The sequence below is a fragment of the Oncorhynchus keta genome, chromosome 34 (assembly GCF_023373465.1).
Source record: "Oncorhynchus keta strain PuntledgeMale-10-30-2019 chromosome 34, Oket_V2, whole genome shotgun sequence".
Taxonomy (NCBI): Eukaryota; Metazoa; Chordata; class Actinopteri; order Salmoniformes; family Salmonidae; genus Oncorhynchus; species Oncorhynchus keta.
Window position 1 is genome coordinate 48,656,365 of NC_068454.1, and position 268,022 is coordinate 48,924,386.

Genomic DNA, 268,022 nt, shown 5'->3' on the forward strand with positions numbered 1-268,022 from the left:
ACCTTGAGGAAAACCGAAATGTACAGTTTATTTGTCAGAGGACAAACCATTCACAGAGACAAACTGATATCTTTCCGACAGATAAGATCTAAAACATGCCAGAACTTGTCCGTGTAGACCAAGCAAAGGAAGCAGCTCTTTCAGTCGTTTAGTTGGAATAGGGTCCAGTATGCAGCTTGAAGGTTTAGAGGCCATGATTATTTGCATCAGTGTGTCAAGCGGTATAGTACTAAAACACTTGAATATCTCCCTTGATCCTAGTTGTGCAGACTCAGGACAACTGAGCTTTGGAGGAATACGCAGATTTAAAGAGGAGTCCGTAATTTGCTTTCTAATGATCATGATCTTTTCGTCAAAGAAGTTCTTTAATTTATTACTGTTGAAGTCCTCTCTTGGGGAATGCTGCATTTTAGTTAGCTTTGTGACAGTGTCAAAAAATACATTGTTCTTGTTTTCAACAATTTAGCTGGAAAAATAGGATCATCAAGCAGCAGTGAGGCAGGTGTGTCCTGCCGACAACGCCAACTGTTGGTTCTTATTGTCAGAGTAAATAACTCACGGACACTAGAGAAGCTTAACCAAGTTTAATTCTTCCCAAAGTGTCGATACAGCTGCATTTAGATATCACATGTTTCCACCACCAGAAGAATATATTCTCCAATTAGACACTCCTCCTTCTCTCCAGTCCTTACATACCTTAAGGGAACATTTTGACATTTGCTGTATGGTTAGTGAGAAAGTCCATATTGCAAATGTACGGTCCCTTACCAGACGTCCGAAAACGTAAAATTCACGGACGGCGTCGGGCCGAGCGGCAGGGCGGAACCTATCGGGAAATAATCAAATGAACTTTGTCGGACATTCGGTTTCCGTTTTATAAAATAATCTAATTTTGGTCATTTTTCCGCTGTCCCGGAAAATCCCACAAGAGGGCATAAGCAATCATATTGCTATTGGACAAAACATCACGAATCACGACGGGGCCTTATCTCCAAAACGGAAAATATTTTGAAACCGAAACTTGGTGAGCGTAGGTTTGGCATAATGGGCAGTTGGCCCCGAACAAGATGGCGTCTAGGCCTCAACGGTTTTTGAGTTATGGCCATTTCTCTGGGATTAAAGGTCCAAAATGAAAATAGAGAAATTATTTTTCCACTTCACGTCAAAGTCAAGGAGCCTCCGGTGTCAATAAAAAAAAAGAACCAGCCATTTATCTATCGTCATTTAAGAGAAATCGTACAATGGTGATGTTCAAAGATAGGTGGGGTTTTTTTCAACAGTTACAGATCCAGTTGCAGAGTGTTCATACAAATCTTTTTAAAGTGTGCTGCGGAGCTCTGCGAGATTTCTGTGATTTTCTATGATTTTCTGAAATAACACACATTCACTAAACCCTCCGTAAATAACTCAGTTCTTAACGTAAATACTTAAAACTCAGGATTCTGTAAAGGCATACCCAAAACAGGATATGAGTTTATTTGTAGCTTCCTGTGCCAACCGGAAGTGCCTTTAATTGGGTCACACTGTCTGTTTTGAAGAGTTAAAAAAGTCACATCTTTCCAAAACTTCATATGTGTGACTAGGTAACCCTCCTGAACTGTAAATCAGTAATTTCTCCCAACAGATCTCAAAGAAAAGCTCCCTCACACATACACAGGAAGGATGGAGTGACAAAGTGCGGTGCTTAAAGACACAGAGTGCAGGCAATGGCATTACCATAATCCCTAGGCTGTGCCGAGTTCAACGAGATATCCCACTTGACCGTAGCTCGCTCGGTCTAAGCGCAGCGACCATTAGAATAGTAGGCCCAAAATGAATCCTGCCCCACAACGTCATTTGCTTTTGGGTGACAGTGAGAGAACCGTTAGGGTGAGAAGCACAATTCGACCTGAGATATGTTCCTAAGGTCATTCTGATCCATGCAGGCCTAACCTTGACCATGTGGCATTGACCCTTAACTGTTAAAAGAAGGTGTTTACATCAAACAGTTTGCATTGACTTCTCTCCCCATAGGAATACATTGCCTGCGCCCCTAAATTCAACCTGAAGCCTATGTGGGTTATGAATGTCGTATGAACCTGTCTTCGATTTTTTGTCTTCTTTGAAAAAACATCACTAAATGATCATGATGAAGTCAACACAACGAGCGATGGAAAGGAGCAACTATCACTGCCCGCCCATCCTGTGTTCCCATAGCGGGCATTAATATCAGAATGACCGGTATAAATGCATTTACAACTATATTTTTATTTTTGGGTTACCAGGTGCCTATTTTCAATCACCAGTTGCACAACAATGCGTATCCATCAGAATATTTTAAACAGTCCATAAAGCACTCAGGACGGCCCCCATAGATAGAGGGCCGTAGTAGGGTACTCCCATAGCGGGCATGGACAATAGGAGTACCGGTAAATGCATTTACAACCATATTTTCATTTTTGGGTTACCAGGTGCCTATTTTCAATCACCAGTTGCACAACAGTGCACGTGCATTTGCAATATGATTCTATAGTGAAAAAAACATCACCAAATGGACATGATGAAATCAACGCAACGAGTGATGGAAAGGAACAACTATCACTGCCCGGCCATCCCGAGTTCATCAGGCCAGTCAATTTTGCATTTCTGCAGGATTTTTGAGCATGTCAAATTTCTTATGGCATTTGGCCCCCAAAAAAGTGACTTTTGACTTTGACTTTTGACTTCCTATGAAATCATATGGCAAATTAACAAAACATATGCCTTATGATTAATAAATTGGACAAAAGTATATTCATACAGTTCTTACACACGTGTAATTGACAACAAGAAAAAAAAATCTAAAGAATTTTGAAAAACGGTCCAGAAATCACTTTTTTAAGGGGTGATAAGTTTGACAAAAAATCATTTTTTCAAAATTTTGCTTTTGGATGTTGACTTGGGTTACATTTCCAATATGAAAAACCAAGGTGGAGCGCACTCGTCACCTGTTGGATTTTTAAAGTGTTACAACTGGCAATTGCCATATGGCATTTGCAATACACTTTGCATGAATCAACGCCGTATTGGACGTGGTATTGGACATCGTGTATATGGTTTGTCCGATGCCAATGACTTCCCATTCATTTTTCTCCAATTCAAGGGGGTAATTCCCTTACATCTTTTACGGTCTGACATGAAAACAAAGTGATTGGTTTATTATACTTTGTTTCTCCCTTAAATTCTTATGGTATAGGGGACGCTTGCGTCCCACTTGGAAAAAAGCCAGGGAAAATGCAGCGCGGCAAATAAAATAAAAATATATGAAAATCAAACTCATTAAATCAGACATGTAAGATACTAAATTAAAGCTACACTCGTTGTGAATCCATCCAACATGTCAGATTTTAAAAAGGCTTTTCGGCGAAAGCATAAGAAGCTATTATCTGATGATAGCACAACAGTAAACAAAGAGGGTAGCATATTTCAATCCTGCAGGCACTACACAAAACGCAGAAATAAAATATAAAACATGCCTTACCTTTGACGAGCTTCTTTTGTTCGCACTCCATTATGTCCCATAAACATCACAATTGGTCCTTTTGTTTGATTAATTCCATCCATATATATCCAAAACGTCAATTTATTTGGCCCATTTGATCCAGAAAAAAACAGCTTCCAAAATGCGCAACGTCACTACAAAATATTTAAAATGTTGCCTATAAACTTTGCCAAAATATTTCAAACTACTTTTGTAATACAACTTTAGGTATTGTTAAGCGTTAATAATCGATTAAATTGAAGACTGGTCTATCTGTTTTCAATAGAGGACGAGAGGAAAGTAAACGCTACTTTTCAAGTCTAACGCAACTCTCAACAGTGTTGTCCATTTCCTAGACGGCCAGACTTCTTCATTGCACAAAGGAATAACCTCAACCAAATTCCAAAGACTGGTGACATCCAGCGGAAGCGGTAGGAACTGAAAACAAGTTCCTAAGAAATATTGATTGCCAATGAGAACTCAGTAAACAGACAGAGACCTAAAAAAAGAAAATTCTGAACGGTTAGTACTCGGGGTTTTGCCTGCTACATACGTTATGTTATACTCACAGACATGATTCAAACAGTTTTAGAAACTTCAGAGTGTTTTCTATCCAAATCTATTAATAATATGCATATCTTATATACCTGGCATGAGTAGCAGGAAGTTGAAATTGGGCACGCTATTTATCCAAAAGTGAAAATGCTGGCCCCTATACCTTTGTAACTACCCATCCCGGAACCGGGAGCATTGTCATCAACTGACACAAATTAGCATAACGCAACGGACATAAATATTACTAGAAAATATTCATATTCATGAAATCACAAGTGAAATATATTGACACACAGCTTAGCCTTTTGTTAATCACCCTGACATCTCAGATTTTGAAAATATGCTTTACAGCCAAAGCAAGACAAGCATTTGTGTAAGTTAATCGATAGCCTAGCATAGCATTTTGCCTAGCTTGCAGCAGGCAACCTGGTCACGAAAATCAGAAAAGCAATCAAATTAAGTCGTTTACCTTTGATGAGCTTCGGATGTTTTCACTCACAAGACTCCCAGTTAGATAGCAAATGTTCCTTTTTTCCAAAAACATTATTTTTGTTGCCGAAATAACTCTGTTAGTTCTTCACATTTGGCTGAGAATTTGACCGGAAATTGCGGTCACAACAACTCCGAAAAATATTCCAAAATATCTCCATAATATCGACAGAAACATGGCAAACGCTGTTTATAATCAATCCTCAAGTTGTTTTTCAAATATCTATTCAATATTATATCAACCAGGACAGGTGGCTTCTTAGTAGGAAAGAGAGAAACAATGGCCGCATTTGTCTTTTACACACAAAACACTCAGAGACTCCAGCTGACCACTGACACAATTTTGATGTTCAGGCTCATTTTTCAAGATAAAAGCCTGTAACTATGTGACAATTGTGAAACTATTGTGACAATAGACATACTAGGGAAGTCATAGAAAAAGGAATCTGGTTGATATCTCATTCACTGCTCAATAGGGACGCATAGGAACGCAGAGGTTTCTAAATAAGAGTCCCTCCCTGATTGAATTTTTCTCAGGCTTTAGCCTGCAATATCAGTTATGTTATACTCAGAGACAATATTTTTACAGTTTTGGAAACTTTAGAGTGTTTTCTATCCTAAACCGTCATATGCATATTCTAGCATCTTGTCCTGACAAAATAGCCTGTTTACTTTGGGAACGTTATTTTTCCAAAAATGAAAATAGTGCCCCCTAGATTCAACAAGTTAAGAAGTTAAGCAATCCTAGCATAAATAGTCATTTAATGTTCCAGTGTGCGTTAATGCGTTTCCAAGAGCACATGCCAAGGGAAGGAAAACCAAGTATCCTGGTAGGATGCAGCCTGTTCAGAATGAGCCTGATGTCATCAAATAATTTACAGGTCAATGGAGGTCAATAATAATAGATGTCGACATTTAAGTTAAATAATCGATCAAATTGAAGATGGGACTATCTGTGTTCAATACAGGAAGAAAACAAACTGATGCTACTTTTCGAGTCATGCGCCTCTCTCAAAAAGTACACTTCAAATGACACTAATTCAAGATGGCCATACTTCTTTATCACACAAAGTAATAACCTCAACCAATTTAAAAAGACTGGTGACATCCAGTGGAAGCGGTAGGAACTGCAAACAAGTCCCTTTGAAATCTGATATCCCAATGAATAGACAGTGACCTCAAAAAAAACCTGAATGGTTTTGTCCTCTGGGTTTTGCCTTCTACATAAGTTCTGTTATACTCACAGACATGATTCAAATAGTTGTATAATCTTCAGAGTGTTTTCTATCCAGATCTACTAATAATATGCATATCTTATATTCTGGGGATGAGTAGCAGGAAATTGAATTTGGGCACGCTAATTATCCAAAAGTGAAAATGCTGCCCCCTATCCCGAAGAAGTTAATGGTAGTCACATCACAACATATTGGAGCCCAGTGCGAGGAATCTAAAATAGAATGAAGCCTTCATGTTGCATTCAGCCTATATGAAATTGAAAAACCGACTAAATAAGATTGTTATTCACCATGAGAGCTGTAGACAGGAATTGTTGGTTGTGTGTGATGTCATTTGAACAATATGTAAAGGTTGCCTCCGTGATGTTTCTACGACATAGTCAGTGTAGGGTTAAGTACTGAATGCTACGAACCAGGTCACGCACAGGGGCCGGCCGGTTTAGGTATTCTGAGGAATAGAAGCCTCGGGCCAAATGTACTATTTCTGTCTCAGGAGAGAGAGAACTCGGTCATTATTCATTTCTTGAGCCGAACATATGGGCTGGCCAATTAGAGAAATTTGGGTAGATATATTAGCTTAACCAAGGCAGGTTATTATCTCTCAATCTCTCGCATTTCGGTGGCGAGAGTAGAAAAACTGTGTATTTCTCCATGTTTCCGCGTGTTCCCGTAACAATTTGCGAAAAATAACACCGGAAGGGGTTGAACTTAAGACGTTATTAGAAAAACAATTCCCTTGTTGAAGTTGGTCCTATGTTGTGCTTGAAAGTGCACAAATAGGATTAGGTTGCACAAGATGTTTAAGCTAACAAAGGGAGAGCAGCCATTTCTTTCTCCCTTTGTTCACAAGGCAACACCGTGTCCCTCAGACGTTCCGCATAGTTTGGAATTCCATTTGACATCAGCTTTGACTTCAGCTTTCTGCAATCAGAATAATTGGCTGGTCATTTATGAACATTTGAACATCTTGGTCATGTTCTGTTATAATCTCCACCTGGCACAGCCACCCCTCATAGCCTGGATCCTCTCTAGGTTTCTTCCTAGGTTTTGGCATTTCTTGGGAGTTTTTCCTAGCCAACGTGCTTCAACACCTGCATTGCTTGCTGTTTGGGGTTTTAGGCTGGGTTTCTGTACAGCACTTTGAGGAATCAGCTGATGTACGAAGGGCTATATGAATACATTTGATTCGATTTGATTTGGCAGTAATTAAAAAAAAGTTTTTTCTATGTGACATCAACCGTATACTCATGTTTATTGAAACTGGGTACACTGTATCATATCCAACCAATTTCAACCTATCGTCATCTCATCCAATTTAATTAAGATGCTAAAATTGCCAGAGCTACCTTTTCACGTGGATATTTTTAGTAATATCCTAATTGAGTGGTTTCTACAAATGAGACAATTTAATCTTTTCCACGCTTAGATACAGCTACGCCTTCAGGTTAATTCAAGTTTAATTCCTATACAGCCTAAACAGGTTTGATTTATCTCTACAATTGATCAATCAATTAAGTTGGCTTTTGCAAGCTCATTGAAGTCATCTCCCACACTACTAATCCAGTATTGATCGAATACCCGCCTTCGCGGGAATCCGATGTGGTTTCATCCCTCAGGGATAAGCAACCCCTGGTGGTAAAGAATCGGCTGGCCGAGAAGGCCAGCATCCCAGAGTCGCTCTTCACTGTTGACGTTCAGACGGGTGTTTTGTGGGTACAATTTAATGAAGCTGCCAGTTGAGGACATGTGAAGTGTCTGTTTATCAAACTAGACACTCTAATGTACTTGTCCTCTTGCTCAGTTGTGAACCGGGGCCTTCCAATCCTCTTTCTATTCTTGGCAATTTATCGCATGGAATAGCCTTCATTTCTCCGAACAAGAATAGACTGACGAGCTTCAGAAGAAAGTTATTTGTTTTTCCTGCCATTTTGAGCCTGTAATCGAACCCACAAATGCTGATGCTCCAGATACTCAACTAGTCTAAAGAAGGCAAGTTTTATTGCATCTTTCTTCAGAAAAAACGCTTTCAGCTGTGCTAACATGATTGCAAAATGTTTTTCTAATGATCAATTAGCCTTTTAAAATGATAAACTTTGATTAGCTAACACAACGCGCCATTGGAACACAGGAATGATGGTTGCTGATAATGGGCCTCTGTACGCCCATGTAGATATTCCATAAAAAAAGCTGCCGTTTCCAGCTACAATAGTCATTTATAACATTGACGATGTCTACACTGTATTTCTGAAATTTTTTCTGTTATTTTAATGGACAAAAAGTTAGCTTTATGCTTTCTAAGTGACCACAAACTTTGTAACGGTAATGTATATTTTTTATAATGTGCAAGTTATCAGAGGGGGTTGTTCCAAGTCCCCTGCTAATTAGTGAACCCTCACCCATAAAAGGATTGATCACTGACCTCAGCAGCGATACAAATCCTAACAATGCCATTAGCGGAAAAACAGCAAAAATTACAAAAAACACTCTCCAAAATCAACCACCAGGTGCAGGCATTGTAAAGGTTCTCTCCACTTTAGCCCTGATGTATCTCCATCAGAGATTGGCATTGGTTCAGTACCGCAGTGCTAAGAAGGGACAGGATATGAAGGGACAGGTGGAGAGAAGCGAGCAACTAATGACAAAAGCAGGAAATGTAAACATTCTGATAGCCGAGGAACTGCGTTTGAATACGGAACAATTAAAAGTAATTCATGAACGATGAACGTGCACAAACTCTTCAACCAAATAGTTTTCTACTGGAATAACTCGATTTAGCCAAAACTAAATATGATATAGTTCACTCCAAATTAGATAAATCTGTCGAGTTATCTACAAACAGGAAAGCGCAACTGGATAACATGCATGCAGATGTGATGAACATTACTCAAAGCAATAATGTTCTATTCCAAATGGTGCAGACCAAAGACGTTCACTTAATGAACACAATGACTAATTTAGATGACAAATCAGCAGAACTCATTGAAGTCGCTGACCAAATGAATGATGAAAGAACTCAGGTGATGAAGATGCAAATATTGATTTCAAAGCAAGCGGAGGAAATCTCATCACTGAATCTCTCGCTCCGTACTCAAGACCTCTACCTGCAAACCATGACAGATAAGTATGAGGCCAAACGGACCAAGTGTGACACTCATGTGTCTAAAATCAGTACTCTAAGCGCCCAAGTGGACTCTGCTATGCAGCAGAATACCACCCTTAGGCTAAAATCTGGAGGAATTTCAGAAATGGTCATGCGCACAGCATGACTGCCCAACCAAGCAACCGGAGCTTGGAACTCAAAGGAATGAAGACGAATGAAGGCTTCCCTCATGTGTCCCTCAGTCTATTCCTCTTGGCGATTCGGCACAGAGTAATATGGCGCATCTTCGCCAAAAAAAGTTGAAGCTTGGCTTCTCCTCTTGGCCTTTAGGCCCCAATTTCCGCACAGGATGAAGCCAATCCTCTCCGTCCGCTTGTCACCGAACACCTTGACATACTCATCAAAACATTCCGCACCTTTGACCCCGTTCCATTTCAGCCATACGACACTCACACGTTACTAGCAGTCATAAAGGACGCCTTGGATGGCTACCCGAATGCGATGGGTTCTGACAGGCTTTACCTGTTGAAGTGAACGTCGAATAGACACGTGACAAGGTTCAGAGACAGAGACGGTCACCTCTCTTCAAGTCCTTGGGGAAACTACGCAGTCATTTGTAATTTAAAAAAAAATATTTCTTACATTGTTAGCCTAGAAAATATGAAGTGTTAATACACACAGCCGGAAGAACTATTGGATATAAGTGCGACGTCAACTTACCAACATTGCGACCATGAATATGACTTTTCTGAAGCGGATCCTTTGTTCTGACCTCCACCCTGGACATTGGATCTAATCCCAGAGGCCGAGTCGCCGCAGTTGAGGCAAATGGAGTGGCCTCATGGTCAGACTTAGAAGGCAAGCACACCACTCACCGCTTCCGAGCATATTCGTCAAAAATGTCTAGTCTTTAGGCAACAAGGTGGACGAAATTAGGGCATGAGTTGCCTTCCAGAGAGACATCAGAGATTGTAACATTCTCTTTCACGGAAACATGGCTCACTCTGGATATGTTGTCAGAGTCGGTGCAGCCACCGTGTTTCTTCATGCATCGCACCAACAGAAACAAACATATCTCTGGTAAGAAGAAGGGCGGTCCCTGCTTTGATGCACCTGTACTGACCTTGCCTTCTGGAACATCTTGCATATCTTAATTTATTTCCACAATTAACTAATAATATGTTTAATAATGTAGGTGCAGTCAACGGATTGTTACCTATAACCAGGATTACCAATACATTTTTTGGCAAGCAATTATTATTTTGGCAAACAATTATTGTGATTCATCCTATATTGTTGTCCCTAATATTATTACCCCATAGCAACAAATGTGGGATACATACTGTTATGTTCCCCTAGTTTCTATGTTGTGGGTTTGTATGCGTGTGTATTTCAGGAAATGGTTTCCTGGATTCCTGAAGCAGCTGATTGGTCAGCACCATCGCTGATTGGAGCTCTGACCCATCCCTCTTGTCAGGGTATACAGCTGTCTCTTCATTACCAACTTCTTCTCCAGCTTGATATAACAGCCAGTGTTCCTTCGTTGCCTATGGGCACAAACCCACCGTCGCTGGACCAGACAGGGAACATAGCTTATTTTTATGTCCTGTGTTGGTTGTTGTGGCATTCAGTGAAAGTTTTGTTGATATTATTTTGTAGCTGCTCCTTCAGAGGTATGTGTATGACAATAGGACTTAGTGTTTATGGTTATTTAAATGTTTCACTTCAATTATTGGTACATTTTTCTGTTTCATTTGTTCTCAGGGGGAAAGGGAAACGCACCTTGGGAGTGTTTAGGCAAGAGACCTGCGGGCATACATAACCCGTAGTATTTAATCTGTCTAAGCACACTGGGTAAGACCTCGGCGGACCACCCCTTGTATTTTGGTTAGCGCGCCAGGTGGAACTTGAGGTTAGGTGGGAAGGCAGGTAAGGTAGAAGAGGGAACTCTTAATAACTTGAACTTTCTTTGCTTTGGTTCCATCCAGACCCTTTTCCCCACTTTACCGTGTTCAGGAATAACAAATTCCCTGTAAACTGTATTGTTCTCTGCCTCTGTCGTCCTTCCCCGCACCTACGATCACATACTTTTTCACTCCACGAGGAGTTGAGATGTAGCAGGGTGTTGCATTCCCTCCTCCAAGATGCGTACATCTCACACACACACACACACACACACACACACACACACACACACACACACACACACACACACACACACACACACACACTCCCCACAAACAACCACAAGCTCAGATGTTAAAAATGGTTCCATACCGAGCCCAACTCAAGAAAATACTTGATGTGCGAATGCATATACAGTTGTAGCTGTTTGAGATGGCATGCAAAATTGATTAAGAATGGAGAGATTTGATTAACCAACATCAAGTCCTACCCGATGACGCTCAGATACACTCCCTTACCCTGAAACACACACATGCTGGTCCCCCGTTGTGACCATTTTCTCAAGCATCGCTGTGCAGTCAGACCTTTGATTATTATTTGCCCCCTCTGATAGTTTTGAATTGTCTATGCTTTAAAGATTTAGGATATTTTGTATTTTTATTGTGAAGATCTCTGCTAGGTACCATTCAATCGGATTACTTTTAAAATGGATACGAACCGTAGTCCTCACATCTTTCAGAAATATTCCTTGAATTATTATTTGATGAAATGTCAAATGTTATTGACAATACATATACAATACATATACACTACATAACAAAAAATACGTGGACACCTGCTCGTAGAACATCTCATTCTCATTAATATGGAGTTGGTCCCCCCTTTGCCGCGATAACAGCCTCCACTCCTCTGGGAAGGCTTTCCACTAGAATGAATGAAAATTTTATTTCCGTGTCAAATTGCCAATTGGCAACCCATCCCTTTTGGGATGATTGACACATAAACAAACATTACAATAATTCACAAGGGTAATTAAATAATAATTCTTCTTCTGGCATTCTCTGCATTCTGCATCACATACAGAGTGAAAAAATAAAAAGTAAATCAATACATAATAGTAAATAAGGTTATCCAAACAATAATTACATCCAGAGAACAGCAAAATAATATACATAGATATATACATGAACTCAGCAAACTCAGGATGAACGCACAATCCTTCCATCAGTGCTCAGACTGTCCGCAATAGGCTGAGAGAGGCTGGACTGAGTGCTTGTAGGCCTGTTGTAAGGCAGGTCCTCACCAGACATCACCGGCAACAACGTTGCCTATGGGCACAAACCCACCGTCACTGGACCAGACAGGACTGGCAAAAAGTGCTCTTCACTGATGAGTTGCGGTTTTGTCTCACCAGGGATGATGGTCGGATTCGTGTTTATCATCAAAGGAATGAGCGTTACACCGAGGCCTGTACTCTGGAGCTGAATGGATTTGGAGGTGGAGGTGGAGGGTCCGTCATGGTCTGGGACGGTGTGTCACAATATCATCGGACTGAGCTTGTTGTCATTGCAGGCAATCTCAATGCTGTGTATTACAAGGAAGACATCCTCCTCCCTCATGTGGTACCCTTCCTGCAAGCTAATCCTGACATGACCCTCCAGCATGACAATGCCACCAGCCATACTGCTCGTTCTGTGCATGATTTCCTGCAAGACAGGAATGTCAGTGTTCTGCCATGGCCAGCGAAGAGCCCGGCTTTTAATTCCATTGAGCATGTCTGGGACCTGTTGGATCAGAGGGTGAGGGCTAGGGCCATTCCCCCCAGAAATGTCCAGGAACTTGCAGGTGCCTTGGTGAATGTATGGGCTAACATCTCACAGCAAGAACTGGCAAATATGGTGCAGTGCATGAGGAGGAGATGCCACACCAGATACTGACTGTTACTTTCGATTTTGATCCCATTTTTGTTCAGGGACACATTATTCTATTTCTGTTAGTCACATGTCTGTGGAACTTGTTCAGATTATGTCTCATTTGTTGAATATTGTTATGTTCATACAAATATTTCACATGTTAAGTTTGCTGAAAATAAACGCAGTTGACAGTGAGAGGACATTTATTTTTTTGCTGAGTATATTTAGGACACAGGTATGGGTATTCTGACACGGCAGTGTGTCAACGAGGAGGATGTTATTAGACAGTGAGCGTCTGACAGGTCTGTGACAGGCTTTTCAGGTACTGGCCTTGACCTTCCTGTGTGTGTGTGCTTGACTTCCCCACATTGACACCAGGTGGCCCTTCCCATCATGGCCGATGGAGGAACTCAGCTGTCAGGGTCTCCTCCCGTCTGTGGTCAGTGTGTGTGTGTGTGCCACTGTCCCTGCTCTCCCTCACTGACCTATTTGTATTCTGGGCAGAGAAGATGAGGCTCAAGGCCAAGTGCCTTGCTCCCCTCTCTCCTCTCCCCACATGGGAGGGCATCTGAGGGGCTGCGCTTGGCAGATAGGGCCAGACCCTGTATGGCAGGAGTTTAAACAGTGGAACTCATCCACACACAACCTCAACAGCCCACAGAGAACAAGTCTGTGTAGGTTGGTTGGGGTGGGCGATGGTGTGCATGTGTGCACACATGGAGTGAGTATGCTTGTTCCCTGTGAAGTTGTAAATGACCTATGCCTATTCATTCATTCAAACATCTGTATTTTTATTGAACAAATTACACTGAAAATGTATTTATCAGTTCTGTACAACACATGTATCATAACCCGCCGGTCTTTCTCCAGTGGCAGATAGAGAAGCTGAACAGGCAGATAACGATAAAGATGAAGAGATGAGTAAAAAATAAGGTGCAAATCACAGAGACTCTCCATGTAATCTGATTAGTCAGAGTACCTCTCCTACCTCTGTGATTGAGACTGCTGTTTGAGTGGTCAGCCTCCGTGTGTGTGTCCGTGTGTGCTCGTGCATGCGTGTGTGTGTGACAGAGCAACAAGATCTCACAGTCTCACATCAGAATTAGACGTTCATTCATGTTTCTCAAATGTGTGTTTAAGGTTAAGATAGGTTAGGTTTTTGGGTTAAGGTCAGGATTAAGGTTAGAGTAAGGTTTAGGGAAAATAGGATTTTGAATGGGACTGAAGTGTGTGTGTGTATGTGTGTGTGTGAGAGTGAGTGAGCGAAAAGAGAGTGAGTGAGCGAAGATAGAGCCAAGAACACTCCTGGACCGTATGAAGTCTACCCTGATAGCATTTACAGTATATCTGTAGGTCTCTATTCCTTTTGTTATAAACTGTCGGCCAATTTTTTTAGCCCATTTTTACAAATATATAACGAGCTTATTTATGATTTTAATTACCTTTATCATAACAATCTTGAGATAGCTCGTCCACATTACTTTAAAATAGAAAATGGTGTTGGTGCATCTATTTTTGGAATTAAATTAAATTAATGATACACTATATATGCAAAAGTATGTGGACACCCATTCAAATGAGTGGATTCGGCTATTACAGCATACAATGACATTCTAGACGATTCTGTGTTTCCAACCTTGTGGCAAAAGTATGTGGAAGACCCTTTCCTGTTTCATCATGACAATGACCCCATCCACAAAGTGAGGTCCACACAGAAATGGTTTGTTTGAAATCGGTGTAGAAGAACTTGACTCCCCTGCACAGAGCCCTGACCTCAACCCCATCGAACACCTTTGGGATGAATTGGAACGCCGACTGTGAGCTAGGCCTAATCGCCCAACATCAGTGCCCGACCTCACTAATGCTCTTGTGGCTGAATGGAAGTCCCAGCAGCGGTGCCCCAACATCTAGTGGAAAGCTTTCCCAGCAGCAAAGGTGGGACCAACTCCATATGAATACCCATGATTTTGGAATGAGATGTTCGACAAGCAGGTGTCCACATACTTTTGGTCATGTAGTGTATACTATAGATATAATAAAATGTTGTGGTTTGAACTGCAGATTGACCTTTTTTAACACTATGCACAATATGATAAACACTCCAGTGTAGTATACTGTACAGTAGATGATACAGTACAGCATGTTTCAGTGCTTAACTGAGTGATTGTGTTACTGAATGGTTATCTGAGCTAATTCTTTGAGTGTTACACACTACTGGGTTAAAGAATCTACACACAACAGAACAAGGCTGTGTGAGAGTTTGCGAGAGAGTCTGTGGTTGGGGCAGCGTGCAGTACTTAGGAGGTTCATTTAAAACCACTCAGGAATTTCTGACATACACACATTTTTTTTACCCCCTCTCCATCTCTCTCATTCCCTTCTCCTCATTCTCTCCCTCCATCCATTATTTGCAGCCACATGCACATACAAGGATGCACACAAACATGAACACATGCTCTGTCTCTCACACATGTGCAGACGCGCTCTCTCTCTCTCACACACATTATTTGTCATCGATGTAGACTTAACCCTAACCCTTTATATAATTTTTATTTAACCTCAAAATAAAAGCTTGAAATGCTTTCTTACGAGCAATTCCCAATGATAAAAAAAAAAATAAAAGATAGATATATATATGCACATATAGTAACACCAGTACCAGATCAATGTGCTGGGGCACAAGGTGTGTGTGTGTATGTGTGCGTACAGAAACCCTCAGGATTTCAGTTAGGAAAATATGGCAGTGTACAACGTGACTGGTGGGGAGTAGGCTATAGTACTAAGAGCAAAATAATCCTAAGATTTCCACACCATAATTGTAGTCTAACCCATACCAAAACAGAGATTCAGTGAAAATAAAAAAATCTCATTGATTTATCAAGACCAGTCCTCATGCTTGTCTCAGAGCAGCGAGAAACAGTGCTGAAATAGTTAACCACACAGTGGAAACAGCTATTGGTTCAAATCCTATTGCTTCTATTTTCAATATGCTTTAAATGCCACAATGTCACAAATAATTGAACACACACAATTCTTAAAACTCTGAGAAGGGTATGTCTTGACTTGCCTTCCTGGATGGAGATCAAAGCCCCCTCTTCTGGGGGAGTTGGCCAGTTTTATGACGGTCATACATACCTTGCAAGAACTTTCTCTCTCTAGCCAGGCAGTATTAAGAAAGAACCCTTGTGTTATGAGGACATTTTTCCCGCCAGAACTACAACATCCAAAAGTGGATAATGAAACAATATTCCTAACACGGAAAATGTGGGAAATGGTCGGGAGGGACTTAATGAACAATCATATCAGATAATTTATTGTTTGGTGATATCATTAAAGACCTTATAACGGAAACATTGTAACTTTAAGAGCTTTCGCAATGTTTTTGTCTGAGTTTAATCTAAACGTTGTAAAACGCATATGATTAAACATGAAACTATTTGTGAGAAAATTACATGTAATTTTAGCTTTCTAAATGAGAATTGTTTTTCATGTGAAGTTTTACCCAGTCAGTAATCATGCACACGTGAGCACGGACATTATGCCAAAAGGATGGAACGCCCATTTTTCTAGAGTGCTTATAAAAGGACTCCAAACAAAATGTACATTAGACCAGAAAGCGTGATGTGGTGGATACACGTGGAAATGGTTAGGGTCTACCAGACCAGAGAACGTGAAGACCATCTTGACCAACAGTGTGAAGGTGAAGACTAGACATTCACAGTCTGCAGCTGTAATGTAAAGTAGTCTAGAACTTTGACCAAAGACATGAGGTTGATCCCATCAAATGACCATTAGAACGTCCAATGGAGACTTAAACAACCAGAGAATTTCTCTCGAATTACTCGCATAGACGGACCAGGCAATTTCAACAGAGAAACGACAAAGACATACAAATGAAAATATGCGTTGCATTTCTAAATCCGAATGAGCGGTTGCTAGGGTGTTAAATATCCATATTTACGATGATCAAATTATTCAACTGTATGTACGATAGTTGAATTCCTTTGTCTCTCCTTCTCTCCCCACTCCTTCTTTCCCCACACCTTGCATTGTGTAACAAACCTTATAGGGTTAGTCCACTAGGAACTTTTCATCGCATTATGATAGTAATCAATGTATAATCTATCTTGTATGTGTGTGTGTTTATGTCATTATGTGTGATTATTTAGCTAGTTAGTAAATAAATAAGTAAGCCAATGTGTGAATTGCTGCGTCATCATGTAGATTTGGGTTCGTCCAGATTCAATGATGTTCAGAATGAGAATGATATGAGATAATAATAATTAATGGATGACTAAAATGATAACAAAATATTCTGATTTTGTTGAGTTAATTCAGGAAATGGTAACTCATTAAACACACATTTTCTGTGGTGCCCCAAGATTGCTAATGAGTTAATTTTTTACGCTATTTATTTATTCACGTAATCAATTAAAGGTAGTTAACTTCTTTGGGACTGGGGGGCAGTACTGAGTAGCTTGGATAAAAAGGTGCCCAGTGTAAATTGCCTGCTACTCAGGCAGCTAGAATATGCATATAATAAGTACATTTGGATAGAAAACACTCTGAAGGTTCTAAAACTGTTTGAATGATGTCTGTGAGTATAACAGAACACATATGGCAGGCAAAAACCTAAGAAAAAAATCCAACCAGGAAGTGGGAAATCTGAGGTTTGTAGTTTTTCAAGTCATTGCCTATCGAATATACAGTGTCTATGGGGTCATATTGCACTTCCTAAGGCTTCCACTAGATGTCAACAGTTTCAAATGAGGTTTTGGACATAAAGATTAACTTTATCGAACAAAACACACATTTATTGTGTAACATGAAGTCCTGTGATGAATTTAACCTCTTGCGACGAGCAATCCCGTATCCGGGAGCGTAATTATAGCCTCAAGCTCATTACCATAACGCAACGTTAACTATTCATGAAAATCGCAAATGAAATGAAATAAATATATTGTGTGGGGAGGCCAGTGTAGTGAGGCCAGCACTGGAGTAATATGATCAAATGTTTTGGTTCTAGTCAGGATTCTAGCAGCCGTATCTAACATTAACTGAAGTTTATTTAGTGCTTTATCCTGGTAGCTGGAAAGTAGAGCATTGCAGTAGTCTAACCTAGAAAAATCAAAAGCATGGATTAATTTTTCTGCATCATTTTTGGACAGAAAGTTTCAGATTTTTGTGATGTTACGTAGATGGAAAAAAGCGTAATTATAGCCTCAAGCTCATTACCATAACGCAACGTTAACTATTCATGAAAATCGCAAATGAAATGAAATAAATAGGCTCACAAGCTTAGCCTTTTGTTAACAACACTGTCATCTCAGATTTTCAAAATATGCTTTTCAACCATAGTTACACAAGCATTTGTGTAAGAGTATTGATAGCTAGCATAGCATTAAGCCTAGCATTCAGCAGGCAACATTTTCACAAAAACAAGAAAAGCATTCAAATAAAATAATTTACCTTTGAAGAACTTCGGATGTTTTCAATGAGGAGACTCTTAGTTAGATAGCAAATGTTCAGTTTTTCCCAAAATATTATTTGTGTAGGGGAAATCGCTCCCTTTTGTTCATCACGTTTGGCTAAGAAAACCCTCAGAAAATTCTGTCATCACAACGCAGAACTTTTTTCCAAATTAACTCCATAATATCGACAGAAACATGGCAAACGTTGTTTAGAATCAATCCTCAAGGTGTTTTTCACATATCTATTCGATGATAAATCATTCGTGGCAGTTTAGTTTCTCCTCTGTACCAAATGGAAAAATGCAGAGATTGGAGATTACTGGAGATTACGCAATAATTTCGACGGAGGACACCAAGCGGACACCTGATAAATGTAGTCTCTTATGGTCAATCTTCCAATGATATGCCTACAAATACGTCACAATGCTGCAGACACCTTGGGGAAACGACAGAAAGTGTAGGCTCATTCCTTGCGCATTCACAGCCATATAAGGAGACATTGGAACACAGCGCCTTCAGAATCTGGGGCATTTCCTGTATGAAACTTCATCTTGGTTTCGCCTGTAGCATCAGTTCTGTGGCACTCACAGATAATATCTTTGCAGTTTTGGAAACGTCAGAGTGTTTTCTTTCCAAAGCTGTCAATTATATGCATAGTGGAGCATCTTTTCGTGACAAAATATCTTATTTAAAACGGGAACGTTTTTCATCCAAAAATGAAATACTGCCCCCAGAGGTTCAAGAGGTTAATCTCTATTTCTGATTGATGTGAGCCATCTCCTTGGCTGGAAAATGTCTGTATGGTTTTCTGTGGCTAGGTGCTGACCTAACATAGTCGTTGGTGTGCTTTCGCCGTAAAGCCTATTTGAAATCGGACACTGTGGCTGGATTTACAAGAAGTTTATCTTTAAAATTATGGGATTTATGGGATTTCTGTTGTTTTGAATTTGGTACCCTGCAATTTCACTGGCTGTTGGCAAGGTGGGACCTTACCATTCTACATATCCCAGAGAAGTTAATCGATTGATAAAATAATTGTCATCACATTAAAACCTCTGGGATAGGCGGGACGCTTGGGTCCCACTTGGCCAATAGCCAGGGAAAATGCAGAGCATCAAAATTCAAATAAAATACTGTAAAAATCAAACTTTCATTAAATCACACATGTAAGACACCAAAAAGGAGCCAAAAAGAGAGAGTGGCATATTTCAACCCTGCAGGCGCGACACAAAACGCAGAAATAAAATATAAATCATGCCGTACCTTTGACGAGCTTCTTTTGTTGGCACTCCAATATGTCCCATAAACATCACAAGTGGTCCTTTTGTTCGAATAATTCCGTCGATATATATATATCCAAATTGTCCATTTATTTGGCACATTTGATCCAGAAAAACACAGCTTCCAATTTGTGCAATGTGACTACAAAATATCTCAAAGGTTACCTGTAAACTTTGCCAAAACATTTCAAACTACTTTTGTAATACAACTTTAGGTATTTTTAAGCGTTAAGAAAAAAATAACCAAAAATGCACGTGGGCGACTCCCCAAACATATGGAAGAAGGTATTCTGGTCAAATGAGACTACAATTCAGCTTTTTGGCCATCAAGGAAAATGCCAATGTCTGGCGCAAACCCAACACCTCTTATCACCCCAAGAACTGCATCCCCAAAGTGAAGCATGGTAGAGGGCAACATCATGCTGTGGGGATGTTTTTCCATCGGCAAGGACTGGGAAACTAGTCAGAATTGAAGGAATGATGGATGATGCTAAATACAGGGAAATTCTTGTGGGAAACCTGTTTCATTCTTCCAGAGATTTGCAAATAGGACGGAGGTTCATCTTCCAGCAGGACAATGACCCTAAGCATACTGCTAAAGCAACACTCGAGTGGTTTAAGGGGAAACATTTAAATGTCTTGGAATGGCCTAGTCAAAGCCCAGACCTCAATCTGATTGAGAATCTGTGGTATGACTTAAAGATTGCTGTTCACCAGCATAACCCATCCAACTTGAAGGAGCTGGAGCAGTTTTGTCTTGAAGAATGGGCAAAAGTCTCAGTGGCTAGATGTGCCAAGCTTATAGAGACATACCCCAAGAGACTTGCAGATGTAATTTCTGCAAAATGTGGCTCTACACAGTATTGACTTTGGGGGTGAATAGTTATGCACGCTCAAGTGTTCTGTTTTTTTTTGTCCAATTTCTTGTTTGTTTCAAAATAAAATATATTTTGCAACTTCAAAGTGGTAGGCATGTTGTGTAAATCAAATAATACAACCTGGATTTTGGGGGGGTTGTAAAGGCAACAAAATCGGGAAAATGCCAAGGGGGTGAATACTTTTGCAAGCCTCTCTAAGGTCCCACAGTTTTCTGTGTAGCATTGAAGGTCCCCAAGAACACAGTGGCCTCCATCATTATCAAATGAAAGAAGTTTGGAACCACTAAGTCTTTTCCTAGAGCTGGCTGCATGGCCAAACTGAGAAAGCAGGGGATAGATGCCTTGGTCAGGAAGGTGACCAAGAACCCATTGACCACTCTGAAAGAGCTCCAGAGTTCCTCTGTGGAGATGGGAGAACCTTGCAGAAGGACAACCATCTCTGCAGCACTCCACCATTCAGGCCTTTATGATGGAGTGGCCAGACAGAAGCCACTCCTCAGTAAAAGCCACTCCTCAGTACAAGGCACATGGCCGGATGAAACCAACCAACTCTTTGAACTGAATGCCAAGCGTCATATCTGGAGGAAAACAGGCACCCTCCCTACGGTAAATCATGGTGGTGGCAGCATCATAGTGTGGGGATGTTTTTCAGCGGCAGGGACTGGGTGACTAGTCAGGACCGAGGGAAAGATGAACAGAGCAAATTACAGAGAGATCCTTGATGAATGGAGAAACTCACTAAATACAGGTGTGCCAAGCTTGTAGCGTCATACCCAAGAAGACCCGAGGCTGTAATTGCTGCCAAAGGTGCTTCAACAAAGTGTTGGTCTCAGTCCTTATTAAAATGTGATATTTCCATTTTTGATTTGTAATACATTTAGAAAAAATCTGAAAACCTGTTTTTTTTTTGTCTTTGTGGGGTAGTTTGTGTAGATTGAGGGAAAAACTATTGAATACATTGTATAATAATGCTGTAACGTAACAAAGTGTGGAAAAAAATCAAGGGGTATGTGTGTCTCAATACTTATGTAAATCACTGTATGTGAAGTCAAAATTGAAGATAAACATACTGATTTATTTTCCCAAGGGAGTGGGAATGTATATGTATATATATTTATATATGGGAATAAAATATTGAATTTGGGTTTTACTACTATAGCCCATAGAAATGCATTAAATAAATGGAAAAACATAAAGGAAAAATCAGTAGGAATAATGTTTTGAAGTGCCTGTCCCATATCTAGGAGATATAAGAAAGCTCAGGACACATACAGTATTTAACCCCTTTTTTTTGCAACGAAACTACGTCCATAATTCCATACATTTTTTAAAGAGGTACTGAGTTACCTTCAGACGAGTCCCGTGACAGTTCTGGGGGTTGTAGAGCAAAACGTAACACCATCATGTTTGTGAGAGTCTCATCTTTCCATAGAGTGGTCATATAAGTTAATGTGGTCAATTGGTAGTCTGCAAATTATTTGAAATTATATTCTGGCCCCCTGCTCAAGAAAAACATTGGCCCGTGGCTGAATCTAGTTCATAATCCCTGCTCTAAACGGAGAGTACACGGTGCCAGACTATCTGGCCACCACTACAAAACTGAGAAAAACACTGACTATGTACAGTGCCCAGCATGGCCATAGAAACATTCCATCATAGGCAGATCCGGCTACCCACAGAGAGCAGGTTGTGCTCACTCTGCCCTCAGAGAGGTCAAGACAAATCTGCATTTTTCATACACTGAACCATGCAGACTTATGGGCAATTTTCTTCCCCAAAATTTAAAACAAATACAAAGATGTTAAAACAGAAATGGAGACAATCCAATATCTAATCCCTTTGTGCCATTTTAGCTGCATCCAGAGGAACGACCAACCACGACAATAACATTGCTACCTGTGTCTTTCTCGCTATTTAATTAATGTCCTCATTAATTTCTTACTCTGCTATGCTGTCAATTGTTATAATTCATTGAGTATAATTATTTTGCTATTATTGTTATCTATCTACGACATCATTGGTTTGATATGTGTCTAAAGATTTGCTTTGTCAATGTATGTAGTAATGCTTTCCATGCCAATAAAGCCTTTTGAATTCAATTGAATTGAGAGAACAAGAGAGACAAATAAAGATAAAGAATTAGAGATAGAGAGAGAGAGAGATCTAGTTCACTTGCTTTGGCAATGTTAACATATGTTTCCCATGCCAATAAAGCCCTTAAATTGAAACTGAAATTGAATTGAGAGAGAGTGTTTGAGCAGCCCTGAAATTCTCCACACTCCGTTTTTTTTCTAGCGAGCGAGGCCGGGGGAAGTGGCGGGCGAGAGAGAAGCTGCTGCCATGACTACCCGCTGGCAACTTCTCTCCCCGTGTGTTCCTAGAGCACTGGCTGTTCCCTCTCTACCCAACGCCTGGGAGTGAGGAGGGGAGGTATGGAGTGAGGGAGGGGAGGTATGGAGTGAGGGAGGGGAGGGGTGGAGCTGCTGAAGGGAACAAGGAGAGGTCTCTCTTCCACAAAACTGAAGGGTTGCCGGCTGGGAAAAGACCAACAAAAGAGGAACAACAGGGGTTCCGATGTCAGATCAGCCCACGGCCCATACCGCCCAGCATCCCCGGTAGACCCTGCCAGCCGAAGGGGGGAGGTTGGGGAGTGACAAGGGATAATTGGTTCAATGCTGCTATAGGATTCAGGTAGCTGGTGGCTCCGAAGCTCTCAGAGAAATTCTTCAGTATTTGGTGCTTTTACAGTTTTAGTTGAGAGATTGTAGGTGGTTTCCACTACATGCGGCATATACATATTATCTATACACACAGGGTTGGGTAGTAATTGTTTACATGTAACCGGGATTATTTAATCTGATTACAAAAATGAAGTAATGGCCCAGAAACAGCTGAATACATATAGGATTACATCATCTAATATCAATAGAAACATTTGATAAAAATGTGTCAGCATTGCTGTCATTTTGCACACACTCAACACTTCTCACATGCTCTCAACACAATTATATTGTCCTGCTGATAGCCCATGGATGGCTTCTTTTGTATTCCAATTGTTTGAATGAATAGGTAAGGCTGCCAAACCATTTGTGACCCACACCTCAATTCTGTTTTAAGTGGCAACATTTAAAATTGTGTTTTTTTACATTGGATAACATTTCAGATATAAAATTGTATGTCATACACTGCAGTTGAGGAGCAATGGGCAAGTAAAATCTGCCTTGAAAGTTGATAAACTTGTAACCCCAATTTTGAGAAAATAGCCCTTGAATATTTTAGTACATCTACTGGAGAGCTCTTCTTTGTCTACACCTATTCAGCATCATTCACTCCCTTTTAAGCCTTAACCACAACACGACTCTTTAAGATTTCACATGTGAGGCCATGTGCTAAACAGAGTGAGTAATGTAGTGTAGTAAACAACCAAAGATTTTAATGAAAATTACAATCAAATAGCTCAACAATTAGGAAAAAAGTAGTCGGCTTGTGGGCTGCAATCAAGGTACATTTAATTAAATCCAACCTGAGAGACTACCCCCGGTCTTCTAAAGTTCTCCTCGCTGCTTCTCTCTCTGTGTCTTTTCCCCTTTCTTTCTCTTAGAAAAACATACCTCTGTGTCTGTGCTTGTCTCTCTCTTTTTCTATGTAGAGGTCTTTAGTAGCTACAGTATGCGACTGCATCGCCTTGCATTGTTGTGTGCAAATGTTTTCACCTTGGCCTGTAGGTCCAGGTTTTGTTGGACTGTTTTCTATATACTGAGTATTGACAACCCAGACAGACTTTCTTGATACATTGTGCATTATATGTCCATTGCGCTGCACACAGTTTTAACTGAGCATGCCAAGATATACCGGAGAAGGGATTGTTGATATTGCAACCACACAACTCAAACGATGGTTTACCAATATGAACAAAATCACAAACCACTTTTTTTAGTTTGAGCCCTCAAAAAGAACTGTTGTCCACTATAGAACTGTTGTTCACTACATCTTACCTACTGTTGAATCAATGTTTTGACCATGACAGTTACAATCCAGGTTAACTCCAAGCAGTTTAATCACCTCAACTTGCTCAATTTCCACATTATTCATTACAATATTTAATTGAGGTTTAGGGTTTAGTGAATGATTTGTCCCAAATACAATGCTTTTTGATTTTGAAATATTTAGGACTAACTTATTCCTTGCCTTCCATTCAGAAACTAACTGCAGTCATTTCAGTCACTGTAGTAGCTGATGTATACAGTGTTGAGTCATCCGCATTCATAGACACACTGGCCATCCTTACAGCATGTCGTTAGTAAATATTTAAAAATGTGGGGGGCCTAGACAGCTGCCCTGAGGAATTCCTGATTCTACCTGGATTATGTTGGAGAGGCTTCCATTATTTAATATATTTACATATTCTGACTTTCTCAGAAAATCACTTATACAATACATTTGATGATACAGTGGTAGCAGTACAAGGTTATACAATATACAGAAAAGAGAAATGCCAGTGGTGGAGGTGATGCTCTTTATATTCAGAACCACATTCTTTTAAAGTTTAAAAAGGACTTCATGTTAAATACTGTTGATGTAACATGGCTACAGATTCATCTGCCTCACCGAAAGACCATTCAGGTGAGAAACTGCTATAGACCACCAAATGCTAACAGTCAGTGTCTGGATAACATGTGTGAAATGCTTGATAATGTATGTCATATAAACAAAGAGCTATATTTTCTGGGTGATTTTAAATATTGACTGGCTTTCATCGAGCTGCCCACTCAAGAAAAAGCTTCAAACTGTAACCAGTGCCTGTAACCTGGTTCAGGTTAGCAGTCAACCTACCAGTGTAGTTACAAACAGCACTGGAATGAAATCATCAACATGTAGGGATCACATCTTTACTATGGATGCAGAAATGTGCTTGAAAGCAGTATTGAGATCCATCGGATGTTGTGATCACAATATAGTAGCCTAGGAAAATCACAGTTCAAAAGGCTGGGCCTCATATTGTGTAAAGAGGTCATACAAGACATTTTGTTTTGATTCCTATGTTGTTGATGTAAAGGATATTTGTTGGTCCGTGGTGTGTCGTGAGGAGCAAACAAACTTTGCAATTAACACATTTACAAAATTGCTTATCCCATTTAATAAAAAGCATGCTGTAACGGCGTTCGTCTGTTGAAGGAGAGTCGGACCAAAATGCAGCGTGGTGGTTACTCATGTTCTTTAATGAAGAATAGCGATACATGAAATAACTATAAATATACAAAACAACAAACGGAACGAGAAAACCTATCACAGCCTATCTGGTGAACACTACACTACACAGAGACAGGAACAATCACCCACGAAAACACTCACAGAATATGCCTGCCTAAATATGGTTCCCAATCAGAGACAACGAGAATAACCTGACTCTGATTGAGAACCGTCTCAGGCAGCCATAGACTACGTCGACGCCCCCACAAAACCCCAAGACAAAAAACACACCACAATAACCCATGTCACACCCTGGCCTGACCAAATAAAGAAAGAAAACACAAAATACTAAGACCAAGGCGTGACACATGCACCCATTTAAGAAAATTACTTTAAAAACTGTTAAATCACTGTGGGTTGATGAGGAATTAAAAAAATATATGGTTGAGAGGGACGAGGCAAAAGGAATGGCAAAGAAGTCTGGCTGCACAACCAATTGGCAAACATACTGCAAATTGAGAAATCATATGACTAAACTGAATAAAAGAAGAAGAACCTACATTATGAAACAAAGATAAATTATGTTAAGAATGGTGGTAAAAAGCTTTGGAGCACCTTCAATGACATTTTGGGCAAAAAGACAAATTCCGCTCCATCATTCATTGACTCAGATAGCTCATTCATCACAGACACTGATTGATGTGGCCAACAACTTTAATTATTTTTTCATTAGCAAGGTCAGCAAACTTAGGCATGACATTTTTTTTATTTAAAAAAAAAAAAGATTATTTCACCTTTATTTAACCAGGTAGGCTAGTTGAGAACACGTTCTCATTTACAACTACGACCTGGCCAAGATAAAGCATAGCAGTGTGAACAGACAACAACACAGAGTTACACATGGAGTAAACAATAAACAAGTGAATAACACAGTAGAAAAATAAAAAAAGAGTCTACATTGTGTGTAAAAGGCATGAGGAGGTAGGCGAATAATTACAATTTAGCAGATTAACCCTGGAGTGAAAGTATCAAATGGTCATGTGCAGGTAGAGATACTGGTGTGCAAAAGAGCACAAAAGACTGTTCCAGTCACAGGCAGCAGAGAACTGGAAGGAAAGGCGGCCAAATGAGGTGTTGGCTTTAGGGATGGTCAGTGAGATACACCTGCTGGAGCGTGTGCTACGGGTGGGTGTTGCCATCGTGACCAGTGAACTGAGATAAGGCGGAGCTTTACCTAGCATGGGGACAGTGGGTCTGGCGACGAATATATAGCGAGGACCAGCCAACAAGAGCATACAGGTCACAGTGGTGGGTGGTATAAGGTGCTTTAGTAACAAAACAGATGGCACTGTAATAAACTGCATCCAGTTTGCTGAGTAGAGTATTGGAAGCTATTTTGTAGATGACATCGCCAAAGTCGAGGATCGGTAGGATAGTCAGTTTTACTAGGGTAAGTTTGGCGGCGTGAGTGAAGGAGGCTTTGTTGCGGAATAGAAAGCCGACTCTCGATTTGATTTGAGATTGGAGATGTTTGATATGAGTCTGGAAGGAGAGTTTACAATCTAGCCAGACACCTAGGTAGGATGTCCACATATTCTAGGTCGGCACCATCCAGGGTGGTGATGCTAGTCGGGCGTGCGGGTGCAGGCAGCGAACGGTTGAAAAGCATGCATTTGGTTTTACTAGCATTTAAGAGCAGTTGGAGGCCACGGAAGGAGTGTTGTATGGCATTGAAGCTCGTTTGGAGGTTAGATAGCACAGTGTCCAAGGAAGGGCCAGAAGTATACAGAATGGTGTCGTCTGCGTAGAGGTGGATCAGGGAATCGCCCGCAGCAAGAGCAACATCATTGATATATACAGAGAAAAGAGTCGGCCCGAGAATTGAACCCTGCGGCACCCCCATGGTGGCTGCCAGAGGACCGGACAACATGCCCTCCGATTTGCCACACTGAACTCTGTCTGCAAAGTAGTTGATGAACCAGGCAAGGCAGTCATTAGAAAAACCGAGGCTACTGAGTCTGCCGATAAGAATATGGTGATTGACAGAGTCGAAAGCCTTGGCCAGGTCGATGAAGACGGTTGCACAGTACTGTCTTTTATCGATGGCAGTTATGATATCGTTTAGTACCTTGAGCGTGGCTGAGGTGCACCCGTGACCGGCAAGGAAACCAGATTGCACAGAGGAGAAGGTATGGTGGGATTCGAGATGGTCAGTGATCTGTTTGTTGACTAGGCTTTCGAAGACCTTAGATAGGCAGGGCAGGATGGATATAAGTCTGTAGCAGTTTGGGTCCAGGGTGTCTCCCCCTTTGAAGAGGGGGATGACTGTGGCAGCTTTCCGATCCTTGGGGATCTCAGACGATATGAAAGAGAGGTTGAACAGGCTGGTAATAGGGGTTGCGACAATGGCAGCGGATAGTTTCAGAAATAGAGGGTCCAGATTTTCAAGAACAGCTGATTTGTACGGGTCCAGGTTCAGAACATCTGCTATCTGGATTTGGGTAAAGGAGAAGCTGGGGAGGCTTGGGCGAGTAGCTGCGGGGGGGGGCGGAGCGGTTGGCCGAGGTAGGAGTAGCCAGGAGGAAGGCATGACCAGCCGTTGAGAAATGCTTGTTGAAGTTTTCGATTATCATGGATTTATCAGTGGTAACCGTGTTACCTAGCCTCAGTGCAGTGGGCAGCTGGGAGGAGGTGCTCTTGTTCTCCATGGACTTTACAGTGTCCCAGAACTTTTTTGAGTTGGCGCTACAGGATCCAAATTTCTGCTTGAAAAAGCTGGCCTTTGCTTTCCTGACTGACTGCGTGTATTGGTTCCTGTCTTCCCTGAACAGTTGCATATCGTGGGGACTATTCGACGCTATTGCAGTCCTCCACAGGATGTTTTTATGCTGGTCGAGGGCAGTCAGGTCTGGAGTGAACCAGGGGCTTTATCTGTTCTTAGTTCTGCATTTTTTGAACGGAGCATGCTTATTTAAGATGGTGAGGAAGTTACTTCTAAAGAATGACCAGGCATCCTCAACTGACGGGATGAGGTCAATATCCTTCCAGGATACCCGGGCCAGGTCAATTAGAAAGACCTGCTCACAGAAGTGTTTTAGGGAGCGTTTGACAGTGATAAGGGGTGGTCGTTTGACTGCGGACCCGTAGCGGATGCAGGCAATGAGGCAGTGATCGCTGAGATCCTGGTTGAAGACAGCGGAGGTGTATTTGGAGGGCCACTTGGTCTGGATAACGTCTATGAGGGTGCCATTGTTTACAGATTTAGGGTTTTACCTGGTGGGTTCCTTGATGATTTGTGTCAGATTGAGGGCATCTAGCTTACATTGTAGGACTGCCGGGGTGTTAAGCATATACCAGTTTAGGTCATAATGCGCAGCCAGGGGTATGGTGGGGTGCGGGTACAGTGGAGGTAAGCCCAGGCACTGGGTGATGATAAGAGAGGTTGTATCTCTGGACATGCTGGTTGTAATGGGTGAGGTCACCGCATGTGTGGGAGGTGGGACAAAGGAGGTATCAGAGGTATCAGAGGTATGAAGAGTGGAACTAGGGGGTTCATTGTAAACTAAAACAATGATAACTAACCTGAACAATAGTATACAAGGCATATTGACGTTTGAGAGAGACATACAGAGAGGCATAACGTAATCACTGGTGTTTATTGGGAGAGCTAGCTAAAACAACAGGTGAGACAACAACAGTTAATCAGCTAACACAACAACAGCAGGTAAAATGGCGATGACTAGGCAGAGAGGGTCGGATTAACTACACACAGAGCCTGAGTTCGCGGCTGGGGCCGACAGATAAAAAAACAAATAAACAGAATGGAGTACCGTGATTAATAGACATTCCAGCAGGCATCAGCTATGTGGCCAAGTGATCATAGTGTCCAGAGGGCAGCAGTAGATGGAACAGGGGACCCGTCACTATGCTAGCACTCGGGCGACACAGCGTTTAAAGTTAGTAGCGTCTGCTCCGACGGAGGTCGGATGAAGGCACGGACGGATGGAGTATTCGTCGGCAGACCAGTCGTGGTGGTGCGGCGGCGCACCGTGTCGCCAGAGAGTCCAAGCCAGATGGCGAAAGAAGTATTTTAGAATTTAGTTTGCTAGCCGGCAGATGCGCCTGGCTCACGGCTAACTGGTGCTAGTTTTGTGGCAGTGGCCAATCGGTAGCAGCGGTGAACCGGTGCCAAGGTCCAGAGTATACAGAAAGGATCCGGTGGAGTATTGGGCTCTAGCCGTGTATGAGTGGGGTTCGGGTGAACAGCTGAGTAGGCCGGGAGGTGGGCCCCAGTGATAGCTTCGATACTGGATGCCACGGTGAGTGCAAACTAGCTGTGAGCTAGCTAGCTGCAAGCTAGCCGTGAAGATCAGAAGTAGTGGTCCAGGGATTACGGCAGGAATCCGGCGTTGTTGTGGAGAGAGATGCTTGTTCTAGGTCCCAAAAAACAAAGAGATCTTCTGTTGAATCTGACAATTAATCTTAATGGTTGTACAGTCGTCTCAAATAAAACTGTGAAGGACCTCGGCGTTACTCTGGACCCTGATCTCTCTTTTGAAGAACATATCAAGACCATTTCGAGGACAGCTTTTTTCCATCTACGTAATATTGCAAAAATCAGAAACTTTCTGTCCAAAAATGATGCAGAAAAATGTATCCATGCTTTTGTCACTTCTAGGTTAGACTACTGCAATGCTCTACTTTCCGGCTACCTGGATAAAGCACTAAATAAACTTCAGTTAGTGCTAAATACGGCTGCTAGAATCCTGACTAGAACCAAAAAATTTGATCATATTACTCCAGTGCTAGCCTATCTACACTGGCTTCCTGTCAAAGCAAGGGCTGATTTCAAGGTTTTACTACTAACCTACAAAGCATTACATGGGCTTGCTCCTACCTATCTCTCTGATTTGGTCCTGCCGTACATACCTACACGTACGCTACGGTCACAAGACGCAGGCCTCCTAATTGTCCCTAGAATTTCTAAGCAAACAGCTGGAGGCAGGGCTTTCTCCTATAGAGCTCCATTCTTATGGAACGGTCTGCCTACCCATGTCAGAGACGCAAACTCGGTCTCAACCTTTAAGTCTTTACTGAAGACTCATCTCTTCAGTGGGTCATATGATTGAGTGTAGTCTGGCCCAGGAGTGGGAAGGTGAACGGAAAGGCTCTGGAGCAACGAACCGCCCTTGCTGTCTCTGCCTGGCCACTTCCCCTCTTCCCACTGGGATTCTCTGCCTCTAACCCTATTACAGGGGCTGAGTCACTGGCTTACTGGGGCTCTCTCATGCCGTCCCTGCAGGGGGTGCGTCACCTGAGTGAGTTGATTCACTGTTGTGGTCAACCCCTTGGGTTGTGCCGTGGCGGAGATCTTTGTGGGCTATACTCAGCCTTGTCTCAGGATGGTAAGTTGGTGGTTGAAGATATCCCTCTAGTGGTGTGCGGGTTGTGCTTTGGCAAAGTGGGTGGGGTTATATCCTTCCTGTTTGGTCCTGCCCGGGGGTGTCCACGAATGGGGCCACAGTGTCTCCTGAACCCTCCTGTCTCAGCCTCCAGTATTTATGCTGCAGTAGTTTGTGTCGGGGGGCTAGGGTCAGTTTGTTATATCTGGAGTACTTCTCCTGTCCTATTTGGTGTCCTGTGTGAATCTAAGTGTGCGTTCTCTAATTCTCTCCTTCTTTCTTTCTCTCTCTCGGAGGACCTGAGCCCTAGGACCATGCCCCAGGACTACCTGACATGATGGCTCCTCGCTGTCCCCAGTCCACCTGGCCATGCTGCTGCTCCAGTTTCAACTGTTCTGCCTTACTATTATTTGACCATGCTGGTCATTTATGAACATTTGAACATCTTGGCCATGTTCTGTTATAATCTCCACCCGGCACAGCCAGAGGAGGACTGGCCACCCCACATATGCTCTCTCTAATTCACTCTTTCTTTCTCTCTCTCTCTCTGAGGACCTGAGCCCAAGGACCGTGCCCCAGGACGACCTGACATGATGACTCCTTGCTGTCCCCAGTCCACCTGACTGTGCTGCTGCTCCAGTTTCAACTGTTCTGCCTTGTTATTATTCGACCATGCTCTTCATTTATGAACATTTCAACATCTTGGCCATGTTTTGTTATAATCTCCACCCGGCACAGCCAGAAGAGGACTGGCCACCCCACATAGCCTGGTTCCTCTCTAGGTTTCTTCCTAGGTTTTGGCCTTTCTAGGGAGTTTTTCCTAGCCACCGTGCTTCTACACCTGCATTGCTTGCTGTTTGGGGTTTTAGGCTGGGTTTCTGTACAGCGCTTTGAGATATCAGCTGATGTACGAAGGGCTATATAAATAAAATTTGATTGATTGATTGATTGATTGATTGATTGATTGATTGAGAGACAACCCGATACTGGTAGTCTGGCAAGTATTATCCAGGCTAAAAAGAGTGCTGGTATCTGTGCAGAAGGTAAAAGCCGCTAGCAGTGGCTAACAATGACTAATAAATAGCTTGTAGCTAATTAGCTGGTTAGCTTCTGGAGGTTCTAGAATGTGTTCTAAAGTTTTAAAAAATAAAAAAATAATAGCGATACCGTTTCACATTGGGTGAGGCAGGTTACCGGAAGGTTTAATCGAATTAAAAATCGAAAAGGAGTTTAGAAAATAAAGTTGAAATATAAATAGGAAAAATACAAAAATACACGAGACATGAACAAAACACATCTTCACTGCTACGCCATCTTGGATCAATGCCGGCAACAAACACTGACACTACAAATCCAATATATCTGACCGAATTATGAAAGACACGGAATGTTAATTTTAATTCTGTCAAGTGAGTGTGGAAGAGGTGAATAAATTGTTGTTGTCTATCAACAATGACAAGCCACCCGGGGTCTGATTACCTGGATGGAGAATTACTGAGGATAATATTGCCTCAGTAATATAAAAAACATTTGACATGTTTCTGTGGACATTACGGATACTATTTGGAATTTGTCTGCGTTGTCGTGACCTCTCTTTCCTGTGGATTTCTGAACATAACATGCCAAACAACGGAGGTATTTTGGATATAAAAATAATCTTTATGGAAAAAAAAAGAACATTTATTGTGTAACTGGGAGTCTCATGAGTGAAAACATCCGAAGATCATCAAAGGTAAACGGTTAATTTGATTGCTTTTCTAAGTGTACATAATGTTTGACCAGATAAAATGCTATTTTATATTATAATATAATAATAATAATATATGCCATTTAGCAGACGCTTTTATCCAAAGCGACTTACAGTCATGTGTGCATACATTCTACGTATGGGTGGTCCCGGGAATCGAACCCACTACCCTGGCGTTACAAGCGCCATGCTCTATCAACTGAGCTACAGAAGGACCATATTAACCTGTTGAGACTAGGGGGCAGTATTTTGATGTTTGGATGAAAAACGTACCAAATGAAACTGCCTATTTCTCAGGCCCAGAAGCTAGAATATGCATATAATTGGCAGATTAGGATAGAAAACACTCTAAAGGCACCAGGGGGCTCCCAGTCGGAGTCGCTATCACTGTGAAAGAAAACATTTAAAAAGTATTTGTATTGTATGAGCCTTTTATCATCACATAAAATAAACAGATATGTATTGTATAGAGCAGAGGGAACAGTGACTAAGGTGAAGTGCTGTTCCATTCAACTCCGGCCATTGTTGTATATATATATATATACACACACACACACCCAAACAAACCAACACACACACACACACAAACAAACCACACATTTCATTGCAAAAAAAAAGATATATATATTTTATATATTTCATAAAAAGGCATTAGCACTTACCTGTCCAGAAGTACATCCTGTCCTTGCAGAAACAGCTCCTCAGTTCGTTTGAATCATAACACTCCAAGATTCGTCAAACAAAAAATCTGTCTCACTTTCACTTTTTCACTTTCACTTAGCTTTTTCCTGATTTATTCGCCATGATATCTCCAATGAAATCGTTGAAACTACAACTTTCCGAAATACAGCTGCGCGTAAAAAGCCTTACAGCAACTCCTCTGATCGGCAAGGCGAGAATGGAGTTCCCTGCGTGTGCGATTACAAACAATGCGAACAATGTGTATGCGGATGACTCAATACTATACACGTCAGCTACTACAGCGACTGAAATGACTGCAACACTTATCAAAGAGCTGCAGTTGGTTTCAGAATGGGTGGCAAAGAATAAGTTAGTCATAAATATTTAGCATTGTATTTGGGACAAAACATTCCCTAACCCTAAACCTCAACTAAATCTTGTAATAAATAATGTGTACATTGAGCAAGTTGAGGTGACTAAACTGTTTGAAGTAACCCTGGATTGTAAACTGTCATGGTCAAAACATTGTTACAACAGTAGCTAAGAAGTGCTGCTGCTAACTTCTTAATGGCTTTAGCCAACATGGCAGGTACTATAAGCTCTAGTGTTGTCGCACCTAGAATTCTGTTCAGTCGTGTGGTCAGGTGCCACAAAGAGGGACTTAGGAAAATGTCAATTGTGTCACGACTCCTACAGAAGGTGGCTCCCCTTCCTGTTCGGGTGACGCTCGGCGGTTGTCGTCACCGGCCTACTAGCTGCCACTGATCCTTTTCCCCCTTTTCTGTTTATTAGTTGCACCTGTGTTTAGTTTAGGCTAATTGGTTGGGCTTTATTTACCAGCCAGCCCGCCTGCTGGTTGTGTGGGATTATTTCAGTGTACGTGTGTATACGGCTATAGTTCACGGTTGTCCATATGTTTGAATTTTGCTGGACTGTTTAAGTTCCCCTTGTTTTGGGCATTTGATTGGGTTGGCGTCGTTTCGCCGTTGTGGTGCATTAAAAGTAGTGCTACCCTAAACTCTCTGCTTCCTGCGCCTGACTTATTCCTCCACCACACCCCGGGCGTTACAAATTGGCTCAGAACAGGGCAGCACAGCTGGCACTTGAATGTACACAGAAAGCAAATATTAATAATATGCATGTCAATATTTCCTGGCACAAAGTGGAGGAGAGATTGACTTCATCACTACTTGTATTTGTGAGAGGTATTGACATGCTGAATGCATCGAGCTGTCGGTTTGAACTACTGGCACACAGCTCAAACACCCATGCATACCCCACAAGACATGCCACCAGAAGTCTCTTCACAGTCCTCAGGTCCAGAACAGACTATGGGAGGCGCACAGTACTACATAGAGCAATGACTACATGGAACTCTATTCTTCATCAGGTACCTGATGAAAGAAGTAGAATCAGATAAAAACAGATACAAACTGTAACTGCTTACTGACTGTACACTAATGTTACTGCATGATTGTAGCAGATTTACTAACCTGCTAGTTCTATTAGCTATGCTGACTATGACGTAACTTTGCCTAATATGGTGACAACGATGTAGGCTGTGTGTAGTGGTTTGGCTTGGAAAGGTTTTTCCGCCTGGTTACATACAGTTGATGTTTTGTGCATTGAAGTCCACAAATGAAGGGAAGAGAAGGAATACAACTTGGCTGTTATGAGAGTGAACTCTGTTTACACGTGATCCGGAGTGTATTCAATCCACCTATTCTGTTGAAAAACGTTTCTTAAACGGAAGCAAGTGGAACAAAATGGGAATAAACAACAGAAACTCTCATTTGCAACTGTTGGACTAATGATTACACCCTATATTAGCTTGATGCAGGCAAGAGTGTGCAAGGCGGTATTGAATGTAACTCAATCTGTGTGCACCTACGTTGTAAACTTTCATTCATTGGCTAGGTTGTTGCAACCTCATGATGGGTATTGGGAAAATGTGTGTATCATGTAGTAGCCTACGCCTGTTGCTGTTACATTGAACTGGGTGAATGGAATGTGAATGAAAGTCATCCAATATGCTGTAATAGAAATAAGGTCATGCTTATGAAAAAATTGTTGTCCTCCCTCATCTTTAAAAGGAACTGGCCGCCAATGCATACCACATATATTTTTCCAGCAGCATACTATGATTGGTAACGTCAAAAGCCACACTGAAGTCTAAGGAAACAGCCATTTGTGTAAGTGATGTGCTTGTTGAAAATCCTTCTCTATAAGCATGCTGAAAGTCTGTTGTCAATTTGTTTACTGTAAAATAGCATTGTATCTGGTCAATCACATTTTTTTCCAAAACTTTACTAAGGGTTGGTAACAGGCTGATTGGTCGACTATTTGAGCCAGTAAAGGGGAATTTATTATTCTTAGGTAGGGGAATGACTTTTGCTTCCCTCCAGGCCTGAGGGCACACACTTTCTAGTAGGCTTAAACTGATATACTGATGTACACACAATTTTAGAATAAATTGATCGGGAAAGTGAGACAGAGATTGTTGTAGGACGATTCATTTAGCGATTCCCAAGTGGAGGAATATTTTTTGAACGGGAGAGGACATCAGTTTGGACTGGTAAGTTCTTCTCATGCTAATGCCGTTGTTTGAAATTAATAATATAAAATATTATTTGTGATTTATTTTATTTTTGAAGCAATATATAAAAGTGTAATTTAATGAAATGTGAGATGCGTGGGTCTGCCGCCCCACCCCAACCCATATGAAATAGCCGATTTGAGGCTGTTGAGGGAAGGGCAGGCCCACAACAATGGCCAAAGTGAAATAGAGACAGCAGAAAGAGACTGCTATGGCACCTGGCATCAGCAGCACAATATTGTGTAGAGCTTTGGCAAAGTGGGTGGGGTTATATCCTTCCTGTTTGGCCCTGTCCGGGGGTCTTATCAGACGGGGCCACAGTGTCTCCTGATCCCTCCCGTCTCAGACTCCAGTATTTATAATATAATAATAATAAATAATAATATATGCCATTTAGCTGACGCTTTTATCCAAAGCGACTTACAGTCATGTGTGCATACATTCTACGTATTTATGCTGCAGTAGTTTATGTGTCGGGGTGCTAGGGTCAGTTTGTTATATCTGGAGTACTTCTTCTGTCTTATCCGGTGTCCTGTGTGAATTTAAGTATGCTCTCTCTAATTCTCTCTTTCTCTCTTGGAGGACCTGAGCCCTAGGACCATGCGTCAGGACTACCTGGCGTGATGACTCCTTGCTGTCCCCAGTCCACCTGGCCTTGCTGCTGTTCTAGTTTCAACTGTTCTGCCTGCGGCTATGGAACCCTAAACTGTTCATGTTTACTCTTGAGGTGCTGTCCTGTTGCATCCTCTACAACTACTGTGATTATTATTATTTGACTCTGCTGGTCATCTATGAACGTTTGAAAATCTCGGCCATGTTCTATTATAATCTCCACCCGGCACAGCCAGAAGAGGACTGGCCACCCCTCATAGCCTAGTTCCTCTCTAGGTTTCTTCCTAGGTTTTGGCTTTTCTAGGGAGTTGTTCCTAGCCACCGTGCTTCTACACCTGCATTGCTTGCTGTTTGGGGTTTTAGGCTGGGTTTCTGTACACCACTTTGAGATATTAGCTGATGTACGAAGGGCTATATAAATAAATTCGATTTGATAGAGGACTGAGGGTCTTCCAAATATTGAACGTGTGTAAATAGTTACCCATGTTATTTTGTAAATGTATATATATTTTTCTTCATATTTTTTCTCAATTTTTGGGGTGGGGTGTGTTAGAATACCATTTTGGCATTTTGTATATAGTTATTTGTTTCAAAATGTATACCTTCACCAATTTGGCCACTTGGGTACATTTGGGCTACTTGTGTGGGACACCTGGGTGACTTCATGATAATTGTATTGTAGCACACTCATTTTGGAAGTTATCATTCTGAAACTTTGCACAAGAACTGTTGCCCTCTTATATATTTCACTGAAATTGTCCCCATCATACTATCTGAATGTTTGTTTCATCTTGTTCATTTTAAAGATGATGATACGTGTGTTTTTTTTCCATTGTATTATCTAAACCAGATCTATTGTGTCATATTCTCCTACACTTAATTCACATGTACACAAACTTCAGAGTGTTTTCTTTCAAATTGTACCAAGAATATGCATATCCTTGTTTCTGGGCCAGAGCCACAGGGAGTTCGATTTGGGTATGTCTTCAGGCGGAAATTGAAAAGAGTAGGGGGGTTAGCTCTAAGAGGTTTTAAGGAGAAATATATATTTAAATCTGTGAATAACACGTGTATCTTTTATCAATGTTTATTATGAGTATTTGTGTAAATATATGTGGCTCTGTGCAAATTCACGGGATGTTTTGGAGGCAAAGCTAAATGTAAACTGAGGTTTTTGGATATAAATTTGAACTTGATCAAACAAAACATACATGTAGTGTGTAACATGTTGTTCCCGGAGTGTCATCTGATGAAGAATATCAAAGGTTAGTGATTCATTTTATCTCTATTTCTGCTTTTTGTGACTACTCTCTTTGGTTGGAAAATTGCTGTATGCTTTCTGTGACTAGTTGCTGACCTAACATAATGATATGTCTCAATGCAGCCTTCAAATGCTGTAAAAGGATCCATGAACCCATCCTCCTTATAATACAAGCTTAGTTTCCAGAAGTATCAAAATTGTCAATGTTGATCCCATCCTCCTTATAATACAAGCTTTGTTTCCAGAAGTATCAAAATTGCCAATAAATGTTACACCTACAGAGCTGAAATAGTCTTGCAGTCAGTTATGGAGAGCTAAAAGACTGCTGAATCATTCAATGACACGATTTATGGAGGACAGAAGGCTAGATATTATGGGGCGTTTGCTGACGTCAAGTAGTGACCCAATCATTTCTTTAAAATCCATCTTCAGCTGTTCTGAGCTGCCCTTCATAATGTAAGGGAACACCCCCTGAAATGTACAGAAATTAATGGGAACATATTGGCACCGTACGAAACATATACACGGTGTCCAATACCACTCAATTCGGCGTTGTTTCTTTTTTGTCAATTACACGTGTAAGAACTGTATGAATATACTTTTGTCAAATTTTATTATCATAATATATATATATTTTTTTTACTTGTGCATATAGCATATGTTTTGTCCATTTGCAATATGATTTCATAGGAAGTCAAAAGTCGAAAATGTGAACATTTTTCAAAAACTCATTACCCCTTAAAAAAGTGCTTTCTGGACCGTTTTACGAAATTCTTTCCATTGTTTTTGTCAATTACACATGTATAAGAACTGCATGAACCTACTTTTGTCATATTTAATTATCATGGTTTTTACTTGTCCATAGGACATATGCTTTGTCCATTTGCAATATTATTTCATAGGAAGTCAAAAGTCAAAGTCAAAAGTCACTTTTTTGGGGGGCCAAATGCCATAAGAAATGTCCAAATGCAATATGAAAGCTTTGAAAGTGCCAAATCAGGATGTTATGTCCATTTGCCATGTACAATCAATGGAAGTCGGTTTACAAACCCAAAAGTCAGTGATCCATGTCCAAAAGGCATTTATACTGCCAAAATGATATATAGCACTGTTTTAAGCCATTAATCAACCTAGATGGTCATGTATGATGAGGGAGAAGTGGGACTGTAGTTTTTAATTTTTTTCTGAAAAACGTCCAAAATTGGATGGGCACAGGTGGGGGGTGCTCCCAGGTACCCAACCCATCACGAATGGACACCTTGCTTCTGGTTCCCCTCCATCGCTCGTTGGTGTTGATTTCAGAATGCCACCTTGGTGATGGTACCTCACTGTTTAAACATATTGCAAATGGACAAAAGTCAGTCAGCAAGTCACCGTCCATTAGTCAATTAGATGTCATTCTGACACCAAACTGATACAAACTGACACCACACCCACTTTTTCCAACTCATTTAGAATTTTTCAGAGCAGGCCCAAAATTCACAGCGCCTTCTGTTCAAACCATAATAAAAACGTTCAACACGTAGTAACGTTCTAGCTGCAGGTCCAGTTCTGACATTATATGTAGGCCAAGCTGAGGTGACCCTGAATCGCAAGTTTTGGCTCGATAGGTCATTTGTTGCCCGAGCAAGACCTTAATTGGTGCTGAAAATCCACTTTTTTTCCATGCCTTGCTATGGGGTCCTTGAATGAGCGGACAGAAATGTTAGGGCCCATCTCGTGATGGGTTGATTGGGGTAGGCTCTTACAGAATCCTGTGTTTTAAGGCTTTATGTTAAGAATTGACTGATCTACACAGGGTTGAATGCAGTGATTTTCATAATTGCAGGTTATGTATATCAAAATACTTTTAGGATGATTTTAACCACTTCCGGTTGCTCCAGGAAGCTTAGAATCAACTCAGGTAGACCCCATAGTGGCCTGATGGATTTTCATCGAAGACAGGTTCATAAGACATTCATAACCCACATAGGCTTCAGGATGAATTTAGGGTTGCAGGCAATGTATTCCTATGGGGAGAGAAGTCAGTGAAAACTGTTTGATGTAGACACCCTCTTTTAACTGTTAAGGGTTAATGCCACACGGTCAAGGTTAGGCTTGCACAGATCGGGAGGACCTCAGGAACGTTCCTGAGGTCAAATTGTGCTTCTCATCCTAAAGGTTCTCCCACTGTCACCCAAAACAAATGAAAATTAGGGCCAGGCTTCATTATGGGCCTACTTTTTTCCCATGGTCACTGCGCTTAGACCGAGCGAGCTACGGTCAAGCGGGGCATCTCTTTGAACTCGGCACAGCCTAGAGATTATGGTAATGCCATTGCAGGCTCTGAGTGTCTTTAAGCACCGCACTTTGTCACTCCATCTTGCTGTGTGTGTGTGTGTGTGTGTGTGTGTGTGTGTGTGTGTGTGTGTGTGTGTGTGTGTGTGTGTGTGTGTGTGTGTGTGTGTGTGTGTGTGTGTGTGTGTGTGTGTGTGTGTGTGTGTGTGTGTGTGTGTGTGTGAGAGAGAGCTTTTCTTTGACATCTGTTGGGAGAAATGACTGATTTACAGTTCATGAGGGTTGCCCAATAACACATAAGAAGTTTTGAAAAGATCAGACCTTTTTAACCCTTCGAAACAGCACCTATGACACCGTTTTAAGGCACTTCCGGTTTTCACAGGAAGCTCAAAGTGAACACATATCCTCCTTTGGGTAGGCACTTATAGAATTTTGAGTTTTAAGTCTTTCTGATGAGAACTGACTTCTTTACACTGGGTTGAATGAGTGTGTTATATAAAAAAATCACAGAAAATCACAGATATCTAGCATAGATTGGAAACACAATTCAAAAAGATTTGTGTGTACATGCTGCAACTGGATTTTTTTAAAACACCTTTTTTTGAACATCACCAATTTGACATGGTACGATTTCTCTTAAATTATGATAGATACATGTCTGTTTTTTTATTGACACCGTAGGTTCATTTACTTTGACATGAAGTAGAAAAAATATTGCTCTATTTTAATTTTTTACCTTTAATCCCAGAAAAACGGCCATAACTGAAAAACTGTTGAGGCCTGGACGCCATCTTGTTCGGGGCCAACTGCCCATTATGCCAAACCTATGCTCACTAAGTTTGGTCTTCGAAGTCTTTTCGGTTTAGGAGATAAGGCCACGTCGTGATTGGTGATGTTTTGTACATTTGCAATATGATTCCACTCGCCCTCTTGTGGGATTTACCGGGACAGCGGAAAAATGACCAAAATGCGAAAATGTTATCAAACGGAAACCGAATGTCCGAGAGACTTCGTTTGATGACTTCCTGGAAGATCCGGCCCTGCTGCACAGCCCGCCGCTGTCCGCGAATTTTAGAAACGTTGTAGGTCGTCTAGTAAGGGACCGTACATTTGCAATGTGGACTTTCTCACTAACCATATCGCAAATGTCAAAATGTTCCCTTAAGGTATGTCATTGAATCCAACATTAACTAAAATAGACTCAATTTATTTCGTGATGCTTTAAAATGTTTGGGAGCAGCTTAGTGATGTCCTGATTCAGGTTTTAAATGTTTGAGAGCAGTTTATTGATGTCCTGGTGCTTGTTTATAATGTTTGGGAGCAGGATATTGATGTCCTGATGCAGGTTTACAATGTTTGGGAGCAGGTTATTGATGTCCTGATGCAGGTTTATATAGTTTGGGAGCAGGTTATTGATGTCCTGATGCAGGTTTAAAATGTTTGGGGGCAGCTTATTGATGTCCTGATGCAGGTTTAAAATGTTTGGGAGCAGTGTATTGATGTCCTGATGCAGGTTTAAAATGTTTGGGAGCAGATTATTGATGTCCTGATGCAGGTTTATAATGTTAGGGAGCAGCTTATTGATGTCCTGATGCAGGTTTATAATGTTAGGGAGCAGCTTATTGATGTCCTGATGCAGGTTTAAAATGTTTGGGAGCAGCTAACTGATGTCCTGTACTCGTGCTATTTGTTGAGACTTTCACAGGCCCACAAGAAGCAGGATAGTGTAAGCCTGCTGCTCCGCGCGATAGGTCCAAACATCCCACAGCAGGCAGTGCCCTCTCAGATTCAGAGAGAGTGAAAGGAGCCAATCTCGACAATGAAGCCGCTGCTGGAGTCAGCGTGGTGGGAGTTAGCACCGCTGTCGCAGACAAAGGCAGTCCCAGCGATGAAGGCGCAGGTCGATCAGGCACCAGTGCAGTGAAGCTATTCCTTATGTCAATCTGCTTCGAACCGCTCGCAGTCACTCCCGTCCACCTAGCATCATGCTGCTGCCTTCGGTTTCCACGACTTGTGACATGGGACCAGCGCTGATTGGAACAATTATTTTGTTGTTCTCAAGTCTACATCACTACAGGATGGAGAAGGAGAAGTAGATGGTGATGACTTCCTTGGCAGACAAGTTCCAGGTTGCACATGCCATTGGCATGTGGGTACAGATGACAAGGCGGGGAAACATCCATTAGGCCCGTCTTGCCACAGGAGTTGAGAACGAGAAATTTCTAATCTATGTTTTCCCCATAAGTCGGAGACCATGTCAATTGGGAGTCCATGGATCCGAAAGATGTGCTGCACCATGAACTGAGCCATCTCTTTGGCAGAGGGTAGCTTGGGGAGAGGAATGAAGTGGGAAAACCTGTCCACTACTGTCAGGATGGTGGTGTTGCCATGAGACGGGGGGAGTCTCGTGACAAAGTCCAGGGATATGTGAGACCAGGGATGGTGAGGAGCAGGCAGAGGTTGAAGGAGACCAGCCAGAGCTTGCTGGGGAGTCTTGTTCTGCTCACAGAACGTGCATGCGGTGACGAACACGGAAATGTCAGGAACCGGGTGGCAGGCAAGCTTGGAGGAGTGGGCCCACTCCAGTACCAAGGAGCGGACACTTGTAGTGCCAGAACAGGCTCAAGCCCATGATGGCAACAGCAGACCAGTCAACAAGAAGATTGTGTCGCTGGAGCCAAGAGAATCCCAATACCACAGGAATCTGAGGAAACTTATCAAGCAGGAATTGGATCGTCTCGCTGTGCTTCGCTGAAACACGTAGGTTGATGGGGGTGGTATTGTGAGTGATCCGGCCTATAGAGCACCCATTCTACGCTCTAACGTCCATGGGAATGGAAAGGGGCTGAGTGGGCATGCCCAGCTCGAATGCCAGGGTAACATTCATAAAGCTCTCATCAGCCCCAGAGTCGATGAGTACCCAGAGAGATTTTGACTGGTTCCCCCACAGCAAGATGGCATGAAAATTGGTGCGAGTAAGGGGAGAGGAAAAGTTGGCCATATGGCCCACCTGAGTACTCGCTCCTACTGGTGAGCCTGGTCTTTTAGTGGACAGGTGAACACAAAATGACCAGTAGTCCAGCAATACAGGCAACTCTTAGTGTGAAGCCTGTATAGCCGTTCGGCTGGGGACAGCCTAGCTCTGGCTAGTTGCATCGGCTCAGGAAGAGCTGAAACGGCAGACTTCGGAGACTCTCGGGGAAACTCGGGGTCTCTCGGCAACGGAGCCGTCAGTGGCTTCCAGAATGCCTTGGAGGTGAGATAAAAGCCTTGGACGGACGAGTAAAATCTAACTTCCTCTCCTTCTTTCGCTCCTGTAGTCGCCCATCGATCTGAATAGTTAGGGCGATGAGCGAGTCGAGATCCGTCGGTAATTCTCAGTCTGCAAGCTCGTCCTTTACTTTACAGGAACATGTCGAACAGCGCTTCCAGGTTCAAGGCACTCTCAGCTGCCAACGTGCAGAAATCCACTGCATAGTCTGCCACACTGCGGGAGTCTTGCCGAAGCTGGAGTAGCTTCTGTCCCGGACAATGGAGCATCAACATTTTTTTCACCTCCGCCACAAACACCTCCAGACTGAAGGATACAGCCAACGGCTGTTCCCATACTGCCGTAGCCCAGGCGGGAACCCTCCCGGACATCAGTGTGAGGAAGTATGCTATTTTAGAGTTGGTGAGGGAAAGGAGGAGGGCTGCAGCTCGATGATGAAGGAACACTGAGTGAGAAACGCCCAACTGGTGCCTGAGGCTCCATCCAAGCATTCCGGGGGAGGTTTGTGGGGTTGCCGGGAAACCAGGGTAGCTGGTGAGGCAGCTGTTCTAACAGTTGGGTTATTGAGGGGCTGGGACGTTACCGTCATGATAGGCTGCTTAACAGACAACCTGTGGAATTGCTCCACAATGTGTTCAAAGTTCGGTCATGGCGTTCGTCCAAGGTCTGGAACCCTTCCATTAGACAACGAAGCAACTTCTCGTGTCTTCCAATGGTGGCTCCTTGGGAGGAGATGGCGTTGAGGAGCTGGTCCGAGTCTGCTGGGTCAGTCATGGCCAGTTCATACCATCATGTTTCAGAAGACCCAGATACAGACAGTGTCGAAGTAACAAACATTTATTACCAGAACAGGGGGCAGGCAAAATGACAGGTCAAGGGCAGGCAGAGGTCAGTAATCCAGATCTGAGTCCAAAAGGTATAGAATGAAGGCAGTCTCGGAGTCAAGGTAGACAGAGGTCAAAAATCCAGAGTGATGTGACAAGGTAAAGAATGGCAGGCAGGCTCAGGGTCATGGCAGGCAGGCAGGCAGGCTCAGGGTCACGGCAGGCAGGCAGGCAGAATGGTCAAAAACGTGAAAACTAGAAAACAGGAACTAGATAAAAACCCTGGTTGGCTTGACAAACAAAACAAACTTGCAACAGACAAACAGAGAACACAGGTATAAGTACACTGGGGATATTGAGGAAGATACCTGGAGGGGGGTGGAGACAAGCACAAAGACAGGTGAAACAGATCGGGTGTGTGAAGTGGTGGCATTCTAGTGGTACAACGTCTTTGAGTGATGCAGTGTCTGAGTTTGAGAAGTATTTATTATTAAGTACTTTATTATTGCATATCAGTATTATCAGTTATCTCCACAGTTTGTTACTATATTCACATCATTGAGGAGAAAAAAAGTGATTTTTACTCACTATTTGGGGCTCCCAATAAGGGATGTTCTAATATTGGTGATACAGCTACGATGCAGCCACAAGACTGACATCAACAATTCCCCTTCTTCACTACTACTCCTTTATCAAGCCGATTTCATTTTTCACATTCCAAAGTGCCACTTAAAGTAACTTGTTCCATATGGCTCCTCTATTTCACGCTGGATATTACCTTGATTAACAATCTGAGTTTCATGGTTTTATTTCAATCCCCTGTAGCTTTTAATGTGTGTACTCAGGTGACTCAGGTATTTCAGAATAACAGTGTGTGCGTGTGTAGGTAAGATGATCTAGGAGTAATGGATACAGGTGGAATGGACATAATACACCAGCTAACAGTTTTACAGGTCCTAGCTGTCCATCTACTCGTCTTAAATACTCAGAGTGTAGTTCCTTTGTCTGAGAATCCACATAATTTCCAAATCATTGTATTAGCCTTTTGTTCTGTTATATTGTATGTGAGAAGTGTGTGTGTGTGTGCGTGCGTGTGTGTGTATTCAGAAAAGTACAGGGCTCTAACTCTCCTAGCTCCACAATGAAACAGGGTGCAGGCCAGGCAGCAGGCTGTTAGCCAACCTGACAGCTTAGTGGAGCCTGCCACACTAGCACAGTTAATGTAGTCAGCACAGCTATCCCCATTGAGACCGTGTATGTGCCTCAACCTAGGTTGGGCAAAACTAAACATGGTGGTGTTCGGTTTAGCAATCTCACTGGAATAAAGACCTCCTCCATTCCTGCAATTATTGAAAGAGATTGTGATACCTCACATCTCAAAATAGGGCTACTTAATGTTAGATCCCTCACTTCCAAGGCAGTTATAGTCAGTTAACGAATCACTGATCATAAACTTGATTGGCCTGACTGAAACATGCCTTAAAACTTCTTATGGCTAGGGGTGCCGCTAGCGGCAACATTCCACTGAAAAGGCAGCGTGTGGAATTCAAAAATATTTTTTAGAAATATGTAACTTTCATACATTAATCACCCTGTCATCTCCGATTTTGAAATGATCCTTTACAGACAAAGCAAGACAAGCGTTTGTGTAAGTTTAACGATAGCCTAGCATAGCATTATGTCCAGATTGCAGCAGGAAGCTTGGTCACGAAAATCAGAAAAGCAATCAAATTAACCGCTTACCTTTGATGATCTTCGGATGTTGCACTGACAAGACTCCCAGTTAGACAGCAAATGTTCCTTTAAATACCTCCTTTTGTTGGTCACGTTGTGTTGAGAAATCCAGCGGAAATAGCGGTCACGACAACGCCGAAAAATCCAAATAAAAAAAATCCAAATTATGTCCATAATATCGACAGAAACATGGCAAACATTTTTTATAATCAATCCTCAAGGTGTTTTTCAAATATATATTCGATAATATATCAACCGGGACAATTGGCTTTTCAGTAGGAGCGAGATGAGAAATTACTACCTCTGACTTTTGCGCAAGATTCACTCTGAGAGCCCTCAGCTGGCCACTGACGCAATGTAGTCGTTTACGCTCATCCTTCAAAATAAAGGCCTGAAACTATTTCTAGTGACTGTAGACACATTAGGGAAGCCACAGAAAAATGAATCTGGTTGATATCCCTTTCAATGGGCAATAGGGATGCATAGAAAGACAGGGGTATGAAAATAAGAGTCACTTCCTGATTGGATTTTTCTCAGGATTTTGCCTGCAATATAAGCTCTGTTATACTCACAGACAATATTTTTACAGTTTTGGAAACTTTAGAGTGCTTTCTATCCTAAGCTGTCAATTATATGCATATTCTAGCATGTGGTCCTGAGAAATATGCAGTTTACTTTGGGAACGTTATTTTTCAAAAATTAAAAATAGTGCCCCCTAGTTTCAAGAGGTTTTAATGAACCTCTAGTGTGACTCAACAGGGAGCGTAGTCATCGACTAACACTAATTAGCATAACGCAACAGACATAAATATTCCTAGAAAATATTCCTATTCATGAAATGTTCCTTTTTCCAAAATATTATTTTTCGATCACCACATTCTTTTGGAGAGATTGGAAACCCAAATTGGTCTACACGGATATGTTCTGGCCTGGTTTAGATCTTATCTGTCGGAAAGATATCAGTTTGTCTCTGTGAATGGTTTGTCCTCTGACAAATCAACTGTAAATTTCGGTGTTCCTCAAGGTTCTGTTTTAGGACCACTATTGTTTTCACTATACATTTTACCTCTTGGGGATGTTATTCGAAAACATAATGTTAACTTTCACTGCAGGGCTCCGGGCAGCCGAGCGGAAATGGAGGAAATGGAGGAAAACTCGCCTCCCTGCGGACCTGGCATCCTTTCACTCCCTCCTCTCTACATTTTCCTCCTCTGTCTCTGCTGCTAAAGCCATTTTCTACCACTCTAAATACCAAGCATCTGCCTCTAACCCTAGGAAGCTCTTTGCCACCTTCTCCTCCCTCCTGAATCCTCCTCCCCCTCCCCCCATCCCTCTCTGCAGATGACTTCGTCAACCATTTTGAAAAGAAGGTCGACGACATCCGATCCTCATTTGCTAAGTCAAACGGCACCGCTGGTTCTGCTCACACTGCCCTACCCTGTGCTCTGACCTCTTTCTCCCCTCTCTCTCCAGGCGAAATCTCGCGTCTTGTGACGGCCGGCCGCCCAACAACCTGCCAGCTTGACCCTATCCCCTCCTCTCTTCTCCAGACCATTTCCGGAGACCTTCTCCCTTACCTCACCTCGCTCATCAACTCATCCCTGACCGCTGGCTACGTCCCTTCCGTCTTCAAGAGAGCGAGAGTTGCACCCCTTCTGAAAAAACCTACACTCGATCCCTCCAATGTCAACAACTACAGACCAGTATCCCTTCTTTCTTTTCTCTCCAAAACTCTTGAACGCGCCGTCCTTGGCCAGCTCTCCCGCTATCTCTCTCTGAATGACCTTCTCGATCCAAATCAGTCAGGTTTCAAGACTAGTCATTCAACTGAGACTGCTCTTCTCTGTATCTCGGAGGCGCTCCGCACTGCTAAAGCTAACTCTCTCCCTCTGCTCTCATCATTCTAGACCTATCGGCTGCCTTCGATACTGTGAACCATCAGATCCTCCTCTCCACCCTCTCCGAGTTGGGCATCTCCGGCGCGGCCCACGCTTGGATTGCGTCCTACCTGACAGGTCGCTCCTACCAGGTGGCGTGGCGAGAATCTGTCTCCTCACCACGCGCTCTCACCACTGGTGTCCCCCAGGGCTCTGTTCTAGGCCCTCTCCTATTCTCGCTATACAACAATTCACTTGGCTCTGTCAAAACCTCACATGGTCTCTCCTATCATTGCTATGCAGACGACACACAATTAATCTTCTCCTTTCCCCCTTCTGATGACCAGGTGGCGAATCGCATCTCTGCATGTCTGGCAGACATATCAGTGTGGATGACGGATCACCACCTCAAGCTGAACCTCGGCAAGACAGAGCTGCTCTTCCTCCCGGGGAAGGACTGCCCGTTCCATGATCTCGCCATCACGGTTGACAACTCCATTGTGTCCTCCTCCCAGAGCGCTAAGAACCTTGGCGTGATCCTGGACAACACCCTGTCGTTCTCAACTAACATCAAGGCGGTGGCCCGTTCCTGTAGGTTCATGCTCTACAACATCCGCAGAGTACGACCCTGCCTCACACAGGAAGCGGTGCAGGTCCTAATCCAGGCACTTGTCATCTCCCGTCTGGATTACTGCAACTCGCTGTTGGCTGGGCTCCCTGCCTGTGCCATTAAACCCCTACAACTCATCCAGAATGCCGCAGCCCGTCTGGTGTTCAACCTTCCCAAGTTCTCTTACGTAATAATAATAATATAATATATGCCATTTAGCGGACGCTTTTATCCAAAGCGACTTACAGTCATGTGTGCATACATTCTATGTGTGCATACATTCTACGTATGGGTGGTCCCGGGAATCGAACCCACTACCCTGGCGTTACAAGCGCCATGCTCTACCAACTGAGCTACAGGACTACTACTTACGTCACCCCGCTCCTCCGCTCTCTCCACTGGCTTCCAGTTGAAGCTCGCATCCGCTACAAGACCATGGTGCTTGCCTACGGAGCTGTGAGGGGAACGGCACCTCAGTACCTCCAGGCTCTGATCAGGCCCTACACCCAAACAAGGGCACTGCGTTCATCCACCTCTGGCCTGCTCGCCTCCCTACCACTGAGGAAGTACAGTTCCCGCTCAGCCCAGTCAAAACTGTTCGCTGCTTTGGCCCCCAATGGTGGAACAAACTCCCTCACGACGCCACGACAGCGGAGTCAATCACCACCTTCCGGAGACACCTGAAACCCCACCTCTTCAAGGAATACCTAGGATAGGATAAGTAATCCTTCTCACCCCCCTTTAAGATTTAGATGCACTATTGTAAAGTGACTGTTCTACTGGATGTCATAAGGTGAATGCACCAATTTGTAAGTCGCTCTGGATAAGAGCGTCTGCTATAAATGACTTAAATGTAAATGTAATGTACATTTCAATGAAACATGGTGAAGCCCCAAAATTGCCCTCGCTAGAAGCATGTGTTTCAGACATAAGGAAGTGGATGGCTGTAAACTTTCTACTATTAAACTCGGACAAAACAGAGATGCTTGTTCTAGGTCCCAAGAAACAAAGAGATCTTCTGTTGAATCTGACAATTAATCTTAATGGTTGTACAGTCGTCTCAAATAAAACTGTGAAGGACCTCGGCGTTACTCTGGACCGTGATCTCTCTTTTGAAGAACATATCAAGACCATTTCGAGGACAGCTTTTTTCCATCTACGTAATATTGCAAAAATCAGAAACTTTCTGTCCAAAAATGATGCAGAAAAATTCATCCATGCTTTTGTCACTTCTAGGTTAGACTACTGCAATGCTCTACTTTCCGGCTACCCGGATAAAGCACTAAATAAACTTCAGTTAGTGCTAAATACGGCTGCTAGAATCCTGACTAGAACCAAAAATTTGATCATATTACTCCAGTGCTAGCCTCTCTACACTGGCTTCCTGTCAAAGCAAGGGCTGATTTCAAGGTTTTACTGCTAACCTACAAAGCATTACATGGGCTTGCTCCTACCTATCTCTCTGATTTGGTCCTGCCGTACATGCCTACACGTACGCTACGGTCACAAGACGCAGGCCTCCTAATTGTCCCTAGAATTTCTAAGCAAACAGCTGGAGGCAGGGCTTTCTCCTATAGAGCTCAATTTTTATGGAACGGTCTGCCTACCCATGTCAGAGACGCAAACTCGGTCTCAACCTTTAAGTCTTTACTGAAGACTCATCTCTTCAGTGGGTCATATGATTGAGTGTAGTCTGGCCCAGGAGTGGGAAGGTGAACGGAAAGGCTCTGGAGCAACGAAACGCCCTTGCTGTCTCTGCCTGGCCAGTTCCCCTCTTTCCACTGGGATTCTCTGCCTCTAACCCTATTACAGGGGCTGAGTCACTGGCTTACTGGGGCTCTCTCATGCCGTCCCTGCAGGGGGTGCGTCACCTGAGTGGGTTGATTCACTGTTGTGGTCATCCTGTCTGGGTTGGCGCCCCCCTCTTGGGTTGTGCCGTGGCGGAGGTCTTTGTGGGCTATACTCAGCCTTGTCTCAGGATGGTAAGTTGGTGGTTGAAGATATCCCTCTAGTGGTATGCGGGCTGTGCTTTGGCAAAGTGGGTGGGGTTATATCCTTCCTGTTTGGCCCTGTCCGGGGTGTCCTCGAATGGGGCCACAGTGTCTCCTGAACCCTCCTGTCTCAGCCTCCAGTATTTATGCTGCAGTAGTTTGTGTCGGGGGGCTAGGGTCAGTTTGTTATATCTGGAGTACTTCTCCTGTCCTATTCGGTGTCCTGTGTGAATCTAAGTGTGCGTTCTCTAATTCTCTCCTTCTTTCTTTCTCTCTCTCGGAGGACCTGAGCCCTAGGACCATGCCCCAGGACTACCTGACATGATGGCTCCTCGCTGTCCCCAGTCCACCTGGCCATGCTGCTGCTCCAGTTTCAACTGACCTGAGCCCTAGGACCATGCCCCAGGACTACCTGACATGATGACTCCTTGCTGTCCCCAGTCCACCTGGCCATGCTGCTGCTCCAGTTTCAACTGTTCTGCCTTACCATTATTTGACCATGCTGGTCATTTATGAACATTTGAACATCTTGGCCATGTTCTGTTATAATCTCCACCTCGCACAACCAGAAGAGGACTGGCCACCCCACATATGCTCTCTCTAATTCTCTCTTTCTTTCTCTCTCTCTCGGAGGACCTGAGCCCTAGGACCGTGCCCCAGGACTACCTGACATGATGACTCCTTGCTGTCCCCAGTCCACCTGACTGTGCTGCTGCTCCAGTTTCAACTGTTCTGCCTTGTTATTATTCGACCATGCTGGTCATTTATGAACATTTGAACATCTTGGCCATGTTCTGTTATAATCTCCACCCGGCACAGCCAGAAGAGGACTGGCCACCCCACATAGCCTGGTTCCTCTCTAGGTTTCTTCCTAGGTTTTGGCCTTTCTAGGGAGTTTTTCCTAGCCACCGTGCTTCTACACCTGCATTGCTTGCTGTTTGGGGTTTTAGGCTGGGTTTCTGTACAGCACTTTGAGATATCAGCTGATGTACGAAGGGCTATATAAATAAAATTGGATTGATTGATTGATTTTTGTAGGCGAAATAGCTCCATTTGTTCTTCACATTTGGCTGAGAAATCGCCCGGAAATTGCAGTCACGAAAACACGAAAAATATTCCAAATTAGCTCCATAATATCGACAGAAACATGGCAAACGTTGTTTATAATCAACCCTCAAGGTGTTTTTCAAATATCTATTTGATAATATATCCACCGGGACAATTGGTTTTTCAGTAGGACCGATTGGAATAATGGCTACCTCTGTATTTTACACGAGAATCACTCTGGGAGCATCCTGTTGAACACTTGCGCAATGTAGCCTACTACGTCACAATGCTGTAGACACCTTGGGGAATACTGAGAAAAAGTAATCTGCCCATTGATAGCCCATTCACTGCTCAATAGGGACGCACTGGAACGCAGCGCTTTCAAAACATGAGGCACTTCCGGATTTAATTTTTCTCTGGCTTTCGCCTGCAATATCAGTTCTGTAATACTCACAGACAATATTTTTACTTTAGAGTGTTTTCTATCCTAAACTGTCAATTATATGCATATTCTAGCATCTTGTCCTGACAAAACGTTATTTTTCCACAAGCTTCTTTTGTTGGCACTCCAATATGTCCCATAAACACCACAAATGGTCCTTTTGTTTAAATAATTCCATCGATATATATCCATTTATATGATTATATGTCCATTTTATTTGGTGCGTTTGATCCAGAAAAAGACCGGTTCCAACTTGCGCAACGTGACTACAACATATCTCAAAGTTACCTGTAAACTTTGCCAAAACATTTCAAACTACTTTTGTAATACAAATTTAGGTATTTTTAACGTAAATAATCGTTAGAATTGATGACTGGATGATCCGTGTTCAATACAGGAGGAAAACAAACTGTAGCTAGCTTTCTGGTCACGCGCCTCTATCTAACAGTACACTTCAAGTGACCCTCGTTCAAGATGGCCGTACTTCTTCATTACACAAAGGAAAAACCTCAACCAATTTCTAAAGACTGTTGACATCCAGTGGAAGCGATAGGAACTGCAAGAAGGTCCCTTAGAAATCTGGATTCCCAATGAAAACGCATTGAAAAGAGAGTGACCTAAAAAAAACATCTGAATGGTTTGTCCTCTGGGATTTGCCTGCTAAATAAGTTATGTTATACTCACAGACATGATTAAAACAGTTTTAGAAACTTCAGAGTGTTTTCTATCCAAATATACGAATAATGATGAGTAGCAGGCAGTTGAATTTGGGCATGCATTTCATCCGGATGCGAAAATACTGCCCTCTGTCACCAAGAAGTTAAGTCTTTATTGAAGACTCATCTCTCCAGTAGGTCCCATGATTGAGTGTTGTCCGGCTCAGGAGTGTGAATGTGAACGGAAAGGCAATGGAGCAACGAACCGCCCTTGCTGTCTCTGCCTGGCCAGTACCCCTCTCTCCACTGGGATGCTCTGCCTCCAACTTTATTACAGGGGCTGAGTCACTGGCTTACTGGTGCTCTTCCATGCCGTCCCACTTGAGTGGGTTGAGTCACTGACGTGATCTTCCTGTCCGGGTAGGCGTCGCCCTTCTCTTCCTAGGTTCTGGCCTTTCTAGGGAGTTTTTCCTAGCCATTGTGCATCTACACCTGCATTGCTTGCTATTTGGGGTTTTAGGCTGGGTTTCTGTACAGCACTTTATGACATCAGCTGATGTAATAAGGGTTTTATAAATACATTTGATTGATTGATTGAAGTATTCAGAAAGTATTCAGACCCCATTACTTGTTACTTTACAGCCTTATTCATCAATCTACACACAACTCCCCACAACGATGCAATTTTTTTCTCTCTAATTTCTATGAAAAAAAACTGAAATTTCAAATGTACATAAGTGCTTTGTTGAAACACCTTTGGCACCGATAACAGTGTTGAGTCTTCTTGGGTATGGTTCTACACGCTTAGTACACCTGTATTTGGGGAGTTTCTCCCATTCTTCTCTGCAGATCCTCTCAAACTGTCAGGTCTGATGGGGAGTGTCGCTGCTCAGCTATTTTCAGGTCTCTCCAGAGATGTTAGATCGGGTTCAAGTCCGGGCTCTGGCTGGGCAATTTAAGAACATTGCCTTTTGGCAAACTCCAAGCGGGCTGTCATGTGCATTTTACTGAGAAATGGCTTCGTTCTTGCCACTCTATAACAAATGTTTGATTGGTGGAGTGCTGCAAAGATGGTTGTCATTCTGGAAGGTTCTCCAATCTCCACAGAGGAAACATCAGGATCTTGGTCACCTCCCTGAACAAGGCCTTCTCCCCCGATTGCTCCATTTAAGAATGATGGAGGCCACTTGGTCCTTTGGCATGGGTCCTCAGATCCTCAAAAGGTTCATCAGCTGCACCATCGAGAGCATCCTGACTGGTTGTATCAACGCATAGTTTGGCAACTGCTCGGCCTCTGGCTGCAAGGCACTACAGAGGGTAATGCGAACAGCCCAGTACATTAATGGGGCCAAGCTTCCTGTCGTCCAGGATCTCTATACCAGGCGGTGTCAGAAGAAGGCCCTAAAAATGATCAAAGACCCCAGCCTCCCTAGTCATAGACTGTTCTCTCTGCTACCGCATGGCAAGCGGTACTGGAGCACCAAGTCTAGGTCCAAGAAGCTTCTAAACAGCTTCTACCCCCAAGCCATAAGACTCCTGAACATCTAATCAAATGGCTACCCAGACTATTTGCATACCCCCCAGCCCCCTTACTCTACTGCTACTATCTGTTCTTATCATCTATGCATAGTCACTTCAATAACTCTATCTACATGTACATATTACCTCAACTAGCCGGTGCCCTCGCACATTGACTCTTTACCGGTTCCCCCCTGTATATAGTCTTATTACTTGTTACTTTTATTTCTTATTCTTGTCTGTATTTTTTTTATTGTATTTTTTTAAACTGCATTGTTAGTTAGGGGCTCGTAAGTAAGCATTTCACTGTAAGGTCTACACCTGCTGTATTCGGCGCATGTGACTAATACAATTTGATTTGAGCTAAATTCCATAGCAAAGGGTCTGAATACTTATGTAAATAAGGCATTTCTGTTTTTTATTTGTATTAAATTTGCAAAAATATCTACAAACCTGTTTTTGCTTTGTCATTATCAGGTATTGTGTGTAGATTACTGAGTATTTGTATTTATTTAATCAATTTTATAAGAAGGCTGTAACGTAACAACATTTGGAAAAAATCAAGGGGTCTGAATACTTTCCGAAGGCACTGTATGTGTGCTGGCCTGTGTGTGTGATTTTTTGTCTATGAGTGGTCTACTCTCCACTTGCCTCTTTCAATGTGTCTGAAATGCTTTGCCTCTCCAGATGCAGTTGCTATTGGACACTGCACGCAGAGGCCCTGTTGGTCATGTTGGAGCCTTCACCCCCGCCTTCGCCCCCGCTCTTTCCCTCTCCAGCCTCCAGCTAGAGGCTGACCTTGGCAGGGCCTGATGGGGGGTGGGGGGGTGCTCCACATCAGCCCACTGAACCAACCTACTCAGCCAGTGCAGGTTTACTAATGCCTGGAAACACATACACACAGAACAGAAATACAGACACATGTGCACTCACGCAGTGACAGGCACACGCAGAGAACAGACACACAGAACAGACACACACACAGAATGCACTTCCACACACACACACAGCCCTTGGACAAGTGGAGCCCCCCCAAGCTAGCAGATGTCCTGTCTCTCTCTCTCGCTCTGTTTTGGATTCTTTCTTTTTTTCACCTCTGGATTCCTCTTCCTCTATCTCTCACTGTTTTGTTCTTATCGGTATATAGTGAGGGAGACGCGGCGTCGGACCATTACACAGAGTTCACCCGCCGCTTTCGACCACCCGCCTGAGGGTCGAGCGGCAGGTGAACGACTTTTCCATCTAAGGCAGGGGACAAGGAGCGCTCAGGATTTTGCATTGGACTTCCGGGCCCTGGCTGCCAGCGCGGGATGGAATGACAGGGCCCTGATCGATCACTACCGGTGCAGTCTGTGTGAGGACGTCTGTCGGGAGTTGGCCTGCCGAGACACCACCCTCACATTGGACCAGCTGGTGGACCTGTTTATCCGGCTGGACAACCTGCTGACTTCCCGCGATCGTTCGGATCGGGGCCTGTCAGATCCATCCCCCAGCACCTCCGCTCCGACACCCATGGTGCTGGGAGTTGCTGCAATTAGGGCGACCGGAGGAGGAGCCATTCCCTGCACCATCTGTGGCTGCTGAGGGCACATTGCTGGTCGGTGCTGGGGGGGTTCCTCAGGAAGTCGAGGTAGCAGGCAGGGCACTATCGTGTCACCCCATGTGAGTCGGCACCAGGCTCATCCAGAGCCCCGTGTTGCTCACATGTATGTGTTTGTTTCATTTCCTGAGTTTCCCCCGCATTCCCAGCATAAGGCGCTCGTAGATCCAGGCACAGCTGGGAATTCTATTGACCGTTCAATTGCCCATAGTTTAGGGATCCCCCGTGTTCCTGTGGATATGCCCTTCCCTGTGCACGCCCTAGAAAGTTGACCATTAGGGTCAGGGCTGATTAGGGAGGCCACCGCTCCACTAAACATGGTTACACAGGAGGGTCATAAGGAGAGAATCGATCTCTTCCTCATTGATTCTCCTGCGTTTCCCATGGTGATGGGCCTACCCTGGTTGGCATGTCATGACCCCACTATTTCGTGGCAACAGAGGGCTCTCAATTGGTGGTCACGAGAGTGCTCAGGGAGGTGTGTGGGTGTTTCCATCGGTGTGACTACGGTGGAAAGTCCAGACCAGGTCTCCACCGTGCGCATCCCCTCAGAATATGCCGATTTGGCTCTCGCCTCTGTAAGAAGAGGGCGACTAAATTACTCATTGATGGGGGGATTGTGCGATAAATCTCCTGGTAGACGCAGCACTTCCCAGGAGTCATGTGTATCCTCTGTCATAGGAGGAGATGGTGGCTATGGAAACATATGTCTCCGAATCCCTGGGGCAGGGATACATTCGGCCCTTCACTTCACCTGCCTCCTCGTGTGTCTTTTTTGTGAATTAGAAGGAATGGGCCACCGACGTATGCTGTTCGAGCCATCCTGGACTAGAGGCGTCGGGTGAGGGGCCTTCAGTACCTTGTGGAGTGGGAGGGGTACGGTCCGGAGGAGAGATGCTGTGTGCCGGTGGAGGATGTCTTGGACCCTTCGTTGCTGTGGGAGTTCCACCGTCCCCATCCGGATCACGCTGCGCCTCGTCCTCCGGGCTGCTGGAGCCGCTCATCAAGGGGGGTTACTGTCACAACTTCCACCGAAGTTCGGGCGGCATTTGGTGGTCGACATCACCGTCCTTCTAGCCATCGCCGATCCACTTTTCATTTTCCATTTGTTTTGTCTTTGTCTTACACACCTGGTTTCAATTCCCCAATTACTTGCAGCTGTTTAGGATAATGTTATGCAGGTGAATGAGGACCCAAAAGCGACTTGGCGAAAACAGAGTCTTTATTCCAGTAAAGGATATAAGCAATACTCCTGGACAATCAGAGCAGAAAACAAAACATAAAAACTAAAATCCACTCGTAGTGACGAGGACAGACTGGAGACTCGACCATTAACTGAAGGTTGCCTCGGGAAGGCACCGACCGTAGCGGACTCAGACACCTGCTCACACGCAGCATCTGAAGGAGACAAGACACGACAGGGCGAGACAAAGACACAGCACAGCGAACATCATACAAGGATCCGACAGGACAGAAACGGAAAACAAGGGGAGAAATAGGGACTCTAATCAGAGGACAAGATAGGGAACAGGTGTGAAAAGACTAAATGAGTGAGTAGGAGAATGGGGAACAGCTGGGAGCAGGAACGGAACGATAGAGAGAGGGAAGGAGAGAGAAAAAGGGAACGAACCTAATAAGACCAGCAGGGGGAAACGAACAGAAGGGAAAGCATAATGACAAGACAATATAAGACAAAACATGACAGTACCCCCCCACTCACCGAGCGCCTCCTGGCGCACTCGAGGAGGAATCCTGGCGGCAACGGAGGAAATCATCAATCAGCGAACGGTCCAGCACGTCCCGAGATGGAACCCAACTCCTCTCCTCAGGACCGTAACCCTCCCAATCCACTAAGTATTGGTGACCCCGTCCCCGAGAACGCATGTCCATGATCCTACGTACCTTGTAAATAGGTGCGCCCTCGACAAGGACGGGGGGGAGGGAAGACGAACGGGGGTGCGAAGAAAGGGCTTGACACAGGAGACATGGAAGACAGGATGGACGCGACGAAGATGTCGCGGAAGAAGCAGTCGCACAGCGACAGGATTGACGACCTGGGAGACACGGAACGGACCAATGAACCGCGGAGTCAACTTACGAGAAGCTGTCGTAAGGGGAAGGTTACGAGTGGAAAGCCACACTCTCTGGCCGCAACAATACCTAGGACTCTTAATCCTACGTTTATTGGCGGCTCTCACAGTCTGTGCCCTGTAACGGCAAAGTGCAGACCTCACCCTCCTCCAGGTGCGCTCACAACGTTGGACAAACGCCTGAGCGGAGGGAACGCTGGACTCGGCAAGCTGGGACGAGAACAGAGGAGGCTGGTAACCCAGACTACTCTGAAACGGAGATAACCCGGTAGCAGACGAAGGAAGCGAGTTGTGAGCGTATTCTGCCCAGGGAGCTGTTCTGCCCAAGACGCAGGGTTTCTAAAAGAAAGGCTGCGTAGTATGCGACCAATCGTCTGATTGGCCCTTTCTGCTTGACCGTTAGACTGGGGATGAAACCCGGAAGAGAGACTGACGGACGCACCAATCAAACGACAGAACTCCCTCCAAAACTGTGACGTGAATTGCGGACCTCTGTCTGAAACGGCGTCTAACGGGAGGCCATGAATTCTGAACACATTCTCGATGATGATTTGTGCCGTCTCCTTAGCGGAAGGAAGCTTAGCGAGGGGAATGAAATGTGCCGCCTTAGAGAACCTATCGACAACCGTAAGAATCACAGTCTTCCCCGCAGACAAAGGCAGACCGGTAATGAAGTCTAAGGCGATGTGAGACCATGGTCGAGAAGGAATGGGAAGCGGTCTGAGACGACCGGCAGGAGGAGAGTTACCTGACTTAGTCTGCGCGCAGTCCGAACAAGCAGCCACGAAACGGCGCGTGTCACGCTCCTGAGTAGGCCACCAAAAGCGCTGGCGAATAGAAGCAAGAGTACCTCGAACGCCGGGATGACCAGCTAACTTGGCAGAGTGAGCCCACTGAAGAACAGCCAGTCGAGTAGAAACAGGAACGAAAAGAAGGTTACTAGGACAAGCGCGCGGCGACGCAGTGTGAGTGAGTGCTTGCTTAACCTGTCTCTCAATTCCCCAGACTGTCAACCCGACAACACGCCCATAAGGAAGAATCCCCTCGGGATCAGTAGAAGCCACAGAAGAACTAAAGAGACGGGATAAGGCATCAGGCTTGGTGTTCTTATTACCCGGACGATAAGAAATCACAAACTCGAAACGAGCGAAAAACAACGCCCAACGAGCTTGACGTGCATTAAGTCGTTTGGCAGAACGGATGTACTCAAGGTTCTTATGGTCAGTCCAAACGACAAAAGGAACGGTCGCCCCCAACCCAACCCTGTCGCCATTCGCCTAGGGCTAAGCGGATGGCGAGCAGTTCGCGGTTACCCACATCATAGTTGCGTTCCGATGGCGACAGGCGATGAGAAAAATAAGCGCAAGGATGAACCTTATCGTCAGACTGGAAGCGCTGGGATAGAATGGCTCCCACGCCCACCTCTGAAGCGTCAACCTCGACAATGAATTGTTTAGTGACGTCAGGAGTAACGAGGATAGGAGCGGACGTAAAACGTTTCTTGAGGAGATCAAAAGCTCCCTGGGCGGAACCGGACCACTTAAAGCACGTCTTGACAGAAGTAAGAGCTGTGAGAGGGGCAGCAACTTGACCGAAGTTACGAATGAAACGGCGATAGAAATTAGCGAAACCTAGAAAGCGCTGCAACTCGACACGTGACCTTGGAACGGGCCAATCACTGACAGCCTGGACCTTAGCGGGATCCATCTGAATGCCTTCAGCGGAAATAACAGAACCGAGAAAAGTGACGGAGGAGACATGAAAGGCGCACTTCTCAGCCTTCACGTAGAGACAATTCTCTAAAAGGCGCTGGAGTACACGTCGAACGTGCTGAACATGAATCTCGAGTGACGGTGAAAAAATCAGGATATCGTCAAGGTAGACAAAAACAAAGATGTTCAGCATGTCTCTCAGTACATCATTAACTAATGCCTGAAAAACAGCTGGAGCATTAGCGAGACCAAACGGCAGAACCCGGTACTCAAAATGCCCTAACGGAGTGTTAAACGCCGTTTTCCACTCGTCCCCCTCTCTGATGCGCACGAGATGGTAAGCGTTACGAAGGTCCAACTTAGTAAAGAACCTGGCTCCCTGCAGAATCTCGAAGGCTGATGACATAAGGGGAAGCGGATAACGATTCTTAACCGTTATGTCATTCAGCCCTCGATAATCCACGCAGGGGCGCAGAGTACCGTCCTTCTTCTTAACACAAAAAAAACCCCCGCCCCGGCAGGAGAGGAAGAAGGCACTACGGTGCCGGCGTCAAGAGACACAGACAAATAATCCTCGAGAGCCTTACGTTCGGGAGCCGACAGAGAGTATAGTCTACCCCGAGGAGGAGTGGTCCCCGGAAGGAGATCAATACTACAATCATACGACCGGTGAGGAGGAAGGGAGTTGGCTCTGGACCGACTGAAGACCGTGCGCAGATCATGATATTCCTCCGGCACTCCTGTCAAATCACCAGGTTCCTCCTGAGAAGAGGGGACAGAAGAAACAGGAGGGATAGCAGACATTAAACACTTCACATGACAAGAAACGTTCCAGGATAGGATAGAATTACTAGACCAATTAATAGAAGGATTATGACATACTAGCCAGGGATGACCCAAAACAACAGGTGTAAAAGGTGAACGAAAAATCAAAAAGGAAATAGTCTCACTGTGGTTACCAGATACTGTGAGGGTTAAAGGTAGTGTCTCATATCTGATACTGGGGAGATGACTACCATCTAAGGCGAACATGGGCGTAGGCTTCCCTAACTGTCTGAGAGGAATGTCATGTTTCCGAGCCCATGCTTCGTCCATAAAACAACCCTCAGCCCCAGAGTCTATCAAGGCACTGCATGTAGCACCCGAACCGGTCCAGCGTAGATGGACCGACATAGTAGTACAGGATCTTGATGGAGAGACCTGAGTAGTAGCGCTCACCAGTAGCCCTCCGCTTACTGATGAGCTCTGGCTTTTACTGGACATGAATTGACAAAATGTCCAGCAAGTCCGCAATAGAGGCACAGGCGGTTGGTGATCCTCCGTTCCCTCTCCTTAGTCGAGATGCGAATACCTCCCAGCTGCATGGGCTCAGTCTCTGAGCCGGAGGAGGGAGATGGTTGCGATGCGGAGAGGGGAAACACCGTTAACGCGCGCTCTCTTCCACGAGCTCGGTGACGAAGATCTACCCGTCGTTCTATGCGGATGGCGAGTGCAATCAAAGAGTCCACACTGGAAGGAACCTCCCGGGAGAGAATCTCATCCTTAATCTCTGCGTGGAGTCCCTCCAGAAAACGAGCGAGCAGCGCCGGCTCGTTCCAGTCACTAGAGGCAGCAAGAGTGCGAAACTCTATAGAGTAATCCGTTATGGATCGATCACCTTGACATAGGGAAGCCAGGGCCCTAGAAGCCTCCCTACCAAAAACTGAACGATCAAAAACCCGTATCATCTCCTCTTTAAAGTTCAGGTAATTGTTAGAACAATCAGCCCTTGCCTCCCAGATAGCTGTGCCCCACTCTCGAGCCCGGCCAGTAAGGAGTGATATGACGTAAGCAACCCGAGCTCTCTCTCTTGAGTATGTGTTGGGTTGGAGAGAGAACACAATATCACACTGGGTGAGAAAAGAGCGGCACTCAGTGGGCTGCCCGGAGTAACAAGGTGGGTTATTAACCCTAGGTTCCGGAGACTCGGCAGACCAGGAAGTAGCAGGTGGCACGAGACGAAGACTCTGGAACTGTCCAGAGAGGTCGGAAACCTGAGCGGCCAGGGTCTCAACGGCATGACGAGCAGCAGACAATTCCTGCTCGTGTCTGCCGAGCATGGCTCCCTGGATCTCGACGGCAGTGTTACGAGAATCCGTAGTCGCTGGGTCCATTCTTGGTCGGATCCTTCTGTTATGCAGGTGAATGAGGACCCAAAAGCGACTTGGCGAAAACAGAGTCTTTATTCCAGTAAAGGATATAAGCAATACTCCTGGACAATCAGAGCAGAAAACAAAACATAAAAACTAAAATCCACTCGTAGTGACGAGGACAGACTGGAGACTCGACCATTAACTGAAGGTTGCCTCGGGAAGGCACCGACCGTAGCGGACTCAGACACCTGCTCACACGCAGCATCTGAAGGAGACAAGACACGACAGGGCGAGACAAAGACACAGCACAGCGAACATCATACAAGGATCCGACAGGACAGAAAGGGAAAACAGGGGGAGAAATAGGGACTCTAATCAGAGGACAAGATAAGGAACAGGTGTGAAAAGACTAAATGAGTGAGTAGGAGAATGGGGAACAGCTGGGAGCAGGAACGGAACGATAGAGAGAGAGGAGAGAGAGGGAAGGAGAGAGAAAAAGGGAACGAACCTAATAAGACCAGCAGGGGGAAACGAACAGAAGGGAAAGCATAATGACAAGACAATATAAGACAAAACATGACAGATAAGTCTAGCACAAATTAGATTGAGCAATGAAGCCCCACTCGTGGTTTTCTTAAATGAAACTAGTTTTTTACAGCATCGAGCAATTACCATGGAAGGATTTAGAAGGGAAGAACTGCCTCAGACTTGAATTCCAGAGCCTGGGTTCCGCACTATATTCAGCTGTTGCAAAAGCTAATTTTTCAATGGCTGTCCTCTGGTCACAAACACAAAAGGCAGCTTAAACATCTTCAATTAAACCGTTACTGCGTTAAAATACACATTTGTGAACAACCACAATCCGTAAGGCTCAAATAGACAATGAGAGAGCATCAGTGTGATTCACATCAATGCGCTATGTAGATACAGTATCAATAATAAGTGATATCCATATCACCTGTAGGCTACACCAATGCTGTCGTCCTTACCTCCAAGTGTTTATTCAAGTTGAATAATCTTTGGATGCTGACAGCTGTCGCAACATTGGAAGAAATACACTGCTCAAAAAAATAAAGGGAACACTTAAACAACACAATATAACTCAAAGTCAATCACACTTCTGTGAAATCAAACTGTCCACTTAGGAAGCAACACTGATTGACAAAAAATGTCACATGCTGTTGTGCAAATGGAATAGACAACAGGTGGAAATTATAGGCAATTCGCAAAACAACCCCAATAAAGGAGTGGTTCTGCAGGTGGTGTTTTGGCCACTTTTGAATGCTGATGGTGCTTTCACTCTAGTGGTAGCATAATATGGAGTCTACAACCCACACAAGTGGCTCAGGTAGTGCAGTTCATCCAGGAAGGGACATCAATGCGAGCTGTGGCAAGAAGGTTTGCTGTGTCTGTCAGTGTAGTGTCCAGAGCATGGAGGCACTACCAGGAGACAGGCCAGTACATCAGGAGACGTGGAGGAGGCCGTAGGAGGGCAGCAGGACCGCTACCTCCGCCTTTGTGCAAGAAGGAGCAGGAGGAGCACTGCCAGAGCCCTGCAAAATGACCTCCAGCAGGCCACAAATGTGCATGTGTCTGCTCAAACGGTCACAAACAGACTCCATAAGGGTTGTATGAGGGCCCGACGTCCACAGGTGGGGGATGTGCTTACACCCCAACACCGTGCTGGACGTTGGGCATTTGCCAGAGAACACCAAGATTGGCAAATTCGCCACTGGCTCCCTGTGCTCTTCACAGATGAAAGCAGGTTCACACTGAGCACATGTGACAGACGTGACAGAGTCTGGAGACGCCGTGGAGAACGTTCTGCTGCCTGCAACATCCTCCAGCATGACCGGTTTGGCGGTAGGTCAGTCATGGTGTGGTAGCCTGACTGCCATTAGGTACCGAGATGAGATCCTCAGACCCCTTGTGAGACCATATGCTGGGGGGTTTGGCCCTGGGTTTCTCCTAATGCAAGACAATGCTAGACCTCATGTGGCTGGAGTGTGTCAGCAGTTCCTGCAAGAGGAAGGCGTTGATGATATGGACTGGCCCGCCCGTTCCCCAGACCTGAATCCAATTGAGCACATCTGGGACATCATGTCTCACTACATCCACCAACGTCACGTTGCACCACAGACTGTCCAGGAGTTGGCGGGTGCTTTAGTGAAGTTCTGGGAGGAGATCCCTCAGGAAACCATCCACCACCTCATCAGGAGCATGCCCAGGCGTTGTAGGGAGGTCATACAGGCACGTGGAGGCCACACACAATACTGAGCCTCATTTTGACTTGTTTTAAGGACATTACCTCAAAGTTGGATCAGCCTGTAGTGTGGCTTTCCACTTTAATTTTGAGTGTGACTCCAAATCCAGACCTCCATGGGTTGATACATTTGATTTCCGTTGATCATTTTTGTGTGATTTTGTTGTCAGCACATTCAACTATGGAATGAAAAAAGTATTTAATAAGAATATTTCATTCATTCAGATCTAGGATGTGTTATTTTAGTGTACACTTTATTTTTTTGAGCAGTGTACATAGCTTGGCCTACAAAAGCCTATTCCTGCGATCAATCAAAACATTTGGTGTCATCATCTTGGTCAATGAGTTGTGGTCAGACTCACTCAGACAGAACACATTTAAACTTGTGCCGTTTTTCTGAATGCCATTGAGAAAACAGAAAGATGTCAAATTATTTTTGCACAATTTTAAAGTAATTCTAGAAGTAATCATCTAATCACAACATTTTTGCTGGTAACAACAGATCATAGTTGCAGATGTTTTTGTAATCAGTTAAATGTAATGGATTACATGAAATCCCTTACTCCCCAACCCTGATTGGTACAGTAGATTTGATGTGGTAAACAAAGAAATACTTTATTTATATTGTATGGAATGCTTGTGAAATAGACTAATCGCCCTTAGTCTGGTCATAAAGGACTACATTTTTCCGATGATAATACCAACCAGAAGGCGAACATATCTTGAAAGACTGGTTGCAAGGATCACTAAGGTAACACCGACATCATCTGTTAGGGGGCAGTAATGAGGTGACCAATAATGGTTGCAATTGAGATTGGCTGACTCTCACAAACACTATAGTTTTCTCCGTTTGTTTTGCTTTACGACCACCACATGCGTCTTTGGACTGTCTGAAGTTGGTAAAACCGATCTGCCAACTTATGTCTGTAGCGTCCAATGGCAGTCAATTAGTTGTTTAATTAAAACCTGAAAAATAAGAGACATTTAGCTTAATTGCTGAGCACTACTAGTCACTTATTCATCTTCATGTAATATCTAATCATTAGGTGTAGTCATTACTCTTGTCACATTCTCCATGTATTTGAAGTGTTGTTGTAGGATACATGTTGTAGGCTACATTTATCCAAGCAGTCCATGCAGCAGTAAATGCCTGTAATTATAACCCATTACAATTAACACGACTCACAGAAAGCATCCTGCCATGCCCTCTCCCTCAGTCTGTCACCTTCTTCTATCCATCCCTTGACATCTCTCCTTGAAACTCTATCCATCCATCTATAAATATCTTCCGTCTTTCAATCCATCCAGCGTTTCCCTCCATCCAGCCTCATCCTTTCATCCATGCCCCATCCCTCCTTTTCCACCATTATCCCCTCCTTCCAGTCGCTGTATCCATCCATTCATCCATCCATTCTCTCTATTCATGTGGAGATCATTATTCCGTGACAAAGAGAGTGTTAAGTGAAAAGACCAGATATCTACAGTAAAACAGGGGGGATATTAAATACGGAGCAGGTGGGCCAAGCTCACTACACTACTACATTACAATCATCTCTCTCTCACTACAGTGTATGATCATCTCTGTGTGTGTGTTTGCGCACTGGCGTGTGCGCGCGTGCATGTGTATTTGTGAATCAGTGTGTGTGTATGATTGTGTCTGTGTGCATGTTTGTGAATCATCAGGGTTGTCTGTGATCCTATAGTGCTAGCTAGCTCCAGGGTCTATCAGCCATGCAAATGAGCCGTGGTTCCTTTACCTTAATTAACAGTCCCAGGGGACAGTGTGGTGAATAACATGAGCTCTCCTCTCCTCTGCTCTCCACTTTCCAGTCTCCAGTGACAGGCATTGTGGAGCACAACACAACACAATGTTTCATTAAGACTGACAATTGTGGGGAGAAAACAGAGATGGGTATGTGGTGTGGTGGTGGTATTTGATTGTGGGTACCGATATGCAGGGATGTGTATCAGTGAATGGGCCAAATAACATTATGAGCATCAGAAAAATAATAAATAAAAATACAAAGAAATACAATCATGTGTTTTGGGTTACTTACTCCTGCAAATGTTCACTAAAATATAATCAGTATCCTACAACTTCATGTTATTGGTAGCTCAGGAGCATCATTTCTACTTTGATGAATGAATTATATTCCACATTTCCTGCAATATATCTCTTTTTGTATTTTGCATATTCTCTTTTCCCTTTGAATGGGGTAGGAGGTCTCCAGTGTTCTTCCCCAGCCATGAGAGGCAGAGAGAGAGAGAGAGAGAGAGAGAGAGAGAGAGACAAATAAACCAAAATAAAAGCAAAGTCTTCTCGTGTTTTGCTGATAAAAACAAAGCTTTGACTCAATTTGACATGAGGGTCTGCTATATAAATTGATGAAAGCACCAGAACAGTCTGCAGCACCTGGCCTCACCCTACTAAAATCTGAAGTCAAATGTCTACTGCTTGCTGATGATCTGGTGCTTCTGTCCCCAACCAAGGTAGGCATATAGCAGCACCTATATCTTCTGCACAGATTCTGTCAGACCTGGGCCCTGACAGTGAAACTCAGTAAGACAAAAATAATCCAAAAAAGGTCCAGCTGCAAGGACCAGAAATACAAATTCCATGTAGACTCTGTTGCTCTAGAGCACACAAACTATACCTCAGCCTATGCATCACCACCACAGGTAACTTCCACAAAGCTGTCAACAGTATGAGAGACAAAGCAATAAGAGCCTTCTATGCCATCAAAATGAACATCAAATTCGATATCCCAATTAGGATCTGGCTAAAAATACTTGAATTAGTTATAGAACCCATTGCCCTTTATGGTTGAGGTCTGTGGTCCGCTCACCATCCAAGAATTCACAAAATGGGACAAATTGAGACTCTGCATGCAGAATTTGGCAAAAACATCCTCCGTGTACAAGGTAAAACACCAAATAATGCATGCAGAGACGAATTAGGACGACACCCGCTAATGATCAAAATCCAGGAAAGAGCTACAACCACCTAAAAGGAAATGATTCCTAAACTTTTCATAACAAAGCCATCACCTCCAGAGAAATGAGCCTAGAGAAGAGTCCCCTCAGACTCCACAGAGCCCCAGGACAGCAACACAGTTAGATCAAACCGAATCATGAGAGAAAAAAACATGACACATTTGAAAGAATTAACAAAACATACTGAGCAAATTGGAATGCTATTTGACCCTTAACAGAGAGTACACAATGGCAGAATAGTTGACCACTGTGACTGACAGAAAAAAAACTTTGACTTTGAGTATGAGTATAGCCTTGCTATGAAGAGAGGCCGCTGTAGGCAGACCTGACACTCGACAGAAAACAGGCGATGTGCACACTGCCTGCAAAATAAGGTGGTAACTGAGCTGCACTTCCTAACCTCCAGCCAAATGTATGACCATATTAGGGACACATACAGTGTATTCAGAAAGTATTCAGACCCCTTGAATTTTTGTAACGTTACAACCTTAAGTCTAAAATAGATTTTTTTGACTCATCAATCCACACACAATACCCCATAATGACAAAGCAAAAACAAGTTTACAATACATTTTTGCAAATGTATTAAAAAATAAATGTTAAAATCACATTTACATAAGTATTCCGACCGTTTACTCAGTACTTTGCTGAAGCACTTTTGGCAGCGATTACAGCCTTGAGTTTTCTTTGATTTGACACTACAAGCTTGGCACACCTGTATTTGGGGAGATTCTCCCATTATTCTCTTCAGATCCTCTCAAGCTCTGTCAGGTTGGATGGGGAGCGTTGCTGCACAGCTTTTTTCAAGTGGGCTATCATGTGCCTTTTACTGAGGAGTGACTTCCGTCTAGCCACTCTAGCATAAAGGCCTGATTGGTAGAGTGCTGCAGAGACGGTTGTCATTCTGGAAGGTTCTCCCATCTCCACAGAAAAACTCTTGAGCTCTGTTAGAGTGACCATCGGGTTCTTGGTCACCTCCATGACTAAGGCCCTTCTCCCCCAATTGCTCAGTTTGGCTGGGCAGCCAACTCTAGGAAGAGTCTTGGTGGTTCCAAACTTTTTCCATTTAAGAATGATGGAGGCCACTGTGTTGTTGGGCACCTTCAATGCTGCAGACATTTTGTGGTACCCTTCCCCAGATCTGTGCCCCAACACAATCCTGTCTCGGAGCTCTATGGACAATTCCGTCGATCTAATGGCTTGGTTTTTGCTCTGACACCCACTGTCAACTGTGGGACCTTATATAGACATATATGCCTTTCCAAATCATGTCCAATCAATTGAATATACCAGAGTTGGACTCCAATCAAGTTGTATGAACATCTCAAGGATGATCAATGGAACCCGGATGCACCTGAGCTTAATTTTATACTCACAGCAAGGGGTCTGAATTATGTAAATCAGCTATTTCTGATTTTTATTTGTAATAGATTTGCAAAAATGTCTTAAAACCTGCTTTCACTTTTTCATCTTGGGGTATTGTGTGTAGCTGTGATGAGGAAAACAATTCATTTAATCCATTTTAGAATAACAAAACGTGGGAAAAGCAGAACAGATCAGAATAATTTCTGAATGCACTGTATTTCCTCAGATTACACAGACCCACAAAGAATTTGAAAACAAATCCAATTTTGAAAAACTCCCATATCTATTAGGTGACATAGCACAGTGTGCCATCACATCACCAAGATTTGTGACCTGTTGCCAAAAGAAAAGGACAACCAGTGAAGCACAAACACCATTGTAAATACAAACCATATTTATGTTTATTTATTTTCCCTTTTGTACTTCAACTATTTGCACATGTTTACAACACTGTCCATAGCCATAATATCAACCAACTCTCACAGTCTCACTGCAGAATTCATCAATTCTCGGCTCTGTCGTTCATCCTGCTGCACTTTCACATTCCATTTCTCTACACGTCAAATTTAGAAAGTCAAGAGTTACATTTAGACACTCATTCCGAATGGTTAAGGTAAGGGTTAAGTTTTGGGATAGGGTTAAAACACTAAGTTTAGACACTCATTCCAAATGGTTAAGGTAAGGGTTACGTTTTGGGATAGGGTTAAAACACGTAGTTTAGACACTCATTCCAAATGGTTAAGGTAAGGGTTACGTTTTGGGATAGGGTTGAAACACGTAGTTTAGACACTTATTCCAAATGGTTAAGGTTTGGGATAGGGTTACAACAAAAAATACAAAACCAGTGTCCACGACTGAGATTGAAAACACAACCTTCTGATCCAAAGTCATGGGATTACCCAAGCCTACTTGATGGTGAAAGCACTCCCTGTTTCCCCTAGTGGCTGGTTTTTGAAGACATTTCCCGACGTCCTCAGGACATCAATAGATGTCCAATTTCGACGTCAATCTTGAACGATCACAGGGAGTGCTTTTACCATCCTTGATTAATATAACATTTGAATTGTCTCTATTCTTTTGAAACGTTTGTGAGTGTACTGTGTACTTTTAATTTCTGATAGTTTATTTCACATTTGTTTATTGTCTATTTCACTTGCTTTGGCAATGTAAACATATGTTTCCAATGGCAATGAAGCCCTTTCATTGGAATTAAATTGAGAGAGAGAACGCTGCCTGCCTGGCTGCCTGAGTGGACCACGGAAGTGTTGGAAACCTCCCACGAGGGGCCCTGTGTAATTCGATGCATGCTGTTCAAGCTTAGAGTATATTGTCTTCCCATTGCTTATGAAGCCTCCACCCACTGGCCCACCCTACATTTAGCTGATCATGTGACATGGGCGGGCAGGCTAAGTCATTTGCAAGTACAACAGTTCTCTGTGCAGCTCCCCATTCATTTCCTGAGAACTGCGAGAGCTCAGCAGCTGAGCGACAGAAGGGGAGGGAGCTGTGCACACACACACAGAGAGAGAGAGAGAGAGAGAGAGAGAGAGAGAGAGAGAGAGAGAGAGAGAGAGAGAGAGAGAGATAGGGGAGCGAGAGATAGGACTGGAGAAGAGAACTGTTTCCTACGGCTCTGCAGCTTCTGACAAGGTCTGTGCACATTTTTACTCCTTTTCTTCTCATGCTGTGGTTCACATTTGTCATGTTTGTGGGATTGTGTCTAAGTGTGCGTGTGTGTGTGTGTGTGTGTGTGTGTGTGGTTCAGCTGTCATAGCTGAACCACATTTGACAACTCCTTGTTACCTAGGTACCTACCGCACACTGGCTGGCTGGCTGACCATGCATGCCATTGTGTTGGGTTGCTGTCAGAAGGAAACTGAATCAGTGTAACACTGCTAGGGACTGGACTTGTAACACCTATTTTCGATGTGAATGCACAAGCTGTGAGATGATTATAATGAGGAATGACTGTAGACATCAGCATAACCACAGGTTGTGATGCATTTAAATACTGCTTCAACCTCTGTCATGTGTTCTTGGCAGTGCTTTAGCTTGTTTTAACGCAATAGTGTTGTATAGATTGAAGTCATTGTTTTTTCTTCTGTGTTTGAGAAATAGTTTTTACTAAATTAGCTGGTGAAGATTTGGGTGAGAGTACAGTATAGTAGGAGACTGTCAGGAGAAATAGTGCAGGATCCAAACTCCTTAGGAATTGCCCAAAAAGTTTGCTGGTTGTCACAGCTTTTTTTGCATGTGATAGCTGCTTGTGTGTTTCTGTGAGTGAGTGTGTACGTGTGTGTGTAGGACAGCCTTGTTTGCCTCCCGTAAAGAAGCAGCAGAACCACAGAGAGAGACAGGGCTGTTCGCAATGGGTTAAACATTCAGAAGCTCGGGTAGCAGAGGAAGGACACTGAGGGGGAGGTGTGTGTGTGTGTGTTAGTATGTGTGTGTGTACGTATATGCGTTGGGCGGGTGTTGCATGGCTGGTGTCTTGGATGTCATCGGCAGTGACTCTGACTTCCAGAGGGGTAATAATCATTGGTATTGATGGGTGTCTGTCACTGGGCTCAGAGGCTCAACTCAACACAGGCAGGGCTATGGTAGGGTGGCTGAGTGGGGGATGTGTGGTGGGGTGGCTGGGGGCTGGCCCTGGCCTGTTCTTTTCAATTACAGAGGACTGGGCCAGAGCTGTCAGCAAAGGCATTTGTACACTGGGGGTTGGGGGTCAGGGAAAGGCAAGGAGGGGCCCCCCAGGGGACTGGGGAGGGAGGGAGTTGGGAGACTCTGGCCCCTGTTCCTGGGTCTGATGTGGAAACTGAGTACTGACCTGCGTGACTTTACCCCTGTGCTGGAGAGAGGCCGTCCCTGCCTTCAACACTGTGACAGCCACGGGGTGTGTGTGTGTGTGTGTGTGTGTGTGTGTGTGTGTGTGTGTGTGTGTGTGTGTGTGTGTGTGTGTGTGTGTGTGTGTGTGTGTGTGTGTGTGTGTGTGTGTGTGTGTGTGTGTGTGTGTGTGTGTGCTGCTCAAGGGTATTCATGGAGCCAGATTAGTGATCATTTCAACTTTCACTTTAAATCCATTTACCATGGGCCCCTTTCACTCAGCAATAGTACACTTTAGAGGGGGTAAATTACGTGCCTTAGCATTTACACTAAACATAATTGTCAAATGTATTAAAAGTCATATTTAATCAATACATTTTTATTGCAAATATTATAAACATTTATACACAACATAGTCTTGGGCAAACATTTAGCCTAATCCTGGAACCAAAAACTAATGCCTAATGGAGAGTTCCATTGAAATACCTTTCTCGTCCAGAAAAAGGCTGAATCTCTGTCTGGGAAACTGGCCCAAAGTTATGTACTTCACATAGGTTACTGAATGTTATGGAACAAAGACACAGTAGATCACGTTCAATGATTTGGAGAAAATATAATAGAATACAAATTGAAGATGAAATTAGGTTTATGACCATTTGACTAAGCTTGTAATCCCGCCACCGCTATCAATCTATCAATCTCCTTCAGTATATTTTGATTTCCTTTCTAGGCTGCTATTAGTAGTTCCATACCAAATAGATATATAGAGATCAGCCTAGAGATTCAATTAAAAATGACCAATCAGCAACAAACACAGTCTATCTGTCCAATCACCAGCGGACCTAGTCTATCTGTCTAATCAATTAAAAGTATCTATCAGCAATTGACACAGCCACATCTAATCAATCAGCAGTCTACTTGTCCAATCAGTAACAGACTTTTGCTGAGTTCACGTGCTATCGGAGTTATCAAAAGCTCTTACTTTCCAGTGGGACATTTCACTACAATGACCCTCCAAAGTCAGAATTACAAGTGGAAAACTCTTGAGTACATTTTGATACCCAAATTGCAGAGTTGTGATGTTTCACCTTTCACCTTTTACATTTTTGAAAATTACAACCTTATCAATATGGATAAGGTAACTAGTCTGTTCATATTGTCAACATTACGCAGGCTAGTTAACATTATAATTAACAATGTTAGCAAGCTTATCAAGCTAGCTAAAATTGTATTGGTTGAAGAATTGTTCCAACTTCAAAGGAACTTGAACACAATCATATCAGACTTACCAGTTCCAAGTTTCCTGTGTCCCACTAGCACATGAAGCCAGCAACAGTGTAACGGTCTACAGGGTTCATTCCAGTCCAATTATAATTGCTCTACAGGATCCTGCCACCTATGGCATCATCTGCCTGACACAGTGTAATAACAGTGACACAAATTGGAACCGTTGTTGTCAGATGTAATCTTATGGAATGCTACATGTACAGTATTCTAAGACAACATACACTGAACTAAAATATAAACATTACAAGTAAAATGTTGGTCACATGTTTCATGAGCTGAAATAAAAGATCATAGAAATGTTACATACGCTCACAACACTTATTTCTCTGAAATGTTGTGCACAAATTTGCTTACATCCATCCCTGTTAGCCAGCATTTCTCCTTTGCCAAGAAAATCCATCCACCTGACAGGTGTGGCATATCAAGAAAATGATGCAATGCCACAGATTTCTCAAGCTTTGAGGGAGCGTGCAATTGACATGCTGACTGCAGGAATAACCACCAGAGATGTTGCCAGACAACTGAATTTTCATTTCTCTACCATAAGCTGCCTCCAACATTGTTTTAGAGAATTTGGCATTACGTCCAACCGTCCACACAACCACAGACCATGTGTAACCACGCCAGCCCAGGACCTCTACATTCGGCTTCTTCACCTGCGGGATCATCTGAGACCAGCCAACTTAACTGCTGATAAAACTGTGGGTTGGCACCACCAAATAATGTCTGGACAAACTGTCTCAGGGAAGCGTATCTGTGTGCTCGTCATCCTCACCAGGGTCTTCACCTGACTGCAGTTTGGTATCGTAACCGACTTTAGTGTGCAAAATGCTCACCTTCGATGGCCACTAGCACGCTGGAGAACTGTGCTCTTCATGGATGAATCCTGGTTTCAACTGTACTGGGCAGATGACAGTGTGTATGGAGTCGTGTGGGCAGGGGTTTTGCTGATGTCAACTTTGTGAACAGAGTGCCCCATGGTGGTGGGGGGGGTTATGGTATGGGCAGGCATAAGCTACGGGGCAAATGGTGCATGAGGCAAATGGTGGTCACACCAGATATTGACTGTTTTTTTGTATCCATGCCCCTACTTTTTTTAAGGTAAATATTTGACCAAGTCATGTAAAATACATAAATAAGCGCCTAGTGAATGTATTTCAATATACTGATTTCCTTATATGAACTGTAACTATGTAAAATCTTTGACATTGTTGCATGTTCCGTTTATATTTTTGTTCTGTGTACATTGTCATAATAGGCTGGACAGATTAAGGTTTTCAGAACGCTGTTTTCTGATGAAAATTACTTCATTGCATCTGCCATGGAGTTCAGTTTCATAATATTAACATGTGTTCCAGCTGCTTGCCATAGTTTTGAAGTAATAGCGGAAAAACAGGCCTTATTTTAGGCAGTTTTCACCCTGTGGGCTCCTATTAGTTCTATTGAGCACCTTCTCTCCTTCCGAATGTTCTATTCCCAGCCCATTGTTCTGCATCACAATGCAAGCTTCACTGGTGTTAGCAATGAGCTGGCGTTACCGCAGGTAACTTGATATTAACAAGGTTATGGTTACTTGGTAAGACCTCCTATGTGCGTGCGGTGTAATAGTGGGTGTAATGGTAAAGACCATAGGCAGCTCGTGAGTTTCAAGTTTGGGGAAGCTTACAGTTTAACATACGATTTAAACTGATCGGCATGCCAATTATTTTTTCCACATTTTCATGGAACAGATTAATTTCAGCAAATAACATTTATGTTTCTCAAAAACACTATTTTGTTCATTCCAAATGGCTGCTGTGTATTTTGATACATGTGACCTCTGTTCATTTGTAGGCTATTAACTGAGCATATGTTGCACAGGTTCACTGATTTGCAAACCACATGGATGGGTCTACCTCATTGCTTAGCAGCTAATGGTGATTTGTAGATCTGACGCAGTTGCTGTCCCAGATTCAGCCTGGCAAGGTATGAAGTACCCACAGATGGCCACAACGAGGCTTAAAAGAGCAGGAGCTATAAACCCATACTGTTTTTGCAGAAAAACAAACCTTAAACCCTATCCCTAGGTCTATCCCTTTAAAAAGTTACTTCTAACCCATATTTTAGCCCTAACCCTGAATAGACAGTAAAAGGGGTTAACTAACCTCATCCAATAGCAGACACCTGTTAATGAATGTAATCTGGATTAATTAATGTTTGTATACTGTAGAGCACAGTATGTAGTAGATTATCTCATCTGTTGGAGGCAAGAATCCGGCTACGTTGAGCGAAGGGCAGAGGCGTAAGGGGAGAGGCAAGAGGGGAATGCTCCCCCCTCACGTAGTGTGCATTGTGGGATGGCCCTGGCCTGTGTATGTGATGGCCCCTGAGCACAGAGAGGGCGTTGTATGTGTCTAAAGTATACTTATTTACCAAAAGTCAAAGTTAAAGTATAAATCATTTCAAATTCCTTGTATTAAGCAAAGCAGACGGCACCATTTTCTTGTTTTAAAGATTTATGGATAACTAGGGACACACTCCAACACTCAGACATAATTTGTGTTTAGTGAGTCCGCTAGATCAGAGGCAGAAGGGATGACAATGTGTTGTCTTGATAAGTGTGTGAATTGGATAATTTTCCTGTCCTGCTAAGTATTCAAATGTAAAGAGTACTTTTGGGGTGTCATGTAAAAAGTATGGAGTAAAATGTCATTTTTCTTTAGGAATGTAGTGATATAATAGTAAAAGTTGTCAAACATATAAATAATCAAGTGAAGTACAGCTACCCCAAAACCTACTTACGTAGTACTTTAAAGTGTGTGTGTGGGGGGGGAAGAGGGTCTTGCTATATTTGTTGACACAGGCAGAAACATTAGCATCATCTTCAGATTCTCTTGTCGAATAAGTGTGAAATCCTCTAATTTTCTGGGCCAGTGTGTTAGTTATGGACTGGACTGAGGAAGAGTGAGAGTGCTAGCCCACTTTTTGTGGAATCAGACATAGACAAGCCTGTCTTTCTTGAGGAAAGACAGAAAATGCATTATGGAACTCTGCAACAGATAGCAGAAAAGTGACAATCAAGGAAAAACAACAGAGCATACATTGAACGACAGTGCAAACACTGTGACCTTAGTCTAGCCATGGTGCATGGAATAAAAAGACAACAACTTCTACAACAGTGAAAAACATAGCACTTTACGTTCACATCCATTCCCCCGAAATCCTCAATGTTTGGGTTTAAAAGTTAGGGGCTTCCTGGTTAATAAGGATCCTCGGCCTGGTTTGGGCCCAGTTTGTTTCCCAAACGTTTTCCGAAACTTATCCTGAAGATGATTTTGGGAGACCTGTCCTGAGGTGACTCACTAGGAATGATGACACCCACAGTTCCTATACTGTGGAAGTAATCACAGATCTGACATGACTATATCGGTAAAAATTATATGAATGGAACTCTTCATTTTTTCCCATATTTCATTATATCCAATTATGATCTTGTCTCATCGCTGCAACTCTCCAAAGAGCTCAGGAGAGGTAAAGGTTGTGTCCTCAAAAACATGACCCACCAAACCGTGCTTCTTAACACCAGCCCACCAGCTGCAACAATGTGTGAGAGGAAACCCTATTCAGCCTGCAGGTGCCCAGCCCGCCACAGGGAGTAGCTAGAGCACGATGAGCCAAGTAAAGCCCCCTCGGCCAAACCCGGAAGATGCTGCTCCAATTGTTCGCCACCCTATGGGACTCCCAGTCACGGCCAGTTGTGACACAGCCTGGGATCGAAACCCAGGCTGTAGTGACGCCACAACACTGCGATGGATTGCCTTAGACCGCTGAACCACTTGGGAGGCCATGACTCTTCTTTTTACTAATCAGACTATGTAAGACTGATGATTAAGTGAGGAAGTTAGGGAGGGAAAGAAAGGAAAGAGAGCAAGAGAAAGAAAGAAAAATAAGGAATGAGAGAGAGAAAAAGAAAGAGAGAGAAAGAAAGAGACACCATTTTGAAGATTAGTTGAACAGGTCCAAGGTGTTAACTGCCGAGTTATTTACTTTCATTCTACGAAACTGCTTGCCACTCTGTTGTATTTTTCAGAAAACCAGCTACATACATACTGCACAGCTAACTTCAGCAGCCTTGTGCACGGATGCCGTACAGATCAGTGTGAACATTGATTCCAGTTGTAGGTCAAGTGTTAGGGGGGGGAAATTATGCAAACAACATGTGGAATCCATTTGAAGAGCATTTGGCATGCCAGAGCTTGTGTACATCCCAAATGGTACCCGATTCCCTATATAGTGCACTATAAAATGTAGTGCACTATAAAGGGAATAGGGTACCATTGGGACGTAGCCCTGGTTTAGTTTTAACAAGGCCGCAGCCATGTAAATGCATGTTCACGTTATGGACCATAACTCCTTCAATTAAGTCGCTAAACCACAGAGACTGTATTAGCTGAAAATGAAATGAGAATAACAGTGGTTTAAGAGAAACTGTGCATTTGTGTGGAGGGGCGAGGGAGAGAGGGAAAAGGGGAGAGCGAGTGAGAAAGAGAGTGATATAACGAGAGAAAGTACATAAGTAACTGAAGTAAACACAGCTGCTAGTTTTCTTAAGTGGAGTATGATTGCTGGAATGAGTCAAACTTAGGGGAAGTGATTTCCCCCCCCTTTTTAAAAATAGGCATAGTAAGATTTCATATAATGAGTCAGTGATTAGGAATGTTTTCCTTGGTACAGTATTGTCTGTTTTCATGCAGTCAGTCTGTGTGTGTGTGTGTTTGTGTGTGTGTGTGTGCTAACTTGAGTAAGCGTTTGAGTGTATAAGTCTGTTTGCATGTATGTATACAGTACTAGTCAAAAGTTTGGACAAACCTACTCATTCAAGGTTTTTCTTTATTTTTACAATTTTCTACATTGTAGTGAAGACATCAAAACAATTAAATAACACATATGGAATAATGAAGTAGCCAAAAGTGTCAAACAAATCAAAATACATTTTGTATTTGAGATTCTTCAAAGTAGCCATCCTTTGTCTTGATTACAGCTTTGCACACTCTTGGCATTCTCTCAACCAGCTTCATGAGGTAGTCACCTAGAATGTATTTCAATTAACAGGTGTGCCTTAGGTTAATTTGTTAAATTTTATCCTTCTTAATGCGTTTGTGTTGTGACAAAGTAGGGGTGGTATACAGAAGATAGCCCTATTTGGTAAAAGACCAAGTGCATATGATGGCAAGAACAGCTCAAATAAGCAAAGAGAAATGACAGACCATCATTACTTTAAGACATGAAGGTCAGTCCATACGGAAAATTTCAAGAACTTTGAAAGTTTCTTCAAGTGCAGTTGCAAAAACCCTCATGCACTTTGATGAAACTGGCTCTCATGAGGACCGCCACAGTAAAGGAAGACCCAGAGTTAAGTTCATTTAGAGTTAACTGCACCTCAGATTGCAGCCCAAATAAATGCTTCACAGAGTTCACTTTCCTTGCTTTGTCTAACAACACTATCATGAATCTAGCAAAGAAGTTGTGGGTAGAGTGCAGTTTTTCTTCAGATTTATCCCAAAATGTTTGTTGTTAGCATGGTTCTCACACTAGCTTTAGCCATAAGGGAGAAATGTTGCCAAGGCAACTGTTGCATAGCAACGCTAGACTCAAAGGGGGAGAATGTCTTCATAGCTTGACAAATTCCTATGATTTGTGAATCAGTTTCGGACCAAACAGCTAGAGTTAAGATTTTGAAAGCTTCCCTGGTCTGGACTGGAACGATAAAGAGAAGATTTCTAATCGTCACTAAGTTTGTCCTCCTTCTCAGGATCATGCTCTGTGCGGGAAATAACTCCCGCACAGTCTCTAAAGAGAAGGGCAGAGGCAAACACCTCTAATTGGATTTGACTATGTAAACAATTAGAAATGTAACACATTGTTTCATATAAAAAGGAGTGATGCAGTCAGTCTCTCCTCAACTCGTATCTAATAGAGACTGGCATGCATAGTATTTATATTAGCCCTCTGATTACAATGAAGATCAGAACCGGTCATGTCTCTTGGATAATGATTTGTAACAAATACAATGCTCAATCCAAAACGGACTGCAACTCCTTGTTAAGAGTTCATTAGCTGTGGTTGCTGACACATAAGCATACATTGACGCACAGGATTTGTTTAATGCCAGTGGCAGGTCATTGGTAAAAATAGAAAAGAGTAGAGGGGCTAGAGAGCTGCCTTGTGGTACACCACAACCTATATGTTTGAAATGAGAGAGGCTTCCATTAAAAGAATACCCTCTGGGTTCGATTAGATAAATAGCTCTGAATTCATGATATGGCAGAGGTTGAAAAGCCATAAAATGTTCAACAGGTTATGATCAATAATAACAATGTCTTCTTAACACTCTATAGTCTTGGCAAGTCAGTTAGAACATCTACTTTGTGCAGAACACAAGTAGTCTTTGCAAAAAGTTGTTTATAGACCGATTATTTCACTTATAATTCACTGTATCACAATTCCAGTGGGTCAGAAGTTTACATACAATAAGTTGACTGTGCCTTTCAACAGCTTGGAAAATTCCAGAAAATTATGGCATGGCTTTAGAAGCTTTTGATAGGCTAATCGACATCATTTGATTCAATAGGGGGTGTCCCTGTGGATGTATTTCAAGGCCTACCTTCAAACTCAGTGCCTCTTTCCTTGACATCATGGGAAAATCAAAAGAAATAAGCTAAGACCACAAAATAATTGTAGACCACAACTCTGGTTCATCCTTGGGAGTGATTTCCAAATGCCTGAAGGTACCACGTTCATCTGTACAAACAATAGTACGCACGTATAAACCCCATGCAGCCATCATACTGCTCAGGAAGGAGAAGCATTCTGTCTCCTAGAGATGAATGTACTTTGGTGCGAAAAATGTTAAACAATCCCAGAACAACAGCAAAGACCTTGTGAAGATACAGGTTCAAAAGTATCTATATCCACAGAAAAAAAGAATACTATATCGACATAACCTGAAAGACCGCTCAGCAAGGAAGAAGCCACTGCTCCAAAACCGTCCAAAAAAAGCCAGACTACGGTTTGCAACTGCACATGGGGACACAGATCGTCCTTTTTGGAGAACTGTTCTCTGGTCTGATGTAACAAAAATAGAACTGTTGGGCCATAATGACCATCGTTATGTTTGGAGGAAAAAGGGGGAGGCTTGCAAGCCGAAGAACACCATCCGTGAAGCACGGAGGTGGCAGCATCATGTAGTGTGTGTGCTTTGCTGCAGGAGGGACTGGTGCCCTTCACAATCGAATCAAAGTATGTGGATATATTGAAGCAACATCTCAAGACATCAGTCAGGAAGTTAAAGCTTGGTCACAAATAGGTCTTCCAAATGGACAATTACCCCAAGTGTACTTCCAAAGTTCTGGCAAAATGGCTTAAAGACAACTAAGTCCAGGTATTGTAGTCACATCACAAAGCCCTGACCTCAATCCTTTAGAAAATATGGGCAGAACTGGAAAAGCATGTGCGAGCAAGGAGGCCTACAAACCTAACTCAGTTACACCAGCTCTGTCAGGAGGAATGTGCCAAAATTCACCCAACTTATTGCGGGAAGCTTGTGGAAGGCTACCCAAAACGTTTGACCCAAGTTAAACAAATGAAAGACAATGCTACCAAATACTGATTGAGTGTATGTAAAACTTCTGACCCACTGGGAATGTGATGGAAGAAATGAAAGCTGAAATAAATCCTTCCTTACTATTATGCTGACGTTTTAAATGCTAATGATCCTAACTGACCTAAAACAGGAACGTTTTACTCTGATTATATGTCAGGAATTGTGAAACTGAGTTTAAATGTATATGGGTAAGGTCTATGTAAACTTCTGACCTCAACAGCATGCTGAGTCTGCTAATTTGTTTACAGAGAAATAGCATTGTGTTTGGTCATTTTTTAACAGTTGCTATGAGCTGGCAGCAAGCTGATAGGTCTGCTGTTAGAACCAGTAAAGGCTGCTTTACCACGCTTGGTTAGCGTAATTACTTCTGCTACCCTCCAGGTTTGAGGACAAATACCTTCCTCTAGATTTAAATTAAACATATGACAGATATGAGTTGCCAAAGAGTCAACTACCATCCTCATTAGCATTCCATCGAAGTTGTCAATGCCAGGAGTTTTGTCATTATTGATTGATAACTTTATTTTTTCCACCTCTCCCACACTAATTTTACAAATTCAAACTTACAATGCTTTTTCATTGTTAGTTTTTTTCATGCATGAATATGATGGCTCACTGTTGGTTGTTGACATTTCCTGCCTACTTTTGCCCACTTTGCCAATGAAGTAATCATTGAAGCACTCTACATGACAAAAAGTATGTGGGCACCTGCTCGTCGAACATCTCATTCCAAAATCATGGGCATTATGTAATCAATACTCAGGGAGAAAAATGTGTAGATTCATGCGCTGAGCGCAGCAGATGTTTATTAAGCCTTCATAGAAGAAATCGTGGTCACAGGTAATGGTCAAAAAAAGGTAGGTAAGTCAAAAACAAACAATACCTCACAACCATACAAACAGAAAGAACTGTACTAAATAGGGAGCTGATGAGACCAGGTTAGAAATGAATACATGTGAAATCAATGAACAAAAATGAATGACAGGGCTACGTTCCAGAACACAAAAAACAAAAGGTTAACTAATAAAAGAAAAGCAGAAGCTTACAGTACCCCTCAAGGGAGGCTCCTGACGACCCCAACAGCACCGGAGGGTGGAGCGGGCGGGGGAGCAGAAGTGGACGCATACCTCAGGGGCGAAGGTCCGGCAGGCTGGTTTGACGAGGTCGGGGACTGACCCGACGTTCTGCGTCAAGGCTGATGTCCAGTGGGTCTGTTCGGGGGTCGACCCCAAGGTCGGGGAGTGGGACGATCCGGATGGTTATGGTGAAATGCCTGAATCATCTCTGGGTCGAGGATGTCTTGGTCGGGGACCCAGGACAGGTCTTCAGGCTCAAAACATTCCCAGTCCACTTGGTAGTGGATGCGACCTCTCAGGAGTTTGGAATCAAGGATGACCCGTATGACGTAGGCAGGTTCCACTCCGACGTCCAACAGTGGGGGAGCACTGCGGGTAGAGACTGTAGGATGAAGAGGACTGTAGGTGAGGACTGTAGGTGACACATGGAAGGACAAGGAGATTTTATACTGAGGGGTGACTGGTGGCGGTACGTGCCAGGCTTGATGCGATGGGTTATCTTGAAGGGACCAAGGAAGCAAGGACAGAACTTTTGCAGGGGAGGCAGAGCCGGATTGTCACACGCTGTCCTGGGTGAAAGAGTGGCTTAGGTTGGCGGCGTCTGTCGGCAAAGCGTTTCTGGGTATTAGAGGCTTTCTGCAGATGCCGGTGAGCGGTCTCCCATACCCGCTCACAACACCGAACTCCCAGGGAAACATGGGGGGTTGGTAACCAAGGACACACTGAATCAGAGTAAGGTGGTGGTATCAGTGCGTTCTAAGTGTATTCGGCCCAGGCCATATACCGACTCCAATTGTGTGGAGAGGCAGAACATTTTTGGCGGATGTACTTCCCTATTTCTTAGTTCAGGCGTTCCGTCTGCTCTTTGGTCTGGGGGTGTTACCCTGAGGAGAGGCTGAGGGCGACCCCCCAGTCGGTCACAGAAGGCTCGCCACACCCGGGAGACGAACTGGGGCTCGTGGTCAGAGATGATGTCCTCCGGAATCCCATACAGACGGAACATACACTCCGCCAATTCCATGGCGTTAGGTAAATGAGGAAGAGCAACCAGACGACACATTTTTGAAAAATCGTCTACTATGACAAGGATGGTGGTGTTACCAGAAGGTTCAGAAAGGTCTGTGATGACGTCAACAGCTATGTGGGACCAGGGTCTGTGAGGGATTGGCAAAGCTTGAAGCTTCCCGGAAGGGAGATGACGAGGGCTTTTGGTTTGGGTGCAGACTGGACAGTACGTAATCCCTTATGTCGGATGACAGTGAGGACCACCAGAACTTCCGGGCTAGAATTTTGGTGGTTTGTGTAATGTCCGGATGTCCTGACCACAAGGACGTGTGTCACCATTTCATCAGTTGGGGTCTAACAGCTTCTGATACGTACCTCTTCCCAGCTGGTCTCTCAGGAGGAGCTGGGTCTGAGGTTAGGGCTTCTTCTATGGCAGCGTGAAGCTCCCACTGTACCAGTCACATAATGCAAGAAGAAGGAAGAATGAGTATAGGGTCTGAGTTACTGGTCGGAAGGTCAAACTGGTGGGAGAGAGCTTCAGCTTTTATATTTTTCCTTCCAGGGATGTAAGTAACATGAAAATGTAAGCGTGTGCAGAAGAGTGCCCAGCGGGCTTGCCTGGAGTTTAACCTCTTGGCCCCTCTGATATATTCCAGATTACAATGATATGTTAGGATGAAAAAGGGATGTTGTCCCCACATCGTAATTCCTCTCAGCGGGGGGATAACTTCCTGGAGAAGAAGGCACAGGGATGTGATTTGTGAGGTATTCTCACCCACAGAGAATATGGCTCCCAATCCTACTATGGAGGCGTCCACATCCAGGGTGAAATGAAGTGTCGGATAAGGTTGGCGAAGGACATGAGCTGAGGTGAAGAGGCATTTCAAGTTGTTGATCGCAGTCAGGGCGGTATCAGTCCACTGAAGGGTCTGGGTCTTTTGGATGGTAAGGGCAGCGGCAGTAGAACTGAAGTTATAGAAGTTAGAAGTTAGAAGTTGGAGAACCCAATGATACGTTGAAATTCCCTAAGTAAAAAATATAATAATTAAATAGCAGCAGTAAAATAATGTTAGTGAGGCTATATATAAGGGGGTACCAGTACAGAGTCAATGTGTGGGTGCATCGGTTAGGCGAGGTCATTGAGGTAATATTTAAACTCAGCATGAAAATAAACATTTTCTCACTGTTAACTGCGTTAATTTTCAGCAAAATTAACATGTGTAAATATTTGTGTGAACATAACAAGATTCAACAACTGAGACATAAACTGAACAAGTTTCACAGACATGTGACTAACAAGTTAAATCATGTGTCCCTGAACAAAGGGGGGTCAAAATCAAAAGTAACAGTTAGTATTGGGGGTGTGGCCACCAGCTGCAGTAAGTACTGCAGTGCGTCTCCTCCTCATGGACTGCACCAGATTTGCCAGTTCTTGCTGTGAGATGTTACCCCACTCTTCCACCAAGGCACCTGCAAGTTCCTGGACATTTCTGGAAGGAATGGCCCTAGCACTCATCCTCCAACGTACTCAATAGGATTGAGATCCGGGCTCTTTGCTGGACATGGCAGAACACTGACATTCCTGTCATGCAGGAAATCACGCACAGAACGAGCAGTATGGCTGGTGGCATTGTCATGCTGGAGGGTCATGTCAGGATGAGCTAGCAGGAAGGGGACCACATGAGGGAGGAGGATGTCTTCCCGGTGACGCACAGCGTTGAGATTGCCTGCAATGACAAAAAGCTCAGTACGATGATACTGTGACACACCGCCCCAGACCATGACGGACCCCCCACCTCCAAATTGATCCTGCTCCAGAGTACAGGCCTCGGTGTAACGCTCATTCTCTCTGCAATAAACACAAACCCGACAAAACCGTGACTCGTCGGTGAAGAGCACTTTTTGCCAGTACTGTCTGGTTCAGCAATGGTGGGTTTGTGACCATAGGCGACGTTGTTGCCAGTGATGTCTGGTGAGGACCTACCTTACAACAGGCCTACAAGCCCTCAGTCCAGCCTCTCTCAGCCTATTGTGGACAGTCTGAGCACTGATGGAGGGATTGTGTTTTCCTCGTGTAACTCAGGCAGTTGTTGTTGCCATCCTGCAACTTTCCCGCAGGTGTGATGTTCGGATGTACCGATCCTGTGCAGGTGTTGTTACCCATGGTCTGCCACTGCGAGGATGATCAGCTCTCCGTCTTTTTTCCCTGTAGCACTGTCTTAGGTGTCTCACAGTACCGACATTGCAATTTATTGCCCTTGCCACATCTGCAGTCCTCATGCCTCCTTGCAATATGCCTAAGGCACGTTCACGCAGATGAGCGGGGACCCTGGGCATCTTTTCATTTGGTGTTTATCAGAGTCAGTAGAAAGGCCTCTTTAGTGTCCTAAGTTTTCATAACTGTGACCTTAATTGCTTACTGTCTGTAAGCTGTTAGTGTCTTAATGACCTTTCCACAGGTGCATGTTCATAATTGTTAATGGTTCATTGAACAAGCATGGGAAACAGTGTTTAAAACCTTTACAATGAAGATCTGTGAAGTTATATGGATTTTTCTATGTATCTTTGAAAGACAGGGTCCTGAAAAAGGGACGTTTCTTTTTTTGCTGAGTTTATATTTAGGTAGATTTGAAGTGACAGCAGTGTAAAAGAGAGGTCTGTCAACCCATTTGATTAGCTGTTCAGGAATCTTTTGGCTTGGGGGTAGAAGCTGTTAAGAAGCCTTTTGGACCTAGACTTGGCGCTCCTGTACCGCTTGCCGAGTGGAAGCATAGAGAACAGTTTATGTCTAGCGTATCTGGAGTCTTTGACAATGTTTAGGGCCTTCCTCTGTCATCGCCTGGTATAGACATCTTGGATGGCGGGAAGCTTTGCTCCAGTAAGGTACTGAGCCGTAGGCACTACCCTCTGTAGTGCCTTGCGGTCAGAGGCCGAGCAGTTGTCATACCAGGCAGTGATGCAACCAATGCTCTCGGTGGTGCAGCTATAGAACCTTTTGAGAACCCGATAGCATCACTACTCTGGACGGTTGTGACATAGAATATGTGGACAACTACAAATACCTAGGTGTCTGGTTTGTCTAGAATCGGCTTCCTATTTCGCACCAAAGCCTCCTTCCCTCATGCTGCCAAACATACCTCGTAAAACTGACTATCCTAACGATCCTTGACTTTGGCGATGTCATTTACAAAATAGCCTCCAACACTCTACTCAGTAAATTGGATGTAGTCTATCACAGTGCCATCCATTTTGTCACCAAAGCCCAATTTACTACCCACCACTGCGATCTGTATGCTCTCGTTGGCTGGTCCTCGCGACATATTCATCGCCAAACCCACTGGCTCCAGGTCATCTACAAGTCTCTGCTAGGTAAAACCCTGCCTTATCTCAGCTCATGGGTCACCATATTAACACCCACCTGTAGCACGCGCTCCAGCAGGTATATTTCACTTCTTTGGCCGCCTTTCATTGCAATTCTCTGCTGCCAATGACTGGAACGAATTGCAAAAATCACTCTAGCTGGAGACTTATATCTCCCTCACTAACTTTAACCTGTTACTCCTACCCCCTACTTTTCCGAACATTCTGTTAAAAATTGCGCAACATTTCAGCACACTGCTACTCATGCCAGGAATATAGTATATGCATATGATTAGTATGTGTGGATAGAAAACACTCAGACGTTTATAAAACTGGTTAAATCACGGCTGTGACTATAACAGAACGTGCGTTTAATCGAAAAGTGCAGGAAAATCTGATCACTGAAAATGGGAAAATATATCCAATTCAACCAATTGTTAAACGTGAACCAAATTAAATGGGGCCGAGGTTGCAATACCTACAGCTTCCACACGATGTCAACAGTCTTGTCATTTGCCTACTATTTGTTTCTTGGTCAAACAGAAACAAGGCAGTGCAGTTCTTCCGGTCTCCGACCGGATATTTTGGTTGAGATTTACCCGGACATTATTTCCAGACGTACAGCTATAGAATATACATCGCCTCGTGATCAATTTGATCGCTTATTAACGTTTACTAATACCTAAAGTTGCATTACAAAAGTATTTCGAAGTGTTTTGTGAAAGTTTATCGTCGACTTTTTTAATTTAAAAAAATGACGTTACGTTATAAAACGCTATTTTTTTCGTTGATCACACAGTCTTCATAGATCGATATCTAGGCTATATATGGACAGATTTAATTAAAAAAAAGACCCAATAGTGTTTATGGGACATCTAGGAGTGCCAACAAAGAAGATGGTCAAAGGTAATGAATGTTTTATATTTTATTTGTGCGTTTTGTGTAGCGCCGACTATGCTAATTATTTTGTTTACGTCCCCTGCGGGTCTTTTGGGGTGTTACATGCTATCAGATAATAGCTTCTCATGCTTTCGCCAAAAGCATTTAAAAAATCTGACTTGTTGCCTGGATTCACAACAAGTGTAGGTTTAATTCAATACCCTGCATGTGTATTTTAATGAACGTTTGAGTTTTAACGAGTGCCATTAGCATTTAGCGTAGCGCATTTGCATTTCCAGATGTCTAGATGGGACGCCTGCGTGTCAGGTAGGAGCAAGAGGTTAAGCATCAACTGTCAGAGCAGCTTACCGATCACTGCACCCATACCCAGCCCATCTGTATATAGCCCACCCAACCACCTCATCCATATATTGTTATTTATTTTTCTTGCTCTTTTGCACCCCAATATCTCCTCTACTTTACATCATCATCTGCACATCTATCACTCCAGTGTTAATGCTAAATTGTATTTTTTTTCTCCATTATGGCCTGTTTATTGCCTTACCTTCCTAATCTAACTACATTTGCACACACTGTACATATATTTTCTATTGTGTTATTGACTGTACGTTTGTTTATCCCATGTGTAACTCTGTGTTGTTGTTTTTGTCTCACTGCTTTGCTTTATCTTTGCCAGGTCGCAGTTGTAAATTAGAACTTGTTCTCGCCCTGGCCTACCTGGTTAATTAAAGGTGAAATTAAAAGTGTTGTGTCATCGGCAAACTTGATGATGGTATTGGAGTCGTGCCTGGCCATGCAGTCATACGTGAACAGAGAGTAAAGGAGGGGACTGAGCATGCACCCATGAGAGGCCCCTTGTTGATGGTCAGCGTGTCGGATGTGTTGTTTCCTATCCTCACCACCTGGGGCGGCCTGTCAGGAAGTCCAGGATCCAGTTGCAGAGGGAGATGGTTAGTCCCAGGGTTCTGAGCTTAGTGACGAGCTTGGAAGTCACTATGATGTTGAGCTAAAGTCAATGAACAGCATTCTCACGTAAGTGTTCATCTTGTCCAGGTGGGAGAGGGCAGTTTTTGGAGTGCAATAGAGATTGCATCATCTGTTTGTGTGGTATGCAAATTGGAGTGGGTCCAGGACCAGCCTTTCAAACCATTTCATGCCTACAGATGTGACTGCAACAGGGCGATAGTAATTTAGGCAGGTTACCTTGGCATTCTTGGGCACAGGGACTATAGTGGTCTGCTTGAAACATGTAGGTATTACAGACTGGGTCAGGAAGAGGTTAAAAATGTCAATGAAGACACTTTCTAGCTGTGCAGCGCATGCTCTGGGTACGTGTCCTGGTAATTCGTCTGACCCTGCAGCCTAGTGAATGTTAACTTGGTTAAAAGTCTTACTCATATAGGCTACAAAGAGCGTCATCACACAGTTGTCCGGGAACAGCTGGTGCCCTCATGCATGAGTAATTGTTTCTAGCCTCAAAGCGAGCATAGAAGCAATTTAGCTCATCTGGTAGGCTCGCGTCACTGGGAAGCTTGTGGCTGGATTTTACTTTGTGATCCATGATAGTTTGCAAGCCCCGCCACATCCGATGAGCATCAGAGCCGGCGTAGTAGGATCTGATATGTGTCCTGTATTGGCACTTTGCCTGTGATGGCTCATTGGAGGTCGTAGCGGGATTTTTATACTTGTCCCGCTCTTTATTAAAAGCGGCAGCTCCAGCCTTTAGCTCAGTGTGGATGTTTCCTGTAATCCATGGCTTCTGGATGGGTTATGTACGTACAGTCACTGTGGGGACAAAACAGTCTCACTTCATCGGACTACTTCCGTATTGAACACGTCACCAGTACTTCCTGTTTGAGTTTTTGCATGTAAGCAGGAATCATGAGGATATAGTTATGGTCAGATTTGCCAAATTGAGGGCAAGGGGGAGCTTTGTATGCGTTTCTGTGTGTGGAGTAAAGGTGATCAGAGTTCTAGCTGCACAGGTGACATGTTGGTAGAAATGAGTTGAGACTGAGTTCAGTTGCCCTGCATTAAAATCACCGGCCACTAGTAGTGCCGCCTCTAGGTGAGCATTTTCTTGTTTCATTATAGCCCAGTACCCTAAGTGTCAGGTAGCCTAGCGTTTAAAAGCTTTGGGCTGGTAACCGAAAGATCTCTCGTTCGAATCATCGAGCTAACTAGGTGAAAAGTCTGAGGATGGCTCATAATAATGGCTAGAATGGGATACCATTCCACTAATTCCGCTCCAGCCATTACCATGAGCCCATTCTCCCCCGTTAAACTGCCACCAACCTCAGTTTTCTTCACAATCTTACCTCTTAGGGATAGTGAGACGCTAGCGTCTCAAGTGGCCAATAGCCTCGGGAAATGCATAGCGCCAAATTCAAATAAAACGCGATAAAACTCAAACTTTCATTAAATCACACATGCAGGGTACTCAATTAAAGCTACACTCGTTGTGAATCCAGCCAACATGTCAGATTTAAAAAATCATTTTCTGCGAAAGCATGAGAAGCTATTATCTGATAGCATGCACCCCCCCTGAACCACCTGAACGAGTTGTAAACAAAATAATTAGCGTAGCCGGTGCTACACAAAACGCTGAAATAAAATATAAAACATGCATTACCTTTGACGAGCTTCTTTATTGGCACTCCAATACGTCCCATAAACATCACAATTGGTCCTTGTTTTTCGATTAATTCCGTCCATGTATACCCAAAATGTCCATTTATAAAGCAGGTTTGATCCGGAAAAAAACAGCTTTCCAAAACACAACGTCACTACAAAACATTTCAAAAGTTGCCTATAAACTTTGCCAAAATATTTCAAACTACTTTTGTAATACAACTTTAGGTATTTTTAAACGTTATTAATCGATCAAATTGTAGACGGGGCAATCTGTATTCGATAGAGAAAGTAAACAAAACATGCACCATTTTCCCTATTGCGTAACTATCAACAGTGTAACGTTGTTCCAGGATGTGCCTCTTCTTCGTTTCACCAATGATTAACTTCAACCTAATTCCAAAGACTGGTGACATCCTGTGGAAGTCGTAGGAACTGTAAAGTGGGCGCTATCTAATTTCCCTTGGCAAAGACAACTGAGGGAACTGTCAGAGGAAAACATTTTTTTAAATTCTGAACAGTTTTTCCTTGGGGTTTTGCCTGCTACATAAGTTATTTTATAGTCACAGACATGATTGAACCAGTTTTAGAAACTTCAGAGTGTTTTCCATCCACACCTAATAATAGTATGCATATAATATATTCCTGGCATGAGTAGCAGGAAGTTGAAATTGTGCACGCTATTTATCCAAAAGTGGAAATGCTGCCCCCTATCTCTAAGAAGTAGTATGTTCTACAGCTTATCATGAGGTATACTAATTCAGGTTAGCAGAACCTCGAGACTTCCTTAACATTAGAGATCATGCACCAGCTGTTGTTAACAAAGAAACACACCTCCTCCCTTGATCTTACCTGACGCTGCCGTTTGACCCTGTCGATACCTAGAAAAACCAGCTAGATGTATATTATCCTTGTTCGGCCACGTCTCCAAGAAACATATAATATTACAATCCTTCAGGCCCTGTTTATAGGTTAGTTTCAGATGATGCTCTCCAGTGAATGTAACGGGGAGTAAAGGCGGATTATTTGTTCTGATTATTTTATCGGCCTCTCTTGCGCAGTCTTTAACTTTTAGTAGTCTCTGTGATTAGGGCCTGGTCCGGGGTGAGCAGTATGTCCAGCGTCGCCGACTCGTTGAAGTAGAAATCTTCATCCAAATTGAGGATAGTGATCGCTGTTCTGATGTCCAGAAGCTCTTTTCAGTCATAGGAAATCTACAGAAAAAGTTGTGATCAGCACAAAAAAAAAAACACACAAAATAGCAATAGAGACAGGACACCATAGAAAAACATGGAAGGTCAGAGAAGAAAGTCTATGTAAGCACTGTGGGTTGGGTGAAGTAGAGAATGAGCAGCACTTCCTACTACTCATTTAAAAAAAATAATTGCATTATGTCTTGAACTGCCTGTGGAGAGAGAATCTTCATTTTGTTAGCAGAAAACATACAGAAAGTGGATATGGCTGCAGATGATGTCCTGGCCTGCCGTAATATAAGAGAGACAATAGCTCCAGCCATGTCATACATGTGAGCACCTTTAGATTTCATTTCTCAATTGTTGCTGTTTGTTTACTTTTTGGTGTCTTATTTTCCATGTATCCTTGTTTTTGTTGATATATATAATTCTTGCTCAAACATATTGTTAATTTATATAATACTCTCATTCATGCCACTAAAACATTTTTTGAATTGAAGAGGGAGAGAGACAGAGCAACTGAGTAATTTTTTAATAGATGTATTTTTAATACAGCTGCGGACACCACTGCGCATTTATGTAGGGGGAAGGGTGTGTGCATGTGTGCCTGTGTGTGTGTGTGTCTGCGTGCCTGTGTGTGTGTTGGGGGTTTCCACAAGGGCCATCCTATTCTGTTTTTCAACATGTCCGACCATTCAGTCATGGTTAAGGATTGAAACGGAACGACATGCTCTCTATGGAACTGAAACCAGTGAGCTGTGCACATCTCATCTACAATCATGACCACTCAAATCAGTAGTCTTTCAAAATCACTTCAATACTTCTTTGACTGCGTCTGTGAATCTTACATATGCTTTTTCCAATGGTGAACACTTAAAACGGCACTGCCATGGGCACAGTTTGTTTTGCTGTTTCGCCGCCAGATCTGAGGCACATGATGCAATCAGACATCAGGCTGCAACCTCTTTCAGGAGTGCTGTGTGTGTGTCTGTGTGTTGAGAGTATTCACTTAGTGTTTAAACAGGGGTTTCCCTTGGTGCTACTTGGTGTGAGATGTGTGTGTACAGCATATGTGCGTATGTATGTGTTAAGCGTAGTGTCCATTGTTCTACTCACCCAGGGAACTCTGATGTCTAGGGACAGCAGCACGTGTGTGCATGTGCGCATGTATGTGTATGAGTGCAGCGCAGTTCAGGGTGGGTGCAGGCAGAGGTCACAGGAGTGTGTGTATACTGTAGCAGACAGATATAGACAGGGAACTGAAGAGTGGGGCCCAGGAAGCCAGACTGACTTAACAAGAAGTGAGTAAACTTACAACACATACATCTAGATGTGACAACAAAAGCATGCATGCAACACACACACACACACACACAGGATAGAAAAACACTTGACTCCTACTTTCACTCTGACTTTGTTGGGTTGTTCTATGAAATGGGTGCCCTTTTGATATTTTAAGTAGAAGTTATGAACCAATATTTAATTTTAAAAGTGCACTTTCATATATACCACATGGAGCATCAATAAATCCGATTTTTAATATGAATAAAGGCTTGCTGAAGTGCCAAAATTCAGCATTTTGCCATGTCCCTCCATCAACCCTGTGTCACTTCTCGGAAGATTTCAACCCACTTAATTTAAAAAAAATCTAAGTTTCACCATCATTGTGAAGGCCTAGTTATTTTTGCTGCCTTTATTATTTATATTCATGTGATTACTGAGACATTTAAATCTGTCCCTCGTGTTAAGGTCAACCCTGTTATGAAAATAATTTATCTGTTTCAAATAATGTACCATTCCCCAAGTGAAATGATTCACAGCAGGTGACATTGTTTGGGTCTTTTGCACATCTTTAACTGAGGTTGTTGAGCTCGAAACGTCATCCCTGTTCGCTCAATTAATCTTAGGAAAACTTGAATTTGATTAAACTTGTGTGGAACATACTGTATGTATAATTCCTAATTTCATGAACACCATGTGGTGCAATGCTCTTCACCACATGAGGAGTAATGGCCAATCTTCACTTAAAACCTCATCCCTGTTAGCGTCAACCATTTTAGAGGCCCAATGGGCCCAAACTTTATCTGTTTGATATTATACACTATGTGTGTTTATTTTTACAAGGCACACTTAAACAAGGAGAAAATGTTGTATTTTTCTCAAACATGCTTTTAAATAACAGTTACAAATGGTTAACCCTAACCCTAACCTTAACCCTAAACATATCCTCCATGCAATTGAATGTTGAAAGTCGATTTCTCAAAAGTTTGCATGTCCAAAAGGCATCCATTTCGTGGAACGACCCTGTTACCCTCAAATCTGAAGAGGAGTTCTCTATTTCCAACCATTTGACAAGACATGAGAGGCAGAGGTGGTTAGATATCCATAGGCTGTTGTAAAGGCTGCACTGCTACTAAACACAGTCTGATCTTTGAAAGTGAAAGAGAATTGGTGTTATTCTATTCTTACCAGGCACGTAAGTGTTTTGATGCATGGACACCTTATGTTGCAGACAGTAAAGAACAGAATATGGCTGAAAATACAGGGGTTGTTTGGGGTGTTGTGAGTAGTAGCATATAATGAAAATGCAATCAACATTTAAAAACAGCTTATGGATAATGTGTTCTTACATTGTGATGACAACATTACTACACTTGTATAATAATGGCAACAGCAGACCCTTGGCTTGATTTTACAGTACGTGAGTTCTGTTTAGATGTATGTATGTGTGTGTGTTCTTGTGTATGCCTGCATGTGTGTGGTTGTGTTTCAGTCTGTGTGAACAGTCATTGGAATTGAGCTGCATCCGGCGACCTCATCAACCCCATCCTGGCAGCATTACTGACACAGGATCCCCTATGCAGAAATAGACCAGGCACTGAGGAGTGTTGAGGACATGAGTTTCTCACTGTGTGTGTGTGTGTGTGTGTGTGTGTGTGTGGTGTGTGTGTGGTGTGTGTGGTGTGTGTGGTGTGTGTGGGGTGTGTGGGGTGTGTGTGGTGTGTGTGTGTGTGTGTGTGGTGTGTGTGGTGTGTGTGGTGTGTGTGTGTGTGTGTGCGTGCGAAGCTTTAGCCCCACCCATCTCTTTAAGGGTTGATCCGAGCACTCTGTACTAACAGCAGTCAAGCACCCAAGCTAACTTGCTCGCTACTTCCAGACACAAATTAGAGAACAGCTCACTAACATTAGCTTAGCTGGTTAGGCTGTTATGTTATCCAAAGCATTGGTGACTGCAACTGTGCTGTCAAATTGTCCATTCGTAAATTCTGAGCGTTTCACTTTCAGAGCGTTCAGAGTGCACAGTGCCAGTGCCATTATTTTATATTATTTGATTTTATAGTGAAAAGATTATAACTGAACTTAGATGAATAAATTAGAAATTATATTTTTCCTATTCTGGAGCGAGTGTGCATATGAAGTACCTAGGTTAATGGGCTGTACTTTCACTTCGAGTGTCATCCTGACTTACCCAGCCTCCAATCAGCAAAGAAGCATATCATAAACACTCTTCACACCAATGTCCTCCTCTGGTATGTGAGAGAGCTTTTACCAATAATGAACAACAACTCAGGTAAAGTAGACAATTGGACCAAGGGGAGATGTAAAGGCCAATGGTAAGAGTAGTGGCGGCCGCTGATTGGCAAAAACCCGGGGCGCAAGGTGGTTGGAGTTGTCAACAAAAGCAGCATGTAGTTGGAGAGGATATATAAAGGGATGTGTACATTTGAGTGTCAGCATAAATACACCTTTAACTTTTGCATGTCAAAAACCAAATGACCACCGCTGCACATGCTGCCACTGTTTAGAACAGATTGGATTGTACCATTTAGAATAAACAGCCAGCTCACAAATCAGAGTGAGAACACTATCTAACTGGGGATACCTAGCTAATATAATGTCATAAAGCATGATGTGATAGCCAGTTAACTTTCATTCTGAAATAACTTAATAGTTCCGAGTTAGTCAGAAGGACTTGAAATTGGCATGGAAGCTAACTTGCTTGCAAGCCACCAGCTAGCTATAGCTACAGTAGCTAGCTGTTTATCAAAGGTAGATAACTGGTTAATTTGACCAAAAAAATCTACCAAATAATTTCTCAATGTTCCTCAATGCTTTTTTGTGCTACCTGATCCGCGATGAGAAGGTTGCAGCTAGTGTATCCCTCTTGTTGGATGTAGACATCTGGTTTATCAGGTCCCAGGCTCCCATAACTGTTATGATAATTTATTTACAATTTGCCTTTTGCTTTAGCACAATCTGTACCTGATAGAGCAGATCTAGTCTCACATGCAGAGAGAGGTAAGCCGTATGGTGAGAGAGACATATTGCTAGGGAGACTAGAGCAGACCTAGAAGTTCTAATTGAATGCACATTTGAGAACCCCAGGGGGGTTATTTACTTTGTGCTGTTATTTTATATCTATGTAATCACTGGGATTTCATTGAGGCAGTTCCCCTCATAGCCATTAGCTGGCAAAACAATCAAATCAATGTTCCCATGGCCTATGCGCCCGTGGAGGCAGAGCTGCTGCCAGTCAATGAGGGGCAGAGTAGTAAGTAACTGAACAGCTTGTTTTGAAAAATTTATTTTTTTGACAGGATCATTTACAAATTTACCACACTTCTATGAGAATTTAAAACATAACTCATTTAATTTTATAATATATTATATTTCTGTAAAAATATATTTTTGTAGACATCGCAAGCTTTTTTCTTTTTACCAATCTATAAAGTGGGGCGCCGCCCCTAATGCCCTAATGGGCGAGCAATGCTTGGTGAGAGGAAGAAACATTAACATACAGTATAGCTCAATACTCAGTCTCCATTTGAAACCTATGACAATCACTTTTATTGTTTTACTCAGTGTACAATTCCACAAATGATACCCAGCCAATTGTGATATCATCTATTGAAAGATGTACACTAGGAGAGAAAATATGTCATGCATTGATACCTGGTGATCCATAACAGTTGTAAGTACTATGTGTATACCATTATTGTATTATGTATCGTGGATGTTATTCAATTCATTACTATGGAAGAAGAACTATGCATTGTAAATTGGGACTGTTGTTTTCTGCTCCTGACAATTGCTTTCATAGCATCAAGAAAAATGCTGCTTGTGCTCCTGAAATGGTAAAAAAAAATGAATGCTGCTGGGCATTGAGGCAGCAGCACCCTACTTTTTTGAGTCCAGTTCAAAAATGTCCCAGAAGCATCCAAAAGACTGCCGGCCGCGCCTGCCAAGGAAAATACGCCTTGTGAAATGGAAATTCTGAGGCCATTCAAAGAGTGCCAAAAAATATAATACCCCCCCACTCCAAAAAAAACGGTGTCCTTCTGAGTACATCCAGGCCTGAGGAAAGAGTCCACACACACACACACACACACACACACAGGTTGTTGGGAGTTCAGTTTTTTTGTCAGTGTGAGAATGGAAGATTGATAGAGAGAGCTTTTTGACAGCCATTTTTCGTGATGTTGATGTACTCCTGGAGTATGATCATCGACAGGGAGCTAGTTAGATGGATACTTTAGGCTGGAATAAGAACCAGGTGGGATAGATTAAGTCATTGCATAGACACAGAACTATGACAGAGTAAGAGGAAGGCCCCAAAAATTGTCACCCAAGTCATAGACTGTTCTCTCTGCTACTGCACCCCCTGTAAATAACCTTGTTGTTGTTAATTTATTATGTTACTTTTTCTTACAATTTTTTTACTTTAGTTTATTTACTAAATATTTTCTTTACTCTATTTCTTGAACTGAATTGTTGGTTAAGGGCTTGTAAGTAAGAATTTAATGGGAAGGTCTACACCTGTTTTATTTGGCGCATGTGACAAATACGATTTGATTTGAGACAGGACTTGTCTGTATATCCATACTTGCATAGTAAATTGATTAGTTCGCTTTAATTGCAAACTAGTAGAATTCGCTGCAAACTATTGAGAAAGAGAATCATTTTTACAGACCCATGTGTGTTTGTCAACAGCTGATAATCAGGTGTGGGGCCGGCTGACCCAAATTGAATGAACGGAAATGAACAAGCGTGATTGCACATTAGAAGACAGCTTCTCAGAATGGATGAGTCTAGTATGTTGATATTTTTTGGTTAGTGCATATGTTTTTAGTAAACAGTATGTTCTAAATAATTTGTCTTACAATTAGTACAGAGTTGTAGTTTTAGAAAGTAGTAGGCAAGCCATTTTTCGGACGTGGCCATACTTCCATTTAACATGTCGTCCATTTCGTCATACGACTTTATGGGTTGTTAGTCAGTTGAAGGTCTAATGTCTTGTCTGCTGGTGGAGTGTCTGACTGTCTGTTTCCTATCTGCCAGTCCGTCCGCCTGTCCGTCACCCATCCGTCCGTATGTCTGTTACTTCGTCTGTCTGTCTGAGCTTGTGGTGGCTGACTTGTCACATTGGTCTGTTTGAGAAAAGGGAACTAAACGAAGGGGGAAGAACAAACAGAGACATAATAGGAGCAGAACACAAGAAGCCCCCTATCTCTCTCTACTCACACATCACAAGGACTGGCTGTGCTACTGTTACATTCTCACATCAGAATACTTTTTATATACAATACATACTTTCTGTTATTTTGTCATGATCACACATCAAATGTGGTTTCAACTAATTTAACACATAATCATTATATTTGATACAGAAAAATGTATAATCAAGCACATTTCGGGCCAGGTTTTGCATTTATTGGAACTATTAGCTAATGTGCTTCAATTTTCCACTTAGCACTGATTCATAATCAAGCTCATTTGTCTTTTATTTTACACAGTGGATGTAATAGCTGGGGTTTTAAGCATGACACAATAGTAGCTGAAATCTTTTGATACTGTAGATGTTAAAATACTGTTTATGTCAAGTGTGTTATTTTTAATATGGTAGCAGTCTCGTAGCAGTCTCTCTGTCTCTCTCTTTCCCTCTCTGCCCCGCCCCCCTGTGGCTGTGGTGGTAGAGGGTCTATTGGCATGCTTCTTCTCTGTGCTCTGAGCTTGGTTGGCGCATTGGCTTCAATCTACGATCCTCTCCCCTCATTCACCCTCCTCTCTTCTACTTCACCTCTCCACAGTGCTTTCCCAACCACCCCGCTAGCAAACAGCTCCTCTGTTCTTTGCCTTATTCAAACTTCTGTCACCCTCCCTCGCCCCCTTGTTCCTCTCTCTCTCACACACGGACACACACATGCGCTCATGCACAAGCACACACACAGTTTCTTTGGGCGAGCTCAACATGGGAACAAAGCATTGGTGTTGTTGTTGTTGTTTTTTTTGCTTTGGCAATATAAACACATGTTTCCCATACCAATAAAGTATGAATTGAGAGATAGAGAGAGAGAGTGTGTGTTTCGTCCTCTTCTGAAAATACTGTATAAGCAGATAACCGAAGAGAGCATAGGATAAAATATTCTATGTCCTTTCTGGTTTAACCTTTCTAGGGCATGGGTTCCGCTAGCGACAACATTCCGCTGAAAAGGCAGCGTGCGAAATTCAAAAATATGTTTTAGAAATGTGTAACTTAAACACATTAACAAGTCCAATACCGCATGAAAGAAACATTGTGTTAATCTACCCATCGTGTCCGTTTTCAATAATACTTTACAGCGAAAGCACAACATATGATTATGTTAGGTCAGAGTCAAGTCACAAAAACACACACAGCCATTTTCCAGCCAAAGATAGGAGTCACAAAAAGCAGAAATATAGATAAAATGAATCACTAACCGAAAGCTCTGAACCTTCTCACCTTCTGACCTTCGCAGCTAACGTCCCCTGAATGCTAGCTGTCTAGAGCACAACGGACTGTTGGCTTACGAGGCCCATCGAAAACATTCCGAAGCCACGAGCTAGCAGTCAGCTATCCTTTGCTAGCGGTCATCAGCTACCTTTATCCCGGACAACTCTCGCCAGTCTGTACAGCGTGACTCAAACCAGAGCTAGTCGGACTTATTCTTCTCGACATTTCCGGATTCCTATCGCAAGCGCTGAACCTATTTTTATTTATTTTTACATTTTTATTTTGATATTTTTTGATACACTGCTCAAAAAAATAAAGGGAACACTAAAATAACACATCCTAGATCTGAATTAATGAAATATTATTATTAAATACTTTTTTCTTTACATAGTTGAATGTGCTGACAACAAAATCACACAAATTATCAATGGAAATCAAATGTATCAACCCATGGAGGTCTGGATTTGGAGTCACACTCAAAATTAAAGTGGAAAACCACACTACAGGCTTATCCAATTTTGATGTAAGGGAATAACCCCCTGAATTGGACAAAAATGAATGAGAAGTCATTGGCATCGGACAAACCATATACACGATGTCCAATACCACCCAATTCGGCGTTGATTCATGCAAAGTGTATTGCAAATGCCATATGGCAATTGCCAGTTGTAACACTTTAAAAATCCAACAGGTGGCGAGTGCGCTCCACCTTGGTTTTTCATATTGGAAATGTAACCCAAGTCAACATCCAAAAGCAAAATTTTGAAAAAATGATTTTTTTTGTCAAAAACTTCACACACCCTTAAAAAGTGCTTTCTGGACCGTTTTTCGAAATTCTTTCGAATTTTGTGTCAATTACACACGTATAAGAACTGTATCAACATACTTTAGTCATATTTTATTATCATAATTTTTTTTTTTACTTCTGCATAAGGCATATGTTTTGTCCATTTACAATATGATTTGACAGGAAGTCAAAAGTCGAAAATGTGAACTTTTTAAAAACTTCTTGCGTCGAGCCATCCTGGATCCGGGATCGTGACTACAGCCTCAAGCTCATTAACATAACGCAACGTTAACTATTCATGAAAATCGTAAATGAAATTAAATCAATATGCAAGCTCTCAAGCTTAGCCTTTTGTTAACAACACTGTCATCTCAGATTTTCAAAATATGCTTCTCAACCATAGCAAAACAAGCATTTGTGTAACAGTATTGATAGCTAGCGTAGCATTTAGCATAGCATTTAGCGTTAGCATTCAGCAGGCAACATTTTCACAAAAACCAGAAAAGCATTCAAATAAAATAATTTACCTTTGAAGAACTTCGGATGTTATCAATGAGGAGACTCTCAGTTAGATAGCAAATGTTCAGTTTTTCCTGAAAGATGATTTGTTTAGGACAAATCGCTCCGTTTTCTGCATCACGTTTAGCTACGAAAAAAACCTGTATCCAGGATTGTGTAAATCTATATGCAAGCTCATTAGCATAACGCAACGTTAACTATTCATGAAAATCGCAAATGAAATGAAATAAATCTATTTCCTCTCAAGCTTAGCCTTTTGTTAACAACACTGTCATCTCAGATTTTGAAAATATGCTTTTGAACCATAGCTAAACAAGCATTTGTGTAACAGTATTGATAGCCTAGCATAGGATTATGCCTGGCATTCAGCATGCAACATTTTCACAAAAACCAGAAAAGCTTTCAAATAAAATCATTTACCTTGGAAGAACTTCAGTTGTTGTCAATGAGGAGACTCTCAGTTAGATAGCAAATGTTCAGTTTTTACAAAAATATTATTTGTGTTGACAAATCGCTCTGTTTTCTTCGTCACGATTAGGTAGGAAAAAAAAGAAAAAAATTAAGTCATCAAAACGCAAACTTTTTTCCAAATTAGCTCCATAATATCGACAGAAACATGGCAAATGATGTTTAGAATCAATCCTCAAGGTGTTTTTCACAGATGATAAATCCTTCGTGGCAGTTGACTTTCTCTTCTGAAGAAATAGAACGTACATGGATCTAGAGATTATGCAATAATTTTGACACAGGACACCAGGCGGACACCTGGTAAATGTAGTCTCTTATGGTCAATCTTCCAATGATATGCCTACAAATACGTCACAATGCTTGCAGACACCTTGGAGAAATGACAGAAAGGGCAGGCTCATTCCTGGTGCATTCACAGCCATATAAGGAGACATTGGAACACAGCGCCTTCAGAATCTGGGGCATTTCCTGTATGAAACTTCATCTTGGTTTCGCCTGTAGCATTAGTTCTGGGGCTCTCACAGATAATATCTTTGCAGTTTTGGAAACGTCCGAGTTTTTTCTTTCCAAAGCTGTCAATTACATGCATAGTCAAGCATCTTTTCATGACAAAATATCTTGTTTAAAACGGGAACGTTTTTTATCCAAAAATTAAAAGAGCGCCCCCTATCTCGAAGAAGTTAAAAAACGTATTACCCTCGTAAAAAAATGCTTTCTGGACCGTTTTGCGAAATTGTTTCGATTTTATGTCAATTAATCATGTGTAAGAACTGTATGAATATGCTTTTGTAAAATTTTATTATCATTTTTTTTACTTGTGCATAAGGAATATGATTTGTCCATTTGCAATATGATTTCATAGGAAGTCAAAAGTCAAAGTCAAAAGTCCCAAAAATCTCAAAAATCCTGCAGAAATGCAAAATTGACTGGCCTGATGAACTCGGGATGGCCGGGCAGTGATAGTTGTTCCTTTCCATCACTTGTTGTGTTGACTTCATCATGTCCATTTGGTGATGTTTTTTCACTGTTGCACGTGCATTTGCAATATGGTTCAATAGGCATTTACCGTAAGAAATTTGACATGCTCAAAAATCCTGCAGAAATTAAACATTGACTGGCCTGATGAACACAGGATGGCCGGGCATTGATAGTGGGTCTTCTCCAACGCTCGTTGTGTTGATTTCATTATGTCCATTTGTTTATGTTTTTTCACTTTTGCAAAGTCACTGTGCATTTGCAATATGGTTCAATGGGCATGTACCATCACAAATTTGTACTGCTATAAAAATCCTGCAGGAATGCGAAATTGACTGGCCCAATGAACTCGGGATGGCTGGGCAGTGATTCTGGTTCATCTCAATCGCTCATTAGGGTTGATTTCAGAATGTCACTTTGGTGATGGTACATCACTGTTTAAACATATTGCAAATGGACAAGAGTCACCAGCAAGTCACCGTCCATCAGTCGATAAGATATCATTCTGACACCAAACTGATAAAAACTGACACCAAACCCACTTTTTCCAACTCGTTTAGTAGCCAACTATCACATACTTCAGAGCTGGCCCAAAATTCACAATGCCTTTGGTTCAAACCATAAAAAAAAACATAAAACACGTAGTTACGTTCTAGCTGCGGGTCCATTTCTTATGTTATGTGTAGGCCTAGCTGAGGCAACCCCGAATCCCAAGTTTCGGCTTGATCGGTCATTTAGTGTCCGAGCAAAACCCTAATTGGTGCTGAAAATCCACTTTTTTCCATGACTTGCTACGGGGTCCTTGAATGAGCTATCGGACAGAAACGTTGGGGTCTGTCTATATGGGCCGAGACGGTCGCAATGCACCTAGTCTTGCGACTCTGGGACATTTCTAAATGTCGTCGTTTTCGTGATGCAAAAATGATTTGAAGTTATTGCAAATGTACGAGGCTGTTTCTCGGTCCGAGAACCTTCTAGAGCCACGTAACTCACCACGCACTATCGACCTGAGGTCTAGAAAAGGATTCTAAAGTTTCGGAACTCTAGGTCTGACGGTTCTTTAAAAGTTCCAACTAGGTTAACTCATGCAGGCAGTGTATGTCTCTACACACCCCAATGTGTCCATCCTTCCAAGCTGTGTGTGTGTGTGATTTAGTTTTCCATTGAAATTTTATGGGAAAATGACTAATTTACAGTTCATGGGGGTTGCCTAATCACATATATGAAGTTTTGGAAAGATCTGACTTTTTTAACCCCTCGAAACAGCCCCTGAGACACCAATTATGGCACCTCCGGTTGGCACAGGAAGCTATAAGTCAACACATATCCTCATTGGGGTATGCTTTTACAGAATCCTGAGTTTTAAGTCCTTACGTTAAGAACTGACTGATTTACACAGGGTTGAATGCACTATGTCTATCAAACTGCAGGCAGGGTATGGTTAAACACTTTTAGGGCGATTTTAACCACTTCCGGATGGTGCAGGAAGCGTAGAATCAACACAGGAAGACCTCATAGTGGCTTGATGGACTGTTACCGAAGACAGGTTCATACGACATTCATAACCCATATAGGCTTCAAGTTGAATTTAGGGGTGCAGGCAATGTATTCCTATGGGGAGAGAAGTCAATGCAAATTCTTTGAAGTAAACACCTACTTTTAACTATTAAGGGTTAATGCCACACGATCAAGGTTAGGCTTGCACGGATCGGGAGGACCTTAGGGACGTACATGAGGTTGAATTGTGCTTCTCACCCTAACGGTTCTCTCACTGTCACCCAAAAGCAAATGACGTTGTGGGGCAGGCTTCATTTTGGGCCTACTTTTCTCATGGTCGCTGCGCTCAGACCGAACGAGCTACGGTCAAGAGGGATATCTCGTTGAACTCGGCACGGCCTAGAGATTATGTTTATGCCATTGCCTGCTCTCTGAGTCTTTCAGCACCGCACTTTTTCACTCCATCCTTGCTGTGTGTGTGTGAGAGCTTTTCTTTGACATCTGCTGGGAGAAATGACTGATTTACAGTTTAGGAGGGTTACCTAGTCACACATATGAAGTTTTGGAAAGATGTGACTTTTTTAACCCTTCAAAACAGACAGTGTGACCCAATTAAGGAATTTAATTTAAGGAATACCTAGGATAGGATAAAGTAATCCTTCTCACCCCCCCCCCCCTTAAAAGATTTAGATGCACTATTGTAAAGTGGCTGTTCCACTGGATGTCATAAGGTGAATGCACCAATTTGTAAGTCGCTCTTGATAAGAGCGTCTGCTAAATGACTTAAATGTAATGTAAATGTAAATTAAAGTCACTTCCGGATGGCACAGGAAGCTACAAGTAAACACATATCTTGCTTGGGGTATTCTCTTACAGGATCCTGAGTTTAAAGTCTTTATGTTAAAAAGTGACTGATCTGCACAGGGTTGAATGCAGCAATTTTCACATTTGCTGGTTATGTACATCAAAATACCTTTTGGGTGAATTTAACCACTTCCGGTTGCTACAGGAAGCTTAGAATCGACACAGGTAGACCTCATAGTGGCCTGATGGATTGGCATTGAAGACAGGTTCATAAGGCATTATTAACCCACATAGGATCCAGGTTGAATTTAGGGGAGCAGGCAATGTATTCCCAAGGGGAGAGATGTCATTGTAATCTGTGAGATAAAAAAAAACTGTTTTACTGTTAAGGGTTAATGCCACACGGTCAAGGTTAGGCTTGCACAGATCGGGAGGACCTTAGGAACATTCCTGTGGTTGAATTGTCCTTCTAAACCCGCCACTGTCACCCAAAAGCAAATGACGTTGTGGGGCAGGCTTCATTTTGGGCCTACTTTTCTCATGGTCGCTGCGCTCAGACCGAGCGAGCTACGGTCAAGTGGGATATTTCCTTGAACTCGGCGGCCTAGAGATTATGTTTATGCCATTGCCTGCTCCCTGTGTCTTCAAGCACCGCACTTTTTCACTCCATCCTTGGTGTGTGTGTGTGTGTGTGTGTGTGTGTGTGTGTGTGTGTGTGTGTGTGTGTGTGTGTGTGTGTGTGTGTGTGTGTGTGTGTGTGTGTGTGTGTGTGTGTGTGTGTGTGTGTGTGTGTGTGTGTGTGTGTGTGTGTGTGTGTGTGTGTGTGTGTGTGAGTGAGAGCTTTTCTTTGACATCTGTTGGGAGAAATTCATGATTTATAGTTCAGGAGGGTTATCTAGTCACACATATGAAGTTAAAAAAATGTTTTAACCCTTCAAAACAGACAGTGTGACCCAATTAAAGGCACTTCCGGTTGGCACAGGAAGCTATAAGTAAACACATGTCTTGATTGACATAGCCACTTACATAATCCTGAGTTTTAAGTCTTTAAGTTAAGAATTGACTGATCTACATAGGTTTGAATACAGTGATTTTCATAATGACAGGTTATGTGTTTCAAAACACTTTTAGGGTGATTTTACCCACTTCCGGTTGCTTCAGGAAGCTTAGAATTGACACAGGTAGACCTTATAGTGATCTGATGGACTGTCATAGAAGACAGGTTCATAAGGCATTCATAACCCACATAGGCTTCAGGTTGAATTTAGAGGTGCAGGCAATGTATTCCTATGGGGAGAGAAGTCAATGCAAACTGTTTGATGTAAACACCTTATTTTAACTGGTAAGGGTTAATGCCACACGGTCAAGGTTAGGCTTGCACGGATCGGGAGGACCTCAGGTCGTTGAACTCGGCACAGTCTGGAGACTATATGGTGATGCCATTTTTTTGTGTTGATTTCAGAATGCCATTTTGGTGATGGTCCCTCTCCGTTTAAACATATTGCAAATGTACAAAAGTCAACTAGCAAGTCAGTTTCCATCAGTCAATTAGATGTCATTCTGACACCAAACTGATACCAATTGACAATAACCCCACTTTTTCCAACTCATTTAGAAGCCAACTATCACATATGTCAGAGCAGGTCCATAATTCACATCGCCTTCAGTTTAAAACATAATAAAACGTAAAACGCATAGTTACGTTCTAGCTGCGGGTCCAGGTCGGACATTATGTGAAGGCCTATGTGAGGCGACACCGAATCCTGAGTTTCGGCTCGATAGGTCCTTCGGTGCCCGAATAAAACCCTAGTTGGTGCTGAAAATCCACTTTTTTCCATGCCTTGCTATGGAGTCCTTGAATGAGCTATCGGACAGAAACGTTGGGGTCCGTCTCTATGGGCCGAGCCGGTTTCAATGCACCTAGTCTTGTGTCTCTGAGACTTTTCTAAATGTCGTCATTTTCGTAATGGTCAAAATGAATTGAAGTCATTGCAAATGTACGAGGCTGTTTCTCGGTCCGAGAACCTTCTAGAGCCACGTAACTCACCACGCACTATCGAACAGGTTTCTAAAGTTTCAGAACTCTAGGTCTGACGGTTCTTTTTTAGCTCGAACAAAGCTAACTATTGCAGCCACTGTCTGTCTCTACGCACCCCAATACACCCCTCCTTCCAAGTTGTGTGTGTGTGTGATTTAGTTTTCCTTTGAAATTTTATGGGAGAATGACTGATTTACAGTTCATGGGGGTTGCCTAATCACACATATGAAGTTTTGGAAAGATCGGACTTTTTTAACCCTACGAAACAGCCCCTGAGACACCAATTATGGCACTTCCGGTTGGCACAGGAAGCTATAAGTCAACACATATCCTCATTGGGGTATGCTTTTACAGAATCCTAGTTTTAAGGCTGTACATTAAGAATTGACTGATTTACACAGGGTTGAATGCACTACGTCTATCAAACTGCAGGCAGGGTATGGATATACACTTTTTGGGTGATTTTAACCACTTCCGGTTGGTCTAGGTAGCTTAGAATCAACACAGGTAGACCTCATACTGGCCTGATGGACTGTTACCGAAGACAGGTTGATACGGCATTCATAACCCATATAGGCTTCAGGTTGAATTTAGGGGTGCAGTTCAATGTATTCCTATGGGGAGAGAAATCAATGCAAACTGTTTGATGTAAACACCTTCTTTTAACTGTTATGGGTTAATGCCACACGGTCAAGGTTAGGCTTGCACGGATCGGGAGGACCTTAGGAACGTACCTCAGGTCGAATTGTGTTTCTCACCCTAACGGTTCTCTCACTGTCACCCAAAAGCTAATTACATTGTGGGTCAGGCTTCATTTTGGGCCTACTTTTCTAATGGTCGCTGCGCTTAGACCGAGCGAGCTACGGTCAAGCGGGATATCTCGTTGAACTCGGCACGGCCTAGGGATTATGGTAATGCCATGTCACTCCATCCTTGCTGTGTGTGTGTGTGAGAGCTTTTCTTTGACATCTGTTGGGAGAAATGACTGATTTACAGTTCAGGAGGGTTACCTAGTCACACATATGAAGTTTTGAAAATATGTGACTTTTTTAACCCTTCAAAACAGACAGTGTGACCCAATTAAAGGCACTTCCGGTTGGCACAGGAAGCTATAAATAAACTCATATCCTGATTGGGGTATGCCTTTACAGAATCCTGAGTTTTAAGTCTTTACTTTAAGAACTGAGTTATTTACGGAGGGTTTAGTGAGTGTGTGTTATTTCAGAAAATCATAGAAAATCACAGAAATCTCGCAGAGCTCCGCAGCACACTTTAAAAAGATTCGTATGAACACTCTGCAACTGGATCTGTAACTGTTGAAAAAAAACCCCACCTATCTTTGAACATCACCAATCTGTCATTGTACGATTTCTCTTAAAAGACGATAGATAAATGGCTGGTTATTTTTTTATTGACACCGGAGGCTCCTTGACTTTAACGTGAAGTGGAAAAATAATTTCTCTATTTTCATTTTGGACATTTAATCCGAGAAAAATGGCCATGCCTCAAAAACCTACGCTCACCAAGTTTCGGCTTCGAAATATTTTCCGTTTTCGAGATAAGGCCCCGTCGTGATTCGTGATGTTTTGTCCAATAGCAATATGATTGCTTATGCCCTCTTGTGGGATTTTCCGGGACAGCGGGAAAATAATAGATTTTTTATCAAATTGATTATTTAAAACGGAAACCGAATGTCCCGGTAGGTCCGGCCCTGCCGCTCGGCCCGACGCCGTCCGCGAATTTTACAAACGTTTTCGGACGTCTAGTAATGGACCGTACCTTTGCAATATGGACTTTCTCACTAACCATACAGCAAATGTCAAAATGTTCCCTTAAGGTTAGTAATGTCCTTAAAACAAGTAAAAATGAGGCTCATTAGTGTGTGTGGCCTCCACGTGCCTGTATGACCTCCCTACAAAGCCTGGGCATGCTCCTGATGAGGTGGCGGATGGTCTCCTGAGGGATCTCCTCCCAGACCTGGACAAAAGCATCCGCCAACTCCTGGACAGTCTGTTGGTGGATGGAGCGAGACATGATGTCCCAGATGTGCTCAATTGGATTCAGGTCTGGGGAACGGGCGGGCCAGTCCATAGCATCAATGCCTTCCTCTTGCAGGAACTGCTGACACACTCCAGTCACATGAGGTCAAGCATTGTCTTGCATTAGGAGGAACCCAGGGCCAACCGCACCAGCATATGGTCTCACAAGGGGTCTGAGGATCTCATCTCGGTACCTAATGGCAGTCAGGCTACCTCTGGCGAGCACATGGAGGGCTGTGCGGCCCCCCAAAGAAATGCCACCCCACACCATGACTGACCCACCGCCAAACCGGTCATGCTGGAGGATGTTGCAGGCAGCAGAACGTTCTCCACGGCGTCTCCAGACTCTGTCACGTCTGTCACATGTGCTCAGTGTGAACCTGCTTTCATCTGTGAAGAGCACAGGGCGCCAGTGGCGAATTTGCCAATCTTGGTGTTCTCTGGCAAATGCCAAACGTCCTGCACGGCGTTGGGCTGTAAGCACAACCCCCAGCTGTGGACGTCGGGCCCTCATACCACCCTCATGGAGTCTGTTTCTGACCGTTTGAGCAGACACATGCACATTTGTGGGCTGCTGGAGGTCATTTTGCAGGGCTCTGGCAGTGCTCCTCCTTGCACAAAGGCGGAGGTAGCGGTCCTGCTGCTGGGTTGTTGCCCTCCTACGGCCTCCTCCACGTCTCCTGATGTACTGGCCTGTCTCCTGGTAGTGCCTCCATGCTCTGGACACTACGCTGACAGACACAGCAAACCTTCTTGCCACAGCTCGCATTGATGTGCCATCCTGGATGAGCTGCACTACCTGACTCCGTCTCATGCTACCACTGGAGTGAAAGCACCGCCAGCATTCAAAAGTAACCAAAACATTAGCCAGGAAGCATAGGAACTGTGAAGTGATCTGTGGTCACCACCTGCAGAACCACTCCTTTATTGGGGGTGTTTTGCTAATTGCCTATAATTTCCACCTGTTGTCTATGCCATTTGCACAACAGCATGTGAAATTTATTGTCAATCAGTGTTGCTTCCTAAAGTGGACAGTTTGATTTCACAGAAATGTGATTGACTTGGAGTTACATTGTGTTGTTTAAGTGTTCCCTTTATTTGTTTGAGCAGTGTATATTCAATAATATATCAACCGAGTGTGTAGCTTTTTCCATAACAGTGGGAGGAACAATGGCGGCTTTACTCAATTGCACACAAACTCACTCTGAGAGCCCCCACCTCTCCACTTACGCAATGTGATCCTTCACACTAATTTTCAAAATAAAAGTCTGAAATTATGTCTAAAGACGGTTGACACCCTAGGGAAGCCACAGAAAAAGGAATCTGGATGATATCCCTTTAAATGGAGGCTAGACATGGTTAGGAACAGAAGGGTTTCAAAATAAGAGGCACTTCCTGATTCGATTTTCCTCAGGTTTAGCCTGCAATATAAGTTCTGTTACAAACTTCTTAAGGTTATCGGTTCCCCTACAGGAACTCCACCCCCCCGTTCAGCTGTAACGGTGGCGCAAGGAATGCAAAAATATTCTTAGAAATATTTAACCTCCACACATTAACAAGTCCAATACCTCAAATGAAAGATAAACACCTTGTCAATCTACCCAGCATGTCAGATTTTTTTGTTATGTTTTACGGCGAAAACACAGCATATATTTATGTTAGACCACCACCAAAACAAAGAAAAAACGTAGCCATTTTGTCCAACAAAATATAAATTGACAAAAGCAGGATAAAAAAATAATAATTCACTAACCTCTTGAAAATCTTCATCAGATGACAGTCATATGACATGTTACACAGTACATTTATGTTTTGTTCGATAATATGCTTTTTATATCCATAAATCTCGGTTTACATTGACGCCATGTTCAGACAATTCTCCAAAATGTCCGGAGGAATTATAGAAAGCTACGCAAGATAACAGAAATACTCATTATAAACTTTGACTAAAGATACATGTTCTACATATAATTAAAAAGATACACTGGTTCTTAATACAACCGCTGTGTCACATTTTTTTTTTACGTTACTGAAAAAGCCTAACATTGCAAAAAACTGAGACGGCGCTCAGACGTAACAATATTTCTCCGCTATGTTGGAGTCAACAGAAATATAAAATTACAACATAAATATTCCCTTACCTTTGATGATCTTCCATCAGAATGTAGTGCAAGGAGTCCTAGTTCAACAATAAATCGTTTTGTTTCATAATGTTCAATTCTAGTGTCCAAGTAGCAGCATTTGCTACCACTTTCAGCTCAAATGCCCAAAAATGACTTCTGGTCCAGGATAACTTTACATCAAAACTTCCAAATTACATATTACAGGTCGACGAAACTGGTCAAACTAAGTGCAGAATCAATCTTCAGGATGTTATAATCATACAGATCGAATAGCATTCCAACCGGACCATTCATGTTCATCTGCGGCTGATTGGAACAGCCAAAGCACTCAAACTCGCTTCTCAAGCACATGGAAATCTTTTGCGACACTTACTACTTTCCTTCCCATTAGGTCAAAGTTCACAGCAAATGCTCCATGCTTTCTACTGAATGAGGACATCTAGTGGAAGACATAGGAAGTGTTTCCAGATCCATAACTTGTTGGGAAGGGAGGGGGCGATGACGTCAAAGTTGCCCCAACTTTCAGGATTTCAAAACGAGTTTGGAAGATTGCCTGCCCTGTCAGTTCTGTTATACTCACAGACATAATTCAAATGGTTTTAGAAACTTCAGAGTGTTTTCTATCCAATAGTAATAATAATATGCATATATTAGCAATTTAGGACAGATTTTGATGCAGTTCACTATGGGCACGCAATTCATCCAAAGGGGAAATACTGCCCCTTATCTCTAACACAATATTTTGACAGTTTTGGAAACTTTAGAGTGTTTTCTATCGTAATCTGTCAATTATATGCATATTCTAGCATCTGGTCCGGAGAAATAGGCCGTTTATTTTGGGACCGTTATTTTTCAAAAAACATAAAAATAGTGTCCCCTAGCTTCAAGAGGTAGTAGCTACTAAATAAATAATTAAACCAATTTGTGTACTACTGAACCATAAGTAAGGATCTGCTTTTTTTCAGATGCAAGGAGGTTACGACTGTTGAGAATGGTGATATGATAAAAGGTTATGATGAATAAGTTGACTGTTTAAAGATGTGATAGGCAAAGACCTTTTGGGAGATGGCAACTTTAAATAACCACTTTCGTGGTGCCCCAGATACTAATGAGTGAATTGTTACATGATTAATTTAATCGTGTAACAATTTAACATAGTTAGTTAATTTTGTAAATAACAGTCACGACACATATCTGAGGACGTCTGGAGATGATGTGGGAACCGGCCATTAGGACTAACAGTGAACCTTCAAGTAGGTTTCGGTTTTGCTAGAGCTTTGTAGACAGTGAGGGTGGAAGGCCATAAGCATCTTTGTTTTAAGCCTATCCCAAACCTTAACCCTTACCTTAACCATTAACCCTCTGGAGTTGATTGCACACCGGTGTGACAAGCTAAGTTACATAACAAAACAATCCCCATCACAATCTGTCAGTTTAAACTACATATATTTTTGCATTGGATGCGTCTCAATCCACCACATCCACCACATCGCACTTCAGCATATGGGGTGAAAGGTGGCAGAATTAGAGTAGTGTTTGTCAGACCATGAGATATCCCGAAAATCGGTCTTCTCAGCTAAACGTCTGTAGCATCTGAATGGCCCACTAATATGACCACTCTATGGAAAGGGGAGACACCCTCGAACATGATGGTGTTCTCCGTTTTGCTCTACGACCCCCACAAGTGTCAGGAGACTTGTCCAAAGTCGGTACTGTCGATGTGCCAACTTCTGTTTTGTAAATGTCTGTAGCGTCCAAATGATTTGGCTCACTTCTATGACCCCTCTTTGGAAAGGGGAGATTCTCACGAACACGATAGTGTCACGGGACTTGCCTGAAGGTAACCGGTACAGGTTTTAAAAAACGAATGGAGTATGAAGGTAGTTTTGCATCTACTCCAAAAAGGGGTTAAATATGTGGAAAAAAAAAATGTATATATTTCCTGAGTTAAAAAAAAATATTTCCGAGATTTAGGACAGAAACTTCAAACCCTTGTTTCTTAAGAGTTATTTTGACTGTCGTTTTTGCGTTTCTATGGCCGTCAATATTTTGTCAATTTATTATTATTATTATTTTTTATATCTAAAAGGGTCCTAAAACTAAAATCCAATAGCTGAATGTATGACCATTTAAAACAATTCCATATGTCAGCTTAGAACCCCCCCACTTCCCTAACATGTTAGATTCTAAAGAATGACATAAAAAAAAGAGTTTCAGTTGCACCATGAATGGACGTGTGTGTGTGTGTGTGTGTGTGTGTGTGTGTGTGTGTGTGTGTGTGTGTGTGTGTGTGTGTGTGTGTGTGTGTGTGTGTGTGTGTGTGTGTGTGTGTGTGTGTGTGTGTGAATATGGGGTCACCATGGGTCCTATTGGCCCGTTAGTCATTCTGTCTGGCTGTGCCTCGTTGGGCCTTATCCCTTTATACCAGCTGATTGGCCCAGTCACCAGAGAGCTGATAGCCATCAGGGACTTGGGAGGGGAGATGGAAGAGGAAGGAGGAGGGTGGTGGATGGAAGCTCCAGTTGGACACACACACACAAAATAGTAAAACATACACATTCATGCACGAGCACACACACACACACACACACACTTTCTCTGTCTGACACACACACTCTGACATACAACCTTTGTCCCCACCCCCTTAATTTTTGGGGGGTAGACTTGGCCTTATTCTAGTGTGGTTCCTCTCTGGGCATTACGTGTGGGTCAGTGGAGGGAGAGAAGGGGGAGGGGGTTGTAAATGCCTCAATACTCCACAGTCCACAGCCCACTTCAACCCCCACCCAGTCTCCCTCACACCTGGGATGATCATTTCATGCAGAGCAAATGGAAAGATGATCTTAATCTCCTCTCCTCTCCTTTATCTCTCCCTATCTTTCAATCTCTCCAACACACAGAGTTGTATATTGCTGATGGACACCAACAGCACTGGCTTACCTAGCCTAGTAGCAAAAGCCATGGCCTGTTTTCCCCGTTTCCATCACTCAGACGGGGGCAGAATAGGAGCATCATGGCAAAAACTGTTAGACTGGCCAATAGCTTCTACCCCCAGACCATTAGGCTGCTGAATAGCCGCCACCACAGCAATCTAAGGCACTGCATCTCAGTACTAGAGGCGTCACTACTACACACCCTGGTTTGATCCCGGCGTGTGCGCACAACTGACCCAGCCACGTCCGGGTGTTTGGCCTGGGTTAGGCCATCATTGTGAATAAGAATTCTTAACTGACTTGCCTAGTTAAATAAAGGTTAAATAATAAATGTTTAATGTTGTAAATGACTATTGTAGCTGGAAACGGCTGATTTCTAATGGAATATCTACATAGGGGTATAGAGGCTCATTATCAGCAACCATCACTCCTGTGTTCCAATGGCACGTTGTGTTAGCTAATCCAAGGTGAAGGTAATTGGTTGCACCAGATCTTATTTAGGGGCTTCATAGCAAAGGGGGTGAATACACACAGTGCCTTGCAAAAGTATTCACCCCCCTTGGTGTTTTTCCTATTTTGTTGCATTACAACCTGTAATTTAAATAGATTTTTATTTGGATTCCATGTAATGGACATACACAAAATAGTCCAAATTTGTGAAGTGAAATTTAAATGTAAATAATACAAATTTGAAAAGTGGTGCGTGCATATGTATTCACCCCCTTTGCTATGAAGCCCCTAAATAAGATCTGGTACAACAAATTACCTTCATAATTAGTTACATTGCACACAGGTGGACTTTATTTAAGTGTCACATGATCTGTCATATGATCTCAGTAACCTGTTCCGAAAGGCCCCAGTGTTTGCAACACCACTAAGCAAGAGGCACTATGAAGACCAAGGAGCTCTCCAAACAGGTCAGGGACAAAGTTGTGGAGAAGTACAGATCAGGGTTGGGTTATAGAAAAATATCCGAAACTTTGAACATCCCACGGAGCACCATTAAATCCATTATTAAAAAATGGAAAGAATATAGCACCACAACAAACCTGCCAAGAGAGGGCCGCTCGCCAAAACTCAGACCAGGCAAGAAGGGCATTAATCAAAGAGGTAACAAAGAGACCATCGGAAGGTACTGGGAAACTGGTCAGAATTTAAGAAATTATGGATGGCGTAAATACAGGGTAACAGAATATTTTTTTATTTTATTTCAAATAACACAATACCATAGGTTATATGTAAAAACACAAAAAACAAATATTCAAGTGTTCAATCAAGTTGATTTGTCGGGTGCCTTTGTTACAACTATGAAACAGAAAGCATATGTGTTGGAACACGGTAACGGCTTATTTTATGACAAAATAAAGCCACCAAGATGCACGGTCATCAAGACGAGTGGTCAAATGTTGAAAATACTAGAAAACAGTTGACACAAGCCTTCATAACTTTCACTTGCTTGACACACTTTAGCATACCTTTGTTTGGTTGAAGTGCATAATAGTCTCCAGTTCTCTCTTTATTGGTAAAAACACACCAAGAAAGTTGTGAAGAGGGCACAACAACGCCTTATCCCCCTCTGGAGAATGAAAAGATTTGGCATGGGTCCCCAGATCCTCACAACGTTCTACAGCTTTACCATCGAGAGCATTCTGACTTGTTGCATCCTGACCTCACTGCCTGGTATGGCAACTGCTCGGCATTCGACCGTAAGGCACTACAGAGGGTAGTGAGTACAGCCCAGTACATCACTGGGGCCAAGCTTCCTGTCATCCAGGACCTAGAGTTGAAGTAGGAAGTTTACATACACCTTAGCCAAGTACATTTAAACTCAGTTTTTCACAATTCCTGACATTTAATCCTAGTTAACATTCCCTGTTTTAGGTCAGTTAGGATCACCACTTTATTTTAAGAATGTGAAATGTCAGAATAATAGTAGAGAGAATGATATATTTCAGCTTTTATATATTTCATCATATTCCCAGTGGGTCAGAAGTTTACATACACTCAATTATTATTTGGTAGCATTGCCTTTAAATTGTTTAACTTGGAAAGAACGTTTCAGGTAGCCTTCCACAAGCTTCCCACAATAAGTTGGATTAATTCATTAATTCATCCTGACAGAGCTGGTGTAAATGAGTCAGGTTTGTAGGCCTCCTTGCTCGCGCACACTTTTTCAGTTCTGCCCACATATTTTCAATGGGATTGAGGTCAGGGCATTGTGATCAACACTCCAATAGCTTGACTGAGTTGTCCTTAAGCCATTTTACCACAACTTTGGAAGTATGCTTGGGGTCATTGTCCATTTAGAAGACCCATTTTCAACCAAGCTTTAACTTCCTGTCTGATGTCTTGAGATGTTGCTACAATATATCCACATAATTTTCCTGCCACATGATGCCATCTATTTTGTGAAGTGCACCAGTTCCTCCTGCAGCAAAGCACCCCTACAACATGATGCTGTCACCCCCTTGCTTGGGATGGTGTTCTTCAGCTTGCAAGCCTCCCCCTTTGTCCTCCAAACATAACGATGGTCATTATGGCCAAACAGTTCTATTTATGTTTCATCAGACCAGAGGACAACCTTTGATGATCTTCATCAGATGACACTCATAGGACTTCATGTTACACAATACATGTATGTTTTGTTTGTTAAAGTGCATATTTATATCCAAAAATCTCATTTTACATTGGTGTGTTATGTTCAGTAGTTCCAAAACATGCAGTGATTTTGCAGAGAGCCACATCAATTTACAGAAATACTCATCATAAACATTGATAAAAGATATAACTGTTATACATGGAACTTTATAAGCTTCTCCTTAATGCAACCGCTGTGTCAGATTTCTAAATAACATTACGGAAAAAGCATACCATGCAATAATCTGAGTACGGCGCTCAGAGACCAAACAAGCCAAACAGATATCCGCCATGTTGTGCAGTCAACAGAAGTCAGAAATAACATTATAAATATGAACTTACCTTTGATGATCTTCATCAGAATGCACTCCCAGGATTCTCAGTTCCACAATAAATGTTTGATTTGTTTGATAAATTTCATAATTTATGTCCAAATAGCTCCTTTTGTTAAGGCATTTGGTAAACAAATCCAAACGCGTGTGCAAGTACAGCAGAAAGGTCAGAAGAAAAGTAGAAAAAGCTTTTTTACAGGTTGTAGAAACATGTCAAACTAAGGATAGAATCAATCTTTAGGATGTTTTTTTCCATAAATCTTCAATAATGTTCCAACCGGAGAATTCCTTTGTCTGTAGAAAAGCGATTGAACGTGAGCTAACTTTCACATGACCTAGCGTCACGAGCTCGTGGCAATCTGCCAGACACCTGGCTCAATCCCCTCTCATTCGGCCCCACTTCACAGTAGAAGCATCAAACAAGGTTCTAAAGACTGTTAACATCTAGTAGAAGCCATAGGAAGTGCAACATGACCAATATCCCACTGTATCTTCGATAGGTTATGAGTTGAAAACCTACAAACCTCAGATTTCCCACTTCCTGGTTGGATTTCTCAGGTTTTTGCCTGCCATATGAGTTCTGTTATACTCACAGACATCATTCAAACAGTTTTAGAAACTGCAGAGTGTTTTCGATCCATATATACTAATTACATGCATATTCTAGCTGCCTGAGTAGCAGGCAGTTTACTCTGGGCACCTTATTCATCCAATTTACTCAATACTGCCCCCCAGTCACCACGAAGTTAACAGCTCCTACCCCCAAGCCATAAGGCAGCTGGACAATTAATCGAATGGCCACCTAGAAAATGTGTTTTTACACTGCTGCAAATTGCTGTTTATTATCTATGCAGATTCACTTGACCCCTACCTTCATGTACAAAATTACCTCGACTAACCTGTACCCCCGCACATAGACCCCTCTGTATAGCCTCATTATTGTTATTTATTTATTTAATATTTAGTAAATATTTTCTTAACTCTATTTTCTTAAAACTGCATTGTTGTTTAAGGGATTGTAAGTAAGCATTTCATGGTAAGGTCTACATGGTAAGGTCTACTGTTGTATTTGGCGCATGTAACAAATACAATTTTATTTTATTGTGTCCTTGTCATCTTGTCATTCTTCAGAACCATTGTAGAGTGCAACGGCTGTGCATGTGCCTTATTTTGCGCAGAGGGTGGGATCTCCCGTCTCACTTTGTTCATAGTGCAGGCCAATTACAGTGAAGTGAAGAAATTGTCCATGGTGACATTTGTCCCCTTGCCATTGTAAGGTTCCACAAGCCTCATTACCACATTTTCTGACACTCGCTCACCTGTTGCCTGATGTGGATATTTTCCCAGATATTGTAAGCTGTACAGCAGGTACAATTATGTGCACTCAGAGTAGACTGATAAGACTGTTTGGATTTGGTGGATTGATATAGGGTACATACCATTTTGAGATTATAAATAGAACAGATCAATACAGATCAAAACCGGGCCCGCAGTGTTCTTCAATCACAATTGGTGATTACATAATTATGTGTCATTCACTTCCTGTCGCTCATCAACACACCCATTCACCTACTTTCTCCCCATCCTACTTTACTTAATTTATTTACTTATCTGTTATGTGTCAAATCATTTTCTGTATAGTTTGGTTCAGTTTCGATGCAATTATTGGTGTGATTGGGAGGAGGGTGCAACAGGGGAAAACCATTAAGAAAATCTTAAACTGGTTAGAACTCCAGTTCTGTTTGTGATATTAAGATTCTAACACTGACAGTGTTATGTAGACTTATTTAGGAAAAGTCCAGAATGGAGGGGGCATGACTAAAAATGTAGTAAAACATATTTGTTTTATTCGTGGGCAGTCAAAATGACTGCTTTAGCAGTTGTAGAGTTAAACATGGTGTATGTCTGTAAAGGGGATCAATTGAAAGGAGAGAATAAACCTCTCTCATGGTGCATTTACACTATGACATCCCCTCACACTAGGGTGTCGCCAGTGTTTTATGTTAATGTCAGCTCTGATGTTATTGTGTTTCCATCAGGATCATTAAAGTTCACAGTGGGCCATTGATACAGTATGTAAATAGGCGCTGAAAAGTACCAGTGGCCTGGGCTTGGCCCCAAGTTAGAGCAGGTCCACCGAAGCCATGGCCCAGTACAGTAGATGGAAACAGAAAAGCCTGAGCCTATATAGGCTATCAGCCTGAATACCTGGATAACCACATGCACGCATGTATGTGACACACAAACCACACGGAACCACGCTTCATACGTGATGAGTAACCTTGCATGAGACGTGTGGGTGTGTGTGTGTGTGTGTGTGTGTGTGTGGGTGGGTCTGAATCCTCCAAGTAGTCCTGGCTTTGGAGCTATTGTATTGTTGTCCAGGATGTCCTTCGGCATTAGGTCTTGGGCCTAGAAAGCGTTGCTATGGCAATCATGGGTGGAGCCTCACTCCAGCCTCTCGCAATGTGAGGAGGGGAAGAGGGGAGCAAAATAGAGCGCTGATGGCGCATTGCCACTAGGAATTTACCCTGGTGTTTTAAACACACACACACACACACACACACACACACACACACACACACACACACACACACACACACACACACACACACACACACACACACACACACACACACACACACACACACACACACACACACACACGTCTTCATACTACTGCTAATGCTGAGGAGCTTCCCACATTATTGGATGAGTGTTCTTTGTGTATCTGTTATTGTGAGAGGTTTCTGTGGGGCAGGCTGATTGATATGAATGTTTGGTGTTTGTGTTTGTACTGTATGCTTATGTGACTGTGAAGGATATAGTAAGATTCCCGATTTAGTAACACATACAAAGTACTTTCTTTTTTCAAATATGCTTTAGGGAATGAACATTATTTATAATAAGGGTTACATGGAGAAAATCGGACCTCTCTGAAATATAAATGGATGGTCCTCCCTCTAGCAAAATATACTTTACCAAAACTCTCCCTGAATGTTAAAATAAAAAATCGAACTCCCCTATACACAAAATAATAATTAAAACAAAGTGAATAGGAGAGAACATGTCTACTGTTTACTCTCACTTCTTGAACAGAACACATCCCTTTAAATATGTAGTTTTAGAAACTCTTTGTCTTGTAAACATTACATGGTAATGCCGCAATTCTGATAGAGCACAGGACTACGGGCCAGAAGGTTGTGGGTTCGCAGACCACCATGGACAAGAATAGGGGTGGAAAGATCTCCTTTATGTTAAAAGCATTGCATGAACCTACCATTGTATTTGCATGTCAGAGAAAGAATTGCCTTTTATAAAAAAGCTGATGTGAGTTAGACCTTTAAACAGGTCAACATTCACAAGGCTGCAGGGCCAGAGGACTACCAGGACGTGTACTCCGAGCATGCGCTGACCACCTGCCAATTGTCTTCACTGACATTTTCAACCTGTCCCTGACCGAGTCTGTAATATCAATGTTTCAAGCAGATCACCATAGTCCCTATGCCCAAAAACACGAAGGTAACCTGCCTAAATGATTACCAACCTGTAGCACTCACGTCGGTAGCCATGAAGTGCAAAGGCTGATCATGGCTCACATCAACACCATTATCCTAGAAACCCTAGACCCACTCCAATTTGCATACCAACCCAACAGATCCAGAGATGATGCAATCTCTATTGCACTCCAGACTGCCCTTGCCCACCTGGACAAAATTAACACCTGCGTGAGAATACTATTCATTGACTACAGCTCAGCGTTCACCACCATAGTACCCTGAAATATCATCACTAACCTAAGTACCCTGGGACTAAACACCTTCCTCTGCAACTGGATCCTGGACTTCCTGACAGGCTACCCCCAGGTGGTAAGGGTAGGTAACAACACAACTGCCACGCTGATCCTCAACACAGGGGCCCCTCACGGCTGCGTGCTCAGTTCCCTCCTGTGACTCCATGGTCACCCATGCCGGCATGGCCAAACACGACTCCAACACCATCATTAAGTATTCCCAACGACACAGTGGTAGGCCTGGTTACCGACAATGATGAGACAGCCTATAGGGAGGAGGTCAGTCACCTGACCGTGTGGTGCCAGGATACCAACCTCTCCCTCAACGTGATCAAGACAAAGGAGATGATTGTGGACTACAGGAAAAGGAGGACCGAGCAGACCCCCAATCTCATCGACAGGGCTGTAGTGAGAGCAGGTTGAGAGCTTCAAGTTCCTTGGCGTCCACATCACCAACAAACTATCATGGTCCAAACACACCAAGGTAGTCGTGAAGAGGGCACGACAAAGCCTATTTGGCATGTGTCCTCAGATCCTCAAAAAGACTCCCCTCTTTTACGCTGTTGCTACTCTCTGTTTGTCTATGCACAGTCATTTAAACTCCACCTACATGTACTGGTAACCCCGGTATGTAGCCTCGCTATTGTTATTTTACTGCTGCTCTTTTAATGATTTGTTATTTAAAAAATATATATATATTTTATACATAACACTTATTTTTCTTAAAACTGCATTGTTGGTTAAGGGCTTGTAAGTAAGCATTTCACTGTAAGCTTTACCTGTTGCATTCGACTCATGTGACAAATAAAATTTGGTTTTATTTGAAAGCTTTGTATTTTATTATGGATCCACATTAGCTGCCTCGTCAACAGCTATTCTTCCTGGGGTCCAGCAAAATGAAGGTAGTTATATACAATTAAAAACATTACATTACATTTCACAACACATTAAGTGTGTGCCCTCAGGCCACTACTCTACTACCACATACAACAAAAAGCCATGCGTACATGTGCGTATATTGCTTGTGTCTGCGCCTCTCCACAATCCCCTCTTTTCCATAAGGTGTATTTTTCTGTTGTTTTTTAAAATCTGATTTTACTGCTTGCATGAATTACCTGTAGAGTCCATGCCCAGACGAATTGAGGATGTTCTGAGTGCAAAAGGGCTGCAATTCAATATTAGGAAGGTGTTCCTAATGTTTTGTACACTCAGTATATATTGCTCTAGTCAAAAGTAGTGCACTATTTATGGGATATGGGGTTATTTGGGACACATTCATATTGTATGGTTGTGCCAATATAAATGAACAGGATCTCCATGGTTGTGCTATTGTGCATTAGTTTTATGGGAATATAGATATGGTCACCATACTGTATGTCTATTACAAATTGATTGTTTGTAAACATACCGGAACAATCATGCAGACAAATGATGTCAGTGAATACAGTAGTTACAAACAGAAAGCTGTGGCTTGTTTAGACAGAGAGAGAGTGGACGTTGTGTGTGTTCTTATATGTGACTGTTTCTTTGTATATATCTTTGTGCTTACGTTTATGTTTGTCAGTGCACATACAGGATGTACAGCACAATGCCTGGCTATTTATCTAACTGTAAGCATTTAAGCCCTAAGCATGTGTAAGTGTGCCACTTTCTTTATTTTTACACAGTTTAATGTTCTTTTAGTCAGCACCGTACTTCAGCTCATACTTTCAAACTAAGATGCTTAGTCATGGTCAAACTCAGCGTCCGTCTTACACCTCCCCCTTCCTCTATTCCTCCACAGACGGCCCGAGAACAGGATGTTAATGCTTGATGGAATGCCTGCAGTCCGAGTCAAAGCCGAGCCCCTGGAATCGGAACAAGGGGTAAGAGAGCAGTTGTTTTCCAGACAATTCCCTTTTTTCCCTTTCTCCTTTCTTTTCTTTCCTCCTCCATGCAATAGCCCTATAATTACTCTCAGGCTTGAGAGGGAGAGAGGGGGAGGGAGGGACAGGGGGAGAGTAGGAGAAAGGGGGGGGGAGTGAGATTGAGTGACCGAAAGAGGGAGGGAAGTAGAGAAAGAGAACGAGGGGAGGGAGCGAGAGGGAAGAGAGTGCAAGGACTTGGAGGAGTAGTTGGAGAGTGTGGTGGTGAGGAGGAGAGGGGCCAAAGCAGCTGGGGTAGGAATGTATAGAAGACTTACTGTGAGGTTGCTGTAGCCATCTTGGAGTCCATGTTGGCAGGGGGCGGAGGAAAGATTTCAATTGCATACTCCTCACGTCTTCTGTCCTCTCTCATCGTCTCTCAAAACCCATTGGATGAGAAAGCCAGACGTCCCTCCCCTCTGACCTTCTCCTCCAATGGGTTTTGAGAAGGAGGCAAGGGGGAGAGGAGAAAGGACGCAACGAGTATGCAATTTAAGATTCTCCCAGAGTCACTGCTTCAGGGAGAGACACGGAAAACTCCCAAAACTATGTATCGCTCTCTCTTGCTCTCTCTTGCTCACTCCAATTCAAAATCAAGAGATGGAAGAGGAAGGAGGAGGGTGGTGGATGGAAGCTCCAGTTGGACACACAGACACAAAATAGTAAAACATACACATTCATGCACGAACACACACACACACACACACACACACACACACACACACACACACACACACACACACACACACACACACACACACACACACACACACACACACACACACACACACACACACACACACACACACACACACACCACAGTCTCAGCACTGGGGTACTAAAAACCCTGCAACCCCACATAGCCCACGGGCTCCGGTTGCTGTAAAACGGCAACATTTTCTCTCAGCCTCATGGAAAAATGTGTAGAATAACATGAAATTAGCTTTGAAATTGCCAAACTCTCTCAGCCTCAATGCAAAATGTGTAGAATTGCATGAGATTAGCTATACAACTGCATATTTCTCTCTGTCCCATGTGTAGAATTGCAGGAAGTTAGCTTTAAAAAAGCAAAATTTTCTCTCAGCCTCTGGCAAAACATGTAGAATAGTATGAGATTAGCTATTAAACTTCACTCACATTCACATTCACATACACTTTGCCTTATGGCAAAACCACAAAACTGAAGTGATCCACTAAGTCTGTTTGTCCCTAATTTACTCTATGCTGGAATATGTATCTTTCTCAGCCCTATGCGTAAAACCAACCAACTGTCTTTCCTCTATACAAACACACTATAATCACTCCATCTCTCTGTCCATCTCTCACACGCCTACATAGTCTCTCTCATCCTTCTTTCTCTCCCACCCTGTCTCTCACTATACTCCTCAGACAGACCTTCATTTTCAAACTTAAATTCGATTCAAGACTGGCATGAAAAGTAAATGTAGATTTATAGTCAGAACAAATTGTAACAACTGCTTCAACAATTTTGTTATACTATATGTAACAATATGAGTCCTAGCAGAATAAGAAGTGAAAAACAAAGAAGACCCTCTCCCTCTCTCTCTGTCTCGATTATCTTAATACTCTTCCTGTTACATGATGCTCTTGCCACCTGAGCATACCTTCCATCCAAACTGTGTGAACACAGTATACAAAAAACGGACACTTTTCATGGACGTTAAGTCCGTTTCATCCTTTGCTTTTCCGATCATTTGCATAATTAGTTACCTTTCTATTTAACCTTTATTTAGTCAGGGAGTCAATGCTGAAACCAAGGTCTCTTTTCCAGATGACACCTGTATAGCACAACAATACACATTAAAATACAATAAACACATTCATATACACATTAAAATACATATTATTATGCACAACAATAAGCCAAAAGCAAAACACAATCATAAAAAAACAGACACATTCTTTAGTAAAAAGGTACCCTAACAACTATCTGAAATGCCCGAGAGGCACCAATTCCTCCAATTTTAAAGTGCATTGTAGATCATTCCACACATAAGGTGCAGAAAAATCAAAAGAAGATCTAAGATGCCCTTTGACGGGCTGCATGCTGTAGTGTAGGAAGTGAAGTGTAGGTCTTGTACCATTCCTCTTTGCAGCAGGCATAGCAGTTTGTCATTGCAATTCGTTTTGGCCGCTGGGTCAAGTCTTTGTGTACTATTACAGGAGTCCAACATTATGTTATATTATTGCTTTTGCCCAAAAAGAAGTTAAATGCTCTTTGGTCTAAAAATGAGTCAGCTAAAGTAGAGACATGAATTGGTCTTCTGCTTTGCAGAAGCTGTTGCTAGGTTACAACAGAGCTTTGTGTAGCGGTTACAGCTGTGTGTATGTGCATAAGAGTCCAGCCCATGTTTTATTTTTAGTGATGGCTGTCGTCAGTATATCCAGCTATGATTTATTTTTGTTCATGCGTTGTCAAAAACTTGTTGATTCTAATACATTTTGTGATAGGCTTGGGGGTCAATTCTGAATTAGGTTGGGAATTGGTCTTTAATTCATTAATTTGAATTGGCCACACCTCACAGGAAGCAGAATTGGAATGAAGTAGAAATTGATTAAATGAAATTAATTGACATTCAAATGGCTAATTTATTCCATACATCATCATGCACCTGTCTATTGTTATGTTTAACCTCTAAGGGATCGGTGTCCCTCCCCCGGGATGGTTGAGCTAACATGCGCTAATGTGATTAGCATGAAATTGTAAGTAACAAAAACATTTCCCCAGACATAGACATGTCTAATATGGGCAGAAATATTCAAATATTCTTAATCTAACTGCACTGTCCAGTGAAAAAAGACCATGCTATTGTTTGAGGAGAGTGCACAAAATCAAAAAACTTATCACGGCAACTGGTTTGATATATTCACCTCTGAAGATACATAATGTACTTATATTCATTAATCTTGCTCTGATTTGTCATCCTGGGTGTCCCAGAGATGAATGTAGCATAGTTTTGTTTGATAAAATACATGTTTATGTTCAAATGTAGGAACTGGGTTCTACAGTTTGAACCCCTGGTGTGTCTGGCTCCACACCCACCCCGCCCAACCATCTAGATGTGTGAATGTTAGCGTATAAGCTAATGATCCATCATGTATGACATTCCTGGCAGTGTGTAAACTTACATTTTGTATTACCATATCATTTTAGGATGTTTTCAATAGTTATGTACTTGAAAATGTATCAATTAATAATCAAACAATAATATATTGTCCCAAGATGACATAGCAGTCAGATGTCCTTTGTCCTCGTCTTGTCCTGTGTATATACAGTACTGTATATACACGTATTTACATCTTTTCCTCGCATATCTTTTTATATTTTTTTTTCTAAAAATCTCAACTTCAAAACATTCTCCTACAAACCAACCCGCCTCACCAATTTAAAAAAAAGAAAGTATTATTCACCTCGAATCTGAAATCTACAATAGAAGCTAGCCAGAAGCTTGCCAGAAGCTAGTCAGTTTACTGGCTAACTTTAGTATTCAGCTAACCACGGTTGGTGGTCATCAGCTATCCTTTAGCTCGAAAAGCTATCGGCAGTTTTGTACAATGCGACTCAGACAAGGCAATATCCCCGGATCTCTACCGCAAGCTCTGGACATTTACACCTGGATTTTGCAGCTAGCTAGCTGCTATCCGAGTGACTATTGCTTACATTTGTCCCGGAGCAAACATAAATTATTCCGGAGCTAGCCAGCAAAAGAGTTCCATCAGCCACTCCTGGGCTACAATCACCTATCCGGACCCGTTTTTACTGCCGATGCAGAGCACCACCGGGCCTTCATGACTGGACTACCGACGTTATCTGCCCGAGGGAGTTATCCAACTGGCCCCTCCGTCGCGACGTTACCTGAACGCCCATCTGCGGCCCGCTAATCATTAGCTGTCTTATTGGCTGCTATCTGAATAGGTCTATCGGACAATGCCACGCGATGACATCACCTGGTTTCAATGATGTTGATGTTTCTAGAGACAATATCTCTCTTATCATCACTCAATACCAAGGTTTACCTCCACTGTAATCACACCCTACCATACCTTTGTCTGTACATTATACATTGAAGCTATTTTGTTGCCTCCATAAACCTCTTTTTATACTCTGTTCCCGGACGTCCTAGACGACCAATTCTCATAGCTTTTAGCCGTACCCTTATCCTACTCCTCCTCTGTTCGTCTGGTGATGTAGAGGTGAGTCCTGGTCCTGCAATGCCTGGCTCCACTCCTATTCCCCAGGCGCTCTCTTTTGATGACTTCTGTAACCGTAATAGCCTTGGTTTCATGCAAGTTCACATTAGAAGCCTCCTCCCTAAGTTTGTTTTATTCACTGCTTTAGCACACTCTGTCAACCCGGATGTCCTACCCGTGTCTGAATCCTGGCTTAGGAAGACCACCAAAAACCTCCATCCCTAACTACAACATTTTCAGACAAGATAGAACGGCCAACGGGGGTGGTGTTGCAATGTACTGCAGAGATAGCCTACAGACTTCTGTTCTACTATCCAGGTCTGTACCCAAACAATTTGAACTTCTATTTTTAAAAATACAACTCTCTAAAAACAAGTCTCTCACCGTTGCCGCCTGCTATAGAACAACCTCTGCCCCCAGCTGTGCTCTGGACACCATATGTGAACTGATAGATGGGGGGCAATCTTCAGAGCTCGTGCTGCTAGGTGACCTAAACTGAAACATGCTTAACCCCCCGGCCATCCTACAATCTAAGCTTGATGCCCTCAATCTCACACAAATTATCAATGAACCTACCAGGTACCACCCCAAAGCTGTAAACACGGGCACACTCATAGATATTATCCTAACCAACTAAATACACCTCTGCTGTTTTCAACCAAGATCTCAGCAATCACTGCCTCATTGCCTGCATCCGTAATAGGTCAGCGGTCAAGCCACCTCCACTCATCACTGTCAAACACTCCCTGAAACACTTCAGCGAGCAGGCCTTTCTAATCGACCTGGCCCGGGTATCCTGGAAGGATATTGATCTCATCCCGTCAGTAGAGGATGCCTGGTTATTTTTTTTAAATGCCTTCCTCACCATCTTAAATAAGCATGCCCCATTCAAGAAATTTAGAACCAGGAACCAATATAGCCCTTGGTTCTCTCCAGACCTGACTGCCCTTAATAGTTTACCTTTGATGATCTTTGGATGTTTTCACTCATGAGACTCCCAGTAGAACACCTTTTGTTCCATAAATATATTTTTTATATCCAAATACCTCCATTAGTTTGATGCGTTATGCATCGGAATTCACCGGAAATAGCGGTCACGACAACGCAGACAAAAATTTCAAATCATATCTATAATATCGACAGAAACATGGCAAACATTTTTTAGAATCAATCCTCAAGGTGTTTTTCAAATATCTATTCGATAATATATCAACCGGAACAGTTGGCTTTTCACTAGGACCGGGAGGAAAAATGGCTACCTCTCTGTTCAGCACAAAAATCACACTGAGAGCCAACAACTGACCACTTACGCAATGTGGACGTTTACGCTCATTCTTCAAAATAAAGGCCTGAAACTACGTCCAAAGGCTGTAGACACCGTAGGGAAGCCACAGAAAAAGACATCTGGTTGATATCCCTTTCAATGGGCAATAGGGATGCATAGAAAGACAGGGGTTTCAAAATAAGAGTCACTTCCTGATTGGATTTTTCTCAGGATTTCGCCTGCAATATCAGTTCTAGAAACATTAGTGTTTTCTATCCTAAGCTGTCAATTATATGCATATTCTAACATTTGGTCCTGAGAAATAGGCAGTTTACTTTGGGAACGTTATTTTTCCAAAAATGAAAATAGGTCCCCCTAGTTTCAAGAGGTTTTAATTAACCTTCAGACATATAAGTTACCAGACCCGGACTCAGGTATGGCTAACCCTGGAGATCCCTCCAATCCTTACAGAGTTAGGTATATATGCTTTGGTTTTTTTTCTCCTCTCATGTGGAATTATCTAAAAAAAAACTACTTAAAGTTGAAGTTGGTGCCTCTTGGGCAATTCTGGTGGATGGTAGAGGGTCTTTTTTTACTGAAGAATGTGTTTGTTTGATATGATTGGGTTTTGCTTTGTGTTTTATGTTTGCTTTTCATGTGTAATTGATGAGTATACTTTGCCCTCAGAACAGCCTCATTTCATCGGTGCATGGACTCTACAAGGTGTCGAAAGCCTTCCACAGGGATGCTGCCCCATGTTGACTCTAATGCCTCCCACAGTTGTGTCAATTTCGCTGGATGTCCTTTGGGTCCAGCTGTCTGGGTGGCTGGTCTCAGACTATTCCACAGGTGAAGAAGCCAGATGTGGAGGTCCTGGGCTGGTGTGGTTACACGTGGTCTGCGGCTGTGAGGCTGGTTGGACATACTGCCATATTCTCGAAAATGACATTGGAGCTGGAGAGAAATAAACATTAAATTCTCTGGCGACCGCTCTGGTGGACATTCCTGACAACTGCACATTTTAGAGTGGCATTTTGTTGTCCCCAAGCACAAGGTGCACGTGTTTAATGACCATGCTGTTTAATCAGCTTCTTGATATATCCATCCACCTGTCAGATCATCTTGGCAAAGGAGAAATGCTCACTGGCAGGGATGTAAACAAATTTGTGCACAAAATTGGAGAGAAATAAGCTTTTTGTGCATATGGAACATTTCTGGGATTTTTATTTTAGCTCATGAGACATGGAACCAGCACTTTACATATTGTGTTCATATTTTAATTCAGTATATATTTTTAATTGCTCAAAATAAGTGACCAAGCTGTATTGCTACTTCTGGGACACACATTGGGCTAGGCTACAGGTTAAAGAAATATAAGAGGAATACAGAGAGGATGGAAGGGAGAGAGGCCAGTCTAGATTCCAGCAGAGATGCAAGAAGGGAACAGTCAAGACAGAGATGTGTGAGTTAGAAGTTAATCAATAGGCTGGGCTATTAATCCATTATTCGTATGCTGGCCTGTATATTAGGCCTAGCCTACGACAGTGAATTAGGCGACCACTAAGCAAGCCAGAGACAAACAATTTGTTTTGTCTGATGCACATCTTGTGCCAATGAATTGAAGTTGAACATTGCCAAATGGTCAGTTTAATTAAATGTGCAATAAAAAAGTATTGAGCCTAGGCCTATTTAATGAAACCTTGGCTGTTGATGTAGGCAACAGATCACAAAGCAGGGAATCCCCAATTCCCCACTGAGGTCCTTCTTGGAAATGGCAAGTTCACTTTATCATCAATAAATGGATATCAACTGCAAGTGTGCTGTCCAGCAGCTCACAGCAGGATGGGGTGTCTTTTCAATTAGGAGGGACGTCTAAAGTGGATCGCAAAAAACATTATGATCACATTTCCTCAATTTAAATTTTAGACCTACTGTACAGGGACACCTATACATTTGGCAGCCAAGCATGAGTGATCATTGTAGCATTTTATTATCTAGACATGATGTTGAAATATCTTCAAGCTTAGTTTGAAAAGAACTAATGCTGTGCATAACTTCCTCCGGAATAAGGCAATTGCTGGGACAATAATTACATAACCAACTTCTCTAGTAATATTATAGCTGTCTCTCTCCTGGTCAATTCATTTGATAGACTACATAATTTTAGCATTATGCTATAATGTAGCCTAGTCCTACTTTCTGATGGACTACGGCCAAGATTTGAAGTTGTGTCTTAGTGTTAAATAGGAGAAGTGTGTTTTGTGTGTGTTTGAGGTGCGGTGGTGATTGAAGGGCCCCTTTAGGCTTTGTGTGTGTGTGTGTGTGCGTGAGAGAGAGAGAGAGTTTGCTTATTCTCTATGTCCATTCAGAAAGTTTCTAAAGTAGCCTGTCTGGACTCTATCCCTTGACTCCTTAAGAGTCTATTGAAGCACCTGTGTGTCAATCTATATAAAGCAATAAAAAAACAATCTAAATCCATCAGTTTATAGCGGCGTCTCAATCCACCACATCTGCCTATGTCTGCCTTCTGCATCTGCGGTGGAAAGTGGCAGAGCTACAGTGCTGTTTGTTGACCATGAGACATCCCGGAAATCGCTATTCTCAGGACAATGTCTGTAGAATCCTAACAGTTTGGCCAACTAACCACTATAGAAAGGGGATACGCTCAAAAACACGATGGTGTTATACGTTTTCCTTTACGACCCCCACAAGTGTCACGGGACGTGACTGAAGCCAACCAATACAAATGTATATAAGTATCGAGGTAGTTTTGTGCCAACAAAAAAGGGGTTAAATGTGTCCAAAAAACACATTTCTTGAGCTTTCTTATATCTCCTAGATATAGGACAGACACATCAAAAACGTGTTCCTTATGAAGTATTATTTGACTGTCTTTTTTGCCTTTCATGAATGTGTTTTTCAATGCATTTCTATGGGCTAAAAAGTAAAGGCCATATATGAAACTATTAGAGATTAATAAGAGGATGGACAAATAATATAACTGAAATGTAAATGCAAAAATGTAAGCAAGACATGACGATCAGCATATGTGTAAGGAATTACGTCAGGTGGCCGTTTTGCTTTTCTTTCCTCTCCTTACTGGGATGCAACTGAAACAAACACGGCTCAATTGAATCTTGTAGGCTAATATTTTCCACATTATTTCTCTATCTCATTATAGAGTCCTCTGTACCCACTTTGAACAATATGATCTTGCATTGACATTGCCTTCTCACAAGGAAATTACCTCAACCAGGTCCTAAGTGTATTGTTTGTTTATGTTCTTAAAATTCTATATTGAACCAAATTTGCAAAAACACACCATGTTCCATAAAGTTGTCATGGAAATGTTTTTTTCCAACTACCATTCAGCAACTGAGCAGTAAATCCGGCTCTATATTGAACGTTGAGATTGCCCAAAAGACCAGTCTCTTTGGCAAATGACAGGAGTGGCAAGGAGTGGAATCCTAGCCAAAAAGGCATGTACTCAGACTATGCTACGCATAGCTGGTTTAAAAAATATATAAAAGAGCAGAACACAGTGTGTATTGACTGATGGTGTTAAATCCGATCATCTGGACAAAACAAAAGGTGTCCCACAGGGATCGATTCTTGATCTGGTTCTTTTCCCTATTTACATGAACAACATTGGTTTTCCTTTAAAAAATATTAACTTTCACCTGTATGCAGATGAGTCTGTTGTGTATGCCATTGCCCCCACAGCTGTCCAGGCTCTCAGAGCTTCAATCTGCCTTTATTGACCTGCAAAAAGCCTTAGTTGAACTACAGTTGGTACTTAATGCAGCTAAAACCAACTATATGTTATTTTACAAATCACGTAAAAATCTATCTAATCATTTATTTACATGTACTTTGGTGGTGCCCTCAATGACCGTGTCCTCGCTTACAAATATCTGGGCATCTGGATTGATGGAACGCTATGTTTTAAAAAGCATGTTCAGTTAGTTCAGAAATTTAGAATGAAAATTGGTTTCTTCTATAGAAACAGGTCCTGTCTTTCATTAAATAGCAGAAAACCAATCATTCAGTAAACATTAATTCCGATTATTGACTATGGAGATCTCGTCTATATCAGTGGTTCCCAAACTTTTATAGTCCCATAGCCCTTCAAACGTTCAACCTCCAGCTGCGTAATCCTATAGCACCAGGGTCAGCGCACTCTCAAATGTTGTTGTTTTTTGCCATCATTGTAAGCCTGCCACACACACACTATACAATACATTTATTAAACATAGGAATGAGTGTGAGTTTTTGTCACAACCCAGCTCGTGGGAAGTGACAAAGAGCTCTTATGGGACCAGGGCACAATTAATAATATCACAATCAATAATTTTGCTCTTTGTTTAACCATCGTACATATACATCCTTGTTTGTTCATCGAAGATTGTGAACAACTCACCACAGGATAATGAGAAGGGTGTGCTTGAAAGAATGCATATAACTCTGCAATGTTGGGTTGTATTGGAGAGACTCTGTCTTAAATCATTTTCCACACACGGTCTGTGCCTGTATTTAGTTTTCATGCTCGTGAGGGCCGAGAATCCACTCTCACATAGGTACGTGGTTGCAAAGGGCATCAGTGTCTTAACAGAGCCATTTGCCAAGGCAGGAAACTCTGAGCACAGCCCAATGCATAAATCTGTCATTGGCTTCTGATTAAATTACATTTTCACAGAACCGCTAGTTGCAATTTCAATGAGGCTCTCTTGTTCAGATATTGGTAAGTGGACTGGAGGCAGGGCATGAAAGGGATAATGAAACCAGTTGTTTGTGTCATCCATTTTGTGAAAGTACCTGTGTAATTGTGCATGTACTTTGACATTGTCCGTAAGCATGAGTTCATTTGCACACAAAAAAATCATACAATGATGGAAAGAGGTGTGCTGTCCTTGTTAATGCAGCCAGAGAAGGGCTCCAACTTCTTAATCATTTTGTCCCGTACGTTGAATATAGTTGCGGAGAGTCCCTGTAATCCTAGATTCAGATCGTTCAGGCGAGAAAAAACATTACCCAGATAGGCCAGTTGTGTGAGAAAATGATGGTCAGTAAAGAAAACGTTAAGCTTGTCTCTCAATTCAAAAATAAGTGTCAATACTTTGCCCCTTGATAACCAGGGCATGTTGTAAAAGCGTTATATGGCCGCTGCCCATATCATTGCATAGTGCAGAAAATACACGAGAGTTCAGGGGCCTCGCTGTAACAAAAAGTTAACCATTTTCATTGTAAACGTATTCCAAATCAAATTTTTATTTGTCACATACACATGGTTAGAAGATGTTAATGCAAGTGTAGCGAAATGCTTGCTGTCAGGCATTCCCTTGGCAGCAAGAGCCTCTCGTTGGATGATGCCTTGTACCCAAGTGGCATCGGGAGCAAATGCTTGCACACGCATTAGCACTCCACTATGTCTCCCTGTCACGGATTTTGCGCCATCAGTACAGATACCAACATAAGCAGCAGCTTCATTTGGCTCCATATGGACCGCTAGTGGAATTCCTGAGAGAGAGTAATGGTTAATGTGATTGAATGTTAATTATTTGACTAGGCTACCTGCATTTGACATTATGTCGTTATTTCGCTGAGCAGTAGATGGTTTAATTTTATTTTTGGTAGTGTAAAGAGTGTCACGCCCTGACCTTAGTTATCTTTGTCTTCTTTATTAGATTGTTTAGGTCAGGGTGTGACGAGGGTGATATGTGTTTTTGGCCTGTCTAGGGTTTTTGTATGTTTATGCGATTATCTAGTCTAGGTGTTTTTATGTCTATGGTTGCCTAGATTGGTTCTCAATCAGAGGCAGCTGTTTATCGTTGTCTCTGATTGGGGACCATATTTAGGTAGCCATATGCCTTGGATAGTTTGTGGGTTATTGTCTACGTGTAGTTGCATGTCAGAACTCGTAATATATAGCTTCACGTTCATTTTGTTTAGTGGTCTTTCTTTAATTAAAGAAGAATGTATTCATATCACACTGCTCCTTGGTCTCATCGTTACGACGAACGTGACTACTCAGGTGGGGGAAAAAAACTCACCCAAGTGTATAGCCCCTTTGGAAAATATAAATGGACTGTTTGAAAATGTGAAGAAAAAATGTTTAAATCACATTTTTTTTCGGCTTACCCCCGACGGCATTGCGCATACGTACCCCAGTTTGGGACCACCTGGTCTATATCATGGGTTTTCTACTGGGGTCCGTGGAGGTACTGCAGGGGAAATTTGGGGATACATTTTTGGTGGGATTTTTTTCATATAATTAATTTCATGAATATCACTAGCCGCAACAGAATACAATTGTGGATACAATTTCGATGTCTCTGCTTCCAGTATGAAGGAATTTAGAGGTAGTTTCACTAACCAATGCTAACTATCGTTAGCGCAATGAATCACAGGAAGAGTTAAAATGTTAGCTTTTCCAGTTCATTTCGACTCTGGGGAAGTAGATAAAGGACTTTATTGATTAAATCTAGCCCTTTAATATGGAGGAAATTACAGTCATTGGAGGGAGAGGTTTTTTCTGTACAGAAAATTCTTAGGTGGGCCATCTCAGTGGTAATTTTCGGGATGGAAAAAAGTTTCCATGTCAACTTAAACAACCAAAACCAGATAGAAAATATATTGACTACTGTATAGACACTACCGGTCAAAGGTTTTAGAACACCTACTCATTCAAGGATTTTTCTATATTTTTACTAGTTTCTACATTGTAGAATAATAGTGAAGACATCAAAACTATGAAATAACACACATGGAATCACGTAGTAACCAAAAAAGTGTTAAACAAATCAAAATATATGTTTATATTTGAGATTCTTCAAAGTAGCCACCATTTGTATTGATGAAAGCTTTGCACACTCTTGGCATTCTCTCAAACAGGTTTATGAGGTAGTCACCAGGAATGCATTGCAATTATTAACAGGTGTACCTTCTTAAAAGTTAATTTGTGGAATTTCTTTCCTTCTTAATCCATTAGAGCCAATCAGTTGTGTTGTGACAAGGTAAGGGTGGTATACAGAAGATAGCCCTATTTGGTAAAAGACCAAGTCCATATTATGGCAAGAACAGCTCAAATAAGCAAAGAGAAACAACAGTCCATCATTTAAGACATGAAGGTAGGTCAATACGGAACATTTCAAGAACTTTGAATGTTTCTTCAAGTGCAGTCACAAAAACCATTTAAGAGTTATCATGAAACTGGCACTTATGAGGACCGGCACAGGAATGGAAGACCCAGAGTTACCTCTACTTCAGAGGATAAATTCATTAGAGTTACCAGCCTCAGAAATTGCAGCCCAAATAAATGCTTCACAGTAACAGAAACATCTCAACTGTTCAGAGGAGACTGTGAATCAGGCCTTCATGGTCAAATTTCTGCAAAGAATCCACTACTAAAGGACACGAATTACAAGAAGTGACTTGCTTGGGCCAAGAAACACGAGCAATGGACATTAGACCGGTGGAAATCTGTCCTTTGGTCTGGAGTCCAAATTTGAGATTTTTGGTCCCAACCACTTTGTCCTTGTGAGACGCGGTATGGGTGAACAGATGACCTCTGCATGTATATTTCCCGCCATAAAGCATGGAGGAGGAAGTGTTATAGTGTGGGGATGCTTTGCTGGTGACACTGTCTGTGATTTATTTACAATTCAAGGCACACTAAACCAGCATGGCTACCACAGCATTCTGCAGCGATACGCCATCCCATCTGGTTTGGGCTTAGTGGGACTATCATTTGTTTTCAACAGGACAATGACCTAACACACCTCCAGGCTGTTTAAGGGCTATTTACGAAGGAGGGTGATGGAGTGCTGCATCAGATGACCTGGCCTCCACAATCCCCCGACCTCAACCAAATTGAGATGGTTTGGGATGAGTCATACCGCAGAGTGAAGGAAAAGCAGCCAACAAGTTCTCAGCAAACTGACGAGAATTGCTGGGAATGAGCTTCAAAACTGCACAATTTCCTCTCCGCTTACTAAAATAACGCCAAGATACCTTTTTCTAGCTAATAGACTATTAGTTTACACGTCCCCTTTAATGAACTGTAGGGATGTCAAAATAAGTTAACTGTTGACCAAATCTATTCATTTTAAAATGTTGATTACTTCTACTTGCCATTGTCATTCACCTGATTTTTTTGTTGTTGCTAAAATATGATGGGGGACCATGGGTCACATATGTTGGGGGTCCTTGGGTCACCAGTTAGCCTGGAAAAGAAACGTTTAAAAACCTCTGGTCTATATGAATGCAGTTGCCACTCTATTTACTCTTAGAACTATGGTCCTTCTGTAGCTCAGTTGGTAGAGCATGGCGCTTGTAACGCCAGGGTAGTGGGTTCGATCCCCGGGACCACCCATACGTAGAATGTATGCACACATGACTGTAAGTCGCTTTGGATAAAAGCGTCTGCTAAATGGCATATATTAACTACCCATCCCGGATCCGGTATATTTGTCATCAGCAACGCTGAATAGCATAGCGCAAGAGTAAAAAAACATTACTAGAAAATATTCATTTTCATGAAATCACAACTAAATAAAAATATAGCAAAACACAGTTTAGCCTTTTGTTAATCACCCTGTCGTCTCAGATTTTGAAATGATGCTTTACAGCGAAAGCAATACAAGCATTTGTGTAAGTTTATCGATAGCCTAGCATAGCATTATGTACACTTAGCATCAGGAAGCTCGGTCGCGAAAATCAGAAAAGCAATCAAATTAACCATTTACCTTTGATCTTCGGATGTTTTCACTCATGAGACTCCCAGTTAGACAGCAAATGTTCCATTTGTTCATAAAGATATTTTTTATATTCAAATACCTCCGTTAGTTATGCCCAGGAATCCACCGGAAATAGCGGTCACGACAACGCAGACAAATTATATCCATAATGTCGACAGAAACATGGCAAAAGTTTTTATATTCAACTCTCAAGGTGTTCTTAAAAATAAAGGCCTGAAACTATGTCTAAAGGCTGTAGACACCTTAGGGAAGCCATAAAAGGAATCTGGTTGATATCCCTTTCAATGGTCAATAGGGATGCATAGGAACACAGAGCTTTCAAAATAAGAGTCACTTCCTGATTGGATTTTTCTCAGGCTTTTGCCTGCAACATCAGTTATGTTATACTCACAGACAATATTTTTACAGTTTTGGAAAATGTAGTGTTTCCTATCCTCAGCTGTCAATTATATGCATATTCTAGCATCTGGTCCTGAGAAATAGGCCGTTTACTTTGGGAACGTTATTTTTCCAAAAATAAAAATAGTGCCCCCTAGCTTCAAGAGGTTAAAATTAAAGCCATTGGCTGCAGTTTATCATCATTATGCTTTATTCCGGGTGATAGGTTCAGTACACATTATTGCATTTTGTATCAGAAAGTAAGCTGTCCATCTTTGAAGTCTCGTTGATCGACACATTGCCCTCTTTTTGTAAATGAAGCCCTCTTGCATAAACTTCCATCTTACCTCATTGTTAAACTTCATATGTATAAGTTACCAGACCTGGATTCAGGGATGGCTAACCCTGGAGATCCCTTCAATCTCCACCAAGTGAATCTGCTTTTAGTTATTTTTGTCCCTCATACGGAATGATCTCCAAAACTCCTTAAATTTGGTGGAGGTGGTATCTCCAGGGCAATTCAGGTAGAGGGCCTTTTTACTGGAGAATGTTCTTCATTTGTTTGTGTTTTGCTTTTCATGTATTGTGTAATTAATGTCTATATAGATATGTATATTGATGTGTTCTGCAAAAGAAACCATGGTCTCAGGATGACCCCTTGGCTAAATAAAGGTAAATAAAAATAGCATTTAGCATAGCTAAAATATTGTCCCAAAATAACCTCCTATCCCCTATAGCTATTGTGACTTTATATAGATCTGAACAGATTTGACAAGTGAGGCGAACAATCCACCTAGCCAGAGAGTGAAGTGAAGCTTTAACCATAATTGCATACACCTGTTCAGTCCATCACAATTGATGGGACATACGTAAAGGAAAGGGCTTTAGTACAGACTTCGGGAAGATCTCAATGTAATATTCCTCACGTCCTCTCTCCTCTCTCCACACACATCCCTTCTGACCTTTTCCTCCAATGGGGTTTGAGACAAGAGAGCACTTGAGGAATATGCAATTGTTCCCAAGTGATCTGAGTGAGTTCCAGTGCATTTGGAAACTATTCAGACCCCTTCCCTTTTTCCACATTTTGTTACTTTACAGCCATATTCTAAAATTTAAAATACATTTTCCTCATTAATCTACACACAATATCCCATAATGACAAAGCGAAAACAGGTTAAAAAAACTTTTGTTCTTAAGTATTCAGATCCTTTGTTATGAGACTCAAAATTGAGTGCATCCTGGTGCATCCTGTTTCCATTGATCATCCTTGTTTTGTTTCTACAACTTTATTGGAGTCCACCTGTGGTAAATTCAATTGATTGGACTTGATTTAGAAAGGCGCACACCTGTCTATATAAGGTCCCACAGTTGACAGTGCATATCAGAGCAAAAACCAAGCCATAAGGTCGAAGAAATTGTCCATAGAACTCCGAGATTGGATTGTGTCGAGGCACAGATCTGGGGAAGGGAACAAAACATTTCTGCAGCATTGAAGGTCCCCAAGAACACAGTGGTCTCCATCATTCTTAAATGGAAGAAGTTTGGAACCACCAGTACTATTCCTAGAGCTGGCCGCCCGGCCAAACTAAGCAATCGTGGGAGATGGGTCTTGGTCAGGGAGGTGAGCAAGAACCCGATGGTCACTCAGACAAAGCTTGTGAGTTTCCCTGTGGAGATGGGAGAACCTTCCAGAAGGACAACCATCCCTGCAGCACTCCAAGGTATCAGGCCTTTATGGTACTCCTCAGTAAAAGGCACAGGAAGGCCCGCTTGGAGTTTACCAAAAGCTTTTACCTAAAGGACTCTCAGACCATGAGAAACAAGATTCTCTGGTCTGATGAAACCAAGATTGAACTCTTTGGCCTGAATGCCAAGTGTCAAGTCGGGAGGAAACCTTGCACCATCCCTACGGTGAAGCATGGTGGTGGCAGCATCATGCTGTGGGGATGTTTTTCAGCAGACTGGGAGACTAGTCCGTATTGAGGGAAAGATGGACGGAGTAAAGTACAGAGACATCCTTCATGAAAACCTGCTCCAGTTCGCACAGCCAAGACAATACAGGAGTGGTTTCTGTAAGAGCATCAATGTCATTGAGAGACTCGATCGAACAGACCTGAGAATAGCTGTGCAGCAACACTTCCCATCCAACCTGACAGAGCTTGAGAGGATCTGCAGAGAAGAATGGGAGAAACTCTCCAAACACAGGTGTGCCAAGCTTGTAGCGTCATACACAAGAAGACTCGAGGTTGTAATCGCTGCCAAATATACTTCAACAAAGTACTGAGTAAAGGGTCCGAATGCTTATATAAATGTGATATTTCAGTTTTTTTTTATACATTTGCAAGAATTTATAAAAATACTGTTTTTGCTTTGTCGTTATGGGGTATTGTGTGTAGATTGATGAAGAAAATGTGTTTTTAAGCCATCTGAGAACAAGGTTGTAATAACAAAATGTGGAAAACATCAAGGGGACTGAATACTTTCCTAATGCACTGTACATAGCTCTCTATAGTAAATGCTAATAGTTGTAAGACAATGGGTTACTGGTTGATTGGGGACTGAGCATATGGCTTTCCTATAGGCTGCATCTCAATAGTCTGAATTTGCCTCCTCTTCTCATCTCCTTCCCTCCATGTGCACTAGCATTAGAAGGTGAAAGCACTTTGTGGTAATCATCCAACTTTTTGCTTTCACCTATGCTGCTTTTCCAGATCAGTGTAGATATACGAGATAAGAATAGGAATTGAAGACACTTTAGACTATTGAGACACAGCCCTAGTGTCTGACCGTGAGAAACAATTTGAAATCCCATTCCTAATAGCCATCCACCATATTGCTTTCAGCTGTGCTGTGCTTTCAGATTATTAAAGATAAAGATTATCAACTATTGAGATGCATCCTTTGTGTCTGACCCTGACAGCGAGACAAAAAAAATGCAGGAACAGGGGAAAGGCTTTAGCTGTCAGTGACAGCAAGGTCTTTAAAGTCACAGTCTACTGTGGAGTGTCTGAGTGCACTTGTTCTGTTAGCTAATAGCTTGTGATTGAAGCTGTTATCCATACGTGTAGTGATGTCAGTATTGTCAGTCAGAGGCAGGATGTGAACAACCCACACTGGCTTTGAAATGTTCTGATATCTCGCCCTGGCTGGCTGGCAGGCAGGCAGGCAGTTAGTTTAGACTGCAGAAACGTGGTCTTGATTTGGGTGGCGTGGGGCCAAGGCTTTGCTGGAAATGGTCTGCCTCGTTAGAGAATTCACCCGCAAGGGGCTGGAAAATCAGCCCAGCCTAACCAGTATCCCCCATAAAGACAATGAGATTAGGACAGAGCAGGTGGGTCCTGGAGGAGTGTTTTTGTGTATGTGTGTATGTATGTCTGAGGTAGAATACTAGAGTGTGTGCGTGTTCAACTATTTGTGTTTTTGTGAGAGAAACTGGGGGTGGCTGAGATTTTCAAACATTTTCCATCTCAGATGGGTTGGGTTGAGATCCATACAAAAGCCTACATCAATATTTCAGTTTCTGTTTTTCACTTCTGTGAAATCTTATCCACTCTGTTATTTTGACCTTTTAAACCACAGCAATGTTTCCCCGTCTCTGAGTAATATGAAGGAACCCCTGCCATTGCCTTTTGACTGTAGCAATTATTGGTTTTCAGAACTCCAATGCAGACGTGGCTTCAAATACTACTTAAAATCTTTTAAATACTTTGAGCATTTGATTTAGTCTGCCTGGATTGACAGATTTAGTTTGCAGTTCTGCAAATATTCGATAGGTTCTATCCATTGTGCCAGGCAATCTCAATCAATCCCATCTAAAGTAATGCTTTTAAATAGTATTTGAACCCAGATCTGATTTTCAGTGCTCCAATGTTTATAAAGTGCAATGTTCTGAAAGTGGTAAAGTGCATTGCTTTGACAGTTTAATGATAATGATTGTGTAATGATTATTCAAACCAAAACATGTCCTAATCATTTGAAATAGAATATCTTTGGGTATCTCACATTCTCATTTTGACCTGCCACTCGTAGGAGATATGGTAATATTGAAAGAAACAAAACAAGCAAAGCCAATGCTTACAGGAGCCATCCAAAGCTGAATAGCTTGCATTGACAAAGAGAGGAGAGACAAGATGTCAAGGTCCGATGCCTCAGGGTACTTTGGCGAGTCTGTCATTCAGAGAACACACACCAATAGCCCAAGGGGCTATACAGTGCATTGGAGGGGGTTACTTGGATGGGATCCATCAACTGAATCTGATTATACCTGCTATAAGCTGCTGCGGTGAAAGGAGGTTGAGGTACAGTGTTTTTTGCAAGACAAGGTAGAATTTTTTAGAGCGCTTGTTCTTATAAACACTGAATGGTGTGCGCTAAAAGCTATTATGACCCCATTTAGAAAAGCTAAGTCTCTCCCGAACAACCACGATTCCCTGTTTCCCTCAAAAGCTGTGCAGGACTCGTTAGAAGGGAAGGTCGGCACTGGGCTCAAATTAGCACAAGATGGCTGTGTGGTAAAATTAATGGAACGCATTAATGGAACGCGCTTATTAATCCAAAGGGGTAGGCAAGAGAATGGTCGTGGACAGGCAAAAAGGTCAAATCCAGATCAGAGTCCAGGAGGTACAAAGTTGCAGACAGGCTCGTGGTCAAGGCAGGCAGAATGGTCAGGCAGGCAGGCAGGTAAAAGTCCAGAATCAGGCAAGGGTCAAAACCGGGAGGACTAGAAAAAGGAGAATGCAAAATGCATGAGGACGGGAACACCTCTGGTTGACTTGGAAACATACAAGACGAACTGGCACAGAGAGACAGGAAACAGTGATAAATACACTGGGGAAAACGTATACTTCCTGTCAGGTGAACTGTTGTGTCCTCACCTTTTAATCTGATAATTTCACAATTTCTTCTGTTAGAAACATTCAAATTTGGCCCTATATGGCCAATTTTCACAAGTTTAAAGGGTTAATTAGCCATATACACTACCGGTCAAATCTTTTAGAACACCTACTCATTTGAGAGTTTTTCTTTGTTTACTTAAGAATAATAACGAAGACATCAACTATGATATAACCGATATGGAATCATGTAGTAACCAAAAAAGTGTTAAACAAATGTAAATATATGTTATATTTGAGATTCTTCAAAGTAGCCAGCCTTTGCTTTTCCTTCACTCTATGGTCCAACTCATTCAAAACCATATCAATTGGGTTAAGGTTGGGTGATTGTGGAGGCCAGGTCATCTGATGCAGCACTCCATCACTCTCTTTCTTGGTCAAATAGCCCTTACACAGCCTGCAGGTGTGTTGGTTCATTGTCCTTTTGAAAAACAAATGATAGTCCCACTAAGCGCAAACCAGATGGGATGGCGTATCGCTGCAGAATGCTGTGGGAGCCATGCTGGTTTAGTGTGCCTTCAAATCTAAATATATCACTGACTGTGTCAACAGAAATGCACCCCCACACCATCATACCTCCTCCTCCATGCTTTACGGTGGGAACCACACATGCGGAGATCATCGGTACACCTTCTCTGCATCTCACAAAGACACGGAGGTTGGAACCAAAAATCTCAAATTTAGACTTAACAGACCATAGGACAGTTTCCATTGCTCCTGTTTCTTGGCCCAAGCAAGTCTGTTCTTCTTATTGGTTTCCTTCAGTAGTGGTTTCTTTGCAGAAATTTGAGCATGAAGGCTTCATTTACGCAGTCTCCTATGAATAGTTGATTTTGAGATGAGCCTGTGACTTGAACTCTGTGAAGCATTTATTTGGGCTGCAATTTCTGAGTAACTATAATACACGTATCCTCTGCAACAGAGGTAACTCTGGGTCATTCTTTCCTGTGACAGTCTTCATGACAGCCAGTTTCATCATTGCGCTTGATGTTTTTGCGACAGCACTTGAAATGTTCTTGCAATGTTCTGGATTGACTGACCTTCATGTCTTCAAGTAATGATGGACTGTTGTTTTTCTTTGCTTATTTGACCTGTTCTTGCCATAATATGGACTTGGTCTTTTACCAAGTAGGGCTATCTTCTGTATACCACCCCTACCTTGTCACAACACAACTGATTAGCTAAATCGCATAAGAAGGAAATAAATTCCAGAAATTAACGCACACCTGTTAATTGAAATGCATTCTCATCAAGCTTTTTGAGAAAATGCCAAAAGTTTGCAAAGATATCAAGGCAAAGGGTGGCTACTTTGAAGAATCTAAAATCTATATTATTTGTTTAACCTTTTGTGACTAGGGGGCAGTATTTTCATTTTTGGATAAAAAACGTTCCCGTTTTAAACTGGATATTTTGTCACGACAAGATGCTCGACTATGCATATAATTGACAGCTTTGGATAGAAAACACTCTAACATTTCTAAAACTGCAAAGATATTGTCTGTGAGTGCAACAGAACTGATGTTACAGGTGAAACCCAGATAAAAATCCAATCAGGAATTCCCTTAGCTTACACACAATACCCCATAATGGCAAAGTGGAAACAGGTGTTTGCAAATTTATTAAAAATTAAAAACAGATACCTTATTTACATAATTATTCAGACTCTTTGTTATGAGACTCGAAATTTAGCTCAAGTGTATCCTGTTTCCATTGTTTCTACAACTTGATTGGAGTCCACCTGTGGTAAATTCAATTGACTGGATATGCTTTGGAAAGGCACACACCGGTCTATATATTTTCCCACAGTTGACAGTGGATGTCAGAGCAGAAACCAAGCCATGAGCTTGAAGGAAATGTCCGTAGAGCTCCGAAACAGGATTGTGTCGAGGCACAGATCTGGGGAAGCATACCAAAACATTTCTGCAGCATTGAAGGTCCTCAAGAACACAGTCAACACAGAACACCATCATTCTTAAATGGGAGAAGTTTCGAACCACCAAGACTCTTCCTAGAGCTTGCCGTCCGGCCAAACTGAGCAATCAGGGGACAAGGGCCTTGGTCAGGGAGGTGAGAGTTCCTCTGTAGAGATGGAAAAACCTTTCAGAAGGACAACCATTTCTGCATCACTCCACCAAACAGGCCTTTATAGTAGAGTGGCCAGACGTTAGCCACTCCTTAGTAAAAGGCACAGGAAGAGCCACTGGGAATTTGCTAAAATGCACCTGAAGACTATCAGAGCATGGGAAACAAGATTATCTGGTCTGATGAAACCAAGAATGAACTCTTGGCCTGAATGAAAATATGTTTAGTCTGGAGGAAAACTGGCACCATCCCTACAGTTATGCATGGTGGTGGCAGCATCATGCTGTGGGACTGGGAGATTAGTCAATATTGAGGGAAAGATGAATGGAGCAAAGTACAGAGAGATCCTTGATAAAAACGTGCTCCGGAGCACTCAGGATCTTACACTGTGGAGAAGGTTCACCTTCCAACAGGACAATGTCCCTAAGCACAGAGCCAAGACAATGCAGTAGTGGCTTCGGGACAAGTCTCTGAATGTCCTTGAGTGGCCCAGCAAGAAGCCCGGACTTGAACCTGATCGAACATCTCTGGAGAGACCTGAAAATAGCTGTTCTGCGACACTCCCCATCCAACCTGTCAGAGCTTGAGAGGATCTGCAGAGAAGTATGGGAGAAACTCCCTAAATACAGGCGTGCCAAGCCTTCTCTCGTACCACCAGTTCTGATTTATACCGCACGTGCACGGACCCATAAAGATGTATAGAGGTCAACAACTTGTTACTAGATGGTGAAGTCCTCTATTGGCTTCGCTACCACAGAAATGTTTAATGTCAAAGATCAGTGGTGCGCCCTCTGTACATTTTTATGAACAGCAGCTGTCATGACATTTCTCCAAACAGCCTTTCTCTGCTCACTCGACAACTAAATGAGGAGACAAGTCGAGATTGGATCATGGAAACAGGCGCCAGGTAGAGACTTGACAAAGTAACTATATATTACCCAGTTTTAAAAAGTAATGTGTTATATTACTAATTACTCATGAAAAGTTATCTGATTGTGTAACACGTTACTTTTAACTCGTTACTCCCCACACTACATAGGAGGCAATGAGGAAATTTGGAATTTAATTGGAATTTCTGTTTACTTTCTGAATTGACTGAATTAAAAAAGGAATTGACCCCTAACCTGATGTCTGTATTAGATATATCTGTATTATTTATTCTATCAAGGAAGAGAAAGGTGAGCCTAATGTTCCACAGTCATCAGTTTAACTCATGTTTGACCTGCAGATATCTTTCTGTTATCTGAGTAATCGTATTCATAGAGTAAGATAATTTGTCAACTATAATCATAGTGAACTCCCTCTGTTAATTGGAAATTGCAATCTATCGACTTTTTATTGTGGTGTAGGCAATATTCATGTCATGATTCACGCAAGGTCGAGAACTTCCTGATATGAATTGATGCATCGACGTCAGTACGTGATGTAATGCATTGTTTACAACTGGTTATTGAAGTTAAACTGTCATGCTCCCTATACCCATGGATGTACACATTCCTTTCTGAATTGCTTGGTAGACGTTATGGTAATACACCAATAAGTGTAGTCATCTGGCCCTGAAGAGTTGAACTCTGCCCTTACACTCCTGACCCCTGCCAGAGTTGAGAGGTCAGTGTATCTCATGGCTTGGGGAGGGTTGTTGTCTGACACCAAGCTGAGTTTCACGTGGAGAATCTCCTCTCTGCTGCTGATTTACTAGGTTGTAACATTTCCTGTCGGGCTGAAAATGATTGTACTTAGTCTGGATTAAAAACATTACCCCCCCCCCAACAGTAATTCATTATAGATCCATGACATTACAGGTAGTGAAAGAAGTGCAGCGCAACTCTTCCCTCAGACTTAATGATCTGTTACTTCATGATTAGTAGAGCGTGTCCAGCAGTTCCCTCTCCCCCTGATGGATTCGCTGAGTCCCAGCCAGAGACTCCTGACTGGAACACGATACAATTAGTTACCAGAGAGACTGGCTCTGTTGTTGTGTATACTATATAGGACTCTGGTTGGTGTGTATGTTGCACAGACAAGCTACAGTATACTTACACACTGCAGTAACACTATATATAAGTACTGTATTTAAGTATACAATACAAGTTTAATCATAACTGTCATGAATATGTATTAATGCACAACTAATTATATGAATTATAATAAAGGTAATTAATTAACCCATTTAATCCAAATCGGTCACAAAAGTGAGAAAAAAAACATTAACATTATTACACCACTACTGTACATATCTACAAAACAAAATGTTTACAATGCCTTGCAAAAGTATTCATCCCCCTTGGTGTTTTTCTTATTTTGTTGCATTACCACTTGTCACATAAATTTATTTTATTTTTGGATTTCATGTACTGGACAAGTTGGTGAAGTGAAATGAGGAAAATAACTCATTTAAAATACATTTCAAATGGAAAAGTGGTGCATGCATTTGCATTCACCCCCTTTGATATGAAGCCCCCAAATAAGATTTGTTGGAACCAATTACCTTCAGAAGTCACATAATTAGTTAAAGTCCAACTGTGTGCATTCTAAGTGTCACATGATCTGTCACATGATCTCAGTATATATACACCTGTTCTGAAAGGCCCAAGAGTCTGCAACACCACCAAGCAAGGAGCACCATGAGACCAAGGAGCTCTCCAAACAGGTCAGGTGCAAAGGTGTAGAGAAGTACAGATCAGGGATGGATTATAAAAAAAATCTTAAACTTTGAACATCCCACAGAGCACCATTAAATCCATTATAAAAAAAGAGAAAGAATTTTGCACCACAACGAACCTGCCAAGAGAGGACCGCTAGCCAAAACTCCCAGACCAAGCAAGGAGGGCATTAATCAGAGAGGCAACAAAGAGACCAAAGATAACCCTGAAGGAGCTGCAAAGGTCCACAGCAGAGATGGAGTATCTTTCCATAGGACCACTTTAAGCCAAACACTCCACAGAGCTGGGCTTTATGGAAGAGTGGCCAGAAAAAAGCCATTGCTTAACCTCATAGTCCGCCCCATCCCGCATGCGGTCGCGTTACTACAGCCTCAAGCTCATTACCATAACGCAACGTTAGCGATTTCTAAAAATCGCAAATTAAATGAAATAAATATGCCTGCCCTCAAGCTTATCCTTTTCTTAACAATCCTGTCGTCTCAGATTTTCAAAATATGCTTTAGAACCAGAGAAAATCAATCATTTGTGTAAGAGTGGTGATAGCTAGCTTAGCATTTAGCGTTAGCATTTAGCACGCAACATATTCACAAAAACCAGCAAAGGGATCAAATAAAATAATTTACCTTTGAAGAACTTCAGATGTTTCAATGAGGAGACTCTCAGTTACATAGCAGATGTCCAGTTTTTCCTGAAAGATTCTTGTGTAGGACACAACGTTCCGTTTTGTTACTATGCATTTGGCTACCGAAACTAACCGAAAATTCAGTCACCTACACGTCAAACTTTTTTCCGAATTAACTCCATAATATCGACTGAAACATGGAAAACGTTGTTTGAATCAATCCTCAAGGTGTTTTGTCACATATCTCTTCATTGAAATGCCGTCCCTGGAAGCCTGCATTCTTCTCTGATTCGGATGGAAAAATACTGGTAGCTGACTATTGCGCACCAATTTCCACGCAGACACCGTGCGGGACACTTGGCAATTGTAGTCTCTTATGGTCAATCTTCCAATGATATGCCTACAAATACGTCACAATGCTGCAGACACCTTGGGGAAACAAGAGAAAGTGTCCGTTCATTCCTGTCGCATTCACAGCCATATAAGGCGATCATGGAAAACGTAGCCTCAGAAATCCTGTTCATTTCCTGGTCGGTCAAACATCTTGGTTTTGCCTGAAGCATTTGTTCTAGGGCACTCACAGTGAAAATCTTTGCAGTTCTGGAAACGTAAGAGTGTCTTCTTTCCAAAACTATCAATTCCATAGCATAGTCGAGCATCTTTTCGTGACAAAATATTGCGCTTAAAACGGGCATGTCTTTTTATCCAAAAATGAAATACTGCCCCTATAGGACTAACAGGTTAAAGAAAAAAATAAGCAAACATGTTTGGTGTTCGTCAACAGGCATGTGGGAGACTCTCCAAACATATGGAAGAAAGTACTCTGGTCAGATGAGACTAATATTAAGCTTTTTGGCCATCAAGTAAAACACCATGTCTGGTGCAAACCCAAAATCTTTCATCACCCCGACAACATCATCATGATCATCATGATATCCCCACAGCATGATGCTGTTTTTCTTTGGCAGTGACTGGGAAACTGTTCAGAACTGTTCAGAATTGAAGAAATGATGGATGGTTCTAAATACAGGGAAATTCTTGAGGGGAATCCTGTTTCAGTCTTCCAGAGATTTGAGACTGGGACAGAGGTTCACCTTCCAGCAGGACAATAACCCTGAGCATACTGCTAAAGCAACACCCGAGTCTTTTAACTTCTTATGGTATAGGGGACGGTTGCGTCCCACTTTGGCAAAAACCAGGGAAAATACATCGCAACAAATTTTAAAAAATGATATAAAAATCACACTTTCATTAAATCACACATAAAAGATACTCAATTAAAAAGGCTTTTCGGCGAAAGCATAAGAAGCTATTATCTGATGATAGCACAACAGTAAACAAAGAGGGTAGCATGTTTCAAACCTGCAGGCACTACACAAAACGCCAAAATTAAATTACCTTTGACAAGCTTCTTTTTTTGGCACTTCAATATGTCCCATAAACATCATAATTGGTCCTTTTGTTCGATTAATTCTGTCCATATATATCCAAAATGTCAATTTATTTGAAGAGTTTGATCCAGAAAATAACATCTTCCAAAATGTGCAACTTCACTACAAAATATTGAAAAAGTTGCCTATATATTTTGCCAAAATATTTCAAACTACTTTTGTAATACAACTTTAGATATTTTTAAACATTAATAATCGATCAAATTGAATACGGGTCTATCTGTTTTCAATAGAGGACGAGAGGAAACTAACGCTACTGTTCATGTCTTGGCCAACTCTCAACAGTGTTACCCAGTTCCTAGATGGCCTACCTCTTCATTGCACAAATTAATAACCTCAACCAAATTCCAAAGACTGGTGACATCCAGTGGAAGTGGTAGGAACTGAAAACAAGTTCATAAGAAACATCGTTTGCCAATGAGAACATGATTCAAACAATTTTAGATACTTCAGGGTGTCTTCTATCCAAATCTACTAATAATATGCATATCTTATATGCTTGGCATGAGTAGCAGGAAGTTGAAATTGGGCACGCTATTTATCTAAAAGTGAAAATGCTGCCCCCTTAAGATACCTTAAGATGTTAAGAGGAAACATTTAAATGTCTTGGAATGGCAATTGGTGAAGTGAAATGAAAAACATTCTTGCTTAAAAAAAAATAAAAAAAATGTAACTTGAACTTGAAGGTGCTGGAGCTGTTTTGCCTTGAAGAATGGGCAAAAATCCCAGTGGCTAGATGTGCAAAGCTTATAGAAATACTCCAAGAGACTTGCAGCTGTAATTGCTGCAAAAGGTTGCTCAACAAAGTATTGACTTTGGGGGGGTGAATAGTTATGCACGCTCATGTTTTCTTGTTTGTTTCACAATAAAAAAAATATCTTGCATCTTCAAAGCTGTAGGCATGTTGTGCAAATCAAAAGATACAAACACCCAAAAAATCTATTTTAAATCCAGGTTGTAAGGCAACAAAATAGGAAAAATGCCAAGGGGGTGAATACTATTTTATTTTTATTTTGTATCAATATTGGCTTATACTTGCAGCTGACTTGCAGCTGACTTTCGCTGAAGTACAAGTGTAGACCTGGTTTGTCTGAATTTTGAGGCTTGGGCACTGGGCACTGGGCACCTGTTTTATATGAGTGGTCATGGATGTACCTGGTTGATATGAGTAATGGGGAGTATGGGTGCACAAGACTCATACAGGTAATGGGTCATAGATGGATGTATATTGCCAATTAAAATCCTTTCTGGCAAGTCTGTGGTCGGAAATAAATGAATGGGTCTGGGGCACATGTGTTATACAACTGTACTATGAGTTTATCTATGAAAGTATTAGTGTATACAGGTCAGAGATCACAGGACTAAGATATGCATTTAACAGGGTTGGGGTGTGCAGAGAATAGCTGGAAACAGGTTACTGTTGGTGACTTGAGGGATACAGGCCTAAGGAAATCAGGACTGAGATAGGCAAGGAACTTGGAGGAGGTTTATTGGCAAAGGCATTTAGTGTTAGGATACGAGTGCACTGGTACTTGATTTTATCCATATTAGGGTGTGGGTGTTAGGGTTAGGCCATCGGGGTAATTGGGTTTACATGTGTATGTGTGCATATATATATATTGGGGCTGAGGAATAGGAATGTCTGTTAATGTTATTATAGGCACTGTATGTTCACCGGTCACATTTGTGACTGTAAATAAAAACATACTTTTCTACATAATCTTTTCTATTTTTTAAAAAAGTAATAGGGATTACATGTTAGGGTTACTAATGGCATGAGATTTGCATAGTGGCATGTCCAGGAACAATTTGGGAACAAATGGATTAATTATGAACATAATAAAATAGCATTTATAATAGCTTGTTCATTAAAGTTATTATACAGTGTAACCAAGTATACTTCTATATGACTATGTTATCCACACAAAGCCTAATTTGAGGTAATTTTTTACTTTTGGTGTCCTGTTTGCATTCATAAAGCCTTTTTAACACCTGCATAATTTGCCGTTGATCATAATTATTGATAACTTTAAATGACAAATGTTATGTGTTATATAGCTGTTATAAAGTTTCTATGAATGCTTAAGGGAAAGGGGTCAGTTGTACATCTGAATGCCTTCAACTGAAATGTGTCTTCTGCATTTAACCCAACTTCTCTGAATCAGAGAGGTGCGGGAGCCTGCCTTAAATCGACATCCACGTCTTTGGTGCCCTGAGAACTGTGGGTTAACTGCCTTGTTCAGGGGCAGAACAACATATTTTTACCTTGTCAGCTCGGGGATTCGATCCAGCAAACTTTTGGTTACTGGCCCAATGCTCTAACCACTAGGTTAGAGCAGTAAAGTGCAACCTTATTGGTAACAGGTGACTGATAATTACAATGGATAGTTTGCAGCTATGGATTTTATAAATGACTATCAAAATGATTCATGCACATGTTTTTTTGGTAGATTTACTTTATGGCTCCAAAGAGTTTCATGCAGCCAAATTCAGAGAGTCTTGTCTATTGACAGCAGCAGGCTGGATATGGACAGCCGCGGTATGTCCTGGATAGTTACGTTAAGATAAAGTGTTATGAAATGTTTCTGGACCAACAAAACAGCGGGTCTTAGAGGCCTGGGATGTGTTAAGTATGGGGTGGGTGGAGGGACACACTAAACCACCAGCATTGGCCTTAAGAGGGCTGAGAGAGCGAGAGGGCTGAGAGAGCGAGAGGGCTGAGAGAGCGAGAGGGCTGAGAGCGAGAGGGCTGAGAGAGAGAGAAGAGAGCAAGAGAAGAGAGCAGAGAGAGCAGAGAGAGAGATTAGGCCCATATGTTATTTTTCCACCACCACAAAAGGAGCTTTAGGAGAGATATGATAGGATCTAATAAAGCTGTTTTACTGTGGGAGGTATAGAAACCAGGAGGGAGAGAGACAAACGCTAGGTGAGAGGGAAAGGTGGAGAAAGAGGGGGAGAGAATGGGGGGTTGGAAATAGACAGGAGAAAGAGGGTCCAGAAGAGAGAATGAGAGAAAAGCACAATAAGAGACGATAAGAGCCAGGGCAGTGAGAGAAAGTAACAAATGCCAGTAAAGAGAGAGAAGAGACATCTCTGTCTATGACATCATATTTATGGCAAATTGAGGAACAAAAGGAAAGTAAATCTGCTTTGAAAGTTGATCAACTTGTAATATCACTTTGAGAAAAGGGCCTTTGAATGTTTTGGTACCTACTGGAGAGCTCTTCTTTGTCTACACCTATCAGCATCATTCACACACACTTAAGCTTTAGCCCCCACCCAAACTCTGACCATTTTACCCAACCTAGCAGAGCTGGTCAGACAGTTTTCATGTTATCCAGGGCATTGGTGACTGTAACTGTGCTGCTAGCAACAATTTAATTATAATTGTTTTACTGACACTGGCCAATGTCAACGGGTGTTGAGCATTCATAAGTTCATCCATTGTTCTGCACTCCGGCACACTCAGGCAAGAGTGCTCTGAAATCGGAGTAGATGGCCAGATTAAGTTTACGAACACACCCCAAATGGTTATTTGCATAGTGGAGTCTTTTGTTAAGACATATTGAACCCGGCATCACAATGAACCATTATCCCAACTCATGTTACTACCCTGCATGAATCTGCAGGTAGCTAATCAACCAGGATCAATATTAGCTAGCTAACATTAGGCTATAGCTAGACAAGCAAATGGCTCTGATATACAAATAATAAGATCACACACGTAACGTTAGCAAGCGAGCCAACCAGCTAACGTTAGCTAGCTAACAGTACACATTCATTTGAAATGAAACCACTTTCTGTTAAAATTAGAAATGTGTCATGTTTGAAAATGTAGCTAGCTAGACTATCTTATCCTATACATCATAGATGCACGCGTCTCCTGTTACGGATGCCATGGTTGCCGTTAGTTTGAAGATGTAATCCGGAGACAGGTGTTTTCTCCATCTCCTTAGCTATTGTACTCAAATTCTACTGATTTCAAAACTCGGTCCTCTACTGGTGAGCAACATTTGTGCAGTTTTACTACGCGATTCATAAAAAAAGAAGCGTTAGACAGGTTTACCTACACACACTGACCAACTTAAAAAAATGTTTACATTCAAACTTCTCCTGTGAAGTAGTGACCGACGACATACGCCTAGTTTCCTGAAATGGGTCACATATTAATTCCCATGAGTTTAAATTGAGATGTTCAATGAGCAGGTGTCCACATACTTTGTGATATTTTTTTATTTTTCTATATAAAAATAAAAAATTCCCTTTATTTAGCAGGTAGACCAGTTGAGAACATGTTCTCATTTACAACTGCAACTTTTTATTTATTTCACCTTTATTTAACCAGGTAGGCTAGTTGAGAACAAGTTCTTATTTGCAACTGCGACCTGGCCAAGATAAAGCATAGCAGTGTGAACAGACAACACAGAGTTACACATGGAGTAAACAATTAACAAGTCAATAACACAGTAGAAAAAAAGAGAGAGTCTATATACATTGTGTGCAAAAGGCATGAGACGAATAATTACAATTATAACACGAGTAACACGAGTGATAAATGATCAGATGGTCATGTACAGGTAGAGATATTGGTGTGCAAAAGAGCAGAAAAGTAAATAAATAAAAACAGTATGGGATGAGGTAGGTAAAATTGGTTGGGCTATTTACTGATGGACTATGTACAGCTGCAGCGATCGGTTAGCTGCTCAGATAGCAGATGTTTGAAGTTGGTGAGGGAGATAAAAGTCTCCAACTTCAGCAATTTTTGCAATAAGTTCCAGTCACAGGCAGCAGAGAACTGGAACGAAAGGCGGCCAAATGAGGTGTTGGCTTTAGGGATGATCAGTGAGATACACCTGCTGGAGCGCGTGCTACGGGTGGGTGTTGCCATCGTGACCAGTGAACTGAGATAAGGCGGAGCTTTACCTAGCATGGACTTGTAGATGACCTGGAGCCAGTGGGTCTGGCGACGAATATGTAGCGAGGGCCAGCCGACAAGAGCATACAGGTCGCAGTGGTGGGTGGAATAAGGTGCTTTAGTGACAAAACGGATGGCACTGTGATAAACTGCATCCAGTCTGCTGAGTAGAGTGTTGGAAGCTATTTTGTAGATGACATCGCCAAAGTCGAGGATCGGTACAATAGTCAGTTTTACTAGGGTAAGTTTGGCGGCGTGAGTAGGAGGCTTTGTTGCGGAATAGAAAGCCGACTCTAGATTTGATTTTAGATTGGAGATCTTTGATATGAGTCTGGAAGGAGAGTTTGCAGTCTAGCCAGACACCTAGGTACTTATAGATGTCCACATATTCAAGGTCAGAACCATCCAGGGTGGTGATGCTAGTTGGGCGTGCGGGTGCAGGCAGCGAACGGTTGAAAAGCATGCATTTGTTTTTACTAGCAATTAAGAGCAGTTGGAGGCCACGGAAGGAGTGTTGTATGGCATTGAAGCTCGTTTGGAGGTTAGATAGCACAGTGTCCAAGGACGGGCCGGAAGTGGTGGCCTTCCTGAGCCAGGATTCAGACACGGCAAGGACATCAGGGTTAGTAGAGTGTGCTAAAGCAGTGAGTAAAACAAACTTAGGGAGGAGGCTTCTGATGTTGACATGCATGAAGCCAAGGCTTTTTCGATCACAGAAGTCAACAAATGAGGGTGCCTGGGGATATGCAGGGCCTGGGTTTACCTCCACATCACCCGCGGAACAGAGGAGGAGTAGTATGAGTGTGCGGCTAAAGGCTATCAAAACTGGTCGCATAGAGCGTTGGGGACAAAGAATAAAAGGAGCAGATTTCTGGGCATGGTAGAATATATTCAGGGCATAATGCGCAGACAGGGGTATGGTGGGGTGCGGATACAGCGGAGGTAAGCCCAGGCACTGGGTGATGATAAGAGAGGTTGTATCTCTGGACATGCTGGTTGTAATGGGTGAGGTCACCGCATGTGTGGGAGGTGAGACAAAGGAGGTATCAGGGGTATGAAGAGGGGAACTAGGGGCTCCATTATAAACTAACTAAAACAATGATAACTAACCTGAACAACAGTATACAAGCTAAAACAGTAGATGAGACAACAACAACTAGTCAGCTAGCACAACAACAGCAGGTAAAATGGGGTTGACTAGGCAGAGAGGGTCGGATTAACTACACACAGAGCCTGAGTGCGGCTGGGGCCGAAAGATAAAACATAAACAAGCAGAATGGAGTACCGTGATTAATGGACAGTCCAGCAGGCATCAGCTATGTAGCCGAGTGATCACAGTGTCCAGGGGGCAGCGGTGGATGGGACAGGGAAGCTAGACTGGCGAGTATTATCCAGGATAAAAAAACTGGCTCACAGTGACTAAATAGCTTGTAGCTAGTTAGCTGGTTAGCTTCTGGAGGTTCTTGAATGTGTTCTAAAAATTTAAAATAATAGCGATTCCATATCACATTGGGTGAGGCAGGTTACCGGAAGGTATAATCGAATTAAAAATCGAAAAGAGATTGAAAGTAAATATGGGTCCAGTGTGTGGTTGGGCTGGCTGGGGACGCGGCGATTCAGACAGTTAGCAGGCCTGTGCTAACAAGCTAACAGTTAGTAGGCCTGGGCTAAACAAGCTAGGAGTTAGCAGGCTGAATTAGCAAGCAAGCAGATAGCAAGGGCTAGAAAGTTCGCCTTTGGGGGACGTTGCGATGGGGTTAAGTCTGTTTATGCCTCTTCATGCGGTGACATCGATAGACCGGTCGTGGGTCCGGATATTGTAGCCCAGTAGTATGCTTCGGTGGTAGCACAGGAGCTCTGGCTGGGCTAGCTTCAAGCTAAGTGAATGGAAACGCTAGCCAGGAGTAGTCATCCGGGGTTGCGGTTAGCTAGTTAGCTAGTTGTGAAGATCCAGATAAAAATGTTCCGTTTGCGGTGGGAATCCGGGGATAAAAATAATAGGTCCGTTATGCTCTGGTTAGAGTCGCGTTGTTCGAACTGGCGAGAGCTTTCCGAGCTAAAGGTTAGCTGAGGACCGCTAGCAATGGTTTGCTGACTGATAGCTGGTAGTTAGCTGGCTAGCTTCAGTTGAGGGGTTCCGGATCCGAAGTAAATATAAATACTTTAGAAGAAGAAAAAGCAGATCCACACTACATTGAGTGAGGCGGGTTGCAGGAGAGTATTTAGATGTTGAGGTTTAGCAAAGATGTTTTAAAAGATATGCAAAGAAAAATATGTAAAAAAAACGATATATACAAGGGACACGACACGACAAGACGTCTGACTGCTACGCCATCTTGGAATCCACTCCTGACCAAGATAGAGCAAAGCTGTGTGAAAGAAACAACAACACAGAGTTACACATAAACAAACATACAGTCAATAATACAGTAGAAAAAGTCTATATACAGTGTGTGCAAATGAGGTAGGATAAGTGAGGCAATAAATATGCCATGTTGGCGAAGTAATTACAATATAGCAATTTAACACAGGAATGGTAGATGTGCAGAATATGAATGTGCAAGTAGAGATACTGAGGTGCAAAGGAGCAAGATAAATAAATAAATAAATACAGTATAGGGATGAGGTAATTAGATGGGCTATGTACAGGTCCAGTCATCTGTGAGCTGCTGTGACAGCTGGTACTTAAAGCTAGTGAAGGAGATATGAGTCTCCAGCTTCAGTGATTTTTTTGGATTTCGTTCCAGTCATTGGCAGCAAAGAACTGGAAGGAGAGGCGGCCAAAGGAAGAATTGGCTTTGGGGGTGACCAGAGATATATCTGCTTGAGCACATGCTACGGGTGGGTTCTGCTATGGTGACCAGTGAGCTGAGATAAGGTGGGGCTTTACCTAGCAGAGACTTGTAGATGACCTGGAGCCAATGGGTTTGTCAACGAGTATAAAGCGAGGGCCAGCCAATGAGAGTGTACAGGTCGCAGTGGTGGGTAGTATATAGGGCTTTGTTGACAAAACGGATAGCACTGTGATAGACTGCATCCAATTGGTTGAGTAGAGTGTTGGAGGCTATTTTGTAAATTACATCGTCGAAGTCGAGGATCGGTAGGATGGTCAGTTTTATGAAGGTGAGTTTGGCAGCATGAATGAAGGATGCTTTGGTGCGAAATAGGAAGCCGATTCTAGATTTAATTTTGTAATCTGTTAGTTAACTTGGCTTTCGAAGACCTTAGAAAGGCAGGGTAGGATAGATACAGGTCTAGCAGTTTGGGTCTAGAGCTTTCCAATCTTTGGGGATCTCAGACGATACGAAAGAGAGGTTCAACAAGCTAGAAATAGGGGTTGCAACAATTTCGGCAGATATTTGTAGAAAGAGAGGGTCCAGATTGTCTAGCCCGGCTGATTAGTATGGGTCCAGATGTTGCAGCTCTTTCAGAACATCAGCTATCTGGATTTGGGTGACGGAGAAATGGGGAGGCTTGGGCGAGTTGCTGTGGGGGGTGCAGGTCTGTTGATCGGGGTAGGGTTCCTCCTCTTTCCAAATTTCAAACTCTGTCACAACTGTTCGCATTAGGTTTATAATGGTGTTTTCCGCGAATTGCATTTCAGCAAATGTTTGAAAATTACGTTTTATTAGCTGCTTCATAACAGGAGTAGCACGTTCAATAATAGGCTGTAAACTTTTGAACTGTAAGACGATAGGCTTGCTATTGTTGCAGGTTTCCATTAAGCACTTCATGAAAAATGTCCGGTGCATGCATAGTATCAGAGAGGAATAGGCAAAGCGAGAGGTTTCACTCTCACCAAAATCTGTCCAAAATAAGCTCAATACATTTCTATGGGCATGTTTTGGGACTAAGCTTACCTCCTGCCTGCAAAATAAGCATTGTGTCATTATATACAGATCTCTAATAGTATTTTCTGTTGTCCACTTCATTTTACTGTTTGGAAAAGATTTAACCATTTGTTGACCGGTTAATGAGGGTTGGTTCGTCTGGAGCTAAATTTACTAAAATGTGCATTCCTAAACACAACAAAATGCAGAATATGTCAATGGGGATGAATACTTTCTGAAGGCAGTGTATTGCTGCATGTAGAAATCCACATAATTATATGTATATCATAGAGAACATGGATGTTTGGACAGGTTTCCATCCCCCAAAGATCAAACTTGTGTCTCATGGCAGAGTTTTATGGTATGCATACCAAAGCCACGAACATCACATGACTAATATAGATGTTGAATCATTGATCTGATTTGTGTCTCTCCTCTCTTCTCTAGTCCCCCAAAGTACACCGCTACCCCACGATGGACGCTGTCCCCCTCCTCCTGAGCAAAGTCAAATCTGAACCTCCTGAGGACCTGCTCTCCCATGACCCCCATTTCCAGACGCAGACCGAGCCTGTCGACCTGTCAATCAACAAACCACGCCCCTCCCCCCCATCAATCACCTCCACCACTTCTCCTGTTACTTCCGCTTTCTCTCCGTCCTCGATTTCTTCTTTATCATCATCATCCTCCTCTCCGTCTGTCATCACATCTGCCTCATCTGTGCTCACACCTGGGCCCCTGGTGGCCCCTGGAGCCGGTGTCCAGGGTCATCATCATCATCATCAGCAGCAGTTTTTGCACATCCTGCACCCTGTGCCTCCGCCACCCTCCAGCCCCTTGAACCTGGGAGGGGTACAGGGCATAGGAGGAGGAGTAGGGGGAAAGATGGAGGCCCACCACCTGCATCGTATCCCTGTAGTGGTACAGTCATTGCCCCTCATGTACACCACAGCCGTGCGCTCGCCCTCCAGCCTCCACAACAATGCCATCATGCTACCTCTGCTGGACAATCATAAGAGCCACCATAGCAAAGGTGAGACAAAAAGCAGGCTTGGTCTGTCTGTGTCTTTTCCCTCTCTCTTTATATGCTGTATATACTGAACAAAATTATGAACGCAACATGCAAAAATGTCAAAGACCACTGAGTTACAGTTCCTATAAGGAAATCAGTCAATTGAAATTAATTCATTAGGCCCTAATCTATGGATTTCACATGACTGGGAATGCAGATAATCATCTTTTAAAAAAGTGGTCAGTATCTGGTGTGACCACCATTTGCCTCATACAACGCGACACATCTCCTTCACATAGAGTTGATCAGGCTGTTGATTGTGGCCTTTGGAATGTTCTCCCACACTTCTTCAATGGCTGTATCACTACATCACGATATTATACACATCCAGATCATTCCAAATATGCTCAATGGGTGACATGTCTGGTGAGTATGCAGGTCATGGGAAAACTGGCATATTTTCAGCTTTCAGGACTTGTGTATAGATCCTTGTGACAATGGGCCATGCATTATCATGCTGAAACATGAGGTGATGGTGGCGGATGAATGGCACGACAATGGCCCTCAGGACCTCGTCACGGTATCTCTGCATTCAAATTGCAAATGATAAAATGCAATTGTGTTCTTTGTCCGTAGCTTATGCCTGCCCATATCAAAACCCACCAACACTATGGGTCACTGTTCACAGCAAACAGCTATACGTGCTGTGGCAGTGACCATCGGAGGTGAGAATTTGCCCACTGAAGGGGGTTACGACGCTGAACAGCAGTCAGGTCAAGACCCTGATGAGGACGACGAGCACTCAGATGAGCTTCTCTAAGATGGTTTCTGAGAGTTTGTGCAGAAATTCTTTAGGTTGTGCAAACCAAAGAATGGTGGCTGGTCTCACACCATCCCGCAGGTAAAGAAGAAGGATGTGGAGGTCCATGCCTGGCTTGGGTACACGGGGTCTGCAGTTGTGAGCCCGGTTGGAGGCGGCTTCTAAAACAATTTCTCTAAAACAACGTTGGAGGCGGCTTATTGTCGAGCAATTAGCATGCAATTCTCTGACAACAGCTCTGGTGGACATTCCTGCAGTCAGCATGCATATTGCATGCTCCCTCAAAACTTGAGATATCTGTGGCATTGTGTTTTTGAGTGGCTTCTTGATATGCCACACCTGTCAGGTGGATGAATTATCTTGGCAAAGGAGAAAAGCTCACTAACAGGGATGTAATCAAATGTGTACACAGATTTTGAGCGAAATGAGCTTCTTGTGCATATGGACAATTTCTGGGATATTTTATTTCTGCTCATGTAACATTTGACCAACACTTTAGATGTTGCGTTTATATTTTTGTTCAGTGATTAATACTCCAAATACAGTACCATTCAAAAGTTTGGACAAACCTATTCATTCAAGGGTTCTTGTTTATGTTTTATTATTTTCTACATTGTAGAAAAATAGTGAAGACATCAAAACCAAAAAGGTGTAAAACAAATCAACATATATTTTAGATTCTTTAAAGTAGCTACTCTTTGCGCACTCTGGGCATTCTCTCAACCAGCTTCACTTGGAATGCTTTTCCAATGGTCTTGAATGAGTTCCCACATATGCTGAGCACTTGAAGGCTGCTTTTCCTTCACTCTGCAGTCCAACTCATCCCAAACCACCTCAATTGATTTTTTTTGTATTTTTCCTTTATTTAACTAGGCAAGTCAGTGAAGAACAAATTCTTATTTTCAATGATGGCCTAGGAACAGTGGGTTAACTGTCTTGTTCAGGGGCAGAATTACAGATTGTTACCTTGTCAGCTCAGGGATTCAATCTTGCAAACTTTTGGTTACTAGTCCAACAATCTAACCACTAGGCTACCTGCCGCTGAGGTTGGGTGATTGTGGAGGCCAGGTAATCTAATGCAGCACTCCATCACTCTCCTTCTTGGTCAATTAGCACTAACACAGCCTGGAGGTGTGTTGGGTCATTGTCCTGTTGAAACACAAATGATAGTCCCTCTAAGCACAAACCAGATGGGATGGCGTATCGCTATAGAAGCCATGCTGGTTAAGTTTGCCTTAAATTCTGGTTAAGTGTGCCTTGAGTCACCAGAAAAGCACCTCCCTGGCATCACACTTCCTCCTCCATGCTTCATGGTGGGAACTACACATGCAGCGATCATCTGTTCACCGACTCTGCATCTCACAAAGACACGGTGGTTGGAAAGAAAATCTCACAAAGGACAGATTTCCTCCGGTCTAATGTCCATTGCTCATGTTTCAAGGCAAAGGGTGGCTACTTTTAATTAAGAATCTCAAAAATAAAATATATTTTGTTTTGTTTAACAATTTTTTAGACACTACATGATTCCTTCTGTTATTTCATAGTTATTTCATAGTAAATAGTAAAAATAAAGAACCCCTTGAATGAGTAGGTGTGTCTAAACGTTTGACTGGCACTGTATATACACGTGTGTGTGTGTGTGTGTGTGTGTGTGTGTGTGTGTGTGTGTGTGTGTGTGTGTGTGTGTGTGTGTGTGTGTGTGTGTGTGTGTGTGTGTGTATATATGTGTATGTGTATATATATGTATATATATATGTATATGTGTTTATGTGTGTCAAGAGGTCTGAATACTTCCCGAAGGCACTGTGTGTAATATATATATACAGGTATATACAGTGCCTTCGGAAAGGAATCAGACCTCTTGACTTTTTCCACATTCTGTTACATTACACCCTTATTCTAAAATGGTTATATCATTCCCCCCTCATCAATCTACAGACAATACCTCAAATTAGATTTTTTAGCAAATGTATAAAAGAAACTACAGAAATATCACATTTACATAAGTATTCAGACCCTTTACTAAGTACTTTGTTGATGCACCTTTGGCAGCGATTACAGCCTTGAGTCTTCCTGGGTATGACGCTAGAAGCTTGGTACACCTGTATTTGGGGAGTTTGTCCCATTCCTTTCTGTAGATCCTTTCATGCTCTGTCAGATTGAATGGGGAGCGTCGCTGCACAGATATTTTCAGGTCTCTAAAGAGATGTTTGATCAGGTTCATCTCCAGGCTCTGGCTGGGCCACTCAAGGATGTTCAGAGACTTGTCCCGAAGCCACTCCTGCGTTGTCTTGACTGTGTACTTAGGGTCGTTGACCTGTTGGAAGATGAGACTTCACCCCAGTCTGAGGTCCTGAGTGTTCTTGAGCAGGTTTTCATCAAGGATCTCTCTGTACTTTGCTCTGTGCATCTTTTCCTTGATCCTGACTATTATCCTAGTTCCTGCTTCTGAAAAACATCCCCACAGCATGATGCTGCCACCACCATGCTTCACCGTAGGGATGGTGCCAGGTTTCCTCCAGACTTGTAGCTTGGCATTCAGAGAGTTCCATCTTGGTTTCATCAGACCAGATAATCTTGTTTCTCATGGTCTGAGTCCTTTAGGTGCCTTTTGGCAAACTCCAAGCAGGCTTTCATGTGCCTTTTACTGAAGGGTGGCTTCCTTCTGGCCACCCTACCATAAAGGCTTGATTCTTGGAGTGATGCAGAGATGGTTGTCCTTCTGGAAGGTTCTCCCATCTCCACAGAAGAACTATAGAGCTCTGTCAGAGTGACCATCAGGTTCTTGGTCACATCCCTGATCAAGGCCCTTCTCCCCCGATTGCTCAGTTTTGACGGGCGGCCAGCTGGTTCCAAGCCTGCCAAATTCCTATGTAAACCCAATCCACTTCTCTTCAAAATAAGTTAATAAATATAGTCCAGTTTGAAATGTAAAATAATGTAGGCTTTGAAATTATGTATGTCAATTTTAAAGTGGGTAAGTTTTACACATTTATGATTACTTTTTTAAAATGGCTAATTTTAATGAGCGAAAATACCAACACTTCTCAAAATGTATAGGTAGATGCAAAAATATGATTTTGGCCACAAGAGCACACTAGTTATGGGCTATGGGAGTGATACCCAGAGAGAAATAGGATATACATGTAATAGTACGGGACAGAAGGAAAATAAATGAGACCAAGATTTACATATTCCTTACACTAGGATTCCCCTCTTAGTACTAAGAACAGCTACACCACAAATGGCGACAAGGATTTTGTGGATTTAGTTTGAACCCTTACATTGTTTTTCATGAGTTTATTCTGACCAATTATGGAAATGTCAGCATGACACAAACCTTTCCAGCTAGCTATCAATCTAATAACATATTAGCCAAAAGCTGGGAGAAGTGGATGAAACATTAAGAAAATGTCCTGTTAGCATTGAACATCAAATATAATGCATGGGAACGTGCCATGCTACTCCGCTATTGTGGGGAGAAACTTTTCTATATTTTTTCTACACTTGAAGACACAGGAGATGATAAGTCTGACAAATCTAAAACTGTACTGACTCAATGTTTTTCACCAATGACAAATTTATATTTTTAGGTCTACAAATTCAGACAAACTGTTTAATCCGAGACTGAAATTATTGGTCAATAATATGTTTGCCTGCGTACACTTGCTGCTTCCTATGATTTCCTGATGCTGACTCAGAAATTAGAAGGCAGATTGTTCAAAGTTTCTCATCCAACAAACTGAGGAGACATGCTCTCACGGACCATATAATGACTCTCACAAAGCTCCTGGAAATAGCTTGAATAAATGAAGTATCAGAAATACAAGCACAGGAAATGGAAAAACATCCTGGTACTACCCAGAATAGATCGCAAGGGCCAGCAAGCTCAACAATCCAGGGCTGCACCCACTACTGCACGTCGGTGCACATGCTTTTAACTGTGGCGGTTCATTCCCTCACCAAGGAGAGTGCCCTGCAAATGGCCACACATGCTACAACTGTGGGAAAATTAATTATTTGGCAAAAGTAGATAACCCTGACCCGCACCACAGAAAACTGAACATTCACTTGTGCCTGAAAATACCAAAAACACAGTTAACCCTGATGATGAAAGCCCAGCTATCTCTTTACACGGGTGGATCCAACCATTGCTACTCCTACTGCAGAACCCAGGCAAACCATCCAGGTAAATGGATCACGGTCTTGGCGCAGTCTTGGCTCGGGTTGAAATATGCACATATATGGAGCAATGATATTCACAGATGGATAGGGAGGCACTGGGAATAATCTGGGGTTGCCTTCATTTTCAGCTCTACATAGTCGGACACACCTTCACTGTGATTACTGACAAAAAACAGCTTGTGCGTATCTTTCAACAAACCCTCGTCCTCCCCTCCACCAAGAATGGAAATATGGTTGCTGAAACTTCAAAACTTCACGTTCTCTGTTGTATACAAGGCTGGATCTGGCAACCAAGCAGATAACTTCTCCAGACACTCAGTCCTCAAACAGGGGCCTAATGATATCCATGCCTCAGAGCTAGCAGAAGCTCATGTGCGCTTTGTGGTCAATCACAATGTTCCACGTGCTATGACACTGGCTGAAATCCAAGCAGCAACACAGTCTGAACCATGTCTACTCAGACTAACCAATGGTGTTAGAACAGAACAATGGCACACCCTTCTGGAACACACAGATGACCTACAGTTGAAGTCGGAAGTTTACATACACTTAGGTTGGAGTCATTAAAACTAGTTTTTCAACCACTCCACAAATTTATTGTTAACAACCTATCGTTTTGGCAAGACAGTTAGGGCATCAAAGTAAGTTGTCCAACAATTGTTTACAGATAGATTATTTCACTTATAATTCACTGTATCACAATTCCAGTGGGTCAGAAGTTTACATACACTAAGTTGACTGTGCCTTTAAACACCTTGGAAAATTCCAGAAAATTATGTCATAGCCTATCAGAAGCTTCTAAAGCCAATTTACATCATTTGAGTCCATTGGAGGTGTACCTGTGGATTTATTTCAAAGCCTACCTTCAAACTCAGTTCCTCTTTGCTTGACACAATGGGAAAATCAAAAGAAATCAGCCAAGACCTCAGAAAAAAATTGTAGACCTCCACAAGTCTAGTTCATCCTTGGGAGCAATTTCCAAACACCTGAAGGTACCACGTTTATCTGTACAAACAATAGTACGCAAATATAAACACCAAGGGACCACACAGTCATCCTACCACTTGTCTCCTCGAGATTAATGTACTTTGGTGCGAAAAGTGCATCAATCTCAGAACAACCGCAAAGGACCTTGTGAAGATGCTGGAGGAAATAGGTACAAAATTATCTAAATCCACAGTAAAACGAGTCCTACATCGACATAACCTGAAAGGCTGCTCAGCAAGGAAGAAGACACTGCTCCACATCCACCATAAAAAAGCTAGACTACGGTTTGCAACTGCACATGGGGACAAATATCGCGCTATTTGGAAAAATGTCTTCTAGCCTGATGAAACAAAAATTTAACTGTTTGGCCATAATGACCATTATGTTTGGAGGGAAAAGGGGGATGCTTGCAAGCTGAAGAACACCATCCCAACCGTGACACACGGGGGTGGCAGCATCACGTGGGGGTGCTTTGCTGCAGGAGGGACTGGTGCACTTCACAAAACTAGATGGCATCATGAGGGAGGAAAATTATGTGGATATAATTGAAGCAACATCTCAAGATATCAGTCAGGAAGTTCAAACTTGGTCACAAATGGGTCTTCCAAATGGACAATGACCCCAAGCACACTTCCAAAGTTGTGGCAAAATGGGTTAATGTGCCAGAATTCACCCAACTTATTGTGGGAAGTTTGTGGAAGGCAATCCAAAATGTTTGACCCAAGTTAAACAATTTAAAGGCAACGCTACCAAATATTAATTGAGTGTATGTAAACTTCTGACCCACTGGGAATGTGATGAAAGGAATAACAGCTGAAATAAATAATTCTCTCTACTATTATTCTGACATTTCACATTCTTAAAATAAAGTGGTTATCCTAACTGACCTTAGAAAGGGAATTTTTACTCTGATTAAATGTCAGGAATTGTGGAAAACTGAGTTTAAATGTATTTGGCTAAGGTGTATGGTAACTCCCGACTTCAACTGTATCTCCAACCTAACAATCTTAACTTCACTGCCTAAACTTTAAAAACTCTGAACTGACGTTGTCTGCAACCAATCTGCTGTTCAGGGGAAATACACTTGTCATAGCAGCAGCGCTACAGAGCCGGGCATTGTTTGCTCTATAACCCATTTGTTCATACTCTACCGTGATATGAAATACGGTCGAAACAACAAAAAGACAACAGTTACACAGTGGCGGAACAAATTCAACCTCACATGCTTTTGTTTCATCACAAAACTGGAGAGCCACCATCTTTCTGGGGAAGTCTACAAAGCAAATATTGCATGTAACAAACAGTTACATTATGTACAGCAGGGTTCCCTTACTGGTGGGATATATGACTTTAAAAACACCAGCAAATCAGCTCAAAGTGATTTTACTTTTCCAAAGTATTCGCAAGCATAATAGCGAGATAAAACAATATGTGATCGTATCCAAATGTAAGCACGGTTTGAAATGATTCTGTTTTAGTCAAATATTATATCTGTTTGGGCTTCTTGCGATCAATTTCTAGTCTATAAATGATTTGTAATTATGTTCCAGCCCTATGACATCCGCCCAAGAAAAAATCATCCCGCGTCTGAATCTTGTTGATGATCTCTGACTTACTAAACAACTACTCATTTTGAACCACTGAGAGTTAAAGCACAAAGAAAACAGGAGCACTGCCTCCACTCTTTCAGCACCATTTCAACTTAAACATTTCAACATCATTAAATAAATTAGGCTAGTCTAGTACAGTGAAAAGAAATGTAAAGATACAAAAAACGATTTAGTCCAATCCATGGTACTGATTTCTGTGTGTGTGTGCATACGTGCCCTAGACTAGTTGACGGACAATGCTATCCTCTTCTCTTTCATGTTGGTAAAACTGTCAATGACTTTGTCATAGAGTAGTACACATTGTTCATTTTTTGTTGTCGCAGGTTACCTGGCTAAAATGCTTGATAGCCTTTTTTTCCTGGCATGGGAAATCATGAACCCGCCAAGTTAGCAAGGTAGTTAGCGTGAGCCTACTAGGCTACATATTGTACTTCAGTCATCTCAGGCCACAACATATGAATTTATGGTTTGATCAGAATCATCGTTGTAATCATTGGTCTTTACGGACAATTAAGTCAAAACCACAAATCCCCATCTCCATCCCTGGCTGAGGAAAGGGCCAATTTAGCTAGCTACTGCAGGACAACAACACAAACAGACCAGAAACAGACACCTTTTTCTGACAATGACAATGTTTTTCTTTCGATGTGATTTGATTTGCGTGAAGCCAAATCCAAACTGGCCTCCCTTGGGGGATGTTTTTTCTGTGCCAGGACTACCCACAGTTGAACTCAGTGCAACATTGATTGGCAAATGATTTTATGTTTTTTTTTTATCAAGGGAGGCCAAATGCTTGCTGGCATCAATATATCAAATCATACAGTCACACTCTTTTTGTATGGGCTACACATACTGAGACAGAGGGGCGCTGTTTCACTCTCTTGGATGATTTTGCCAGTCAGAGAGATTCAGCAAATTTAAGGAAAATTATGAAAACACAAAGAGAAGGGAAAAAAATATTAGTAAAATTAGTAAAATTTGGGTAAGCTTGGCTTCCCTTGGCATCCATGAATACACACCACTGCTGTTTGTATTCATGGATTAAGTTTTCCAGAAGTTGAAAAGGTATTCAGTACATCTGCTATGGCAGTCATTCCAAAGCTGGAGAAGATCTTCTCTTCCTTGACAACCCTGCATCTGTTAAGAGTAACAATGGACCACCTTTCAATTCCCAGGGTTTTTCCTCTTTCCCTATCTACCTGGGATTCAATCACAGAAGAATAACACCACAGGCCAATTCAGAAGTGGAACGATTCATGCAGACTCTGAAAAATACCCTTTGCATTGCTACGCTGCAACATAAAGACATTCAGCAAGAGCAAAGACATTCTGTAAGAGCCGACAGAGCGACAGAACCCTGCTCCACTGGAAAACCTCCCGTTACAGTTATGTTCAATCAACAAATTCAGCCTTCCTTCCATGGACCCTAACAAGCTGAGAGCCACAGACAGACACACAGGTAAAGCTAAAAATGAAAGAGCATCATGAAAGATGCTTCTGTCATGCCTCGCCACTTGACATTGGAGACTTCGTGCGACCTGCCAACAAATTCCAGTCACCTTTCCATCCAGACCCACACCAAGTCACTGCAATCAAAGGAACCATGATCACAGCACAATGTGGACAGCAAATGGTGACAGGGAACATCTTCCACTTTAAGCAAGTCTCCCAACCACTCACTCACTGGTCCATCCTCTGCTGACCAGAGTAGCACCTTACCGAGTCGGACTGAACCAATAGCTGGTCTAATTAGCCCCACCAGCCCCACCTTGGCCGCCCCCATCCCAGAGGTCCAATGCTACCCACGACATGCTATTGGTCTCGTGTGGTTCAGTTGGTTGAGCATGGCACTTGCTACGCCAGGGTGGTGGGGTCCCCACGGGGGGACCAATGCGAGAAAATATGATAATGTATGCTCTCGATAAGATCGTCTGTTGAATGACTGAATTGTAATGCTGCGCTAATCACCTGCTGGACTTAATGCTGAACAACAAAAAAACGAAACGTTTATACCTTGCAGCGGTTACTGCTGCTTAACAAATGTTGTATTCTAATTGTTTTGTTTATGGGGGATAAAGAGATGGGAGAGATGTGTTCAGGTTAAATGGGGGAAAGAGAGCAAGAGAGAGAGCATTTGTGTGTAATTTATGTTCATGAGTGGGTGCATGTATGCCTGTGTGCCTGCATGTATGCCTGTGTGCATGCTTGTATGTTTGTGGTTAGCTGGCGTGGCCCTGCCTGAACCATCTGTTTTAGAGCAGGCAGGCTTACTACAGGGTGTGATTTTACAGTCAGTGTGTTTAAACCACTAGTGACTTTGGGTGTTTCTGTCAAGTGGACTGGAGCTGTATACCGGGGAGCAGTTTTTTGTCAAAGAACCTTGTTTATCTGAGGTTGCTGTCTCTCACACCACACACACACACACACACACACACACACACACACACACACACACACACACACACACACACACACACACACACACACACACACACACACACACACACACACACGTTTTAAACACTGGGTGTCTGCTCTCTGGAAGAGGAGAGAGGACGAATGAGAGTAAAAACAAGGCTTGCGTAATAGGGTGGAGACCGATATTGAAAATGGCTGGCAGTGTACATTGAGAACACTCACACACAGCAACATCAACAGCTCCACCCAGTGTGTGAGAAGAGATCAGTGGAATCGGGGTCAGCTTTGGGTGGGGCAGACACAGTCACTGTAGTGATACAGCCAAAACATGAGGCACACAGAGCGTGTGTGTGTGTGTGTGTGTGTGTGTGTGTGTGTGTGTGTGTGTGTGTGTGTGTGTGTGTGTGTGTGTGTGTGTGTGTGTGTGTGTGTGTGTGTGTGTGTGTGTGTGTGTGTGTGTGTGTGTGTGTGTGTGTGTGTGTGTGTGTGTAACAGACAGAACACAGAACTGTAATGTAGAGTCATTGGGTTTGGTAAGTACTTATGCAATAGTATCTAAACAAACTGTTTTTCTGATTTGAAAAGCAATGCAGAGCAAGCCAAAGTACATTTCACTTCAGTCACACTATCCTATAGTGGAATGCACACCCATGTACAGTTAAAGTCGGATGTTTGCGTACACCTTAGCCAAACAAATTTAAATGCGTTTTTTCACAATTCTTGACATTTAATCCTAGTAAAAATTCCCTGTTTCAGGTCAGTCAGGATCACCACTTTATTATAAGAATGTGAAACGTCAGAATAATAGTAGAGAGAATACTTTTTTGTTTTATTATTTCTACCATCACATTCCCAGTGGGTCAAAAGTTTACATACACTCAATTGGTATTTGGTAGCATTGCCTTTAAATTGTTTTATTTGAGTCAAACATTTCGGGTAGCCTTCCACAAGCTTCCCACAATAAGATGGGTGAATTCTGGCCCACTCCTCCCGACAGAGCTGGTGTAACGGAGTCAGGTTTGTAGGCCTCCTTGCTCGCACACAATTTTTTTCAGTTCTGCCCACATATTTTCTATAGGATTTTGGGCAGGGCTTTGTGATGGCCACTCCAATACTTTGACTTTGTTGTCCTTAAGCCATTTTGCCACAACTTTGGAAGTATGCTTGGGCCATTGTCCATTTGGAAGACCCATTTGTGACCAAACTTGTGACCAAACTTCCTGACTGATGTCTTGAGATGTTGTTTCAATATATCCACTTAACTAGATGGCATCATGAGGGATGAACGTTTTGTGAAGTGCACCAGTCCCGCCTGCAGCAAAGCACCCCCATAACATGATGCTGCCACCCCCTTGCTTCTCGGTTGGGATGGTGTTCTTCGGCTTGCAAGCCTCCCCCTTTTCAGTTGTATTTCTGTTTCATCAGACGAGAGGACATTTCTCCAAAAAGTACAATCTTTGTCCCCATGTGCAGTTCCAAACCGTAGTCTGGCTTTTTTTTACAGCGGTTTTGGAGCAGTGGCTTCTTCCTTGCTGAGCGGCCTTTCAGGTTATGTTGATATCGGACTCGTTTTATTGTGGATATAGATACTTTTGTACCTATTTTCCTCCAGCATCTTCACAGGGTCCTTTTCGGTTGTTCTGGCATTGATTTGCACTTTTCACAACAAAGTACGTTCATCTCTCGGAGACAGAATGATTCTCCTTCCTGAGCAGTATGACAGATGCGTGGTCCCATGGTTGGTCCCATATTGTTTGTACAGATTAACCTGGTACCTTCAGGTGTTTGGAAATTGCTCCTAGGTATGAACCAGACTTGTGGAGGTCTACAATTTTTGTTAAGATGGTCTTGGCTGGTTTCTTTTGATATTCCCATTTCAAGCAAAGAGGCACTGAGTTTGAAGGTAGGCCTTGAAATACATCCACAGGTACCCCTCCAAATGACTCAAATGTTGTCAATTAGCCTATCAGAGTCTTCTAAAGTCATGACATAATTTTCCGGAATTTTCCAAGGTGTTTAAAGGCATAGTCAACTTAGTGTATGTAAACTTCTGATCCACTGGAATTGTGATACAGTGAAATAATCTGTCTGAAAACAATTTTTGGAAAAATGACTTGTGTCATGCACAAAGTAGATGTCCTAACCGACTTTCCAAAACAATCGTTTTTTCACACGAAATTTGTGGAGTAGTTGATACACTTAGGTTGGAGTCATTAAAACTAGTTTATGTAAACTTCCGACTTCAACTGTAATTCTTTGTTGGATTACACAACCCGCCCCCTTAATAGGCACTTTATTGTTCTTATTTTTTCATGGAGAGTCACACTCCTTTTGTCTTTTTTATGCATTGCTGACAGACAGATTACAAGCAGTGGGGGTTAGATAAGGAACATACACAGCGCAACTGTAGATTGAACACCAGTCTCCTGCAGGGGTCAAACATGTGCATAGAACCTGGAGTGTTACCACTGGACAACAGCTCCACACTTTTGTGCTTCTTTGTAGAATGTGACATTTATTCTTTATGTATCAATACTGTGTTGCAGACACATAAGCTTCCCTAAATGTCGCTGTATTAGGTGAAATGTGATTAATTCATTATTAGTCTTAATCTTATTTGTAAACTTGTTGGTTTACAAGGTTTGGTTAGGCTCTTCAAGTTCGTAGATGGATGGGCTCAGGAAGTCATCTTCATAATTTCTCTTTGGGATCTATTCCTGTATAAATTATCTGTACTACACTATCTTGAAAGGTAGGATCAGGAGAATGATGGGAGAACTGCTGTCCTCCCTCTCTCGCACGCATTCACACACAGGTTGGCCATTCTCTTTCAGAGAGATGGGCGTGTACCCTTTCACTGTCTCCAGCAGGAGGTTGCCATGGAAACAACACTTGACTGGAAACAAAAGGCGAAACCCGCTGGGGCTCTGCCCACCTCTCCACCATGCACTCCTCTTTTGTGTCCCCTTCCCTTGCTCAAAATACACATTTTCAAACTAACGTCTCTACTAATCACCCTGTGTAATTAGGGGGCTTGCTGAAAATGTAGATTATCAGTGTTGGGGGGAAGGAAGACCCTATAAAGGAAACCCAGAGACAGAGTTGTAGTTTTAGTATTGGCTGTGTTTTCGTCCTGCTGTAATAGTCAGACCTGGGTACAAATAGTGACTGAAATCTTAAATACTTTGAGTGTTTGCTTAAGTCTGTCTGGAGTTTCAATGGGAGTGCCAGATGGGTGTGGTTTGGCACTTTTGGAGACTATGTCATTGATTTAATTGTGCCAAGCAAGCTCAATCAATTACAGTTAACCTCTTGCTCCTACCTGACACGCAGGCGTCCCATCTAGACATCTGGAAATGCAAATGCGCTACGCTAAATGCTAATAGTACTAGTTAAAACTCAAACGTTCATTAAAATACACATGCAGGGTATTGAATTAAAGCTATACTCGTTGTGAATCCAGGCAACAAGTCAGATTTTTTAAAATGCTTTTCGGCGAAAGCATGAGAAGCTATTATCTGATAGCACGTAACACCCCAAAAGACCCGCAGGGGACATAAACAAAATAATTAGCATAGTCGTCTCTATAAAAACCGCACAAATAAAATATAAAACATTCATTACCTTTGACCATCTTCTTTGTTGGCACTCCTAGATGTCCCATAAACACTATTGGATCTTTTTTTCGATTAAATCGGTCCATATATAGCCTAGATATCGATCTATGAAGACTGTGTGATAAACTAAAAAAATAGCGTCTTATAACGTAACGTCATTTTTTTAAATTAAAAAAGTAGACGATAAACTTTCACAAAACACTTCGAAATACTTTTGTAATGCAACTTTAGGTATTAGTAAACTTTAATAAGCGATCAAATTGATCACGAGGCGAAGTATATTCTTTAGCTGTCCGTCTGGAAATAATGTCCGGGTAAATCTCAACCAAAATATCCGGTCGGAGACCGGAAGAACTGCGCTGCCTTGCGTCTGTTTGACCAAGAAACAAATAGTAGACTAATGACAAGACTCTAGACAATGTGTGGAAGCTGTAGGTATTGCAACCTCAGCCCCATTAAATGTGGTTCACCTTTATCAAACGGTTCAAGTCGCGCATGGATATATTTTTCCATTTTCAGTGATCAGATTTTCCTGCACTTTTCGATGAAACGCACGTTCTGTTATAGTCACAGCCGTGATTTAACCAGTTTTATAAACGTCTGAGTGTTTTCTATCCACACATACTAATCATATGCATATACTATATTCCTGGCATGAGCAGCAGGGCGCTGAAATGTTGCGCGATTTTTAACAGAATGTTCGAAAAAGTAGGGGGTAGGAGTAACAGGTTAAAGGGATACTGGGACATTTTTAGATCTTGGTCATTTTTCAACTTACCCAGCGTCAGATATTCTGTTTCATATATACTTGTGAACATTATATTATAGTAATCTTAGGCACGGCGATAGGTACGTACACACACACATGCGGCATTTGCATCCCTTGCCTTTGCAACCATGAAAAACACTTTAATTTGACAAATAGCTACATTTATAAAGCATAAAGCAAGTTCTTTATACAGCAAAACTTTATTTGAATGCATTGCTTAAAGTGGTTAGGGCAGCGTTTCCCAAACTCTTCTTTGGGACCATGAGGGCTGCACGTTTTGGTTCTACCACTACACCAGTGGCCATCGGTGCCGTTTAAGATGAGGGAAGATAGCACATTTTTTTTATGAGCATGGCCTTATTTCTATTACAACATATTGGATGACTTTCATTCATATCCCATTCACACAGCTCAATGTAACATAGATAGGTTTAGGCTACGACATGATAATCAAATGTTCCCTATACCCATCATGAGGTAGCTACAACCTAGCCTATGAATTGAGTAATCAAAGTGACAGACATTGACATATTCAAAACGGCCTTACACACTCCTGCCAGCATCTTTAATTATTTAGTTTTAATTTTATTTGTAGCTGATCTCGGGTGTAATCATTAGTTACAAACGGGAATTTCTATTGAACAAATTCAGGTATGTTTATCCTCGTTCTGTTTAGTTTGTTTCCATTTAATATATATTTTTTAACAGAATCATTGGAATAAATACATCCCTGATAACATGCAAACACAGTTACCTTTTCATAACAGCCACATTACATACAGCATGATCCCTTTCTTTTCGCATCTAAATGCTCTTCTCCTCTCACCTTATCCCAGCTGTCTGTGACTGGCTGAAAAAAACTTTCCAGGCCAAGCCTTCATCATAACCATTACACACAAAAAATCCCTGTTTTAGGTCCTTTAGGATCACCACTTTATTATAAAAATGTGAAATATCAGAATAATATTAGAGAGAATTATTTCTTTCAGCTTTTATTTCTTTCATCACATTCTCAGTGGGTAAGAAGTTTACATACACTCAATTATTATTTGGTAGCATTGCCTTTAAATTGTTTAACTTGATTCAAACATTTTGGGTTGCCTTCCACAAGGTTCCCACAATAAGTTGGGTGAATATTGGCCCATTCCTCCTGACCAAGCTGGTGTAGCTGAGTCAGGTTTGTAGGCCTCCTTGCTCGCACACACTCTTTCAGTTCTGCCCACACATTTTCTACAGGGTTGATGTCAGGGCTTTGTGATGGCCACTCCAATACCTTGACTTTGTTGTCCTAAGCAATTTTGCCACAACTTTGGAAGTATGCTCAGGGTCATTGTCCATTTGGAAGACCATTTGCAACAAAGGTTTAACTTTCTGACTGATATCTTGCGATGTTGCTTCAATATATCCACATAATTTTCCTCCCTCATGATGCCATCTATTTTTTTAAGTGCACCAGTCCTTCCTGCAGCAAAGTACCCCCCACAACATGATGCTGCCACCCCCGTGCTTCACCGTTGGGAAGGTCTTCTTCGGCTTGCAAGCCTCCCCCTTTTTCCCCCAAACATAATGATGGTCATTATGGCCAAACAGTTCTATTTTTGTTTCATCAGACCAGAGGATATTTCTCCAAATAGTACGATTTTTGTCCCCATGTGCAGTTGCAAACCGATGTCTGGCTTTTTTATGGCGGTTTTGGAGCTGTGTCTTCTTCCTTTCTGAGCAGCTTTTCAGGTTATGCCGATATAGGACTCATTTTACTGTGGATATAGATACTTTTGTACCTTTTTCCTCCAGAATCTTCACAAGGTCCTTTGCTGTTGTTCTGGGATTGATTTGCACTTTTCGCACCAAAGTACGTTCATCGCTCGGAGACAGAATGATTCTCCTTCCTGAGCGGCATGACGACTGTGTGATCCCATGGTGTTTATACTTGTGTATTATTGTTTGTACAGATGAACGTGGTACCTTCAGGAGTTTGTAAATGTCTCCCAAGGATGAATCAGACTTGTGGAGGTCTACAAAACATTTTCTGAGGTCTTGGCTGATTTCTTTTGATATTCCCACAATTTCAAGCAAAGAGGCACTGAGTTTGAAGGTAGGCCTTGAAATACATCCACAGGTACACCTCCAATTGACTCAAATTATGGGAATTAGCATATCAGAAGCTTCTAAAGCCATGACATCATTTTCTGGAACTTTCCAAGTTGTTTAATGATATAGTCAACTTAGTGTATGTAAAATTCTGACCCACTGGAATTGTGATACAGTGAATTAATCTGTGACATAATCTGTCTGTAAACAATTGTTGGAAAAATTACTTGTGTCAAAACTATAGTTTGTTAAAACCTCTCTAGGGTATGTGGGACGCTAGCGTCCCACCTGGCCAACATCCAGTGAGATTGCAGAGCGCCAAATTCAAATACAGAAATACTCATTGTAAAAATTCATAACTATTTTACATTGGTTAAAAGATTAACTTCTTGTGAATCCAACCACTGTGTCAGATTTAAAAAATGCTTCACGGCGAAAGCATACAGTACAATTATTTGAGAACATAGCCCAGCAGACAAATCATTACAAACAGTAACCAGCCAAGTAGAAGAGATACACAAGTCAGAAATAGAGATAAAATTAATCACTTACAGTACCTTTGATGATCGTCGTCTCTCTTTATATCCGAAAACCTCCGCTTTGTTTGCGCATTTTCTTCAGTAATCCACAGCCTCAAACGCAGTCACAACAGGCAGACAAACAAAATCCAAATTGTATCCGTAAAGTTCATAAAACATGTCAAACAATGTTTATATTCATTCCTCGGGTTGTTTTTAGCCTAAATAATCGATAATATTTCAACTGGAAAATAACGATGTCAATATAAAAGGTCAACAACGGCACTCTCTCTGGTTGCGCGCATGAAAAAGCACTGTGACACGGCAGGATCCACTCATTCAGACTGCTCTTACTCCCTAATTTTTCAGAATACAAGCCTGAAACAATTTCTAAAGACTGTTGACATCTAGTGGAAGGAAAAACAAATTCCTACTTCCTGAATGGATCTTTCTCAGGTTTTCACCTGCCAAAACAGTTATTTTATACTCACAGACATTATTAGAACTGTTTTGGAAACTTTAGTGTTTTCTATCCAAATCTACTAATTATATGCATATCCTATCTTCTGAGCCTGAGTTTAATTTGGGCATGCTTTTCATCCAAAATTCCAAATGCTGCCCCCTACCGTAGAGAAGTTAACACAAAATTTGTGGAGTGGTTGAAAAACGAGTTTTAATGACTCCAACCTAAGTGTATGTAAACTTCTGACTTCAATCTATCTAAAAGTATCTATCTAAAAGGATGTTTCACTGAGGAGATTGGTCCTCCCCTTCTTCCCCTGAGGAAGGGGAGGCTCCCCCGAGGAGCCTCCATTGCACTACACAGCTTTAAATGTAAATTATTTAAATTTAAATGATCAAAGCTTAATGTTTAGTTTATTATTGAAATCAGTTGTGTTGTGTTAGGGCAAAAACCAAAACGAGCCCCGCTTGTGGTCCAGAGGACCGAGTTTGGGAAACCCTGTCTTTCGGTAAGCAAATGTTCTTGTTCCAGTAGTGATTAATAGAGTTGTAGTGACATGTTTTGGGATTTAAAGATAGAAACCACTCAAAATCATAGATGTCAATATATATATATTTATATGTTTTAGAGGGTTTTTCTTTATTTTTACTAATTTCTACATTGTAGAATAATAGTGAAGACATCACAACTATGAAATAACACAACACAAAAAAGTGTTAACCTGTTTGGGAAAGGCGGCAGTTTTTTCACACCCGGATGAAAAGAGTGCCCAAAGTAAACTGCCTATTATTCTGCCCAGATGCTAAGATATGCATACAATTGGTATTATTGGATAGAAGACTCTCTGATGTTTCTAAAACTGTTAACTTCTTGACGCTACCCATCCTTGTCGCGGGATCATTTTTGTCAGCAACCGCTGAATAGCAAATAATAAGAAGTCAAATAATATTACCAAAAAATATTAATATTCATGAAATCACAAGTGCAATATTGCAAAACATAGTTTAGCCTTTTGTTAATCCACCCGTCGTCTCAGATTTTGAATGTACGCTTTACAGCGAAAGCAATCCAAGCATTTGCGTAAGTCTATCAATAGCCTAGCATTGTGTACACTTAGCATCAGGAAGCTTGGTCACAAAAATCAGAAAAGCAATCAAATCAATCGTTTACCTTTGACGATCTTCGGATGTTTTCATTCATGAGACTCCCAGTTACACAACAAAGGTTCCTGGGTTCCTTTTGTTCCATAAAGATTATTTTTATACCCAAAATACGTTTGTTTGTTGCGTTATGTTCAGAAATCCACAGGAAAGAGCGATCACGACAACGCAGATGGAAATTCCAAATAGTCTCCATAATGTCCACAGAAACATGTCAAATGTTTTTTTATAATCATTCCTCAGGTAGTTTTTAAAATATATATTCGAGAATATATCAACCGAGTGTGTAGGTTTTTCAATAACAGCGTGAGGAACAACGGCCGCTTTACTCTGTAGCGCAAAAACTCACTCTGAGAGCCCCCACCTATCCACTTACGCAATGTGATCTTTCACGCTCATTTCTCAAAATAAAAGCCTGAAACTATGTCTAAAGACTGTTGACACGTTAGGGAAGCCACAGAAAAAGGAGTCTGGCTGATATCCCTTGAAATGGAGGATAGGCATGCATAGGAACAGAAGGGGTTCAAAATAAGAGGCACTTCCTGATTGGATTTTCCTCCGGGAAAGAGGCAATATCAGTTCTGTTATACTCAGACAATATCAAATCAAATCAAATGTATTTATATAGCCCTTCGTACATCAGCTGATATCTCAAAGTGCTGTACAGAATCCCAGCCTAAAACCCCAAACAGCAAGCAATGCAGGTGTAGAAGCACGGTGGCTAGGAAAAACTCCCTAGAAAGGCCAAAACCTAGGAAGAAACCTAGAGAGGAACCAGGCTATGTGGGGTGGCCAGTCCTCTTCTGGCTGTGCCGGGTGGAGATTATAACAGAACATGGCCAAGATGTTCAAATGTTCATAAATGACCAGCATGGTCAAATAATAATAAGGCAGAACAGTTGAAACTGGAGCAGCAGCACAGTCAGGTGGACTGGGGACAGCAAGGAGTCATTATGTCAGGTCGTCCTGGGGCACGGTCCTTGGGCTCAGGTCCTCCGAGAGAGAGAAAGAAAGAGAGAATTAGAGAGAGTATATGTGGGGTGGCCAGACCTCTTCTGGCTGTGCCGGGTGGAGATTATAACAGAACATGGCCAAGATGTTCAAATGTTCATAAATGACCAGCATGGTCAAATAATAGTAAGGCAGAACAGTTGAAACTGGAGCAGCAGCATGGCCAGGTGGACTGGGGACAGCAAGGAGTCATCATGTCAGGTAAGTCCCATGTCAGGTGTAGACCAATTTGGGTTTCCAATCTCTCCAAAAGAATGTGGTGATCGATGGTATCAAAAGCAGCACTAAGGTCTAGGAGCACGAGGACAGATTCAGAGCCTCGGTCCGATGCCATTAAAATGTAATTTACCACCTTCACAAGTGCCGTCTCAGTGCTATGATGGGGTCTAAAACCAGACTGAAGCATTTCGTATACATTGTTTGTCTTCAGGAAGGCAGTGAGTTGCTGCGCAACAGCCTTCTCTAAAATGTTTGAGAGGAATGGAAGATTCGATATAGGCCGATAGTTTTTTATATTTTCTGGGTCAAGGTCTGGCTTTTTCAAGAGAGGCTTTATTACTGCCACTTTTAGTGAGTTTGGTACACATCCAGTGGATAGAGAGCCGTTTATTATGTCCAACATAGGAGGGCCAAGCACAGGAAGCAGCTCTTTCAGTAGTTTAGTTGGAATAGGGTCCAGTATGCAGCTTGAAGGTTTAGAGGCCATGATTATTTTCATCATTGTGTCAAGAGATATAGTACTAAAACACTTGAGCGTCTCTCTTGATCCTAGGTCCTGGCAGAGTTGTGCAGACTCAGGACAACTGAGGTTTGGAGGAATACGCAGGTTTAAAGAGGAGTCTGTAATTTGCTTTCTAATAATCATAATCTTTTCCTCAAAGAAGTTCATGAATTTATCACTGCTAAAGTGAAAGTCATCCTCTCTTGGGGAATGCTGCTTTTTAGTTAGCTTTGCGACAGTATCAAAAAGGAATTTCGGATTGTTCTTATTTTCATTACATTTACATTTACATTTAAGTCATTTAGCAGACGCTCTTATCCAGAGCGACTTACAAATTGGTGCATTCACCTTATGACATCCATCATCAATTAAGTTAGAAAAATAGGATGATCGAGCAGCAGTAAGGGCTCTTCGGTACTGCACGGTACCGTCTTTCCAAGCTCGTCGGAAGACTTCCAGTTTGGTGTGGCGCCATTTCCGTTCCAATTTTCTGGAAGCTTGCTTCAGAGCTCGCATATTTTCTGTGTACCAGGGAGCTAGTTTCTTATGAGAAATGTTTTTAGTTTTTAGGTGTGCAACTGCATCTAGGGTTTTGCGCAAGGTTAAATCGAGACCCTCAGTTAGGTGGTTAACTGATTTTTGTCCTCTGGCGTCCTTGGGTAGGCAGAGGGAGTCTGGAAGGGAATCAAGGAATCTTTGTGTTGTCTGTGAATTTATAGCACGACTTTTGATGGTCCTTGGTTGGGGTCTGAGCAGATTATTTGTTGCAATTGCAAACTTAAGAAAATGGTGGTCCGATAGTCCAGGATTATGAGGAAAAACATTAAGATCCACAACATTTATTCCATGGGACAAAACTAGGTCCAGCGTATGACTGTGACAGTGAGTGGGTCCAGAGACATGTTGGACAAAACCCACTGAGTCGATGATGGCTCCGAAAGCCTTTTGGAGTGGGTCTGTGGACTTTTCCATGTGAATATTAAAGTCACCAAAGATTAGAATATTATCTGCTATGACTACAAGGTCCGATAGGAATTCAGGGAACTCAGTGAGAAACGCTGTATATGGCCCAGGAGGCCTGTAAACAGTAGCTATAAAAAGTGATTGAGTAGGCTGCATAGATTTCATGACTAGAAGCTCAAAAGACGAAAAAGTCATTTTTTTTTGGTAAATTGACATTTTCTATCGTAAATGTTAGCAACACCTCCGCCTTTGCGGGATGCACGGGGGATATGGTCACTCGTGTAGCCAGGAGGTGAGGCCTCATTTAAAACAGTAAATTCATCAGGCTTGAGCCATGTTTCAGTCAGGCCAATCACATCAAGATTATGATCAGTGATTAGTTCATTGACTATAATTGCCTTTGAAGTAAGGGATCTAACATTAAGTAGCCCTATTTTGAGATGTGAGGTATCATGATCTCTTTCAGTAATGACAGGAATGGAGGTGGTCTTTATCCTAGTGAGATTGCTAAGGCGAACACCGCCATGTTTAGTTTTGCCCAACCTAGGTCGAGGCAGACATGGTCTCAATGGTGATAGCTGAGCTGACTACACTGACTGTGCTAGTGGCCGACTCCACTATGCTGGCAGGCTGGCTAACAGCCTGCTGCCTGGCCTGCACCCTGTTTCATTGTGGAGCTAGAGGAGTTAGAGCCCTGTCTATGTTGGTAGATAAGATGAGAGCACCCCTCCAGCTAGGATGGAGTCCGTCACTCCTCAGCAGGTCAGGCTTGGTCCTGTTTGTGGGCGAGTCCCAGAAAGAGGGCCAGTTATCTACAAATTCTATCTTTTGGGAGGGGCAGAAAACAGTTTTCAACCAGCGATTGAGTTGTGAGACTCTGCTGTAGAGCTCATCACTCCCCCTAACTGGGAGGGGGCCAGAGACAATTACTCGATGCCGACACATCTTTGTAGCTGATATGCACGCAGAAGCTATGTTGGGTGATCTTGGTGATCTCTGACTGTTTCATCCTAACATCGTTGGTGCCGACGTGGATAACAATATCTCTATACTCTCTACACTCGCCAGTTTTAGCTTTAGCCAGCACCATCTTCAGATTAGCCTTAACGTCGGTAGCCCTGCCCCCTGGTAAACAGTGTATGATCGTTGGATGATTCGTTTTAAGTCTAATACTGCGGGTAATGGAGTCGCCAATGACTAGAGTTTTCAATTTGTCAGAGCTAATGGTAGGAAGCTTCGGCGTCTCAGACCCCGTAATGGGAGGAGTAGAGACCAGAGAAGACTCGGCCTCTGACTCCGACCCGCTGCTTAATGGGTTGAAAGTTTCTGTCGGCTGAATGAGCGACACCGGTTGAGCTTTCCTACAGCATTTCCTTCCAGAAACCGTGAGAAAGTTGTCCGGCTGCGGGGACTGTGCCAGGGGATTTATACTACTATCTGTACTTACTGGTGGCACAGACGCTGTTTCATCCTTTCCTACACTGAAATTACCCTTGCCTAACGATTGCGTCTGAAGCTGGGCTTGTAGCACAGCTATCCTCGCCGTAAGGCGAGTACAGCGACTACAATTAGAAGGCATCATGTTAATGTTACTACTTAGCTTCGGCTGTTGGAGGTCCTGACGAATCGTGTCCAGATAAAGCGTCCGGAGTGAAAAAGTTGAGGAAAAATAAATAAATATATGAACGGTAATTAATTGACTGGTTCCTTTTAAGGTCCTGCACCCAGAGTGCATAATATTTTGACAGTTTTGGAAACTTTAGAGTGTTTTCTATCCTAATCTGTCAAATATATGCATATTCTAGCATCTGGTCCTGAGAAATAGGCCGTTTACTTTGGGAAAGTTATTTTTCCAAACATAAAAATAGTGCCCCCTAGCTTCAAGAGGTTAAAATAATGTCTGTGAGTATAACAGAACTGATTTGGCAGGCGAAACCCCGAGCACAATCCATCCAGGGAAACAAATGTTTTAGGTCATTGTGTATTCCAATGCTTTTCTATGGGAAACCTGATTTATTAGGGCCCAGATGGCAGTTCCTATGGCTTCCACTAGATGTCAACAGTTTTTAGAAATTGTTCGATGTTTTTCTTTTGAGAAATTAAGAAGTAGTCCTATTCATTTTGTGTCACTCAGAAGGTCTCTAGTCTTTTGGTGCGTGTGAACAATAGCGTGCACCGTGTTTTCGTCGGCATTGGAAACAATTTATTCCATCTTAAATTTGATCGATTATTTACATTTTAGGGTACCTGAGGTTGGATTAAAAACATTGTTTGAAATGTTTGGACCAAGTTTACAGGTAACTTATTATATACTTTGTAGTCATGTTGGGCGAGTTGGAATCGGTGTATTTCTGAATCAAACATGCCAAATAAACAGACATTTTGGGAATATAAAGAAGGAATTTATCCAACAAAACGACCATTCATTGTGTCACAAAAAGGTGAAAATCTTCTAAGGTAAGGCATTTATTATATCGTTATTTCTGACTTTTGTGTCGCACCTGCCTGGCTGCAAAATTATTTTCATGTTTTTGTATGCGGAGCGATGTCCTCAGATAATCACATGGTGGGCTTTCAGATTTTCCATTGACCTTGCTTTTTAGTCCAGGACTAGGATTAATCCATGTCCGGAGAAACCTGAACATAATGTTTGAGTGAAATGGGATGATGTCTTACATGAAAAACACGTTTACATGACCAAGTACATTAATGGGGTAAACCTACTCTAAGAGTATGTATTAGGCTGTTTGAGAGAAGGTTTGAATCCTAATCAATGCAGCCAATGTAAGTATATCTGTTGTTGAAGTACAGTTGATCAATAAAGCAACATGTTTTCTAGCAATACTCAAGCTGCTTATGCTGAAGTGCATTTAGTACATATGTCAAAATAGCTTTTGAATTTCCTATATTTTTCAGTTTGAGTCAATAGCCAATATTTCACTGAACAACCTCTATGGGATCTGTGTCCGTAAACCGGGACGGTTGTTGCTAACATCTGCTAATGTGACTGGAATGACGTTAGATACACAACAGGCAATTTTCCGGGACAATAGACATGTCTTATATGGGCAGAAAGCTTAAATTATTGTTAATCTAACTGCGGTGTCCAATTAACTGTATCTGTTACAGTGAAAAAATACCATGCTGCTGTTTGAGGAGAGTGCTCAACAACAAACATTTATCATGGCAACTGGTTTGATACATTCACCTCTGAAGGTAAATAATATACTTACATACAGTAATCTTGCTCTGATTTGAGAGAGAGATCAAATATAGCATAGTTTTTTGATAAAATCAATTTTAATGTTCAAATGTAGGAACCTGGGTCTACAGTTGGACCCCACTGCTGTCTCTGGCTCCACACCCACCCCGCCCGCCATTTAGAAACATGAGAGTTAGTGTATGAGCTAATGATCCATCATCTAAGAAATTCATGGGAGTGTGTAAACTTAATTATTTTATTTCCATATCATTTTTGTATATTCTCTATAGTTATGTACTTGAAAATGTATCAATTGACCAATTCAGCACATTTAGGCAAACTCCTGGCAGACTTGATACAAAATATTGTGCAGTAATGTAATTCTTCACTGGATCAGTCTGAAACTTTGCACACACACTGCTGCCATCTGTTGGCCAGAAAATAGAAAAAGCATGTTCTTCTGTTTTTATTATCTTTTCCCAGATCTAACGTGTTATATTCTCCATCATCCTTCATTTCACATTTCCAAAAACTTCAAAGCTTTGACTTTCAGATAGTATCAAGCGTATGCATATCCTTGCTTTAGGTTCTGAGCTACAGGCAGTTAGATTTGGGTGTCATTTTAGGTGAAAATATAAAAAAAGGGTACGATCCTTAATTAAAACAGTTTTTTGTATCATTAGAGTACAAAGTGCTAAAAACTCCGCTTTGGAATAGTTAGAATGTCTAGTTCCCTGCTTTTGAGAGGAGCTGGCTATTGTAGCTGGAGACTTCCAGAAATTGCGATACACTAACGATATGCTAACTTCAATTATCTCCAAGCTGCACACCAAGACATAACATTTTTATCCATGAGTTAATCTGACTCAGTAGAAAAAGTAGAAAAACTATTGCACTATTCTGTTAAGGTATTTGAAATGGTTTGACTAATATTTTTTCCCAGTTCTGTCTCCTCCCTCCAGACCTGTGTTATTAGAGACCATTATGGCCACTGTCTGATCTGCTCTGAGAGTTGCTGAGCTAGTATATGGAGTAGAGAGAGTAGCATCAAGATACAGCGCATTTGGAAAGTATTCAGACCCCTTGACTTTTTCCACATTTTGTCACTGGACAAAACGTAAATTCCTTATTCATGTAAGTATTCAGAACTTTTGCAATGAGACCTGAAATTGAGCTCAGGTGCATCCTGTTTCCATTGATCATCCTTTAGATGTTTTTACAACATGATTGGAGTCCACCTGTGGTAAATTAAATTGATTGGACATGATTTGGAAAGGCACCCACCTGTCTATATAACGTTCCACAGTTGACAGTGCATGTCAGAGCAAAAGCCAAGCCATGAAGTCGAAGGAATTGTTTGTAGAGCTCCGAGACAGGAGATCTGGTGAAGGCCAACCATCATGTCTGGAGGAAAGCTGACAGCATCCCTAATGTGAAGGATGGTTGTGGCAGCATCATGCTGTGGGGATGTTTTTCAGCTGCAGGGACTGGGAGACTAGTCAGGATCGAGGAAAAGATGAACACAGCAAAGTACAAAGAGATCCTTGATGAAAACCTGCTCCAGAGCACTCAGGACCTCAGACTGGGGAAAAGGTTCATCTTCCAAAAGGACAATGACCCTAAGCACACAGCCAAGAACGCAGGAGTGGCTTCGCGACAATTCTCTGAATGTCTTTGAGTGTCCCAGCCAGAGCCCGGAGAGACCTGAAAATAGCTGTGCAGCAACGCTCCCCATCCAACCTGAGAGAGCTTGAGAGGATCTGCAGAGAAGAATGGGAGAAAGTACCCAAATACAGGTTTGCCGTGCTTGTAGCATCATTCTCAAGAAGACTCGAGGCTGTAATCACTGTCAAGGGTGCTTCAACAAAGTCCTGAGTAAAGCATCTGAATACTTATGTAAATATGATATTTAAGTTTTGCATTTACAAAAATTAAAAAAACTATTTTTTATTTTTCTTTGTGGTACTTTTGTGTAGATTGATTAGGGGGAAAAACGATTTAATCCATTTTAGAATAAGGCTGTAACGTAACAAAATGTGGAACATGTCAAGGGGTCTATGGTACTAGTTAGCGAGAAGGAGAATGCTTAGCTAGAGATTGGCTGAAGGCGCTGGTCATATGTCCAATGAGTTGCCTATTGTAGAAGTTGACAAAACTTCAGTAGAAGATGTGGCATTAAGCAATGGAAAATTAGCAGCAAGGGGTCATTAGTCCCATTGGCTGGATGTCAAGGGTCACATTTGGCCATTGATATCACATAGAATTAAGTAAAATGAAACTGAATGAACAGGGATGGCCACCTTCATTCCTATTGCAGGGAGTGTAGGCTTTTGTTCCAGCACTAAAACAACTAACCGTGGTCTAGAATGAAGAACATGCACACACTGTGTTCCCTCTTACCCACCACAGGATTACACAGTGAGAAAAGCACAGGTTTTCAAAAGTAAGCCTGTTTTCTTTCTTAATATAAGAAAGAGCACAGGTCCGTGTTCTTTTGTTAAATGGCAGAAAACAAATAATCAGCCAAAATTTATCCCGGTTATTGACTATGGCAATATCATTATTACGAATGCACACAGTTTATTATAACGCATTGCACTTTTTTTGTGGGCAATAGGTTCAGTACATAACATTGCATTTTGTATCAGGAAGTAGGCTGTCTGTCTTTGAGGTCAAGTAGATTGATACTTTGCAATCTTTTTGTCTATAAAGCCCTCTTGGTAAAACTTTCGCCATACCTTACCTCATTGTTAATCTTCAGACATATAAGTTACCAGTCCCGGACTCAGGTATGGCTAACCCTGGAGATCCCTCCAATCTTCACAGAGTTAGGTATATATGCTTTGTTTTTTTGCTCCTCTCATGTGGAATTATCTAAAAATAACTACTTTTACCTCTTAGGGCTTGGGACTATTTTTTTCAACGTTTTGTTAAAAATCGCGCAAATTTTCAACGTCCTGCTACTCATGCCAGGAATATAGTATATGCATATGATTAGTATGTGTGGATAGAAAACATTCTGAAGTTTCTAAAACTGGTTAAACCATGTCTGTGACTATAACAGGACGTGTTTAACATGCGAAACCCCAAGGAAAACTGTTCACCCCCCCCCCAAAAAAAGATAAATCCGCCAGTTGGCTGTATTGTCTATGGCCTGCGAAAATATATACCTCCCAGTTTACAAGTCATACAGCTTCCACACGATGTCGCCAGTCTTGGCAATTTCCTTGAAGTTGTTCCTTGGTCAAACGAAGAAGAGACACTTGATTTCATCCGGTACGCAACAGGATGTTTTGGAAGAGAGAATTATCGACCATCATTTCAAGACGTGGAGCTATTGAATACACATCGCCCCGCGATCAATAGCATGGCTTTCAGTTAGTTATTTTTGGCACCCATCTCATGAGACTGAATGTCATTCCAGTTCATCTGTTATGTTATATTTCTAGTGATGGGCACCTCGGCTCTTTAAAAAATATATGTTTTGTGTTTTTTCAAGTCAAACAGTTTGTGATATTTTGTCTATGATTGGTGTTAAAACAATTCTAATTAAATTATTAAATTAAATCGTACTCTATCTTAACCACAATGTATTTAAAAATGCATTGGTTTATGAAAAAGAATGCTATTAAACATTTGCATTTAAAGTATAACTTTTTAATATATATTAACAAAGTGCATAAACAAATAGTCTGAATAGCATAATAGAATATTGCACCATAAAGAAAAATAAATATCATTGTGCAAAACTGCAGCATCCCACTTAAAACATTAAACTAGGCCTTCTTTTCTATCTTCTTTATTGCCATGTTATAACCAGCAGCACACAGCAATGCTGACCATATTTTTTTTATGAAACATTTGCATTCAGAAATGCAAGCTGCCTCACGAGGTGCTGACGCAGTTTCTTTTCTCAGTAATTATTTGTCCCGTTTTTGAGAAGACCCTCAGAGGGAACGGATGTGGCCACTGCAGTCTCCCTGTCATGACTTTGTCTACCCACGGCTTACTAGAGTCCTTGTTCTTCAACCAGCACAGGGGATCTGCAGATCTTTCAGAACCAATGTGTGTGCGCTTGAGCATTTAGGCCTATATTATTTTATTTATTTTTTCATTCTTTGAAATAGATAATTATATATTTGTATTTTTTTTATTTAACCAGGCAAGTCAGTTAAGAACAAATTCTTATTTTCAATGACAGCCTAGGAACAGTGGGTTAACTGCCTGTTCAGGGGCAGAATTACAGATTTGTACCTTGTCAAAATCTTTTGATTATTCATATCTTCTTTTTTAAATATATTCGGCTCTTCTGATATGCGAGCCGGCTGCCAACGTTCACCTACAAGTGCCGGCTCTTAGAGCATCACTATATATTTAATACAATCTGACTAACCCAGTCCACTGCTTGCTATGAAATCTATTCAATGGTGTTTGCATGTTTAGGTAAAAAGTCTAATAGTGCCTGTTCAGAACACTGACAAGTAATACAAATGTAGATTCATGATTGTTCGAGGTCTTCTTTTTCAAATTGGGTGCTATGCTTTGTTAATGGCTTGAACACCGCCATCTAGTGGCCACAATCACTGAGTGACACATTTGGTTCAGGACTCCAGCACTGCAGGTGGCTGGAAATAACCATCATAAGCTTTAACCTTTTTTTAAACTCAAAAGAAGAAGAAAATTGACTACTTAAAAATGGAGAATAGCACTGTCAATGCTATCACAGACACCATAATATCACAGATACAATGATGAGACCTCTTTCCATCTCTATAATACGCACACATATCGCAGGAGGTTGATGGCACCTTAATTGGGGAAGATGGTCATATGGTAATAACAGGAGCGGTAAGGTATCAACAACATAAATCAATGACACTGGGCCAATTGTGTGCTGTCCTATGGGACTACTGATAATGGCTAGTTGTGATACAGTCCAGGATCAAACCAGGGTTTGTAGTGACGTCTCTAGTACTGAAATGCAGTGCCTTTGACTACTGCGCCACTCAGGAGCACTGTTTGATGCCATTCCATTCGCTCAGTTCCAGCAATTATTATGAGCCGTCCACCCATGAGCAGCCTCCACTGACACACACACACACACACACACACACACACACACACACACACACACACACACACACACACACACACACACACACACACACACACACACACACACACACACACACACACACACACACACACTTGATGGGTATCATTATCAAGACATGCCCCACCCACCGCTCAGAGAAAACAACAATGCCAAAATACACTGCACCACCCAGCTTCTTATCTACAGGGCGAGGGCGATAGTGGCTGATTAGGTGTGTGCTTGTGTGTGTCTGCACATGTGTGTTTATGGGTGTCTCTGGGGTGGGCCCATCCTCACTGTAGACCGAACAAGAACTTCCTGTCAGGAGCTGTCAAACAGACAACTGGCCTGAGGGCAAGACAGCCTGTAGCATGGCATGAGCAGTGTCGCTTGGGTAGAATGAAGTCCATAAATATGTAATTCTTTGTGCAATTCATATCTATAGGCTACATTGAGGTTTTTCTTTCATTATTTTTATCTGGCGTTAGTGCGTAGCCTAAGCTTTAGGGCTTGATCCACTGAGGCAAAAAGGACAATGTCGGAGTTGAATTCAAAAAGAAAAAGTTGTAAAATGGAGAGTTGAAAATAAGTAGAAGGGCCAGAACATTAGTCTAATAACTGGAAAAGGATGAGGATGTTATGTGTGATGACTATGAAGCACTATACAATTTCCACATTCACAAGACAGGGACTTCAAAATGTCACTTCATGGGAACTGGGAACATGGGATCATGGGAACATGCTCAATGTTAGCTTCCAGGAATTGTGTACAGATCCTTGCGACATGGGTCCATTCATTATCATGCTGATGAATGGCACAGCAATGGGCCTCAGGATCTCATCACGGTATCTCTGCATTCAAATTGCTATCGATAAAATGTAATTGTGTTCATTGTCTGTAGCTTATGTCTGCACATACCATAACCTCACCACCACATTGGGACACTCTGTTCACAATGCTAACATCAGAAAACCGCACGCTCACATGACACCAAACACGCTATCTACCCAGTACAGTTGAAACTGGAATGAGAAGAGAACACTTTTCCAGCGTGCCAGCGGCCATCGAAGGTGAGCATTTACCTACGGAAGTTGGTTATAATGCCAAACTGCAGTCAGGTCAAGACCCTGGTGAGGACGACGAGCACGCAGACAGTTTGACAGTTTGTGTAGAAATGTTTTTGTTGTACAAACCCACAGTTTCATCAGCTCTCCGGGTGGCTGGTCTCAGACGATAGAGAAATTAAAATGAAATTCATGGCTCTGGTGGACATTCCTGCAGTCAGCATTCCATTTGCACGCTCCCTCAACTTGAGACATCTGTGGCATTGTGTTGTGTGACAAAACTGTACATTTTAGAGTGGCCTTTTATTGGCCCCAGCACAACATGCACCTGGATAATGATCATGCTGTTTAATCAGCTTCTTGAAATGCCACACCTGTCAGGTGGATGGATTATCTTGGAAAAGGAGAATGCTCAATAACAGGGATGTAAACAACTGTGCACAGAATGTTAGAGAAATATGTTTTTAGGGCATAAAACAAATTCCGGGATCTTTTATTTCAGGTCATGAAAAATGGGACAAACACTTTACTGTGAGCGTACCAAGTAATTAGGCGTCACTCTAAAGCGGAAAGGTGGAATAAACGAGTCAGGAGTAGGTTTTTCTGATTGAACACGGTTCTCTATTGAGGGTATTTTGTCAACAAAAACATTCTAACATAATCAATGAAAAATCTTCCAAGGAAAAACGCACATCTTCTTCTCCAGATGAAACAAGAACACAATAGGATAATCTTTAAACTACAACAAACATAAATCACGGGTTTGTCACCATCTTCGTGGTTCTTTCAGCACAGCTTCTCTCTCTCGGTGGCCATCTTCCAGAGATAGTTTTCCCCCTCTCTGCTGGTTCCATTCTCTCTTTTATAGGGGAAGGAGAGTATCTCATTAGTACCGTCAGCTGTTCTTAATTGACTCTGGTTACCTTGTCTCCCATGCTTTGTTGGGCTACTATCCATGAGCCCAGCCTGCCCTCTAGTGGTCCTTCCACATACTTTCCCCCCCAGGACCGAACCGGAGGGTCGGGCGCCAGACGCACCGTCTTGGTCGCGTCGGGACAGCGCGTCTGCATTCCCGTTCCTCGATCCGGCCCTGTGGATGACATGGAAAGAGAACGGTTGCAAAGACAAAAACCATCTGGCTATTCTGTTGTTATTGTTTCTCTTACCAGCCATCCACGTGAGGGGCGCATGGTCAGTAACTAATGCAAACCTCCGACCCAGTAGGTAGTACCGGAGATAATCGAGGGCCCACTTGATGGCTAAGGCCTCTTTCTCTACGGTCGCATACCTCTGTTCCCGATCGCTGAGTTTCCTACTAATGAAGAGAATCGGCTTCTCTGCTTCACCTTCACCCTGAGCTAGTACGGCCCCGAGCCCTGTATCCGAGGCGTCGACTTGCACAATGAACTCTTGTGAGAAGTCCGGAGCCTGTAGAACGGGATCGGAACACAGGCCATCTTTTAACAATTGAAAGGCCTCTTCCGTCTCGTCTTTCCACTCTACCTGGTTTGGCAGGTTTTTCCTGATGAGGTTTGTGAGGGGTTGGCAATGGTTGCATATCCCGGGATAAAATGGCGATAATATCCTGTTATCCCTAAGAAGGCCCGAACGTCTCGCTTGGTCCGGGGTCGAGGCCAGTCACGAATTGCCCTGGTCTTCTCTGCCTGCGGGCGTATTTTCCCATTCCCCACGGTATACCCCAGGTATTCCGCTTCGGACAGGCCCAGGCAGCATTTATTTGGATTGGCTGTCAACCCTGTGGCTTCCAAACTCACGAGCACCGCCCGTAATCGCAGGAGGTGACTATCCCAGTCCTCGCTGTGGATGACCACATCGTCTATGTACGCCGCTGCATACTCTTGATGGGGCCGTAGAATGGCATCCATGAGGCGTTGGAAGGTTGCAGCAGCTCCGTGCAGTCCGAAGGGCATCCTCACATACTGGAAAAGCCCCTCTGGAGTGGCGAAGGCAGTCTTTGGGCGATCCTCCGGAGCCACCGGCACTTGCCAATATCCCTTCGTCAAATCCAGGGTAGTGATGAACTTGGCCTTTCCTAAGCGCTCCAAGAGTTCATCCACGCGGGGCATGGGGTACGCATCGAATGTAGAGATGGCATTCACGCCCCTAAAGTCGTTGCAGAGTCTCATACTACCATCGGCTTTGGGGACCAGGACTATGGGACTGGACCACTCGCTCGTCGAGGGCTCGATCACGCCCATCCTCAACATCTCCCTCACCTCTTTCTTAGCGATGACTCGGCGAGCCTCAGGAATCCTGTAAGGGCGGATATGCACTTTCTTGCCGGGTTCAGTGTGGATATGGTGGAACAGGACATCTGTTTGTCCTCGGAATGGAGAGAATATTCGACCAAAGTTCATAATCAGCTTGTCTAGCTGTCTTGACTGCTCCGGTAGGAGAGTTTGGCCACGGCGCACCTGTGGTAGAGCCTCTTTTTTTTTTTTGCCCTCCAGGGCCATCAAAGCCACCTCCTCCTCTCGTCCATGGTACGTCTTCAGCAGGTTTATGTGATAGAGTTGGACCTTCTTCCTCCTGTCAGGTTGCTTGATGAGGTAATTGACCGGTGAGACCCTTTTCATTACCTCGTAGGGCCCCCTCCACTGCGCCAGCAAGCGATGTTCGGCCGTGGGCACAAGCACCATCACTTTCTCTCCCACAGTGAACTCACGGGGGTCGCAGATTTATCATAGGCCCGGCCTTGGGTCCTTTGGGCCTTCTCCATATGCTCCTTGACTATGGGCCACACTGCTGACAGGCGGTCTCTCATCAGGGTAACGTGTTCTATTGTAGATCGAAAGGGGCATGGTTGGGTCTCCCAGGTCTCCTTGGCTAAGTCGAGGATTCCTCGACAGGGTCTGCCATAGAGCAATTCAAACGGAGAGAATCCAGTGGATGCCTGGGGTACTTCTCGCAGGGCAAACATTAAGTGTGGGAGAAGCATGTCCCAGTTTTTCCCGTCTCGGGACACCACTCTTCTCAACATGCTTTTAATTGTTTTGTTCAAGCGTTCACACAACCCATCTGTTTGAGGGTGGAATATGCTTGTACGTATCTGTTGAACCTGATATAACCGACACAAGTCCTTCATCAACCGGGACATGAACGGGTTCCTTGATCGGTTAAGATAGTCTTGGGAAGGCCCACACGAGAGAACATCAGGAATAACTCCTTGGCAATTCCCTTTGACGACATGTTACGTAGGGGTATGGCCTCCGGGAACTTGGTAGCATAATCTATAACCACTAGGATGTACTCGTGTCCTCTGGCGGATTTTGGGAGGGGTCCTACGAGGTCCATAGCTATGCGTTCAAAGGGAGTCTCTATGATGGGGAGAGGAATCAAAGGGTTACGTAGGTGTGGCCGTGGGGCTGTACGTTGACATTGATCACACGTCTTACAATACCTGGCCACATCTCGGGTGACACGGGGCCAATAGAATCTCTGCATGATTCTGTCAATCGTCTTGTCTCGTGCCAGGTGTCCTCCTAGGATGTGGGAATGGGCTAACTGTAGAACTGTATCCCTGTATGGTCTAGGCACCATTAGTAATTCCTGGTTTTCCCCCCTTCGTCGTACGACCCAGTATAAGAGACCCCGCCTTATTGCATAGTAAGGAAGAGGGGGCTCACCTGATCCGTCGACGTTCCTTCCGTCGATCACCTTCACCTTCCTCATGGCCTCCCTTAGGTCTGGGTCTCTATGCTGCGAGGTGCCGAACTGTCCCTTTAATTCCTGGGGCAGGTCAACCTCAGTAGAGGGATGTGGAGGTTGTTCCACATCCCCATCAGGGGAGACCGAGGAGAATCCCTTCCAGGTTCCCTCCTCGGATGGAGCTTCAAATATATCCCTTAGTGCCTGGTTGCTCCTTCCTTCCTGCGTTGTCTATAACCCTTCACAGGTGTCTTCATCGGTGGTTTCCTGGAATATCTGTCGTAAACGTTGGGTCGCTATTTCTTCCTCTGCTGTAGAGGACGAGGACGCGGCTACGTCTCCTTGTAGTACTACTACCTCGGGCTTGGAGATTCTCTTCTTTCCTGTCCCCCTTCTTCCCGTGCATAACGTCATCTGCCGAAGCTCCTTATATAGGGGACAGTCTCTCCCGATCAATAATGGCACCTTCAGCTGGGGCACTTTCCCTGCCCTGACTGTACACCTTCCTTTTGGAGTGAGAATAGGCAGATTCACAGTGGGGTAATAGTGGGTGTCTCCATGGATACAGGATACGGCTACTTTGTCTGGTAGCAGTGTGGCGGAGGTCACCATCCGCTCCTCTACTAACGTAACCATACTTCCCGAGTCGAGAATAGCTACCACATCTTGTCCTTCAACTCGCACCGGAATCTCTGAGGCTGGGGCTATCTCTGCTAACCAACAGTGTTGATCCTGCCCCCTCAAAACGGGATGTGTGGGGGTAGGCAGTGACGACTCCGTGACCATGGGCTCATCCTTGCTAGGACATTGTGGGGCATAATGGTTGGGAGACTGACACTTATAACACCGACCCGGCTGTGTGGTGGCTGACTTCTCCCACCTCCGGGGGGGGCTTGGACGTTTCGGTGGCGGGCGCGCCGGGGTGAGTCGTGGTACGGGATTGGAAGACTCCTTCCGTTCCTCCTTGTCACTTTTTAACAACTCCCCTGTAGACCGATATGTTTCCACCGCCTGGGCTATGTCGTCGGCTGACAACGGGTTGGCTTGCCCCACAACCCTTTTTAAGTCACTGGGTAATTCTCTCAATATCTTGTCCACTACGAGAGTCTCTATCACATGTCCTACTCCCTTTCCAGGTTCTAGCCACTGTTTCGTCAGTCGTATTAAGGCGAAGATCTGGGCACGGACGGGTTGATCAGCTGTATAGGTCCATTGATGGAACTTTACAGCCCTATCTCTGGCAGTCAGCTGGTACCGGGACAGGATCTCGGTTTTTAGTCGCCCATAGTCCGCAGCTTCGCGGGAATCCAGGTCAAAATAGGCTTCCTGAGCCACCCCGGTCAAAAGAGGAGCTAATGCGCTAGCCCATTCTGTGGGCGGCCACTCTTCCAAGGTGGCCGTCCTTTCGAAGGTCATGAGAAAGGCCTCAATATCATCCTCCTTGGAGAGACGAGGTAAGATGGCGTGAGCAGCCGCTCTTGGCCTAACTGTAGGTTCTTCTCGTCGACTCAGCTGTTGTTGCAGGAGTTCTATGGTTGTCTGCTGTGCCGTGATCAATTGTTGTAGTAGGGCGTTATCCATCGTTCTTGAATGGTTCCTCCGGGTCTTCTGGAAGAATATTAATTTACTCACTTATCCTTGTGTCACTCGTCCACCTAATGCCCGCATCCTCCACCAATGTGAGCGTACCAAGTAATTAGGCGTCACTCTAAAGCGGGAAGGTGGAATAAACGAGTCAGGAGTAGGTTTTTCTGATTGAACACGGTTCTCTATTGAGGGTATTTTGTCAACAAAAACATTCTAACATAATCAATGAAAAATCTTCAAGGAAAAACGCACATCTTCTTCTCCAGATGAAACAAGAACACAATAGGATAATCTTTAAACTACAACAAACATAAATCACGGGTTTGTCACCATCTTCGTGGTTCTTTCAGCACAGCTTCTCTCTCTCGGTGGCCATCTTCCAGAGATAGTTTTCCCCCTCTCTGCTGGTTCCATTCTCTCTTTTATAGGGGAAGGAGAGTATCTCATTAGTACCGTCAGCTGTGCTTAATTGACTCTGGTTACCTTGTCTCCCATGCTTTGTTGGGCTACTATCCATGAGCCCAGCCTGCCCTCTAGTGGTCCTTCCACATTACATATTCTTTTTATATTTTTGTTCAGGTGACTAACAAATAGCCTACTTAAATGTCTGAATTTATAAACAGAAACACAGGCCTAAAAAGGTCTGTGTCATGCCCTGACCTTAGAGAGACGTTTTATTTCTCTATTTGGTTAGGTCAGGGTGTGATATGGGGTGGGCATTCTATGTTTTGTATTCTATGTTCTTTATTTCGATGATTTATATTTCTGTTTGGCAGGGTATGGTTCTCAATCAGGGACAGCTGTCTATCGTTGTCTCTGATTGGGAATCATACTTAGGCAGCCCTTTTTCCCACCTGTGATTGTGGGTAGTTGACTTTTGACAGTGGCACTATAGCCCTGTAAGCTTCTCGGTTGTTTCTTTGTTTGTTGTTTTGTTGGCGACATTTTAAATATAAAGGAAAATATACGCTCACCATGCTGCACTTTGGTCCACTTCTTTCGACGGCCGTGACAGCCTGTCAATAAAACATTCCGCCCGCCATCTCTGACTGTAAAGCACATTTTCTATATTTGCGGGTTAGGGTCGGGTTCGGGCCTCAGATTTTCACTATATTACATATAGTTGGGTGGTTACGGATGGGTTAATAACAACTGCGGGCAGCTGCGGGTGAACAAACAGCTGACCCGCACATAGCTAACACACACACACACACACACACACACACACACACACACACACACACACACACACACACACACGGACATAAGCACGGAAATATACAATTTTAAAAAAAAAAGCACGGAAAAATACAATTCAAATACTGTGGTGTATTGTATGCTTAAAAAAATGAGACATTTATATTATTTTACACTAATACAATTGCCCAGAAAATGAGATTTTGTTTTTTTCCTGAAAAGGTATGGGTACAAAATTATTGACACCCCTAAAGATTCTTATAAATAAAGTGGTCAAAAGTTTAGTATTTGGTCCCATATTCCTAGACTCTATAAACTTGTTGGATGCCTTTGCAGTTTATTTTGGTTGTGTTTCAAATTTTTATGGAACCAAATTCAATTATTGGTAAATAATCCAAACAATTCAGATTGTATTTGTCACATGTGCCGGATACAACAGGTGTTACAGTGAAATGCTTACTTACAAGCTCTTAACCAACAATGCCGTCTCAAGAAAATACAAATGATTAAAGAGCAGCAGTAAAATAGCAATAGTGAAGCTATATACAGGGGGTACCAGTACAGAGTCAATCTGCGGCGGCAACACGTGTCGAGGTAATTGAGGTAATATACATGTAGGTGGAGTTATTTAAGTGACTATGCATAGATGATAACAGAGAGTAGCAGCAGCGTAGAAGAGGGGGGTGGGGCAATGCAAATAGTCTGGGTAGCAATTTGATTAGATATTCAGGGGTCTTATGGCTTGGGGGTAGAAGTTGTTTAGAAACCTCTTGGATCTAGACTTGGCGTTCCCGGTAACGCTTGCCGTGCGGTAACAGACAACAAACAGTCTATGACTAGGGTGGCTGGAGTCTTGACAATTTTTAGGGTCTTCCCCTGACATGGCCTGGTATAGAGGTCCTGGATGGCAGGAAGCTTGGCCCCGGTGATGTACTGGGCTGTACACACTATCCTCTGTAGTGCCTTGCGGTCGGAGGCCGAGCAGTTGCCATACCAGGCAGTGATGCAACCCGTCAGGATGCTCCTGATGGTGCAGCTGATAAACATTTTGAGGATCTGAGGACCAGATGCCAAATCTTTTCATTCTCCTGAGGGGAAATACATTTTGTCATGCCCTCTTCACGACTGTCTTGGTGTGCTTGGACCATGTTCGTTTGTTGATGATGTGGACGCCAAGGAAAAAGAAGCTCTCAACCTGCTCCACTACAGTCCCGTCGATGAGAATGGCGGTGTTCTCGGCCCTCCTTTTCCTGTAGTCCACAATCATCTCCTTTGTCTTGATCACGTTGAGGGAAAGGTAGTTACCCTGGCACCACACAGTCAGGTCTCTGACCTCCTCCCTATAGGCTGTCTCATTGTTGTTGGTGATCAGGCCAACCACTGTTGCGTCATTGTCAAAATGAATAATGGTGTTGGAGTCGTGCCTGGCTGTGCAGCGATGAGTGAACAGGGAGTACAGGAGAGGACTGAGCAGGCACATTTTAGGGGCCCCTGTGTTGAGGATTAATGTGGCGGATGTGTTGTTACCTACCCTTACCACCTGTGGTGGCCAGTCAGAAGTCCAGATTCCATATGCAGAGGGAGGAGTTTAGTCCCAGGGTCCTTAGCTTACTGATGAGCTTTGAGGCCACTATGGTGTTGAACTCTGAGCTGTAGTCAATGAATGGCATTCTCACATAGTTGTTCCTTTTGTCCAGGTGTGAAAGGGCATGTGTCCTTTCGGAGTCACTTTTACATTTACATTTAAGTCATTTAGCAGACGCTCTTATCCAGAGCGACTTACAAATTGGTGCATACACCTTATGACATCCAGTGGAAGAGCCACTTGCATCTAAATCTTTTTTTTGGGGGGGGGGTGAGAAGGATTACTTACCCTTACTTACCCTATCCTAGGTATTCCTTGAAGAGGTGGGGTTTCAGGTGTCTCCGGAAGGTGGTGATTGACTCCGCTGTCCTGGCGTCGTGAGGGGGTTTGTTCCACCATTGGGGGGCCAGAGCAGCGAACAGTTTTGACTGGGCTGAGCGGGAACTGTACTTCCTCAGTGGTAGGGAGGCGAGCAGGCCAGAGGTGGATGAACGCAGTGCCCTTGTTTGGGTGTAGGGCCTGATCAGAGCCTGGAGGTACTGAGGTGCCGTTCCCCTCACAGCTCCGTAGGCAAGCACCATGGTCTTGTAGCGGATGCGAGCTTCAACTGGAAGCCAGTGGAGAGAGCGGAGGAGCGGGGTGACGTGAGAGAACTTGGGAAGGTTGAACACCAGACGGGCTGCAGCGTTCTGGATGAGTTGTAGGGGTTTAATGGCACAGGCAGGGAGCCCAGCCAACAGCGAGTTGCAGTAATCAAGACGGGAGATGACAAGTGCCTGGATTAGGACCTGCGCCGCTTCCTGTGTGAGGCAGGGTCGTACTCTGCGGATGTTGTAGAGCATGAACCTACAGGAACGGGACACCGCCTTGATGTTAGTTGAGAACGTCAGGGTGTTGTCCAGGATCACGCCAAGGTTCTTAGCGCTCTGGGAGGAGGACACAATGGAGTTGTCAACCGTGATGGCGAGATCATGGAACAGGCAGTCCTTCCCGGGAGGAAGAGGAGCTCCGTCTTGCTGAGGTTCAGCTTGAGGTGGTGATCCGTCATCCACACTGATATGTCTGCCAGACATGCAGAGATGCGATTCGCCACCTGGTCATCAGAAGGGGGAAAGGAGAAGATTAATTGTGTGTCGTCTGCATAGCAATGATAGGAGAGACCATGTGAGGTTATGACAGAGCCAAGTGACTTGGTGTATAGCGAGAATAAGAGAGGGCCTAGAACAGAGCCCTGGGGGACACCAGTGGTGAGAGCGCGTGGTGAGGAGACAGATTCTCGCCACGCCACCTGGTAGGAGCGACCTGTCAGGTAGGACGCAATCCAAGCGTGGGCCGCGCCGGAGATGCCCAACTCGGAGAGGGTGGAGAGGAGGATCTGATGGTTCACAGTATCGAAGGCAGCCGATAGGTCTAGAAGGATGAGAGCAGAGGAGAGAGAGTTAGCTTTAGCAGTGCGGAGCGCCTCCGTGATACAGAGAAGAGCAGTCTCAGTTGAATGACTAGTCTTGAAACCTGACTGATTTGGATCAAGAAGGTCATTCTGAGAGAGATAGCGGTAGAGCTGGCCAAGGACGGCACGCTCAAGAGTTTTGGAGAGAAAAGAGAGAAGGGATACTGGTCTGTAGTTGTTGACATCGGAGGGATCGAGTGTAGGTTTTTTCAGAAGGGGTGCAACTCTCGCTCTCTTGAAGACGGGAGGGACGTAGCCAGCGGTCAGGGATGAGTTGATGAGCGAGGTGAGGTAAGGGAGAAGGTCTCCGGAAATGGTCTGGAGAAGAGAGGAGGGGATAGGGTCAAGCGGGCAGGTTGTTGGGCGGCCGGCCGTCACAAGACGCGAGATTTCATCTGGAGAGAGAGGGGAGAAAGAGGTCAGAGCATAGGGTAGGGCAGTGTGAGCAGAACCAGCGGTGTCGTTTGACTTAGCAAACGAGGATCGGATGTCGTCGACCTTCTTTTCAAAATGGTTGACGAAGTCATCTGCAGAGAGGGAGGAGGGGGGATTCAGGAGGGAGGAGAAGGTGGCAAAGAGCTTCCTAGGGTTAGAAGCAGATGCTTGGAATTTAGAATGGTAGAAAGTGGCTTTAGCAGCAGAGACAGAGGAGGAAAATGTAGAGAGGAGGGAGTGAAAGGATGCCAGGTCCGCAGGGAGGCGAGTTTTCCTCCATTTCCGCTCGGCTGCCCGGAGCCCTGTTCTGTGAGCTCGCAAGGAGTCGTCGAGCCACGGAGCGGGAGGGAGGACCGAGCCGGCCTGGAGGATAGGGGACATAGGGAGTCAAAGGATGCAGTAAGGGAGGAGAGGAGGGTTGAGGAGGCAGAATCAGGAGATAGGTTGGAGAAAGTTTGAGCAGAGGGAAGAGATGATAGGATGGAAGAGGAGAGAGTAGCGGGGAGAGAGAGCGAAGGTTGGGACGGCGCGATACCATCCGAGTAGGGGCAGTGTGGGAAGTGTTGGATGAGAGCGAGAGGGAAAAGGATACAAGGTAGTGGTCGGAGACTTGGAGGGGAGTTGCAATGAGGTTAGTGGAAGAACAGCATCTAGTAAAGATGAGGTCAAGCGTATTCCCTGCCTTGTGAGTAGGGGGAAGGTGAGAGGGTGAGGTCAAAAGAGGAGAGGAGTGGAAAGAAGGAGGCAGAGAGGAATGAGTCAAAGGTAGACGTGGGGAGGTTAAAGTCGCCCAGAACTGTGAGAGGTGAGCCGTCCTCAGGAAAGGAGCTTATCAAGGCATCAAGCTCATTGATGAACTCTCCGAGGGAACCTGGAGGGCGATAAATGATAAGGATGTTAAGCTTGAAAGGGCTGGTAACTGTGACAGCATGGAATTCAAAGGAGGCGATAGACAGATGGGTAAGGGGAGAAAGAGAGAAAGACCACTTGGGAGAGATGAGGATCCCGGTGCCACCACCCCGCTGACCAGAAGCTCTCGGGGTGTGCGAGAACACGTGGGCGGACGAGGAGAGAGCAGTAGGAGTAGCAGTGTTATCTGTGGTGATCCATGTTTCCGTCAGTGCCAAGAAGTCAAGGGACTGGAGGGAGGCATAGGCTGAGATGAACTCTGCCTTGTTGGCCGCAGATCGGCAGTTCCAGAGGCTACCGGAGACCTGGAACTCCACGTGGGTCGTACGTGCTGGGACCACCAGATTAGGGTGGTCGCGGCCGCGCGGTGTGGAGCGTTTGTATGGTCTGTGCAGAGAGGAGAGAACAGGGATAGACAGACACATAGTTGACAGGCTACAGAAAAGGCTACGCTAATGCAAGGAGATTGGAATGACAAGTGGACTACACGTCACGAATGTTCAGAAAGTTAAGCTTACGTAGCAAGAATCTTATTGACTAAAATGATTAAAATGATACAGTACTGCTAAAGTAGGCTAGCTGGCAGTGGCTGCGTTGTTGACACTACACTAATCAAGTCGTTCCGTTGAGTGTAATAGTTTCTACAGTGCTACTATACGGGGGGCTAGCTGGCTAGCTAGCAGTGTTGTTTACGTTACGTTGCGTTAAAAGAACGACAATAGCTGGCTAGCTAACCTAGGAAATCGCTCTTTTATTGTAAATAAGAATAAAATATTTTCTAAACACTTCCAAATTATTGTGGATGCTACCATGATTACGGATAATCCTGAATGAATCGTGAATAATGATGAGTGAGAAAGTTACAGAGATCATACCCCAAAGACTTTCTAACCTCTCACCAGAATCAGTAACAGGGGATCTTTGATCACTTTTACCCTTAACTTTTCAAGAAAAAAACATATTAATTGTTAAACACAATCTCTTTCTCTGAGCAATTGTATTATAAAATAATATAACTTCCCAATTTCTTTGAGCATAAAATAGAGAACATTATTTTAATTATTTTACAGTCATTGCTCATTTTTATCAAGGGTGTCAATCATTTCAACCCCACTTTATGTCATATCAATAAGACTAGGACTGAGACATTGGTCTCAGACAGGTTAGGTGGTTTGAGGAACTTGGTAAAAATTGGCTACAGCTGATGAGAAGCACCAGTATTCTGTGAAGCCATATTATTTAAAAAATACCAAAATAGCAACATTAGGGGAAATTTTTATTTTATTCTCCCAGTGACTGGAAACCATGTACAGTAAGAACAAATTCTAATACAGAAAACAAAGATATTCTGTCTGATATGTTGGACTGTTATTAGATACTGTACATACTGTAGAATCATATGATATTTAGCATGATTTTCTTTTTTAAGGAGTGGTTGTTGATATACAAAAATTGTATCATGAAGCTTTTTGGCTTGCATGGTGTATGGGCTTGTCTGTATGGTACAGTATATAATGTAATATGGGACTTCTGTCTTTGTCTTCTGTGTTTGTGTCTAATGGCAGCACACATAAACCTTATCATATGTCTATTTCATGTAACCTTACAACAGTATCACATGTTACAGTATAGAATGTAGAATATGGGACAAACTCTTCTCTGTCTGTCTCCATGGCAGCATACACAGACCACAACAGCTTGTCGCCGCGGCACATCAAGAGTGACAGTGACGATGATGACCTGCCCAATGTCACCCTGGACAGTGTCATCGAGACCGGATCTACCGCTCTGTCTATAGCACGCGCCGTACAGGAGTAAGTACTAGTGTGTGTATTGTGTGTTCTCTGTGTGTGCACGTTTGTTTTGTGTGTCCTGTGTGTGCGTTTGTGTGTGTGTGTGTGTTTAAGTATTATGTATCCTTCTGTATAGCCTTATACCACCCTATTAATGTTTCTAGTCCATCTGCGTATAATAAGATGAGTCAGGGCTTCCCCATCCATCCTAGCCCAGTCTTATAATCAGAATCAGGGTTTCAGTATGCTCTCCTCACCCCTAAACCTAGAAACCTCCAGACCCAGAACTCATACTTTAACCACCAGACTCAGCACATCCTACACACACACACACACACACACACACACACACACACACACACACACACACACACACACACACACACACACACACACACACACACACACACACACACACAAAAACAAACAAACAAACAAACAAACATTCCCTCACTTGGAATGCATCCCAAACAGAGTATGTGAGCGGAGTGGAGCTGGAGCGGAAAGAAGAGCAGGGTGTGCCTAATTTGAATGGAGCAAGGAGCGACATTCCCAAAGGCTGGATTGTCGGCCTTCTCCCTCACTCCAATTTCGCTCCAGTAGCGCTCACTACATGAGCTCAGGGCATGCCCAGACCAGCATGCATTTGTAGCCTAGGTGGGTAGATAGCTCGGTGTGTTATTGTAGCAAAGTATTTATAAACAAAAAATCTGTTCTCTTAAAACTTTCATTCATTTTTGTTCCATTATCATTTAGTCCATATTTGATTTTGGCCTAAATGATAATAGGCCTGGCATAGTCCCACTTTCAAGGAGCTTTTGTTTAGCATCCCCAGTGGCTCTGCAAGCGCAGAGAGGATGGCCTGCTCCGGGCACCATATCATGAGCCTGAAGCAACAGACTAGCCAAACTTGTGTTTCTAAAAATGAATTCAAAGGCACTGTAGACTGAGCCTAATGAGGCATTTTTTATTTAATTTGTATTTAATTCTAAGTAAGTCACAGCCTGTACTCGCAATTTATAGAATGTAATGATTTAATACAACAAAATGTTGTTTAAGTGCTGAGAGCTTTATGTCCCTACCATCCTATTTTGTGGCACTTGCAAATCCTTCACAATGTATTTCTTTGTAGGCCTTGAAATAATCCATATAATATAGCCTAAATAATTCATTTTCATTCCTTATTAGGCTCCCTGTCTGTCTCCTGACCTATTTAGTGTTTATACCCTGTTTAGTATGACATGTAGCCTAGTTCATTCAATAGATAGAGGATTCCTGATATCTCCAGGAGTGATAAGTATCATTTTTTTGTCTTTATCTGTTGTGGTCTAAAACTGTTGCTGCCTGTCTTCCCAGTGGCCTACTTGGTGTGTTAACTGCTGACCGCTCATAGTTTGCAGATAGTTGTTCACACATCAACCAGGATCAAGGGGCAGGGCAATAAGTGACTTGTTTTGGTAATCAGTGGCTGTATTGGGAGGTGTGCTCTCCACCTCTGCTAGGCAATTAGCAATTATTGTTAGTTCTTCAGTCTCCCCTGGTTTCTCAGCAGCAGCTATAAGCAGCGGTCATGTCAGTGGCGGTTTTGTCGCAAGATTAAGACCATCGCTGAAACAAAGACGTTTTGCCTGTCACACCTGCTCCCACTCTCCCTCTCTGGCACACCTGCTCCCACTCTCCCTCTCTGGCGCTCAAGGGCGCCAGGCTGCCTTACGCACACCTGTCACCATCATTATATGCATCAGCGCTCATTGGACTCACCTGGACTCCTTCACGTTTTGATTGCCTTCCCTATATCTGTCTGCTTCCTCTGTTTCATCCCCGTGTCAGCATTAATGTCGTTATGTTTTCATGTCCAGGCGCTGTCCTGTTCCATGTCCGTTGTTAAGTAAATGTTCACTCCCTGTACTTGCATCTCGTCTACCAGCGTCAATCCTTCCAGAATGCTGACACCATTAAAGGAAGCATCAGGGAGTAAGGTTTTTTTGTTTTGGTTGGTGACGTCGCGTCCGGGTGCCGTCATCGATGGAACTGGAGCTGCCTCAGCTAGTTCATCAGGCTCGAAAGATCTTCCTGCCATGGTTGGCTTGGCAGACGCCCACCCCACGTCATGCTTCAGCTGACTCATCAGGCTCCCAGGCCTCAGCCGGTTCTTCAGGCTCCCACGCCTCAGCCGGTTCGTCAGGTTTTCACGCCTCAGCCCAATCATCAGGCTCCCACGCCTCTGCCGGCTTGTCGGGCTTCTACGCCCCTGCCGGATTGTCGGGCTTCTACGCCCCTGCCGGATTGTCCAGCGCTCATGCCTCGGCCGGCCCGTCAGGCTCGTTCAGGTGGGATGCCGGGTGGCGACCCTAGAGGGGGGGGATACTGTCACGCCTGCTCCCGCTCTCCCTCTCTGGCGCTTGAAGGTGCCAGGTTGCCTTTCATTACGCACATCAGTGCTCATTGGAATCACCTGAACGCCTTCACGCTTTGAATGCCTTCCCTATATCTCTGTTTCCTCTGTTTCATTCCCGTGTCAGCATTAATGTTATGTTTTCATATCCAGACCCTGTCCTTTCCTGTTCCATGTCCATTGTTAATTACATTTTCACTCCCTGTACTTGCTTCTCATCTCCCAGCATCAATCCTTACACTGCCGAGTTGTTCTGCTGAGTTGTTCAAGGAAGGAAAGAGAGGGAGGCTCCACACCACTCTCACTTGAGTATCTTACCTAGTTATTTACAGATTATCATTTTGCTCTTTGTAGCTTCGTCAACTATGTGTGTGTTTTCTATACCTGATCGCACCTCTCCCTTTAGGCTTTACAGATGCTCCCCACCCCTTTGTGCAACCCTTATAATTTAGTGTACCGTGCTCGCGCAACCCACATGGAATTCTCAGTCTCTGGCAGCGTTTGGAACTGACAATCTGCGGTCAAGAACGTTGAGTTGTGAGGGTTCTCGTCCTCCTCTTCTGAGGAGGAGTAGCGAGAAGGATCGGAGGACCAATGCGCAGCGTGGTAAGTGTCCATAATGTTTTTTTTAATAAAGACAATAGAACACTCGAACAAAACAACAAACGATGATGTGAAAATACAAAACCGAAAACAGTACCTTGTGGACCAAAAACTCACATGGAAAAAAAACACCCACAACCCAAAAGTGAAATCCAAGCTACCCAAGTATGATTCTCAATCAGGGACAACAATTGACAGCTGCCTCTGATTGAGAACCATACCAGGCCAAACACAGAAATAGAAAATCATAGACAAACTAACATAGACAACCCAACCAACTCACACCCTGACCATACTAAAACAAAAGACAAAACAAAGGAACTAAGGTCAAAACGTGACAGTACCCCCCCCCAAAAAAGGTGCGGACTCTGGCCGCAAAACATGAACCTATAGGGGAGGGTCTGGGCGGGTGTCTGTCCGCGGTGGCGGCTCTGGCGCGGGACATGGACCCCGCTCCACCATAGTCTTTCTCCTCCTCCTTAACCGCTTCCGTGGCCTCTTAAGAGCCTCGTACTGGGGACCCTAGCCATGGTCCCGAATGGATGGGAGATTTTGGCAGCGCCGGAGTGAAGGACGACTCCGGCAGCGCCTGGCTGACTGACGGCTCCGGCAGCTCCTGGCTGCCTGACGGCTCCGGCAGCTCAGGACAGACTGGCGGCTCTGGCGGCCCAGGACAGACGGCAGACTCTGGCAGCTCAGGACAGACGGGAGGCTCTGGCAGCTCAGGACAGACGGGAGAATCTGGCAGCTCAGGACAGACGGGAGACTCTGGCAGCTCAGGACAGACGGGAGACTCTGGCAGCTCCGGGCAGGAGGAAAGCTCTGGCAGCGCTGGACAGGCGGAAGCACCTGTAGGGAGAAGACGGAGAGACAGCCTGGTGCGGGAGGCTGCCACCGGAGGTAGCACCGGATAGACCGGACCATGAAGGCGCACTGGAGGTCTTGAGCACCGAGCCTGCACAACCCTACCTGGCTGAATGCTCCCTGTAGCCAGGCCAGTGCGGCGAGGTGAAATAGCCCGCACTGGGCTGTGCTGGCAAACCGGGAACACCATGCGTAGGGCTGGTGCCATGTACACCGGCCCGAGGAGACGCACTGGAGACCAGATGCGCTGAGCCGGCTTCATGGCACCTGGCTCGCTGCCCACTCTAGCCCGGCGGATACGAGGCGCTGCAATGTACCGCACCGGGCTATGCACGCGCACCGGGTCACCGTGCGCTCCACCGCATAACACGGTGCCTGCCTGGTCCCTCTCGCTCTCCGGTAAGCACGGAAAGTTGGCGCAGGTCTCCTACCTGACTTCGCCACGCTCCCCGTGTTCACCCCCCAATACATTTTTGGGGCTGCCTCTCGGGCTTCCAGCCGCGCTGCCGTTCTGCCTCCTCATACCGCCGCCTCTCCGCTTTCGCTACCCCCAGCTCTGCCTTGGGGCGGTGATATTCCCCAGCCTGAGCCCAGGGTCCTTTGCCGTCCAGTTCTCCAGGTATCGCTGCCTCTCGTCACCACACTGCTTGGTCCATTGGTGGTGGGTGCTTCTGTAAGAGGAGGAGTAGCGAGAAGGAGGAGTAGCGAGTAGCGAGAAGGATCGGAGGACCAATGCGCAGCGTGGTAAGTGTCCATAATGTGTTTTAATAAAGACAATAGAACATTCGAACAAAACAACAAACGGTGACGTGAATATACAAAACTGAAAACAGTACCGCGTGGACCAAACACTCTCACAAACAAACACCCACAACCCAAAAGTGAAACCCAGGCTACCTAAGTATGATTCTCAATCAGGGACAACAATTGACAGCTGCCTCTGATTGAGAACCATACCAGGCCAAACACAGAAATAGAAAATCATAGACAAACTAACATAGACAACCCACCCAACTCACGCCCTGACCATACTAAAACAAAAGACAAAACAAAGGAACTAAGGTCAGAACGTGACATGAGTTCATCTCAGCCTATGCAGCTGTCGTGTCTTTGGCTATGCCGAATTTAAGTGATATGACATGCTATTCTATAAAATAATTTCTCCATAATTAATATTACCTGATTGAGCTAATCATGTAAATGTAATTAACTAGAGAGTAGGGGACCATTAAATAATATTTATAGAGCTGTTATCTTCCGAATAAACTCAATATCAGTCAATATTAATCATCATCTTAATTCAGTCTCATCTGAAAGTTGTAAATCTGCACAAACCCTGGCTAACAAGTTGAACCAGCAATACAAAATTGGGTTTAATTATTTATTTACTAAATACCTAACTAATCACACAGAATTACACATACACATAATTAAATCATAACTTGATTACAAATTACGTCATAAAGGAAAACGTCCCTAGCGGGCGGAACAGATATGACAGCTTGTTTCACAAAAGAAAAGGGGCTGGGTTTGAGTGAAAGAGCGGGAAGACTGAGTAACAAAGGAAGAATCTGTACTATCGTAAATACAGTATCTTATGCATTCTAAATTACCGCCCATTTGGAAAAGGAAAATGCAATAAATATTTACTCTGAGCTGCGCTTCGGTAGGTTGGTGGTAGATGGAAGGCCGTGTTGCCCAACCGAGTCCTTTGTTCTTTTGAAGAATGTCTCTGCTGGTAAATTGAAAACGTTGTAGTAACGTCGTTGTGTGGTAGACGGGATACTCTGTCTGTTCCTTCCTAATGCTCGTTTTCAGCAGCTGTTGCTAACTCAATGGCTAGGAGGTATCACTTCTGTAGTGAATAAGAGTTCAAAGTTCATACCATTCGCAACCAAAGCTCACACCGATGTTGGCTTCGTTCTGTAGTTATTCTGACATCGGACCGTCGTCCTCATGTCCTCAGAACAGGAGGTTATATTGTCGCTAAGGGCATATATAGGAAGGGAGAGGAGGGCGTGTTTGAATTTTTTTATAGCCCATGTCCCTTCACAGGGGCGGGCCACTGATTGAGCAGAGCCCTATATTATGAAAACCAAAATCTCACATTTTAGAAGCTAAAGTCACATTTCATCCCATCAAAAATAATTTCTTATTCAAACATTTAAATTGAACAACAATTCCATGTGAATCCGATAACTCTGATGTGTAGACTTTCCACTGTAGAGTTTATGTCATCTTATCATTGATGAGAATGTCTCAGATGACAACCGAACTGACATCATATTCGTGAATTAACCTACCAGGTAAAACCATAAACCCATAAACACGGGCACCCTCATAGATATCAACCTAACCAGTCTGCCCTCCAAATACACCTCTGTTGTTTTCAACCAATATCTCAGCGATCACTGCCTCATTGCCTGCATCCGTAATGGGTCACTGTCAAATGCTCCCAAAAACACTTCGGCGAACAGGCCTTTCTAATCGACCTGGCCCGGGTATCCTGGAAGGGTACTGACCTCAAGGATGCTTGGTTATTCTTCAAAAGTGCTTTTATCACCATCTTAAATAAGAATGCCCCAATATAAAAAATGTAAACAAAGATCAGATATAGCCCTCACACGGAACCCAAACCAGCTGCGTGCGTGTGCCATCGTGCGCTATCGTGCATACATTTATTTTGCCCCCCCCACACCAAACGCAATCACGACACGCAGGTTAAAATATCAAAACAAACTCTGAACCAATGACATTCATTTGGGGACAGGTCGAAAATCATTAAACATGTATGGCAATTTCGCTAGTTAGCTTGCACTTGCTAGCTAACATTAATTTGTCCTATTTAGCTAGCTTGCTGTTGCTAGCTAATTTGTCCTGGGATATAAACATTGAGTTGTTATTTTACCTGAAATGCACAAGCTCCTCTACTCCGGCAATTAATCCACACATAAAATGGCGAACCAAATCGTTTCTAGTCATCTCTCCTCCTTCCAGGCTTTTTCATCGTTTAACCTGTTAGAACTCTAGGGGCAGTATTTCATTTTTGGATAAAAAGACGTGCCCGTTTTTAGCGCGATATTTTGTCACGAAAAGATGCTCGACTATGCTTGGAATTGATAGTTTTGGAAAGAAGACACTCTGACGTTTCCAGAACTGCAAAGATTTTCACTGTGAGTGCCATAGAACAATATCTACAGGCAAAACCAAGATGTTTGAGTGACCAGGAAATCAACAGGATTTCTGAAGGCACGTTTTCCATGATCTCCTTATATGGCTGTGAATGGCACAGGAATCAACGGACACTTCCTATCGTTTCCCCAGGTGTCTGCAGCATTGTGACGTATTTGTAGGCATATCATTGGAAGATTGGCCATAAGAGCCTACAATTACCAAGTGTCCCGCATGGTGTCTGCGTGGAAATTGGTGCGCAAAAGTCAGGTCCCAGTATTTTTCCATCCGAATCAGAGAAGAATGCACGCGTCTAGGACTGGCATTTCAATGAAGAGATATATGACCAAACACCTTGAGGATTGATTCAAACAACGTTTTCCATGTTTCAGTCGATATTATGGAGTTAATTCGGAAAAAGTTCGACGTTTAGGTGACTGAATTTTCGGTTAGTTTCGGTAGCCAAATGCATAGTAACAAAACGGAACGTTGTGTCCTACACAAGCATCTTTCAGGAAAAACTGGACATCTGCTATGTAACTGAGAGTCTCCTCATTGAAACATCTGAAGTTCTTCAAAGGTAAATTATTTTATTTGATCCCTTTGCTGGTTTTTGTGAATGTTGCGTGCTAAATGCTAACGCTAAATGCTACGCTAGCTATCACCACTCTTACACAAATTATTGATTTTCTCTGGTTCTAAAGCATATTTTGAAAATCTGAGACGACAGGATTGTTAAGAAAAGGATAAGCTTGAGGACAGGCATATTTATTTCATTTCATTATTTCAATTTTCAGAAATCGCTAATGTTGCGTTATGGTAATGAGCTTGAGGCTGTAGTCACAATCCCGGATCCGGGATGGGGCGGCCTAACAGGTTAACTTATATGGTGATTAAATCTAAAACTCATTGTTTTACCACAACTACCGGCAAAACAGTTCGTCTTTCAGTCACACACGTGGGTATAACCAATGAGGAGATGGCACGTGGGTACCTGCTTCTATATACCAATGAGGAGATGGGAGAGGCAGGACTTTCAGCGTGATCTGCGTCAGAAATAGGAATAAGTTATATTTTAGCCCTTGGTGTCTCAGACGATCGTTGGCGAGTGCGAGCAGTATGGGTGCAACAATTGAATAACATGGATTTCTAAATTTAATTTGTGACGCTCGAGCACACGACATGTCCGGTCTGGTCAGCATGTTAGTTCACTCCAGACCTGACTGCCCTTGACCAGCACAAAAACATCCTGTGGCGTTCTGCATTAGCATTGAATATCCCTGCGAAATGCAACTTTTCCAGGATGGTAGGATCCAATATACACAGGCAATTAGGGAAGCAAAAGCTAGCTTTTTCAAACAGAAATTTGCATCCTGTAGCACAAATTCCCAAAAGTTCTGGGACACTGTAAAGTCCATGGAGAATAAGAGCAACTCCTCCCAGCTGCCCACTGCACTGAGACTAGGCAACACTATCACCACCGATAAATACACGATATTTGAGAATTTCATTGAGCATTTTTCTACAGCTGGCCATGCTTTCCACCTGGCTACCCCTATCCTGGAAAACAGCTCTGCACCCCCCACAACAACTTGCCCAAGCCTCCCCCATTTCTCCTTCACCCAAAACCGAATGGTCGATGTTCTGAATGAGCTGCAAAATCTGGACCCCTCTCTTTCTAAAATTATCCACCCCAATTGTTGCAACCCCTATTACTAGCCCATTCAACCTCTCAAAAGATTGGAAAGCTGCCGCAGTCATCCCCCTTTTCGAAGGGGGAGACACTCTAGACCCAAACAGCTACAGACCTATATCTATCCTGCCTTTTTAAGGTCTTCGAAAGACAAGTTAACAAACAGATCACAGAACATTTCGAATCCAACTGTACCTTCTCTATTATGCAATCTGGTTTCCAAACTGGTCATGGGTGCACCTCAGCCACGCTCAGGGTCCTAAGCGATATCATAACCGCCATCGATAAGAGACGATACTGTGCAGCTGTATTCATCGATCTGGCCAAGACTTTAGACTCTGCCAATCACTACATTCTTATCGGCAGACTCAACAGCCTTGGTTTCTCAAGTGACTGCCGCGCCTGGTTCACCATGTACTTCTCAGACAGAGTTCAGTGTGTCAAATCAGAGGTCCAGTTGTCTGGCCCTTTTTGGACACTATGTTAACCTCTCTGGGGTAGGTGGGACGATTGCGTCACACATGGCCAATAGCCAGGGAAAATGCAGAGCGCCAAATTCAAAAATATTTCTATAAAATTATAACTTTCATTAAATTACACATGCAAGATAGCAAATTAAAGCTACACTCGTTGTGAATCCAGCCAACATGGCTTTACGCCAAAAGCACAACAGTAAACAATGAGAGAAGCATATTTCAACTCTGCAGGAGCGACACAAAACACAGAAATAAAATAGAAATCAAGCCTTACCTTTGACAAGCTTCTTTTGTTGGCACTTCTATATGTCCCATAAACATCACAAATGGTGCTTTTGTTTGATTAATTCCGTCAATATATATCCAAAATGTCCATTTATTTGGCGCGTTTGATCCAGAAAAACACTGCTTCCAACTTACGCAACGTCGTTACAAAATATCTCAAAAGTTAACTGTCAACTTTGCCAAAAGTACAAAAGTACAAAAGTACTTTTGTAATACAACTTTAGGTATTTCTAAATGTATATAATCGATCAAATTGAAGACGGGATGATCTGTGTTCAATACAGGAGCAAAACAAACTGAAGCTATTTTCCTGGATACATGCCTCTATCAAAAGGTACACATGAAGTAATGTTCGTTCTGAGCTATGGTACTTCTTCATTACACAAAGGAAAAACCTCAACCGATTTCTACAAACTGGTGACAACAAGTGGAAGTGGATTACCCATGAAAACATACTGAAAAGACAGTGACTTAAAAGAACAATCTGAATGGTTTGTCCTCGGGGTTTCGCCAGCTAAATATTTATTTTATACCCACAGACATGATTCAAACAGTTTTAGAAACTTCAGAGTGTTTTCTATCCAACACTAATAATAATATGCATATATTAGGATCTGGGACAGACTAGGAGGCAGTTCAGTTTGGGCACGCTATTTATCCAATAAAATGCTGCCCCCTACCCCAAACAGGTTAACTAACCTCCAGACGAGCTTCAATGCCATACAACTCTCTTTCCATGGCCTCCAACTGCTCTTAAATGCAAGTACAACTAAATGCATGCTCTTCAACCGATCCCTGCCTGCACCTGCCAGCCCGTCCAGCATCACAACTCTGGATGGTTCTGACTTAGAATATGTGGACAACTACAAATACCTAGGTGTCTGGTTAGATTGTAAACTCTCCTTCCAGACTCACATTAAGCATCTCCAATCCAAAATTAAATCTAGAATCTGCTTCATATCTCGCAACAAAGCATGCTTCACTCATGTTGCCAAAAATACCCTCGTAAAACTGACTTTCCTACCGATCCTTGACAACAAATTGGATGCAGTCTATCACAGTGCAATCTGTTTTGTCACCAAAGCCCCATATACTACCCACCACTGCGACCTGTATGCTCTCCTTGGCTGGCCCTTGCTTCATATTAGTCGCCAGACCCACTGGCTCCAGGTCATCTATAAGTCTTTGCCAGGTAAAGCCCCACCTTATCTCAGCTCACTAGTCACCATAGCAGCACCTACCCGTAGCATGCGCTCCAGCAGGTATATTTCACTGGTCACCCTCAAAGCCAACACCTCCTTTGGCCGCCTCTCCTTCCAGTTCCCTGCTGCCAATGACTGTAACGAACTGCAAAAATCACTGAAGCCGCACATCTATCACTCGTGTTTAATTGCTAAATTGTAATTATTTTGCCACTATGGCCTACTTATTGCCTTACCTCCCTTATCTTACCTAATTTGCACACACTGTATATCAACTTTTCTATTGTGTTTTTGACTGTATGTTTGTTTATTCCATGTGTAACTCTGTGTTATTGTTTGTGTCGCACTGCTTTGCTTTATCTTGGCCAGGTCGCAGTTGTAAATGAGAACTTGTTGTCAACTGGTCTATTTGGTTGAATAAAGTTTAAATAAAATACAATTAAAATAAAGGCAATGCCACCAAATACTAATTGTATGTAAACTTCTGACGCACTGGGAATGTGATGAAATATTCTGACATATTCGGACAAATTATTCTGACATTTCACATTCTTAAAATGAAGTTGTGATGTGAACTGACCTAAAACAGGGATTTTTTAAACCAAAAATCAGGAATTGTGAAATAAATATATTTGGCAAAGGTGTACTGTATGTATTACAATAATTCACTTCAAATGTGTTTACCACTCCTGCTCCTGGGACATCAATGATTACACATTGTAACTATGCAATAGACTACAAACATGATTGATTTGTAATTCATACAGTGCCTTGCGAAAGTATTCGGCCCCCTTGAACTTTGCGACATTTTGCCACATTTCAGGTCTCAAACATAAAGATATAAAACTGTATATTTGTGAAGAATCAACAACAAGTGGGACACAATCATGAAGTGGAACGACATTTATTGGATATTTCAAACTTTTTTAACAAATCAAAAACTGAAAAATTGGGCGTGCAAAATTATTCAGCCCCTTTACTTTCAGTGCAGCAAACTCTCTCCAGAAGTTCAGTGAGGATCTCTGAATGATCCAATGTTGACCTAAATGACTAATGATGATAAATACAATCCACCTGTGTGTAATCAAGTCTCCATATAAATGCACCTGCACTGAGATAGTGTCAGAGGTCCGTTAAAAGCGCAGAGAGCATCATGAAGAACAAGGAACACACCAGGCAGGTCCGAGATACTGTTGTGAAGAAGTTTAAAGCCAGATTTGGATACAAAAAGATTTCCCAAGCTTTAAACATCCCAAGGAGCACTGTGCAAGCGATAATATTGAAATGGAAGGAGTATCAGACCACTGCAAATCTACCAAGACCTGGCCGTCTCTCTAAACTTTCAGCTCATACAAGGAGAAGACTGATCAGAGATGCAGCCAAGAGGCCCATGATCTCTCTGGATGAACTGCAGAGATCTACAGCTGAGGTGGGAGACTCTATCCATAGGACAACAATCAGTCGTATATTGCACAAATCTGGCCTTTATGGAAGAGTGGCAAGAAGAAAGCCATTTCTTAAAGATATCCATAAAAAGTGTTGTTTAAAGTTTGCCACAAGCCACATGGGAGACACACCAAACATGTGGAAGAAGGTGCTCTGGTCAGATGAAACCAAAATTGAACTTTTTGGCAACAATGCAAAACATTATGTTTGGCGTAAAAGCAACACCCTGAACACACCATCCCCACTGTCAAACATGGTGGTGGCAGCATCATGGTTTGGGCCTGCTTTTCTTCAGCAGGGACAGGGAAGATGGTTAAAATTGATGGGAAGATGGATGGAGCCAAATACAGGACCATTCTGGAAGAAAACCTGATGGAGTCTGCAAAAGACCTGAGACTGGGACAGAGATTTATCTTCCAACAAGACAATGATCCAAAACATAAAGCAAAATCTACAATGGAATGGTTCAAAAATAAACATATCCAGGTGTTAGAATGGCCAAGTCAAAGTCCAGACCTGAATCCAATCGAGAATCTGTGGAAAGAACTGAAAACTGCTGTTCACAAATGCTCTCCATCCAACCTCACTGAGCTCGAGCTGTTTTGCAAGGAGGAATGGGAAAAAATTGCAGTCTCTCGATGTGCAAAACTGATAGAGACATACCCCATGCGACTTACAGCTGTAATCGCAGCAAAAGGTGGCGCTACAAAGTATTAACTTAAGGGGGCTGAATAATTTTGCACGCCCAATTTTTCAGTTTTTGATTTGTTAAAAAAGTTTGAAATATCCAATAAATGTCGTTCCACTTCATGATTGTGTCCCACTTGTTGTTGATTCTTCACAAAAAAATACAGTTTTATATCTTTATGTTTGAAGCCTGAAATGTGGCAAAAGGTCGCAAAGTTCAAGGGGGCCGAATACTTTCGCAAGGCACTGTATATAGAAAAAAACCTGTGCATTTCTAACTCCCCTCATTTGCATTAATCTGAGGACACAGGATAGTATTTCAATGAATTACTTAATTTCAACCAGTGGAAAATGTGAAACACTTTATTGAAAGAAGTTCATTATCCAGGTGTTATAAATACATGCATTATAATTATGATAATTGTGATATATTATAAACACAAGTTCAATCCGTACTTCAATGCAGATATGGTGTGCATTATAAAACGAGGAAGAAAGACGAGGTGGGGAGAGAGGTGTAGAAGATAGAAAGTGAAAGAGGTAAAAACAGAAGCAGACAGCGTATGATTAATTCATTACAGTGCTACCCTAATATTCTCTCAGTTCATTACAATTGCGGTGTCTCCTAACCACCCTTGGGCCCTCAGTTGGTCCAACGGTTATTTTAAACTGTCTGGGAAACCCCATTCCTCTAGCGGAACCCCTCGCCAACAGCCAGTGAAATTGCAGGGCGTCAAATTCAAATAACAGAAATCTCATGAATCAAATTTCTCAAACATACAAGTATTAGACACCATTTGATGACACCACTAACCTTTGATGATCTTCGTCGGATGACACTCATAGGACTTGATGTTACACAATACGTGTGTGTTTGTTCGATAAAGTGCATATTTATATCCAAAAATCAAATTTTACATTGACGTGTTATGTTCAGTAGTTCCAAAACTTGCGGTGATTTTGCAGAGAGCCACATTGATAAAAGATACAACTATTACACATGGAACTTTAGATAAACTTTTCCTTAATGCAACCGCTGTGTCAGATTTCAAAAAAACTTTACGGAAAAAGCACGCCATGCAATAATCTGAGTACGACGCTTAGTGCCCAAACCAGCCAAAGAAATATCCGCCATATTGAGCAGTTAACAGAAGTCAGAAATAACATGTAAATATTCACTAACCTTTGATGATCTTTATAAGAATGCACTCCCAGGAATCCCAGTTACACAATAAATGTTTGATTTGTTCGATAAAGTCCATAATTTATGTCCAAATAGGTAATTTTGTTAGGGCTGAGTAGCAGGCAGTTTAGTCTGGTCACCTTATTCATCAAAGCTACTCAATACCGCCCCCCAGTCACCAAGAAGTTAACCAATTGAAAGAGAATCATATCAAAAGTAATGAGAGTAATGCATTGTGAAAGGCATTCCCTTTATATGAACAATAGCAATGTGAAACACGTATTTCTAGATGAAGCACTGATTAGGTTTAGTGAAAAAGTGATGCTTTTATGTGTTGTACTTAGTCAATTGAACATGTGCTTAGAGTTCTGAAACAACTGCCTTGTTCATCTGTTTTCGAGTTTTGAAAATATATCAGATACTTGTGAAATTGCACCAAGGCGATTGAAAAAAAATGTACTACCAGACTAAAAGTATCAGTAACAGTAATAATTGAAGGAAGTAGCAGCAGCAGTAGGCCTACGAAAGCCCCCACAAAATCTGTAATCTAAACAGAATTATGATCAACCTGAAGTCATCCTTCATCCTTTGTTTTAGAATCTGTTTGATTCAGTGTCCTAAATGATATCATAATCATAGAATCACTTTGGGAAGAAGTCAGAAAGTGCACATCCTCCTCCTCTCTCCTGCTGGATGTCCCTGAGCTCAGTGTTTGCACTGTAAATCCTCAAATCCTTCTCTTTGCTTCTCTTCTTACCTCTTATGCCTAGATCACCATTCCCTTTCCCCACTCAGGTGTATTTTCTGAATGTGTTAGTTGCTGTCATTTTTGGAGTACAGTAGGCTTCTCAATTTTCCTTTAGGTAGTTCATATACACTGAGTATACCGAACATTAGGAACACCTTCCTAATATTGAGTTGCAGCCCTCCCTTTTACCCTCAGAAAGCCATCCACAGGGATGCTGGCCCATGTTAACTCCAAAGCTTCCCACAGTTGTGTCAAGTTGGCTGGATGTCCTTTGGGTGGTGGACCATTATAGATACACATGGGAAACTTGATAGAGCAGCGTTGCAGTTGTTGACACAAACCAGTGCACCTGGCACCTACTACCATACCACGTTCAAAGGCACTTCAATATTTTGTCTTGTCCATTCACCCTCTGAATGGCATACATCCACAATCCATGTCTCAATTGTCTCAGGGCTTAAAAATAATTATGTAACCTGTCTCCTCCCCTTCATCTACACTGATTGAAATTGATTTAGCAAATTACATAAATAAGGTATCATAGCTTTCACCTGGATTCACTCGGTCAGTCTATGTCATGGAAAAAGCAGGCATTCTTAATGTTTAGTATACTCAGTGTACTTCATTTTGAGTGGGTTAATCAGTTTCGGCTGAGTTGACTATGTTTACGTACTGTACAGTTTATATATTGTACAGTATGTTTGCCAATAGTCTGAACCTTAATTGTGTCAATAGTTGTGCTGTTGTTTGCTACACTGAGTCTCCTCTTTGCTAAGAAGAAGTGTACATTTGGGGGAGAAAGAAAGAGGGGGAGGAACTAAAGTGAGAAATAGAGAGAGTGGAAGTTAGTTAGAGCTTCTGTGGCTGAGAGAGAATAAGAAGGAAGGGTGCAGAGAGAGCAGGGGACAGAAAGAGAGCGAGAGAGAGAGAGAGGGAGAAATAGAGAGAGGAGAGCTGGAGTTCAGTCTCATATCTGACCCATGCGCTCATTTCCTGTTCAGCCCCACGGCCCCAGCATGGCAGCTAGCCAAGAGCAACAGGTGATCCTGTGTGTGTGTGTGTGTGTGTGTGTGTGTGTGTGTGTGTGTGTGTGTGTGTGTGTGTGTGTGTGTGTGTGTGTGTGTGTGTGTGTGTGTGTGTGTGTGTGTGTGTGTGTGTGTGTGTGTGTGTGTGTGTGTGAGCTTGTGGGTGGATCAGCGAGACAGGAAGTGGGAGGCGGGTGGTTGAGACAGTTCACCGGAGGGCCTCTCTGGCCAAGTCTCCTCGCTCCTCCACCTCCCAAAAACACCTACCCCGGTCCCCAGCAGCCACAACTGCTGCTCCCCTCTCTCTTCTGTCCTCTTCTCATTTCCAACCTCGAAAGAGCCCTGTTATGCACCCCTACAGAAAAAAACAGATAACACTGTGACTGCTCTTCTTGTTCCTTTTCTCCTTCCTCTTCCTAGCCCCCAAATAGACTTTGGCTGCTCCTCGTTCTCCCCCCAGTGTACTACTAATTTGAAACGAAATGTAATGACCAGTTATATTGATACAATATAAACAACTCAACAGAAATTATGTTCATTGAACTGCATGGACAAAATAGATATGACATTGTCTTTTGATGATTGATAAATCAATGGGAATGGTAAAAATAACAGTCTTACCTCATCCAGTTTCCTGTGCCTTGTAGTGGTTTCTACCAAGGTGCTAGAGCACCATCTAAAGGCCATTGAAATTCTTTCACAATATCTCAGATTGAACATGTAATAAAATGTGAAATTTGATCTTGAATCTATTTCCTTGAATTTCTAGTGAACAACTTGGAGCTTGGGGGGTGTTGAAATATGTTATACGTTACATAATTACATTACATAAAAGTACAATGCTATTGTAGTGTAAGTGTACATAACATAGCCTACAAGAGAAAGAAGAGCTTGAAGCGAAAAATTCAAAATATTATTTTGGTGATTTTCATACTTCAAAAGATGTTTAAGTCCACATTGTCCACCAAATGTTGAGTATAGACTCATTTTTGTATTATAAGGAATTTTAATATACAAGAATGACACCATTGATGGAATTACAATAGTCAATGCATACACAGTCTCATGTTAGGTTTTGCCCATTAAGAATGGATCATACAGTTGTTGATATCCAAACTAATAATATAAATAAAAGATGCTGAAAATGCTAAGTATGCTAAATTGTAATGAGCCACCTCTTCCTCTCCTGTTGCAGTTCCATGTCACCATTCAGTATTGAGAGCATACGGCGCCCCCAGAGGTCAGAGTCGCCAGACTCCAAGAAGAGACGCATCCACAGGTGTGACTTTGAGGGCTGCAATAAGGTCTACACCAAGAGCTCCCATCTAAAAGCACACCGGAGGACGCACACAGGTCTGTGTGTGTGTGTGTGTGTGTGTGTGTGTGTGTGTGTGTGTGTGTGTGTGTGTGTGTGGCTTCACCAACTCATTACAGTTGTCTTTATCAATTAAAGTATATGTCTCACTATCTTCCTGAATCAAATGATTTCCCTCGCTCTAATAAGCATGGAAAGTGAATACACGTGTAAGGTTCTTCACAAGCAAAAAGATCTCACGGTCTGACTGCAGTATTCGACGTTTGTCGATAAAATTTGAATTTGACCGTTAAATTTAGGCATTAGTTCTGAATAGTTAAGGTAGGGATACGGTTTGGTATAGGGTTAAAACAAAAATATAAAAAATGAGTGCCTAGCACTGGGATTGAAACTGTGATTCTCTGAGCTGGAGCTTATACCCATCTACCATTGACACGGCAGCACAAACTCTATTCACACACTTACACTGTTACTCTCACACACACACACATACTCATACAGACACAAACCATCACACATGCACGAACACATTTAACTATACACAATGCTGCTACCTATTGTTATTCTATAATTTCACAAAAACAAATCTTAACTTGGTTCAATAACTGAAGCATAGATTGGTAGCATTTTTATTAATTTGGCACACAGAAACTAGATGCCATGAGTAACTTGGTCAAAAATAATTGCACAGATTGTCCTCGAAGACTTAAGTGAGACTGCTGTTATAAGTAGTCTTACTTACACCCTCATATTTGTCGCCCCGTTTGACCTAGAGACTCTTTCCTCATGATGAACAAATTTGTCTCAAGTACCCATAAATCGGTCACGATAGATTTTGGAAATTTTGGAAAAGCTTTGAAAAACGTCTTCTGACGTTTTCAATGATAGTCTGCTGCTGGAAAAAAACATATTCTGGCTTAATACCTCTGATATATTGTGGATAAAGAGAATACAGAGGGTGTTATTTAATGGAAGCTTCTTTAACGTAATCCAGGTGTAATCAGACATTCCCCAGGGCAGCTGTCTATGCCTCTTACTTTTTTAAATCTATACTAATTACCTGCCACTGGGTAAAGCCAGTGTGTCTATGTATGCAGATGACTCAACACTATACATGTAAGCTTCTACAGCAAGAGAAATCACTGCAAAACTTAAACTTATTAAGGCTAGGGGGCACTATTTTCATGTCCGGATGAAAAGTTTGCCCAAGGTAAACGGCCTGCTACATATAATTGATAGATTTGGATAGAAAACACTCTAAAGTTTCTAAAACTGTTAAAGTTTCTAAAACTGTTCAAATGATGTCTGTGAGTATAACTTCTTGAGTGTAGGGGGCAGTATTTTGTTTTTGGCTAAAAACGTACCCATTTCAAACTGCCTATTTCTCAGGCCCAGAAACTAGAATAAATATATAATTGTCAGATTATGATAGAAAACACTCTAAAGTTTCTAAAACTGTCAGAATATTGAGTATAACATAACTGATTGCAGGCGAAAACCTGAGGAAAATCCAACAAGGAAGTGCTGTTTTTCCTGAAAGCTCTCTGTTCCATTGGATGCCATGCCTCCATTTAAAGGGATATCAACCCGATTCCTTTTCCTATGGCTTCCTAAAGCTGTGAACAGTCTTTAGACATAGTTTTAGGCTTTTATTTTGAAGAATGAGCGAGAAAGAACCCATCGCGTCAGTGGATGGCTGAGTTTTTCATGTGCAACCGCCATTTTCTCTCTCTCTCCTATGGAAGAAGCTACATTCCGGTTGACATATTATCGATTATATATTGTAAAAACAACCTGAGGATTGATTATCAGAAACATTTGACATCTTTCTACGCACTTTACGGATACTATTTGGAATTTTCGTCTGCGATGTCGTGACCGCTCGAGCCTGTGGATTTGTAAACATAATGTGCCAAACAAATGGAGGTATTTTGGATATAAATCTAATCTTTATGGAACAAAAGGAACATTTATTGTGTAACTGGGAGTCTCGTGAGTGCAAACATCCTAAGATCATCCAAGGTAAGCGATTTAATTTATTGCTTTTCTGACTTTCGTGACCAATCTACTTGGCTGCTAACTGTTTGTAATATTTTGTCTACTGAGAGAGATGTGCTTACATAAACACTTGGATAGCTTTAGCCCGAAAAGCTTTATAGAAATCTGACACGCCAGGTGGATTAACAAGCTAAGCTGTGTTTTACTATATTGCACTGGTGATTTCATGAAAATTAAATATTTTTAGTAATTTAATTTGAATTTGGCGCTCTGTAATTGAGTGGATATTGATGAAAATGATCCTGATAACGGGATGGGTGCGTCAAGAAAATAACATAACTTATTTAGCAGGCGAAACGCCGAGAACAAACCATCCAGGAAAATGTTTTTTGAGGTCACTCTCATTTCAATTGTCTTTCTCGATTTCTAAGGCACTTGCTTGCAGTTCCTATCACTTCCACTAGATGTCAACAGTCTTTAAAAATTGGTTGATGTTTTTCCTTTGAGAAATGAAGAAGTAGCCATTTCCTATCTGGGTGGATAGCCAAGTGTACTGTTGTGGTTGGAGCACACAACCTGAAAGCTCGCTCCACTTTAATTTTGTTCGGTATTATTTCGTCTTATAATTTATCGATTCCAGGTCGAATAAATTGGTCAAACTAAGTAGAGAATCAATCTTCAGGATGTTATTTTCATATATATCCAATAACGTTTTCGTCTGCAGTCAAATGGAACGGAGGTGATATCAACAGACAATTGCGCAACCAGGAAATGGCAGCCTGCTAGGACAGTGACTCATTCCCCTCCCATTCGGTCAAAATTCACACTAGGATGTTCATTCCACGTTCTACTGAATGCTGACATCTAGTGGAAGGCGTAGGAAGTGCTAACAGATCCATATATTGTTTGGAAGTGAATAGGCGATGACTTAAAATTTGACCCGCCTTCAGAATTTCCACTTCCTGTTTGGAAGATTGCCTGCCCTATGAGTTCTGTTATACTCACAGATATAATTCAAACAGTTTTAGAAACTTCAGAGTGTTTTATATCTAATAGTAATAATAATATGCATATATTAGCAATCTAGAACAGAGTAGGATGCAGTTCACTATGGGCACGCAATTCATCCAAAGTCAAATTGCTGCCCCCTATCCCTAACAGGTTTTAATTAACCTGTTACTCCTACCCCCTACTTTTTCGAACATTCTGTTAAAAATCGCGCAACATTTCAGCGCCCTGCTACTCATGCCAGGAATATAGTATATGCATATGATTAGTATGTGTGGATAGAAAACACTCAGACGTTTATAAAACTGGTTAACCAGAAGGGGACTAGGGTTCCAATTTGGGAACACCCCCCCCCCCCACACGTTCAGCTGGAAGGTGGCGCATGGAACGCAAAAATATTCCTAAAAATATTTAACCTCCACACATTAACAAGTCCAATGGCTCAAATGAAAGATAAACACCTTGTTTATCTACCCAGTAAGTCAGATTTATTTTACGGCGAAAACATAGCACATATTTATATTAGATCACCACCGAAACAAAAGGCAAGCGGCAGCCATTTTGTCCCAGAATAAATAACATTTAAAAGTAGGATTAAAAAATAAATAATTCACTAACCTTTTGAAAATCTTCATCAGATGACAGTAATATTACATGTTACACAGTACATTTAATTTTTTTTCAATAATATGCCATTTATATCCATAAATCTCTGTTTACAATGACGACATTTCAAAAAATGCTACTCAAATGTCAGGAGAAATGATGATAGCTCCGACAGATAACGTCAGATAACAAGCAATAAACATGACTAAATATACATGTTCTACATATATTTACAAAGATACACTTCTTCTTAATGCAACCGCTGTATTACATTTATTTTTAACGTTACAGACATCGTTCACTGGGCTATACTATGAGTCAGCGCTCAGATATTAGCAGTATGTCTCCTCTATATTTGGAGTCCACAGAAACACCAAATAACCACGTAAATATTCCCTTACCTTTGATGTTCTTCCATCAGAAGACGTAGAAGGAGTCATACTTACCCAATACATCGTTTGGTTTCACGTTGTGTGTCTCTGTATTAGCACATGTTAACAGCTTCGGCTGAAATGCATCCAAAATGACTTCTGGTCCAGCACTCTTGCGCATCAAAACTTCCAATTTACATATTATATGTCCACTAAACTGGTCAAACAATGTGAAAAATCGAGCTTTATGATGTATTTAGCATGTAGAACAAAGATCAGCGCGAACAGACAATCCGGCTTCAAATGCTGGATCATGGAAAAAGACGTACTCCAAATCGGCCGCGCGCAATAGAGTGCCTGTTTTTCAGAGGAACACGAGCAATTTCGCCCGCCAAACGTGCAGGGCTCGTGGGATTCTCACAATGAACGTGCCATTTGAAAGCTGACATCGCGCTGAACAGATAGAGACTGTTCCTGGATCGGTAGCTGCCTGGGAAGGGTGGGGGCCATGACGTCAAAGTTGACCCAACTTTTCTCTTCACAAGAGAGAGTTTGGGAGAAAGGCTGCCCTGAGAGTTCTGCTTTACATACAGACATAATTTAAACGGTTTTAGAAACTTTAGAGTGTTTTCTATTCAATAATATTTGTTATATGCATATATTAGCAATTTTGGGAAAACATATTTTCAGTTTACTATGGGTACGCACTTTCTCCAACGGGGGCAGTATCACGTCTGTGACTATAACAGAACGTGTGTTTCATCGAAAAGTGCAGGAAAATCTTATCACTGAAAATGGGAAAATATATCCATGCGCCACTTCAACCAATTGTTAAATGTGAACCACATTAAATGGGGCCGAGGCTGCAATACCTACAGCTTCCACACGATGTCAACAGTCTTGTCATTTGCCTACTATTTGTTTCTTGGTCAAACAGACACAAGGCAGCGCAGTTCTTCCGGTCTCCGACCGGATATTTTGGTTGAGATTTACCCGGACATTATTTCCAGACGTACAGCTATAGAATATACATTGCCTCGTGATCAATTTGATCGCTTATTAACGTTTACTAATACCTAAAGTTGCATTACAAAAGTATTTTGAAGTGTTTTGTGAAAGTTCATCGTCGACTTTTTTAATTTTAAAAAATGACGTTACGTTATAAAACGCAATTTTTTTCGTTGATCACACAGTCTTCATAGATCGATATCTAGGCTATATATGGACCGATTTAATAAAAAAAAAGTCCCAATAGTGATGTTTATGGGACATCTAGGAGTGCCAACAAAGAAGATGGTCAAAGGTAATGAATGTTTTATATTTTATTTGTGTGTTTTGTGTAGCGCCGACTATGCTAATTATTTTGTTTATGTCCCCTGCAGGTCTTTTGGGGTGTTACATGCTATCAGATAATAGCTTCTCATGCTTTCGCCGAAAAGCATTTTAAAAATCTGACTTGTTGCCTGGATTCACAACGAGTGTAGCTTTAATTCAATACCCTGCATGTGTATTTTAATGAACGTTTGAGTTTTAACGAGTGCTATTAGCATTTAGCGTAGCGCATTTGCATTTCCAGATGTCTAGATGGGACGCCTGCGTGTCAGGTAGGAGCAAGAGGTTAAACAATGCTACTTTATTTAATGTTTACATGCCCTACATTACTAATTTCATATGCTTATACTGTACTCTATTCCATCTACTGCATCTTGCCTATGCCGTTCGGCCATCGTTCATCCATATATTTATATGTACATATTCTTATTCATTCCTGTGTACAAAGTAGTTGTTGTGAATTTGTTACATTACTTGTTAGATATTTCTGCACGGTCGGAATTAGAAGCACAAGAATTTCGCTAAACTCTGATTAACATCTGCTAACATTGTGTATGTGACCCATACAATTTGATTTGATTTAATGGGAGGAATGGGAGTAAACATGACGGCCCCGAGGATGAGGAGTGGGACTGTCCGGGCGAAGATGGAAATCATGATGATGTTGGGATCCTGAATGTCCACCACCGGAACCCAACACCTCTCCCCAACATTGGGTCCGTACCCCTCCCAGTCCACCAGGTACTGGAGCCAACCCCCATGACATCGGGAGTCCAGTAGGGATCTGACGATATAGGTGGAATGTCCTTTCGACGTCCAGGGGAGCGGATCGGTGTTGTGGGGGACAGAATCAGCCAGGGGACCAGGAATCACTGGCCTGAAAAGGGAGATATGAAAAGATGAGATGTGGTAGTCACTGAGAAGCTGTAACCTATACGTCACCTCGTTGACCCTCTGGTGAACCGTGAACGGCCCTACAAACCGGAGGCTCAGCTTCTTACAAGGCAGGTGGAGTTAGAGTTTCCTGGTAGAGAGACAGACACGATCCCCAGGATGGAAAACGGGAGTCTCACTTCGGTGGCAGTCTGCGTCCTCCTTCTGACTGTGGATGGGGCACTGGAGTCGCTCCACAATTCTTCTCCATGCCTAAACCACTAATCCACCGCAGGAGCTTCGGTCTGGCACAGCAATGTCCGGCTGAAAACCCAGAACACATTGGAAGGGAGTTAGCCCGGTCGAGGAGTGACATAATGAATTCTAGGCGTACTCCGTCCATGGAAGGAATTGGGCACACTCTCCATGATGAAACTGGCACTACTCTGCCTTGACAAACAGTTAGTTAACCAGGAGGCATTCCAGGACTACTCGGACATGAGCAATGTGACCCTCCAAGGTAGCCTAGTAGACCAGGATGTCATCGATATACACGACCACCTGGCATCCAAGCATCTCCCTGAACACATTGTTGACGAATGCCGGGAACACTGACAGAGAATTGGCTAAGCCAAATGGCATCACCAAGTACTTGTAGTGACCAGACATCGTCCTAAAAGCTGTCTTCCATTCATCCTCCTTCCAGATGAGATTGTATGCACTCCGCAAGTCCAATTTGGTAAAGAACTGGGCCCTGCGGAGCTATTCGATGGCTGCCTACACAAATGGGAGAGGGTAACGGTACTTGGGGGTGATCTCATTGAGAGCTCTGTAATCAATACACGGGCGTAACCCTCCATCTTTCTTGACGACGAAGAAGAAGCCTGCAGAAGCAAGAGAGGTGGACTTCCGGATGAAACTTTGTTGGAGCGCCTCATGGATGTACTCCTCCATGACAGAGGGTAGATGCATGTGCGCAGGGGTGCGGAGCCTGCCAGCAGGTCGATGGCACTGTCCCAGGGGCGATGAAGAGGGAGACAGGTTGCGGGCATATTGGAAAATATCTCCCGCAGGTCCTGGTATCCCTCCAGGATGTTGGGCTGAAGGGCAACCACAGTACTCTCAAATGAAGTGGAACCACAAGGGATGGGAAAGAAGGTCCTCAAGCATTCAGGATTTTCATCCTCGACCATGAGACGGTGGACTTATGACGTTGAAGCCAAGGGAGGCTGAGTATGATCTAGTGAGCTGGTGCACTGGTGATGAGCCCCCGAGTGGTGCAACGGTCTAAGGCAATGTATCTCAGTGCTAGAGGCGTCACTATAGGCGCTGGTTCGATTCCAGGCTGTTTCACAACCGGCCATGATTGGGAGTCCCATGGAGGGGCACACAATTGGTCCGGTGTAGTCCGGGTTATGGTTTGGCCGGGGTAGGCCGTCATTGTAAATACTAATTTGTTCTTAATTAACTGACTTGCTTAGTTAAATAAAAGGGAATGTTCTCCTGATGGATGGACTCCACGGTGAGGGTGAGTGCTTTGGTGATGTTGGTGATGGTCCCGGAACCTGGTGAATGATTATCGAGGGCTTGAACAGGGAAAGAATAGGAGAGCGGTTATGAGGTGATGTTAAGATGAAGTTCCCTGCGGCACTGGCACGCTGTAGAAACAGTACATGAGGGACAATCAACTACTGTGATCGACACCAAAAAGGGTTTGGCAGAAAGTGATTAAGAGGGGATACTCACACCTGCCCCAGGAGGTGTAAAATCACGTGACCATCCTGCTGCTCTTGTGGATCCTGAGCTGGGACGTACCGGACACTGCTGGAGCTGATGCCCTCCTTGACCACAATGGAGACGGAGCGCCAGCTGTCTCCATCTGCATCACTCTGACAAGCGGAGGCATGGGACCCCTACCTCCATGGTTTCAGGCTCTAATCCAAAGTGTTCACTGAGGGAGGGAGAGAAGCGATGAGACTACTGATCCTCCCAAAATAGGTGCGTCCAATGAGAGGTTGTTGTCTCGACAGGCCAGTTTGGTCTGGACCGCACAGTCATCTTCTGAATAGCGTACGAAGCGCCGGCTTATTCCATCCACTGGAAACTAGAGAACCACACGACTTTACCAAGTATGTATTTTTATCTGTTTTAAAACAGAAACGGAAAAAAGTTCCAAAATAAAAATAAATCTGCAATGGGATTTTACATTTAAAGGGGCCAAACTCCAACAACTTCCTGACACGTACTCTGCAGCAGTCTGGTCCTCCTGCCGTAGTTGGAGTAGACGCTCACCCCCTCTCTGCCCTCCGGTGGCTGGTCGAAGATACGTCTGAACAGAGCCTTGAACCCCTCATACGAATCTCATTTGCTGGTTGTGGTGTTGACAAAGTAGGTATCCCTGCTCGTCGACCATCTGGGAGATGTTCTGATTTCCTGCTGCTTCCATTTGTAGAAGCAGTATTCTGTAACGTAAACACTGGGAGTCGAGAAGCAGGTCAAAACATATTGATTCAACAGTAGCTAAGATAGTGAGAAGTCTGTCCATAATAAAGTGCTACTCTGCCTTCTTAAAACTTCTTAGGCATAGCCCCCTTTTTTAAAATTTTCACGTAAAATGACATACCAAATCTAACTGCCTGTAGCTCAGGCCCATAAGCAAGGATATGCATATTATTGTTACCATTTTGAAAGGAAACACTTTGAAGTTTGTGGAAATGTGAACTGAATGTAGGAGAATATAACATAATAGATCTGGTAGAAGAAAATACAGAGAAAAACAAAAGTTTTTTGTTTTTTTCTAGCACCATTTTTTAAATGTAACAGAAAGGTCCCAGTTCCAGCCATGGTTCCAATTCCAATGATGTGCACAAGATGGCAGCAGTGTATGTGCAACATTTCAGATGGATAACATGAAGCATGAGTGAACTACATGACATTTAGTGTGAAGTCACTCCGGTACATTTGAACAAATCGTGAAAGAGACAATTGCTTTCATATTACATTTTTCAGCAAGAATATCGTCAAATCTGTATACTTGGACGTTGATTTAGCTTTTCCAGTATTAGTAGCCATATTATAACTTCATAACTCTGACAATTCTTATAATTTTTGTCCAAAAGGAAAAGGCATGCTGTTGCAAAATGTTAGTAGCTACATTTTACAACATATACAGGGATACCAGGTCATTGGCTATCTAGCTAGCTTTGTTTGACCCCGATATGTGCTTATTTGACAAAGTTAGTTGTTCAAGTGAAGACCGCCTGCATCATCGGCGTGCCATGAAGGCATTGCTCTCTGATCAAATAGGGTGTCCTATAGGATATACTACACCCCTAATGATATAGTGAAGTCTGGTTAAGTTCTAGGATCTCTGAGGAATACATACAAATGTGATTTGACCGGCTGGGTTTTATTTAAGTGTTATCACCCAGCAGTATGGAAATGTTTATTAATGAATCAGAAACACCTGTTGCAAAGTTCTCCCTATTCCCGAGTCATCTGAGAGCCAAACAGCTTTTCTCTTTAGCCTCCCACTAGATCAAACAGCCACACACTCAAAATCGGATATATAATACAAATGAATGAAAACAAAAACTTCCTTTTTGGTCTTAATTTTAGTTTAGGGTTAGGCTAAGGTGAGAGTGTCACGTTCCTCATAACGAGGAGACCAAGGCGCAGCGTGATTGGAATACATTCTTCTTTTATTAAACGAAGAACACTTAAACAAACGAAGAACACTTAAACAAACGAAGAACACTTAAACAAACGAACCAAACGCTATAAACAACTAGTACTGACATGCAACTACACATAGACAATAACCCACAAAACCAAAATAGAAAATGGCAACCTAAATAGGATCCCCAATCAGGGGAAAACAATAAACAGCTGCCTCTGATTGGGAACCAATTCAGGCCACCATAGACCTACATTTACCTAGACAAACCAAGACCCCATAGATATACAAAAAACTCTAGACAAGACAAAAACACACATACCACCCTTATCACACCCTGACCTAACCAAAATAATAAAGAAAACAAAGATAACTAAGGTCAGGGCGTGACAGAGAGTTAGGTTTAAAATCTGATTTTAAGAAATTAAAATTAAGATCATATATATATATATATATATATATATATATATATATATACATTTTAGAAACATTTTATTGATCCTAAAGAAGTTCTCCACACAAACATGGCACCGTTCAATGCAAAACAAATCCGGCCATCGTTTCAAAACATGCTCCAAACGTTCAAAAGCTATTCACATTACCGGATCTTATATTGTTTCTATTTCTACGGCAGATTCACTGCCACAATTTAGATGATGCATTGATATATATACTGTAGCTAGCTAGCTAGCATGCTGAAATTATAACAGAGAGAACAAAGAATATAGCTATTTGATTGTCCATGTGCATGTCCAAAATTGAATGTCACCTGGAATCAAATAAAATAATCAAACAGCAAGAATCAGACAAATGTCAACCCTCAACATGTCAACATGTCAACAACTTGTATAGAAACAGTTTAGCTGAGACTCATTTCTTGACAGGTAGGCTGGTAGTCTTTTTCTGAAATAATTATTTTCACCTGACTTACAGTATGACTATCTTAACTGAAAGGGTGCATACATAACTTTCATTAGCTAGCTAAAGTTGGCATACTAGCAAGTTACACTGACAGCTGTCCGTCAGTTCCCTATTTGTTGTTGTTTCTCTGCTGCATGTGGAAATCACCACAACGTTCCCACCCCCAATTCCTGAATAAGTATTAGCAACCTGTGTCAGTCTTCGAAGTGGGACCTAAACGAGAATTTCCGAATTACTCAAAATAGGTGTGGCACTTCCTCTGAGGTGGGAAGTTGTCCAGTGATTTTTTTTCAATACATTTTGGAAGTTTGCATCTACGGTGAGTTTCCATCAATGATGTATACAAACCTTGGATTGCTGATGCAATGTATAGGCCATTGAGAGGCTTTGAAGCCACTGGTCGACCACATTGCCACTCCCTAGTAAGAGAAGTAATCCATAGGAATGAATGGAATTCTACAGTATTTTAATGAAATGTTTCAAGGACAGCGTTATATGTATTTAAGCATTTTTTGCATTAGTACAAAAAATATATAATTTAAGGAAAATGCTTTAATTTACTATTTGTATGTTTAGCTAACATAATATAATTTAATTTAATTTAAAAGTATGCATTAAGGTGTTTGTAATAGAATAAATGTGTCAAAACCTAGACATTCAAAATCTAGACGTTCAAAGATCTAGACATTCAAAAATGCATTTCTATAGCTTCCAAAATCTGTTTCTACAATGAAGGAGAAGTAACAAGATGGCTGTGCGGTGGCTTCATCCAGGGTTTATACACATCACTGAATTACATTGAACTGTCTTGTGTTGATAAAAACAGCTGGAAGTAATGAGGTCACACCTAAAAAAAATGACTAGAAGAATGGTTGAAGTTTTTCCATTATCAGTTTAGAAAAATTGTGCGACAGCCTATAGGCCTTTGCTCCTCCCATGTACCAGGGAGGTAGCCCCCAGAATCCAGCATGGTTAGAATGCAAGTATTTACTTATATTTGCCATATTCTAAACATTTTCACGTCAGTGTATCACCATGGTCCTTTTTGTGGTGAAACTTGCACTCCCGTATATCTGAAATAATTGGATGGTGAAAAGTTCATCAAGCTGCCACCCAGAAAAGCAAAGCAAAGCAATTCAGGCATTCTTGAAAATCAGGAGAATCTTTATCCTGCAAAGATATTGATTTGTAGCAAGAAGTTGCATTTAGAATTACATTTGGAGTGGAGCTTTATTTACATACAGCTTAAAAATGATTCAGAAAGTATTATTTATTTGAAAAACACAATTTCCGTCATGATTTGTCACTATAAAGAAAGATAGACAAAAAATCCACCCCTGTCCAGCAGATAAAATTGTTGTCAATCTTTAGAACATTTCTCCCATAGCTGCTGTTTCCATTACTTCTTTCAACGTTGTTTTAAAAAAAAAACTTTTGTTGAATAAACCTGGGCCAATGGAAACCTGCCAAGTGTCTCCAAAACTGTTTACTTTTTGATGCTTGTGATGTCTACACTTTCCAAGCATATTATAAGACTGTTTTGGTAGAAAATGGGGAAATAATTAGCCAATACAATAGCGAATGCACACAAATTGTATGTTGTGAAAGTCACTGTTTCACCCAGTCTCTGTTTCTGTCTGTTTTTGTTGACCTGTCCAGGTGAGAAGCCATACAAATGCACCTGGGATGGCTGCACGTGGAAGTTCGCCCGCTCTGACGAGCTGACTCGCCACTACCGGAAACACACAGGCATCAAGCCCTTCAAGTGTGCAGACTGTGACCGCAGCTTCTCCCGTTCAGACCACCTGGCCCTGCACCGACGGAGACACATGCTGGTGTGAGACAGTTTCAGGGTGGAGATGTTATCAGATGAAGCAGAAACACACATTTACACACACACACACACACATCGCCGCAGGGAAGAGCGGGGTCTCTCCCTCAATGTGGTTCAGCCGGACTGGACACACACTGTTGTCTGTCCGTGAGGCAGTGGGAAGAGAGGAGCGAAAAGCACAGAATGGTGTCTGTCTGTCCACAGAGCAAAAAAAAACAGGGTCGGTTCTGGATCCTCACTGACTGAGGACGGTTGGAACCGGAGAAGGCTCTTTTGTTGTCATTTTGGAGCTTGGAGTTTTTACGACAATCTGTCTTTTTTCCTAGCACTGTTCTTAAATGGTTTCACTTCTGAGTTTTTTTGGAGGGATGTTCTTTGTTCATTTGGAAGGAATTTGGTGTCTTTGTTTTGGTTATATTGTTCAAAATGGCTGCTTTTCTAGCGTCTATAATGTGAAAGAACTCTATGGATTGGATGGCTGGATGAATGGATGGAAGGGCTGTATGCATGTGTTTTGAAGCATAGGGCCTTGGATTGGACAATGGAATAAAAAGACACAGATTCCAATTTGCCTATGGAAAGTATTGTTGCACAGTTCCCGCCGTATAGCAGCTTCCTGCATCTCTGTGTTTCAGGACAACCCGTCACCAGAGGGTGCCATCCACACATAGGTTGTACCTATAAAAACTGGTTTGAGTGTTCTAGAATCAGTATTGTAGAATAAATTCTAGTACCAGTGTTCTGGATTAAGAAGCATCCGGAGCATCTCAATGGACCAGTGATATAGATGCAGAGTTGTTTTTGCTATTTGTTGTGTTTTTCATTCAGTGGATCTTGTTAACACACGAGATCGACCCAACCACATTGAGGCTCATCACCTTGAGCCTTTTTCTTTAAAAAACTTTATTGGTGCATTTTGTGCAGTGATTAGCAATCAGTAAAGTGCAATCTCATTGGGTAAATATAGTTTTAATATGGAGACTTTTATTGTTTTTAGTTTATTGTATCTTGCTGTGTATGCCTGCTTTTGATACATTTCACAAAGAAACACCAATCCCCACCCCAATGTATAATGAAAAATCTAATGAACATATCCAGTATGTGAAAACAACTTTGAAGCACCTTACAGATTCACACATATTCCATAATATTCAAGGATTTTGTTTCATATCCCTGGTATTTTCAGTGAAAGGGATTGGCATTGTGATCATTTGTGTGTTAGTAGTCTGTAGGTAATGCATATTTGCTTCAGTTCAGAGGGCTTACCCGACACTCGGTTACTCTAGTTCAATTGGAAAGCAATACAATCAGAACAGGGAAATGTTGTTCTTGTATCCTTGTTCTGGTTGCTGATACCCAAAATGACCCTAAATTCCTCTGTTACAGATATATTTCTACCAGTGCCACTTCATACTCTATACTACAAATGTCTATATTTCTACTGGGTTTGTAACTACAGCACAAAGGTTCTAGGCAAGCAGTTTGTAAACAGTTTGGAAAAGTTTGGAAAATGTCACATTAAGGATGGGTGGTTGAGGAGGAACAGGTTTTTAAAAATGTATTCATGAACAGACCTATATGTTTGTCAAACTTGGAACAAATTCTCCCCTTCTCTTTTCTATATACTGTAGTACACGATGCACACAGACAGTTGGCCCTGTAGCTTTGTCTTTTTTAGTCATACATACACCAAACATGATGTGAGGTCTTCAGATCCAGCTTCAGGTCTACCTTTTCTTGCAATTTGTCTTGCATGTCCCTCAATGACAGATATCCATATTACGGTTTCTACTGTCGCATCTACCATATCTCAGAGTAAAGGGTTATTCAACCCAAAAAAACATATTTTGATCAGTCTCTGTACATGGATCAAAAAGAGATCTACGGCAATATATAGATTTTTATATAGCCATAGATTTACAGCTGTAGGCTGCCTTACAAAAGTATTCAGACTCCTTGGATTTCTTCAAATTTATTGTGTTACAAAGTCGAATTAAAATGGATTTAATTGCAATTTTTTTTGTCAACCATATTACATACAAAACTCTGTAATGTCATTTTTTATTATTAATAAAATAAAATATAGTCATTGCATAAGTTTTCAGCCCCTTTTGTTTAGGCAAGCCTAAATTAGTTCAGGAGTAGAGTTTGGCTTAACAAATCACATGTACATGGACTCACTCTATGTGAAATAATAGGGTTTGACATGATTTCTAAAGGACTAACCCTTACTCTGTCCCCTATACAACATCTGTAAGGTCCCTCAGACAAGTATTGTATTTAAAGCACATATTCAACTACAAAGTCCAGGGAGATTTTCAAAAGCCTCATTTGTAGGTGGGTAATAATAACAAATCAGACATGGACTATCTCTTTAAGCATGGTCTAGTTAATAATTATGCTGTGCATCATGTATTAAACCACCTAGGCACCTCAAAGAAAAAGTAATTATTCTGAACTGAGCTTCAGGACGGGAATGAAACTACTCAGGTATCTAACCATCAGACCATTGCGGATTTTAAAACAGCTACGGAGTTTAATGGCTGTGATGGGAGAGAACTGAGGATGGATCAAATCAAATTGTATTGGTCACATACACATATTTAGCAGATGATCAACAACATTGTAGTGACTCAAATAATGACCTAAATGATAGAGTGAAAAGATTAACACAAATATACAAAATAATATAATACTGCAAAAAAAACACGGCAAAAGAATACACTTTTTGGCCTAAATGCAAAGCCCTATTTTGGGGCAAATCCAACACAACACATTACTGAGTAACTGTCTCCTTATTTTCAAGCTTGGTCATGGCTGAATCATGGGATAGGGCTATAGAAAGAAATGGGATAGGGCTATACACAGTCAAAATCATGGAGCAAAACCTTCTTCAGTCTGCTTTACACCAGCCACTGGAATTCACCTTTCAGCAGCACAAAAACCTACAACACAAGGCCAAATCTACACTGGAGTTGCTTACCAAGAAAACAGTGTTTGTTCCTAAGTGGCCAAGTTACAGTTTTGACTTTAATCTACTTGAAATAGTAAGGCATGACTTGAAAATTGCTGACTAGCATTTTGAACATAATAATTGGCAAATATTGCACAATCCAGGTGTGCAAAGCTCTTAGAGACTTACCCAAGAAGACTCGCAGCTGTAGTTGTTGTCAAATGTGTTTTTTATGGACTCAGGGAGCTGAATACATTCGCAAAAACAACTATATTTCCTTTATTTCTTTTGAACAATAAAATAAATAAATATATCTTCCACTTTGACATTGCAGAGTATTTTGTGTAGATTGTTGAGAAAATAAATACAATTAATCCATTTTAATCCCACTTTGTAATGCAATAAAATGTGAAGAAATCCAAGGGATCTTAATACTTTTGAAAGCACTGTAACTGGGGTATTCTAAAAATTAAAATATGGCTCAACTTCTATTTAGTCTTAGCTACGACATCAACCACTTATGTTTTACAGGTTGTTTGACGTCAACTTTAAATTACCAATTTATCCAGCCAGTTGGAAATAGATGCCTATGGACATACAAATAACACTACATAAATCTTTCTGAGATACACGAAAGCAATATTGTCAGCTTTTCCTATCAGCGAATTTATCAGATTTCACTTTTTGCAATTATGTGACACAGATCTGATGGTGTTTATCATTATCAAAGCCGTTCATAACAGAATCCCACATGTATGATAACTGTATTTGTTCAAAGTATTTTTACAACTTGCATTTTATACACAGAGGTTTTAGCTGGATCCCCGCTTACAGTTTCAGGAGCACATTTCAGAAGGCCAGAATATGCTCAGTGACTTTAATAACACACACAGACATACCAGCGTAGTGGTCCTGTACTAGAATTCAAAACCACATCCTTACCTGAAACAAAAATGTATTTTGCAGAAACATGCCCAATTCGTCTCTTTCCCTTTTGGTATTATGAAGTATTATAATATATGTCATATTATGTTGCTACAGTATATGTTGTTTGTGTACATGTGAATATTTACAATTGTATTGCCTTTTTTGGCTCAAGCATATCATCAGCACCTTGTTTGTTATGAAGTATAGTTTTTAAATGAATTCATTTGAAATGTTAAATCCATTGATACATATTAATAATTATCAACATGTTTTATTATTCATATACTGTACTTTTCTGAAATGAGGGGCACTTCATCTTGCATATAACAATTTTCTGTAAAAAAAATATATATTTTGAAATGTTGTAAAATATGTGATAGTGGAAATAAATAAAAAGTATAACTCAGTTCTACAGTCTGTATATACATAAAAAATAGGGCTTTTCATTATTAGACAATAGCAAATACATTTATACATGTAAAGTCTTTTTCGGAGACACTCATTTATCTGATTTGATATACAGTACAATGGAGCTATTGATAATAAACAATGTTGTTATCTAAAATACTCATATAAATGATCAAACGTGGTGTCAGAAATTTGCCATTTAGCATTTTGGTTTGTGATTGTCTTCTTTCTCAAAACAAGAGAAGGTTTCCATATAAATATTGTCAAACATTTTATCAGATAACTGCTGTATAGATCAAACCCAAATACGTTATTCTCCACCCAGCCATGTTCAATTGAACAATCTTACAATTAGAAGTGTAGATTCATATCAACATTATATCAAACTATTTTATTCAGGGTTTATTTCACAATAGCATAGTTATTTTTATTTTTTTAACTTCACTTGAAAGTGAACTAATATTTTGCATGTGTACACAGAGGCTTATTGTATGCATGCAATACCACTCCCCTTTAGCATTATGAAAACCTTTTACAAGCATCCGTTTGTACTGGTAAGCAGGGTCAAACTTATGCAATAATGAATAGTGCCTCCTATCACAGCAAATCTCTGAAAAACATCCACTTAAAAACTATTTCACAACTATAGCATCCACTTGAAACTATATGTCATATTAATTCAAATAATAGACCTTTGAATTGATACTCAGCCAGGGAAGTATTTGTAAAAAAATAAAAGCACGTCAACTCTGAAACCATTATGCAAACAGGCCACCTCCCATTTTCAGTTTATGTTCAATGCACTGAGCCTTACCACATTGTTTCAATATGGTATCCCCATACCAGCCTTTTACATGCTGTATTAATCTCCCATGGAAGCTGAATATGATTTGCATGGATGCATTTTCTTTAAAACCTCGCTTAAAGAATTGAATTATTTTATCGTCATCATATCATTTGGGTTTTGACCTCTCTGATACTGGTCATTTGTTCAACTACTTTCATTTTTTCATAATCATATTGCAGCATGCAAAAGCACAGAAGAGCCATTTGATATAATTGATTTTACACAGTGTTGAATGTATTGTGGTTCACAGGGAAAGCTCTATTGAATGTGTAAAAGCCGGAATACCAACCCTTGGGGAGCACCCTGTGAAATAATTTAGATTACACTTATATCTGTATGCGTTCAATATTAATTTAATTTCTGTTTAAATTATGTGTTTCTTTTATCTGCTTTTGAATAATTATTTAGTGATGCGAATGCCTTTGTTTCAAGCTTACTGCTATTATGTTCAGTAATTGTTGTTCCTGTATTTATGTATAGTGCCTGTATTGTAAATTTATTCAGAGCTTTTCATTCTTAAAGTAAAGTTGAGTTACTGCCCCACAATGTTTCAAAGGGAGACCCTAGTTCAAGGAATTCTACGAACAGATTTGGAATCCCAATGTTTTTTCAAAGGTAGAAATAACAAGTGTTTTTTTTCATTCTTTTTCTTTCTTCTGTTCTTTCTTTTCTGTTCTTCAAAAGTTGTCTAAATATTCTGTCATATTCTTGATATGGATGGAGCTGTGAAATGAAACCGAGTTCAAACGTAATGTATATTAATATGAATGGAGGCATGGAGGTTAATAAAGTTACATTTTGTATGTAACACGGTCGTACCAGAACTCATTTAGACGTGAGGCTGTTGTGGTCAGCATGTGGTGTTGGTTTCACTAGGACATTTGAGTTCACTACTCACATTTGCTGGCATTCAGAAACCAAAGTTTAGTATTAGGAGAGTCATTCCGAATGATAGCTATAAAAAGTTGTGCACAGCTATCAGAGCTAAATTTATCGCCAAAATTGTAATACAGTATCTCCTTGAATGTAATGATAAGATGGGCAATGATCTTTGTTGGGCGTTCAATCATCTGTCCAAGTGTCCACACAGGCAGTTGTAATCGAAGTCGGGGTCGGGTTCGAGGCAGGATTGCAGTGGGAATGCCAAATATTTTAAAAATATATATTTATTAAAAAAATATATAGAAAAAATAACAGTACAGATTATTGTATGGGACAATATACACATGTTTTGGAGAAAGATGATTTAAATGAGAGAAGTACATTTCCATTAAGAATAGAATAACACGTGAAATTTGGTTTGGGGTCTCTATCTTGAACAGTAGTGGCGTGGATCAGAAAATCAGTCACTATCTGGTGTGACCACCATTTGCCTAATGCAACACATCTCCTTCACATAGAGTTGAACAGGCTGTTGATTGTGGCCTGTGGAATGTTGTCCCACTCCTCTTGGATGGCTGTGCAAAGTTGCTCAATATTGGCGGGAACTGGAACACGCTGTTGTACACGTCGATCCAGAGCATCCCAAACTGCTCAATGGGTGACATGTCTGGTGTGTATGTAGGCCATGGAAGAACTGGGTCATGTTCAGCTGCAAGGCATTGTGTAAATAAATGGCAAGAACGGCACGACAATGGGCCTCAGGATCCCGTGAAGGTATTACTGTGCATTCAAATTGACATCGATAAAATGCAATTGTGTTCGTTGTCCGTAGCTCATACATAACAATGCCATAACCCCACAAAGGCAAAATTGCAGTCCCACAGTTTCATCAGCTGTCCGGGTGGCAGGTTTCTTAGACGATCCCACATGTGAAGAACCTGGATGTGGAGGTCCTGGGCTGGCATGGTTACAGGTGGTCTGCGGTTGTGAGGCCTGTTGGACGAACTGACAAATTCTCTAAAATGACATGGTAGAGAAATAAACATTCAATTCTCTGGCAACAGTTGTGGTGGACATTCCCGCAGTCAGCATGCCAACTGCACACTCCCTCAAAACTATATTGTGTTTTGTGACAGCACAAGGTGTACCTGTGTATTGATCATGCTGTTTAATCAGCTTCTTGATATGCCACATCTGTCAGATGGATGGATTATCTTGGCAAAGGAGAAATGCTCACTAACAGCGATGTAAACAAATCTATGCACACAATTTGAGAGAAATATGCTTTTTGTGCATATGGAACATTTCTGCAATCTTTAATTTCAGCTCATGAAATTACATGTTACGATTATATTTTTGATAAACACTTTTAAGATTTGGAAGTTTTGAAGACACATGTTTTCTATGCAAATGTATATAGATATAGTTTATAGAAGTTTGGATAGCCTGAACATGTTTAGTGTCTCTAGCCTGAATGGTTTAAGAATGACTATTGGTAGATTATTCTATGCAAGTGTATGCAAATATATAAAGTTATAGTTTTTTTGGAAGCTAAAATAGTCTGAACATGTGAAAGTAGTCTCTGGCTTGAACGGATCAAGACCTACTATGGGTTGATAATTGTATGCAAATGTGTGCTCATAATGATAGTTCATTTATATAATTATAGTTGCTAAAAGTTTTTTAAGAATTTGGAGGTTAGGATAGCCTGAATGTTATAAAGTTGGTCTGATAGCTTAATTGGCCAAGGAGTAGGATCATTTTCAATATCTACCACTGAATTCCTATGTATACTGCTCCAAAAAATAAAGGGAACACTTAAACAACACAATGTAACTCCAAGTCAATCACACTTCTGTGAAATCAAACTGTCCACTTAGGAAGCAACACTGATTGACAATAAATTGCACATGCTGTTGTGCAAATGGAATAGACAACAGGTGGAAATTATAGGCAATTAGCAAGACGGCCTCAATAAAGGAGTGGTTCTGCAGGTGGGGACCACAGACCATTTCTCAGTTCCTATGCTTCCTGGCTGATGTTTTGGTCACTTTTGAATGCTGGCGGTGCTTTCACTCTAGTGGTAGCATGAGATGAATTCTACAACCAACACATAAGTGGCTCAGGTAGTGCAGTTCATCCAGGATGGAACATCAATGCGAGCTGTGGCAAAAAGGTTTGCTGTGTCTGTCAGCGTAGTGTCCAGAGCATGGAGACGCTACCAGGAGACAGGCCAGTACATCAGGAGACGTGGAGGAGGCCGTAGGAGGGCAACAACCCAGCAGCAGGACCGCTACCTCCGCCTTTGTGCAAGGAGGAGCAGGAGGAGCACTGCCAGAGCCCTGCAAAATGACCTCCAGCAGGCCACAAATGTGCATGTGTCTGCTCAAACGGTCAGAAACAGACTCCATGAGTGTGGTATGAGGGCCCGACGTCCACAGGTGGGGGTTGTGCTTACAGCCCAACACCGTGCAGGATGTTTGGCATTTGCCATTGAACACCAAGATTGGCAAATTCGCCACTGGCACCCTGTGCTCTTCACAGATGAAAGCAGGTTCACACTGAGAACAGGTGACAGACGTGACAGTCTGGAGACGCCATGGAGAACGTTTTGCTGTCTGCAACATCCACCAGCATGACCGGTTTGGCGGTGGGTCAGTCATGGTGTGGGGTGGCATTTCTTTGGGGGGCCGCACAGCCCTCCATGTGCTCGCCAGAGGTATCCTGACTGCCATTAGGTACCGAGATGAGATCATCAGACCCCTTGTGAGACCATATGCTGGTGTGGTTGGCCCTGGGTTCCTCCTAATGCAAGACAATGCTAGACCTCATGTGGCTGGAGTGTCAGCAGTTCCTGCAAGAGGAAGCACCACAGACTGTCCAGGAGTTGGCGGATGCTTTAGTCCAGGTGTGGGAGGAGATCCCTCAGGAGACCCTCTGCCACCTCATCAGGAGCATGCCCAGGCGTTGTAGGGAGGTCATACAGGCACGTGGAGGCCACACACACTACTGAGCCTCATTTTGACTTGTTTTAAGGACATTACATCAAAGTTGGATCAGCATGTGGTGTGGTTTTCTACTTTAATTTTGAGTGTGACTCCAAATCCAGACCTCCATGGGTTGATAAATTTGATTTCCATTGATAAGTTTTGTGTGATTTTGTTGTCAGCACATTCAACTATGTATAGAAAAAAGTATTTAATAAGGATATTTAATTAATTCAGATCTAGGATGTGTTATTTTAGTGTTCCCTTTATTTTTTTGAGCGGTGTATATACTTCAAATCCATTTTAATTTATGCACATTTAAAATTATGTGTGTTATAATTTTGAAATCATAAATATTATCAGAAATCTGAACGCAAGCTATCTAAATTGGATAAGTCTAAGCATATGTAACGGTCCCGTAAGTACAGACACAGAGACGGGAAGCAAGTACAGGGTGAGGATTTAAAAATAAATAGACATGAAACTAAATAAGAACAGTGTCTGGACAAGAGAAACAAAACAACATCTATGCAGACCTGGGAATGAAACTGAGGAAGCGACAGATATAGGAGGCAATCAATGACGCGATGGAGTCCAGGTGAGTCCGAAGAAACACTGCTTCGCATAAAAATGGTGACAGGTGTGAGTAATGATGAGCAGCCAGGCGACCTCGAGTGCCAGAGTGGGGGAGCAGGAGCAGATGTGAACCCCCCTCCCCACTAGGGGCGCCACCTGTCAGGGCAGACAGAATGGTCGAAACCGTATGAACTAGAGAACAGGTACTAATCACACTGGTAGGCTTGATGAGACAAGCACAAGACAGGTGAAACAGATTTGGGCCTAATTCATTTATTTCAATTTACTTATTATCTTATTTGAACTGTAACTCAATAAAATCATTGAAATTGTTGCATATTGCACTTATATTTTTGTTCAGTATAGTTATAGTTGAGAGAGATCTTAAAGAATTTGAAGTTAGCCCAAATGGTTTTATAGCTTACATGGAGCAGGACCATTTTAAATAGCTACCACTGTATTACTGTGGTTCTAATTCAAACTCATGTTCATTTCTGCACATTTGTAAGGGAATTTCTGCACATTTGTAAGGGAATTTCTGCACATTTGTAAAGGATTTCCTCCTCTTCTTCCGAAGAGGAGAGGCGAAAAGGATCGGAGGACCAATATGCGGCTTGGTAAGTGTCCATGGTTGTTTTAATAAGAAATAGTACACATGAACAACTGAATACAAAAACAATAAATGTGGAATGAACGAAACCCAAAACAAATCAAATCAATCAAATGTTATATGTCACATACACATGGTTAGCAGATGTTAATGCGAGTGTAGCGAAATGCTTGTGCTTCTAGTTCGAAAATGCAGTAATAACCAACAAGTAATCTAGCTAACAATTCCAAAACTACTACCTTATAGACAAGTGTAAGGGGATAAAGAATATGTACATAAAGATATATGAATGAGTGATGGTACAGAGCGGCATAGGCAAGATACAGTAGATGGTATTGAGTGCAGTATATACATATGAGATGAGTATGTAAACAAAGTGGCATAGTTAAAGTGGCTAGTGATACATGTATTACATAAAGATGCAGATATGGAGTACAGTATATACATATACATATGAGATGAATAATGTAGGGTATGTAACATTATATTAGGTAGCATTGTTTAAAGTGGCTAGTGATATATTTTACATAATTTCCCATCAATTCCCATTATTAAAGTGGCTGGAGTTGAGTCAGTGTGTTTGCAGCAGCCACTCAATGTTAGTGGTGGTTGTTTAACAGTCTGATGGCCTTGAGATAGAAGCTGTTTTTCAGTCTCTCGGTCCCAGCTTTGATGCACCTGTACTGACCTTGCCTTCTGGATGATAGCGGGGTGAACAGGCAGTGGCTCGGGTGGTTGTTGTCCTTGATGATATTTATGGCCTTCCTGTGACATCGGGTGGTGTAGGTGTCCTGGAAGGCAGGTAGTTTGCCCCCGGTGATGTGTTGTGCAGACCTCACTACCCTCTGGAGAGCCTTACGGTTGTGGGCTGAGCAGTTGCCGTACCAGGCAGTGATACAGCCCGACAGGATGCTCTCGATTGTGCATCTGTAGAAGTTTGTGAGTGCTTTAGGTGACAAGCCAAATTTCTTCAGCCTCCTGAGGTTGAAGAGGCGCTGCTGCGCCTTCTTCACGATGCTGTCTGTGTGGGTGGACCAATTCAGTTTGTCTGTGATGTGTACGCTGAGGAACTTAAAACTTACTACCCTCTCCACTACTGTTCCATCGATGTGGATAGGGGGGTGTTCCCTCTGCTGTTTCCTGAAGTCCACAATCATCTCCTTCGTTTTGTTGACGTTGAGTGTGAGGTTATTTTCCTGACACCACACCCCGTGGGCCCTCACCTCCTCCCTGTAGGCCGTCGTTGTTGGTAATCAAGCCTACCACTGTAGTGTCGTCCGCAAACTTGATGATTGAGTTGGAGGCGTGCATGGCCATGCAGTCGTGGGTGAACAGGGAGTACAGGAGAGGGCTCAGAACGCACCCTTGTGGGGCCCCAGTGTTGGGGATCAGCGGGGTGGAAATGTTGTTGCCTACCCTCACCACTTGGGGGCGGCCCGTCAGGAAGTCCAGTACCCAGTTGCTCAGGGCGGGGTCGAGACCCAGGGTCTCGAGCTTGATGACGAGCTTGGAGGGCACTATGGTGTTAAATGCCGAGCTGTAGTCGATGAACAGCATTCTCACATAGGTATTCCTCTAGTCCAGATGGGTTAGGGCAGTGTGCAGTGTGGTTGAGATTGCATCGTCTGTGGACCTATTTGGGCGGAAAGCAAATTGGAGTGGGTCTAGGGTGTCAGGTAGGGTGGAGGTGATATGGTCCTTGACTCGTTTCTCGAAGCACTTCGTGATGACGGAAGTGAGTGCTACGGGGCGGTAGTCGTTTAGCTCAGTTACCTTAGCTTTCTTGGGAACAGGAACAATGGTGGCCCTCTTGAAGCATGTGGGAACAACAGACTGGGATAGGGATTGATTGAATATGTCCGTAAACACACCAGCCAGCTGGTCTGCGCATGCTCTGAGGGCGCGGCTGGGGATGCCGTCTGGGCCTGCAGCCTTGCGAGGATCAACACATTTAAATGTTTTACTCACTTTGGCCACAGAGAAGGAAAGCCCACAGGCTTTGGTAGCGGGCCATGTCAGCGGCACTGTATTGTCCTCAAAGCGAGCAAAGTAGTTGTTTAATTTGTCTGGGAGCAAGACATGATGTCGGCGACGTGGCTGGTTTTCTTTTTGTAATCCGTGATTGACTGAGATCCTGCCACATACGTCTCGTGTCTGAGCCATTGAATTGCGACTCTACTTTGTCTCTATACTGACGTTTTGCTTGTTTGTTTGCCTTATGGAGGGAATTGCTGCACTGTTTGTATTTGGTCATGTTTCCAGTTGCCTTGCCATGAATTAAAGAGGTGGTTCACACTTTTAGTTTCACGCGAATGCTGCTATTTCTGGTAAGGACATGTTTTAATAGTCACGGTTGGTATGACGGTGGGGCGGCAGGTAGCCTATTGGTTAGAGCGTTGGACTTGTCACTGAAAGGTTACAAGATCAAATCCCTGAGCTGACAAGGTAAAGAAATTGTCATTATGCCCCTGAATAATGCATTTAGCCTAGGAACAGTGGGTTGTCATTGAAAATAAGAATTGGTTCTTAACTGACTTGCCTAGTTAAATAAAGGTAAAAAATACAAAAATTAATATATCTCTGATGCACTTGCTAATAAACTTTCTCACTGAGTCAGCGTATACATCATTGTTGTTGTCTGAGGCTATCTGAAATATCTCAGTCCACGTGATTGAAGCAATCCTGAAGCGTGGAATCTGATTGGTCAGACTAGCATTGGACAGACCTGGGCATGGATGTTTCCTGTTTCTGTCTATAGGCTGGGAGAAACAAAATGGAGTCACATTGCAAAAGTTAGAGTACCAATGATCCAGAAAGCCAGCAGCCCATGTGGTGCATTTGATATGCTGATAGAATTTAAGAAGTCTCGTTCTCAGGTTAGCTTTGTTAAAATCCCCGGCTACAATAAATGCAGCCATAGGATGTATGGTTTCCAGTTTACATAGAGTCCAGTGAAGTTCTTTCAGGGCCGACAAGGTATTTGCTTGGGGGGGATATAAACGGCTGTGATTATAAATGAAGAGAATTCTCTTGGAAGATAATGCATTCGGCATTTGATTTGAAGTAATTATATGTCAGTTGAACAAAAGGACTTAAGTTCCTGTATGTTGTTGTGATTACACCATGAGCCGTTAATCATAAGGCATACACCCCCGCCCTTCTTCTTAACAGAGAGATGTTTGTTTCTGTCGGCACGATGCATGAAGAAAACAGGTGGCTGTACCGACTCTGACAACATATCCCGAGTGAGTCATGTCTCCGTGAAACAGAGAATGTTACATTCTCTGATGTCTCTCTGGATGGCAACTCGTTCCCTAATTTCGTCCACCTTGCTATCTAGAGATTGGACATTGGCGAGTAATATGCTCGGAAGCGGTGGATGGGGTGCTCGCGTTCTGAGTCTGACCAGTAGGCTGCTCCGTCTACCTCTCCTGCGGAGACCACGTTGTTTTGGATCGGCCTCTGGGATAAGATCCCATGTCCAGGGCGGAGGTCCGAAAAAAGGATCTGCTTCGGGAAAGACGTATTCCTGATCGTAATGTTGGTAAGTTGTCATCACTTTTATATCCAATAGTTCTTTGCGGCTGTATGTAATAACTCTGGAGCTCGGTCGGAGTGACCATCAGGTTCTTGTTCACCTCCCTGACCAAGCCCCTTCTCAACTGTTTGCTCAGTCTGGCTGGGCGGGCCAGCTCTAGGAAGAGTCTTCTCGTGGTTCCAAACTTCTTCCATTTAAGAATGATGGAGGCCACTCTCTTTTTGGGGACCTTAAATGCTGCAGACATGTTTTGATATCCTTCCCCAGATCTGTGCCTCGACAGTTGACAGTGCATGGCAGAGCAAAAACCAAGCCATGAGGTTCAAGGAATTGGTTTTTGCTCTGCCATGCACTGTCAACTGTGGGATCTTATATAGACAGGTCTATTGCCTTTCGAAATCACGTCCAATCAATTTAATTTACCACAGGTGCACCCCAATTAAGTTGGAGAAACAACTCAAGGATTATCAATGAAAACAGGATGCACCTAAGCTCAATTTCGAGTCTCGTAGCAAAGGGTCTGAATACTTATGTAAATAATGTATTTCTGTTTTTATTTTTAAAACGTTTGCAAAAAATGTAATTGTCATTTATGGGGAACAGGATGCACCTGTGTGTAGATTGATGAGGAAAATATTTTATTTAATCAATTTTAGAATAAGGCTGTATTATAACAAAATGTGGAAAAAGGGAAGGTGTCTAAATACTTTCCGAATGCATGGTATTGTAACAAACATGTGAATGTAAGCAATCTAGGTTGGGTCAGTCTGAACATCTCGATGTTAGTTTGGCATTAATTGCTTAAACGGTTTAATAGCAGTTGTGAATGCAAATATTTCCCATTCACGCCTATGGAGCATTTATTAAAATGTAAAATGGTCATAGCTCAAAAAGTATAAATGTTATCAAAATTCTGAATGCAAGCAATCTAAGTTGGGTCAGTCTGAACGTCTAAATATTGGTTTTGAGTTGATAGCTTTAATAATGCACTGTGTAGAAATCGTTCCGCCATATCCTGAATGCTAGAATTCTAACAATTTGCCTAATTTCAGTTTACGTTACAAAACAAGCAGTCATTCTGTTGAAAATCATTGTACCGTCTGAACCGCTCTGAAATATATTTTCCACAACCCAAAATATTGTATATTCAGCTGTTTGAAGCTGGTGTACAAAACAGAAAGTATAAGATGCAAAAACAAAACTTCAGAACGGGAAGCATAGAAATAGCACACATAGAACAGATCTACTGCTTCTTAGCCTTTGCGTTCAACTTTAAGGAAAGATATATTAGGGAAAGGGAAAAGGGAATACCTAGTCAGTTGTCCAACTGAATGTATTCAACTGAAATGTGTCTTCCGTAGTCAACCCAACCCCTCTGAATCAGAGAGGTGCAGAGGGCTGCCTTAATCGACATCCACGTCTTTGGCGCCTGGGGATCAACGGGTTAACTGCCTTGCTCAGGGGCAGAACGACAGATTTGTAACTTGTCAGCTTGGGGATTCGATTCAGCAACCTTCTGGTTACTGGCCGAAAACCTTTTATGTGAATTCGATTGAGTCGTCCAAAAAGTTACATACTGTAGTTTTAAATGGTGAAGAAGGAGATAGGTATAGAATTGACCATTTTTCCCAAATTAAATTAATTGGGAGCTCAAGTGAGAAATGTAGTATTGTTTAGAAAAGAGATGCATGTCAGCGAAGCTAACAGCAGCTAAATTCTTTATGATGGCAGTCATTTTGTTTATGCTTGACAAGCAAAAACTCCCTAATCCCAGAATGCCATTCACTGTAAAACGCAAATAAACAATCTCAAAGGCACAGATAGCTGCTGCACCCACTGCCCCAAAAAATATTAACTTAGTTATGCCACTTTTCAGCATATTACAACTCTTCAATGTACATGTTATTGTGTATAAAAGAACTGGAACACATGACTCGACAAGTCGTCTACAGTTTTTGACAAATCACAAAGCAAATAAAATGTTATCACCTGATAGATACAGCTGTAGAGTTATAGCTAGTAGAGTTAAAGCTAGTCAGTTTTGTTTGAAACCATTTTATGGCGGTTTGTGGGGGTGTTCATTAAATGTGTGGGGGATTTCAAGTCCAAGGGGGATAGAAATGGGGGAAGGTATCGTGGGGGGATACGATGCAGGTAATATTACTATGATGGGGGATTTATCAATAGATTGGGGGAAAGATAGGAGAAGTTTCTGAGCTAACTAAAAATAAAACCCATGGAAAGGGGAGGGTCTGAGCTGGCAAAACTAAGTAACGATAGTTATATTCTAAGTCATTTGAGTGAACACTCCCTTCACCTTGTTTTATTGTAACAGACGTTTACGTGAAAACATCATACAATGCATTCTGGTTAACACCTTTTTGGGATAGGGGCAGCATTTTCACTTTTGGATGAATAGAGTGCCCAGAGTGAACTGCCTCCTACTCTGTCCCAGATGCTAATATATGCATATTATTATTAGTATTGGATAGAAAACACTCTCAAGTTTCTAAAACTGTTTGAATGATGTCTGTGAGTATAACAGAACTCATATGGCAGGTGAAAACCTGAGAAAAATCCAACCAGGAAGTGGGACATCTGAGGTTTGTAGTTTTTCAAAGCTTTCTCTACCGAGTACACATTGAGATATGGATTAGGTTGCACTTGCTAGGGCTTCCACTAGATGTCAACTGTCTTTTGAAAGTTGAATGAGGATTCTACTATAAAGAAGGGGCTCATGAGACATGTTTGAGTCAGTGGTCAGCGCTCCCGACAGAGTTACCTCTCGTTCCAGTGCCTTTTCTGAAGACAAAGGAATTCTCCGGTTCGAACATTATTGATGTTTTATGTTAAAAACATCCTAACGATTGATTCCATACATAGTTTAACATGTTTCTAAAGGACTGTAATGGAACTTTTCTAGTTTTTGTCTGGATGAAATGCTCGCGCCTCATGAAGATGGATTACTGGGCTGAACACGCTAACAGTGGCTATTTGGACATAAATGATGGAACTTTACGGAACAAATCAGTCATTTATTGTTGAACTTGGATTCCTGAGAGTGCCTTCTCATGAAGATCATCAAAGGTAGGTGAATATTTATGGTGTTGTTTCCAAAATGGCGGATATTCCTCTGGCTGTTTTTGGTTCTGAGCTCCGTTCTCAGATTATGCTTCTTCTGTAAAGTTTTTTTAAAAATCTGACACAGTGGTTGCATTAAGGAGAAGTCTATCTTTAATTCTGTGAATAACACAGCCTCCACACAAACAACCCTATTATTATAATTGTCTGTAGTCGTAAACTCCGGCACGTACTACCGAGACAATTCCCAGAAAATAGCCCTAATTTAAAGCTTTTCCCCAGCGAGGATTCCCCTTACTCTCTCTCTCTCTCTCTCTCTCTCTGTCTCTCATTCACATACGTTCCCTTTTCTTCTCTTTTCCTTACCTCTATTGATTGGGCTGTGGGCGCCTGTTGTTCTTCTCTGCCTTATGTCTGCAGTCTCGGTGATTGTGTCCTACTTTGTTACAGTATTTGCAGGGTTTTTTACAGTCCCTGGCTAAATGTCCAGTTTTATCGCAATTTAAACACCGCTTCCCTCAGTCTCTGTCATCGCGTTTCTCTGTTTTTACCCTTCTACTTAAAATCTTTCCTGCTCGTTCCCCAAGACCCTCTCTCCTATGCTTTCTGTCCTCTTTCTCTCTACAGTCTCGGTGATTGTGGCCCACCTTATCACAGTGCATGCATGGTTCCTCACACTCCTTAGCCAAATGCCATGGCTTGCTACAGTTGTAACATTTTCTGTTCTCTGGTTCTATCAATGTTCTACTCTCAATGTTTCTTCTCCTCACAATCTATATGTTTGGATTTCTATGATCTATGTATGTGCTTTTTTCCATTATTATCCTTAACCTATGTTGATAAATACCTCCCGTTAATCTTTCCTAGAATGTTATATGAATCCTGTATGAATCCTGATAGATAATTTAGATCTCACACTTTACATGACCATAAATTCTACTTATTCTTAGTTGTTCCTTGTGACTGATAGATATATTTATCTCCTTATTCTGTGTGTGCTTTTACAATTATGATTAAATTACTCCTATGTGTCTATTGATGTGTATGTCACTACTCCCTATGTGTGTGCTCACACTCAATGTGTATTTTGCTATCTCTTTACCTCTGTGTGCTTTTCCTTTCTTGAAACTTTATCTATAGTGGTGTCAGTCGGACATTAGGTCTCACTCACCGTTTACAACCTATAAGCTATTTTCCAGGGGTCGTAAATCCCTAGTCAGCAGCCTATTTTTCTGTTGTTGCTTGTTCTTTTGGCGTAAATACCTCGTAACTCACTCCACTATATTAGGTTTCCCTTCTTTCTCTATTTTTTGGCCTTTATTTCATATTTATTCATTATTTTGAAATGGATCTATGGCTAATTCACTTTTGTTAACCTTTTGCGTATAGGGGGCAGTATTTTCGTTTTTGGCTAAAAAAACTTACCCATTTGAAACTGCCTATTTCTCAGCCCCAGAAACTAGAATATGCATATAATTGTCAGATTAGGATAGAAAACACTCTAAAGTTTCCAAACTGTAAAAATATTGTCTGTGAGTATAACAGAACTGACATTGCAGGCAAAAACCTGAGGAAAATCAAATCAGGAAGTGCCTCTTATTTTGAAACCTCTGTTCCTATGCATGCCTATCCTCCATTTAAAGGGATATCAACCAGATTCATTTTTCTATGGCTTCCCTAAGGTGTCAACAGTCTTTAGACATAGGCTTTTATTTTGAAAAATGAGCGTGAAAGATCACATTGCGTAAGTGGATAGGAGGGGGCTCTCAGAGTGAGCTTTGCACTACAGAGTAAAGCAGCCATTGTTTCTCCCGGTGTTATTGAAAAACCTACACACCCGGTTGATATATTATCAAATATATATTTTAAAACAACCTGAGGATTGATTATAAAAAACATTTGACATGTTTCTGTGGACATTATGGATATTATTTGGAATTTACGTCTGCGTTGTTGTGACCGCTCTTTCCTGTGGATTTTCTGAACATAACGCGACAAACGGAGGTATTTTGGGTATAAAAATAATCTTTATGGAGCAAAATTAACACCTGTTGTGTAACTGGGAGTCTCGTGATTGAAAACATCTGAAGATCAAAGGTAAACGGTTAATTTGATTGCTTTTCTGATTTTCGTGACCTAGCTACTTAATGCTTAGTGTACATAATGTTTTATGCTATCGATAAACTTACACAAACGCTTGGATTGCTTTCGCTGTAAAGCATAATTTCTAAATCTGAGACGACAGGTGGATTAATAAAAGGCTAAGCTGTGTTTAGCAATATTGCACTTGTGATTTCATGAATATTAATATTTTTTAGTAATATTATTTGACTGTGGCGCTATGCTATTCAGCGGTTGCTGACGAAAATGATCCGGCTAACGGGATGGGTAGCGTCAAGAATTTAATTGACCAGTTGAGTTATTTGTTAGCATAGAATTACCGTCCTATCTCACAAACCTTAGCATTATCCTCATACTTTAGGATTTTATTTAGGTATGTCTTTTGAATTGGATCTATGGCTAACACTACATGTTAATTGACCATTTAAATTATCAGATTTATCCTACAAAATCCCCATCCTATCTCACAGCACCTATTTATATCCCTTGCTAATAACCTCTCGATCATTCCTCACATAACCTTTCGGCCATTCTTCATAGACCTCAATTATTAAGCTATTTTATTTATGGTAGTGCACATGTACCACAGATTCCTTGCTAATACATAAAGTAAAATTCTCCTATATCTTAAATCATTCCTCCAAATTCGTGAATAAAGATTACCAACCTTGTCTTGAAGACTGGAAAAAGCAATGTTGGTGGGATCTCGTCACCACCTCTGTCGTGTACCAGTTCACCACTGGCCTGAAATAAACCCTTAATTAATTTCAGAGTTCAGGTCTTTGTCTTACGGATCCTGGATCCGCCCATGCACAGTTTTCAGCAGTTCCTTGGGAGGTATTGAGATCCGACTCGAAGGACCAAATTGTTACGAGAATTATGTTCTCAATGTTCATAAACCAATTTAATTAAAATACTCAGTCTGATAAAAATCGGGATTTGTAAGATACTGATTGAAATGAAACAGACAAGAGGCCCGGCTAAAATAGTCCATAAGGTTTATTCATGAGAGCACTGGTCTGTTGTACAAGACAATTCATTTTATACTGGCTTCTCATGCACAACCATTCACACTATCATATGCACACACATTCACACTAACATACACACACAAATTCACACTAACATATGCACACACATGTCCTGCTACCCAGCCGACAAAGATTAGGGGAATCCGTGAGACCCTGGGAAGTACTCTGTTGCCCCAGCCAAGGATGGCACTGAATCTTGCTCAGACAGTCTGTTTATAAGACACTATTAGAGACATACTATTCACACTATGGTTATACATGATTCTAATCAATTTTATACGATTAAATGGCTTCAGGGTGGAATATTCTAGTCATTCATATAAATTCCATCAACAATTTGAGAGACAAGTGCTTTAACATATTTATGTTTTCAATAAACATGAACACTAACACTAATATAGTTTATTTGTTGTTCACCCTGTCTGTTTTGCCCCATATGTTTTGTTGCTAAGCAATCAATCCGTCTATGGGATTATATTTGCTACATACATTTAATGTTAAATGTCAACATAATTAGAATTTAATTTGTAGATTATAATAATTCAATAATTCAATCACGATTGGCTTGATTTAGTTACACATTTTAAACGTGAACAGTTGAGATTTTATTAAGCAATCAATCCGTCTATGGGATTATATTTGCTACATACATTTAATGTTAAATGTCAACATAATTAGAATTTAATTTGTAGATTATAATAATTCAATAATTCAATCACGATTGGCTTGATTTAGTTACACATTTTAAACGTGAACAGTTGAGATTTTATTTTCCCTTCTTGAAAAGCAATCACCATACTGTATCAATAGAACAGGTTATTAATGGATTATATAAATTGTAAATGAAAAAGTAAGTACACGAATATGAGTTTCCATTGATAACATGTTTAGGGTAAATTGCCACAGTATATTTGCCGTGGTAAACAAGGAGATACTTTATTTCACTTGTATGGAATAATTGTAAAATAGTTACATTTGCGCTGAGTCTGCTCAATGAGTCGGTTTAATATATAAAAGGAGATTATACCCTGTAGAGAGTGAAAATGTCTTAAACGATTTTGTGAGAAAGGACAAAAAGTTAATACCTACGTCAGCTTTAAGGAGCAGTAATACAGTGGACAATAATGGTTGCAATTGAAATCAGCTGTGCAGTGATTTTTGTGCATGTTGATGGTTTAACAAGAGATTAGCTGGAGTTAATACAGTAACCAAAAATGGTTGCAATAGGCCCAACAAGATCCAAATAAGAACAAACTGTCACGATCGTTGGAAGCATACTCGGACCAACGTTCAGGGTGATCTGGGTTCCACATTTTTTTTTATTTAAGTAAGTGAACCACACAACACAACAATAAAGAATAAACGAAACGTGACGACAATGGAGTGCTAACATGCTAACTACACAAACAATATCCCACAAACACAGGTGGAAAAAAATGCTACTTAAATATGATCGCCAATTAGAGACAACGATTACCAGCTGCCTCTAATTGAGAATCATACAAATCACCAACATAGAAAGACTAAACTAGAACCCCACATAGAAAATATGAACTAGAATACCCCCCAGTCACACCCTGACCTACAATACCATAGAGAAACAAAGGCTCGCTATGGTCAGGGCGTGACAAAAACAAACATGGAAGTAAATTGTTTGTTGGGCAAGTGGAGTTTAAATGTTTAAGTGAGCAGTAGGTTTTAATGGCCTTATAATTACCATAGAGCTAGCTGGATTTTTCAAGGGTGTGACACCCTCAGGAGAATTAATTGTACATAAAAGGTACATCAATCTTAGAGTTGGCGTTGCTCTATGAGAAACTGACAGATGGCATTACAAACACAATAGTTCAGGTTCCAATGAATGCGCAAACATTTTGAAAGAGGAATGTTATGTGCCAATAAAAAACAAACATGTTTTTAACCTTTAACTATGAGATGAAATATTGTCTGTGAAAGATATGCACGGATCATTGGTGTTCTTTTATCACAGAGCATTGTCAACACAGTGGGTGTCAGGTTCAAATTATTTGTTGCTATGACAGGTGAATACTATATCAATCCACACATACCTTGAATACAATAAAATAACTTTTCCCAAGGTATAACATTGTAAATTATCATCATGTTTTGTTGCTCACTTAGCAATCTTGGCACAGCTTGGCAGTTATAGCCTATAAGTATGACATTTCAAAATGCTGAACACAATTTTTTTTTCAGCACAACTTAGTATCATTTAAATTCAGTGTAAACCAGTTTACAGTTTAAGGGAGCGATAAACAAAACATTGACAATAAGATCCGAAATACAGAGGATACAAAATATTTACATTTCAACACATTTTCGTAATCTGAAATGATAGCTCTTATTATTCAATGTATTTAATCAAATTAAATTTAAAAAATATAGAAACACAGTAACTATCTTGTATTTTTTTATAGCCAAGAAATGCAGCAATCAAGTCAATGGACTGTCTTTTACTATAATTAATTAATAAAACATCAAAAGGCACTTAGATACTGTCACGACTCCGACCGAAGGTGACCCCCCTTCCCGTTCGGGTGGCGCTCGGCGGTCGTCGTCGCCGGCCTACTAGCTGCCACTGATTCTTTTCTCCCCCTCCTTATGTGTTTATTGAGTACACCTGTTTTGAGTTGGGTATAATTAGTGAGGCTTTATTAGTCAGGCGGCCCGCCTGGTTCCTTGTGCGGGATTAATTATTGTGACCTTCTGTTTTGTGTAACTTGTGTGCACGTCTGTGGGTTACGTGTTTTCCCATTTCGTGGGTTTTGCTGGACAGTTTAAGTCCCTGTGTTTGGGGCGTTTGTTCTGTTATACGCCCTGTGTTCGTGGGGTTGGCTTATGTTCGCAGTTTTGTGAATTAAAGTAGCACTACCCTGAACTCTCTGCTTCCTGCGCCTGACTTCTCACCCACTACACTCAGAACGTTACAGATACTCAGTACTATAATGTGTGATATTCTTAAACAAGATTTTAAAAAAATATTACTTAGACTTCCATTTGTACATAATATACAGGATTTAAATGGAGTCGTAGTCATACTTACACGTCAATAGCAATACATTAAAATATTTTACCTTGAAGTACCAATACTAAGTAGAAAAGACAGATAATACTGTAAATTGAGAACCCCAACTGTTTCACTTCTTCGATCTATAACGATGTAATTTAGGCTTACGCGTGTTTTAACAATGTATCTTTTCGAAGATGTAACATGCGTTTCCCAAAACACCATGCAGAGAGAACGGTCGGCAAGTGCGTCATTGGAGCATGTGTCGATACTGATAGGATCTAAAGGAAGGGAGTGCTGCTCTCGGATCAGCTTTCTCCATTCAAATTTTCCGCTAACATAATAATTTCACAATACTGACTACGGATCAGCTCATAGAGAGAAACAGTATTACCACCTACGACTGCAAATATTGAGGCGGCTTATTCTAAAGCTTACCCAATAAAAATGCACTAAAATCAGAGATTTGGTAGATCATGAAAAATGTTGAGACAAATTACAGACAGTAGCCTACAAGTAGCAAAATAGAATTAAATGAATTGAACGTGAAATGAATTTCAACGGACAAACCATGTGATTCTGTGTTTAGCGGATATCTTCTGTGTATAAAGTGAGGCCAAAAAAGAATAATGGCACACTTAGCTGTCCTACGAGTGGTCTGAGCCAGGCATTATATTATGAGTGCTTTCAAGTACAACGTTAATAACGATGCTTTGGGAAACAGCTCTGAGATTTAACGACGCTCCAACGAAGGTTCTAACAATGACATTAGCCTTGAGATGCTTTTGGGAAACCGGGCCGTCAACTTACAATCAAATGATTAGTTGAATAAGGTGTGCTAGTACTGGAATAGATCAAATAGGTGAAATGGCTGGGGGTACACAAGCAGTGGTTTGGGAAACACTGCTGTAGATAAATCATAGAGATACTGAAATTAGCTTGTTTCCAACTTTGTGCTCTTATTCAAAAATCAAACCATGGCAGCGTTTACTGAAATAGATACATGGAAAAGCTACATCCATATTACAGTCAATGTAAGATACATGGGTACAAAAAAACAAATCCATGTGTGTTTCAGCACCACATTTATTTCTCAGTAAGGACAGAGAGCCTAATCCTGTGAAACAATTGTCAGCACAATAGTATTGTGAAAGCTCCTGAGATTTACTTAAGTATATTTAACATAAAGTTTCATTTGACTTTGATCTAATAAAAAAAGGACATACTGTATGTGGGCTTCTCTAGCTCCGGTGCCTCTTCATGTGTAGAGCCAGGTGGTCAGACCGGGAGAAACAGAGGTTACACATGTGTCAGCTTGTCAGAACGAGCAAAGCGCCACTCGCATTCCTCCCAGCAGCATTGGTACGGCTTCTCTCCTGGAATGCAGCACACAATGACATTATTCAACAGCAGAAACAGGGTTGATTATGTTGTCACAAATGTACAGTACTAACTAAATACTCAACTATAATATTTGTTTTTATAAGGTCAGTAAAGATATTTCATATTTTACACAATTATTCAATTTTAGATAGGCATAAAAGCACAAACAAGGCAACATTTAGGTTTTAGTTGTTTAATTAAGCCGTTTAAAACACGTCCGACAACATGCGGCAACATTTGGTGGGCCAGATCTCATTGAGCATTCAGAATGCATCTGCATGCCAAAAGCATTATTTTGCCTGGCAACATAACATACTGGCCCCCCAAAATAAGAGACGAGTTGCCCATAACAGGACTTTTATAATGTTACCATTAAAACATTTACCCGTATGTGTCCACAAATGGGCCTTTAAATGGGAGGACTTGATTGTAAGTCGCTCTGGATAAGAGCGTCTGCTAAATGACTTAAATGTGAATGTAAATGTAGACTTTCTTACATCCTGATGAAAAAGAATGGAACCAAATGCATGTCATTACAACATAACTATAATTGATTAACAAGAATAACATCCTACATCTGACAGAGTGGTGTTAATGGTCATGATTGAATTATAAACCACACAATGCATTCATTTCATGCTTATAAATCAAGTTAGACTTATGGAACCGTTTAATGTTCTGTTTGTTTGATCTTTATGATTCAATTCCATGGGTTTCAAGAACATAATCATCTAATCTCCAACTAGTCTTTATTACTCAAAAGCAAACCAAATCCTCCCCCACTGCAGATGTAGGATCTTAACCTCTTCAACCTATGGGGGCGCTATGTCATTATTGGATAAGAAAACGTGCCCGTTTTAAGCGCAATATTTTGTCACGAAAAGATGCTCGACTATGCATATAATTGTCAGCTTTGGAAAGAAAACAATGACGTTTTCAAAACTGCAAAGATATTATCTGTGAGTGCCACAGAACTCATGCTACAGGCGAAACCAAGATGAAACCTCAAACAGGAAATGAGCAGAATTTTTGAGGCTCTGTTTCCCATCGTCTCCTTATATGGCTGTGAATGTGTGATGAATGAACCTAAGCTCTCTGCCGTTCATCCAAGATGTCTGCAGCATTGTGACGTATTTGTCTGCAGCATTGTGACGTATTTGTAGGCATATCATTGGAAGATTGGCCATAAGAGACTACATTTGCCAGGGGTCCGCCCGGTGTCCTTTGTCTAAATTGTTGCGTAATCTTCAGCTGCATGCATTTTGCCATGCGATTCAGAGGGGAAAGGACACTTCCACTAACCATATATCATACGAAGAGAAATGTGAAAAACACCTTGAGGATTGATTCTAAACAACGTTTGCCATGTTTCAGTCGATATTATGGAGTTAATTTGGAAAAAAGTTTGGCGTTTGGATAACTGAATTTTTGTTTTTTTTGGTAGCCAAACGTGACGCACCAAACGGACCGATTTCTCATGCAAAAATAATCTTTCAGGAAAACTGAACATTTGCTATCAAACTGAGAGTCTCCTCATTGAAAACATCCGAAGTTCTTCAAAGGTAAATTATTTATTTGAATGTTTTTCGTGAAAATGTTGCCTGCTGATGCTAATGCTAAATGCTAACGCTAATGCTAGTTTTGCTATGGTTGAGAAGCATATTTCTGAAAATCAGAGATGACAGTGTTGTTAACAAAAGGCTAAGCTTGAGAGCTAGCATATTGATTTAATTTCATTTGCGATTTTCTCGCCTGATACGAGAAAAACACCCGCAGGAGGTAACCGGGCGGGTGTATCACTGGATGAGCAAGCTCCGTTAACAAGAAAGAAAAATTGTGTCCAGCTTGAGGGGGAAATGTGGTACCCCCCTACCTCCCTCCCCAATGGGACAGATCATGCGTGCCCTGGCGACCCACTCGCACCTGCCACTCCACATAAACTGAAACACAAGCCTCACTAGAGGCTTGTGTTTGCCCATAAAAGACAAATACCTCGCCTTCCACATTGCTAGCTTCCTCTGTACCACTGCGATACGCATGTTCCAGTTTAGCGTCGCTGAGCCGGAGGTCTCAAAATGGACCCCGAGAATCCTCAGGGCCCCCTCAGAGAGATAACCCCCCCAGGCACATCCGTTCTACCGCGCCATCTTCCGAAAAACTTGACGGAAGACTTTGCATGGTTCAGAACTGCTCCCGACGCTCGGGTGAAATCCCCAAAGATGGCAAGGGACCTTGTCAGGCACGAGACCTTGCACAGCAGCAAGGAAGTGTCGTCGGCGTACTGCGTCATCTTAACAAGCAGCCCACAACTTCCAGGGATCAACAAGCCTTCCACCCCTGTGTCTGCCCTAATGGCAGCCCCCAGAGGCTCCATGTACAGAACGAAGAGGAGTGCCGAGAGTGGGCACCCCCGTCTGACCCCAGACGAGAGGTCAAAAACGTCACCCAAGTGACTATTTACACTAACTCGGCACTCCGCTCCGACATATAATGTACGAATCCATCCTATGAACTTCTCCCCAAATCCTAATCGACCTAACACTCTGAATAAAAAGGATCTATTCACGCGATCAAAGGCTTTCGCCTGATCTAGCGCTGCTACCATTAAAGGCAGTCCTCTATCTTCAACCCAAGCAATGGAGTCCCTGATTAACTGTAGGTTCCATCTAATAGAGGGGCCCTCTACCCCGCACGTCTGATCCTCATGGACGACGTAGGGAAGGGCTGTGCGTAACCGGTCTGCTAAAACCTTTGCAAGTAGCTTTTAATCTACACACAGCATGGTCAACGGCCGCCAGTCGCCAAGGTCTGTTACTTCCCCCTTCTTATATAAAAGACGGGACCCCCGTCTCAAGGATGGCCTTCAAGACTTCGAGGTCCACTGGTCCAAGTATACCCCAAAACTTAAGATAAAACTCAGCCGGCAGCCCATCCATCCCAGGCACCTTCCCTTTTCCCATCCTCCTAAGAGCGCTCTCAACCTCTCCTAGTGAAATCTGGGCCTCCATCTACATCTATTTCCCTTTCCTTAAATAAACCTTGGAAATGATCAGTTGTCACCCTGACCATATCCTCTGGTTCTCTAACTATACTCCCATTTTCTTCCCTAACGCCATGCATTACCTTCCTACTCTGTCTGGCCCTAATCAACTTAAAGATCATATCAGAACAAGTCTCATTATGTTCTAGAAAGCCACTATGCGCACGCTCCAGGAAAGCTCGAGCCTTCCGCTCCTGCAACTCCCTGAGCTGCGCCTTTAGGGTTGCGGATCTCTCCCAGTCAAACGACCAGCCGAGGTTGCCTCGTATTCGAGTTCAATTAACCTTTGGATACGATCCACCTCCCACCTCTCCTCCCTTTTTTTCCTCTTGCAATACCCTATTATAAAAGCCCTAATCCTCACCGTAAACTAATTCCCACCACTCTAACACCCCCTCGCACATGGACCGGAGGCCTTCAAGCCTCCAAAAGAAACCATAAAACCCGTCAACAAAAGCCTGCTCCTCCAGCACATCCCGATCTAACTTCCAGTACCCCCTACCAAAGAGGCAGACTGGTGACCCCACCTGCAGGAGCACCCCGTCGTGATCTGAAAAGAAAAACAGGCAACAGCCGCCCAGACAACTTACCCAAAAGACCTGGGTACAAAAATATAGTCGAGCCTCCGCTCAACCCCCCTGGAGTTGCGCCATGTAGGACCGGCCATTTTCGGAGTAGTGTGCAGACCACCATCTACCAGACCATGGCAAGCCATTAGCCCGGCAATGGCGCCTGCACTGCTATCCCCCCCTATTCCTAAATCTGTATTAAAATCCCCCCTATCACTAATTTCCTATTTGTGACACACAGGGGCGTCAGACAGTCCACCTCCCTCCTGTCTGCCACCACCTGTGGCCCATACACCACCACTAATCTAAATTTACAATCCCTTATCGTGACATCTACCCCTATAACCCTCCCCTGCATTACCACAAAAGAATCCTCCACTTTTACCTCCCTGTGCCCACACAAAATCCCTACCCCCGATGAGTGCACCCCCCCAATACCCCAAACCGACTCCCCCTTGTCCCACTCCCTCTTAAACCTACTAACATCCCCTCCATCACTCAGGTGAACCTCCTGTAAAAAACAAAAATCAAACCCCACACCCTCCTCTTAACAACATCTCTTAAACCCCTTACATTTAAACTAACAAAAGTCAAATTAGACCCCATGAAAGAATAAAATAAAAACATGCAATACACTCAAATTCTAAACCCAGACAGAAAAAAAAAAACAGGAGACTCACCCGATGCTCCCCTGCTCCATATCTACCGGTGAGAACACCATCCGTACTCCCGACATTCCCCCCTCTTCCTCCATCTCACCAACCCAGGATGCAAGCATAGTGTTTGGCTCCGGGGTGCCCTGCACTCTGGGTCTACACCCACAATCCTCCCCCTCCCCAGTGCTGCAGCTGGATTGGAAAAAAATAATTAAAAAAAAAAAACATTCGGGGAGGCTGAGTCCCCAAAGAAAAAGCTCCCCACCTCCTCCTGTACCCAGTCCTGAGTCTTGTTAGGTGTGTCCCCACCCAACAGAAGTTGAGGGCCTGGGGAAACCAGCAGCAACCCAGAGGTTTCTCCCACCCCCATCACTCTTGGCCATCCCCTCCCTCTCACTGTCGGCCAATCGCACCCTCCTCTTCATTTTCTTCTTTGGTGATGGCGGCAGTGGAGAGATACAACCCCCCCCCCGCCAGCTCCTCCACCATACCCCTCATCTCTTCCACCAGGGCACTTTCCCCCCAGTCCACTTGCTCTTCCACCGTCTCCTTCTCCAACACTCCTCCCTCGCTTTCTTCTCTCTCATGCTCCTCCACTCGGTTGCCTTCTTCCGCCACTTTTCCTGTTTCTCCTACTCCCGTGCCTTCTGTTTCCTTCTCTCTTCCATCCGCCGCTTCTTGCTCCTCCTCCTTCCTTGCGGCCTTCCCCTCTGGACCTGTACTCTGGTCATGAGGCGTGCTTCCTTCCCCTCCTCTTCATCCCCCATCCCCCGCTCCCCCCAGCCGCAGACGCATATGACCTCTGACGAGCCGGGCACCCCCGCCACAGGTGTGCTGACGAGCCACACCCGTGGCATGCCTTAGGCTTGTCACAATCCCTCGCCTCGTGTTCCTCAGATCCACAAAATCTGCATTTTCTTGTGCTGCACGAAGCGAATATGTGGCCGTAGGCCATACAGCGCCTGCAAAATGGGGGCTGACGTGCATAAAACAACGTCCCCGTCAGCCCCCAGGGAGAACATAGCAGGAGGATGGAGATAGCCACCATGTCCCTTTGGGTCCTCCCTGAGGAGTGCCTGGAAGCCTCTCCTCCCATTCCAAAACCCAAGGGAGTCTTTGAGGTGCCTTGCTGAGGAGACGTTATCCATGTATCTCCCCAGAAAGGCCCTCACTTCTTCGTCCTTAACATATGGGTTGTAAATGTTGACAGTTACAACCCTAAAGTTGTTTTTCGCCAGGCTGGTTATTTCATAGTGGCTCATCGGCCTCTCACCTCCAACTGCTCTTGCCCTTCTCAGGATATCATCGTGTTTCTCCTCTGTATATAGTGCCACGTCATATGCTCCCTCCAACGAGTTGCCTTGGAAACAAAACACGTCCTTCACCGTCAGCTTTAGAATCCCCATCAATATTATCCTTCCAAAAGTTTCCCGTCCTAAAGGCTCCAACTCCTTTTCCTTCCAAGCAAACCGAATCGTGTTGGCCAGCCCAATCCCAGGGACCGACCGTGTTGATGGATTTAGCACTATCTCCGCAAGGAGAATGGCGCTCCTTCTCTTCTCTTCTCTTCTCTTCTCTTCTCTTCTCTTCTCTTCTCTTCTCTTCTCTTCCAAATCAAGAAAAAAAGAAAAACCAAAGTGACTGAGCCTATCTGGTGCAAACTAACACAGAGACAGGAACAATCACCCACAAAACACTCAAAGAATATGGCTGCCTAAATATGGTTCCCAATCAGAGACAACGATAATCACCTGCCTCTGATTGAGAACCACTTCAGGCAACCATAGACTTTACTAGATAACCCTACTAAGCCACAATCCAAATACCTACTAAAACCAAGACAAAACACACCACATAATAAACCCATGTCACACCCTGGCCTGACCAAAATAATAAAGAAAACACAAAATACTAAGACCAGGGCGTGACATCCTGTTGGAAAACAAATGATAGTGGGACAAAGTGCAAACCAGATGGTATGGCGTAACGCTGCAGAATGCTGTGGTAGACATGCTGGTAAAGTGAACTCTAAATAAATCACAGACAATGTCATCATAAAAGCTCCCCCACACCATCTCACCTCCTCCTCCATACTTCACAGTGGGTCCCACAAGCAGAGTTCACCTACTCTGTGTCTCACAAAGACACGGCGGTTGGAACCAAAAATCTCAAAATTAGACTCCAGACCAAAGGACAGATTTCCAATGGTCTAATATAATCTGCTCCTGTTTCTTGGCCCAAGCAAGTATCTTTTTATTATTGGTGTCCTTTAGTGGTGGTTTCTTTGCAGCAATTTGACCATGAAGGCCTGATTCACGTAGTCTCCTCTGAACAGTTGATGTTGAGATGTGTCTGTTACTTGAACTCTGTGAAGCATTTAATTGGGAAGCAATTTCTGAGGCTGGTAACTCTAATAAACTCCTCTTCTGCAGCAGTGGCAACTCTGGGTCTTCCTTCCTTGTGGCAGTCCTCATGAGAGCCAGTTTCATCATAGCACTTGATGGTTTTTGCTACAGCACTTGAAGAAACTTTTAAAATTCTTGAACTTTTCAGGATTCACTGACATTCATGTCATAAAATATTGATGGACTGTTGTTTCACTTTGCTTATTTGAGTTGTTCTTGCCATAATACGGACTTGGTATTTTACCAAATAGGGTAAAAGACCAAAGTCTTCTGTATACCACCCCTACCTTGTGGATTTTCTTTCCTTCTTAATGCGCTTGAGCAAATCAGTTGTGTTATGACAAGGTAGGGGTGGTATACAGAAGATTTTGGTATTTTACCCTATCTTGTCATAACACAACTGATTTGCTCAAACGCATTAAAAAGAAAGAAAATCCACATGAACCTTCAACAAGGCACACCTGTCAATTGAAATGCATTACAGGTGACGACGACCTGACAGAATACCAAGAGTGTGAAAAGCTGTCAGCTAGGAAAAAGGGTGGCTTCTTTGAAGAATCTGAAATATAAACTCACCAAGAAAAGAAATGTCCCTTTTTCAGGACCCTGTCATTCAAAGATAATTAGTAAAAATCCAAATGACTTCACAGATCTTCATTGTAAAGGGTTTAAACTCTGTTTCCCATGCTTGTTCAATGAACCATAAACAATTAATGAACATGCACCTGTGAAACGGTCGTAAAGACACTAACAGCTTACAGACGGTAGACAATTAAGGTCACAGTTATGAAAACTTAAGACACTAAAGTACGATGCCCAGGGTCCATACTCATCTGCGTGAACATGCCTTAGGCATGCTGCAAGGAGGCATGAGGACTGCAGATGTGGCCAGGGCAATAAATTGCAATATCCGTACTGTGAGACACCTAAGACAGCGCGACAGGGAGACAGGACGGATAGCTGATCGCCCTCGCAGTGGCAGACCACGAGTGACAACACCTGCTCAGGATCGGTACATCTGAACATCACACCTGCTGGACAGGTACAGGATGGGAACAACTGCCCGAGTTACACCAGGAACGCACAATCCCTCCATCAGGGCTCAGACTGTCCGCAATAGGCTGAGAGAGGCTGAACTGAGGGGTTGTAGGCCTCTTGTAAGGCAGGTCCTCACCAGACATCACCGGCAGCAACGTCACCTATAGGCACAAACCCACCATCGCTGGACCAGACAGGACTGGCAAAAGTGCTCTTCACTGACGAGTTGCGGTTTTGTCACACCAGAGTGATGGTCTGATTCGTGTTTATCGTCAAAAGAATGAGCGTTACACCGAGGCCTGTAGTCTGGAGCGGGATGGAGTTAGAGGGTCTGTCATGATCTGGGGCAGTGTGTCACTGCATCATCGGACTGAGCTTGTTGTCATTGCAGGCAATCTCAATGCTGTGCGTTACCGGGAAGACATCCTCCTCCCTCATGTGGTACCCTTCTTGCTGGCTCATTCTGACGTGACCCTTCAGCATGACAATTCCACCAGCCATACTGCTCGTTCTGTGCGTGATTTCCTGCAAGACAGGAATGTCAGTGTTCTGCCATGGCCAGCAAAGATCCCAATCCCATTGAGCACATCCTGTTGGATTGAAGGGTGAGGGCTAGGGCCATTCCCCCCAGAAATGTCCGGAAACTTGCAGGTACCTTGGTGGCATAGTGGGGTAACATCTCACAGCAAGAACTGGTAAATTTGGTGCAGTCCATGAGGAGGAGATGCACTGCAGTAATTAATGCAGCTGGTGGCCACCAGATACTGACTGTTACTTTTGATTTTGACCCCCCCCCCTTTGTTCAGGGACACATTATTCATTATTCACATGTCTATGGAACTCGTTCCGTTTATGTCTCAGTTGTTCAATCTTGTTATGGTCATGCAAATATTTACAAATGTTAAGTTTGCTGAAAATAAACACAGTTGACAGCGAGAGGACGTTTATTTTTTTGCTAAGTTTATTTTGATTTGTTTAAGACTTTTTTGGATACTTCGTAATTCCAAATGTGTTTTTTCATAGTTTTGATGTCTTCACTATTATTCTACTATGTAGAAAAGGTAAAAAATAAAGAAAAACCCTAGAATGAGTTAGTGTGTCCAAAGCTTTGACTGGTACTGTATATACACTGCTCAAAAAAATAAAGGGAACACTGAAATAACACATCCTAGATCTGAATGAATGAAATATTCTTGTTAAATACTTTTTCTTTACATAGTTTGAATGTGCTGACAACAAAATCACACACAAATGATTAATGGAAATCAAATGTATCAACCCATGGATGTCTGGAATTGGAGTCACACTCAAAATTAAAGTGGAAAACCACACTACAGGCTGATCCAACGTTGATGTAATGTCCTTCAAACAAGTCAAAATGAGGCTCAGTAGTGTGTGTGGCCTCTATGTGCCTGTATGACCTCCCTACAACGCCTGGGCATGCTCCTGATGAGGTGGCGGATGGTCTCCTGAGGGATCTCCTCCCACACCTGGACCAAAGCATCTGCCAACTCCTGGACAGTCTATGGTGCAATGTTGGTGGATGGAGCGAGACATGGTGTCCCAGATGGGCTCAATTGGATTCAGGAATGGGGAACGGGCGGGCCAGTCCATAGCATCAATGCCTTCCTCTTGCAGGAACTGCTGACACACTCCAGCCACATGAGGTCTTGCATTGTCTTGCATTAGGAGGAACCCAGGGCCAACCGCACCAGCATATGGTCTCACAAGGGGTCTGAGGATCTCATCTAGGTACCTAATGGCAGTCAGGCTACCTCTGGCGAGCACATGGAGGGCTGTTCGGCCCCCCAAAGAAATGCCACCCCACACCATGACTGACCCACCACCAAACCGGTCATGCTGGAGGATGTTGCAGGCAGTAGAACGTTCTCCACGGCGGTATCCAGACTCTGTCACGTCTGTCACATGTGCTCACTGTGAACCTGCTTTCATCTGTGAAGAGCACAGGGCGCCAGTGGCAAATTTGCCAATCTTGGTGTTCTCTGACAAATGCCAAACGTCCTGCACGGTGTTGGGCTGTAAAGCACAATTCCCACCTGTGGACATCGGGCCCGCATACCACCCTCATGGAGTCTGTTTCTGACTGTTTGAGCAGACACATGCACATTTGTGGCCTGCTGTAGGTCATTTTGCAGGGCTCTGGCAGTGCTCCTCCTGCTCCTCCTTGCACAAAGGCGGAGGTAGCGGTCCTGCTGCTGGGTTGTTGCCCGCCTACGGCCTCCTCCACGTCTCCTGATGTACTGGCCGGTCTTCTGGTAGCGCCTCCATGCTCTGGACACTACACTGACAGACACAGCAAACCTTCTTGCCACAGCTCGCATTGATGTACCATCCCCATCCTGGATGAGCTGCACTACCTGAACCACTTGTGTTGGTTGTAGACTCCATCTCATGCTACCACTAGAGTGAAAGCACCGCCAGCATTCAAAAGTGAAAAAAAAAAAAGATATATTAGATAAAGGAATAAAGACAGACACCAATGTCAGGTTCAATAGCCTTGTTTGTGCATTGTACAAATCCCTACAACTGGAGTCCGGGGAACAGTCCGGCTAGTCGATTACCTATCAACTAGACTCCGTAACATCATCCTTTTCAATAGAAAGTGCAAACATAAAGGCATAACATTACATTTTTAACAGTCAAGCCATAACAATAGAAAAAGCATTACATTTTCTTTTTTACTTCAGTTGTCATCTTCCTTTTTTAATTTCAATTTAATTATTTAAGAACAAATATAGATTTTAATTAACTGAGGGCAAGTTAACAGTCCCTTGCTTACAGAGTAAGCCTGTCCGGTGGCTTGCACAGCCGACCCACCCGTGAGTAAGTATTGGCTCTGACAGGGGTAGGATTAGGGGCACGAGCTGGAGAGCTTGGTGGGGTAGGAGCCTCACCTTCAGTTGGACCAGGTCTCAATTCTGCACCCCTTAACCTTAGGCCTGGACTGTGATCCAGCTCATCTAGGTGAGTGTATGGCGTGTTCTGGTGTGTCTGCTCTGCTACGCGCAGATCCACCCGATTGCGATGATAGAGGGAGCCACCAACATCCACCAGGTAAGGACGTGGTGCAACTCTCTGCAGGCATGTGCCCAGCCTCCAAAGTCCTGTGTGGTCTCCCGGCAGCGGTTTCATCCTTATCGTTTCACCCACCTCCAGCTCTGGTAGGTCTCGAGCAGTCCGGTCGTAGAAGCACTTAGCGAGCCGCTTTCTGTGACGCAGTTTGTCCGTGACGCCAACCATGACGCAGGGCTCAAGTAGCTTGTTAGCTACGGGGATGGTAGTCTTCAGACGTCTGGACAGAAGGCGTTGTGCTGGGCTGCTGTCCATGTTTTCGGTGGGTGTGTTCCTCCACTGTAAGATCGCTTTCCATGGGTCGTTGCTGTCGCGCAAGGCCCTGCTTAACAGGTTTTTTGCAATCTTGACAGCTGATTCTGTCTTGCCATTTGCTTTTGGGTGTCTTGGAGAGGAGGTCACGTGGTCAAACTCCCATTTTGAGGCGAAACGCTTGAACTGTGCAGTGAATTGTGGGTCTTTGTCCGTGATTAACTTGTCAGGCTGACCTTGACTTGCAAACTGCGCCTTGCAGCGCTTTATGACCATCTCTGCAGACAAGTCGGGGAGCAGTTCAATTTCCCAAAAGTCAGAGTAGTGATCAACGATGAGAAGATAGTCCTTTTGTCTGTGGCTGAATAAGTCCATGCTGACGATTTGCCAGGCCCTTGTGGGCAGTTCGTGTGACATCATGGCTTCATTTAGCTGTTCATGAGCGTACTTGTTGCATGTGGTACAGTTGCTGACAAAGTCTTTAATTTCTGCTTGCATGTTTGGCCAGTATAATGTTTCACGAGCCTGGCGGTAACATGCATCACCTCCAACGTGACTGGAGTGTATGCGGGTAAGCATCTCTGGACGTAGTGATTTGGGAATAATGACCTGACCTCTGAACAAGACGCAATTTTGCACGCTGATCTCATCTCGAATGGTCCAGTATTCTCTCACTGTGAAAGGTGTCTCCTCTTTCAGGTATGGCCAACCTGCGAGAGCCATGGACTTCAGTGACTGTAGGCGTTTGTCCTTGTCAGTGTGTTGCCTTATCTGGGCTAGGCGGTGATCTGTGATGTTTAATTAAGTAGTCTGCCTGATTGATCTGTTGAACATCTTGTTGTTCCTGCTGTAGCGAACAGATGGCCTGCCGCTGATAGACAGTGCCTCTGCCTGTACATTGTGTTGTTGCCCTGCTCAGTGTGTCGCTGATGTACATCTCTGGTCCTGGCTTGTAAATGACCTTCAGGCTGTAGTTTTGCAGAGTCAGGAGCATGCTTTGAAGCCTCTTGGGCGCGTTGAGGAGAGGTTTACTTAATATGGCAATGAGTGGTTTGTGGTCAGTTTCAGCGATGACCAGGTCTCGCCCATATAAGTAGTGATGGAATCACTGACAGGAGAAGACGATGCTGAGGCACTTTCTCAATTTGTGCATAGTTTTGTTCGGTGGGGGTGAGCGCTCTCGAGGCAAACGCAACGGGCTGGCCTTCCTGCATAAGGCAGCATCCAAGTCCCCTTTGGCTGGAGTCGCTCTGGATTGTGACAGGCTTCATGACGTCGTAGTAGCGCAACACAGGCATGGATGAAGCCAGAGATTTCATCTCCTGCACTGCGGCCTCGTGCTTGGGTAGCCAGTGCCATGGTGTGTCTTTGTCCAGCAACCGGCGCAGAGGTTCACAGACTGCTGATAGGTGTGGCATGAACTTTGCAAGATAGTTTGCAAAGCCGATGAGACGCTGTACTCCTTTTGCATCAGACGGGTTTGGCATGTCGAGGATCGCTCTGACCTTGTCTGGGTCCGGCTTCAGGCCTTTTGCCGAGAGAATGTGGCCATGGAAGTGGACGTCTTTCACCTTGAACTGCAGCTTCTTCAGGCCAAGAGGAAGCTTAACTGATCGGCAGCGCTCCATCAGTGCCAGGAGTTTCACATCGTGGTCGCGTACTGCTTTTTCGTCTGTGTCACCACAGCCTACGATCAGGACATCATCGGCGATGGGTTCAATGCCCTTGAGCCCAGCCAGTAACTCGTGCTGCTTGCGTTGGTATATCTCAGGCGCCACTGAGACACCAAACGGGAGCTTGAGCCAGCGCTTCTGACCTCAGGGCGTCCAGAAGGTAGTCATGAGGCTGCTTTCTTCATCCAGCTTGCATTGAAGGAATGCATCTCGGGCATCCACCAAGGTGAAAATCCTGGCCTTGGGAAGCTTATAGAGGACATCCTCTAGTGTCGGCATGATGTAGTGGGATCGTTTCAGTGCTTGGTTCAGATGCTTTGGGTCGATGCAGACCCTCAGCTTCTCTGGTTTTTTCACTATGACCATATTGCTGATCCAGTCAGTTGGTTCAGTCACAGATGTCATGTGGCCATCGGCCTCATACTTGTCCAGCTGGGCCTTCACAGCCACTTTCATTGCAATGGGCACATTGCGAGGAGCACACTGGACTGGAGTGATGCTCTCATCCACTTCAAAGTGTACCTCCCCAGGCACAGATTCAACGGGCATGTTGAATACATCGTCATATCTGCTAAGTAGTCGTTCTTTGGACAATGTGCAGGTCATTTGGTACAGTGAACTGTATCAGTCCCAGGCGTTCGCATGTAGAACCTGAGAGGAGAGGATGTTGACTGGTTTTTACAATCTCAAACTCCAGCTTGTGTTTGCGTCCCCGAATAACACATTCGGTCTCAAAGGTGCCCATAGAGCTCATTAGCTCTCCTGAGTAGAGCTTTAGTCTAGTATCGCTGGGCAAAAGATGTGTGTCAGGTGCCAGATTGATTTTGTCTTTGTAGCTCATTTACGTTGCATGTAGCACCAGAATCCAGTTGACATTGCTGTTGCTTGTTGTGTAATCGTAGTGTCACAAACCATTTCTTCCCTCTTGAGTGTACAGCCCCAATGTATTCATGCATGTAAATGTCACTTTCACTTTTCAGCTCTGAACATTGAGTGACATCATCAACACAGTGAATCTTGCCCTCACTCACCCTTCTTTTGCTTTTGAGACACACTTTTGCAAAATGATTATTAGTTCCACA

General features: G+C 42.5%; 1 protein-coding gene across 1 annotated transcript; it reads left to right on the plus strand.

Moving 5' to 3' along the window:
* The first annotated feature begins 69,659 nt into the window (after positions 1–69,659).
* LOC118367222 (Krueppel-like factor 12) lies at positions 69,660–235,785 on the plus strand. Its single transcript, XM_052493986.1, has 6 exons — positions 69,660–69,867; positions 120,616–120,697; positions 156,249–156,831; positions 200,016–200,151; positions 217,104–217,261; positions 229,668–235,785. Exons 2-6 carry the CDS (start codon positions 120,632–120,634, stop codon positions 229,847–229,849), a joined length of 1,125 nt encoding a protein of 374 aa, XP_052349946.1. The 5' UTR covers positions 69,660–69,867; positions 120,616–120,631; the 3' UTR covers positions 229,850–235,785.
* The last annotated feature ends 32,237 nt before the right edge of the window (positions 235,786–268,022 follow it).

Bases quoted from the DNA above. Each gene is read 5' to 3' on its own strand.
- LOC118367222 (XM_052493986.1), top strand. From the start codon at position 120,632: ATGTTAATGCTTGATGGAATGCCTGCAGTCCGAGTCAAAGCCGAGCCC. The intron at 200,152-217,103 runs GTAAGTACTAGT...CTCCTGTTGCAG, and splicing joins ATAGCACGCGCCGTACAGGA to TTCCATGTCACCATTCAGTA. The intron at 217,262-229,667 runs GTCTGTGTGTGT...TGACCTGTCCAG, and splicing joins ACACCGGAGGACGCACACAG to GTGAGAAGCCATACAAATGC.